A 288,358-nucleotide genomic window follows, 5' to 3' on the forward strand; every position below is an offset into this window, starting at 1 on the left:
AGTATTTACTGTCCAGCCTGCAAAGACGACCAAGAAATAAAAGTTTTCTGATGTCAATAAAACCTTCTATAGTGGTCCATCCAATTAGGGAAATGGCCATATCAGTTCTAGTTCTAATGTTTAACCCTTGAATGGATTTTACAATAAAATTTTGAGCGCGCTCTAATTTGATTAATTCGGTTCTCGATAATTGCCACAGTTCACACCCATACAGTGCAGACGGGAAAACTTTAGTCTTAATAATCTTTGAAACAGTTAAAGGATTAAGGGTCCTAGGGTGAGCACCAGATCGAACAAGAGCCATGGTTCCACTTTTCATTCTCTTACATGCAGACTCCGTTCTGTCTGCTGAACACAGTTTAAAATTCAAAACCACACCAACGTGCGTAATATTCTCAACAACTGGTAATGCTTTACCATATAAATACACATCTTTTACCAAAACTTGTTTTCTGCCTTTTGTAAAAACAACAATTTTACTTTTATCTACAGAGAATGAAAATTTCCATTTACAACTATAACTTTCACAAATTGTAACCATATCTTGTAAACCAACACTTGTGAAACTGATCAAACATATGTCATCCGCTTGTGTGGGGATATTAACCCTGGTATCAATAACAAAGGCTCCTTTTCCCGACAAATCGACATCAATTAACAGATCGTTGATAAAACACAGGTACATTTTAGCAGATAAGGACCCCCCTTGCAAGATCCCTCTCTCCATAAGAACAGGTGAAGATTGATAATCCTTAAAGGCAACGTGACTTACAAAACAAGTATACATATTTCTCAATATAGTCCAAATTTTGCCTTTAAATCCCATTTTGTACAGTTTGAGCAATAACCCTTCGTGCCAAACAGTATCGAAAGCTATTTTGCTATCTAAAAATGCTACGAAAGAATCAGAGTCATTTTCTAGATTATATCTCACACATTCCTGTAAGTTGAAGGAAGTGCATAGACTACATAAACTTTTCATAATTATAGAGATCACATTGTTTTACAAAGGTAAAATTATCATTGATAAAAATATTAAAAATCATTGGTCCGACAATAGAACCCTGGGAAACACCTTTCTTTATTTCGGTCCATTCGCTGGTCTCGGGTCCCAGTCTGATCCACTGCTGTCTGCCGCCTAGCTACGGCACAGGCGCCTGCATAGAAAATGTGATTTTCATTTTTTTTTATATATATGACAGTGGTATGTGTACTCTGTAAGTCACTTTTACACAGTACACATACCACCGATATATTTTTTTTTAAATTCTCATTTTCTATGCAAGCGCCTGTGAGTTACAGTAGCTTTAGATGCATATATAAGCTCGCAGCTTCCCAAGCAGCAGATCGTGTAGATTACAGTCGACAGGACAGGTCCATCAGGACATCGTGTAGATTACAGTCAACAGGACAGGTCCATCAGGACATCGTGTAGATTACAGTCGACAGGACAGGTCCATCAGGACATCGTGTAGATTACAGTCGACAGGACAGGTCCATCAGGACAGCTCCAACATGTATTGACGGTGATGATGTTTTATATGACAACTTTATAACTCGTGTCCGTGTTTTAACAAACAAATAATTATACAATTAGAGACAGATGGTGCCGGTGAAGGGTTTGTACAAAGTACAAAATTATATTGCCACCATATTGCCCTGTCTCGTCTTTATGACTTATTATGATTAACATGAAACGGTCCTTTAATGTGAAATAGAATTAAAAAAAAAAGATAAGGAATAAACAATACAACATCGGATGATGAAAGTATTTCGTAACCTCTCATGTGGACGGTGGAGTGTCCGGCGGCGATAATTACCGGGGTTAGAGGTACTGGCTTGGACAGGGATTAGTATAACTATACTGGGGAGGGGTGAACTGTACTTAGTCTACCTGAGGAGACAAATCAAGAGTTACCTCCTACAAACTTACCTGGGAACGAATTAAAATTTATTACATACCAGGACTTTATTTTAAACTTTTGAAACAAAATTAATTTGTAAATGTGTAGGATACTCTGAAAAAATGTTCAAATAAAATTGTCGATCATTAAACGTTTGCAGTGATATATAACATGTGTAGAAAAAATGTACACTTGGGAAAATCGATTTTCTTTGGTATAAAGTGGTAGGTTTTTGAAAGAAGAATTTGCGTTTTATTTTCAAACACAGGTGCGAATACGTACCGCCGTGTAATCAAAGGTCCACTAAGCCCCAATTGGCCTTCCTGTGTGATACAGTGCTAACTCTACATTTGTAAGTGACCATGAGCACTACTGCTGCAGTAATTGTATTCAAAACGGAGCTTCCTACTTGGATATATCTCTTCGTGGATACTTGTTGCTGATAGCAGTTTTGTTTTTATCAGAGTGACCTTGGAAGAGAGAGATGTCTTTGAGAATGCTTGGTTTGGAGACCTGGCATCATTCGGATCATCCTATTTTGAGTTCCGGATGGACATGGTAGTTAGTAAGTTCCATAAAATACATAAAGTTTCGACGAAAGTCATACAGGGGGCATAGGTATAATAACAAAATGAGTACTTTTGAAAATTAAACTTTAAACTTCTGTCTTTAAAAAGTTATGTGTCATTATATATAGCATAATAGCAACGTTCATCTTACGTTTCAAAGCAAACAAATTCTTTCAAATTCAAAATATAAATGGATTTCTGCATCTTACCAAATGTCAGATGTGAAAAACTTACATGTTACGATGTATGAAAGGGTGTTGTCGCCAGACTTATAACAGGTTTGTACATTGTAAATTAGGACTATATCAGCAATCTTTAACAGAAACTAGAAATAATTTAATTTTGTATGAAACACGCATTTTCATTGGCTGAAATAATTTTGTTATACCTCCATAACAAATTTTTTGACGTTGTGAAATGTAACGTCATTTTTGATTGGCTGATGACGTTGCGTAATAATTTATCACAGAAAAGAGTTCACCAAAGAAAGTGAAATATCTTGGTGTGTATAAGACGAAATTAAATTATAAGAATTAACATTAATTATTTTTTCTGTTATACAGTCATAACATAAAAAAACTGCAGTGTACTCTCTTCATAAACCGCGATGACTGTATAACAGAAAAAATAACTGATGTTAATCCTTAAATATCAGAAAACTCACTCTTTTTATAGCATTTAGTCGCGTAATTCACCAAACTATCTCGTGTCTCTCCTTCCCCCGAAAATGTCTAATCTGTCTGCTTATATTCACAGAAATAGAGATGAATATTAAATTCCTCATTATCGTCTTGGTCTAGGTCTTTGTATACTGAATACTTGTAATTCATGGAATAACATGTCACTGGAAAAAAGTAACACTTTAAAACAGTTTAAAAGGTCAATCAAACATTCTAAACTACCCTCATATGAAAAGGTTTTTAAAAAGTACGGTAAAAGGAGAGAGAACATTTTACACTGTCGTTACCGTAATAATGTTAGTAATCTTGATAATGATTCCGTGTCAACCTAGTGGTCAGTCCTGTCGATGTGGACATTGTGGACGGAAAACATTTTATTTAGCATTGCCCATTATATAATGTACAAAGAAATACAAGGCTTAGACATATATCGTGGTATAGAAATATTACATACGAAAGCCGTATGTATGGTGATAATTCCTTAGATAAAAAAATAAAACAATACTATTTGTAAAAAGAAATATTTATATACTTAGTTACGTGTTTGATATTCATAATGTCATCTGTCTGACGGTTATCTTTACAATGTGGGACAAGGGAAGTAACTGCAACAGCCCTATTCGGGAATCCTGACCACTTGAGATTTTTATGACGACATGTCGGGATAACTAATTCATACCTTAATGACTGGACCGGTGGTATCGATATAGCTCGATTTAAGACATTAATATGATTAACTGGACGGTGGTATAAATATAGCTCGATTTAAGTCATTAATACGGTTAACTGGACCGGTGGTATAAATATAGCTCGGTTTAAGTCATTAATACGGTTAACTGGACCGGTGGTATAAATATAGCTCGATTTAAGACATTGATATGATTAACTGGACCGGTGGTATAAATATAGCTCGATTTAAGACATTAATACGGTTAACTGGACCGGTGGTATAAATATAGCTCGGTTTAAGTCATTAATACGGTTAACTGGACCGGTGGTATAAACATAGCTCGATTTAAGACATTAATACGGTTAACTGGACCGGTGGTATAAATATAGCTCGATTTAAGTCATTAATACGGTTAACTGGACCGGTGGTATAAATATAGCTCGATTTAAGACATTAATACGGTTAACTGGACCGGTGGTATAAATATAGCTCGATTTAATACGGTTAACTGGACCGGTGGTATAAACATAGCTCGGTTTAAGTCATTAATACGGTTAACTGGACCGGTGGTATAAACATAGCTCGATTTAATACGGTTAACTGGACCGGTGGTATAAATATAGCTCGATTTAAGGCATTAATACGGTTAACTGGACCGGTGGTATCGATATAGCTCGGTTTAAGTCATTAATACGGTTAACTGGACCGGTGGTATAAACATAGCTCGATTTAAGACATTAATACGGTTAACTGGACCGGTGGTATAAATATAGCTCGATTTAAGACATTAATACGGTTAACTGGACCGGTGGTATAAATATAGCTCGATTTAAGCCATTAATACGGTTAACTGGACCGGTGGTATAAATATAGCTCGATTTAAGACATTAATACGATTAACTGGACCACATGTTCGGACACTACTCGCATGTACTTTTTATGTTAATATTTTACTGTAACCACAGGGGGTGGGGTATTAGAGTATTCGATATCATGAACATGGCATCACAGTGCTCACTGATTTTTTTTTTTCTGTTGCATTTTGGAATAATGCTGATCTCGAGTTAATTGTGGACAATAACGAGACATAATGAAATCAGAAGGCTGACAGACCGCTGTAACTATTACTGTAAGTTATTGTGAATTTTTCTGTTTATTGACAAGTTACTACGTATTTAACAGTGTATTATGGGTTCGGGTTGATGGGTTGGAGTTGGGGATATCTGGGATAACAATTCTCGTCTAAACTTACATGTTTTATGGTTAAACAATCTTTGTGGCCAGTATTTATCAAACGTTCGGTGTAAAAAGAAACATTTTAACATACTTTACCTGTACTACTACTGTACTGGTTTATTATTTCATTTGTTGAATTTTCTGTTTATTGACAGTAGTTACCGGTAACTACATCCTCGTTTGGTTTACAGACTTTCGGGCTCACTACGTTATAACTAGGTATGAGTTAGGGTTAACGGGTTGGAGCCGGTTTATCCATTTACTTGTTTCATGGTTATGTGACAGAAAGTGTCGATGTAAAAAAGAAACACTTAAAACTGTCGCAAAAAAAACTAGCTGTCATGTCTACCGTAAGGATGGACCAGCAGAAAATAAAACTGTACGTTTAAAACATTAGAAAGATTTCTAATTGTTACCTGTCCAAACAAACATTTTGGTATACATGACAATCTTTGAGCAAAAGTTGGAGTTTCAAAATGGCCTAAGAAGCCAACACGATAGTCTGTAGAATGGGTGTACCTAATTTCGCAAACTTTCGGTATGTATTTCAATACATTTCCATCAAATCTATTTCAAATCAAGAAAGAATACCTCACATCGTTAGATGTACAGATGCTTGGTAACATACAAGTGTGCAACCTGATATGCGCACACGTATCACTGCGCATGGGAGCTGTTGTTAACTTGTGTTTATTGCTGGGTTTGAAGACGATCGGGAACGTAATTTCGCACACCCATTTAACTTCTTTAATTGTGTTGGTAAAAATAGTTTTTAGCCATTTTGTAGACAAACAACATCCTAAACTAAGATTAAGCCCAATGCCATGATTAAAAAAATCTTTAAAAAACAAAATAATGTAAAATTGGAAAGTGTCAATTTACCGCCATTTTTGCTTTAAACAATGACCGCTCCCTACGGAGGTAATGTAAATAAGGCGGTGATAATGACGGGGTGTCTGCAGGTCAGCGCTGTTATTAGTTATACTTGGTGGATTTGTATTCAGTTTTGTATATAATCTGATCAAATGATATTTTCCCTAAATATTTGCAAATTCACATGTCAATCAACAACTGGGATTATTTTAAATAAAATATTTAATCATCCGGTATCAATTTTATCGGAAGAGAGTCGTATTAGTTAAAATTTGTTTCCAAAACGAACTTAATCTGAAAAGATGTACTTAAAATGGCAAATGTTCCACTAAAGGTTTGCATTAGTCAACATATCAACAAAAAACACAGTCCTCGACCACTTGAAGGAAAAACGCAAAAAATCGTCAGGTGTGCGAATTTACGTACTGTGCGAAATTACGTAAATGTACCCTTGTTCTATGTGTTATTGGTAGCCTCCGTAGTCCCACATTTATAAATAGGCTTTTAAGTCAAAATATGTACATAAGCATGAATATAGCGCCCTTTTTGTGCAAAAAATCAGGAAAATATATTTTTTTTTTTTTAGGAAAAATGCTACAATATAAAATCTCTATTTTTTTCCGAGAAAATTAAACATGGACATGATAGCATGCTGGATTTCCGAACGGGGCCGAAGTTCAATAATGTCGTGAAACATAACAAAAAGTTTCATAGCATAATTATGTTTTGTGCCTGAGTATTGAAATTGATAGTTTTGGAAGCTTCAAACTGATGTAAAAATGTACAAAGAAATATAAGTTCACGAATAATTGAAAAGCAATCGGTTGTTTCCGTAGGACCTACTTTTTTAGCTAACGAAATGGCAGGAATGTGTCGTTCTCCGTTCCAGCTTTGGAAGTTTAATGGCGGCCTTCCGTGATGCGCGTGCAATTTACCACGTCACTCGATGTGTAAACTAGTTATACTGTTTTCTCGTGTTAACTCAGGTGTTTGAAATAGAATGAACGCTTTAAACAGTATCTGCAATGCTGATAGACCAAATGGTTTAATACAATGCAGACCTAGTTGATCTTACACCGTTCGGTACATCTGAAATATAGGCGTTCTGCACAAACATGTTTTTGGACGTACTAAACAAACCGCAAACAAAATGGCGGACAACCAATTCCAAATCCAGTCTTGTTCGTGTACGTATATTTGATATTTGAGAGCTCACGCACTTTGAGGACGTGACATCTTATGACGACACATACAACGTTTACCTCTCGGTAACAAATACATATCGATGCTGAGTCATAGTAGTGTCCGCGGATACTGTTCCCCTGCTGGGATTTGAAAACAAGGTATAAATGTAACGAGACGAAATCAATAAAGGCTGTATTTGTGTAGTAGTCATTACGACCCCCTGGTATTGAATTACATTGTTTGCCCGGTCATGGAACCGGCGATGCTTGAATTAACCAGAAAAACTCGCTCAACTGTCGTGATGAGGCCATCTAATACCAGTTCATGCTCGTTGATGAGGCCATCTAATACCAGTTCATGCTCGTTGAAGTTGTAGATTATAATGTAAACATCAATAATCTGGTAGGAATAGAGGACCACTCAGACGGGACGATCGTGTTACAGATTATCGGACTTTGGGGTGACTTGTCCGTAGTTTAGGTCAACAGGTGACGTCCCGGGATAAAACGTGTTAATTTCATTAATTACAGTTAGGCATTACAAGCAAACACGCATACGCACTGCTAAAACGGCAGGGAGTATATGTTGCGTTGCATTACATCTCTGATGAGAATAAACTTGCAGATCGATATGGCCGACATTAATTATGACTAATACACAAATCGACATCGCCATTTGAGATATTGATGCGGGTCGAGGCTATTCATCTTTATGTATCCACATGAGAGATTGTCAGATATTTCCGTGTTACAGTCAGACGTGAAAATATGGCTGACAATGATGGCCGTCTGACACTGTCCAATCAAAATATGGCTGACAATGATGGCCGTCTGACACTGTCCAATCAAAATATGGCTGACAATGATGGCCGTCTGACACTGTCCACCAATGTATAAAGACCAGTACTACATAGCCTGACTTCTTTTCATTTAAGTTAGATTTGCTAAATGAACAATCTATTCATGAAAAAGTTCGAAAATATTCGATAAAATCTATGAAACTTTATATGGAACTACGAGCTTTGATCGATTTTTCAAAATGTCCGTCTAACTGAGTTTTATTTTTTAGGTTGCAGATTAAGAATCTTCAGCTAGCCACCAGCTGCATTTATATTTTGATGAATACAGATTGCCATTTTTCCCGTGGGGATCTTCATGACACATAAGGGGCGTGGTCGATATAGGTCATTTTGTATTTGCCACATTTGGAACTTGGTCGGATATTCAAGATGGCCACCATTTTATTCTTTTTCAAATTTAAAATTGGTTACTGCTATTCCTCAAGATTGTCATGATGTTCTGAAAGTGCTACATGCATGTCGCATCTTCAGTGTGATTGTCATTTTTTTTTTTTTTTGAAATATATAATTTCTCTATAGATGGATTAAAGAGTAAAGGGTCAATTTCAAAAACAGACCAGAAATAATTCTAGAGCATATTACCGAGAAACCATCTAACTAAAGTAAAACCAATAACGACCTCCTTCCTCACCCTCGTCATCTTGTTGTTGTTGTTGTTGTTGTTGTTGTTGTTCATTTAAAAATGATACGGAAAGAAGAAACTCACCAACAGGAAATGGTAAATTATATAACATTAGGTAGCACACTACAGTAGGACAGCCTGGCCATGGGCGATTTTTTTGTTAAGCAAATAACTGCTGTATTATGATATGTATAAAAAATGAAAAAAAAATATAAATGTACACTATAATTGGTAAATTCAGTATGAAGTAATACAACAGGCTTCACACTTGTTAAAACTAAAATAGATATAACGTCCAGGTAGAATGACGTCCAGGTAGGATAGCGTTATGAAATTCCGATATATTCAGAATACCAGGGAGACAGTATCCATTATAGACCTGCGGGGTCGACAATGTTAAATGTACTGTGATATATAACTTAAGAGACATTTTGTAGGGATGGGTCTAGGGCTGGTCTCAGATAACCATATCCTCCGTCGACTTGTTTGTATACTGTCAGATACTTATGGTTACCAATGGCATAAATAAAACTTATATTTACATATTTACATTCTGTATTGCATTTGCCTATAATACTATGTCGTTAGTAAACCAAATTGTATTCATGAGACTGTATACAAAATGTACTATAATTTACAGTGATTGGGTAAGTGTAGGAATACAGCTCCAGGTGTTGTAGGTCAAAACTATGGCCGCCAGTTAATTTAGGCCTAGAGAGCTTTCGAATGCTAGCATTTATAATCCACAACAAAAAAATAAAGCAACTTAGTAACAAACAAAAAATGAAGTCCTCACAAAATTATCATTTAAATGCTATTCTTGATATATAGGAAGGTATCATATTGTCGGTGTCGTCACACTCACAGGGGCTCGTTTCCGAATTATTAAAAGTCCAGCAAAATCAGCAGTATCGAAATGGTTTCTGGTTGTGTATGCATACTGAATTTTAGTTTTGTGGTTACTCCGAAATCGAGCCCCTGTGAAGTTGAAAATCGTCTGCTAAGTTAGCGACACTGATGTGACCGGTTAGACTGGAATCTGTTTCGAACGAAATATCCTTGGAATCGTGTTCACCTACTGACAAGACGACGTTCATTTAGAATTTAAGAGCTGATATTCTTCTGAAATTAACGTAAATCCAGTCGATAGAAACATAAGTGTTTCCGAGGAATCGATTCTGTTCTGTGCAATACCCGTTCAACGCCGCATCACTTCTAAATGTTAACCGTATATCATTGCGCAGAAAAACGGCTTGAATTTAGAATAATCAGAAATTATGCAGTTGTGGATAATTTAACGATATCTACAAATGCATCTGAAATATGAAATAAATGAACTGTTACTAAATGGTAGTATACAGTAATGGGCGACATAAAATATATTCATATCGACTGTATACTACCATTTGGTATCAGTTCAATGCTTAAATATATACAAATCCCTGGCGCGTGTAAAACATATACCAGACCTACACTTTAGTTGTTTGTATATATGTCAGGGCACGAACTCGGACAGCTGGACCGGGAACTGTTCAACACAGTACATATGGAAAAAAAAACGTCTAGGTCTCGATTGTTTTTATCCAGAATTCATTACACGAACCCTGTCGACAGTTCACATGGTTGTTATCATATCAAAAATAGCAACAAGATAACCTGTTATCAGTCAATCTTAGTCGAATCAACTACTACAAAGAGAGTAGTCAAATCGTCTACACAGAGTAGTCAAATCGTCTACACAGAATAGTCAAATGGTCTATACAGAGTAGTCAAATCGTCTACACAGAGTAGTCAAATGGTCTACACAGAGTAGTCAAATGGTCTACACAGAGTAGTCAAATCGTCTACACAGAGTAGTCAAATGGTCTACACAGAGTAGTCAAATCGTCTACACAGAGTAGTCAAATCGTCTACACAGAGTAGTCAAATGGTCTACACAGAGTAGTCAAATCGTCTATACAGAGTAGTCAAATCGTCTACACAGAGTAGTCAAATCGTCTACACAGAGTAGTCAAATCGTCTACACAGAGTAGTCAAATGGTCTACACAGAGTAGTCAAATCGTCTACACAGAGTAGTCAAATCGTCTACACAGAGTAGTCAAATCGTCTATACAGAGTAGTCAAATCGTCTACACAGAGTAGTCAAATCGTCTACACAGAGTAGTCAAATCGTCTACACAGAGTAGTCAAATCGTCTACACAGAGTAGTCAAATCGTCTACACAGAGTAGTCAAATGGTCTACACAGAGTAGTCAAATCGTCTATACAGAGTAGTCAAATCGTCTACACAGAGTAGTCAAATCGTCTACACAGAGTAGTCAAATCGTCTACACAGAGTAGTCAAATGGTCTACACAGAGTAGTCAAATCGTCTACACAGAGTAGTCAAATCGTCTACACAGAGTAGTCAAATCGTCTATACAGAGTAGTCAAATCGTCTACACAGAGTAGTCAAATCGTCTACACAGAGTAGTCAAATCGTCTACACAGAGTAGTCAAATGGTCTACACAGAGTAGTCAAATCGTCTACACAGAGTAGTCAAATGGTCTACACAGAGTAGTCAAATCGTCTACACAGAGTAGTCAAATCGTCTACACAGAGTAGTCAAATCGTCTACACAGAGTAGTCAAATCGTCTACACAGAGTAGTCAAATCGTCTACAGAGAGTAGTCAAATCGTCTATACAGAGTAGTCAAATGGTCTACACAGAGTAGTCAAATCGTCTACACAGAGTAGTCAAATGGTCTACACAGAGTAGTCAAATCGTCTATACAGAGTAGTCAAATCGTCTACACAGAGTAGTCAAATCGTCTACACAGAGTAGTCAAATCGTCTACACAGAGTAGTCAAATGGTCTACACAGAGTAGTCAAATCGTCTACACAGAGTAGTCAAATGGTCTACACAGAGTAGTCAAATCGTCTACACAGAGTAGTCAAATCGTCTACACAGAGTAGTCAAATCGTCTACACAGAGTAGTCAAATCGTCTACACAGAGTAGTCAAATCGTCTACAGAGAGTAGTCAAATCGTCTATACAGAGTAGTCAAATCGTCTACACAGAGTAGACAAATCGTCTACACAGAGTAGTCAAATCGTCTATACAGAGTAGTCAAATCGTCTACACAGAGTAGTCAAATCGTCTACACAGAGTAGTCAAATGGTCTACACAGAGTAGTCAAATGGTCTACACAGAGTAGTCAAATCGTCTACACAGAGTAGTCAAATGGTCTACACAGAGTAGTCAAATCGTCTACACAGAGTAGTCAAATCGTCTACACAGAGTAGTCAAATCGTCTACACAGAGTAGTCAAATGGTCTATACAGAGTAGTCAAATCGTCTATACAGAGTAGTCAAATCGTCTATACAGAGTAGTCAAATCGTCTACACAGAGTAGTCAAATGGTCTACACAGAGTAGTCAAATCGTCTACACAGAGTAGTCAAATCGTCTACACAGAGTAGTCAAATCGTCTACACAGAGTAGTCAAATGGTCTATACAGAGTAGTCAAATCGTCTACACAGAGTAGTCAAATCGTCTACACAGAGTAGTCAAATCGTCTACACAGAGTAGTCAAATCGTCTACACAGAGTAGACAAATCGTCTACACAGAGTAGTCAAATCGTCTACACAGAGTAGACAAATCGTCTACACAGAGTAGTCAAATCGTCTACACAGAGTAGTCAAATCGTCTACACAGAGTAGTCAAATCGTCTACACAGAGTAGTCAAATCGTCTACACAGAGTAGTCAAATCGTCTACACAGAATGGTCAAATCGTTTACACAGAGTAGTCAAATCGTCTACACAGAATGGTCAAATCGTTTACACAGAGTAGTCAAATCGTCTACACAGAGTAGTCAAATCGTCTACACAGAGTAGTCAAATCGTCTACACAGAATGGTCAAATCGTTTACACAGAGTGGTCGAATCGTCTTCACAGAGTAGTCAAATCGTCTACACAGAATGGTCAAATCGTTTACACAGAGAGTAGTCAAATAGTCTATACAGAGTAGTCAAATCGTCTATACAGAGTAGTCAAATCGTCTATACAGAGTAGTCAAATCGTCTATACAGAGTAGTCAAATCGTCTATACAGAGTAGTCAAATCGTCTATACAGAGTGGTCAAATCGTCTATACAGAAGTCAAATCGTCTACACAGAGTAGACAAATCGTCTACACAGAGTAGTCAAATCGTCTATACAGAGTAGTCAAATCGTCTATACAGAGTAGTCAAATCGTCTATACAGAGTAGTCAAATCGTCTATACAGAGTAGTCAAATCGTCTATACAGAGTAGTCAAATCGTCTTTACAGAATAGTCAAATCGTCTATACAGAGTAGTCAAATCGTCTATACAGAGTAGTCAAATCGTCTATACAGAGTAGTCAAATCGTCTATACAGAGTAGTCAAATCGTTTACACAGAGTAGTCAAATCGTCTACACAGAGTAGTCAAATCGTTTACACAGAGTAGTCAAATCGTCTACACAGAGTAGACAAATCGTCTACACAGAGTAGTCAAATCGTCTTTACAGAATAGTCAAATCGTCTATACAGAGTAGTCAAATCGTTTACACAGAGTAGTCAGATCGTCTATACAGAGTAGTCAAATCGTCTATACAGAGTAGTCAAATCGTCTACACAGAGTAGTCAAATCGTCTATACAGAGTAGTCAAATCGTCTATACAGAGTAGTCAAATCGTCTACAGAGAGTAGTCAAATCGTCTATACAGAGTAGTCAAATCGTCTACACAGAGTAGACAAATCGTCTACACAGAGTAGTCAAATCGTCTATACAGAGTAGTCAAATCGTCTATACAGAGTAGTCAAATCGTCTATACAGAGTAGTCAAATCGTCTATACAGAGTAGTCAAATCGTCTATACAGAGTAGTCAAATCGTTTACACAGAGTAGTCAAATCGTCTACACAGAGTAGACAAATCGTTTACACAGAGTAGTCAAATCGTCTACACAGAGTAGACAAATCGTCTACACAGAGTAGTCAAATCGTCTTTACAGAATAGTCAAATCGTCTATACAGAGTAGTCAAATCGTTTACACAGAGTAGTCAGATCGTCTATACAGAGTAGTCAAATCGTCTATACAGAGTAGTCAAATCGTCTACACAGAGTAGTCAAATCGTCTACACAGAATAGTCAAATCGTCTACACAGAGTAGTCAAATCGTCTACACAGAATAGTCAAATCGTCTACACAGAGTAGTCAAATCGTCTACAGAGAGTAGTCAAATCGTCTACACAGAGTAGTCAAATCGTCTACACAGAATAGTCAAATCGTCTACACAGAGTAGTCAAATCGTCTACACAGAGTAGTCAAATCGTCTACACAGAGTAGTCAAATCGTCTACAGAGAGTAGTCAAATCGTCTACACAGAGTAGTCAAATCGTCTACAGAGAGTAGTCAAATCGTCTATACAGAGTAGTCAAATCGTCTACACAGAGTAGTCAAATCGTCAACACAGAATAGTCAAATCGTCTATACAGAGTAGTCAAATCGTCTACACAGAGTAGTCAAATCGTCTACAGAGAGTAGTCAAATCGTCGATACAGAATAGTCAAATCGTCTACACAGAGTAGTCAAATCGTCAACACAGAATAGTCAAATCGTCTATACAGAGTAGTCAAATCGTCTACACAGAGTAGTCAAATCGTCTACACAGAGTAGTCAAATCGTCTATACAGAGTAGTCAAATCGTCTACACAGAGTAGACAAATCGTCTACACAGAGTAGGCAAATCGTCTACACAGAGTAGTCAAATCGTCTATACAGAGTAGTCAAATCGTCTATACAGAGTAGTCAAATCGTCTACACAGAGTAGACAAATCGTCTATACAGAGTAGTCAAATCGTCTACACAGAGTAGTCAAATCGTCTACACAGAGTAGACAAATCGTCTACACAGAGTAGACAAATCGTCTACACAGAGTAGACAAATCGTCTACACAGAGTAGTCAAATCGTCTATACAGAGTAGTCAAATCGTCTATACAGAGTAGTCAAATCGTCTATACAGAGTAGTCAAATCGTCTATACAGAAGTCAAATCGTCTATATAGAGTAGTCAAATCGTCTACAGAGAGTAGACAAATCGTCTACACAGAGTAGTCAAATCGTCGATACAGAGTAGTCAAATCGTCGATACAGAGTAGTCAAATCGTCGATACAGAGTAGTCAAATCGTCTATACAGAAAAGTCAAATCGTCTACACAGAGTAGTCAAATCGTCTATATAGAGTAGTCAAATCGTCTACAGAGTGTAGACAAATCGTCTACACAGAGTAGACAAATCGTCTACACAGAGTAGACAAATCGTCTATACAGAGTAGTCAAATCGTCTATACAGAGTAGTCAAATCGTCTACACAGAGTAGACAAATCGTCTATACAGAGTAGTTAAATCGTCTATACAGTGTAGTCAAATCGTCTATACAGAGTAGTTAAATCGTCTATACAGTGTAGTCAAATCGTCTACACAGAGTAGTCAAATCGTCTATACAGAGTAGTCAAATCGTCCACACAGAATAGTCAAATCGTCTACACAGAGTAGACAAATCGTCTATATAGAGTAGTCAAATCGTCTATACAGAGTAGACAAATCGTCTACACAGAGTAGTCAAATCGTTTACACAGAGTAGTCAAATCGTCTACACAGAGTAGACAAATCGTCTACACAGAGTAGTCAAATCGTCTACACAGAGTAGTCAAATCGTCTATACAGTAGTCAAATCGTCTATACAGAGTAGACAAATCGTCTACAGAGTAGTCAAATCGTCTATACAGAGTAGACAAATCGTCTACACAGAGTAGACAAATCGTCTACACAGAATAGTCAAATCGTCTACACAGAGTAGTCAAATCGTCTATACAGAGTAGACAAATCGTCTACACAGAGTAGTCAAATCGTCTACACAGAGTAGTCAAATCGTCTACACAGAGTAGACAAATCGTCTACACAGAGTAGTCAAATCGTCTATATAGAGTAGACAAATCGTTTACACAGAGTAGTCAAATCGTCTACACAGAATAGTCAAATCGTCTACACAGAGTAGTCAAATCGTCTACACAGAGTAGTCAAATCGTCTACACAGAGTAGACAAATCGTCTACACAGAGTAGTCAAATCGTCTATACAGAGTAGACAAATCGTCTACACAGAGTAGTCAAATCGTCTATACAGAGTAGTCAAATCGTCTATACAGAGTAGTCAAATCGTCTATACAGTTTAAACAAATCGTCTACACAGAGTAGTCAAATCGTCTATACAGAGTAGTCAAATCGTCTTCAAAGGATAGTCAAATCGTCTATACAGAGTAGTCAAATCGTCTATACAGAGTAGTCAAATCGTCTATACAGAGTAGTCAAATCGTCTATACAGAGTAGTCAAATCGTCTATATAGAGTAGTCAAATCGTCTATACAGAGTAGACAAATCGTCTATACAGAATAGTCAAATCGTCTACACAGAGTAGTCAAATCGTCTACACAGAGTAGACAAATCGTCTATACAGAGTAGTCAAATCGTCTACACAGAGTAGTCAAATCGTCTACACAGAGTAGACAAATCGTCTACACAGAGTAGACAAATCGTCTACACAGAGTAGACAAATCGTCTACACAGAGTAGTCAAATCGTCTATACAGAGTAGTCAAATCGTCTATACAGAGTAGTCAAATCGTCTATACAGAGTAGTCAAATCGTCTATACAGAAGTCAAATCGTCTATATAGAGTAGTCAAATCGTCTACAGAGAGTAGACAAATCGTCTACACAGAGTAGTCAAATCGTCGATACAGAGTAGTCAAATCGTCGATACAGAGTAGTCAAATCGTCGATACAGAGTAGTCAAATCGTCTATACAGAAAAGTCAAATCGTCTACACAGAGTAGTCAAATCGTCTATATAGAGTAGTCAAATCGTCTACAGAGTGTAGACAAATCGTCTACACAGAGTAGACAAATCGTCTACACAGAGTAGACAAATCGTCTATACAGAGTAGTCAAATCGTCTATACAGAGTAGTCAAATCGTCTACACAGAGTAGACAAATCGTCTATACAGAGTAGTTAAATCGTCTATACAGTGTAGTCAAATCGTCTATACAGAGTAGTTAAATCGTCTATACAGTGTAGTCAAATCGTCTACACAGAGTAGTCAAATCGTCTATACAGAGTAGTCAAATCGTCCACACAGAATAGTCAAATCGTCTACACAGAGTAGACAAATCGTCTATATAGAGTAGTCAAATCGTCTATACAGAGTAGACAAATCGTCTACACAGAGTAGTCAAATCGTTTACACAGAGTAGTCAAATCGTCTACACAGAGTAGACAAATCGTCTACACAGAGTAGTCAAATCGTCTACACAGAGTAGTCAAATCGTCTATACAGTAGTCAAATCGTCTATACAGAGTAGACAAATCGTCTACAGAGTAATCAAATCGTCTATACAGTTTAGACAAATCGTCTACACAGAGTAGTCAAATCGTCTACACAGAATAGTCAAATCGTCTACACAGTAGTCAAATCGTCTATACAGAGTAGACAAATCGTCTACAGAGTAGTCAAATCGTCTATACAGAGTAGTCAAATCGTCTACACAGAGTAGTCAAATCGTCTACACAGAGTAGACAAATCGTCTACACAGAGTAGACAAATCGTCTACACAGAATAGTCAAATCGTCTACACAGAGTAGTCAAATCGTCTATACAGAGTAGACAAATCGTCTACACAGAGTAGTCAAATCGTCTACACAGAGTAGTCAAATCGTCTACACAGAGTAGACAAATCGTCTACACAGAGTAGTCAAATCGTCTATATAGAGTAGACAAATCGTTTACACAGAGTAGTCAAATCGTCTACACAGAATAGTCAAATCGTCTACACAGAGTAGTCAAATCGTCTACACAGAGTAGTCAAATCGTCTACACAGAGTAGACAAATCGTCTACACAGAGTAGTCAAATCGTCTATACAGAGTAGACAAATCGTCTACACAGAGTAGTCAAATCGTCTATACAGAGTAGTCAAATCGTCTATACAGAGTAGTCAAATCGTCTATACAGTTTAAACAAATCGTCTACACAGAGTAGTCAAATCGTCTATACAGAGTAGTCAAATCGTCTTCAAAGGATAGTCAAATCGTCTATACAGAGTAGTCAAATCGTCTATACAGAGTAGTCAAATCGTCTATACAGAGTAGTCAAATCGTCTATACAGAGTAGTCAAATCGTCTATATAGAGTAGTCAAATCGTCTATACAGAGTAGACAAATCGTCTATACAGAATAGTCAAATCGTCTACACAGAGTAGTCAAATCGTCTACACAGAGTAGACAAATCGTCTACACAGAGTAGTCAAATCGTCTATATAGAGTAGACAAATCGTCTACACAGAGTAGACAAATCGTCTACACAGAATAGTCAAATCGTCTACACAGAGTAGTCAAATCGTCTACACAGAATAGTCAAATCGTCTACACAGAGTAGTCAAATCGTCTACAGAGAGTAGTCAAATCGTCTACACAGAGTAGTCAAATCGTCTACACAGAATAGTCAAATCGTCTACACAGAGTAGTCAAATCGTCTACACAGAGTAGTCAAATCGTCTACACAGAGTAGTCAAATCGTCTACAGAGAGTAGTCAAATCGTCTACACAGAGTAGTCAAATCGTCTACAGAGAGTAGTCAAATCGTCTATACAGAGTAGTCAAATCGTCTACACAGAGTAGTCAAATCGTCAACACAGAATAGTCAAATCGTCTATACAGAGTAGTCAAATCGTCTACACAGAGTAGTCAAATCGTCTACAGAGAGTAGTCAAATCGTCGATACAGAATAGTCAAATCGTCTACACAGAGTAGTCAAATCGTCAACACAGAATAGTCAAATCGTCTATACAGAGTAGTCAAATCGTCTACACAGAGTAGTCAAATCGTCTACACAGAGTAGTCAAATCGTCTATACAGAGTAGTCAAATCGTCTACACAGAGTAGACAAATCGTCTACACAGAGTAGGCAAATCGTCTACACAGAGTAGACAAATCGTCTATACAGAGTAGTCAAATCGTCTATACAGAGTAGTCAAATCGTCTACACAGAGTAGACAAATCGTCTATACAGAGTAGTCAAATCGTCTACACAGAGTAGTCAAATCGTCTACACAGAGTAGACAAATCGTCTACACAGAGTAGACAAATCGTCTACACAGAGTAGACAAATCGTCTACACAGAGTAGTCAAATCGTCTATACAGAGTAGTCAAATCGTCTATACAGAGTAGTCAAATCGTCTATACAGAAGTCAAATCGTCTATATAGAGTAGTCAAATCGTCTACAGAGAGTAGACAAATCGTCTACACAGAGTAGTCAAATCGTCGATACAGAGTAGTCAAATCGTCGATACAGAGTAGTCAAATCGTCGATACAGAGTAGTCAAATCGTCTATACAGAAAAGTCAAATCGTCTACACAGAGTAGTCAAATCGTCTATATAGAGTAGTCAAATCGTCTACAGAGTGTAGACAAATCGTCTACACAGAGTAGACAAATCGTCTACACAGAGTAGACAAATCGTCTATACAGAGTAGTCAAATCGTCTATACAGAGTAGTCAAATCGTCTACACAGAGTAGACAAATCGTCTATACAGAGTAGTTAAATCGTCTATACAGTGTAGTCAAATCGTCTATACAGAGTAGTTAAATCGTCTATACAGTGTAGTCAAATCGTCTACACAGAGTAGTCAAATCGTCTATACAGAGTAGTCAAATCGTCCACACAGAATAGTCAAATCGTCTACACAGAGTAGACAAATCGTCTATATAGAGTAGTCAAATCGTCTATACAGAGTAGACAAATCGTCTACACAGAGTAGTCAAATCGTTTACACAGAGTAGTCAAATCGTCTACACAGAGTAGACAAATCGTCTACACAGAGTAGTCAAATCGTCTACACAGAGTAGTCAAATCGTCTATACAGTAGTCAAATCGTCTATACAGAGTAGACAAATCGTCTACAGAGTAGTCAAATCGTCTATACAGTTTAGACAAATCGTCTACACAGAGTAGTCAAATCGTCTACACAGAATAGTCAAATCGTCTACACAGTAGTCAAATCGTCTATACAGAGTAGACAAATCGTCTACAGAGTAGTCAAATCGTCTATACAGAGTAGTCAAATCGTCTACACAGAGTAGTCAAATCGTCTACACAGAGTAGACAAATCGTCTACACAGAGTAGACAAATCGTCTACACAGAATAGTCAAATCGTCTACACAGAGTAGTCAAATCGTCTATACAGAGTAGACAAATCGTCTACACAGAGTAGTCAAATCGTCTACACAGAGTAGTCAAATCGTCTACACAGAGTAGACAAATCGTCTACACAGAGTAGTCAAATCGTCTATATAGAGTAGACAAATCGTCTACACAGAGTAGTCAAATCGTCTACACAGAATAGTCAAATCGTCTACACAGAGTAGTCAAATCGTCTACACAGAGTAGTCAAATCGTCTACACAGAGTAGACAAATCGTCTACACAGAGTAGTCAAATCGTCTATACAGAGTAGACAAATCGTCTACACAGAGTAGTCAAATCGTCTATACAGAGTAGTCAAATCGTCTATACAGAGTAGTCAAATCGTCTATACAGTTTAAACAAATCGTCTACACAGAGTAGTCAAATCGTCTATACAGAGTAGTCAAATCGTCTTCAAAGGATAGTCAAATCGTCTATACAGAGTAGTCAAATCGTCTATACAGAGTGGTCAAATCGTCTATACAGAGTAGTCAAATCGTCTATACAGAGTAGTCAAATCGTCTATATAGAGTAGTCAAATCGTCTATACAGAGTAGACAAATCATCTATACAGAATAGTCAAATCGTCTACACAGAGTAGTCAAATCGTCTACACAGAGTAGACAAATCGTCTACACAGAGTAGTCAAAATCGTCTACACAGAGTAGACAAATCGTCTATACAGAGTAGTCAAATCGTCTACACAGAATAGTCAAATCGTCTACACAGTTTAGACAAATCGTCTACACAGAGTAGTCAAATCGTCTATACAGAGTAGTCAAATCGTCTACACAGAGTAGTCAAATCGTCTATACAGAGTAGTCAAATCGTCTACACAGAGTAGACAAATCGTCTATACAGAGTAGTCAAATCGTCTACACAGAGTAGTCAAATCGTCTATACAGAGTAGTCAAATCGTCTATACAGAGTAGTCAAATCGTCAACACAGAATAGTCAAATCGTCTTCACAGGGTAGTCAAATCGTCTTCACAGAATTCTGGAATCAACTTCTATAACGAGTAATCGAATCAACTCCCACACAGAAAAGTCGAATCAACTTCTGCACAAACCGTATGTTGGTTCACGCCCTCCAAAACGTCCCGGAGAGGAAGTAATCCTCACTCAACCTCTCACTAGACATATTTATCTTACCCATTCACACCTTTTTAAAACGGGAAAACCCATCTGTACGCTATGCACGTGACTCCATATTCGCCATTGCACATTTTATGATCGGAAGCTCAAATTTATATTTTTTTCGTGATAAAATATTTTCATAGAACAGATATGAAAACTTTATTATCTTCTGCGGCATTGGATCGAATATTCGACTATTAGAAAGAGATTGATTTTTTTTATGAAAATACCACTCCATATTTTACATTATTTTTCACACACCATACTCATCGACAACATATCCAATCTACCATACTTTATTGATTTATGTTTTACATTTAATCTACATTATTCTAAACTCCCTTCTCAGAGTACTAGATGCCCCGCCCACATGTTTTAAACCATGAAGGTTTTGATTTTGCAGATACAGCAGCTGAATACAGTTTGTTTACAATGACCATAGCTGTCTACGGGCCTTTAAATAAAATCAATCATTCAATCATTATTCCTTCCCATCTGAGATGTCAACTCAATTCCCTGGAAATATTTCATAATAGAATCGTTACTCATGCGGCTCGAGCATTCTTTTTTGGTTTAATCAGGTTCGCCATTTTCTCTTTTGATACAGTAGATTTATGACTCCATTAACATCATTTGCCCTCGCGTGTTTGCGCGCCTTTGCTAACATTATTGGCCCAAACCGTTTGTCATTAAGAACAATTTTACCCTAAGATAAAATCGCAAAAGACATTTAGTTCGCGTGGTTTGTCGGAAAGGAACGAGGATGGGAGAAAGGAATGGTGATAAATCTTGCCTCATCATCTATTAGTACATTTGGCTCCGACAGTAGTATACACGGCGAGTTCACAGCCTCCGTCAGTAGTATACACGGCGAGTTCACAGCCTCCGTCAGTAGTATACATGGCGAGTTCACAGCCTCCGTCAGTAGTATACACGGCGAGTTCACAGCCTCCGTCAGTAGTATACACGGAGAGTTCACAGCCTCCGTTAGTACAAAGGCTTCGTCACTAGTACATTGTTTACACAGCGAGTATGCGCACTCGGAAGTCATTCTGATGGTGTTTCTTTAGCTTGTCTGGCAGACTACGCTGTTATGTTACGATAATTAAGGTTTGTTGTAAATGTGCGGAATGTCAAAAAAAGCTTATTATGATGCACTGACGTTCTCCTGTCGCACTCGGAAACCCTCTCTCTGCCAAACCACTAGATTCTTTTTTCGGACTTAAAGGTGACTTATAGGGAACTATTGATAGAGACTTCAAACTAAATGCTTTCCGAATGAAGAGGAATATGATGGAGAATGGCTTGTAAATGTGATCCGAACGGACAGACTGATGACTAGAAAAGCTCCGAATGGAAAAACTTTCCATATCTTGGTGATCGAAACTTAATATTTCGAGACAATTTTCATCAAATTTCGCATGAAATGAAAATAAATATAAACATATATCTTTCACATTTCTTCAAAAAACTAACATTTTGACAGTTTTTAAAGTCAAAGTGTTGAATGCAAAATCAGACAGAGACAGTCATTTTGTTGCGCCATTTTTCAATTCATGGCATAACGTCATTGTCAAAATTACTACGTCACAATCGATTTCTGACTTGTGCAGCCAATGGAAAGTGTTTCGTTGTGTATTACACTACATGTAGTTACATAACAAACAAAAAATACTTGACGAATCCTGGACCGGTGATATAAAACCTGACACGCTGCGACTTACATTGTATAACTCAAGTTACTGTCCGAACAGTTAATTTCAAATTCAAAATTACATTGTATAACTCTAGTTAGTGTCCGAACGGTAAATGTCAAATTCAAAATTACATTGTATAACTGTAGTTACTGTCCGAACGGTTAATATCAAATTCAAAATTAATGTCAAATTCAAAGTTAATGTCAAATTCAAAATTAATGTCAAATTCAAAGTTAATTTCAACTTCAAAGTTAATGTCAAATTCAAAATTACATTGTATACCTCTAGTTTCTACCGAACGGTTAATGTCAAATTCAAAATTACATTGTATAACTGTAAATTCAAAATTACATTGTATGTGTGGGACGAAAAAGATCTTCAAAAACCGTGTGTAATTTTGAAACATGACAGTAAGAATGTTTGATTTTATTCTCCCTATAATTTTTGCGCTGGTCATTGAGATAATTCAACACAATGTCTGCGCCCTAGTCTCTGGAACAGTTATATTCCAATACCTAAGGAATACCCTGTTTTAATATCCACTCACGAGCTATAGGCATCAATGGTCATACAGCAAACTATTGAAGCTTTAAAGAATAACATTTAATTTCCTGTGGGTTAATGGTGTATCAAACAGACGTGGAGTAACATCCCACACATACCTGTGAACGCGGGCTGCGCGTGCTATCTCAGCCAGTCACTCCTCATCACAGTATACCGTGAAGTTCCCGGATGATGGCGAGACGGCACTCTGTAAAACAGGAACTTGTCTTCGGACGCTGACGTAATGATAGGCACTGAACAACGAAACCCCTCTTAACTGACACTTCATCTTACCGACACATGAGCTTCATAAAATGTGGAATCTCGAGATGGATAATATTGCCTATTTTTTCACAAAATACTTTTAGGTATACTTACAATTGTATATATATATGTTTACTTAAATATGTATATGTTATCATTTCTCTTGATTTTTCGTTCTCACTAATTGGTAAGAACTGAGTCATATGGACATCTGTAAAAAGATATTGACTTGATAGAAGAACAAAAAAAAATGGGTAAAAATGTGTTTTGTCAATCCCCTTCGTATATCACTTTGAAACTTGAGTTGTGCATCAAAGTCCATCAGAGTCAAGCGTTCTCAAGACCTAGTTACGAAGCGACGCTCTTTTGGCAAAACGGACGAAGCAGAAGTCAACATCGAATACTACACATATTTGAGTAACACAGTTGTAATACTTCAGACATTTTAGTAACACAGTTGCAATACTGCATATATGTTCACATATTTAATTACATAATTCACCTATAAGTGTTGAGATGCTTAATTCACCATGTGTAAGAGACATCACGGTAAAAACATTATTTTCATTGAATGTACGTGTTTTGTTCCTTTCCAGTTATGTTACTGTGCTATCCCAATATTCACAGTCGATCCCTAAGTCCAGATTGACCACTCGATTTAGTTGGGAATCACCCTCAAAATTAAGCGCGGAAATAATCTTTAAACCATCACGTGACTGTTTGGAAATCGATATATTTTCATCCGTAAGCACAAACACGATAGCATACAAGTCGAAATATTCCATCTGGGTTAGTTGGATAACGATGCTATACATTTTTTTAAATGTTTTAACACGTTCTGCATATATTCCAGCGAAAATATTTGTGCACATAAGTGTTAACCCAGCGCATGTACTGGTACAAACTGTATACGACATTGTACCAACTGTGTTATTACGTATACGGCAAAGCACCAACATACGAGCTGCGTACGTATTCATTGTTGGCTTGTTTGAACTGTTCCCATCTACTGTACTGCTTCTTAATGTAATTCTGGGATTGTATTTGACCATTTGGTATTTCTTCTCTTTGTTGCTGAAGCTGTTAACGTTTTCAACCGCGTTCGACTCACGCGGGACGCCATTTTTGTTTTGAAATGTTAAAGTTTGTCGTGCGCATGCGTTATAACGTGTATGACATAAAATTTACATATCCAGACTGTTGATCAACGAATCGTGATTGCCTTTTTATATTTAATAATATATGTTTTTATGTACAGATTTCATTAAAATCAAATTATCATCATTCATAAGGTTATATTATTTTTTAAAATATATACGCAATTACATGAAAAAATTCAAAATAAAAATTGGTTTACTGTTACATTTTTTTTGTATATTCCTTTAATTTTGAGATAATACAACTTTCACTTTTGAGTTACGTAATTCACCATAAATATTTGAGATACGTAATTCATCATTGATTTTTCAGATACGTAATTCATCATTGATTTTTCAGATACGTAATTCATCATTGATATTTCAGATACGTAATTCATCATTGATTTTTTCAGATACGTTATTCACTATTGAATTTTGAGATAAATCACCATTAATTTTTGAGAAACGTAACACACCATTAATTTTTGTGAAATTATCTAAAATTAATTTTCGAGATACGTAATTCACTATTGATTTTGTGATACGTATTGTACTATTGATTTTGTGATACGTATTGTACTATTGATTTTGTGATACGTATTGTACTATTGATTTTGTGATACGTATTGTACTATTGATTTTGTGATACGTATTGTACTATTGATTTAGAGTTTTACTTCGCATATGGACACTTATAAATCTTGGCAAATTGAGCTTTACTTGTTACACAGAATGTTATCCGCGGCGTTAATATTAGACTGGTAACAAAAAAACAATAATCTACATATATTTTCAGATTCTTACTTCAGTCATAAGTTATGCAGCATAACTTGACATAATATGAATTTAAGCTTTCAGTCCCCAGTTCATTTAACGTTCCTAAACTTACCTTCAAATTACCCATAATGTATAACAGAATTTAGGAATTGTTTAACCAAGATTTTACTCTAGATTCTTTAAGGCTTTCTTATGGAAAATAGCAAGTTAATGTTTATATCTAACGCATTACCGAAGATTACCATTTTAATTGTAATTTTCTTGTGCTGGACCACCTTTTTAAAGAGTGTAATGATAATGTCCTGGGCAGAGATTCGGAACATTTACTGATGACTCGAATCATTAAGGATGTTTCATTATAAATTTCTAGATTCTTTTCAGATATGAAAATAGATTAAGTGCGATGAAGTTTATTTAATATAAAAGGAAGTAAAACTAATACCAGTAAAAACGCAAAATATTGTATGATAAATATTGTATGAATATTGTATGATAAATATTGTATATGATAAATATTGTATGAATATTGTATGATAAATGTTAATCATCGGTTATACTTTAGATATATGTTAATGGTAAATTAACAATGAAAACCTCAAAACAAACATACTCAGATTTGAACCCCGGTTTCATCACCGCTCCTAAACTTAAGGAAAGTCATTAACTTGAAATTTCCCATGAGAAAGTATTACAGAATCTACAAAATGTTGGTTAATCAATCACTAATTTCTGTGAGTAATTTGAAGTTAAGTTTCGGAACGTTCATAGAACTGAGCCCTGAAATGTCAGAATTACTTATGATCTATTTCTGTGATTTGGGATAGTACAAGTATCTCGGGCAGCATCCTCAGGGCGTGATTCGGACACTTTGTACTTGATAGTACTGACTGACATCTGTTTGTAATATCGCTGTTTCCTACCAATAACTGTTATCACGTGACAAGTGACGGGATGATGATGTAAGAGGTTTACTGATATTACATAACTCGAGCTGACACATGGCGGTGAGTCAGAACCACCGCCAAGCCTTCTTTCCCAGAACGCCACTGGCTGTACGTCTAATATATAAAGCGACTGATGCTGGGCCGGACCGCGGAGTACGGGTCATTGATAACTGTTGTGTTGTAGTGGAAACTGTGTGCGATAGACCAGGTTTTTAATAATAAGCAATGGCGGGCTTTATTGGAAAATGGGAAATTCAGAGTAGCGAAAATTTTAGCGAATACATGAGCGCAATAGGTATGTATAAACCTTTATATAGAATTGAAAAATAATGTTTGCATTGATGTATAAATATAACATATTGATTAGTTCTTATTCGAATTTAGCGATTTAAAATGACAAAATATCCATGTATAGATGTATATGATATCATGTGTGTATACATAAATATACACTCTATATGCTTGTGTGAGAGGTAACCAGATCATTAGTTGTTACTGAATGGTGAATCGTTAGATGTTTTGATTTTTGGTGAATTATGTACCTGTACTGTGCATGTATATGTAGATGTGTGTATGTTTGTCACCATAGAGATAATTATACTCCAGATCTTCAGCGAATGATAAACAATGTACACTTACCAAGGCTGTTAATTAATGTTTTGCGGCGATTTTTTTTTGTCGGGACAGTTGTCTAAAATAACGAGGTTTTGTCGGGACAGTGTCTATAATAACGAGGTTTTGTCGGGACAGTGTCTATAATAACGAGGTTTTGTCGGGACAGTGTCTATAATAACGAGGTTTTGTCGGGACATTGTCTATAATAACGAGGTTTTGTCGGGACAGTGTCTATAATAACGAGGTTTTTTCGGGACAGTGTCTACAATAACGAGGTTTTGTCGGGACAGTGTCTATAATAACGAGGTTTTGTCGGGACATTGTCTATCATAACGAGGTTTTGTCGGGACAGTGTCTATAATAACGAGGTTTTGTCGGGACAGTGTCTATAATAACGAGGTTTTGTCGGGACAGTGTCTACAATAACGAGGTTTTGTCGGGACAGTGTCTATAATAACGAGGTTTTGTCGGGACAGTGTCTATCATAACGAGTCGGGACAGTGTCTATAATAACGAGGTTTTGTCGGGACAGTGTCTATAATAACGAGGTTTTGTCGGGACAGTGTCTATAATAACGAGGTTTTGTCGGGACAGTGTCTATAATAACGAGGTTTTGTCGGGACAGTGTCTATCATAACGAGGTTTTGTCGGGACAGTGTCTATAATAACGAGGTTTTGTCGGGACAGTGTCTACAATAACGAGGTTTTGTCGGGACAGTGTCTATCATAACGAGGTTTTGTCGGGACAGTGTCTACAATAACGAGGTTTTGTCGGGACAGTGTCTATAATAACGAGGTTTTGTCGGGACAGTGTCTACAATAACGAGGTTTTGTCGGGACAGTGTCTATTATAACGAGGTTTTGTCGGGACAGTGTCTATAATAACGAGGTTTTGTCGGGACAGTGTCTATCATAACGAGGTTTTGTCGGGACAGTGTCTATAATAACGAGGTTTTGTCGGGACAGTGTCTATAATAACGAGGTTTTGTCGGGACAGTGTCTATAATAACGAGGTTTTGTCGGGACAGTGTCTATAATAACGAGGTTTTGTCGGGACAGTGTCTATAATAACGAGGTTTTGTCGGGACAGTGTCTACAATAACGAGGTTTTGTCGGGACAGTGTCTATAATAACGAGGTTTTGTCGGGACAGTGTCTATAATAACGAGGTTTTGTCGGGACAGTGTCTACAATAACGAGGTTTTGTCGGGACAGTGTCTATAATAACGAGGTTTTGTCGGGACAGTGTCTATAATAACGAGGTTTTGTCGGGACAGTGTCTATAATAACGAGGTTTTTTTCGGGACAGTGTCTACAATAACGAGGTTTTGTCGGGACAGTGTCTATAATAACGAGGTTTTGTCGGGACAGTGTCCACAATAACGAGGTTTTGTCGGGACAGTGTCTACAATAACGAGGTTTTGTCGGGACAGTATCTATAATAACGAGGTTTTGTCGGGACAGTGTCTACAATAACGAGGTTTTGTCGGGACAGTGTCTATAATAACGAGGTTTTGTCGGGACAGTGTCTATAATAACGAGGTTTTGTCGGGACAGTGTCTATAATAACGAGGTTTTTTTTCGGGACAGTGTCTACAATAACGAGGTTTTGTCGGGACAGTGTCTATAATAACGAGGTTTTGTCGGGACAGTGTCCACAATAACGAGGTTTTGTCGGGACAGTGTCTACAATAACGAGGTTTGGTCGGGACAGTGTCTATTATAACGAGGTTTTGTCGGGACAGTGTCTATAATAACGAGGTTTTGTCGGGACAGTGTCTATAATAACGAGGTTTTGTCGGGACAGTGTCTATAATAACGAGGTTTTGTCGGGACAGTGTCTATAATAACGAGGTTTTGTCGGGACAGTGTCTACAATAACGAGGTTTTGTCGGGACAGTGTCTATAATAACGAGGTTTTGTCGGGACAGTGTCTACAATAACGAGGTTTTGTCGGGACAGTGTCTATAATAACGAGGTTTTGTCGGGACAGTGTCTATTATAACGAGGTTTTGTCGGGACAGTGTCTATAATAGCGAGGTTTTGTCGGGACAGTGTCTATAATAACGAGGTTTTGTCGGGACAGTGTCTATAATAACGAGGTTTTCTATTCCGAATAACCATATGTTATAATCCTGAACTTTTCCCCGAATAGTTTTAATAATATTTTATTCAATATTCATTCATGTATACGTATATTTTCAATAATTTGGGATTGGAACACATGCTTTAGGCTTTTATCAGTTCCTTCCCCAATAATCACGAGCTTATGTTGCGATTGTTTTCCGTCAACAAGGAGAAATGTTTTGTTTACGAAAAGTGACAATTAAGGCAGCTACTGGAGTGTATATTACTCCTGCCACGTCCAGAGGGACTCTAAGCGAACAAGCCATGCATATTTCGAAAACTATTCTGGGCTAAGTAAACACAACTAATACATGTGTATTAGCTGTGGCCTATTACTATCGTAACCAGTCACATTATTTTGTTGTCGGAGAAAATATTATGGCTCCTAAAGCTGTTGGCATAATTGTCTGATCACTTACTGACCAATATATCTCTGACCGGTCGTTACTGGTTACGATTTAGCTGCCAAATCCTGGTCACCAACATCGACCAACGCGGACACGGAAGCCAGAATGGCGGATTCAAGAGATCAGATCACGGATTGCTGAACGTTGGGTAAATGAAAAGTTCGGACCGAAACGCTGGGATCGCCGATCACGAATCGAGCATCGTACTTTGGACAGGTTTCATTGTCCACTTAGATAAACATGTATATACGGTCTGCGGTCGGATTATGTGTTAGGATACCTATTTGCCATTCGAATGTACTCGAACAACCACTTCATGTCACGTGCAAGGTTTACATGGATAAGTAGTGTTTTTTGTGATGGTTTACACGTTTTCTCGGCACGTGACGTGGCGTCTTTAGATAAATCAATAAATCAATCAACTCCGGAATTTTTCCACCTTACGGACAGAACTAGGCGTACGTACAGACAGATCTTATGCGTACAAGATCTACGTATAAATATGTCCATAGATCCGTCCGTTCGCATAGATCCGTCCGTACAGACAAGATTGAATTATGGGGTGTAGTCTTTGTCTGTGAACTTGTGGGGTGCAACGCATAAGTTTAAATCAGATATGGACATCACATTTAATTTGCGTTCATTCCGTCGCTAAAAAAAAGCATATTCGCAGTGAGGTTTAATGATGAATTATGGGAAAACCCCAAAATTACATTTAATTTCATCTCCTATAGGCGACGAAGATATTTGCACGGAATGAATCGTTAATTCACCCCACAAGTATATCTATCTGAGTTAGTGCGAACAGATCTGTGCGTCCGTATACAAAATAAAATTAGGCGTTCGGACAGATGTTGGCGTACTTGTACAATTATAATTTGGACATGGAATTAAAGGAATGCCTGTCTTTGCAATTTTAAATACTTCTTATCTCGTGCCAGGAGGACCTTTCGACTGTTTATCACTGTAAAGTAAACATAAATTAAAACTGCAGATAAAGAAATGTATAGATCTGTTGAGTCTGCAGGAGCGATTGTACTGCATGTTTTGGCAAGATATCGAGCCGGAATACCATTCCTGTCTGTAGAATGTGAAGACGAATAATACATCCCAGTCCTGAATAAATTCTTCACGAGATATCAGATCTGGCAATTATCAGTCGCACTTGTGAATCTTACCAATGATATCGACTCCCACATATATAAACGATATAAAGAAGTAACAATAAATTATATGAAACAGAAACGTAATTTCAGAACCCAATAATGGAGATAAACAGAACGATTATCGGCAAAGATCACACGCTGTTTTATCGGCTGCTTTTTGTTTATCCCACATAGTTGGTACGTATATGATGAGGTTTACCCCCCCCCCCCCCCCCCCCCCCCCCCCCCCGGCCCGTCCCCTACGCCGTTGCCTTTGTTAGTGATAAACGCTTTCACAATGTGACCCTGTACAACGTTACAGACATACTACTTAGTATGTTACTACAGCGGCAGGGAGCAGATAGGATGCATTGTTAGAAGGTTAAACAGCTCATTACTTCAAAAAATATGCTCGCACGTGCACGCTCTCTTCCTAGGATCGTCAGAATATTTTCGCTGCATACCTTGCCACGTGACAACCTGATAATTGTTGGGTTTTTTTGTGTGTGACTCGATTGCACAGCTGATAAGATTGAATTATGACGTAATATCATTGCTTCTATTTATAGAACGTACAAGCTTGCATAACAATTCACAATACTCTACATACAAGCAAACCTTGATGCTAAAGCATCAAATCGGCCGGAAAGATTTAAGAAACCAACAACAATTCACACGGGAGTTTTTCCATTGAAAGCAAATGTGCAACTTGAATAGAAAAACGACAAGTCATTCATATAGACTAAGTCATGTATTAAGCTGGTAACAACATTTTAACTATAAATAATTACTGGTCATTAAAGTTTTGGCACATTATCATTTGTAGAGGTATACAATATCCTTGATATGATAAGTTGAAAAACCTTGAAATAGTAATTATGTTTTTACAAAAGAAAAGTTATTCTTCCTGAACGAAAATATTCATACCGTATAGTAGAATGGATGTTTGAATAACAAATACAATTCTGTGTTATCAAGAAAAGGGAATGGAGAATATATTGGAATCAATTAAAGACAAAGATTAAAAGTAATAAAAAAAAGATTCATTTTAAAACAAATACATGTATACCAATATTATGCAAGACAAGTATTGCATATGGAGATGTTGTAATCAGTAATATAATGGTAACCATGCGTGGCCATGATGTTACGGCTAAACAAGAAATAACTTTAAAAAAGATAAACGGCATAGTTTTAATGCTGGTGGTTATACTGTAAAACTGCTGGTGAAATAAATGAACGAACTAATGTGTTTCAGCACAAATAACAAAATTATATCTGTTTGAATCTTTTTTGGTGATAATAAGACTGCATTTGAATCAGGAATATAATTTTATTGATGTGTCATTTTAAAAGATACATCCACTTATTCAGCTTGCATTCAATCTTAACTTTGTTTCGTTTTTAACTGCATATCTGCATTTTGCATTTACCGCTACATTGACCAATCACATACTTCATCTTGACCAGTAACGCCACCTGTCGCGTCATATCCGGGCCAAAAGAATATTATACGGCTATGCCGAAAAATTACAAAATAGTATGCACCAAACAAATCGTACGCCGCATAGTCCACCTGATTAATGTAATAACTGGTGTCCTGTGGCGCTACATCTCTCTACAGCTGTGTGGTTTATAGTACTGACTTTTACTTGCACTCTGCGCTCCATTACAGAGGAAATGATTTAATTTCTTTTTCCAAGGAGTTTATTAATGCAAATAAATAGAGAAACATCCAAAGACAGGGGAGGGGGTAATTATTGAAATATGTGATCAAGGCGTCTGTATTAACATTAATCACGGTATGTCCGTAGATAATATGGTGAGAATTTTGATTTATTTAAGCCTCTGGACATTGTCCATGTTCAGGCTCGTATGACAAATAGCGGCTTCGAAGGTCAGATACAGGTACAGTCCAGCAACTCCAGGTGGCATGCTGTGATTTACGGACTTACCAACCATACATATGGTGTGGCGTTCTGTATCTATCTAGAGTGGATTGCTGTAAGTTACGGACTAACCGTAGAACTGGGATTTCACAACAAAAATGCGCAGATCACTGGGTACATCAAATGTTGGTATGGACTAAGCTTTCAAGCCGCCATATTGGATTGTCGCTTGGCTCTGAGGCGGGGGCTCGGGGTGCAACCCCCGACAAAAAGCCTTCGTTTATGTACAGCTGTAAATCGTCTAAGCTATATTGATGTCGAGCATGTCTAGGTGAGAGTATTGCTTGTTTAGTGGATTTACTTTTACTCCCATCTCAGTGACTGGCAGCTCTGTTTAATTAGACTGAGGAAAGTTGTTCATTTGTCTGAATCTAAAATAAGCTGTATCTTTCTAATGCAAAACTGTGCAAAATAGGAGTAACTGAATGAACGTTTCCAAATTATCACTCTGTTTAAGTAGATATCCTTCAAACAAATAAGATTCTAGGTAAATTTCAACTCGGTTGTGTTAACAAACAAAGGACCTCTTTCACGAAGAACAGGAGTTTGCCTACGAACCAATTTGACCAGAACGAGATGTTATTTGTAGCACCCTTAGAGTGAATACCTGAAATAGGTTTCAAAAATGTAAAAGGTCCCAGGGGCCTGTGCTATGGCCAAAATAAAGTTACCCACTAGAGGTGTACAGCAGGGGTAAGTTTTTCATCCAAAACTTTATCAAAAGATTATCTTATGTTGTCTTATGATTTTATTTTCTAAGGAGTATGCTTTACTGTAATTTATAAACCAAAATATGTAGAGAAAATGTACGCAATGAACATGTAACATGAATTTAAAGACAAAAATCGTCGAATTTTTAAGCCATATTTTTAGCCATGTCAGATTTCTACGGAAACGATATTCCCACTTCTGGTTCTTGTGCATCAAAAATATTGTGTGATTAGTTGGCTCATTATGTTAACTTACTATGGTAAAAATTTCGGAAAAATCTGGAACCGGTAAATTTGTTATTTAAAGGTTAAATTGGCAGATGGTCTATTTTTAGTAACATCAAATAACAATTTGATATCATTACTTTGAAGTCAAAAAAGGCATTTAATTTGGTCAAATGAACTTATTTTCTAAAGAGTATGACTTACTGCAAATATCCCAAATAATGAGATAAAAACTACGCAATAAATATGTAACACAAATTCAAAGACGAAAAATGTCGAAATTTGGAGTCATAATTTTAGCTGTTTCAGATTTCTAAGGAAGTGATAAACCCACTTCCAGTTCTTGTGAACCAAAATATTGTGTGACGTTTTGGCGCATTACGTTTGCTTAATGTATTGAAGATTTTCAGAAATTTAATGACCGGTAAATTTGTCATTTAAAACAAAATATGCAAGGAGTCAGTATCTCGAAATCGCCATTATCAAATACAATGCTATTGATATGGCTGTTTTTAGCCCACCATCATCAGATGGTGGGCTATTCAAATCGCCCTGCGTCCGTGGTCCGTCGTCCGTCCGTCCGTCCGTCCGTCCGTCCGTCCGTCCGTCCCTCCGTCCGTCCGTAAACAATTCTTGTTATCGCTAATCCTCAGAAAGTACTGAAGAGATCTTTCTCAAACTTCATATGTAGGTTCCCCTTGGTGCCTAGTTATGCATATTGCATTTTGGGACCGATCAGAAAACAAGATGGCCGACAGGCAGCCATCTTGGATTTTGACAATTGAAGTTTGTTATCGCTATTTCTGAAAAAGTACTGAAGGGATCTTCCTCAAATTTCATATGTAGGTTCCCCTTAGTGCCTAGTTATGCATATTGCATTTTGAGACCAATCAGAAAACAAGATGGCCGACAGGCAGCCATCTTTGATTTTGACCATTGAAGTTTGTTATCGCTATTTCTGAGAAAGTACTGAAGGGATCTTTCTCAAATTCCATATGTAGGTTCCCCTTGGTGCCTAATTATGCATATTGCATTTTGGGACCGATCGGAAAACAAGATGGCCGACAGGCAGCCATCTTGGATTTTGACCATTGAAGTTTGTTATCGCTATTTCTGAGAAAGTACAGAAGGGATCTTCCTCAAATTTCATATGTAGGTTCCCCTTAGTGCCTAGTTATGCATATTACATTTTGAGACCAATCAGAAAACAAGATGGCCGACAGGCAGCCATCTTTGATTTTGACAAATGAAGTTTGTTATCACTATTTCTGAGGAAGTACTGAAGGGATCATTCTCAAATTTCATATGTAGGTTCCCCTTGGTGCCTAGTTATGCATATTGCATTTTGAGACCAATCAGAAAACAAGATGGCCGACAGGCAGCCATCTTGGATTTTGACAATTGAAGTTTGTTATCGCTATTTCTCAGAAAGTACTGAAGGAATCTTTCTCAAATTCCATATATAGGTTCCCCTTGGTGCCTAAATCTTAGATTTCATATATAGGTTTCCCTTGTTTGAAAAGTACTAGAGGTTTCTTCTGAATTTACACAGACTAGTAAGACTTAGAAGAAGAGAAAAGTAGAGAAAAGATCAATCTGACATGGAACCTATGAAGAACATTCAATGGTGGGCGCCAAGATCCCTCTGGGATCTCTTGTTGTAATTTATCTTCAGTTTCTTGTTTTTCAAATGAAAGATATTTTGATGAAACTTTTAATACGAAAGTATCTATGAAACTATCTCTGAACACAAAGTAAGAGGCCCAGAGGGTCTGTATCAAGTCAGTAAAAGACTAAGGAAACACACAAGAAAACTATTTGCATTATTCTTATATCTTTCTGGACATCTCTTAGCTAAGCTTTGAAAAGGGACGATGTTCTGTTTACTGTTTAAAAGTATATGCGGGAACAAGTGAAGTTGAAATCTGAATGGCCAGGTTACAACACAGAATTGATGCATTCACGACTTGCTGACTGGAGCGTTTTGGGATTTGTCTGGTGCATATAATAACCCAGATACTGCAGCATCGATGCAACATGAGCACACATTCCTGATGTCCGTTTTCCTGCAGGACATCTTCCATTTTGTTCGTTTTCAAATTGGATCCAAACATGGTATTTTGATTGCGACTTGTGGCGTGAATGGATCTGACCTCGTATAATAGCATCAGCATGCTGATACACCGATATTTCATAAAGTCACCATCATTTGATCGGTGCTCAACAATGTAACCAGTGGACAGCTTTATCTGGTAAATGCCACATGCTAATGTCTCAAGTACTCAAGATTCAACCGGGGAAATGATATATTTGAAGCCTCAAATTTCTGCCATTCAGTTTTGGCTCTACGGTCAAGTTTAGATCATCTGCAACCTGTTTTAGGAGGGCATTGCCTCTTTACAAAAGAGACGTCATGCGAGACGCCATTTGAATGTCGCGCTGCTCACGCTGAGGGTCTGAAACATATATAGGCCTTCTGAAACCATTCAGACTTAATGTTACAATACAAACAAAATTCCCGATGATTGCCACCAAGGGATTTGAAGTCACTTATCTTTGAGTAGAACCCATTTCTTCAATCTCCCATGGTAAGACTCTACAACCAATTGGCTTTTCGGGAATCCAGTTGTGACTTACCAGCTGGCAGGAAGGGGACATTTTAGCATCCTAACCCAACTGGACAAGAGGATCAAGTACGTCCCTGAAACCACGGTCTACAATAATGTTGTCGTTTTCAAACAATCTTGATTTTAGAATATCGAAATTCTCCATGATCAATTTGGTGATAGATGCAACATTGATGCTGCCATAGTAGGGGCTAACTGTATCTAGTACGTAGCCATCTGGTAATACAATGTACATGAACTTAAGGTAATTGATTTTTTTCTCTCCCTCGTAGGATGCCCGTTAAAACACGTGATGACTGCTTTTGTGCTGATGAATGTATGTAACATCTAAGTTAAGGCTTACCTTGTCACCATAAAATGTCCTTGTAAAAACTATGTTGTGTAAAAGGGCTTCGTCACGTGTAAGATATTTTGGCACAATTGTTGTGTTCCAAACATATCTAGATAATGTTGATTTGGTCAATTTTGATAATGGTGTAAACTGCTTCCACGACAGGTTAGTTTTCAGTTTCACCAAGAAGTACAGCAGGATGTCCAATGAAGAGTTACACACACAAAATCTGAAAAAAACTTGTAACATGATATTATGTATGAAACCATATTTCAACACAAAGTAAGTGGCCTAAAAGGCCTGCACCAGCTATCTGAATACAGGACTTTAAACAAGCATGAAAAGTAAATGTATAGCCATTAATCTGGCGATTTATGAATGCCAGTTGAGTGATATCATAAAGTTTGTAGGAACCAAATTTCATTTAACATTATCTGGGACATGACATTATACAATTATTGCCCTTGTTCCGGGTTGACATGAATATTTGACCACCCGAGAGGTGTCATGTCACCCGAGGGCGTAGCCCGAGGGTGACATGACACCTCAAGGGTGGGCAAATATTCATGTCAACTCGGAACAAGGGCAGTAATTGTTTTATTATACCGAAAAAAACATAAGTGAATTAATTTTGGTATCAATAAGTTTATTTATTACTATCAACAGTTTTTAAGAAAAGTTTTTAAGAGGTACCCCATCGTCTTTCTGGACCCGGCATAAAATTCTCCCAGTTGAACTTTCAATGTATGGACGTCGAAGTTTTCACAATCCTTTGGTCTAGGCCTACCTGTTGCAGATAGGAAATGTCTAAAGGAATCCACGGCCACATTGATGACCCTTTTGGTGTTTTTAGAATCCTTTTCTTGCAATAATTTCGCCAATTCCTCCTCTGTTGGCAGACGATAGCGTCCGCCGGCAGCCATTGTTGTTGTCAAGCAGAATACTCGGAACTTCTCTGATTCGACTACTTTTGAAGACGTTACGGAAGAGAGTTCCGAGTTGGGGCTCACGAGAGGGTGACATAACGATTTTGGAGGGCTCACGAGAGGGTGACATAACGAATGTTTTTAATCACGTGACATGGTTTTCACTAATCAGAAGCTGTGATACAAGTCTGAGGTATAATAAAACATTTTGTCTCATGTTTAAGGAATGTTGATTCGATCAATGTTTTATTAAAAGAAATATAAGTCAGACACTTGTTATAGACGGCGCTAAAGTGAGGAAAACAATACTCTGTGGTCCATTGTCGTCAAATGATGTAATGAAATCAGAAAAAAACAGAGAACCATTTTCTGTTCTTTTATTTTAATTTCTCCCATAACAGGCCATCGTGTGTGACGCTATTTAGAGAGTGGTGGTCGTAAATGACAATTAGTGTACGTCTCTAGTGTTTCAAATGACGAAGCACGGGGACTTGGCACAAATTGCCAAACACCAATTACTAAAACACGTTGTGTACTTGTGGATGCCGAAATGGTGTGTACTTAAGGATTCCGATATGGTGTGTACTTGTGGATGTCGAAATGGTGTGTACTTATGGATGCCGAAATGGTGTGTACTTGTGGACGTCGAAATGACGGGTACTTGTCGACGCCGAAATGGTGTTACCAAAGTCATGTCTATTTTAGACACATTGAGCTTTGCGTGGCATTTCAGTGTGATAATACTATACAGATTTCGTCAATCGATCAGTCGAGGTCACCACCAACCAATCACCACCGTCAGTGGTCCAATCAGTCGGGGTCACCACCAACCAATCACCGCCATCAGTGGTCCAATTAGTCGAGGTCACCAACCACAATCTAAATGAGTTGAGATAACTCGGCCTCGGTGTTCATACTGAAATTATTAACAGCATCTACGGGACTTTTTCGATAAGTAGTTTGATGTTTTCTAGACTTCAATCAGAAACTTCAAAACGTGCAACTGCACTCGCCAGTGTCAAGCTTCATTAGCACAATAAAAGTCCTTGCCATAAGAGTAATGCTACCCGGTCACGATGTCTACCGGTATAATCGTATCGATCTGTCTCTTGATCTCCTGACAACTAGCCAGGATGTATGACATGTCTGACCGTCCTTACGACAGAATCATTTCCTGTTGCACTACTCCATGGTTTAGATGAATTAATTTTCATCGTCATGAGTCTGGTAACCGACACATAAATCAGGGCATATCCTTCTACATATGGCTTCCGTTCTGTGTCAGACACAGCTAACATATATATAACACAGCTTGATTTTGATACAGAGAGGTAACTATATATTTTTAAAGATAATCAAATATGCAGGTTTAGACTCTCAACTGAGAATTCATATTTGACGTTTCCATGTTTTGGTACATATCTGCTTTTGTTCACTCTGTTGTAAATGTAAACATAATTATAAAAGTATCAAAACAAACAAATTTATCATGAATGACTATTTTATTTATTATCAATATGCTAATATCACAGATCTTATCAAAATACAGTCTAACGAAATCTATATATTATATATATACATCGGGATAGGTCATAATACAGTCTTACGAAGTCTATATATTATATATATACATCGGTATAGGTCAAAATACAGTCTAACGAAATCTATATATTATATATATATACATCGGGATAGGTCAAAATACAGTCTAACGAAATCTATATATTATATATACATCGGGATAGGTCAAAATACAGTCTGTAACGAAATCTATATATTATATATATACATCGGGATAGGTCAAAATACAGTCTAACGAAATCTATATATTATATATACATCGGTATAGGTCAAAATACAGTCTAACGAAATCTATATATTATATATACATCGGTATAGGTCAAAATACAGTCTAACGAAATCTATATATTATATATATATACATCGGGATAGGTCAAAATACAGTCTAACGAAATCTATATATTATATATATACATCGGGATAGGTCATAATACAGTCTGTAACGAAATCTATATATTATATATACATCGGGATAGGTCATAATACAGTCTGTAACGAAATCTATATATTATATATATACATCGGGATAGGTCATAATACAGTCTAACGAAATCTATATATTATATATACATCGGGATAGGTCAAAATACAGTCTAACGAAATCTATATATTATATATATACATCGGGATAGGTCATAATACAGTCTAACGAAGTCTATATATTATATATATACATCGGGATAGGTCATAATACAATCTAACGAAATCTATATATTATATATATACATCGGTATAGGTCATAATACAGTCTAACGAAATCTATATATTATATATATATACATCGAGATAGGTCATAATACAGTCTAACGAAGTCTATATATTATATATATACATCGGGATAGGTCAAAATACAGTCTAACGAAATCTATATATTATATATATACATCGGGATAGGTCAAAAACAGTCTGTAACGAAATGCCGGGTCCCGTGTTGATGGTGAAGTGTCCGATACATTCGCCCTCCCAATAGAGCCTACACATGCCGGTCCAGGTTTCTGAGACAGATGTTCTAGGTAACAACTCCCCGAGTACATCAATCACTTGATATAATTTACAACACGTGGCAGGACCCGCCATTACACTGATAACTGACACACTGCGCGTGTAAAACACGAGTCTAGTTTATGACCTGATGAGGATGTTTTAGCCGCAGGTGAAGGTACGGAACCACGAACAAATTATTAGCGTCAACATGTCTGGGGTTAGTTATACACATATATTTAGTTAATGAACTAGAAATAGTTTGCTAAGATCAAATATTAACACACAACCCCCCCACCTCCTTTCAAAAGTGAATACAAGGTGAAGACAAGAAATATCTTTTAAAAAGATAAACGGCGTAGTTTTAATGCTGGTGGTTATAATCTAAAACTGCTGGTGAAATAAATTAACGAACTAATGCGATTTTAACATGGATAACAAAATTCATTTGAAAAGATACATCCACTTATTCAGCTTGCATTCAATCTCTTAACTTTGTTTCGTTTCTAACTGCATATATGCATTTTGCATTTACCGCTACATTGACCAATCACATACTTCATCTTGACCAGTAACGCCACCTGTCGCGTCATATCCTGGACAAAAAGAAAAGTATACGGCTATGCCGAAAAACAGGGAATCTGCATACCAGTATATGATGGAACAATTCTAAGTATATATTTTAGATCACGTGATCGAGTCTCGTGTTTGGACCATTAGAGACACACACATATACTGGTACTGACTCGATATACAGGAACACACAGTCGGAACACTCCGATTATTAAACGTAATGATAATAATAATTATGTTGTTTCCGTCATTTTTGTTTGATGTGAGATTCTGTGTTAATAGTTGCTGTCGATTAAATGACATTTTCGCATTGAGCCGAACAGTATTAAATAATGACGATATGACAAGTAATCGGCGATTTGTCTCTATCACATACACGTATCTATGGTCAACCGAGGTTCGGAATGTTTAGACCGCCCGAGTATGCCTCCATTACTACAATGCCCTAGTTTTGATAATTTTGATAATTACAAACCTCGTGTACAATCACCACGTGTCATTAAATTACTTTTATCGTTGAATATTACGAGCAAGATTCATACCGTCAATTTAAACAGCCGAGTATCCGAAATTCCACCAAACTGTACCATTAAAACACTAACCATAACATCAGTTATCAGCTTGAAGTTCTGGAAGTTTATAAGGTTTATGGCGGTATAATGGATACCATACAGGTTTTTATCTAGCGGAATTATTACATAACTATCTCACATTTAACACTTTAAAATAACACCAGGCAGGCTGGAATTTCGACGCCTACCAATTCTGACTACGTGCTGATTTAACATTTTTTTTTCTTCATAAAAAATACTGTACTGCATCCGCGACAGAGATATCGATCACGTCACGCGGGGTCACGTCACGTGGGGTCACGTCACGCCGGGTCACGTCACAAACCGACCAAATTCACACCAAGTCACGTCACAAATCTACCAAATTCACGCCAAGTCACTTCACAAATCTACCAAAGTCACGCCAAGTCACTTTACAAATCTACCAAATTCACGCCAAGTCACTTCTCAAACCGACCAATACTGCGAGTGTTAGATTTTTCCAGGACGAGTGGACGATGCCTGGTAACCTCAGCTGTTTTACCTGTCGTTTTCTCCTTTGATTGACAGGTGTAGCGGAGGAAAAGAAGGCGGAGGCACTCAAGTTTCTTGGTGACGGATCCAAGATGTCGTTCGAAATCTCTAACTGTGGTGACGAATGGGAGTTCCGGGTGGGTACACAGGCAGGAGAGAAAAACCATCAAGTTCTCACTAGGAAAGGAGTTCGATACCTTCACACTAGACGGACGACCAATTAAGGTAGGCACAGGGTACTGGGGGGAAAGAAAATCAAGTTATACAATGTAGTTATGTGGTACCAATTGCTAAGTATCATGCAGATCACAGGCGTCTGTTTCTGGTTAGCATTAATAGAAACAATATTAGCCTTTACTTTACTTCTTCATTGATATAGTAGTCGGGACTAATATGTTTCTCTATTAATACTAACCAGAAGCAGACGCCTTTGTAGAGATTAAGCTCGGGTTTAGAGGTACATGCATTGCGGGGCCCTTTCTGACGCACCAACGTTTCCGGTAAATCAGATATCCATGTTGGGAGAATTTGACCATGATAGACTATATGTTACGGGTGAATTGGATATCCATGTTGAGAGAATTTGACCATGATAGACTAAATGTTACGGGTGAAAATCGGATGTCCATGTAGGGAGAATTTGACCATGACCTTTGTTACGTGTATACAAGATATCCCAGTAAGTAGAATTTGTTCATGTTGTCTAGGTAACCGGTAAATGAAATCATGTTACATGTAGCTGCCTAGGTGACCAGTAGGGAGAATTTAATCATGCTAGCTGCCTAGGTTACCAGTAAATGAGATATCTCAGTTGGAATAATTTAATCATATTAGTTGCTTAGCTTACGGTAAATGAGATATCCCAGTTGGGAGAATTTGCTTGTATCGATCTATATTTAACGAGAAACGTTGAAACACCGATAAGTTCCGATCGATGTATCTGATATGTTAACCCTATCCGTAAACTAATGCATTATTCTCAAGTTAAATAATATTCTGCTTATTTCCAGACCACGTTCAGTCTTGATGGTGGAAATTTGAAAGAGTGCCAGAAGGGAGATGGCTTTGAGACCATTAACGTGCGGACGGTAGACGGAGACTGTATGACTATGGTATGTACATTCTGTGTATAGGTAAAATATATGGCTTTCCTCGCACCCATTTCCTTTTCCCATCGCGACCATCCCCTTTCCCCTCACGACCATCCCCTTTTCCCTCACGACCATCCCCTTTTTCCTCACGACCATCCCTTTTTACCTCGCGACCATTCCCTTTTTCCCTCGCAACAATTCTCTTTTTACCTCGCGACCATCCCCTTTTCCCTCACGACCATCCCCTTTCCCCTCACGACCATCCCCTTTTCCCTCACGACCATCCCCTTTTTCCTCACGACCATCCCTTTTTACCTCGCGACCATTCCCTTTTTCCCTCGCAACAATTCTCTTTTTACCTCGCGACCATCCCCTTTTTCCTCACGACCATCCCCTTTCCCCTCACGACCATCCCCTTTTCCCTCACGACCATCCCCTTTTTCCTCACGACCATCCCCTTTCCCCTCACGACCATCCCCTTTTCCCTCACGACCATCCCCTTTTTCCTCACGACCATCCCTTTTTACCTCGCGACCATTCCCTTTTTCCCTCGCAACAATTCTCTTTTTACCTCGCGACCATCCCCTTTTCCCTCACGACCATCCCCTTTCCCCTCACGACCATCCCCTTTTTCCTCACGACCATCCCCTTTCCCCTCACGACCATCCCCTTTTCCCTCACGACCATCCCCTTTTCCCTCACGACCATCCCCTTTTTCCTCACGACCATCCCCTTTTCCCTCACGACCATCCCCTTTTCCCTCACGACCATCCCCTTTTCCCTCACGACCATCCCCTTTTTCCTCACGACCATCCCCTTTTCCCTCACGACCATCCCCTTTCCCCTCACGACCATCCCCTTTTCCCTCACGACCATCCATTTTTCCCTCACGACCATCCCCTTTTCCCCCCGCGACCATCCCCTTTTTCCTCACGACCATCCCTTTTTCCTCACGACCATCCCCTTTCCCCTCACGACCATCCCCTTTTCCCTCACGACCATCCCTTTTCCCTCACGATAAATGATTGATGACGTCACTATAGTTTCAATACACAATTTTATAAGCGAGTTTTACTATAATTTTATGACATTCGTATAACATTGTACAATAGGCCAGTTATGTAAAAACAGTTTTTAATCATAGCAGTTCACTTAGACGTCACAATCTTAACAAGATATCATCTGATTTCAGACAATGACCGGAAATGGTGTGACGTGTACCAGGAAATACAAGAAGGTGTGATTGGACAAAAGCGTAGCCAATAGAAACAATTCTTCATCTTCATGTTGTCATGTGATCAATTTATCGTATCTTCCCTGGATATCTGAACGCGCGGAGTGCCGAATATAGCACTCCGTTCGAAACATTTCTTGACTTCCTGTTTCGGATGCGTGTATGTTAATTGGATCAGATTAGACATATTCTATTCAGCAGGACGATGTTTTCAAAATGAAGACGACAGTGCCCAAAACGAATATCTGTTTGCAAGAATGATAATTTCAATGTCAAAGGCAAAAGTTTTTCGAAGTTTGAATGATAAGTTTGAGAATTATGATATATTTCTGAACTATTTGTGTGAAAAGTCAGTTTAAAAATCATTCAGTGGAAAATAAAGTAGCGCCTTAAAGTAATATGGATTCACAATGTTACACATTATGTATTTACGAGGAAATTTAATACATTTTAACCATTGATTTTTTATGACGCGAACAATGGCGGACGTTACAAGAAATTCTTTCAACTTCTCGAGTATATGTAACAAATGGGAAATAAAGTACGTTTAGATGTAATCGTCATGACCGTCTGGATATTTTACTGTGTTTGATGCTGTGACATACAGTTTATTTATCTTAATTTCATTGTAAAACTGTAACTGACAAAGAAGATGATTCCATAACCTCCAGGTAAGATCATTCAGAAATCTCTAAGAGTATTCCGAAGCTTAAAGAGCCATGTGTTACGGCAGTGCGGGCGTCTTCCTCTTTATCAACGACAAATGCCATGTATCTCCTGCGACTTGACGAAACCTCATGTAGGGAAAGCAGACATGTAACTATCCAGAAATGGAAATTTCTTTATGAAACAATAGTATATCTGATAAGGTGCGATCTTGAGATAACAGACAAACAAGTACACTCGGTTATATCTACAGTATGTAAAATTTGATGTCCAGCTTTAAAATTAACTTTCTTCAAAATCATTTCACTGAACATGAAAAGGTGCTGTTGCAGAACCGCCCACAGCGATTTCTTGAAATCGACTATATTTTCCAGTAAAGCTATGAAAAATACATATGGAAGAAGATGTTATTTTCCACTTGACCCATAAGCGCGCCCATAGCGCCATCAACTTCACTTTTTCGTTTACAAGCATACCTGTGTTTTTCACAGACCCATAAGTGGTATTTCTGTTTGTCACTGAGAGGTTTTCTCACGACTAGGTATTGTACATACATTGTAGTTTAAAATGATAAACAGTTGACCATGAAAAAACAAACGAGTTTAGTACAAGATGACGTAGAAAACCAAAATTCGAAAATTTTCATCAAATTCACAATACCATTGTTAAAATCAAGCGACAAATTCGGCACGATAATATGCGAGTACTATCGATGTTAGTGTTTTAAAAACATATTTGACTATCCCTCTGTATACCAGCAAAAGAAAGTCGTGCCGAATCACTGGATAAGGGCAGTGATTCAATGTTGAAAAATGTATGTGGAAAAAATGCACGGGCGATACAAGTGGTCCTTGTCGTACACAATAATACAACGCATTGATTTATTATGAAAATGATTTGATACAATGTCCATGGCAATGTATTATGTTCTACTATGTTTAACATAATTATAGTAGTTCCGTATTACGTATGATTCATCATTTTTCTCACTTGACCATCTTCGTCTTCAGTACTTCTCCAAAGCTTCTCCTCCGTTGGGGTGTGCCTCACAAAAGTTCCCTTTGCCACTTGGTCTTTTGACTACTCACCGCGAATGGTGCTCGGCGTGTTGTTATAATTGCTGTTACGTTTTACAATTCTATTTAGTTCAGTTATTCTGTAGTAAAGTTGTCTTTGTCTCAAATAGGAAAATGGAGAATTCCTGCGTTGGGTTTGGATGTAAAGTTAAGTTCAAGTACAACCAGGTTGGCGATGGTAAAAATCCGCGAAAAATTCAGGACTGGATGAAAGATGTTCTCCTTTCTGAAGGTGCCATACTTTCTGAATCAACAGAAGCAAAGATGTGTCCAAAATGCTTTCTCGGATACCTCAAGAAACGTCCTGCATCCGAGAATGCCAATGAACCGGAACGGAAAAAAGCTTCCGTAGACAATGATGATTCTGTTGACGAATCTGACACTCTGGACGGGTATCTTTCTGTAGATGATTTATACTATGCCCGTTCTTCGAACAGAAAATGTAGCATTTGTCGAACTTACAACATGAAGAGTTCTAGCTGCATCAGTGAGAAAGCAAGGAACCAGCTGCTTATCAAACATAAACTGTACATGCCTGAGAATTCCAGGGTGTGTTCAAGTCATCTTCTTGGTAAGGATATCAGTCCTGACATTGAGCCGGTTTTGACAGGGAGGGATAAACTTGTTAATCACTTAGCCACCAAGTCACCAGCTGTTATCAACGATTTACTCAAAATCATACTGTATCAGAACATGTCTAATAACTTGTCACCGCTTGTATTAAACTTCGACAACGTGGATGATGAAGATTGCCAAGCTTGGACAGGCTGGGATTGTAATCAATTCAATCAAATACACGATGCATGTTCCGAACATATTACTGGTACAAAAGCATTGTCATCTAAGAATGCCCTTCTGCTGTTTTGGGTTAAACTCAAAACAGACATATCTTTCGCTCAGTTGGCTTCTCTTTTCCGCATTCACAAATCGAGCGTCAGCAGAATTTTCCAGATTGTTACAGATGCTCTAAATCAAGCCGTAGTTCCCACACATCTTGGTCCGGATCACGTGTCTAGGGCGCAAGCGTTGGATCACAATACAGTTTTCACAAAAACATTCTTCGGCAACAAAGTCACTGTAATATTGGATGGTACATATATATATATATCGGCAAAAGTGAAGAACATGAGTTTCAGCGGAAAAGTTACTGCGGTAAAAAAAAACCGCAACTACGTGAAGTTTATGAGTATTGTGTTCCCTAACGGTTACGTTCTAGACACTGTCGGCCCATTTCTTGGTAGTGATAATGACGCCAAAATCACTGACAAGATACTTACCTCATTACAAAGTCTGTCAGGTATCCTAGGGGAAGATGATCAGGTAATTGTAGACAGGGGTTTCCGAGACATTTTGAGCAAACTATCAGACGTGGGATACGAGACTCACATGCCGACATTTCTCAAACCTGGACAGAGTCAACATGATGGTATAGAGGCAAACACAGACAGGTGTATCACTAAAACAAAATGGGTGGTCGAAAGTTATCACTCTCGTTTCAAGCAATTCAGATTTTTTTTAAACTGAACTCACATCAAACTACTTCATCAAAAATCTCGAAAGTCTTCTGAAAAGTGTCACGGCATGTCTGAATTGGCTACGTGGACCCATATATCAGCCTTCATCAACAAAAGCAGCCGAAGATGAAAAAGTTGCTCTGGAGATGAAGTCACCTCTAAACAAGTCCAACATCCTAGCAGAGCGTGTTGAGAAAGAGCCAGACCTATCACGGAGAGCAAAGTCCCAATGGCAGAAGCTAGAGGCAGCCCAGCTCGAGTTCCCACGTCTTGACCAAGAATATCTAGAAACTCTGGCATGTGGGACGTACCAGGTGAAGTTGGCCCCCGGATATATATCGGAACATTTGACAGCAGATGGAGATTATGAAGTCATGGGCTGGCATACCAGCACTCTTCTGACCTGATTCGATGTCAAATCCGATCTCGTCATAAATCGCAAACGAAATACAACATATGGATCCAGTACTCAGTTACCGAACAACCACCAATACAGAATTACTACTGTACGTGTCCAACCGGTCAGAGGACTGTTGGTATGTGTGCTCATATCGCCAGTGTTCTCTTCTACCTTGGGTCTATGTCCATAGTCAGTCTCGAAAACCACTTCGACCAACCAAGTTTATGCCACTGATGAAGTAAATAGCCCGCTAATACATATAATCCAGAATGTAGGGAAGATACTACATTGAATGTTTCTGATATACACAACGTAGCGTCATTGTCACTCTTCAAAAATGATCGACAGTGTCTAGAATGTAACTGTGAAGGAATATAATACTCATATATATATGATATTAAGTTCTAAATACACAAATAATACATGATGAGCTGAATGAGCAAGAACAAAGCACATTAGTTGTACAACAAAGTCATGGAGATAGGAAAATTGGTAAAGGGACTAACATTATCCTGACAAAAATCTTGAAACAAATAGTTTCCTTGAAGGCGAATTCGTCCAATCGTGTTTCCTATGATATTTCAACGTATTTCTTGTCCGGACGAGATGTCTTCACTAGCATGCAGTGCTTTCAGCACTTTGATCTATATGAAGATTTATGGGGGGTTGACTAATAGAAGTTGCAAAAACGAGGCATATCCAGTAATTCTGCAGCGATTACACAAATGTAACCCTAGTAAATACTAGCCGCAATATACCGCTCGGCTAGAGAGATCTTCTTTTTAGCTCGATCGGTTGAGCGTAAGACTAGTAAGCCAGAGGTCCCGGGTTCGATTCCTAGCGAAGGCAGTGATTTAAATTTAATTAATCATGTGCTCTGTTACATTGGCGCCCACGTAGGGACTCGGGAATGATACTCATCGCTGCTTGCGAAAGCATCGCTGTTAACCCTGGAGACTCGAGGACGAGTTCTTTCCTGGAGGGGGAGTATGTTACCCTGGTAAATACTAGCCGCAATATACGGTTCGGCTAGAGAGATCTTCTCTTTAGCTCGATCGGTTGAGCGTAAGACTAGTAAGCCAGGGGTCCCGGGTTCGATCCCTAGCGGAGGCAGTGATTTAAATTTAATTAATCAATTAATTTGATAGTACTCGGGGTTTGAATTAGACAAAATGCCGTTTAAACGTGCATTCAACTTTATGAGAAATATCATTTTTGGCTCACTTCTTCATTGAAGTGGCCGCGTTTATGCAAACAATTTTAATTCAAAATTATCATTTCTGTTTGTTTTTCCTTTTGATGTATGATAAAATAATCTTTTTCTGACATGGAACAAAAGTAAATAGGCAAAGGTGAGCGGAATAAAGAATTATCCGCCAAAATGACAATAAAATGACACAAATATATATATATATAACATTCATGATGAAACATGTACAAAGAAACCCGTTACATAATAAACATATGATACTCTACATGAAGATAGGGAGGGATGGGAGGGTAAGCACAGAATGTCAAAATCAAAAGTAAAATAATTTGGGTGTCAAAACAAAGATGGCGATCGATGAAATTTTTTTCTTCTAGTGGCAGGATGCTTTGTGGTATCGACCAATGAGAGATGACCTTTAACTTATGACCCGGATGTTATGATACCATACATGTATATGGCATGTATAGGGGGCGCTGCTAAATTAGCCCGCTAAATTAGAGGAATTAAATCAAAGTGCCATGCAGTTTACAAAAATATGTTTGTTGTTACAAACTTTAATTTTTGTCTTCACCGCACAATTATAATAAAGAAAAGTTTTAAATATCATGTGCTGACCCTCTTACAATAACTTGAGAATTGAAACTCTGCTTGTATACATGTAATTCTCCATGCTGTGAAGCTCTGTTTGCATATTACTACCAGGATTGCTAGATACAATAAAATAACAAAGACAGTCAAATGAGTGGCGAAATTGGCTCACTTCTTCATTGAAGTGGCCGCGTTTATTCAAACAATTTTAATTCAAAATTATCATTTCTGTTTGTTTTTCCTTTTGATGTATGATAAAATAATCTTTTTCTGACATGGAACAAAAGTAAATAGGCAAAGGTGAGCGGAATAAAGAATTATCCGCCAAAATGACAATAAATTATGTTTGATGTCAAATTTCACAGAAACTAACGAAAAGATTCATACAATCGATATCCGATTACGTTGCCCGATATATAAATGTAATTTTAGCACTTGATAAAGTGTGCTTGTGAGTATTTACGACTTTGGTACAAAATGGCCTCGTTCTGGCATGTCCGGAACGGAACAAGGTTTTCATATGTACTATCAGATGCCCCATGGCTATGTCTATCCGGACATTAGGTAAAGGATCGATTTCCTTCGTGGGCGGTTTTAGAGCATTCCTGCAACAGCACCTTTGTTTCTACGAAAACAAATTAGAATAGAGCGAAATCACGTAAAACGTTGTTGGAAAATTTAAGTTCAGTCTGGAAAAAGGGGCCGCAGTGGTCGAGTGGTTAAGGTGTCCCGAAACCTACGTGGGGCAGTTGCCAGGTACTGACCGTAGGCCGGTGGTTTTTCTCCGGGTACTCCGGCTTTCCTCCACCTTCAAAACCTGACAGTCCTTAAATGACCATGGCTGTTAATAGGACGTTAAACAAAAACAAACCAAACAAACCAAACAGTCTGGAAAAGATTCAAGCCATAATATGTCCGTTCATCAAAATATGAAGGAGGATCTTACACGCTTTTCCAGTAAAGATCGGTGTAAGCGGCTGATGTTAAATTAAAGGGTCTGTAGTGTCATTGAATTCAAGTTCTACGGGACATGATCTATAAAGAGTTTTTTTTTATTTAAAGATAACACATCGCCAATATATCTGTGAAAGTCAAAGACTTCCAAAGGTCACAGTTGTCTGTTCAGATGCTCTTCAATACAATCAGCTCTATAAGATAGGTTTGTAAATAACCGTGAAAACATCAATTTGTCAGACTGATATTGAATCTAAAATGGCAAACGTTTACTCCATGTTTCTCAGGAGACGTTACAGTGCATATAACACTGTGACGTTTCGATATACGTTCATAACAGCATTTAGAATTAGACATTAATTGTGTCGTCAAAATGATAATAACGTCATAAGCGCAATATTAACTAGTTTTTTTTTCTAAATTTAAAAACACCAGGCCGATATCACAAAATATTAAGCTCCACGTGACAATGGCTTAGCCAATGAGATTGGAGGAAAATTGAACCATATATACCTGATACATGCATACAGTATCTATGAGAAAGGAGAGACAAATGACGAATTATAACCCAAGCTTTACTATACATAATGACATCGCATTGCGAAAATATATTTTCATCATGATTGATAGCGCGAAAATATCCACACCGCGAACAGTTTAGAGGCTGACTAAGCGATAATTTCAGCGTGCGAAAATACCACTTTTACAGTATGCATATGGCCTACACTGTGGTATATGGACAATAACGTTCTCTTTATTTTATGGACTTTTTAGGAGGTCGATTCTCAGCTCCTCTTGAGACTAAAGACAAATATTTCAAATGGAGCGTCATAACAACAAGACTGTTTTAATATTAAACAAAACTGCTGTTTCATCCAGTGTCGTTATTACTCGGGGGACTACTAATGGATGGTGGACGCTAATGGCCAAACCCTTGTGTGAAATGACATTTTTTGTTTACAAATGATACCGTTAATATCCGGGTCGCCATTAGAGTGTTGATAGAATGTGTAACCAACTATACTCAGAATAAATGTTCAGACAGCATCAAACCGACTTCTGAATGATGCAGATTTTGTGTGTTAATTATATTTGATATGGCGGAACTGGCGACTGGCAGGGACAAATCACACCGTTTATTATAACTATATATATATATAGCGCACTTTCCCCTAAGTTAACCTACTGCGATAAATATTACATTATGCGAGAGTAAAATTTAATACTTCCTGGTAGTACATGGTAAGTTAGGACATGGTAAGTTATTGAGGGATTACGACTTCCTGGTAGTACATGGTAAGTTATTGAGGGATTACGACTTCCTGGTAGTACATGGTAAGTTAGGACATGGTAAGTTATACAGAGATTTCGACTTCCTGGTAGTACATGGTAAGTTAGGACATGGTAAGTTATTGAGGGATTACGACTTCCTGGTAGTACATGGTAAGTTAGGACATGGTAAGTTATTGAGGGATTACGACTTACTGGTAGTACATGGTAAGTTAGGACATGGTAAGTTATTGAGGGATTACGACTTACTGGTAGTACATGGTAAGTTAGGACATGGTAAGTTATTGAGGGATTACGACTTCCTGGTAGTACATGGTAAGTTAGGACATGGTAAGTTATACAGAGATTACGACTTACTGGTAGTACATGGTAAGTTAGGACATGGTAAGTTATTGAGGGATTACGACTTACTGGTAGTACATGGTAAGTTAGGACATGGTAAGTTATTGAGGGATTACGACTTACTGGTAGTACATGGTAAGTTAGGACATGGTAAGTTATACAGAGATTTCGACTTCCTGGTAGTACATGGTAAGTTAGGACATGGTAAGTTATTGAGGGATTACGACTTACTGGTAGTACATGGTAAGTTAGGACATGGTAAGTTATTGAGGGATTTCGACTTTCTGATAATACATGGTAAGTTATTGAGGGATTTCGACTTCCTGGTAGCACATGGTAAGTTACTCAGGGATTTCGACTTCCTGGTAGTACATGGTAAGTTATTGAGGGATTTCGACTTCCTGGTAGTACATGGTAAGTTATTGAGGGATTTCGACTTCCTGGTAGTACATGGTAAGTTATTGAGGGATTTCGACTTCCTGGTAGTACATGGTAAGTTATTGAGGGATTTCGACTTTCTGGTAATACATGGTAAATTATACAGATATTTCGACTTCCTGGTAGTACATGGTAAGTTATTCAGGGATTTCGATTTCCTGGCAGTACATGGTACATGGTAAGTTATTGAGGGATTTCGACTTCCTGGTAGTACATGGTAAGTTATTGAGAGATTTCGACTTCCTGGTAGTACATGGTAAGCTATTCAGGGATTACGACTTCCTGGTAGTACATGGTAAGTTATTGAGGGATTACGTCTTCCTGGTAGTACATGGTAAGTTATTGAGGGATTACGACTTCCTGGCAGTACATGGTAAGTTATTGAGAGATTACGACTTCCTGGCAGTACATGGTAAATTATACAGATATTTCGACTTCCTGGTAGTACATGGTAAGTTATTCAGGGATTTCGATTTCCTGGCAGTACATGGTAAGTTATTGAGGGATTTCGACTTCCTGGTAGTACATGGTAAATTATACAGATGTTTCGACTTCCTTGTAGTACATGGTAAGTTATTGAGGGATTTCAACTTCCTGGTAGTACATGGTAAGTTATTGAGAGATTTCGACTTCCTGGTAGTACATGTACATGGTAAGTTATTGAGGGATTACGACTTTCTGGTAATACATGGTAAGTTATTGAGGGATTTCGCCTTCCTGGTAATACATGGTAAGTTTTTGAGAGATTTCGACTTCCTGGTAGTACATGGTAAGTTATTGAGTGATTACGACTTCCTGGTAGTACATGGTAAGTTATTGAGGGATTTCGCCTTCCTGGTAGTACATGGTAAGTTATTGAGTGATTACGACTTCCTGGTAGTACATGGTAAGTTATTGAGGGATTTCGCCTTCCTGGTAGTACATGGTAAGTTTTTGAGAGATTTCGACTTCCTGGTAGTACATGGTAAGTTATTGAGGGATTACGACTTTCTGGTAGTACATGGTAAGTTAGGACATGGTAAGTTATTGAGGGATTTCGACTTTCTGATAATACATGGTAAGTTATTGAGGGATTTCGACTTCCTGGTAGCACATGGTAAGTTACTCAGGGATTTCGACTTCCTGGTAGTACATGGTAAGTTATTCAGGGATTTCGACTTCCTGGCAGTACATGGTAAGTTATTGAGGGATTTCGACTTCCTGGTCGTACATGGTAAGTTATTCAGGGATTTCGATTTCCTGGCAGTACATGGTAAGTTATTGAGGGATTTCGATTGCCTGGCAGTACATGGTAAGTTACTCAGGGATTTCGACTTTCTGGTAGTATATGGTAAGTTATTGAGGGATTTCGCATTCCTGGTAGTACATGGTAAGTTATTGAGAGATTTCGACTTCCTGGTAGTACATGGTAAGTTATTGGGGGATTTCGACTTCCTGGTAGTACATGGTAAGTTACTCAGGGATTTCGACTTTCTGGTAGTACATGGTAAGTTATTCAGGGATTTCGACTTCCTGGTAGTACATGGTAAGTTATTCAGGGATTTCGACTTCCTGGTAGTACATGGTAAGTTATTGAGGGATTACGACTTTCTGGTAGTACATGGTAAGTTATTCAGGGATTTCGACTTCCTGGTAGTACATGGTAAGTTATTCAGGGATTTCGATTTCCTGGCAGTACATGGTAAGTTATTGAGGGATTTCGACTTCCTGGTAGTACATGGTAAGTTATTCAGGGATTTCGACTTCCTGGTAGTACATGGTAAGTTATTGAGGGATTTCGATTTCCTGGCAGTACATGGTAAGTTACTCAGGGATTCCGACTTCCTGGTAGTACATGGTAAGTTATACAGATATTTCGACTTCCTGGTAGTACATGGTAAGTTATTCAGGGATTTCGACTTCCTGGTAGTACATGGTAAGTTATTCAGGGATTTCGATTTCCTGGCAGTACATGGTAAGTTACTCAGGGATTACGACTTCCTGGTAGTACATGGTAAGTTTTTCAGGGATTTCGACTTCCTGCTGTTCATTGCTTTCCGCCAGGTTATCCAGCTCAGTCAAAGTAGTAAGGCCAGTTATATTATCCAGATTAGTCAGCTTAGCCAGGTTAGTCCGCCGGTCAGTAAGTCAGTTTGGTCAGATTATTCAGGTAAGTCAACTCAGTCAGCTTAACCAGGTAAGTAAGTCATCTTAGTCAGGTAAGTCAGCTAAGTCAGGTAAGTCAACTAAGTCAGGTAAGTCAACTTAGTCAGTTAAGTCATCTTAGTCAGGTAAGTCATCTAAGTCAGGTTATCATCTTAGTCAGGTAGGTCAACTAAGTCAGGTAAGCCATCTTAGTCAGGGAAGTCATCTTAGTCAGGTAAGTCAACTTAGTCAGGTAAGTCAACTTAGTCATGTAAGTCAACTAAGTCAGGTAAGTCATCTTAATCAGGTAGGTCAACTAAGTCAGGTAGGTCATCTTAGTCAGGTAAGTCAACTAAGTCAGGTAGGTCAACTTAGTCACATGACTTAGTTGACTAGTTAGGTCAACTAAGTCAGGTAAGTCAGGTAAGTCAACTTAGTCATCTTAGTCAGGTAAGTCATCTTAGTCAGGTAAGTCATCTAAGTCAGGTTATCATCTTAGTCAGGTAGGTCAACTAAGTCAGGTAAGCCATTTTAGTCAGGTAAGTCATCTTAGTCAGGTAAGTCATCTTAGTCAGGTAAGTCAACTTAGTCAGGTAAGTCATCTTAATCAGGTAAGTCAACTTAGTGAGGTAAGTCATCTTAGTGAGTTAAGTCATCTTAGTCAGGTAAGTCAACTTAGTGAGTTAAGTCAGCTTAGTCAGGTAAGTCAACTTAGTGAGTTAAGTCATCTTAGTCAGGTAAGTCAACTTAGTGAGTTAAGTCATCTTAGTCAGGTAAGTCAACTTAGTGAGGTAAGTCAACTTAGTCAGGTAAGTCATCTTAGTCAGGTAGGTCAACTTAGTCAGGTAAGTCATCTTAGACAGGTAAGTCAACTTAGTCAGGTAAGTCAACTTAGTGAGGTAAGTCATCTTAGTCAGGTAAGTCAACTTAGTCAGGTAAGTCAACTTAGTCAGGTAAGTCATCTTAGGTAAGTCATCTTAGTCAGGTAAGTCAACTGAGTCAGGTAAGTCATCTAAGTCAGGTAAGTCATCTTAGGTAAGTCATCTTAGGTAAGACATCTTAGTCAGGTAAGTCAACTAAGCCATCTAAGACAGGTAGGTCAACTTAGTCAGGTAAGTCATCTTTATCAGGTAAGTCAACTTAGTCAGGTAAGTCATCTAAGTCAGGTAAGTCAACTTAGTCAGGTAAGTCAACTTAGTCAACTTAGTCAGGTAAGTCATCTTAGACAGGTAAGTCAACTTAGTCAGGTAAGTCAACTTAGTCAGGTAAGTCATCTTAGTCAGGTAGGTCAACTTAGTCAGGTAAGTCAACTTAGTCATGCTTGCAACACAAATCCAGTACACATGTATCATTTGATGATAAACTTTATTTCTGAATGAAACATGATATCGACACTCAAGAGAAGTCGACAGGAGTCATCTGGTAGATAAAGTGATTATGTTCAGATCTCAGAAAAATATTCATTATCTTCATAATAAAATAATGTGCTGTACATCAATTAACATCAATCATAATATTTACCTAAAATAAATTAATTCTGTGCAGAATAAAATTGTTTGTGTATATTTAAGTAATTAACATATCAATCAACAAAAGTAAATGTTTGAAATATGAGTCTCCGATAATCAAAAACGAATTGTTCCAACAAACCAATTATACATTATACATACATGTATAGACTATATACCAAATTCTAACCAGAAAATGTCACAAAAACATTATATACATTATCAGTTTAGTTAATTGCTGGATCATCGCCTCCATGACTTCAATCCGCCTATAAGGTTTAAATATATCTTATATCAGCCGGCCTAACCTTAAATGTCACCTGATTCACTCACTTTTTTATGAAGGATGGACAGTTGGATTGATCGACCAGTCTAAAATTATTGATTTTCCGAAGTACTCCGAATGATGAGACCTAGATCAGCAGTCATGAAAATTATTTTATTCTTTTTTCGGCATATTTATATAATTTTCTTTTGGCCCCGGATATGACGCGAAAGGTGGCATTACTGGTCAAGAACGTATGATGGACAATTGCACGACAGCAGACAGGCAGGCGTTTAGAATAGCTAGGTCACTTGGGAATTTGTCCTATATTGAGAAACCTTAACTTGTATTTATAGAATTGATATTGTCAAAGCTAATTTATTAAAAGATTTTATCTTAAATCAGCTGAGATTGTCTTACACCGGCAGATACAGTCTTATATTTACAGAGGTTGTTATATTGGCACGGATTATCTTATATTGGTATATATGTTCTTTTATAACCATAGATAATTACACAATATGTAATATCTTATACTGAAAAAGACTATCTTATACTGATAGAGATTATCTGCTATTTGTATACGTTATCCTATATTACCAAAGACTATCTTATACTGATAGAGATTATCTGCTATTTGTATACGTTATCCTATATTACCAAAGACTATCTTATACTGATAGAGATTATCTGCTATTTGTATACGTTATCCTATATTACCAAAGATATTTATGACTGATAGAGTTATCTGCTATTGTCTATTATCTTATATTACCAAAGACTATCTTATACTGATAGAGATTATCTGCTATTTGTATACGTTATCCTATATTACCAAAGACTATCTTATACTGATAGAGATTATCTGCTATTTGTATACGTTATCTTATATTACCAAAGACTATCTTATACTGATAGAGATTATCTGCTATTTGTATACGTTATCCTATACTGATAGAGATTATCTGCTATTTGTATACGTTATCCTATACTGATAGAGATTATCTGCTATTTGTATACGTTATCCTATACTGATAGAGATTATCTGCTATTTGTATACGTTATCCTACCAAAGATTATCTTAGTTTAAACTGTATTTTATTATTGTAAATAGCCCAATACATTATACAAAACGTAAAAGGATTCAGAAATAAGTACTTAGTATTAAATTATCTTATACTTGCAGAACTTATCTTATATTGAGAGCTTATTTTATATCATCTTATAATGAGAGCTTATTTTATATCATCTTATATTGAGAGCTTATTTTATATCATCTTATATTGAGAGCTTATTTTATATCATTAAGTTAAGATAAATTATTACATGTATGTTGTTTCAAACAAAACACACATAATCTGATGTCACCTGTGTATTTGGAATGTTTATTTAAATACGGGAATGTGATTCACTTCCTACAGTACTCTGACTTTAAGTACTGTAGATATAAATATCAACAAAATAGATAACTGCTGTTAATTCCTGAATCTAAAAACATTCAAAAATCAATATCCAACGCTAAAATACTAAAAGCCTGTATATTTCATGAAAGTTATATATATATAAAAAAAAATGTTGGATCATCATTCTAACAAGTATATAATATTTGGATTATCACACTAACAAGTATATAATATTTGGATTATCACACTAACAAGTATATAATATTTGGATTATCACACTAACAAGTATATAATATTATATTGTCAAACACAATCTACAACACACTATGGTTTTGTGGAGAAATAAAGGTCAAATGACCTGACAAGACTAGCAAAATCATCAAACTAAAAATCTTGGAATGAGAACAACGATCATATACTATACTTAAAAGTTGTTAATTCCATGGGGTAACATTTCAATGTTGTCCCAATCAAAACTAGTTCACATATATTTAATATTGTCCAATGACCAATTTGTAATAATTCTGCAGTAAACTGTTCGATACATTATTGTTTACGTGTAGTTATTCCAAGGGTATTTATTTTCGCACTATGAATAATGAAGGTGAATATAGCAAAAATGAATCGCCCACAAATATTACCGACCATACAGTAATGTCAATATAGTGACAGATAAATGTAAACAGACTTATTGGACATTTCTATTAAAAAAAATGCTTCCTTTCTGTCGCCACACTTATAAGAAATAAATGCTATGATTTTATTGAAAAAAGTTTGTGTCCTATTAGATCACTATCCTAAATATACTGTAATGGTAGTGTTACTTCAGAACCAACCATGTCTACTCTGGTCAATAAACATATGACGGACACTCGGACACTTGGACACTCAGAGACTTGGACACTCGGACACTTGGACACTCAGAGACTTGGACACTCGGTCACTTGGTCACATGGACACTTGGACACTTTGACATTTGGACACTCGGTCACTTGGACACTCGGTCACTTGGACACTTGGACACTCAGATACTCGAGAGTAAGTGTTAATGCTGTATGTAACGAGGTATCCAGCCTAAGTTACAGATGATACAGACCCCTACATAGAAAAATGTCAACACATCGTCTTCTAAACATTGTGTAAACCGTCTCAATTCATGTTTCTGGTTAAAAGCAGATAAGTACTCTTTAATCCATACAGTTTACAAAAGTCTACCCTACAGTGTTAATAATGTACAGTTTTATTAGTCCCTCTGGTATGCGACGCTCAATTCACAGTGGAGCACTTTCTAATAGAATTTTCCAATTACAAGCATATTCGCGATAAATACTTTCGAGCCACGGATTTGGAAACTCTTTTCAATTCCGTGGATTCGAAAGTACTATTTAGCTATTTGAAAGAAATTGATCTATTCAATAGAACTTTGATGTCCTTTTTCCTTACTCTCTCTGACGTTTTACATACATCAGAAAGTTCACATAATCTATTTGTTATATATCCTTTATTATTTTAACCCACACTTTATCATAGTTATTTAAATATACAATGCAAATCTTTTTAGAAATGTCTCCTTTTACTATTTGTTTTTAAACTCAAATAAAATCAATTAATAGTGTTTTGTTTTGCCCTAAATGACCATGGCTTTCAATGGGCCATAAAACCTTAACAAACAAACAAACAAACAAACAAACAAGTTTGAAGAAAACCTTCCAATCCTGAGGTTAAAATGTACAGTGTAATGTATGGAGTAGTCAAAACAAAGTACAGATGTCCTATAATCTCTTGAGGCCCTCAAATCTGTTTAATTCACAAAGAAACAAGTGTCATTTCCAAACAATTAAGTGTTGTTTTACAATATCAGGTTGTGACGTTAACATAATGATGATTGGACAACATGGATGTTATTAGTTATTGAAATTTTACTGCTTAACTTTTTTAGAAGCAAATTGAATATTAATACATTAAATCATCGATGACCATCAAATAATGTCAATCTAGCACACACAACAAAATGTTTTTGTGCCCGATATCTCGGTTTACAATAATGTGTCGATTCTCATATTACAATATTGTGTCGATTCTACGTTTTTGTGCCCGATATCCTGGATTACAATATTGTGTTAATTTTTACGTTTTTGTGCCTGATACTTTGATTCTAAAATCAAATTGTGAGATAATTCTACAGAATATTTCTGATACCAATACCAGTCCAGCAGGAGTGATGAACAAATAATTAATTTTTCTTTGTTTTCATGGTAAATACTCAAATGTGATTGGTCGAAAAATTATTTTCATTCTTCTTTTATGAAAGAAATTCCGAGAATGGCGCGAAAAATGTGACGTCACAATATGACAATTGACGTTGCGTATTGATTTGAGAAAAAGAATCACATATAAAACTAGTAAACATTTTCAAAAATTAATTATAAGCGTTGATGTCAATTATTTTTTAGTTTCATCGGGGTATAAAACAAATTTTGTTTGCAAACTTCTGTAAGAATCCGGTACGCCGATTCATACAGTTTGCAAACAAAATTTGTTTCATATCCTGATGAAATTGAAAAAATGATATCAATGCTTAAGTGTTTTTGAATTCTAGGAAAAATGAAAAAAATCTGATGGACATTTACGACACGTGTCAGTATATATGTCTCATATTCATCATTAACACATTTACGACATACACGGAATACACATGGTTAGCCTCCTCCCTCACCATAATCATCCTTATTGAGGGCTGTGAACATAAGGATTAAGGATGGTTGCTATCAATCCCAACAAAAGTATTAATAGATATGTACAGTAACTGATTGGTCAATTTCAAAGGCTTCCGAATTCTTTTGGGTTAAAATAGTAACTAATGAAGAGTATAATGGCGGACATCCGCTATTATACAATGTATACAAACCTGACCTTGACCTTGACCTTTATGTCTTCGTTCTATTTCAGGAGTCTACATGCAGCTCTATATCTATATAATCAATCTTTAGTTTGATTTGTGGTTTTGGTATTGTATCAATATGTTTTATTTTGTTTGTTCTATGTGTTATAGTGTGGATAAGCCATTAAGATTATTTTTTATTGCAGCACTTGATAAAATAATGTTAACCCTGACAAACTCCAAGGAAACCATACTATAGTTTACCAGCTGTCATTAGTAACTATAGAAACCAGACTATAACTAAACTATTATATTAAAGGTCTATAGAAACCAGACTATAACTAAACTATTATATAGGTCTATAGAAACCAGACTATAACTAAACTATTGGTCTATAGAAACCAGACTATAACTAAACTATTATATAGGTCTGTAGAAACCAGACTATAACTAAACTATTATATAGGTCTATAGAAACCAGGCTATAACTAAACTATAGGTCTATAGAAACCAGACAATAACTAAACTATTGTATAGGTCTATAGAAACCAGACTATAACTAAACTATTATATAGGTCTATAGAAACCAGACTATAACTAAACTATTGGTCTATAGAAACCAGGCTATAACTAAATTATTGGTCTATAGAAACCAGACTAACTAAACTATTGGTCTATAGAAACCAGGCTATAACTAAACTATAGGTCTATAGAAACCAGACTATAACTAAACTATTGTATAGGTCTATAGAAACCAGGCTATAACTAAACTATAGGTCTATAGAAACCAGACTAACTAAACTATTGGTCTATAGAAACCAGGCTATAACTAAACTATAGGTCTATAGAAACCAGGCTATAACTAAACTATAGGTCTATAGAAACCAGACTAACTAAACTATTATATAGGTCTATAGAAACCAGACTATAACTAAACTATTATATAGGTCTATAGAAACCAGGCTATAACTAAACTATAGGTCTATAGAAACCAGACAATAACTAAACTATTGTATAGGTCTATAGAAACCAGACTATAACTAAACTATTATATAGGTCTATAGAAACCAGACTATAACTAAACTATTATATAGGTCTATAGAAACCAGACTAACTAAACTATTATATAGGTCTATAGAAACCAGGCTATAACTAAACTATTATATAGGTCTATAGAAACCAGACTATAACTAAACTATTATATAGGTCTATAGAAACCAGACTATAACTAAACTATTATATAGGTCTATAGAAACCAGACTATAACTAAACTATTATATAGGTCTATAGAAACCAGACTATAACTAAACTATTATATAGGTCTATAGAAACCAGACTAACTAAACTATTATATAGGTCTATAGAAACCAGACTAACTAAACTATTATATAGGTCTATAGAAACCAGACTAACTAAACTATTATATAGGTCTATAGAAACCAGACTAACTAAACTATTATATAGGTCTATAGAAACCAGACTATAACTAAACTATTATATAGGTCTATAGAAACCAGACTATAACTAAACTATTATATAGGTCTATAGAAACCAGACTATAACTAAACTATTATATAGGTCTATAGAAACCAGACTATAACTAAACTATTATATAGGTCTATAGAAACCAGACTATAACTAAACTATTATATAGGTCTATAGAAACCAGACTATAACTAAACTATTATATAGGTCTATAGAAACCAGACTATAACTAAACTATATATAGGTCTATAGAAACCAGACTATAACTAAACTATTATATAGGTCTATAGAAACCAGACTATAACTAAACTATTATATAGGTCTATAGAAACCAGACTATAACTAAACTATTATATAGGTCTATAGAAACCAGACTAACTAAACTATTATATAGGTCTATAGAAACCAGACTATAACTAAACTATTATATAGGTCTATAGAAACCAGACTATAACTAAACTATTATATAGGTCTATAGAAACCAGACTATAACTAAACTATTATATAGGTCTATAGAAACCAGACTATAACTAAACTATTATATAGGTCTATAGAAACCAGACTATAACTAAACTATTATATAGGTCTATAGAAACCAGACTATAACTAAACTATTATATAGGTCTATAGAAACCAGACTATAACTAAACTATTATATAGGTCTATAGAAACCAGACAATAACTAAACTATTGTATAGGTCTATAGAAACCAGACTATAACTAAACTATTATATAGGTCTATAGAAACCAGACTATAACTAAACTATTATATAGGTCTATAGAAACCAGACTATAACTAAACTATTATATAGGTCTATAGAAACCAGACTATAACTAAACTATTATATAGGTCTATAGAAACCAGACTAACTAAACTATTATATAGGTCTATAGAAACCAGACTATAACTAAACTATTATATAGGTCTATAGAAACCAGACTAACTAAACTATTATATAGGTCTATAGAAACCAGACTAACTAAACTATTATATAGGTCTATAGAAACCAGACTAACTAAACTATTATATAGGTCTATAGAAACCAGACTAACTAAACTATTATATAGGTCTATAGAAACCAGACTATAACTAAACTATATATAGGTCTATAGAAACCCAGACTATAACTAAACTATTATATAGGTTATAGAAACCAGACTAACTAAACTATTGTATAGGTCTATAGAAACCAGACTAACTAAACTATTGATATAGGTCTATAGAAACCAGACTTAACTAAACTATTATATAGGTCTATAGAAACCAGACTATAACTAAACTATTATATAGGTCTATAGAAACCAGACTAACTAAACTATTATATAGGTCTATAGAAACCAGACTATAACTAAACTATTATATAGGTCTATAGAAACAGGACTAATGTATAAGTTGCAATAAAAAAACATCATCGCTAGTTTATTTGTATTTAGTTTTGTTTTAATTTGTTGGTTGTCATAGAAACTGCACTATATCCTTGTATATTTGTTGCTATGGAGACCACATCAACAGAAACCACATCCTAGTATTTATCATATTCTGAGACTATTCCTGATAAGTGTACACAGTACAGCAAAACTGTTTAACTATTACTGTAATCCCTGACGAATTCCAGGGAATTCACTAGAAAGTTACCATAGAAACTTCAGTCTAATTTTTAAATTACCACAGAAACTTCAGTCTGGTTTGTGAATTACCATAGAATTTACAGTCTAGCTTGTAAATTACCATAGAAACTACAGTCTAGCTTGTAAGTTACCATAGAAACTACAGTCTAGTTTGTAAGTTACCATAGAAACTACAGTCTAGCTTGTAAGTTACCATAGAAACTACAGTCTGGTTTGTAAGTTACCATAGAAACTACAGTCTGGTTTGTAAGTTACCATAGAAACTACAGTCTAGCTTGTAAGTTACCATAGAAACTACAGTCTAGCTTGTAAGTTACCATAGAAACTAAAGTCTAGTTTGTAAGTTACCATAGAAACTACAGTCTAGTTTGTAAGTTACCATAGAAACTACAGTCTAGCTTGTAAGTTACCATAGAAACTTCAGTCTAGTTTGTAAGTTACCATAGAAACTTCAGTCTAGCTTGTAAGTTACCATAGAAACTTCAGTCTAGCTTGTAAGTTACCATAGAAACTTCAGTCTAGCTTGTAAGTTACCATAGAAACTTCAGTCTAGTTTGTAAGTTACCACAGAAACTAGTCTAGCTTGTAAGTTACCATAGAAACTACATTCTAGTTTGTAAGTTACCATAGAAACTACAGTCTAGCTTGTAAGTTACCACAGAAACTACAGTCTAGTTTGTAAGTTACCATAGAAACTTCAGTCTAGCTTGTAAGTTACCATAGAAACTTCAGTCTAGCTTGTAAGTTACCATAGAAACTTCAGTCTAGCTTTTAAGTTACCATAGAAACTTCAGTCTAGCTTGTAAGTTACCACAGAAACTACAGTCTGGTTTGTAAATTACCATAGAAACTACAGTCTAGCTTGTAAGTTACCACAGAAACTTCAGTCTAGTTTGTAAGTTACCATATGAATTAAAATCTAGTTTGTAAGTTACCAAAGAAACTTCAGTCTAGTTTATAAGTTACCATAGAAACTACAATCTAGTTTATAAGTTACCATAGAAACTACAATCTAGTTTATAAGTTACCATAGAAACTGCAACTCTGTTAATTAGTTATGAAACACTAGCTAGTCTTAAGTAAGAAACATTGATTTACACAAAAAACTTGTGCCTGCCTAGTTGTCTTCAACACAAAAATAGCTAAAAGCAGAGTCTAACTAATTAACCAATCGGAATGTGAACTACATTTACTTTGTATATAAATTTCAAGCACAAACTTCTTGATTTCAGTCCATAAAAAGGACGAATCTCTCAAAATCATGAAAACTAACATATTTTATAAAGAATATCAAAGGGGCATAACTCCTGAGAAGATAATCAGAACAGCAGCAAGTGGCGTTGATTTAAAAGCAACACAAAAATGATACCTTCTTGGTTTATGATATAGACTTATTATCTATACATGACAGAATGAAAGGACAAGACAGTTATCACACCAGTTGTCTCAGCGTTGTCTCAGACTCACTCATCATCAAAGCTTATAATTTAAAGAAACTGACTTATTAGGCAAGGACGACTTCAGCAATGTTAACATGAGATTCCTTAGTGGTGTAACACACAATCCTTAGTGGTGTAACACACAATCCTTAGTGGTGTAGCACACAATCCTTCCCTTTGTCTTAAAGCTGCATGGGAAGTGGTATTTGAGTCTTAGGATGTGTCTTTTGTGCTGAGCTGTTTCCTGGGGTGACGAAGTAGCATGTGTCTTCTGTGCTGAGCTGTTTCCTGGGGTGACGAAGTACATGTGTCTTTTGTGCTGAGCTGTTTCCTGGGGAGACGAAGTAACATGTGTCTTTTGTGCTGAGCTGTTTCCTGGGGAGACGAAGTAACATGTGTCTTTTGTGCTGAGCTGTTTCCTGGGGAGACGAAGTAACATGTGTCTTTTGTGCTGAGCTGTTTCCTGGGGTGACGAAGTAACATGTGTCTTGTGAGCTGTAGCTTTTCCTGGAGCTTTGGAGTTCCAACAGCAGTCAGTACTTGTTGATTGGTATATTGGCAGTGTGAGCAAATCTAGTATTCATCCGGCTGTAAAAAAATAATTACACTAATGACATGACAATCCTATTAATTACTGCATTTTATCTTAAATGCTCTCTCTCTCTATATATATATTATATATATCAAAAAATGTTGAAGGTGACAGAATGAAAGTAATTTATATAAAACAAGGGCCCGTTGGAGGGCCACAACATACGCCCGTCGCAATATTTGACACTTGGAAGGGGGTAGTTTCACAGGTTGTAATGCTTTAAAATGAAGTATCATTGTTGGAAAGTTGGAAGGAGATATTGATACACATAATGGTGTGTAGTCGAAACCGAAGGGCAACTTTAAATGATGAGATGTATATATGTTGGAAATATGGGAAACCTTGGTTTAGACACAACAACACAAAAACTAGTTCACATGTTTATATACAGAATATATACATTAAAAGAACCTCTTTGCAAAGAATCAGCCTCCTAATACCATTATTAAGTGAATGGTGAGCAATTACAAAATCATCAAAGGGGAATAACTCCACAAATACGGGGGTAAGGGGCATGATTTTGGTATGAGACACTCCGGCTCATCAAGATGTATATTTGTGTCCAGTATGGAGAGCCTGGGTCAAGTAGTATTGGAGTTATGGTCCGGACAAGTAAAATCATCAAAGGGGAATAACTCCACAAATACGGGGGTAAGGGCATGATTTTGGTATGCGACACTCCGGCTCATCAAGATGTATATTTGTGTCCAGTATGCAGAGCCTGGGTCAAGTAGTATTGGAGTTATGGTCCGCACAATTAAAATCATCAAAGGGGAATAACTCCACAAATACGGGGGTAAGGGCATGATTTTGGTATGCGACACTCCGGCTCATCAAGATGTATATTTGCGTCAAGTATGGAGAGCCTGGGTTGAGTAGTACTGGAGATATGGTCCGGACACCATATGTGCCCGAAGTAAAATCATCAAAGGGGAATAACTCCACAAATATGGGGGTAAGGGGCATGAATTTGGTATGCGACACTCCGGCTCATCAATGTGTATATTTGTGTCAAGTATGGAGAGCCTGGGTCGAGTAGTACTGGAGTTATGGTCCGGACAAGCAAAATCATCAAAGGGGAATAACTCCGCAAATACGGGGGTACAGGGCATGATTTTGGTATGCGACACTCCAGCTCATCAAGATGTATATTTGTGTCAAATATGGAGAGCCTGGGTCGAGTAGTACTGGAGTTAAGGTCCGGACAAGTAAAAACATCAAAGGGGAATAACTCCACAAATACGGGGGTAAGGGGCATGATTTTGGTATGCGACACTCCGGCTCATCAAGATGTATATTTGTGTCCAGCATGGAGAGCCTGGGTCGCGTAGTATTGGAGTTATGGTCCGGACACCATATGTGCCCACCCACCTGCCCACCCGCCCACCCCGTCTTTCGTCGGGCGTATAAAAATAGTAATTGACAATCCAAGGCGTTAAATTTCGCACAACCGGTTTCACTGTTTAGATTCTAAAGTGCATAGCAACAACAATTCATTGCATGACATCATATATTGTTCATCTATTGATGACATCATAATCTGTAAGAGGATAAATGTAATGTCTAAGAATGTCAATTACTATTTTTAATATACACTCTATTCTGAATCAGTTGAATGTAGACTTTCTATTCTGAACCAGTTGAATGTAAACACTCTATTCTGAACCAGTGGAAAGTAGACACTCTATTCTGAACCAGTGGAATGTAAACACTGTATTCTGAACCAGTGGAATGTAAACACTGTATTCTGAACCAGTGGAATGTAAACACTGTATTCTGAACCAGAGGAATCTAAACACTGTATTCTGAACCAGTTGAATGTAAACACTGTATTCTGAACCAGTTGAATGTAAACACTCTATTCTGAACCAGTGGAATGTAGACACTGTATTCTGAACCAGTGTAATGTAGACGCTCTATTCTGAACCAGTTGAATGTAGACACTCTATTCTGAACCAGTGGAATGTAAACACTCAATTCTGATCCAGTTGAATGTAGACACTGTATTCTGAACCAGTGGAATGTAGACACTGTATTCTGAACCAGTGTAATGTAAACACTGTATTCTGAACCAGTGTAATGTAAACACTCTATTCTGAACCAGTGGAATGTAGACTTTCTATTCTGAACCAGTGTTATGTAAACACTCTATTCTGAACCAGTGGAATGAAGACACTCTATTCTGAACCAGTGGAATGTAAACACTGTATTCTGAACCAGTTGAATGTAGACACTCTATTCTGAACCAGTTGAATGTAGACTTTCTATTCTGAACCAGTGAAATGTAGACACTGTATTCTGAACCAGTGGAATGTAGACACTGTATTCTGAACCAGTGGAATGTAGACACTCTATTCTGAACAAGTGGAATGTAAACACTATTCTGAACAGGTGAAATGTAGACACTCTATTCTGAACCAGTGGAATGTAGACACTCTATTCTGAACCAGTGGAATGTAAACACTGTATTCTGAACCAGTTGAATGTAGACACTGTATTCTGAACCAGTTGAATGTAGACTCTCTATTCTGAACCAGTTGAATGTAGACACTCTATTCTGAACCAGTGGAATGTAAACACTCTATTCTGAACCAGTTGAATGTAGACACTCTATTCTGAACCAGTTGAATGTAGACTCTCTATTCTGAACCAGTGGAATGTAAACACTCTATTCTGAACCAGTGGAATGTAAACACTGTATTCTGAACCAGTTGAATGTAGACTCTCTATTCTGAACAGGTGAAATGTAAACACTTTCCTCCCACAGTAAGACCCCTCGCATGCTTCTATCCAGGCCAACAAGTATGATTAATATAAGTTGATCTAACTTGCTTCACACTTGTTGTAAAAAAAATAAAGTTTCAAGAGTTTTAATATAGCCTCTATACCAAATCAATTACCTTAAAACAATTAAGAAGATGCCATACATTGTATAATGAGAAGACCGAAGTGGTTTTTTCATGATCTGATGTAGGAATCTAACTCTGGCCCCTTTGTTAAAGACCAGCGTGTCCAACCAGTGTGCTACCTGTAGCACCGTTACTGGATATAAAGGGAGATAACTCCGGGATGTCTAATCACCACGATATTGTCTAAAAAGGTTATGGTCCTGAACATTGACCTCTTTGGTACAGACAATACAGACACTGGAATGTGAAACATTAAATGTTATATGTGTTGAGGGAAACGACACAGGAGTAACTGGTTTACAATATTTGTTATAATTATCACCTAATGAACAAAACAAATCAGACAAGGGGGGACTAGGTTTATATATGAGGAGATACCATGCCTGGATACATGCAGACTAGCAAACTTAAATTTCCAATGATATTATATTTATACATATTACATAACTCAAATTGAAAATCATAAAACTCACAACAATAAAACATGCAGGATCACAAGAACGTTTGAGCATTAGGATGTTAATTGAACCTCGGGAATGAGTTCGGCTGACAACAGCTGCCACCGTTCAAATTTCTGGTCAGGATTCTTCAGGGTGTCGAACCAGTGTTTGAGTCTCTCTCCTTTTGAGTTGATACCTAGCTGGACTCCACCTGAATAAAGAAAATGTCCAAAACATTCAACTTAATGTACAGAAGCAATGCCAAAGATCAAAGAAATTTGTAACATAAAATCTCATTGGCTGGAGTAGCTTATAATTAATCACAGCTCAACCAATCAAATTCAAGTTACTTTATTTTTCCAATTTATAATTCAGGATTTCATGTTGTTGTTTTTTTTTGTTTTTCTTTTTTAAAATACTGCGAACTGGAAATGTTTGCAATAGATTAATACTATTTATTCCTGCGATGAATGCCTTGTGAAAAAAAATCTGTATATCTGAAGATCTAACACAAGTGTTGATGAGGAATTTCATATGAAATCAATATAAAAAATTAAAATATATTTACAAAGATCAATATATTCAATATTTTGTCAACAAAGAGATTCTATTAATTACAATTATGTTAGAAAATACCAACAGCAAGGATTGACAAAACACAATTATTTCAGTACAACTTCCAAAACTAGAGAGCTCATTTAAATGTTTATTGCAGGAATGACAAGTAAAATTGTTTTCATTGAACAGCGATAACTGTACGGTAAATCGTAAGCCTAATTTGGGGTGGCATCCGTAGTCTCTATCAACAGGTCCAGAAAGAAAGAATGGATGTACTTGGCTGAAGGGAACTTGATTTGTATAAATCTGAGGTTCTTGGCCCCTTCAGGGTAGAAGAACAGGGCACAATAAGGGCTTTGTATAAGATTATAGGACCTATTTTCTCCTCCCTTTAAAACAAGAGGCATAATGGGCCTTAATGGTCATCTGGCTCTAAAGGCCCTTATACTATTGTTGTATTCATATATAGTCACAGGTACAATCATACTGTTGGCAATGAGGCCATCTATGGAATTTGAGAAGATGTTTAAAAGAGGTACTGTTCAGGAAAACCATGCTTACGCAATCTTAAAATAATTACACCATGGCTGCCATGTCGAAGTTTTTACGAGGCCAAACAAAGACAAAAACTTTGTTGGTTCCAGTAGAACTGGATAAGAAGTTTAAGATGTGTTTTTTAAGATGGCTGCCATGGTGGCCATCTCGGATTCTGGAGCGACCCGAAAAATAATAACACTCATGATCGGTCAGGACAATCTGAGGTTCAAGTTAGAACTGGTCGAATCCCAATGGTGGAGCTTGAGAAGTTTGATATGTGAAAAGGCATGACGAAGGAAAAAGCACGATGGCTATTTCAATAAGTTTGATCTTCAATAGAAGAAGATTTGGTTTGGTTTGGTTTATTTTGTTTAACGTCCTATTAACAGCCAGGGTAATTTAAGGATGTGTCAGGTTTTGAAGGTGGAGGAAAGCCGGAGTACTGGGAGAAAAAACCACCGGCCTACGGTCAGTACCTGGCAACTGCCCAACGTAGGTTTTGAACTCCCAACCCAGAGGTGAAGGGCTAGTGATAAAGTGTCCGGACACCTTAACCACACAGCCACCACGGCCCCTGAGATGAAGATAACTTAGCTTATTTATATTTATAAATGGTGGGTCTGCCGCACTTGAGGGAAATAGGTTGGCTTGGACAAATAGGTGAAATTATAGAAATAATTATTCAAAATCCTTATTTTATTTGGATAAAAGGATTTGTCTAAGTCGGGCTGGACCATCACAGAGTGGAAGTATGTACATATTAAAGATGGCCTGGCTCCTCTCATTATCAAATGGGGGTAGATAGGAATTGTTGACTGGACAAGATGAGTATTTTCCAACTGAGTTTAGTCTGAACCATGAACTCCATGGAAGGGATTATGCATGATCAAATTTTCAAGTCAAGAAAAGTTCAACTAGCGATTTCAATCAGACATTAACTATTACCCTAAAACTACACATTTGAAGCTGCCCTCTCTTCTGGACTAATTGGTTTTTTTTTAAAGAGTGGATGTCAGCAAGCATCGAGCATTAGGTGGAAAGTGAAAAAAATAGATTTTAGAAAAAGTGACCTTAAATGTTAAATTATGTTATAATTGGTGGATATGAATAACAAAAATGGAATTTCAATCATGTCTGTGGCTCCGTATCCAAGCAATATGACTTCCTTAGTTACGGGCTCAAATAACACATCGCCTACATAAAATTTTTAGAATTTAGAGTATCTCTGAATCCTAAATAACAGTGAGATTAAAGTATTTACAGCCAAAATTTAATAATGGTGACCCCCCTTAATCATTTGATTAAAAAAATATAATTGTCAATATTTACAAACTGTTGCTATGGTAACCTGAATACAGCAAGGAATTCTAACTGAAAAAATATCAAAATATGACAAAGTTTGGTTGACCTTAGTTGGAATCTACAACCATATATGGAGTATTGCATATGGCTTTCTTTTCATTAGATGTCTACAGGGTAAGTTTAAAAAATAAAATTGGCTGGCAACTTAAAGGTGATTTTGGTATAATGATTCGAACTTTCCCATTTTTTTCATGATTTCTGACATTTTCAGCACATTTTTTCTCACAAAACAATGTATATATATATAAATTGAACTTTTTAACCACAATTTAATTCATCTCCTTAAAAAAGAAGTAATGAATGGACATTTTCAATGATACAATTATTATGAAATTAAAAAAAAAATGGTTTATTTGCATTTTGGTTGCCATGGCAACCACTTATTTAATTAGAAAAAAAGCACTTACAGTTCTTTTTTGTAATAATTTTGAATCAAAGAAATGAACTCTTCTTTCACTGATTCAATGTTGAACACTTCAACAATTTTTACTTTGACACATTTTGATATGGTCACCAAAAATATTGAAGTTGCAGATATTAACAAAAAATAGTAATACTTAGCATAGAAGAAAATGAAAGAACACAAAGCTGAAATCAAAAGTGTCATTATGAGAGTTGCTGTAGATTTTTGTTCCTAATGACTGTAACTTAACTAAATTGAGATGTAAGGCGGATTTCTTCTACAGACTTTATAATGTTGACAAATTAGGCCTACTGGGGTATTAAAGACACAGTCACCTTTGTGACAATTGTATAAGAGTTATCCCCCTTTTTGAACACCTTCTCAGTGGATTTCTGGGAATGCATACTCTGTTTCTCCACCCTTTTCCCAGAAACAGTATAAGCATTGACAAAGTATACCTATATAGTATGGCTTTCAACTTCAAAATATCTTGTCCTTGCCTTTATGAGGTAATGAGGTATACCACGCTTTATTTTTAGGTCACCTGACACAAAGTCTCTAGTGACCTTCATGTATTCTAATCGCCTTTTGCTACATTTTCCACTTCTCCAAAACTGCCATAGGCAGGAAGCTTTCATGATCAAAGGTCAACCAAAATTGTGAATTATATATGGTCACCCCCCCCCCCCCCCACCACCACCACCAGGGGCCTGAGAAACATAATTGAAAAGGGTCAAAACAACTAAAATTTCACAAAAAAAAATTCTCAAGACAGAAATAGGGTAGAATCAAAGACTCTTCATAGGTGAAAGTGTCTGAGGTACTTAACCAAAATTATGAATTTCATGAGGTAATATTTACTATAGTTTATATAGGAAAATCACATGTTTGACTATCATTTGTTTGAATTCTATTGAAATTCATTCTAACTTGGTAATGGTTAACATTATCAGCTTTGGATGACAGCTTGATGGTATGTACATGTTTAGCCTGACTGACCCCCTTGGCTGATGGGTGGAGTCAAAAAGGGTTGAATAAACTAAAATATTGCAAAACTCTGGTGACCATTAAGGACCTCGGACCTTGTATATGAAAAAAAGCAATGTGAATGGATTTCAGGCATGATAGTTTTTATTGTAATGGCTGCATCCATGGTTGTGAAGTATTGGTTTTTGTTTAGAGATAGAAAAGACATTAATTATCCTGTAATTAGAGTAAAACCCAATATTACATGAATCATAAAGTGATTTTATCTCAGATATACCTCAAATGTGTCAAAAACTAAAGTATTGTTTAGTAATCAGTGGTCACTGGACAGAAATTCACATTAATTTGGCATTTGACCTTAAAGTCAAGGTCAACATTATCATTCGGTGATAAAAGTACAAGTATATAGAAGCTTAAAAAAATATTAATCAGTGATTGTTAATTTGAATTGCTGTAGAAGTACTTTTGGTTGAATTTTGAACATTCCAAATTTATAAGTGTATATAGCAGTATAAAATAGAAAAGCGTTCCTGCTGAGTACCCAGAAATAATCCCAGACTCTACCTCGTAAGTCTATATTTATGTATGATAGTATCCATTTACAGGTGAAATACCTCTGTAAATTGTATGTCTATCATGCTACATGTACATCTCTGGGTGTAAATACATTGAAAAAATAAGCAATTAAAATATCTGTACACATCCCTTGCTCTGAGTGAATTTGGTTCCTGCAGTCTGTAGGTTTTACAGACAGCAGGAACCAACCTCTTGGTTGTGAAAATTAATAGTTTGGGTAAATATTTTATATTACTTTGCAGTCAAATTCAACCATATTCAATATTTGTTCCATGTACGTCTTCTTAGACACCAATGATTAGAAGATGTCAGCCATTTCTGGCACATTTTGTTTATAATAACTCTTCGATTGCAGATAATCCTACTATTCAAATGAACATACACTGTATGTCAAAACAATCTTAATTCTGTTACTGGGATGAATATGTTAGATTTTGAAATAGCTATCCGAAAAAATATGCGCAGGTTATTTTGGCCTTAATTTGTGATTTTCCTTTTTTTTTTTTTAGGTTTTTTTATTTGGTTACCATGGTTTTCACAGGTCTGAAAAACAGAGAAGAATAAGTTCACTAAATTTTAACAACTGTATTATAATTGAAAATATTGTACAGATTACAATTATGTATACTTTTGTATAGTTAATATTACAGGAATAACCGGTTGTTACATATATTTAAAAAACATGTGCCTAAATATTTTTTAGAATTAGGAACTTTTACTGATTACTGCTGAGTAGCAATTTCCTCACAATTTCACTGTACTTTTAGTATACCATCGAAGGGAAATTCTATACAAACATTATTTTAACCGATTCCCATGTCTAAAAAGAAGTTCATGCCTTTTCAATTACCATAACTGTCTAGAATGCTGTGAACTGTGGTATCCATCTTTCCATGTAAACAATGAACTTTTTGTACCTTTCACCAAAGAGTTCCAACAGGGGAGATAACTCGTCCCTCTCAATAGCTTAGATTTAATGGCAGTACATGTAATACTAAATCCTCTTTTTTTACAATCTACAACCTCGATGAAGCTAATGATTATACATTATATTTTCTGTACTTAATGTTGCATTATAATCAAAAGAAAAATTGGCTGGCAAATGACTAAGAAAAAAAATAGCAATACTTTTATCACCTGATATCCCTATTTAAATAGGTAGTATATGAGACAATTTATATTATACGGGCTAAAAGTCTTGATAGATGTTATACTTTTCAGTCTGAAATTATTATATGATATGCACTAAGTAACTATAAACTTAAAAAGTAAAAAAATGTAAAACCAGAAATTTATAATAAATTAATTTCTTTAAATATTGTAATATCCCACTGAGTCTGATTGGGTTTTTTAAAGACTTGTCGGTTTCCATGGCAACGGTGATAACTTTGATACTTGATACCTATTTTCTTGCATGATATTACATTTAGACCAACATATGTAAATTTGAAGCATTTTGGTAATTTTGACACTTTCCATATTTTGCCAAAATTGCTCGATGCTTGCTGACATCCACTCTTAAAACATTTGAAATGAAAAGTGAAAGAAGATTTACTGATAATACATCACCGAGTAAAGTATAAAATCTCTTATATAGGGAGGGCTGGCAAATATTGAGGGGAAATGTTATACAAGGCAAAAAGTGTTATCTCCGAAAGTAGTGGAGGTAGATTGTAAAATGTGGAAATGTTAAACAAAGGAAAAGTGTTATCCCCGAAAGTAGTGAGAAGCAGATCATAAAATGTGGAAATGTTAAACAAAGGAAAAGTGTTATCCCCGAAAGTAGTGAGAGGCAGATCATAAAATGTGGAAATGTTAAACAAAGGAAAAGTGTTATCCCCGAAAGTAGTGAGAGGCAGATCATAAAATGTGGAAATGTTAAACAAAGGAAAAGTGTAAATCCGAAAGTAGTGAGAGGCAGATCGTAAAATGTGGAAATGTTATTCAAGGCAAAAATTGTTATCTCCGAAAGTAGTGAGAAGCAGATCGTTAATTGTGGAAATGTTTAGACATGACTTATGACTTACCTATGAAGTCGTTAGCCTTGCCGATGTCCTTATCCCACACCGTGATCTCTAGAGTCTTCTTCGCGAGTTCTGGCAGTTTGATCTCGTACAGGAAATCCTGTAACATGATAATGTCAAAATAAAACAAGAGATCCCAGAGGGATCTTGGCGCCCACCATTGAATGATCTTCATAGGTTCCATGTCAGATTGATCTTTTCTCTACTTTTCCCTTCATTTTACTAATCTGTGCAAATTGAGACATCCCTCCAGTACTTTTCAAACAAGGGAATCCTAGCTATATAAGAAATTTGAGATTTAACGATAATGGCTGTTTGTTTGTCAGGTTGTTTTCAGGACAGACTGGTCCAAAAATGCAATACAAGGGACCAAGGGGAACCTACTTATGAAATTTGAGAAAGATCCATTCAGTACTTTGAGAAATAGCGATAACAAACTTCAATTGTCAAAATCCAAGATGGCTGCCTGTCGGCCATGTTATTTTTAGATCGGTCTCAAAATGCAATATGCATAACTAGGCACCAAGGGGAACCTTCATATGAAATTTGAGAAAGATCCATTCAGTACTTTCTCGGAAATAGCGATAACAAACTTCAATTGTCAAAATCCAAGATGGCTGCCTGTCGGCCATGTTGTTATCCGATTGGTCTCAAATCGCAATATGCATAACTAGGCACCAAGGGGAGCCTACATATAAAATTTGAGAAAGATCCCTTCAGCACTTTCTCAGAAATAGCGATAACAAACTTCAATTGTCAAAATCCAAGATGGCTGCCTGTCGGCCATGTTGTTATCCAATTGGTCTCAAAATGCAATATGCATAACAAGGCACCAAGGGGAACCTTCATATGAAATTTGAGAAAGATCCCTTCAGTACTTTATCAGAAATAGCGATAACAATCTTCAACTGTCAAAATCCAAGATGGCTGCCTGTCGGCCATGTTGTTTTCCGATTGGTCTCAAATCGCAATATGCATAACTAGGCACCAAGGGGAACCTACATATGAAATTTGAGAAAGATCCATTCAGTACTTTCTCGGAAATAGCGATAACAAACTTCAATTGTCAAAATCCAAGATGGCTGCCTGTCGGCCATGTTGTTATCCGATTGGTCTCAAATCGCAATATGCATAACTAGGCACCAAGGGGAGCCTACATATGAAATTTGAGAAAGATCCCTTCAGCATTTTCTCAGAAATAGCGATAACAAACTTCAATTGTCAAAATCCAAGATGGCTGCCTGTCGGCCATGTTGTTATCCAATTGGTCTCAAAATGCAATATGCATAACTAGGCACCAAGGGCAACTTTCATATGAAATTTGAGAAAGATCCCTTAAATACTTTCTCAGAAATAGTGATAACAAACTTCAATTGTCAAAATCCAAGATGGCTGCCTGTCGGCCATGTTGTTTTCAGATTGGTCTCAAAATGCAAAATGCATAACTAGGCACCAAGGGCAACTTTCATATGAAATTTGAGAAAGATCCCTTAAATACTTTCTCAGAAATAGTGATAACAAACTTCAATTGTCAAAATCCAAGATGGCTGCCTGTCGGCCATGTTGTTTTCAGATTGATCTCAAAATGCAATATGCATAACTAGGCACCAAGGGCAACCTTCATATGAAATTTGAGAAAGATCCCTTCAGTACTTTCTCAGAAATAGCGATAACAAGAATTGTTTACGGACGGAGGGACGGACGGAGGGACGGAGGGACGGACGGACGGAGGGACGGACGGACGGAGGGACGGACGGACGACGGACCACGGACGCAGGGCGATTTGAATAGCCCACCATCTGATGATGGTGGGCTAAAAAATGTACCAAATCTCTGTATTGTAGAGATGGGAAGAGTTTTACTAAATAACCTTACCTCATTATACTCTGGGTTGATGACTGACGGGTGGGAGGAGGTTTACTGATAACCCTACCTCATTATACTCTGGGTTGATGACAGACGGGTGGGAGGAGGTTTACTGATAACCCTACCTCATTGTACTCTGGGTTAATGACTGACGGGTGGGAGGAGGTTTACTGATAACCCTCTGGGTTAATGACTGACGGGTGGGAGGAGGTTTACTGATAACCTTACCTCATTATACTCTTGGTTAATGACTGACGGGTGGGAGGAGGTTTACTGATAACCCTACCTCATTGTACTCTGGGTTAATGACAGACGGGTGGGAGGAGGTTTACTGATAACCCTCTGGGTTAATGACTGACGGGTGGGAGGAGGTTTACTGATAACCCTCTGGGTTAATGACTGACAGGTGGGAGGAGGTTTACTGATAACCCTACCTCATTGTACTCTGGGTTAATGACAGACGGGTTGGAGGAGGTTTACTGATAACCCTCTGGGTTGATGACAGACGGGTGGGAGGAGGTTTACTGATAACCCTCTGGGTTAATGACTGACAGGTGGGAGGAGGTTTACTGATAACCCTACCTCATTATACTCTGGGTTAATGACTGACAGGTGGGAGGAGGTTTACTGATAACCCTACCTCATTATACTCTGGGTTAATGACAGACGGGTGGGAGGAGGTTTACTGATAACCCTACCTCATTATACTCTGGGTTAATGACAGACGGGTGGGAGGAGGTTTAGTGATAACCCTACCTCATTGTACTCTGGGTTAATTACAGACGGGTGGGAGGAGGTTTACTGATAACCCTACCTCATTGTACTCTGGGTTAATGACAGACGGGTGGGAGGAGGTTTACTGATAACCCTACCTCATTGTACTCTGGGTTAATGACAGACGGGTGGGAGGAGGTTTACTGATAACCCTCTGGGTTAATGACTGACGGGTGGGAGGAGGTTTACTGATAACCCTACCTCATTGTACTCTGGGTTAATGACAGACGGGTGGGAGGAGGTTTACTGATAACCCTACCTCATTATTCTCTGGGTTAATGACTGACGGGTGGGAGGAGGTTTACTGATAACCCTACCTCATTGTACTCTGGGTTAATGACAGACAGGTGGGAGGGGGTTTACTAATAACCCTACCTCATTGTACTCTGGGTTAAGTGTTCGCTTCTTCACAACTGTTTTGAACTTTGACTTCTTGTCTCGATCAGGTTTTAAGTATCTGAAACATCAAAATGTACAAAAGAGATATCTGGGTAACTCGTTATTATTGAAACTGTCGTAATAGTCAAGAACTATTTGTCATTGTGTTGTTTGATATGGTGACATAACTCTATGTAAGAGTTAAATTCTCTGTATACAGATGGAGATATGCTGTTAACCTGTAATTTTATCCTATTTTTATGATTTTTGACCAATTAGGACTCAGCTAATTACATTTTCTTTATTATATTATTTCTATTTCAAATAATGTAGGTGCACCAATCTGTCATGGATGCACTAATCTATTCAGATTTGTAAGTTGGAAAAATATGAACTTGTTTGTACTTAATATGTTTCCAGTAACATTCGACATAGTTCCTTAGAAAAACATGTACATATCGTAACGTATTTTGATATTAAAGAAATGATAATTTAGGAGCTAATTTTAATAAACAGAAACTCACAATTTGACGTAGGGGTCAGAGTAACCGTTACTGTCCATGGCTGCCAACTCTACACAGCGAACCACACCTACAGCAAGAGCCTGTTTGACCGAGATGTATTTTAGGGACAGCAAGATTTTCCCTCGGTCATTAGATAGTAGGTCATCGTCCTTCTCCAACTGTAACAACACCATCGGTCAAGATACAGGATACTTATATACTGTAGACCTGGGAGTTATCGCTATATATTGACAGTCATCGTATATAGTGTGAACCTAACTACCCAGTGATATATAATAAACACAAATGTATAGAGAAACGTTTAGCTGTATAATAATGTTTACTACGGTGTTCACACGGAGATGTTCTCCTACTGGGCGTTGTTAGATCTTGTATTTTAGTGTATCGTAGAAGAGTGGAAATTATTATTCTTGTTATTCCATGGATTAAATTTTCTGCGACAATGTCAATGACCCAAGAAATAGTGAAAATATCATCCCTGTCAAAATAACTGGCTATACAGTGATATTTTAATATCATTTCAATAGTTAATTGATCTCAAAGGTTCGAAGCACTGTGAGGTCCACTACCGAAGTATTACATGACATTCAGTGCTGGTTAAATGACCAATATAAACTGTGTTGATTGATAACTGACCGGTTAAATGACCAATATAAACTGTGTTGATAGATAACTGACCGGTTAAATGACCAATATAAACCGTGTTGATTGATAACTGCTGGTTAAATGACCAATATAAACTGTGTTGATTGATAACTGCTGGTTAAATGACCAATATAAACTGTGTTGATTGATAACTGCTGGTTAAATGACCAATATAAACTGTGTTGATTGATAACTGCTGGTTAAATGACCAATATAAACTGTGTTGATTGATAACTGACCGGTTAAATGACCAATATAAACTGTGTTGATTGATAACTGACTGGTTAAATGACCAATATAAACTGTGTTGATTGATAACTGCTGGTTAAATGACCAATATAAACTGTGTTGATTGATAACTGCTGGTTAAATGACCAATATAAACTGTGTTGATTGATAACTGACCGGTTAAATGACCAATATAAACTGTGTTGATTGATAACTGCTGGTTAAATGACCAATATAAACTGTGTTGATTGATAACTGCTGGTTAAATGACCAATATAAACTGTGTTGATTGATAACTGCTGGTTAAATGACCAATATAAACTGTGTTGATTGATAACTGACCGGTTAAATGACCAATATAAACTGTGTTGATTGATAACTGACCGGTAGCTGTTTCTCCAGGTACACATTAAAATGTTTGGTCTGTCCAGCACGAAGTCGCTTCAGTGGTACACGTGTCTCCCCGATAAAGTCGTAACCAAAGGCATCCTCGTCTAATACAGCCAGTCTGAAATACACAACGGAGATTTGTTTACAGTATATTTTTATGTTTATTTCTTCATATTTTTTAGATAGATTTTTCGATGAAAATTTCTTATCATTGTCATGAACAAGGGCCCAATGGGCCCAAATCGCTCACCTGCAATGCAGTGATCTTTTCATATATGGATCCTGCAGTTATTTGAAAGCATGCTACAGGACCAATATAATAATGTCTCTCTGCACTTTGGCTTTTCACTAAAAGTCATTCAAAGATTTAGGCATACTTGATCGACGTGACCTTGAATGCGAGTCAGGGTCATTCATTTGAACAAACTTGGTAGCCCTTTACCCCAGCATGCTACAGACCCAATATTAACTCCATGGGACTCTTGGTTATTGAGAAGGAGTCGTTTCAAGATTTTAGCCTTTTTGACTCCTGTGACCTTGAATGAAGGTCAAGGTCATTCATTTCAACAAACTTGGTAGCCCTTTACCCAAGCATGCTACAGACCTAATATCAACTCCCTGGGACTCTTGGTTATTGAGAAGAAGTCGTTTAAAGATTTTAGCATTTTTGACTCCTGTGACCTTGAATGAAGATCAAGGTCATTCATTTGAACAAACTTGCGAGCCCTTCACCCCAGCATGCTACAGGCCAAATATTAGGTCTCTGGGACTGTTGGTAATTGAGAAGAAGTTGTTAAAAATTTTAGCCTTTTTGACCGCTGTGACCTTGAATGAAGGTCAAGGTCATTCAATTGAACAAACTTGGTAACCCTTTACCGCAGCATGCTACAGACCCAATATAAACTCCCTGGGACTCTTGGTTATTGAGAAGAAGTCATTTTAAAATGTTAGCCTTTTTGACTCCAGTGACCTTGAATGAAGGTCAAGGTCATTCATTTGAACAAACTTGGTAGCCCTTTACCCCAGCATGCTACAGGCCAAATATTAGGTCTATGGGACTGTTGGTTATTGAGAAGAAGTTGTTTAAATATTTTAGCCTTTTTGACTCCTCTGACCTTGAATGAAGGTCAAGGTCATTCATTTGAACAAATTTGGTAGCCCTTTACCGCAGCATGCTACAAACCCAATATCAACTCCCTGGGACTCTTGGTTATTGAGAAGAAGTCGTTTAAAGATTTTAGCCTTTTTGACTCCTGTGACCTTGAATAAAGATCAAGGTCATTCATTTGAACAAACTTGGTAGCCCTTTACCCCAGCATGCTACAGACCCAATATCAACTCCCTGGGCCTCTTGGTTATTGAGAAGAAGTCGTTTAAAGATTTCAGCCTTTTTGACTCCTGTGACCTTGAATGAAGAGCAAGGTCATTCATTTGAACAAACTTGGTAGCCCTTTACCCCAGCATGCTACAGACCCAATATCAACTCCCTGGGCCTCTTGGTTATTGAGAAGAAGTCGTTTAAAGATTTCAGCCTTTTTGACTCCTGTGACCTTGAATGAAGAGCAAGGTCATTCATTTGAACAAACTTGGGAGCCCTTCACCCCAGCATGCTACAGGCCAAATATTAGGTCTCTGGGACTCTTGGTTATTGAGAAGAAGTTGTTTAAAGATTTTAGCCTTTTTGACTCCTGTGACCTTGAATGAAGGTCAAGGTCATTCATTTCAACAAACTTGGTAGCCCTTTACCCCAGCATGCTACAGACCCAATATCAACTCCCTGGGCCTCTTGGTTATTGAGAAGAAGTCATTTAAAGATTTTAGCCTTTTTGACTCCTGTGACCTTGAATGAAGGTCAAGGTCATTCATTTGAACAAACTTGGGAGCCCTTCACCCTAGCATGCTGCAGGCCAAATATTAGGTCTCTGGATCTGTTGGTTATTGAGAAGAAGTCGTTTAAACATTTTAGCCTTTTTGACTCCTGTGACCTTGAATGAAGGTCAAGGTCATTCATTTGAACAAACTTGGTAGCCCTTCAACCCAGCATGCTACAGGCCAAATATCAACTCCCTGGGCCTCTTGGTTATTGAGAAGAAGTCGTTCAAAGATTTTAGCCTTTTTGACTCCTGTGACCTTGAATGAAGGTCAACGTTATTCATTTGAACAAACTTGGTAGCCCTTCACCCCAGCATGCTACAGGCCCAATATTAGGTCTCTGGGCCTTTTGGTTATTGAGAAGAAGTTGCTTGAATGGAAAAGTTGACGCCGGACGGACGGCCGGACGGCCGGACGGACGGACGACGGACGGACGACGGACGCCGCGCCACGGCATAAGCTCACTTGCCCTTCGGGCAGGTGAGCTAAAAACTGTTATGAAAGCTTTTTCTCCTTATGATGTTTAATTTTTGTTGGATTTTTTCTCCCTTTGCCTGCCGTGATTTGTCAGTTTGTCTTGACTTTAACACGTTTGTGATATTGGTTTGTTTGGTTGGTAACTTATTCTATTGATTTAAATTTGGTTTGTTTGTTTTTGTGTAACGTCCTATTAACAGCCAGGTCATTTAAGGACGTGCCAGGTTTTGGAGGTGGAGGAAAGCCGGAGGACCCGGAGAAAAACCACCGGCCTGCGGTCAGTACCTGGCAACTGCCCCACATGGGTTTTGAACTCGCGACCCAGAGGTTGAGGGCTAGTGATAAAGTATCAGGACACCTTAACCACTGCGGCCCAGCTAGGTTATAACACATTTGTGATAATACATCTCTCTAGTGGGATAACTGATTAAAATCATGACATCAAATAATTCTCATGAAAATGACACATTCTATTGGCAATATTTACCATGATCATATCAAGAGGGTAATCCTAAGAGACATGTATAATCACAGCCATCAATCTCCAGGTACAATCATAATCATTTTAAAAGGTCAATTAATCAAATGAATCAAAATCCAAGCTTTTGACCAGGATTAGACAATATAATAATCACAACCTAAATTTTGTTTCTTTTTTAGAAGATAGTGGGTCGCCAAACAGTGAAAGGTTTTATAGCAACAAAAATAAATTAATGTCATGTGACATCAAAGTCTGAGCTAGTTTTGTATCACCAATAATTTCTCTTGGTATACCATTTCTGTTTTCTAAAAAGAAGAGTTCCATATAATAAAAATAAAACATCTTGATTAGTCAATAAGATATACATGTAATTCTTCATGTCAAAGTGAAGGTTTTTCCATCCGGTACCCACGCTTTTCAAACCAGTGAGACAAAGAGAAGATTCCGTGGGGGCCGACAATGAGTTTTTCTTACCTGAGTGTTTTCTTGAGCATGTCATCTTCGGTGATTCCGTAGTAGGTTAGGGTCTCGTTCCACTCGGGGTTCAGTGTCTTGTGGATGGTTTTAGTTCTTAGTTTGTTAGACTGAAATCAAATTTCAACAAAAGGCTCAATAGACCTGTACTGCCCATTTGTTATGAATATTGTCAAGTGAAGTATCTCTTTAACTTAAACACCAAATTATTACAATTCAATATCTCTTCAGAAACTGGTACACATTAAATATCACAATTTAAATATTCAGGACCAAATAATTTCAAACATTAACAAAGTTGACACATGTGACATTTAAAGTACATCAAGGTCATTTATTTGAAAACATGTGATAGGTCTTTATCTCGATCATCAATTTTGGGAAAAGATCATGATCAGGACATTTAATATGGATGTTGAAAAGAAGCAATCTAAAAAGTAAAGGATTTTAAATCATTTGAACCCTGTGACCTTGTAACTTAGTAAAGTAACTAATTTCAAAAATATTTGTGGTCAAGGTTTCCATTCTAGAATGCTACTGGCCCATAATATGGCAATGTGTGTACCTCTTGGTCAGTTATGAGAATATTCTACACATTTGATCCCTATGACTTTGAAAGTAGGTCATAGTCATATTTCATAGCATGCAGCTGTATGGCCCAGTATCACCTATATCAACCTTGGCCTCCTGGTTATTGAAAAGTTAAAAGGAAAATTGATGCCTGTAGAGTTACGGACAGACGGGCGGACATTATACAATGACTTCAGTCCTTTGATTACATAAAAGTGAAAGGATGACAGAGTTATCTCCCTTATCCCAGACATAGATGACAGGACAACAGAGCTAACCCCCTTATACCAGACATTGACGATAGGACAACAGAGTTGTCTACCTTATACCAGACATTGACGATAGGACAACAGAGTTGTCTACCTTATACCAGACATTGACGATAGGACAACAGAGTTATCTACCTTATACCAGACATTGAAGACAGGACAACAGAGTTGTCTACCTTATACCAGACATTGACGATAGGACAACAGAGTTATCTACCTTATACCAGACATTGACGATAGGACAACAGAGTTGTCTACCTTATACCAGACATTGACGATAGGACAACAGAGTTATCTACCTTATACCAGACATTGAAGACAGGACAACAGAGTTGTCTCCCTTAACCAGACATTGAAGACAGGACAACAGAGTTGTCTACCTTATACCAGACATTGAAGATAGGACAACAGAGCTAACCCCCTTATACCAGACATTGACGATAGGACAACAGAGTTATCTCCCTTATACCAGACATTGACGATAGGACAACAGAGTTATCTCCCTTATACCAGACATTGACGATAGGACAACAGAGTTGTCTCCCTTATACCAGACATTGACGATAGGACAACAGAGTTGTCTCCCTTATACCAGACATTGAAGATAGGACAACAGAGTTGTCTCCCTTATACCAGACATTGAAGACAGGACAACAGAGTTGTCTCCCTTATACCAGACATTGACGATAGGACAACAGAGTTGTCTCCCTTATACCAGACATTGACGATAGGACAACAGAGTTGTCTCCCTTATACCAAACATTGACGATAGGACAACAGAGTTGTCTACCTTATACCAGACATTGAAGATAGGACAACAGAGTTGTCTACCTTATACCAGACATTGACGATAGGACAACAGAGTTGTCTACCTTATACCAGACATTGACGATAGGACAACAGAGTTGTCTCCCTTATACCAGACATTGAAGACAGGACAACAGAGTTGTCTCCCTTATACCAGACATTGAAGACAGGACAACAGAGTTGTCTACCTTATACCAGACATTGAAGATAGGACAACAGAGTTGTCTCCCTTATACCAGACACTGAAGACAGGACAACAGAGTTGTCTCCCTTATACCAGACATTGACGATAGGACAACAGAGTTGTCTCCCTTATACCAGACATTGAAGACAGGACAACAGAGTTGTCTCCCTTATACCAGACATTGACGATAGGACAACAGAGTTGTCTACCTTATACCAGACATAGAAGATTAATCAACACCGCTGAACAATCTTCCTCCAAAATCTCTCACAAGCTTTATCCAGTATTGTCTAGATATGTGTAACAATCGATCCATTACATATTGATAGAAACCCTACCAAGACAGTAATGACCTTTGACCCCTACTTACCTTGCTTGCTCCAGGAAGTGTGTGGAGTTTAACATAAGGATCGGACAATCCATTGGAATCCATTGCTTTGAGCCCCTATACAAATCAAATCCATTAATTGTAAACATATTTGCAATTTGAAATTTTATATTTTGACATTACGCTAATATTTTGTTTCATTTTTGTTCTCTAAAAGTGTAAATTTAATTCATTTGTAATAATTTAACAGCACTTTTTTTTGACATAAAGGAAATTATAATTATGTCTATCACTTGTTTGGTTTGCTTTTTGTTTAACAATCTATTAACAGCCAGGGTTATTTAAGGACGTGCCTGGTTTTGGAGGTCGAGGAAAGCCGGAGTGCCCGGAGAAAAAACACCGACCTATGGCCAGTACCAAGCAACTGCCCCACATAGGTTTCGAACTCGCAACCCAGAGGTGGAGGGCTAGTGATACAGTGTTGAGACACCTTTACCACTCGGCCACCGTATCACTGCAGCATTTATCTTGCTCATGTGATCTCTGTATTATACCCGAGGTTTTTATAGGGACTCAGAGGTATCATTAATATAGATGTACTCAGACATGTTTCTGTATTTACCACCGAGAAGGTCTATCAAGGTCAGTAAAACTCTTGTATTTACCTCCGAGAAGGTCTATCAAGGTCAGTAAAACTCTTGTATTTACCTCTGAGAAGGTCTATCAAGGTCAGTAAAACTCTTGTATTTACCTCCGAGAAGATCTATCAAGGTCAGTTAAACTCTTGTATTTACCTCCGAGAAGGTCTATCAAGGTCGGTTAAACTCTTGTATTTACCTCTGAGAAGGTCTATCAAGGTCTATAAAACTCTTGTATTTACCTCCAAGAAGGTCTATCAAGGTCGATAAAACTCTTGTATTTACCTCTGAGAAGGTCTATTAAGGTCGATAAAACTCTTGTATATCTTTGTATGTATATGTCTCCCTACATTTGAATTTAAAATTTCAAAACTAAACTTATAGTGTTTTAGGAAATCACAAAAATTTGCACCATGCAATAAAACAAATGTAAGCATGATTTAATTTCAAAAATTAATTATAAGCGTTGATTTCATTTATTTTTCTAGTCGCAAATAAGCAATGAACAGTGGTTTTAATGTTGTTATAGTCGATATGGCAGCAAGATGTATGGTGGGCAAATGGCATGGGAACCTGTTAGGGTTTCCATGCTACATATACCCACCATACATCTTGCTGTAATATCGACTATAACAACATTGAAACCACTGTTCAATATTTATATTTACATTGTCTTACCATTTTTGTCAACTTTCAAAAAAACTTAACCAACACAAAAAAATCCCGCCTTTTTTAACGTCACATGACTCACTAGGTGTTATAGCCGGAGGCACTGGGTGTTATAGGCGTATGGTGGCAACTGCCTCTTAGCATTGTGTCAATGGGGAAATGCAGAGCAAATGTAAATATACGGGTATGAAACAAATTTTGTTTGCAAACTTTTGTAAGAATATACATGTAGTTTACAAACAAAATTTTGTATACCCCAATGAAACTAAAAAACTTAGACACTTAGATAATTAAGAAGAACCTTGACCTTGGAACACTGGAACACAACAGAACTATACTCATACCTATGTCTAAAGTTTGATGATCATCTACGAAAGAATGCTGTTACTAGCTGGTGTTAAAACAGTTAAAACATTTAAAACGGTCGATGATTTTCTATATTTAGCAACGTTGTATAAAGTTTGATGAAAATCTGTCAAAGAACGACGTTGGTAGTTGTTAACCTTTTAATCAGGATGGGACGGACATGGACAATGCTATAAACTTTATACAATGTACCTCCCCACCTAAAATTTCATGCTGGGGATAAAAAAAATAAAATTATTTCCACTGAAATCATGCTAAAATGTATGAGTTTCCTGGCCTCTACAAACTGGTATCAGTTAAGTTTTATGAATATCCTGTGCACTCCCCAGGAAGAAATGTGAAACTCTAGCCTGGTGGAGGTTGTTACACTTTTTGTAAAGAACATAAATAACCTTTCATCCTTCCGGTACGGATTTGCAGCATGCTGGCAGCATGAAAATGCAGCATGCTAGCAGCATCTGCAGCCCATGCTGGCCTTGTAAAAACTTTGACATGGCAGCCAAAAAATTAATAGTAAAGAAAAGTATTTGATTCTTAAACCATATATCTGGGTCTTGAGAATATTTTTGAAATTTCAGTCAATTTGACTTTTTTTGGCCCCACCCCTCTGAAGCCTCTGTGGTGTTAACCATATTTTAAGTCTACAATTTTGACCAAGATGGATTTCTGCAAAATTTCACTAAAAATTGATTCAGGGTTTTTTGAGAAATTGAAAATGTTAAAGTGTTGAGGATGACATGTGATGCATGACAATGGATAAAGACAGATAAAAACAAAATGTCTCTGAACTTTGCTCGGCTGACTTACCCACCAGTGTAACAGTAACTAAATATGTCATTTATAGTACAAGTTAATCATATCACAGTAAAATCTGACCAATAAAAATATACACAAAAATGTTGATGGTTGACCTACCCTAGCTCGTACAACGGTACAGTGAAGAGCGTTCGCTGCGGAATCGTACAGGAGAGAGAACTCCAATGCTCCCAAGGATACTGAAACGTAAGAATAGATCGATCATCATCATTTCATCAACTTATGTTGTATTTTTGTCCCTTCATCCATACATGCACTACAGGCCAGGATGGAAGCCCGACACCAAATATTTAAAAAAAATTTTTTTTTTTTAAATATTTAGAAATGGAATATGGAGAAAAGAAAGAAATTTAATGATATGTATAATGAATTCACATAATTGAGAATATCAACTATAGGTTAATGAATAAGTTTTTTTTTATTTAATTCAAACTGAATAATAGTAGACATCAAAAACTGCGTCTGAAATTGTTAAAAGATTTAATTCATCAATTTCAGTTTCAGAGAATAAACTTTCATACAAATTTTACTTTGACTTGAACAATTATGACATCAAATCTGCTATATCACAGTAAGAAGTATGAGATTCTGTTCCTCCTGTTCGTGTTGTTACCTCCATCACTATCGGGTGAGGAAGGTGATCCGTCGTCCTCCGGGTTGTGTGCGTACTTGGAGAAGGCGCTATCTATATTCTGGTCATCCTCCTGTCGCCGTGTCTGTATCACGGGAAGGTCATGTGACTGTGTCGATCCCTGTCGACTGAACTCTTGAAAAGATTGATGCGATTACTTTGTAGATTTTATATTGAATTCTCTATAATTATTGTTCTATATCAATTTTTTTTTTTATGTATCTATGGTGTCTGGATATTGAAAAGTAAAACCTCTACTAGTTTAATCTGCCCAAGGTTACGAAGGATTATAATGTTAAAATGTCTCTTTTTAATGATAACACAATTTTTAAAACAGCAGCCATTTGAACATGTTATGTAACCAACTTTAGGAAGGAATGCCTTTTAACTTAAAAAATACAAATAAAGACTTTAGTGAAAGAAGTGCTATCCAACAAGAATTTGTGAATTTCATGTTTAGACCCAATATAGACATTCCCTAGCTAATTAATGACTGTAGCTCTTCGTTATTATCATCAATTCTGTACCGATAATGGAATATATTTACAGATGACCTTGAGACAGCTGATGATTTGACCTACAGGACACATCTAGATTATTCTGATTTATACGGCAATGTTGTGTGTTATCTCGACAATGTCGTGTGTTCATCTCGACAATGTTGTATGATCGTCGATCTCGACAATGTTGTGTGTTATCTCGACGATGTTGTATGATCGTCGATCTCGACAATGTTGTGTGTTCATCTCGACAATGTCATGTGTTCATCTCGACAATGTCATGTGTTCATCTCGACGATGTCATGTGTTCATCTCGACAATGTCATGTGTTCATCTCGACAATGTCGTGTGTTCATCTCAACAATGTTGTGTGTTCATCTCGACAATGTTGTGTGTTCATCTCGACAATGTTGTGTGTTCATCTCGACAATGTCATGTGTTCATCTCGACAATGTCATGTGTTCATCTCAACAATGTTGTGTGTTCATCTCAACAATGTTGTGTGTTCATCTCGACAATGTTGTGTGTTCATCTCGACAATGTTGTGTGTTCATCTCGACAATGTTGTGTGTTCATCTCGACAATGTTGTGTGTTCATCTCGACAATGTTGTGTGTTCATCTCGACAATGCATGTGTTCATCTTGACAATGTCATGTGTTCATCTCGACAATGTCATGTGTTCATCTCGACAATGTTGTGTGTTCATCTTGTACTAATTATGGTCGTAAATTACTGAAACCCATGTTTCTTTAAATCTACTCACAGCTGCAGCATCTCCTACTTACCACTGTGATAGGTAAGGGTTTTAGATTACAATCTATCATATATGATTATGTTTCTGTATCACTTGAGCTACGCCTCCCCATATGATGCTGATTTGGGATGCAGCAGCTGAGAGAGGTTCGACTGAAATGTACTCAGTAATATAGTGTAAATGTTCAAAAGAAAAGACTTTTTCCTTCAAAACCTTCTAAAAGCTTGAGTAATCCCTAAGATTGTAAAACTCTATGCCATGATGACGAATGCTGTTAAATGATACAGCACAAAATGAACGTAAATTTTTTTCTTCCAGAAATCAATATCTTTCCTGTGACCTGGCGTTAATTACTTATATAACTCACGCAATGGCGTCTTAACTCCCAGATAATTTGATCATGTCTAAGGTCTCCTGGGAATATATAGGTACTGATGTAACTGCATGACAGCCATGTTGTTTGTTGTACATAAAAAGACGTCTCATATTCTACAACAGGAGGTTGGCGCCTACCGTTGGCGGTAACATCAATCACAGCAGAATAATTTGCTTTTGTTATCTAGAGAACTGTCTTTGTAATATACTTTAATATTGTAAATTTGGGCCTTTACCAAGGTAAAATGTAATTATAGACATTGACCATTACAATAGTACAAATAGACATTAATCTTTACCCTAGTACCAATAGGCATTGACCTTTACCCTAGTACCAATAGACATTGACCTTTACCCTAGTACCAATAGACATTGGCCTTTACCCTAGTACCAATAGACAATGATCTTTACACTAGTACTGGTAGACAATGATCTTTACCCTAGTACCAATAGACAATGACCTTTACCCTAGTACCAATAGACAATGATCTTTACCCTAGTACCAATAGACAATGATCTTTACACTAGTACTGATAGACAATGATCTTTACCCTAGTACCAATAGACAATGACCATTACCCTAGTACCAATAGACATTGACCTTCACCCTAGTACCAATGGACATTGACCTTTACCCTAGTACCAATGGACATTGACCTTTACCCTAGTACCAATAGACAATGACCTTTACACTAGTACTGATAGACAATGATCTTTACCCTAGTACCAACAGACATTGATCTTTACCCTATACCAACAGACATTGACCGTTACCATAGTACCAGTAGACATTGACCTTTACCCTAGTACCAACAGACATTGGCCTTTACCCTAGTACCAATAGACATGGACCTTTACCCTAGTACCAATAGAAATTGACCATTACCTTAGTACCAATAAACATTGACCATTACCCTAGTACAAATAGACATTGACCTTTACCCTAGTACCAATAGACATTGACCTTTACCCTAGTACCAATAGACATTGACCTTTACCTTAGTACTAATAGACATTGACCATTACCCTAATACCAATAGACATTGACCTTTACCTTAGTACCAATAAACATTGACCATTACCCTAGTACAAATAGACATTGACCTTTACCCTAGTACCAATAGACACTGACATTGACCCTAGTACCAATAGACATTGACCTTTACCCTAGTACCAATAGACATTGACCTTTACCTTAGTACTAATAGACATTGACCATTACCCTAATACCAAGAGACATTGACCTTTACCTTAGTACCAATAAACATTGACCATTACCCTAGTACAAATAGACATTGACCTTTACCCTAGTACCAATAGACACTGACATTGACCCTAGTACCAATAGACATTGACCTTTAACTTAGTACCAATAAACATTGACCATTACCCTAATACCAATAGACAATGACCTTTACCCTAGTACCAATGGACATTGACCTTTACCCAAGTACCAATAGACATTGACCTTCATCCTAGTACAAAAAGACATTGACCTTTACCCTAATGCCAATAGACATTTACCTTTACCCTAGTACCAATAGTCATTAACCTTTACCCTAATACCAATAGACATTGACCTTTACCCTGGTACCAATAGGCATTTACCTTTACCCTAGCACCAATAGACATTGGCCTTTACCCTATTACCAATAGACATTGACCTTTACCCTAGTACCAATAGACATTGACCTTTACCCTAATACCAATAGACATTGACCTTTACCCTAATACCAATAGACATTGACCATTACCCTAATACCAATAGACATTGACCTTTACCCTAGTACCAATAGACAATAACCTTTACCCTAGTACCAATGGACATTGACATTTACCCTAATACCAATAGACATTGACCTTTACCCTAGTACAAAGAGAATGTATTACTCTAACCTTTACCGACATTTTGTTTTGTTTTTTTGTTACCTCCGACCATTACACCTCATCTGGTGGTCGTCAGATTAAATCAAGTGTAGATGTCATGATGTCATCACATCTAATTAAGTGTAGATGTCATGATGTCATCACATCTAATTAAGTGTAGATGTCATGATGTCATCACATCTAATTAAGTGTAGATGTCATGATGTCATCACATCTAATTAAGTGTAGATGTTATGATGTCATCACATCTAATTAAGTGTAGATGTTATGATGTCATCACATCTAATTAAGTGTAGATGTTATGATGTCATCACATCTAATTAAGTGTAGATGTTATGATGTCATCACATCTAATTAAGTGTAGATGTTGTGATGTCATCACATCTAATTAAGTGTAGATGTTGTGATGTCATCACATCTAATTAAGTGTAGATGTTATGATGGTCATCACATCTAATTAAGTGTAGATGTTATGATGTCATCACATCTAATTAAGTGTAGATGTTATGATGTCATCACATCTAATTAAGTGTAGATATTATGATGGTCATCACATCTAATTAAGTGTAGATGTTATGATGTCATCACATCTAATTAAGTGTAGATGTCATGATGTCATCACATCTAATAAAGTGTAGATGTTATGATGTCATCACATCTAATTAAGTGTAGATGTTATGATGTCATCACATCTAATTAAGTGTAGATGTTATGATGGTCATCACATCTAATTAAGTGTAGATGTTATGATGTCATCAGATCTAATTAAGTGTAGATGTCATGATGTCATCACATCTAATTAAGTGTAGATGTCATGATGTCATCAGATCTAATTAAGAGTAGATGTCATGATGTCATCACATCTAATTAAGTGTAGATGTTATGTCATTAGATCTAATTAAGTGTAGATGTTATGATGTCATCACATCTAATTAAGTGTAGATGTTATGATGTCATCACATCTAATTAAGTGTAGATGTTCTGATGGTCATCACATCTAATTAAGTGTAGATGTTATGATGTCATCACATCTAATTAAGTGTAGATGTTATGATGTCATCACGTCTAATTAAGTGTAGATGTTATGATGTCATCACATCTAATTAAGCGTAGATGTTATGATGGTCATCACATCTAATTAAGTGTAGATGTTATGATGGTCATCACATCTAATTAAGAGTAGATGTTATGATGTCGTCAGATCTAATTAAGTGTAGATGTTATGATGTCATCAGATCTAATTAAGTGTAGATGTTATGATGTCATCACATCTAATTAAGTGTAGATGTCATGATGTCATCAGATCTAATTAAGAGTAGATGTCATGATGTCATCACATCTAATTAAGTGTAGATGTTATGTCATTAGATCTAATTAAGTGTAGATGTTATGATGTCATCACATCTAATTAAGTGTAGATGTTATGATGTCATCACATCTAATTAAGTGTAGATGTTCTGATGGTCATCACATCTAATTAAGTGTAGATGTTATGATGTCATCACATCTAATTAAGTGTAGATGTTATGATGGTCATCACATCTAATTAAGAGTAGATGTTATGATGTCATCACATCTAATTAAGAGTAGATGTTATGATGTCATCACATCTAATTAAGTGTAGATGTTATGATGGTCATCACATCTAATTAAGTGTAGATGTTATGATGTCATCACATCTAATTAACTGTAGATGTTATGATGTCATCACATCTAATTAAGTGTAGATGTTATGATGTCATCACATCTAATTAAGTGTAGATGTTATGATGTCATCACATCTAATTAAGTGTAGATGTTGTGATGTCATCACATCTAATTAAGTGTAGATGTCATGATGTCATCACATCTAATTAAGAGTAGATGCTATATTGTCATCACATCTAATTAAGTGTAGATGTTATGATGTCATCACATCTAATTAACTGTAGATGTTATGATGGTCATCACATCTAATTAAGTGTAGATGTTATGATGTCATCACATCTAATTAAGAGTAGATGTTATGATGGTCATCACATCTAATTAAGAGTAGATGTTATGATGTCATCACATCTAATTAAGAGTAGATGTTATGATGTCATCACATCTAATTAAGTGTAGATGTTATGATGGTCATCACATCTAATTAAGTGTAGATGTTATGATGTCATCACATCTAATTAAGTGTAGATGTCATGATGTCATCACATCTAATTAAGTGTAGATGTCATCACGTCTAATTAAGAGTAGATGTTATGATGGTCATCACATCTAATTAAGTGTAGATGTTATGATGTCATCACATCTAATTAAGAGTAGATGCTATATTGTCATCACATCTAATTAAGTGTAGATGTTATGATGCCATCACATCTAATTAAGTGTAGATGTTATGATGGTCATCACATCTAATTAAGTGTAGATGTTATGTCATTAGATCTAATTAAGTGTAGATGTTATGATGCCATCACATCTAATTAAGTGTAGATATTATGATGCCATCACATCTAATTAAGTGTAGATGTCATGATGTCATCACATCTAATTAAGTGTAGATGTTATGATGTCATCACATCTAATTAAGTGTAGATGTTATGATGTCATCACATCTAATTAAGTGTAGATGTCATCACGTCTAATTAAGAGTAGATGTTATGATGGTCATCACATCTAATTAAGTGTAGATGTTATGATGCCATCACATCTAATTAAGTGTAGATGTTATGATGTCATCACATCTAATTAAGTGTAGATGTCATCACATCTAATTAAGTGTAGATGTCATCACATCTAATTAAGTGTAGATGTTATGATGCCATCACATCTAATTAAGTGTAGATGTTATGATGCCATCACATCTAATTAAGTGTAGATGTTATGATGTCATCACATCTAATTAAGTGTAGATGTCATCACGTCTAATTAAGAGTAGATGTTATGATGGTCATCACATCTAATTAAGTGTAGATGTTATGATGTCATCACATCTAATTAAGAGTAGATGCTATATTGTCATCACATCTAATTAAGTGTAGATGTCATGATGTCATCACATCTAATTAAGTGTAGATGTTATGATGTCATCACATCTTATTAAGTGTAGATGTTATGATGTCATCACATCTAATTAAGTGTAGATGTCATGATGTCATCACATCTAATTAAGAGTAGATGTTATGATGTCATCACGTCTAATTAAGTGTAGATGTTATGATGGTCATCAGATCTAATTAAGTGTAGATGTTATGATGTCATCACTAATTAAGTGTAGATGTTATGATGGTCATCACATCTAATTAAGTGTAGATGTTATGATGTCATCACTAATTAAGTGTAGATGTTATGATGGTCATCACATCTAATTAAGTGTAGATGTTATGATGGTCATCAGATCTAATTAAGTGTAGATGTTATGATGTCATCACTAATTAAGTGTAGATGTTATGATGGTCATCACATCTAATTAAGTGTAGATGTTATGATGGTCATCACATCTAATTAAGTGTAGATGTTATGATGTCATCACATCTAATTAAGTGTAGATGCTTGATATCTTAACAATGTAATGTATAATGAGATATTTAGCCTGTTCCTTAGATTAACAAACTTTAATTTCAGAAGTGATGATTGTCCCCCTATGCTTCTTAAGTATTATTTACATGTACATGTATATCCTTATTTTCGTTCCTTTTTTAGTTTCAGAAAAAAGAAGACAAATATTTCCTCCAATAGTGACAGTCTGTTACCTCAGACAATGACACACTGAGGTACAACTCCGACATGACAAAACTATAACAGAAACAGGGTTTGCAGTAGTGTATTTTATTCAGCAAAAGACAAAGATTTAAATATTAACAAAATAAATAATGCTGGCCTGACAACACCTTCAAGGTCATTAACATTACATGTTCTGACTTACACAGAAAATGGTGAAAATCTCAAAAACATCGCATCATCTCAGAATCTCATCGTTAATAAAACATTCCTAAATACTTCAATACTTCAATGATCTTGGAAAAAATCAAACTCAGAATTTGAAGTATTGGCCCACACCTATAAACTGACAATGTAAATGTGAAAGATAAATTAACGTTTATATCCAACAGGAAATTGTTTATTTTCAAGAATGGGAGAAAATAATCAAACATGGGTCTTTTTCTGTGGACAGGGATATCTCAACCCTGGACCTGTAGGAGTTGGTCAGTACCTACAAGCTTGGTACGTTGACAAGCTAAACTCATGAACACTTGGGTTGAGATAACCTCAGCCTACAGATTGATAGTAAGATTCTATTATCCTAACATGTTAACAAGGCTGTGGTGCTGTCAGGCAAAACAAAAATAATAAAAAGAGTTTGATACACAGAGAGAAGCACAAGGAATTACCTTAATGGTGACAGTATACTTAGACTCTAAAATCATTTCTACTTTATCGGTCTAAAATAATCCAACCATTTTCTGTTTAAATATTACCACTGTAAACCAAACGCTAATGTTATATAATTGTATTCCCTGCATGAACATTAATGTAAGGAAATATTTCAAGGGCAATAACTCCAAGAGGAATCATAAAATTAAAATTTGATAATTTATAAGAACATGACTAGAGGTTCAGGTTCTGATCATGATCGAAATAAAGTTTCACAGGAATTGGTTACTTTGGTCAAACTTCCATTTACAATTGGATGTCAATTAACAGTCATCATAAGTCTCTGATTAAAACTCTTTATTTCAACTCGACTAGAGTTTATTTTAATAAGTCTAATTCATCAATATTTGAATGCATTTTTCGCATCTTTAATTCATTTTAATCCATCATGCTCCTCTTACTAGACTTCATACCAGCATTTATAATTTTTGAGAACAAAATCAAGAATTAACTGCTCTTTTTGAAATAATATTTACGTCATAAAGGAATCTTACTATAAAAACATGAATTAACGAAGTCTAACAAGATTTAAATTATCTCCCTTTATAGAGAATAACTAACACAGTCCAGCAATGACACATCTCTAGATCTGTATACCCATCATTATACATCTCTATATCTGTATACCACTGGTTACACTTCTCTAGATCTGTATACCACTCGTTACACATCTCTCTAGATCTGTATACCACTCGTTACACATCTCTAGATCTGTATACCCATCATTATACATCTCTATATCTGTATACCACTGGTTACACATCTCTCTAGATCTGTATACCACTCGTTACACATCTCTAGATCTGTATACCACTCGTTATACATCTCTAGATCTGTATACCACTCGTTACACATCTCTAGATCTGTATACCACTCGTTACACATCTCTAGATCTGTATACCACTCATTACACATCTCTATATCTGTATACCACTCATTACACATCTCTAGATCTGTATACCACTCATTACACATCTCTATATCTGTATACCACTGGTTACACTTCTCTAGATCTGTATACCACTCATTACACATCTCTAGATCTGTATACCACTCATTACACATCTCTATATCTGTATACCACTCATTACACATCTCTAGATCTGTATACCACTCATTACACATCTCTAGATCTGTATACCCATCATTATACATCTCTATATCTGTATACCACTGGTTACACTTCTCTAGATCTGTATACCACTCGTTACACATCTCTATAGATCTGTATACCACTCGTTACACATCTCTAGATCTGTATACCACTCGTTACACATCTCTAGATCTGTATACCACTCGTTACACATCTCTAGATCTGTATACCACTTGTTACACATCTCTATATCTGTATATCACTCGTTACACATCTCTATATCTGTATACTACTGGTTACACATCTCTCTATATCTGTATACCACTCGTTACACATCTCTAGATCTGTATACCACTCATTACACATCTCTAGATCTGTATACCACTGGTTACACTTCTATAGATCTGTATACCACTCGTTACACATCTCTCTATATCTGTATACCACTCGTTACACATCTCTCTAGATCTGTATACCACTCGTTACACATCTCTAGATCTGTATACCACTTGTTACACATCTAGATCTGTATACCACTCGTTACACATCTCTAGATCTGTATACCACTCGTTATACATCTCTATAGATCTGTATACCACTCGTTACACATCTCTCTAGATCTGTATACCACTCATTACACATCTCTCTAGATCTGTATACCACTTGTTACACATCTAGATCTGTATACCACTCGTTACACATCTCTCTAGATCTGTATACCACTCGTTACACATCTCTATATCTGTATACCACTCGTTACACATCTCTAGATCTGTATACCACTCGTTACACATCTCTAGATCTGTATACCACTCGTTACACATCTCTCTAGATCTGTATACCACTCGTTACACATCTCTATATCTGTATACCACTCGTTACACATCTCTAGATCTGTATACCACTCGTTACACATCTCTAGATCTGTATACCACTCATTACACATCTCTCTAGATCTGTATACCACTTGTTACACATCTAGATCTGTATACCACTCGTTACACATCTCTCTAGATCTGTATACCACTCGTTACACATCTCTAGATCTGTATACCACTCGTTACACATCTCTAGATCTGTATACCACTCGTTATACATCTCTATAGATCTGTATACCACTCGTTACACATCTCTCTAGATCTGTATACCACTCATTACACATCTCTCTAGATCTGTATACCACTTGTTACACATCTAGATCTGTATACCACTCGTTACACATCTCTCTAGATCTGTATATCACTCGTTACACATCTCTATATCTGTATACCACTCGTTACACATCTCTCTAGATCTGTATACCACTCGTTACACATCTCTAGATCTGTATACCACTTGTTACACATCTAGATCTGTATACCACTCGTTACACATCTCTCTAGATCTGTATACCACTCGTTACACATCTCTAGATCTGTATACCACTTGTTACACATCTCTATATCTGTATACCACTCGTTACATATCTCTAGATCTGTATACCACTCGTTACACATCTCTATAGATCTGTATACCACTCGTTACACATCTCTATAGATCTGTATACCACTCATTACACATCTCTAGATCTGTATACCACTCGTTATACATCTCTAGATCTGTATACCACTTGTTACACATCTAGATCTGTATACCACTCATTACACATCTCTATATCTGTATACCACTCGTTACACATCTCTATATCTGTATACTACTCGTTACACATCTCTAGATCTGTATACCACTCGTTACACATCTGTATACCACTCGTTACACATCTCTAGATCTGTATACCACTCGTTACATATCTCTAGATCTGTATACCACTTGTTACACATCTCTAGATCTGTATACCACTCGTAACACATCTCTAGATCTGTATACCACTCGTTATACATCTCTCTAGATCTGTATACCACTCGTTACACATCTCTCTAGATCTGTATACCACTCGTTACACATCTCTAGATCTGTATACCACTCGTTACACATCTCTAGATCTGTATACCACTCGTTACACATCTGTATACTACTCGTTACACATCTCTATATCTGTATACCACTCGTTACACATCTCTAGATCTGTATACAACTCGTTATACATCTCTAGATCTGTATACCACTCGTTACACATCTCTATATCTGTATATCACTCGTTACACATCTCTATATCTGTATACCACTCGTTACACATCTCTATATCTGTATATCACTCGTTACACATCTCTATATCTGTATATCACTCGTTACACATCTCTATATCTGTATACCACTCGTTACACATCTCTATAACTGTATACCACTCATTACACATCTCTAGATCTGTATACCACTCGTTACATCTCTATATCTGTATACCACTCGTTACACATCTCTCTAGATCTGTATACCACTCGTTACATATCTAGATCTGTATACCACTCGTTATACATCTCTAGATCTGTATACCACTCGTTACACATCACTATAGATCTGTATACCACTCGTTATACATCTCTAGATCTGTATACCACTGGTTACACATCTCTCTAGATCTGTATACCACTGGTTACACATCTCTAGATCTGTATACCACTCGTTACACATCTCTAGATCTGTATACCACTGGTTACACATCTCTCTAGATCTGTATACCACTGGTTACACATCTCTAGATCTGTATACCACTCGTTATACATCTCTATATCTGTATACCACTCGTTACACATCTCTAGATCTGTATACCACTCGTTACATATCTATAGATCTGTATACCACTCGTTACACATCTCTATATCTGTATACCACTCGTTACACATCTCTAGATCTGTATACTACTCGTTAAACTAATGTGCATAAAATTTTTGCAATTCTGAATCATCACCGATAGATTTTCAAAAATATTAGTTGTTTACACAGGAACAAAACATGTTGTACAGGACATGAAACTGACGCCACAGACTAGTATACACAAATGAGATCAGTATATATAAAACACAACAACAACAAAGTGTAAAAAACATCATGCCTATAGCATTAATATAATAATATCAACAAAATGCACCATTTTTTATCTACTACACCCTACTAATCTATATATAGAACTGAATTGCACGTTTCCTCCACATCCTTGTAACCCCTGTCATTGTATGATACATTTATAACCCAAGTTTGGTTGCCCTAGCTTATATAGTTTGTCAAAAACAGCCCAATATGCTAGAGCTAAAAGCAATTTAACCTTAACGTTGATTTTTTTCTAAAGTCCAGAAATATGAGATTTTTAACCCCACAAGAGGCCTATGGCCTGATCAGTCACCTGAGTTTTGAAATATTTCAGTTAATTTGACCCTTTTTAGCCCCACCCGTAAGCCCCTGGTGGTCAGTCAAAGCCAACATTTGCATACCATGAAGCTGACATCCCATGTTGATAATGTTAACCAAGTTAGAATGAATTCCAATATAAATCAAACAAATGACAGCCTAAAATGTGAATTCGTTATATAAACTATAGTAAAGTAAACCCCCTCCCCAGGGGCAAACGTGAGACCCCAGAATCATGAAATTCATAATTTTGGTAAAGTACCTTAAATCTTTTCTATCTATGAAGAGTATTTGATTCCACCCTATCTGGGAGTGGAAAAGAAGATTTTTGACCAATTTCACCATTTATGACCCAGCACCTCAGGCCCACGGTGTGGGGACCAAATTATTCACAATTTTGGTTGACCTTTGGACTTTTGAGCTTCCTGCAAAGTTTCATTGAAATACATTCAGCAGTTTTGGAGAAGAAGAAGTTGAAAATGTATGACGCCTGACAAAAGGCGATCACAATAGGTTAACTGGGACTTTGTCTCATGTGACCTTAAAATGCAGAAATCTATGAATTATTGTTAGTGTAGACAAAAAACCTTAACGCTGTTGACGCCGCGATCGCCACCAGCGTCGGAAAACCAACGCCTTTCCTACATCCTTCGTAAGTAACACAAAACCATTATATAATTTTTTTTCTTGTAATTGTTACATAACCTTGGAAAATTTGGAGATTTCAACACATCTGACCCCTATGACCTTAAATATATGTAAGCCAAGGTCACTTAATTATTTCAACAAACTTGATAGCCCTTCTTCTAAGCATGCTACAGTACTTACCCAATGATTTGTTACTCAAAGCCTTTCAGTCAATGAAATATTTTTTAAATATTAACACATTTAAATTTAATGCCATTGAAAGTAGGTCAAGGTTATTCATTTGAACAATCTCTTAAGTGACCTTCTTCCTAGTTGCATGCCTAAAATAAAGAAAAAAGTTGCATGCCTGGTCAAATAAGACCCCATGCAGGCCTCTCAGTTATTGAGAAGTTGTTTTAAGGGAAAAGATGATGCCAACAGGACAAATGAAAGACAGCATGCCACAGGACTCTGAGAATGCCACAGGACTCTCAGCGACTGCCACAGGACTCTCTGGGAATGCCACAGGACACTCTGGGAATGCCACAGGACACTCTGAGAGAATGCCACAGGACTCTGGGAATGCCACAGGACACTCTGGGAATGCCACAGGACACTCTGAGAATGCCACAGGACACTCTGAGAGAATGCCACAGGACTCTGGGAATGCCACAGAACTCTCTGAGAATGCCACAGGACACTCTGAGAATGCCACAGGACTCTCTGAGAATGCCACAGGACACTCTGAGAGAATGCCACAGGACTCTGGGAATGCCACAGAACTCTCTGAGAATGCCACAGGACACTCTGAGAATGCCACAGGACTCTCTGAGAATGCCACAGGACACTCTGAGAATGCCACAGGACTCTCTGAGAATGCCACATGACTCTCTGGGAATGCCACAGGACTCTCTGAGAATGCCACAGGACACTCTGGGAATGCCACAGGACTCTCTGAGAATGCCACAGGATTCTTAGGGAATGCCACAGGATTCTCAGGGAATGCCACAGGACTCTCTGAGAATGCCACAGGATTCTCAGGGACTGCCACAGGACTCTGAGAATGCCACAGGATTCTCAGCGACTGCCACAGGACTCTCAGCGACTGCCACAGGACTCTGAGAATGCCACAGGACACTCTGGGAATGCCACAGGACACTCTGAGAGAATGCCACAGGACTCTGGGAATGCCACAGGACACTCTGGGAATGCCACAGGACACTCTGAGAATGCCACAGGACACTCTGAGAGAATGCCACAGGACTCTGGGAATGCCACAGAACTCTCTGAGAATGCCACAGGACACTCTGAGAATGCCACAAGACACTCTGAGAATGCCACAGGACTCTCTGAGAATGCCACAGGACACTCTGAGAATGCCACAGGACTCTCTGGGAATGCCACAGGACTCTCTGAGAATGCCACAGGACACTCTGGGAATGCCACAGGACTCTCTGAGACTGCCACAGGATTCTCAGGGACTGCCACAGGATTCTCAGGGAATGCCACAGGACTCTCTGAGAATGCCACAGGATTCTCAGGGACTGCCACAGGACTCTCTGAGAATGCCACAGGATTCTCAGCGACTGCCACAGGACTCTCTGGGAATGCCACAGGATTCTCAGGGACTGCCACAGGACACTCTGAGAGAATGCCACAGGACTCTCTGAGAATGCCACAGGACTCTCTGGGAATGCCACAGGATTCTCAGGGACTGCCACAGGACTCTCTGAGAATGCCACAGGATTCTCAGCGACTGCCACAGGACTCTCTGGGAATGCCACAGGACACTGAGAGAATGCCACAGGACACTCTGAGAATGCCACATGACACTGAGAATGCCACAGAACTCTCTGAGAATGCCACAGGATTCTCTGAGAATGCTACAGGACTCTCTGAGAATGCTACAGGACTTTCTAAAAATACCACATGACTCGCTGAGAATCTCACTTAAATAAAGTTGAAATCTATTCTGGTTCTGGACATAATGAAAATAATTACCTAACAAAAGTAAGCACCACATGTATCACCTTTCTCTCTGGCACCCTCTGACAAAATCACAATCTCTCCTCCACAAAGGGGGCACCCTCCGACCAAATTATAATATCTCCTTCACAAAGGTGGCACCCTCCGACCAAATTATAATATCTCCTACACAAAGATGGCACCCTCGATCCGACCAAATTGTAATATCTCCTTCACAAAGATGGCACCCTCCGACCAAATTATAATATCTCCTTCACAAAGGGGCACCCTCCGACCAAATTATAATATCTCCTACACAAAAGTGGCACCCTCCAACCAAATTATAATATCTCCTTCACAAAGATGGCACCCTCCGACCAAATTATAATATCTCCTACACAAAGGGGGCACCCTCTGACAAAATCACAATCTCTCCTTCACAAAGGTGACACCCTCCGACCAAATTATAATATCTCCTTCACAAAGGTGACACCCTCCGACCAAGTTATAATATCTCCTTCACAAAGGGGGCACCCTCCGACCAAATTATAATATCTCCTTCACAAAGGTGACACCCTCCGACCAAGTTATAATATCTCCTTCACAAAGGGGGCACCCTCCGACCAAATTATAATATCTCCTTCACAAAGGTGACACCCTCCGACAAAATCATAATCTCTCCTACACAAAAGTGGCACCCTCCGACCAAATTATAATATCTCCTTCACAAAGGTGACACCCTCCGACCAAATCACAAACTCTACTTGAGAGTGCCACCTCAGACTTAATTGCAATCTACCCTTTCATGTGCCACTTAAGACAAAGTTTCAGCCAATTACGACTCTAATAAAATATTCTTCCTTTTTCTCTGGAATAAATACTTGGTACATATCTAATCTTCCTGCATAAGACAACCTAGATACCATTTACATATCAATAAAGAATCGGTTTGATAGGTCAATATAGGCTTGAGCATGTGATCACTGACGGGAAAGGTCAAACGTTTGACCTCTAAGGTTCTACCATACACTGTAGTAATGATATGATTAATGACAACCCTGGTATATAAATATATATTGATAAACAAATTATTCAAACACCAGCAGATGAACCTTATACAATACATTATCAATAAAAACATCCAAAACTGAAACTGCACCCGTTACTATATACACCTGATCAAATCATTTATCTCCGATCATATCTAACCAAGTTTCCATCTCTGAATTTCTGTTTCCCAAGTTTCCATCTCTGAATTTCTGTTTCCCAAGTTTCCATCTCTAAAATTCTGTTTCCCAAGTTTCCATATCTGAATTTCTGTTTCCCAAGTTTCCATCTCTGAATTTCTATTTCCCAAGTTTCCATCTCTGAATATCTGTTTATTTGAAACCTTTTAAAACACTTTTGACAGAATACTAGATTCCTGAATTGATAAGTTTTCATAAAACTATAAATAAAATAGAATAGAACTTTAATGTATGAATGTTCCCAAATTCTGCAAAATGTTTTGCCCCACTAAATGTTCCAACTGCAACTTTCAGAAGTTTCTATCATCTATGACAGGCTGTTTTTATAATTACAACATAAAACCTCTTTCTAGATTTTACTGGAATATTAGGTGATAGAATATGTCAATAAGATGTCACTGACATAAATAACAACACAAGTATCTATCTCTAACAATTACACAACTTTCACAACACCAATCCTCATCTGATCAAAACCAGTCAAGTCTGCATAATAAGATTCCAGCGGGGAAGCTATATATCCTTGCATATATATTGGATTGACAATCACACAACGTCCATACTTTCTCAATAACAATGTGAGCGACTTTGTGAGCGATTTTTTTCCAGTTTCAGCCATAATATTATATATAAGTACATATGACTTCTAAAATATCTTACAATGGATTTGACAATATTAATAATGGTATAACAGAAAACATTCTATCATGCTGTTTCTAAATCCTATCAAATTTGTCTGCAAAATTTAATTATATAATACCTCACTTAAGAGCACAATATTTTTTGTATAATCATAAAACCAATTCCACAAAATACAGAGCCTAAAAAAATCAAGATGTGAATTTTTGAATATTTCCAAATAGCAATGATTGGAATGGAAGGGGGAAAAGCAAAAGAAAAAGAAGAAAACAACTAAAAACTAAAATGTTTGTAAATATTAATAACATTTCAAATCATTTGTTTAAACATTAGATTGTTAGGAAACTGAATGGTCTATAAACATCAATATTTAATCTAGGGCGAAAATACAACTACCATGGGCCCAGTTTTAAAACCAGACCTAAATTAAACTACTACTGTATGTTAATTAAGATAGGGATATGTTAATGAGTTTTAGGACTAGATTACTCTGATTGGTCAGCAGGAATGTGGCAAGCTACGGTCAATGAGACAGATCTTTTTGGGAGGGTGAATTTTATGCTGAACACATTACAATACAACATTGCCTAAACTTAAACATTAGCATGATACTGAGTAACGGTCAATACCTGTCAACATTCGAGAATAGATAAACAAGTCTTTCAAAACTTTTCCCCATCCTTGTAATGACAAAAGTTGACTTCAATAACCTTGAATATGGGTTAATGTCATCATTTTGATAATGTTGTTTTTCTCCCAAACCATCACATGAATTACTTATTTCTTAGCATGCATAAAAAATCTGAGTTTTGTTTTAAAAGTATTGTTATAACTGATCATTTTTGCGCGGTGGTAATTGATCAACATTTTTCCAAGCTGGTAATTTATCACCTTTATTTTGCATACAAGAGCAAATACAATGCCAGCTTAGAAAGTATTTTTGATCAAAATATTTTTATCATTTTTCTGATTTGTGACTTGACACAGGACGTCATGCACAGATGGCATCTCATGTCATGTATACTCGGCTGTGATATCATTCTGCATGCAATTTCATTTACATGTACCAAAAAAAATGAAAATAACAAAATTTTTTAATTAAACAGCTTTGGAAGTGAACCACTGAAATTTGCGCCCACAAAAATGACCAGTAATACAGTAAGTAATGTTGACTGCAAGTACAGCAAACCACTAGTTATGTTTTGTTAGTATCAATAAACAGTAGCTTTACTGAATGTCTGGTTTGTGTTTATAGAGCTTAAGTAAATCACAACCAACACTGAGGCTGACTCCATCCTGAAATTTTCAACGGTTACCATGGCGACAATTTTCAACTCTAATAGCTATGGTAATAATATTTCATAATATTCCCAACATGTCAAGCGTCCAAGGTGGGTTAGGTTCTACACAGTTACAGTCGGAGAGTATAGCTGGGAGGGGATACACAAACACACACTACGTAGCCGCAGGCACTGGAGAGGTCATTAATGATATCGGTAGCGACTGTCACGGCTTGGCTGAATGGCTGACGAAGATGAATGGTGACGAGAAGCAGAAGCATGCCCACCTGAAGGAGAGGGTAAGAACATGAGGTCAACCAGCACCGTGATAGAAACAACATCTCTTGTGGAGCGCCCATCATCTCACACCAGCATCAAACCTATATCCTGTGATAAGCCCACTGGGCCCGTACATAAAAGTAGAGGGTGGGCTTATTACAGAGCAATGATTACCGTAAACATTCTAACGAACATGGATGGACTCATTACCCGGTATCACAAGGATTAATCACATAACCACTGGTTTTAGGGAGATTTTGTTTTTAATTCTTCTCTTTCACTTCTTTCTTCTTTTTATTATTTTTCTTCTTCATCGAGACAGCTATTTTTATATTTTCTTAAAAGAGTCATTGAACTAGCAAATTTGGCGTTTTCTTAAAAGAGTCGTTGAACTAGCAAATTTGGCATCTTCCAAAGTCATCCTAAAATTCAAATATTTTAGATATGTACCTAGTGTTACTTTGAAGATTACTAATATATTCTACAAGGATATTTTTTTTCTATAGTAATTTGTGATAATCAAATCAATTTATCAGTTTTAAAAGCTTTAAATATTGAAAAATTATTTCAAATTCATAAGACATTTGGTCTGAATAGAAAACTGCTAACTACAAAATAATATGAGAAAGTCAGTTTGTTATTGTGAAACTGAAAGTTACAAGGAAACTGACTAGAGATAAGAACTTTTAGCAATATATTTCAACTAAACATAATGAGACTTGATTGATTAGAATAAAGATTTCTAACTTCTTTATTTACCTTTTTTCACCAAAATACTACAAAATACCATTTATATCGTATTGATGTTTTGACTAGTGTTCAAAGAGAAACAGAATCTCAAAACACCAGTGATTATATAATTTCATGCTTTTTAAAAGCACAATTATAGTACAAATTACATGGACAGACCGATCTGGTTTGACTAACGAGTTGATGAAATGAGCGGGAACTCCACCAAGAGCTATAGTTCAATATGGCACTCAGCAGGAAAAATCAACATAGCTCTTCTCCAAACTACATTTTGACATTTAAACGTGTTCTGTTTTTTTCCAATTTTAGATTGACTTTCTTTTTTTACAAATGTAAAATTTTCATTTTTGAATCAATATGAGAAATTTCAATAATGCAATTTCTTTACTGCAAATGAAGTACCAGTTTCCATAATTTCTGGCTGATCAGATACGGATGCAGAATTTTTTCACATGAAACAAAATCTCTGCAACTTACTGTACATGTACAAATCAATAATCAAATTAATGTTTTGCAATAAATATTTTTAAAAAGATGCAAAATGGATTTAGGAAAGACTTATGTTTGATTTTTCTCTGTGAGGGAATCTGAGTTAGAGAAAGGCTGAATATTGTACACATCATTGTTACATGTGGACGGACAAAGGGAGATCACTCTAGCTATTTCATCGGTAAAGCAGGATAACAGCACAGTGTCACAGTTAGGAGACACCACAGGACAAACATAAACAATGGTTCTTAACACATTTTGTCACACACTTTTGTAAGATGTTGTTAGTTTTCAAAAAAAAGAAATATTGCACAAAAAAAAAAAAAACAACATTTTTCTATATACCAAACATTTTTCTTTAATTCATTTTTATACAAATATCAGGGCATTATGAGACACACTGAAATTATAGCAAATTGTATGAAGTTTGAATTAATTCCTTAAAATCAATTTAGTTGTTCTTGGTCCTTAAAAATATATTTCCTAATTCTCTGATCAATTAAAATCAGAATAACTATTCAGAATTTTTGAGATAATTTTACGCTGAAATGTATCAGTGTTTTGTCCAACGTATAACAACATTTGAATTGCAACAGCAACAATTTTCTTACAGAATATATTTGATTCCCCGGAAAACAAATTCAGAAGTTCTCAAAACTGTAAAATTTTAAATAAATGTTTTATCACAAATGATCCCGGCGATTAAACTGTTCGCACACAGGGTACATTAAATCTAACGCCTGTCACCAGGTGGCACCACTACATTCCGTAAAAATGAAATTTGTTAGTGTGAGTAACACATGTATATATATATAAGCAGAGAATCATGAAATCTACAGAAACCTCCACCAAGCATAGAAACTAAAAATATACATGAACATTGTGATCACACACAAGGTCACATGATTAAAAGCAGAGCAGATTTGGAGTAATACAATTTGACAGTCAGCTGTAACGGTCAGTCAGGACAGAAGTCCGGCGTGTGGTCAGTTATAGTCAGTATGTAGAGATCTTTGCTGACAGTTAAACTCCAGTACACATGATAATTAACATAACTCTAAAGGACACTCTAACTTCTATTTTGTATAAGACTCATGGTTTGTCGTGTTATTTTTGTGTCCTTTTCTGATTAAATGCGGTCCCTCTGTTGTAAATATTATGAAAATAGGTGGAGTTATTCTTATTTTTCTGCTTCAAAACGCTGCAGGATGGCTTCATCACTAGCTCTGACGGGAGATATAGACAATCGTTATCACTTACTCTGATAGGGGTTATAGACAATGGTCGGACAGCTTCATCACTTACTCTGATAGGGGTTATAGACAATGGTCGGACGGCATCATCACTAACTCTGATAGGAGTTATAGACAATGGTCGGACAGCTTCATCACTAAATCTGATAGGGGTTATAGACAATGGTCGGACAGCGTCATCACTAACTCTGATAGGGGTTATAGACAATGGTCGGACAGCGTCATCACTTACTCTGATAGGGGTTATAGACAATGGTCGGACGGCATCATCACTAACTCTGATAGGGGTTATAGACAATGGTCGGACGGCATCATCACTAACTCTGATAGGAGTTATAGACAATGGTCGGACAGCTACTCTAACTCTGATAGGAGTTATAAACAATGGTCGGACAGCTTCATCACTAACTCTGATAGGGGTTATAGACAATGGTCAGACAGCTTCATCACTAACTCTGACAGGAGTTATAGACAATGGTCGGACAGCTTCATCACTAACTCTGATAGGGGTTATAGACAATGGTCGGACAGCTTCATCACTAACTCTGATAGGGGTTATAGACCCTTATCATTTACAACAATAATCTGATGCTGAAGCCAAGATTGATGTCCTGTTTCTACTGGTATCTGGAGTGTACAGGGATCAGTTATGACAACTGACAGAAGTGTACAGGGATCAGTTATGACAACTGACAGGAGTGTACAGGGATCAGTTATGACAACTGACAGAAGTGTACAGGGATCAGTTATGACAACTGACAGGAGTGTACAGGGATTACTTTGGACAACTGACAGGAGTGTACAGGGATCAGTTATGACAACTGACAGGAGTGTACAGGGATCAGTTATGACAACTGACAGGAGTGTACAGGAATCAGTTATGACAACTGACAGGAGTGTACAGGGATCAGTTATGACTACTGACAGGAGTGTACAGGGATCAGTTATGACTACTGACAGGAGTGTACAGGGATCAGTAATGACAACTGACAGGAGTGTACAGGGATCAGTTTGGACAAGTGACAGGAGTATACAGGGATCAGTTATGACAACTGACAGGAGTGTACAGGGATCAGTTATGACAACTGACAGGAGTGTACAGGGATCAGTTATGACAACTGACAGGAGTGTACAGGGATCAGTTATGACAACTGACAGGAGTATACAGGGATCAGTTATCACAACTGACAGGAGTGTACAGGGATCAGTTATGACAACTGACAGGAGTATACAGGGATCAGTTATCACAACTGACAGGAGTGTACAGGGATCAGTTATGACAACTGACAGGAGTGTACAGGGATCAGTTATGACAACTGACAGGAGTGTACAGGGATCAGTAATGACAACTGACAGGAGTGTACAGGGATCAGTTTGGACAAGTGACTGGAGTGTACAGGGATCAGTTATGACAACCGACAGGAGTGTACAGGGATCAGTTTGGACAACTGACAGGAGTGTACAGGGATCAGTTATGACAACTGACAGGAGTGTACAGGGATCAGTTATGACAACTGACTGGAGTGTACAGGGATCAGTTATGACAACTGACAGGAGTGTACAGGGATCAGTTATGACAACTGACTGGAGTTTACAGGGATCAGTTATGACAACTGACTGGAGTGTACAGGGATCAGTTATGACAACTGACAGGAATGTACAGGGATCAGTTATGACAACTGACAGGAGTGTACAGGGATCAGTTATGACAACTGACAGGAGTGTACAGGGATCAGTATGACAACTGACAGGAGTGTACAGGGATCAGTTATGACAACTGACTGGAGTGTACAGGGATCAGTTATGACAACTGACAGGAGTGTACAGGGATCAGTTATGACAACTGACAGGAGTGTACAGGGATCAGTTATGACAACTGACAGGAGTGTACAGGGATCAGTTATGACAACTGACTGGAGTTTACAGGGATCAGTTATGACAACTGACAGGAGTGTACAGGGATCAGTTATGACAACTGACTGGAGTGTACAGGGATCGGTTATGACAACTGACAGGAGTGTACAGGGATCAGTTTGGACAAGTGACTGAAGTGTACAGGGATCAGTTATGACAACTGACAGGAGTGTACAGGGATCAGTTATGACAACTGACAGGAGTGTACAAGGATCAGTTATGACAACTGACAGGAGTGTACAGGGATCGGTTATGACAACTGACAGGAGTGTACAGGGATCAGTTATGACAACTGACAGAAGTGTACAGGGATCAGTTTGGACAACTGACAGGAGTGTACAGGGATCAGTTTGGACAACTGACAGGAGTGTACAGGGATCAGTTTGGACAACTAAGAATGTGTTTAAGGTACAATAAGAACCTTAAGTTAGTATTTAAGTCTCAAATTCAAAAATTTAGATGAAAATTCACAGCATTATTTAAAATGATGACACATCCACTTAAGTAATCAACAGCTGATGTCTCCATATGTTTCAAGGATTACACTTTCCTGTAAAACTTCAACTTCCTAATTAGTTTCAAAACTGAATTTTTCAGCTGGATGTTTGAAGAATACAGTCAAACCTGCTCTAATGACTGTCTGTCTATAACGACCGATTTTAAGATTCCCCGTGAGATTTTACTATATAACGACCCTCTGTATAGCGACTACCTGTCTAATGTGACTAACGACGGGGGATTTTGAAACGGCGGTCGCTTATTTGTTTTCTATATTGACCGTTTTTCTGTCTCCCCTTGGACGGTCTTTATAGACAGATTTGACTAACTGATTTGGGTTTTTATTTTTGATGATTTTCTTACACTGAGAGCATGATTTTTTTTATCGAGCGTACATGTTTACCCCCTTGCAGTATATTTTTTTATCGAGCGTACATGTCTACCCCCTTGTAGTATTATTTTTATCGAGCGTACATGTCTACCCCCTTGTAGTATTTTTTTTATCGAGCGTACATGTCTACCCCCTTGTAGTATTTTTTTTATCGAGCGTACATGTCTACCCCCTTGTAGTATTATTTTTATCGAGCGTACATGTCTACCCCCTTGTAGTATTATTTTTATCGAGCGTACATGTCTACCCCCTTGTAGTATTATTTTTATCGAGTGTACATGATTCCCCCCTTGTAGTATATTTTTTTATCGAGCGTACATGTCTACCCCCTTGTAGTATTATTTTTATCGAGCGTACATGTCTACCCCCTTGTAGTATTTTTTTTTTTCGAGCGTACATGTCTACCCCCTTGTAGTATTATTTTTATCGAGTGTACATGATTCCCCCCTTGTAGTATATTTTTTTATCGAGCGTACATGTATACCCCCTTGTAGTATTATTTTATCGAGCGTACATGTTTACCCCCTTGTAGTATTATTTTTAATGAGCGTACATGTCTACCCCCTTGTAGTATTATTTTTATCTAGCGTTCATGTCTACCCCCTTGTAGTATTATTTTTATCGAGCGTACATGTCTACCCCCTTGTAGTATTATTTTTATCGAGCGTACATGTTTACCCCCTTGTAGTATTATTTTTATCGAGCGTACATGTCTACCCCCTTGTAGTATATTTTTATCGAGCGTACATGTCTACCCCCTTGTAGTATATTTTTTATCGAGCGTACATGTTCCCCCCCCTTGTAGTATTATTTTTATCGAGCGTACATGTTTACCCCCTTGTAGTATTATTTTTATCGAGCGTACATGTCTACCCCCTTGTAGTATATTTCTATCGAGCGTACATGTCTACCCCCTTGTAGTAATTTTTTATCGAGCGTACATGTCTACCCCCTTGTAGTATTATTTTTATCGAGCATACATGTTTACCCCCTTGTAGTATTGTTTTTTATCGAGCGTACATGTTTACCCCCCTTGTAGTATTGTTTTTATCGAGCATACATGTTTACCCCCTTGTAGTATTGTTTTTTATCGAGCGTACATGTCTACCCCCTTGTAGTAGTATTTTTATCTAGCGTTCATGTTTACCCCCTTGTAGTAGTATTTTTATCGAGCGTCCATGTCTACCCCCTTGTAGTATTATTTTTATCGAGCGTACATGTTTACCCCCTTGTAGTAGTATTTTTATCGAGCGTCCATGTCTACCCCCTTGTAGTAGTATTTTTATCGAGCGTACATGTCTACCCCCTTGTAGTATTATATTTATCTAGCGTACATGTCTACCCCCTTGTAGTATATTTTTTATCGAGCGTACATGTTCCCCCCCCTTGTAGTATTATTTTTATCGAGCGTACATGTCTACCCCCTTGTAGTATTATTTTTATCGAGCGTACATGTCTACCCCCTTGTAGTATTATTTTTATCGAGCGTACATGTCTACCCCCTTGTAGTATTATTTTTTTATCGAGCGTACATGTCTACCCCCTTGCAGTATATTTTTTTATCGAGCGTACATGTCTACCCCCTTGTAGTATTATTTTTATCGAGTGTACATGTTCCCCCCCTTGTAGTATTATTTTTATTGAGCGTACATGTCTACCCCCTTGTAGTATTATTTTTATCGAGCGTACATGTCTACCCCCTTGTAGTAATTTTATAGTATAAAGTATTGTGACCTACCTCCAACACTCTCACTGTCGGTATCCTCATGTATGTCATCTCCGCGGCTACTCTCTGTAGCGCTGAGCTGACCCCCATGGTAGTTACTGCTGGTCACACTGCCACGCATCTCCTTAGGGTTGTGTCCACTATAGTACTGACCACTGGCCGAACTGGTCACGCTGATGTTGTCACTTTCTGTAATACAAAGTATCAGACAATATTTATTGATACATTCTGGTATTTCTAGTACATTGTAAAATATTCCTGTAACGAGTCCCAAAGATGGACGTTAATGGAGATTATATTACTCAGTAGTGTCCTCATATTTCACACAATCTATCAACAGAAAGGTTCCTGTGAAATTTCATTAAATCAGATTCAGGGATTTCATATTTACAGTTGCTCCACATTTCCCCATCGACACAATGCTAAGAGGCAGTTGCCATCATACACCTATAACACCCAGTGCCTCAGGCTATAACACCCAGTGGGTCATGTGACATTGAAAAAGGCGGGATTTTTTTGTGTTGGTTTAGTTTTTTTCAATGTTGACGAAAATGGTAAAACAATGTAATTATAAGTATTGAACAGTGGTTTTAATGTTGTTATAGTCGATATGGCAGCAAGATGTATGGTGGGCAAATGTAGCAACGGGTTCCCATGCCATTTGCCCACCATACATCTTGCTGCCATATCGACTATAACAACATTAAAACCACTGTTCATTGCTTAAATGACAAAACGTAAAAAAAATCATACGTGTAGAGTTAGAACAAGAGCTGCCAATGACTTGGTGACCGACATGGATCCATTTTTTCTGTACTCACCAGAGTCTCCCCTGTTTCGGCCAATCTTCCGTTTACCAATGCTAATCTCATCTTCTGAGCTGCTTTCTGTATCTTGTTCACTGCTTTCACCGTAGGCTAATAAAGAAACAAAATTCATCAGAACACATAATCAAAAAACAGTTTAACATTTAAGGTGTGATACAAATAAATATAATCTATAACTGTATTAGAGATTTTACTGGATGGAGTACCACTGTATTAGTGATGGAGTACCACTGTATTAGTGATGGAGTACCACTGTATTAGTGATGGAGTACCACTGTATTAGTGATGGAGTACCACTGTATTAGTGACGGAGTACCACTGTATTAGTGATGGAGTAACACTGTATTAGTGACGGAGTACCATTTGTATTAGTGACGGAGTACCACTGACTATTAGTGATGAAGTACCACTGTATTAGTGACGGAGTACCACTGTATTAGTGACGGAGTACCACTGTATTAGTGACGGAGTACCACTGTATTAGTGACGGAGTATCACTGTATCAGTGACGGAGTACCACTGTATTAGTGATGGAGTACCACTGTATTAGTGATGGAGTACCACTGTATTAGTGACAGAGTACCACTGTATTAGTGATGGAGTACCACTGTATTAGTGACGGAGTACCACTGTATTAGTGACGGAGTACCACTGTATTAGTGACAGAGTACCACTGTATTAGTGATGGAGTACCACTGTATTAGTGACGGAGTACCACTGTATTAGTGACGGAGTACCACTGTATTAGTGATGGAGTACCACTGTATTAGTGACGGAGTACCACTGTATTAGTGACGGAGTACCACTGTATTAGTGATGGAGTATCACTGTATCAGTGACGGAGTACCACTGTATTAGTGGGGGAGTACCACTGTATTAGTGATGGAGTACCACTGTATTAGTGACGGAGTACCACTGTATTAGTGACGGAGTACCACTGTATTAGTGACGGAGTACCACTGTATTAGTGACGGAGCATCACTGTATCAGTGACGGAGTACCACTGTATTAGTGATGGAGTACCACTGTATTAGTGATGGAGTACCACTGTATTAGTGACAGAGTACCACTGTATTAGTGATGGAGTACCAGTGTGTTAGTGATGGAGTACCACTGTATTAGTGACGGAGTACCACTGTATTAGTGACGGAGTACCACTGTATTAGTGACAGAGTACCACTGTGTTAGTGATGGAGTACCACTGTATTAGTGACGGAGTACCACTGTATTAGTGACGGAGTACCACTGCATTAGTGATGGAGTACCACTGTATTAGTGACGGAGTACCACTGTATTAGTGACGGAGTACCACTGTATTAGTGATGGAGTATCACTGTATCAGTGACGGAGTACCACTCTATTAGTGACGGAGTACCACTGTATAAGTGATGGAGTACCACTGTATTAGTGACAGAGTACCACTGTATTGGTGATGGAGTACCACTGTATTAGTGACGGAGTACCACTGTATTAGTGGGGGAGTACCACTGTATTAGTGATGGAGTACCACTGTATTAGTGATGGAGTACCACTGTATTAGTGATGGAGTACCACTGTTTTAGTGACGGAGTACCAGTGTGTTAGTGATGGAGTACCACTGTATTAGTGAAGGAGTACCACTGCATTAGTGACAGAGGACCACTGTATTAGTGATGGAGTACCACTGTATTAGTGATGGAGTACCACTGTATAAGTGACGGAGTACCACTCTATTAGTGACGGAGTACGACTGTATCAGTGACAGAGTACCACTGTATTAGTGACAGAGTACCACTGTATTAGTGACGGAGTACCACTGTATAAGTGATGGAGTACGACTGTATCAGTGACAGAGTACCACTGTATTAGTGACAGAGTACCACTGTATTAGTGATGGAGTACCACTGTATTAGTGATGGAGTACCACTGTATTAGTGACGGAGTACCACTGTATTAGTGACGGAGTACCACTGTATTAGTGATGGAGTACCACTGTATTAGTGACGGAGTACCAGTGTGTTAGTGATGGAGTACCACTGTATTAGTGACGGAGTACCACTGTATTAGTGATGGAGTACCACTGTATTAGTGACGGAGTACCACTGTATTAGTGACGGAGTACCACTGTATTAGTGATGGAGTACCACTGTATTAGTGACGGAGTACCACTGTATTAGTGATGGAGTACCACTGTATTAGTGACGGAGTACCACTGTATTAGTGACGGAGTACCACTGTATTAGTGATGGAGTACCACTGTATTAGTGACGGAGTACCAGTGTGTTAGTGATGGAGTACCACTGTATTAGTGACGGAGTACCACTGTATCAGTGATGGAGTACCACTGTATTAGTGACAGAGTACCACTGTATTAGTGACAGAGTACCACTGTATTAGTGACGGAGTACCACTGTATTAGTGACGGAGTACCACTGTATAAGTGATGGAGTACCACTGTATTAGTGATGGAGTACCACTGTATTAGTGACAGAGTACCACTGTATTAGTGATGGAGTACCACTGTATTAGTGACGGAGTACCACTGTATTAGTGACGGAGTACCACTGCATTAGTGATGGAGTACCACTGTATTAGTGACGGAGTACCACTGTATTAGTGACGGAGTACCACTGTATTAGTGATGGAGTATCACTGTATCAGTGACGGAGTACCACTCTATTAGTGACGGAGTACCACTGTATAAGTGATGGAGTACCACTGTATTAGTGACAGAGTACCACTGTATTGGTGATGGAGTACCACTGTATTAGTGACGGAGTACCACTGTATTAGTGGGGGAGTACCACTGTATTAGTGATGGAGTACCACTGTATTAGTGATGGAGTACCACTGTATTAGTGATGGAGTACCACTGTTTTAGTGACGGAGTACCAGTGTGTTAGTGATGGAGTACCACTGTATTAGTGAAGGAGTACCACTGCATTAGTGACAGAGGACCACTGTATTAGTGATGGAGTACCACTGTATTAGTGATGGAGTACCACTGTATAAGTGACGGAGTACCACTCTATTAGTGACGGAGTACGACTGTATCAGTGACAGAGTACCACTGTATTAGTGACAGAGTACCACTGTATTAGTGACGGAGTACCACTGTATAAGTGATGGAGTACGACTGTATCAGTGACAGAGTACCACTGTATTAGTGACAGAGTACCACTGTATTAGTGATGGAGTACCACTGTATTAGTGATGGAGTACCACTGTATTAGTGACGGAGTACCACTGTATTAGTGACGGAGTACCACTGTATTAGTGATGGAGTACCACTGTATTAGTGACGGAGTACCAGTGTGTTAGTGATGGAGTACCACTGTATTAGTGACGGAGTACCACTGTATTAGTGATGGAGTACCACTGTATTAGTGACGGAGTACCACTGTATTAGTGACGGAGTACCACTGTATTAGTGATGGAGTACCACTGTATTAGTGACGGAGTACCACTGTATTAGTGATGGAGTACCACCGTATTAGTGACGGAGTACCACTGTATTAGTGACGGAGTACCACTGTATTAGTGATGGAGTACCACTGTATTAGTGACGGAGTACCAGTGTGTTAGTGATGGAGTACCACTGTATTAGTGACGGAGTACCACTGTATCAGTGATGGAGTACCACTGTATTAGTGACAGAGTACCACTGTATTAGTAACGGAGTACCACTGTATTAGTGACGGAGTACCACTGTATTAGTGACGGAGTACCACTGTATAAGTGATGGAGTACCACTGTATTAGTGATGGAGTACCACCGTATTAGTGACGGAGTACCACTGTATTAGTGACAGAGTACCACTGTATTAGTGATGGAGTACCACTGTATTAGTGATGGAGTACCACTGTATAAGTGACGGAGTACCACTGTATTAGTGACGGAGTACCACTGTATCAGTGACAGAGTACCACTGTATTAGTGACGGAGTACCACTGTATAAGTGATGGAGTACCACTGTATTAGTGACGGAGTACCACTGTATAAGTGATGGAGTACGACTGTATCAGTGACAGAGTACCACTGTATTAGTGACAGAGTACACTGTATTAGTGACGGAGTACCACTGTATTAGTGACGGAGTACCACTGTATTAGTGACGGAGTACCACTGTATTAGTGATGGAGTACCACTGTATTAGTGACAGAGTACCACTGTATTAGTGACAGAGTACCACTGTATTAGTGATGGAGTACCACTGTATTAGTGACGGAGTACCAGTGTGTTAGTGATGGAGTACCACTGTATTAGTGACGGAGTACCACTGTATCAGTGATGGAGTACCACTGTATTAGTGACGGAATATCACTGTATAAGTGATGGAGTATCACTGTATTAGTGACGGAGTACCACTGTATTAGTGACGGAGTACCACTGTATAAGTGATGGAGTACCACTGTATAAGTGATGGAGTACCACTGTATAAGTGACGGAGTATCACTGTATTAGTGACGGAGTAGCACTGTATTAGTGACGGAGTACCACTGTATTAGTGACGGAGTATCACTGTATAAGTGACGGAGTACCACTGTATACATGACGGAGTACCACTGTATTAGTGACGGAGTACCACTGTATTAGTGATGGAGTACCACTGTATACATGACGGAGTATCACTGTATTAGTGACGGAGTACCACTGTATTAGTGATGGAGTACCACTGTATTAGTGATGGAGTACCACTGTATTAGTGATGGAGTACCACTGTATTAGTGACGGAGTACCACTGTATTAGTGACGGAGTACCACTGTATTAGTGACGGAGTACCACTGTATACATGACGGAGTATCACTGTATTAGTGACAGAGTACCACTGTATTAGTGATGGAGTATCACTGTATACATGACGGAGTATCACTGTATTAGTGACAGAGTACCACTGTATTAGTGACAGAGTACCACCGTATTAGTGACAGAGTACCACCATATTAGTGACAGAGTACCACCGTATTAGTGACGGAGTACCACTGTATTAGTGATGGAGTATCACTGTATACATGACGGAGTATCACTGTATTAGTGACAGAGTACCACTGTATTAGTGACAGAGTACCACCGTATTAGTGACAGAGTACCACCGTATTAGTGACGGAGTACCACTGTATTAGTGATGGAGTATCACTGTATACATGACGGAGTATCACTGTATTAGTGACAGAGTACCACTGTATTAGTGACAGAGTACCACTGTATTAGTGACAGAGTACCACCGTATTAGTGACGGAGTACCACTGTATTAGTGACGGAGTACCACTGTATTAGTGACGAGTATCACTGTATTAGTGACGGAGTACCAGTGTGTTAGTGATGGAGTACCACTGTATTAGTGATGGAGTACCACTGTATTAGTGACGGAGTATCACTGTATTAGTGACGGAGTACCACTGTCTTAGTGATGGAGTACCACTGTATTAGTGATGGAGTACCACTGTATTAGTGACGGAGTACCACTGTATCAGTGACGGAGTACCACTGTATTAGTGATGGAGTACCAGTGTGTTAGTGACGGAGTACCACTGTATCAGTGACGGAGTACCACTGTATTAGTGATGGAGTACCACTGTATTAGTGACGGAGTACCACTGTATTAGTGATGGAGTACCACTGTATTAGTGATGGAGTACCAGTGTGTTAGTGACGGAGTACCACTGTATTAGTAATTTGACTGGACGGAGTACCACTGTATTAGTGACGAAGTACCACTGTATTAGTGACGGAGTACCAGTGTATTAGTTATTGACTGGACGGAGTATCACTGTATTAGTGATTTGACTGGACGGAGTACCACTGTATTAGTGATGGAGTACCACTGTATTAGTGACGGAGTACCACTGTATTAGTGACGGAGTACTACTGTATTAGTGATGGAGTACTACTGTATTGGTGACGGAGTAACACTGTATTAGTGACGGAGTACCACTGTATTAGTGATGGAGTACCACTGTATTAGTGATGGAGTACCAGTGTGTTAGTGATGGAGTACCACTGTATGAGTGACGGGAGTACCACTGTATTAGTGATGGGAGTACCAGTGTGTTAGTGACGGAGTATCACTGTATTAGTGACGGAGTACCACTGTATTAGTGATGGAGTACCACTGTATTAGTGACGGAGTACCACTGTATTAGTGATGGAGTACCACTGTATTAGTGACAGAGTACCACTGTATTAGTGATGGAGTACCACTGTATTAGTGACGGAGTATCACTGTATCAGTGACGGAGTACCACTGTATTAGTGATGGAGTACCACTGTATTAGTGACGGAGTACCACTGTATTAGTGACAGAGTACCACTGTATTAGTGACGGAGTATCACTGTGTTAGTGACGGAGTACCACTGTGTTAGTGACGGAGTACCACTGTATTAGTGACGGAGTACCACTGTATTAGTGACGGAGTACCACTGTATCAGTGACGGAGTACCACTGTATTAGTGACGGAGTACCACTGTATTAGTGATGGAGTACCACTGTATCAGTGACGGAGTACCACTGTATTAGTGATGGAGTACCAGTGTGTTAGTGACGGAGTACCACTGTATTAGTAATTTGACTGGACGGAGTACCACTGTATTAGTGATGGAGTATCAGTGTATTAGTGATGGAGTACCACTGTATTAGTGATGGAGTACCACTGTATTAGTGATGAAGTAACAGTGTGTTAGTGATGGAGTACCACTGTATTAGTAATTTGACTGGACGGAGTACCACTGTATTAGTGACGGAGTACCACTGTATCAGTGACGGAGTACCACTGTATTAGTGATGGAGTACCAGTGTGTTAGTGATGGAGTACCACTGTATTAGTGATGGAGTACCACTGTATTAGTGATGGAGTACCAGTGTGTTAGTGATGGAGTACCAGTGTGTTAGTGACGGAGTACCAGTGTGTTAGTGACGGAGTACCACTGTATTAGTGATGGAGTACCAGTGTATTAGTGATGGAGTACCACTGTATTAGTGACGGAGTACCACTGTATTAGTGATGGAGTACCACTGTATTAGTGATGGAGTACCACTGTATTAGTGACGGAGTACCACTGTATTAGTGATGGAGTACCACTGTATTAGTGATGGAGTACCACTGTATTAGTGACGGAGTACCACTGTATTAGTGACGGAGTACCACTGTATTAGTGATGGAGTACCACTGTATTAGTGATGGAGTACCAGTGTGTTAGTGATTTGACTGGACGGACTTCCACTGTGACTGTATAATGTATTAGTATGAAGCAGTATGTAGACAGGAGATCACAGGAGACCACTAATTAGCACTGTCAGTTGATAAGTCCCAGTATAGATTTTATACAACACAGTGAGAAACTCCATCAATCATTCATGGCACTGTTAACACTTTACCACCAATTAGCGGTGTGGTATTATGGTGGATCAGCTCACTAATGCAATAAACGTAGAGTCCTGATCAAACAATCTTACTAAAGACATGTGACTGAAGCATGTTTTAGCATTTAAATACATGTAACTTTATAAATAAGAACATAATCACTGTACAAAATGTAAAACTACAACATAATCTATTGATGACCAAATAATCTGAATAAGTATGTCACAACAACTGCATTCTTCAACTCATGAACAGAATACTATTCATTGCCTTGTGATCCATGGTTACAACTGCATTCATCACCCAATGAGCAGTTCTTCTCCTGAGGTGTGAGGGCTAATTATAACATGAACACCACACTGCTCACTGCCTGACAGTGTATCAATCCACAGTTATTATCACATTGACATTTCACATCTATAATACAATTAACCTCATACTATTTTCTTTGGTCTCATTAAATTTGATATTCTTCAAAACAACAACAAAAAAAAAAAAACATAACTTAAACAATATCAAAATAATGTCTTGCACTAGAAGCAACTGCAGGGAAGGTATCAAATTGAAGATTCTGAAAACATAATATTTTGTCTAGTTAATACCAGTCGTTTATAAAGTGCAAACAATTATGTTCTCGGATCTGTTTACGGTCTGCTTACGGTGTGATTACGGTCTGTTTACGGTCTGATTACTGTCTGATTACGGTCTGTTTACAGTCTGATTACGGTCTGATTACTGTCTGTTTACGGTCTGTTTACGGTCTGATTACGGTCTAATTAGGGTGTGATTACAGTCTGTTTACGGTCTGTTTACTGTCTGATAACAGTCTGTTTACGGTCTGATTAGGGTCTCATAACAGTCTGATTACGGTCTGTTTACGGTCTGATTACAGTCTGTTTCTGTCCGATTACAGTCTGTTGTTTACAGTCTGATAACAGTCTGTTAACGGTCTGATTTAGGTCTGATTAGGGTCTGATTACTGTCTGATTAGGGTCTGATTACGGTCTGTTTACGGTCTGATAACGGTCTGTTGACGGTCTGATAACAGTCTGTTTACGGTCTGATTAGGGTCTGATTAGGGTCTGATTACTGTCTGATTAGGGTCTGATTACGGTCTGTTTACGGTCTGATAACGGTCTGTTGACGGTCTGATTAGGGTCTGATTACGGTCTGATTACGGTCTGATTATGGTCTGATTACGGTCTGTTTACGGTCTGTTTACTGTCTGTTTACTGTCTGATTAGGGTGTGATTACGGTCTGTTTACTGTCTGATTAGGGTGTGATTACGGTCTGATTATGGTCTCCTTACGGTCTGTTTACTGTCTGATTACGGTCTGTTTACTGTCTGATTACAGTCTGTTGTTTACAGTTTGATTACGGTCTGTTTACGGTCTGAATACGGTCTGTTTACGGTCTGTTTACTGTCTGATTACGGTCTGTTTATGGTCTGATTACGTTCTGATTACTGTCTGTTTACAGTCTGTTTACGGCCTGATTACTGTCTGATTACGGTCTGTTTACGGTCTGATTACGGTCTGATTAGGGTGTGATTACGGTCTGTTTACGGTCTGTTTACTGTCTGATTAGGGTCTCATAACAGTCTGATTACGGTCTGTTTACGGTCTGATTACGGTCTGTTGTTTACGGTCTGTTTACTGTCTGATTACAGTCTGTTGTTTACAGTCTGATAACAGTCTGTTTACGGTCTGATTAGGGTCTGATTAGGGTCTGATTACTGTCTGATTAGGGTCTGATTAGGGTCTGTTTACGGTCTGATAACGTTCTGTTTACAGTCTGATTACGGTCTGATTACGGTCTGATTAGGGTCTGATTACGGTCTGTTTACGGTCTGATTATGGTCTGTTTACAGTCTGATTAGGGTGTGATTACGGTCTGATTATGGTCTCCTTACGGTCTGTTTACTGTCTGATTAGGGTCTGTTTACTGTCTGATTGCAGTCTGTTGTTTACAGTCTGATTACGGTCTGTTTAAGGTCTGATAACGGTCTGTTTACGGTCTGATTACGGTCTGTTTAAGGTCTGATTACGGTCCCTTTATGGTCTGATTACGGTCTGTTTACGGTCCGATTACTGTCTGTTTACGGTCTGATTATTGTCTGATTACGGTTTGTTTACGGTTTGATTACTGTCTGATTACGGTCTGTTTACGGTCTGTTTACGGTCTGATTACGGTCTGATTAGGGTGTGATTACGGTCTGTTTACGGTCTGTTTACTGTCTGATTAGGGTCTCATAACAGTCTGATTACGGTCTGTTTACGGTCTGATTAGGGTCTGTTTACGGTCTGTTTACTGTCTGATTACAGTCTGTTGTTTACAGTCTGATAACAGTCTGTTTACGGTCTGATTAGGGTCTGATTACTGTCTGATTAGGGTCTGATTACGGTCTGTTTACGGTCTGATAACGGTCTGTTTACAGTCTGATTACGGTCTGTTTACGGTCTGATTAGGGTCTGATTACTGTCTGATTAGGGTCTGATTACGGTCTGATTACGGTCTGTTTACGGTCTATTTACTGTCTGATTAGGGTGTGATTACGGTCTGTTTACGGTCTGATTACGGTCTGTTTACGGACTGTTTACTGTCTGATTAGGGTGTGATTATGGTCTGATTATGGTCTCCTTACGGTCTGTTTACTGTCTGATTACGGTCTGTTTACTGTCTGATTACAGTCTGTTGTTTACAGTCTGATTACAGTCTGTTTAAGGTCTGATTACGGTCTGTTTACGGTCTGATTACGGTCTGTTTAAGGTCTGATTACGGTCCCTTTATGGTCTGATTACGGTCTGTTTAAGGTCCGATTAAGGGCCGTTTATGGTCTGATTACGGTCTGTTTAAAGTCTGTTTACAGTCTGTTTATGGTCTGTTTATGGTCCGATTACGGTCCGTTTACGGTCTGATTACGATCCGTTTACGGTCTGATTACGATCCGTTTACGGTCTGACTACGGTCCGTTTACGGTCTGATTACGGTCAGTTTACGGTCTGTTTACTGTCTGATTACAGTCTGTTGTTTACAGTCTGATAACAGTCTGTTTACGGTCTAATTAGGGTCTGATTAGGGTCTGATTACTGTCTGATTAGGGTCTGATTACGGTCTGTTTACGGTCTGATAACGGTCTATTTACAGTCTGATTACGGTCTGTTTACGGTCTGATTAGGGTCTGATTACTGTCTGATTAGGGTCTGATTACGGTCTGATTACGGTCTGTTTACGGTCTGTTTACTGTCTGATTAAGGTGTGATTACGGTCTGATTATGGTCTCCTTACGGTCTGTTTACTGTCTGATTACGGTCTGTTTACTGTCTGATTACAGTCTGTTGTTTACAGTCTGATTACAGTCTGTTTAAGGTCTGATTACGGTCTGTTTACGGTCTGATTACGGTCTGTTTAAGGTCTGATTACGGTCCCTTTATGGTCTGATTACGGTCTGTTTACGGTCCGATTACAGTCCGTTTATGGTCTGATTACGGTCTGTTTAAAGTCTGTTTATGGTCTGTTTATGGTCCGATTACGGTCCGTTTACGGTCTGATTACGGTCTGTTACGGTCCGTTTACGATCCGTTTACGGTCTGATTACGATCCGTTTACGGTCTGACTACGGTCTGATTACGGTCAGTTTACGGTCCGATTATGGTCCGATTACGGTCTGATTACGTACCATGGCTGCCTCTCCCTCTACTCCAGGTGTTATAATTACGTGTAGTCCCTGGCTGGCCCCGCTGAACACCGCGCGATTCTGAACGACCTTTATTAACTGTCACCTTGGCAGCCTCCATAGCTTTCTTCTCTGGTATTGTGTATTTAGGGAGGCCCTTGAAGAACCAGGCTCCAGATCGCTTCCACACCTGTCACATCAAACAATACATTACAGACGAAAGTATCGGTCGTCACATCAAACAATTCGTTACAGATAAAAGTATCAGTCGTCACATCAAACAATACATTACAGACGAAAGTATCGGTCGTCACATCAAACAAAACATTACAGACAAAAGTATCGGTCGTCACATCAAACAATACATTACAGACGAAAGTATCGGTCGTCACATCAAACAATTCGTTACAGACAAAAGTATCGGTCGTCACATCAAACAATTCGTTACAGACAAAAGTATCGGTCGTCACATCAAACAATACATTACAGACAAAAGTATCGGTCGTCACATCAAACAATACATTACAGACGAAAGTATCGGTCGTCACATCAAACAATACATTACAGACGAAAGTATCGGTCGTCACATCAAACAATATGTTACACACAAAAGTATCGGTCGTCACATCAAACAATATGTTACAGACAAATGTATTGGTCGTCACATTAAACAATTCGTTTCAGACAAAAGTATTGGTCGTCACATCAAACAATTCGTTACAGACAAAAGTATTGGTCGTCACATCAAACAATTCGTTACAGACAAAAGTATCGGTCGTCACATCAAACAATTTGTTATAGACAAAAGTATCGGTCGTCACATCTAACAATGCGTTACAGACAAATGTATTGGTCGTCACATCAAACAATACATTACAGACAAAAGTATCGGTCGTCACATCAAACATTTCGTTACAGACAAAAGAATCGGTCGTCACATCAAACAATTCGTTACAGACAAAAGTATTGGTTGTCACATCAAACAATTCGTTACAGACAAAAGTATCGGTCGTCACATCAAACAATATGTTACACACAAAAGTATCGGTCGTCACATCAAACAATATGTTACAGACAAAAGTATCAGTCGTCACATCAAACAATACATTACAGACGAAAGTATCGGTCGTCACATCAAACAATTCGTTACAGACAAAAGTATCAGTCGTCACATCAAACAATACATTACAGACAAAAGTATCGGTCGTCACATCAAACATTTCGTTACAGACAAAAGTATTGGTTGTCACATCAAACAATTCGTTACAGACAAAAGTATCGGTCGTCACATCAAACAATATGTTACACACAAAAGTATCGGTCGTCACATCAAACAATATGTTACAGACAAATGTATTGGTCGTCACATCAAACAATTCGTTACAGACAAAAGTATCGGTCGTCACATCAAACAATTCGCTACAGACAAATGTATTGGTCGTCACATCAAACAATTCGTTACAGACAAAAGTATCGGTCGTCACATCTAACAATGCGTTACAGACAAAAGTATCTGTCGTCACATCAAACAATTCGTTACAGACAAATGTATTGGTCGTCACATCAAACAATTCGTTACAGACAAAAGTATCGGTCGTCACATCAAACAATTCGTTACAGACAAATGTATTGGTCGTCACATCAAACAATTCGTTACAGACAAAAGTATCAGTCGTCACATCAAACAATACATTACAGACGAAAGTATCGGTGGTCACATCAAACAATTCGTTACAGACAAAAGTATCAGTCGTCACATCAAACAATACATTACAGACAAAAGTATCGGTCGTCACATCAAACATTTCGTTACAGACAAAAGTATCGGTCGTCACATCAAACAATTTGTTACAGACAAAAGTATTGGTCGTCACATCAAACAATTCGTTACAGACAAAAGTATTGGTCGTCACATCAAACAATTTGTTACAGACAAAAGTATCGGTCGTCACATCAAACAATTCGTTACAGACAAATGTATTGGTCGTCACATCAAACAATTCGTTACAGACAAATGTATCAGTCGTCACATCAAACAATTCGTTAACAGACAAAAGTATCAGTCGTCACATCAAACAATACATAACAGACAAAAGTATCGGTCGTCACATCAAACATTTCGTTACAGACAAAAGTATCGGTCGTCACATCAAACAATGCGTTACAGACAAAAGTATCGGTCGTCACATCAAACAATTTGTTACAGACAAAAGTATCGGTCGTCACATCAAACAATTTGTTACAGACAAAAGTATCGGTCGTCACGTCAAACAATTTGTTACAGACAAAAGTATCGGTCGTCACGTCAAACAATTCGTTACAGACAAATGTATTGGTCGTCACATCAAACAATTTGTTACAGACAAAAGTATCGGTCGTCACATCAAACAATTCGTTACAGACAAATGTATTGGTCGTCACATCAAACAATTCGTTACAGACAAAAGTATCGGTCGTCACATCAAACAATTCGTTACAGACAAATGTATTGGTCGTCACATCAAACAATTCGTTACAGACAAAAGTATCAGTCGTCACATCAAACAATACATTACAGACGAAAGTATCGGTGGTCACATCAAACAATTCGTTACAGACAAAAGTATCAGTCGTCACATCAAACAATTCGTTACAGACAAATGTATTGGTCGTCACATCAAACAATTCGTTACAGACAAAAGTATCAGTCGTCACATCAAACAATACATTACAGACGAAAGTATCGGTCGTCACATCAAACAATTCGTTAACAGACAAAAGTATCAGTCGTCACATCAAACAATACATAACAGACAAAAGTATCGGTCGTCACATCAAACATTTCGTTACAGACAAAAGTATCGGTCGTCACATCAAACAATTCGTTACAGACAAAAGTATTGGTCGTCACATCAAACAATTTGTTACAGACAAAAGTATCGGTCGTCACATCAAACAATTCGTTACAGACAAATGTATTGGTCGTCACATCAAACAATTCGTTACAGACAAATGTATCAGTCGTCACATCAAACAATTCGTTAACAGACAAAAGTATCGGTCGTCACATCAAACAATTTGTTACAGACAAAAGTATCGGTCGTCACATCAAACAATTTGTTACAGACAAAAGTATCGGTCGTCACATCAAACAATGCGTTACAGACAAAAGTATCGGTCGTCACATCAAACAATTCGTTACAGACAAAAGTATCGGTCGTCACATCAAACAATTCGTTACAGACAAATGTATCGGTCGTCACATCAAACAATTCGTTACAGACAAAAGTATCGGTCGTCACATCAAACAATTCGTTACAGACAAATGTATTGGTCGTCACATCAAACAATTCGTTACAGACAAATGTATCGGTCGTCACATCAAACAATTCGTTACAGACAAATGTATCGGTCGTCACATCTAACAATGCGTTACAGACAAAAGTATCGGTCGTCACATCTAACAATTCGTTACAGACAAAAGTATCGGTCGTCACATCAAAGAATTTGTTACAGACAAAAGTATTGGTCGTCACATCAAACAATTTGTTACAGACAAAAGTATCGGTCGTCACATCAAACAATGCGTTACAGACAAAAGTATCGGTCGTCACATCAAACAATTCGTTACAGACAAATGTATTGGTCGTCACATCAAACAATTCGTTACAGACAAATGTATCAGTCGTCACATCAAACAATTCGTTACAGACAAAAGTATCGGTTGACACATCAAACAATTCGTTACAGACAAAAGTATCAGTCGTCACATCAAACAATTTGTTACAGACAAAAGTATCGGTCGTCACATCAAACAATTCGTTACAGACAAATGTATTGGTCGTCACATCAAACAATTCGTTACAGACAAATGTATTGGTCGTCACATCAAACAATACATAACAGACAAAAGTATCGGTCGTCACATCAAACAATTCGTTACAGACAAAAGTATCGGTCGTCACATCAAACAATACATTACAGACAAAAGTATCGGTCGTCACATCAAACATTACATTACAGACGAAAGTATCGGTCGTCACATCAAACAATACATTACAGACGAAAGTATCGGTCGTCACATCAAACAATACATTACAGACGAAAGTATCGGTCGTCACATCAAACAATATGTTACACACAAAAGTATCGGTCGTCACATCAAACAATATGTTACAGACAAATGTATTGGTCGTCACATCAAACAATACATTACAGACAAAAGTATCGGTCGTCACATCAAACAATTCGTTACAGACAAAAGAATCGGTCGTCACATCAAACAATTCGTTACAGACAAATGTATCGGTCGTCACATCAAACAATTCGTTACAGACAAATGTATCAGTCGTCACATGAAACAATATGTTACAGACAAATGTATTGGTCGTCACATCAAACAATTCGTTACAGACAAATGTATCGGTCGTCACATCAAACAATTCGTTACAGACAAATGTATCAGTCGTCACATGAAACAATATGTTACAGACAAATGTATTGGTCGTCACATTAAACAATTCGTTACAGACAAATGTATCAGTCGTCACATCAAACAATTCGTTACAGACAAAAGTATCGGTCGTCACATCAAACAATTCGTTACAGACAAATGTATCAGTCGTCACATCAAACAATTCGTTACAGACAAAAGTATCGGTCGTCACATCAAACAATATGTTACACACAAAAGTATCGGTCGTCACATCAAACAATATGTTACAGACAAATGTATTGGTCGTCACATTAAACAATTCGTTTCAGACAAAAGTATTGGTCGTCACATCAAACAATATGTTACACACAAAAGTATCGGTCGTCACATCAAACAATATGTTACAGACAAATGTATTGGTCGTCACATTAAACAATTCGTTTCAGACAAAAGTATTGGTCGTCACATTAAACAATTCGTTACAGACAAAAGTATTGGTCGTCACATCAAACAATTCGTTACAGACAAAAGTATCGGTCGTCACATCAAACAATTTGTTATAGACAAAAGTATCGGTCGTCACATCTAACAATGCGTTACAGACAAATGTATTGGTCGTCACATCAAACAATACATTACAGACAAAAGTATCGGTCGTCACATCAAACAATATGTTACACACAAAAGTATCGGTCGTCACATCAAACAATATGTTACAGACAAATGTATCGGTTGTCACATCAAACAATTCGTTACAGACAAAAGTATCGGTCGTCACATCAAACAATATGTTACACACAAAAGTATCGGTCGTCACATCAAACAATTCGTTACAGACAAAAGTATCGGTTGTCACATCAAACAATTCGTTACAGACAAAAGTATCGGTCGTCACATCAAACAATATGTTACACACAAAAGTATCGGTCGTCACATCAAACAATATGTTACAGACAAAAGTATCAGTCGTCACATCAAACAATACATTACAGACGAAAGCATCGGTCGTCACATCAAACAATTCGTTACAGACAAAAGTATCAGTCGTCACATCAAACAATACATTACAGACAAAAGTATCGGTCGTCACATCAAACATTTCGTTAAAGACAAAAGTATCGGTCGTCACATCAAACAATTCGTTACAGACAAAAGTATTGGTCGTCACATCTAACAATGCGTTACAGACAAAAGTATTGGTTGTCACATCAAACAATTCGTTACAGACAAAAGTATCGGTCGTCACATCAAACAATATGTTACACACAAAAGTATCGGTCGTCACATCAAACAATTCGTTACAGACAAATGTATTGGTCGTCACATCAAACAATACATAACAGACAAAAGTATCGGTCGTCACATCAAACAATTCGTTACAGACAAATGTATCAGTCGTCACATCAAACAATTCGTTACAGACAAAAGTATCGGTCGTCACATCTAACAATGCGTTACAGACAAAAGTATCTGTCGTCACATCAAACAATTCGTTACAGACAAATGTATTGGTCGTCACATCAAACAATTCGTTACAGACAAAAGTATTGGTCGTCACATCAAACAATTTGTTACAGACAAAAGTATCGGTCGTCACGTCAAACAATATGTTACAGACAAATGTATTGGTCGTCACATCAAACAATTCGTTACAGACAAATGTATCAGTCGTCACATCAAACAATTCGTTAACAGACAAAAGTATCGGTCGTCACATCAAACAATTTGTTACAGACAAAAGTATTGGTCGTCACATCAAACAATTTGTTACAGACAAAAGTATCGGTCGTCACATCAAACAATGCGTTACAGACAAAAGTATCGGTCGTCACATCAAACAATTCGTTACAGACAAAAGTATCGGTCGTCACATCAAACAATTCGTTACAGACAAATGTATCGGTCGTCACATCAAACAATTCGTTACAGACAAAAGTATCGGTCGTCACATCAAACAATTCGTTACAGACAAATGTATTGGTCGTCACATCAAACAATTCGTTACAGACGAATGTATCAGTCGTCACATCAAACAATTCGTTACAGACAAAAGTATCGGTTGACACATCAAACAATTCGTTACAGACAAAAGTATCAGTCGTCACATCAAACAATTTGTTACAGACAAAAGTATCGGTCGTCACATCAAACAATTCGTTACAGACAAATGTATTGGTCGTCACATCAAACAATTCGTTACAGACAAATGTATTGGTCGTCACATCAAACAATACATAACAGACAAAAGTATCGGTCGTCACATCAAACAATTCGTTACAGACAAATGTATTGGTCGTCACGTCAAACAATATGTTACAGACAAATGTATTGGTCGTCACATCAAACAATTCGTTACAGACAAATGTATCAGTCGTCACATCAAACAATTCGTTAACAGACAAAAGTATCGGTCGTCACATCAAAGAATTTGTTACAGACAAAAGTATTGGTCGTCACATCAAACAATTTGTTACAGACAAAAGTATCGGTCGTCACATCAAACAATGCGTTACAGACAAAAGTATCGGTCGTCACATCAAACAATTCGTTACAGACAAAAGTATCGGTCGTCACATCAAACAATTCGTTACAGACAAATGTATCGGTCGTCACATCAAACAATTCGTTACAGACAAATGTATCGGTCGTCACATCAAACAATTCGTTACAGACAAATGTATCGGTCGTCACATCAAACAATTCGTTACAGACAAAAGTATCGGTCGTCACATCAAACAATTCGTTACAGACAAAAGTATCGGTCGTCACATCAAACAATTCGTTACAGACAAATGTATTGGTCGTCACATCAAACAATTCGTTACAGACAAATGTATCGGTCGTCACATCAAACAATTCGTTACAGACAAATGTATCGGTCGTCACATCTAACAATGCGTTACAGACAAAAGTATCGGTCGTCACATCTAACAATTCGTTACAGACAAAAGTATCGGTCGTCACATCAAACAATGCGTTACAGACAAAAGTATCGGTCGTCACATCAAACAATTCGTTACAGACAAATGTATTGGTCGTCACATCAAACAATTCGTTACAGACAAATGTATCAGTCGTCACATCAAACAATTCGTTACAGACAAAAGTATCGGTTGACACATCAAACAATTCGTTACAGACAAAAGTATCAGTCGTCACATCAAACAATTTGTTACAGACAAAAGTATCGGTCGTCACATCAAACAATTCGTTACAGACAAATGTATTGGTCGTCACATCAAACAATTCGTTACAGACAAATGTATTGGTCGTCACATCAAACAATTCGTTACAGACAAAAGTATCGGTCGTCACATCAAACAATTCGTTACAGAAAAAAGTATCGGTCGTCACATCAAACAATTCGTTACAGAAAAATGTATTGGTCGTCACATCAAACAATTCGTTACAGACAAATGTATCGGTGGTCACATCAAACAATGCGTTACAGACAAATGTATTGGTCGTCACATCAAACAATTCGTTACAGACAAAAGTATCGGTCGTCACATCAAACAATTCGTTACAGAAAAAAGTATCGGTCATCACATCAAACAATTCATTACAGACAAATGTATCAGTCGTCACATGAAACAATATGTTACAGACAAAAGTATCGGTCGTCTAATCAAACAATGCGTTACAGACAAAATCATTAATGTCTTAAAGGATTTACCTTATTTTCCCATACTGGGACCAACCCCTCTGGCCCACCCTTTCAGCCCCTGGGGATCGAGCCACAGCCTTCACTTATATAACATTGTAAAGAGTTGCTTTGTGCACCAAATTATGCTCCAGACCAAATTCATCAAAATCCATTCAGGCAAAAAGTGAGTCATCCCCTTTCCTAATTTGTGACAATTAACTTTCGCGAAATTGCTTTGCATATGAAATTTGCTAAAAACCAAATTATAGGGCCTGTATTGGGTACGATTAGTATGTGCAGAGTGGTAAATGTTACCATATGTTATACAAGAACAAGTATAGCCAGGACGGTGTATTTTATGAACAGATCGAGCCGTCCCCATCTCAATTTGCAGCAATTAACTTTCTGAACATTTACTAAATCTAACTAAACACGAAAGATAGTTGGGTAACAGTAATATCTCGAGGGAACCGCTGTAGTCTGGGTGATGACAGTAAAGATAGTTGGGTTACAGTAATATCTCGAGGGAACCGCTGTAGTCTGGGTGATGACAGTAAAGATAGTTGGGTTACAGTAATATCTCGAGGGAACCGCTGTAGTCTGGGTGATGACAGTAAAGATAGTTGGGTTACAGTAATATCTCGAGGGAACCGCTGTAGTCTGGGTGATGACAGTAAAGATAGTTGGGTTACAGTAATATCTCGAGGGAACCGCTGTAGTCTGGGTGATGACAGTAAAGATAGTTGGGTTACAGTAATATCTCGAGGGAACTACTGTAGTCTGGGTGATGACAGTAAAGATAGTTGGGTTACAGTAATATCTCGAGGGAACCGCTGTAGTCTGGGTGATGACAGTAAAGATAGTTGGGTTACAGTAATATCTCGAGGGAACTGCTGTAGTCTGGGTGATGACAGTAACAGTAAAGATAGTTGGGTTACAGTAATATCTCGAGGGAACCGCTGTAGTCTGGGTGATGACAGTAAAGATAGTTGGGTTACAGTAATATCTCGAGGGAACCGCTGTAGTCTGGGTGATGACAGTAAAGATAGTTGGGTTACAGTAATATCTCGAGGGAACCGCTGTAGTCTGGGTGATGACAGTAAAGATAGTTGGGTTACAGTAATATCTCGAGGGAACCGCTGTAGTCTGGGTGATGACAGTAAAGATAGTTGGGTTACAGTAATATGTCGAGGGAACCGCTGTAGTCTGGGTGATGACAGTAAAGATAGTTGGGTTACAGTAATATCTCGAGGGAACCGCTGTAGTCTGGGTGATGACAGTAAAGATAGTTGGGTTACAGTAATATCTCGAGGGAACCGCTGTAGTCTGGGTGATGACAGTAAAGATAGTTGGGTTACAGTAATATCTCGAGGGAACCGCTGTAGTCTGGGTGATGACAGTAAAGATAGTTGGGTTACAGTAATATCTCGAGGGAACCACTGTAGTCTGGGTGATGACAGTACAGAAGATAGTTGGGTTACAGTAATATCTCGAGGGAACCGCTGTAGTCTGGGTGATGACAGTAAAGATAGTTGGGTTACAGTGATATCTCGAGGGAACCGCTGTAGTCTGGGTGATGACAGTAAAGATAGTTGGGTTACAGTAATATCTCGAGGGAACCACTGTAGTCTGGGTGATGACAGTAAAGATAGTTGGGTTACAGTAATATCTCGAGGGAACCGCTGTAGTCTGGGTGATGACAGTAAAGATAGTTGGGTTACAGTGATATCTCGAGGGAACCTGAAACCGCTGTAGTCTGGGTGATGACAGTAAAGATAGTTGGGTTACAGTCATATCTCGAGGGAACCGCTGTAGTCTGGGTGATGACAGTAAAGATAGTTGGGTTACAGTAATATCTCGTGGGAACCGCTGTAGTCTGGGTGATGACAGTAAAGATAGTTGCGTTACAGTAATATCTCGAGGGAACCGCTGTAGTCTGGGTGATGACAGTAAAGATAGTTGGGTTACAGTAATATCTCGAGGGAACCGCTGTAGTCTGGGTGATGACAGTAAAGATAGTTGGGTTACAGTAATATCTCGAGGGAACCACTGTAGTCTGGGTGATGACAGTTACAGGAAAGATAGTTGGGTTACAGTAATATCTCGAGGGAACCGCTGTAGTCTGGGTGATGACAGTAAAGATAGTTGGGTTACAGTAATATCTCGAGGGAACCTGCTGTAGACTGGGTGATGACAGTAAAGATAGTTGGGTTACAGTAATATCTCGAGGGAACCACTGTAGTCTGGGTGATGACAGTAAAGATAGTTGGGTTACAGTAATATCTCGAGGGAACTGCTGTAGTCTGGGTGATGACAGTAAAGATAGTTGGGTTACAGTAATATCTCGAGGGAACCGCTGTAGTCTGGGTGATGACAGTAAAGATAGTTGGGTTACAGTAATATCTCGAGGGAACCGCTGTAGTCTGAGTGATGACAGTAAAGATAGTTGGGTTACAGTAATATATCGAGGGAACCGCTGTAATCTGGGTGATGACAGTAAAGATAGTTGGGTTACAGTAATATCTCGAGGGAACCACTGTAGTCTGGGTGATGACGGGTTACAGTAATATCTCGAGGGAACCACTGTAGTCTGGGTGATGATGGGTTACAGTAATATCTCGAGGGAACCGCTGTATATAGGTGATGACACTAACCTCCCTGTTCTCGCTGCAGATCTTACAAAGCCATAAGGGCTGTTTGTGACAGTTATACGTGTCGATTCCACACTTGGTACACACCGCCTGAAACACAACAAGTTTTACAACCTCAACTCTAATGGATTGTTTTAGATCTACACGTAGATGACAATTAGTTGTTATGTCATATAAAATTGATAATGTAATACTACTCTCCTTCAGGCTGGTGGCAGATCAAATTATGACAGTTTGTTAATGACATATAAAATGAATATAGAGCTACATGTGGGATATTCTGACTGTATATTTTTCTCTACACAAACAATCATAGAATGTCATACATACCTATCTGTAGTTATTGTTATGTCATAGATTATCTATGACTTATGTACTGGACTTTGTGTGAAATCATAGATTATCTATGACTTAATTATATACAATGTACTGGATTTGTGTAAAATCATAGATTATCTATTACTTATATACAATGTAACGGATTTGTGTGAAATCATAGATTATCTATGACTTATATACAATGTAAGTTGTTGTTAGCTTAGAGTCCAATTGCTATGATTTAAACCTGGGTATTCTTGCTTTCTCAACAAAATTGTCAAATGATATTTAAATCAATATTAACAAGAGGCCCATGGGGCCTGTATCGCTCACCTGGTTGGATTAGACCAAATGTCAAAATAATGATCATGTTCAATTTGTTTTATTTGTAAATCTCAAACAATGCTATATATGGTTATAGTGTGGGAATCTGAACTGCTTTAAAGATTAATGAAGTCCAGACTCTCTAGGGTCTGAAATACCTCAAGAATTGTTTTTAGAACAAGCATTCATCACTTTATAACTAGTAGCAATTTAAAGGAATTACCTCTATTTCCCCTATGGGGCCCCGCCCCTTTGGCCCCTCAGGGGTCAGAGTCAGCATTTATTCAAAATCTGTTCCCCTTCCCCCAAGGATGTTTCTGACCAAATTGGGTTCAAATCCATTCATAACTTCATGACTTGTAGCGATTAAAAGGAATTACCTCTATTTCCCCTATAATATATAGGCCCTGCCCCTTTGGCCCCTCAGGGGTCAGAGCCACCATTTATGCAAAATCTGTTCCCCTTCCCCCAAGGATGTTTCTGACCAAATTTGGTTCAAATCCATTCTTAACTTGATGACTAGTAGTGATTTAAAGGAATTACCTCTATTCCCCCTATTGGGCCCGCGCCCCTTTGGCCCCTTTGGGGTCCGAGCCACCGTTTATGCAAAATCTGTTCCCCTTCCCCCAAGGATGTTTCTGACCAGATTGGGTTCAAATCCATTCATAACTTTATGACTAGTAGCGATTTAAAGGAATTACCTCTATTTCCCCTATAATATATAGGCCCTGCCCCTTTGGCCCCTCAGGGGTCAGAGCCACCATTTATGCAAAATCTGTTCCCCTTCCCCCAAGGATGTTTCTGACCAGATAGGGTTCAAATCCATTAATAACTTTATGACTAGTAGCGATTTAAAGGAATTACCTCTATTTCCCCTATAATATATAGGCCCTGCCCCTTTTGCCCCTCAGGGGTCAGAGCCACCATTTATGCAAAATCTGTTTCCCTTCCCCCAAGGATGTTTCTGACCAGATTGGGTTCAAATCCATTCATAACTTTATGACTAGTAGTGATTTAAAGGAATTACCTCTATTTCCCATATATTGGGCCCTGACCCTTTGGCCCCTTTGGGGTCAGAGCCACTATTTATGTAAAATCTGTTCCCCTTCCCCCAAGAATGTTTCTGACCAAATTGGGTTCAAATCCATTCATAACTTTATGACTAGTAGCGATTTAAAGGAATTACCTCTATTTTCCATATTGGGCCCCGCCCCTTTGGCCCCTCAGGGGTCAGAGCCACCATTTATGCAAAATCTGTTCCCCTTCCCCCAAGGATGTTTCTGACCAAATTGGGTTCAAATCCATTCTTAACTTCATGACTAGTAGCGATTTAAAGGAATTACCTCTATTCCCCCTATTGGGCCCCGCCCCTTTGGCCCCTTTGGGGTCCGAGCCACCGTTTATGCAAAATCTGTTCCCCTTCCCCCAAGGATGTTTCTGACCAGATTGGGTTCAAATCCATTCATAACTTTATGACTAGTAGCGATTTAAAGGAATTACCTCTATTTCCCCTATAATATATAGGCCCTGCCCCTTTTGCCCCTCAGGGGTCAGAGCCACCATTTATGCAAAATCTGTTTCCCTTCTGCCAAGGATGTTTCTGACCAGATTGGGTTCAAATCCATTCATAACTTTATGACTAGTAGCGATTTAAAGGAATTAACTCTATTTTCCATATTGGGCCCCGCCCCTTTGGCCCCTCAGGGGTCAGAGCCACCATTTATGCAAAATCTGTTCCCCTTCCCCCAAGGATGTTTCTGACCAAATTGGGTTCAAATCCATTCTTAACTTCATGACTAGTAGCGATTTAAAGGAATTACCTCTATTCCCCCTATTGGGCCCCGCCCCTTTGGCCCCTTTGGGGTCCGAGCCACCGTTTATGCAAAATCTGTTCCCCTTCCCCCAAGGATGTTTCTGACCAGATTGGGTTCAAATCCATTCATAACTTTATGACTAGTAGCGATTTAAAGGAATTACCTCTATTTCCCCTATAATATATAGGCCCTGCCCCTTTTGCCCCTCAGGGGTCAGAGCCACCATTTATGCAAAATCTGTTTCCCTTCTGCCAAGGATGTTTCTGACCAGATTGGGTTCAAATCCATTCATAACTTTATGACTAGTAGTGATTTAAAGGAATTACCTCTATTTCCCATATATTGGGCCCTGACCCTTTGGCCCCTTTGGGGTCAGAGCCACTATTTATGTAAAATCTGTTCCCCTTCCCCCAAGAATGTTTCTGACCAAATTGGGTTCAAATCCATTCATAACTTTATGACTAGTAGCGATTTAAAGGAATTACCTCTATTTTCCATATTGGGCCCCGCCCCTTTGGCCCCTCAGGGGTCAGAGCCACCATTTATGCAAAATCTGTTCCCCTTCCCCCAAGGATGTTTCTGACCAAATTGGGTTCAAATCCATTCTTAACTTCATGACTAGTAGCGATTTAAAGGAATTACCTCTATTTCCCCTATTGGGCCCTGCCCCTTTGGCCCCTCCGGGGTTAGAGTCACCATTTATGCAAAATCTGTTTCCCTTCTGCCAAGGATGTTTCTGACCAAATTGGGTTCAAATCCATTCATAACTTTATGACTAGTAGCGATTTAAAGGAATTACCTCAATTTCCCCTATTGGGCCCCGCCCCTTTGGCCCCTCGGGGGTTAGATTCACCATTTATGCAAAATCTGTTCCCCTTCTGCCAAGGATGTTTCTGGCCAAATTTGGTCAAAATCCAATAAGAACTTTTATACGAGTAACGATTTGAAGCAAATGTTGACGGACGACGGACGCTGCGCCATGACATAAGCTCACCGGACCTTCGGTCCAGGTGAGCTAACAATGATACATTAAATTAACATCTACTATTATAACACATCTTACAGTACTGTCTTCTTCCAATTTGTTTACCTGGTGAGCAGCAGTTACAATCATAACAAAAGATTCCAGTTCTCAAATATTTATATATAACTAAACAATGAGATAGATAAATGATGTGTAAGACATTTTCAACTCGAGATAACTTACATTTTTACAGTCATCACAGAATGTGGGGGAGGCACCAAGAAGTCCAAACTCGTCCCCACACAGAATACACTGGGTAGTACCATTACCTATGGCATTCTTCTTCATGTTGTCCAGCTTCTCCACCAATCGCCTTGTAATATCAACAAAAACATCAAGGTCACACATGTAGGTCAAGGTCACATGAAATGGGTCAATGTCACATGATATAGGACAAGGTCACATGACATAGGACAAGGTCACATGATAAAGGACAAGGTCACATTATATAGGACTGATATAGGACAAGGTCACATGATATAGGACAATGTCACATGATATACAAGGTTACATGGTATGGGACAAGGTCGCATGAAAGGTAAAAAAACATAGGTCAAGGTCAAACAAGAAGACATCACCAACAGTACGTCACATAGCACAGCCTCTTCAACAGTCACACAGCACAGCCTCATCAACAGTCACACAGCACAGCCTCACCAACAGTCACACAGCACAGCCTCACCAACAGTCACACAGCACAGCCTCACCAACAGTCACACAACACATCCTCACCAACAGTCACACAACACATCCTCACCAACAGTCACACAGCACAGCCTCACCAACAGTCACACAGCACAGCCTCACCAACAGTCACACAACACAGCCTCACCAACTGTCACACAGCACAGCCTCAACAACAGTCACACAGCACAGCCTCACCAACAGTCACACAGCACAGCCTCACCAACAGTCACACAGCACAGCCTCACCAACAGTCACACAGCACAGCCTCAACAACAGTCACACAGCACAGCCTCACCAACAGTCACACAGCACAGCCTCACCAACAGTCACATAACACAGCCTCAACAAGTCACACAGCACAGCCTAACCAACAGTCACACAGCCTCACCAACAGTCACACAGCACAGCCTCACCAACAGTCACACAGCACAGCCTCACCAACAGTCACACACCACAGCCTCACCAACAGTCACACAGAATAGCCTCACCAACAGTCACATAGCCTAACCAACAGTCACACAGCCTCACCAACAGTCACACATCACAGCCTCACCAACAGTCACACAGCACTGTCTCACCAACAGTCACACAGCACAGCCTCACCAACAGTCACACAGCACATCCTCACCAACAGTCACACAACACATCCTCACCAACAGTCACACAGCACAGCCTCACCAACAGTCACACAGCCTCACCAACAGTCACACAGCACAGCCTCACCAACAGTCACACAGCACAGCCTCACCACAGAGCTCACCACACACAACACAGCCTCACAACAGCCACACACCAGCCTCACAACAGCACACGCCTCACCAACAGTCACACAACACAGCCTCACACAGCACACAGCCACTGCCTCACCAACATAAAGCACAGCTCACAACAGTACACAGCACAGCCTCACCAACAGTCACACAGCACAGCCTCACCAACAGTCACACAGCACAGCCTCACACGTCCACGCTCACAAGCACACAACAGTCACACAGCACGCCTCACCAACGTCACCACCAGCCCACCAACAGTCACACAGCACAGCCTCACCAACAGTCACACAGCACAGCCTCACCAACAGTCACACAACACAGCCTCACCAACAGTCACACAGCACAGCCTCACCAACAGTCACAAACTGCCTCACCAACAGTCACACAACCACAGCCTCACCAACAGTCACACAACACAGCCTCACCAACAGTCACACAGCACAGCCTCACCAACAGTCACACAACACAGCCTCACCAACAGTCACACAGCACAGCCTCACCAACAGTCACACAGCACAGCCTCACCAACAGTCACACAGCACAGCCTCACCAACAGTCACACAACACATCCTCACCAACAGTCACACAGCACTGTCTCACCAACAGTCACACAGCACAGCCTCACCAACAGTCACACAACACATCCTCACCAACAGTCACACAGCACAGCCTCACCAACAGTCACACAGCACAGCCTCACCAACAGTCACACAACACAGCCTCACCAACAGTCACACAGCACAGCCTCACCAACAGTCACACAGCACTGTCTCACCAACAGTCACACAGCACAGCCTCACCAACAGTCACACAGCACATCCTCACCAACAGTCACACAACACATCCTCACCAACAGTCACACAGCACAGCCTCACCAACAGTCACAGCACAGCCTCACCAACAGTCACACAGCACAGCCTCACCAACAGTCACACAGCACAGCCTCACCAACAGTCACACAGCACAGCCTCACCAACAGTCACACAGCACAGCCTCACCAACAGTCACACAGCACAGCCTCACCAACAGTCACATAACACAGCCTCAACAAGTCACACAGCACAGCCTCAACAAGTCACACAGCACAGCCTAACCAACAGTCACACAGCCTCACCAACAGTCACAAAGCACAGCCTCACCAACAGTCACACAGCACAGCCTCACCAACAGTCACACACCACAGCCTCACCAACAGTCACACAGAATAGCCTCACCAACAGTCACATAGCCTAACCAACAGTCACACAGCCTCACCAACAGTCACACATCACAGCCTCACCAACAGTCACACAGCACAGCCTCACCAACAGTCACACAACACAGCCTCACCAACAGTCACACAGCACAGCCTCAACAATTCACACAGCACAGCCTCACCAACAGTCACACAGCACAGCCTCACCAACAGTCACACAGCACAGCCTCACCAACAGTCACACAGCACAGCCTACCAACAGTCACACAGCCTCACCAACAGTCCACAAGCACAGCCTCACCAACAGTCACACAGCACAGTCCAACAGTCACACAGCACAGCTCACCAACCCAACGTCACACAGCACCTCACCAACAGTCACACAGCACAGCCTCAACAGTCACAGCCTCAACCAACAGTCACACAGACAGCTCACCAACAGTCAACACACAGCCTCACCAACAGTCACACAGCACAGCCTCACCAACAGTCACAGCCACCAACAGTCACAAGCACAGCCTCACCAACAGTCACACGCAACCACAACACAGCCTCACCAACAGTCACACAACACAGCCTCACCAACAGTCAAACTGCCTCACCAACAGTCACACAGCACAGCCTCACCAACAGTCACACAGCACAGCCTCACCAACAGTCACACAGCACAGCCTCACCAACAGTCACACAGCACAGCCTCACCAACAGTCACACAGCACAGCCTCACCAACAGTCACACAGCACAGCCTCACAGTCACACAGCCTAACCAACAGTCACACAGCACAGCCTCACCAACAGTCACACAGCACAGCCTCACCAACAGTCACACAGCACAGCCTCACCAACAGTCACACAACACAGCCTCACCAACAGTCTCACTGCCTCACCAACAGTCACACAACACAGCCTCACCAACAGTCACACAGCACAGCCTCACCAACAGTCACACAGAATAGCCTCACCAACAGTCACACAGCACAGCCTCACCAACAGTCACACAGCACAGCCTCACCAACAGTCACACAGCACAGCCTCACCAACAGTCACACAACACATCCTCACCAACAGTCACACAACACAGCCTCACCAACAGTCTCACTGCCTCACCAACAGTCACACAACACAGCCTCACCAACAGTCACACAGCACAGCCTCACCAACAGTCACACAGCACAGCCTCACCAACAGTCACACAACACAGCCTCACCAACAGTCACACAGCACAGCCTCACACACAGTCACACAGTCACACAGCCCACCAACAGTCACACAGCACAACGCTCACCAACAGTCTCACGCCACAACAGTCCACACAGCACAACACACAGCCTCACCAACAGTCACACAGCAACAGCCTCACCAACAGTCACACAGATAGCCTCACCAACATCAGCAACAGCAACAGCCTCACCAAGCAGTCACAAGCACAGCCTCAACAAAGTCACACAGCATCAGCCTCAGGAAGTCACAGAAATTTCAACGTCAACACAAGCTACCAACTGTCCACTGCCTCACCAACGTGCACAACAAAATATCACAAAGTATCCACAAGATCAGCTCACCACAGTGTATTCAATGACAGCCTAACCAAGGCATGTCAAATACACAAAGATAGCCTCAACACAGTCACACAGTAGATCCTCACCAACAGTCACACTAGAAGAACCTCACAAATCTACACAGACCATCACAACATATGTCACAGAACTATCCTCACATACACACATGTATCAATCAATCATCTCCTCCAGGACAAATCACAGAAAAATTAGTCATTACTGGTAAGAAAGAAATGCTTCCCTGTTCATTTTCTATTGAACAAGATATTAAATAGTATTGATCACAAGCTGCAGTGAGTGGTTTTCAATGGAGTTCGGTGTTAGTGATACACAGGGAGAGTTTCAGTGTTAAGACTACCGTCCCCCAGTAGCTAGAATACTGTGCCGCTGGAACGAGACTTAAAATTTAGACGTGGCCATTTATCAAAATATTTTTTTATCATTGAATGATGTGTAATACCCGTATATGATTCCTTGTTTAAAAACCTACATGATTGTATTGAATGAGAGCAATAATTAGACATAAAGGACATTGTTATGAATGTCACTTCACGTAATTTAATAGATATATCATCAATACATATCTATACTTACTATATATACCATCAATACATATATCTATACTTACTATGTATACCATCAATACATATCTATACTTACTATGTATACCATCAATACATATATATACTTACTATGTATACCATCAATACATCTATACTTACTATATATATCATCAATACATATCTATAATTACTATATATACCATCAATACATATCTATACTTACTATGTATATCATCAATACATATATCTATACTTACTATGTATACCATCAATACATATATCTACACTTACTATATATATCATCAATACATATCTATAATTACTATATATACCATCAATACATATCTATACTTACTATGTATATCATCAATACATATATCTATAATTACTATATATACCATCAATACATATCTATAATTACTATATATACCATCAATACATATCTATAATTACTATATATATCATCAATACATATCTATAATTACTATATATATCATCAATACATATCTATACTTACTATGTATATCATCAATACATATCTATACTTACTATGTATACCATCAATACATATCTATACTTACTATGTATACCATCAATACATATCTATACTTACTATGTATACCATCAATACATATCTATACTTACTATGTATACCATCAATACATATCTATATACTTACTATGTATACCATCAATACATATATATATACTTATTATGTATACCATCAATACATATCTATACTTACTATGTATACCATCAATACATATCTATACTTACTATGTATACCATCAATACATATATCTATATACTTACTATGTATACCATCAATACATATATCTATACTTACTATGTATACCATCAATACATATCTATATACTTACTATGTATACCATCAATACATATATATATACTTATTATGTATACCATCAATACATATCTATACTTACTATGTATACCATCAATACATATCTATATACTTACTATGTATACCATCAATACATATCTATACTTACTATGTATATATACCATCAATACATAGAGGATATCTAACAGTGTCTTCATGATCAGTTATTGACAATACCAAATATATTTCACGAGTGGGCTAATATTTTGATATTTTTCACGAGTGCGCAGCACGAGTGAAAAATATCAAAATATTAGCCACACGAGTGAAATATATTTGGTATTACTGAAGACACTGTTAGATATTCTGTTTATTACATTTCTTATCATGAAAAACCTACCCCTGTCCAGGTGCTGACATATATGTCGGGCTTTCTGATTGGTCAATTATTTTGGTATTTTCTAATCATTAATTTGATTGGTCAAATCAGCAAAAGTGATATTTTTCACTAGTGAAAAATCTCCCCCTCATCCAATACATCTATACTTACTATGTATACCATCAATACATATCTATATACTTACTATGTATACCATCAATACATATCTATACTTACTATATATACCATCAATACATATCTATATTTACTATATATACCATCAATACATATCTATATTTAATAAATTTACCAATCAATACATATCCAGTGTATGAAAGTAAATGTGAAAATTCCTTAGACAATTTGTCTTCAGAAAATTGAAATCCCATAGCCCAAGTCATTTTCCCATAGACCCATATTGTTGAAAGTAGCATAACTGCATCACACAAACACTTGCATCATCCAGCTCATACTCACTCAAATGTTGAAACAAATAACATGCTGTTTTTGGTAAAATCACCTCGATTGTTAGGTCTGATTTCATATGATCATTTGTCAGAAAATATAGGAATGCTGTTTACATGAATTGTAATGTATGTCAGGGCTCAAACTTTTCTTAGCCAATGGGGCCAACACTTAGAAATTTTACATAGACCTACATGTACCACGTTATCTATAGCCTCGGACTATCGGACCACCTTTACTTTCGAACACTGCATATCTATTCTCAATAGATTTTTTCAGCAGGAGTATCTATATTGAATTTTTATCTTCTTTAAAATGAATCTCATTTTACAATTTTAATGACTTAATAACAATGAACAAAGGATATATTGCTTTTTGTAAAATATTTTACAATTTCAGAATTTTTAATGTTTAATGAAATCTTGCAGAAACTAATTAAGATAATCATGGGATATATCATGCCCAATTATTTCACATCAATTTTATAAATACGTCTTATAATTATTGTTGAAATTTTCAACCAACCTTCCCCTGATAAAAATATGTCAATGACAAAATGTGCCAAAATAAATGGCAGTTGAATGAAAAATTAACTCTTATTATGATTCACGGTTAGACAGGTCCATCAAAGTATATTTATTATGATTCACGGTTAGACAGGTCCATCAAAGTATAATTATTATGATTCACGGTTAGACAGGTCCATCAAAGTATAATTATTATGATTCACGGTTAGACAGGTCCATCAAAGTATAATTATTATGATTCACGGTTAGACAGGTCCATCAAAGTATAATTATTATGATTCACGGTTAGACAGGTCCATCAAAGTATATTTATTATGATTCACGGTTAGACAAGTCCATCAAAGTATATTTATTATGATTCACGGTTAGACAGGTCCATCAAAGTATATTTATTATGATTCACGGTTAGACAGGTCCATCAAAGTACTGTTATTATGATTCACGGTTTGACAGGTCCATCAAAGTATAATTATTATGATTCACGGTTTGACAGGTCCATCAAAGTATATTTATTATGATTCACGGTTTGACAGGTCCATCAAAGTATATTTATTATGATTCACGGTTAGACAGGTCCATCAAAGTATATTTATTATGATTCACGGTTAGACAGGTCCATCAAAGTACTGTTATTATGATTCACGGTTTGACAGGTCCATCAAAGTATATTTATTATGATTCACGGTTTGACAGGTCCATCAAAGTATATTTATTATGATTCACGGTTTGACAGGTCCATCAAAGTATATTTATTATGATTCACGGTTAGACAGGTCCATCAAAGTATATTTATTATGATTCACGGTTAGACAGGTCCATCAAAGTATATTTATTATGATTCACGGTTAGACAGGTCCATCAAAGTATATTTATTATGATTCACGGTTAGACAGGTCCATCAAAGTATATTTATTATGATTCACGGTTTGACAGGTCCATCAAAGTATAATTATTATGATTCACGGTTTGACAGGTCCATCAAAGTACTGTTATTATGATTCACGGTTAGACAGGTCCATCAAAGTATATCTATTATGATTCACGGTTTGACAGGTCCATCAAAGTATAATTATTATGATGCACGGTTTGACAGGTCCATCAAAGTACTGTTATTATGATTCACGGTTAGACAGGTCCATCAAAGTATATTTATTATGATTCACGGTTAGACAGGTCCATCAAAGTATATTTATTATGATTCACGGTTAGACAGGTCCATCAAAGTATATTTATTATGATTCACGGTTTGACAGGTCCATCAAAGTACTGTTATTATGATTCACGGTTAGACAGGTCCATCAAAGTATAATTATTATGATTCACGGTTAGACAGGTCCATCAAAGTATATTTATTATGATTCACGGTTAGACAGGTCCATCAAAGTATATTTATTATGATTCACGGTTTGACAGGTCCATCAAAGTACTGTTATTATGATTCACGGTTAGACAGGTCCATCAAAGTATATTTATTATGATTCACGGTTTGACAGGTCCATCAAAGTATAATTATTATGATTCACGGTTAGACAGGTCCATCAAAGTATATTTATTATGATTCACGGTTTGACAGGTCCATCAAAGTACTGTTATTATGATTCACGGTTAGACAGGTCCATCAAAGTATATTTATTATGATTCACGGTTTGACAGGTCCATTAAAGTATATTTATTATGATTCACGGTTTGACAGGTCCATCAAAGTACTGTTATTATGATTCACGGTTAGACAGGTCCATCAAAGTATATTTATTATGATTCACGGTTTGACAGGTCCATCAAAGTATATTTATTATGATTCACGGTTAGATAGGTCCATCAAAGTATATTTATTATGATTCACGGTTTGACAGGTCCATCAAAGTACTGTTATTATGATTCACGGTTAGACAGGTCCATCAAAGTATATTTATTATGATTCACGGTTTGACAGGTCCATCAAAGTATAATTATTATGATTCACGGTTAGACAGGTCCATCAAAGTACTGTTATTCTAAGTATCTTTTCCCAAACCTCAGAAGAAAATAGAAAACTAACTATTAATCTTTAACTACAATCTAATATTTAATGATATTATTTGGAATTTTCTAATTCACTAGCATCTACTGTAATGTCAGAGGGTGTTACAATAATGTAATTGATGACAATAAATTATCTATTGTTATACTAGAGTCAGGGGGTGTTAATTGATGACAATAAATTATCTATTGTAATACTAGAGTCATCGGGTGTTAATTGATGACAATAAATTATCTATTGTAATACTAGAGTCATGGGGTGTTAGTTGATGACAATAAATTATCTATTGTTATACTAGAGTCAGGGGGGTTAATTGATGACAATAAATTATCTATTGTAATACTAGAGTCATGGGGTGTTAATTGATGACAATAAATTATCTATTGTTATACTAGAGTCATGGGGTGTTAATTGATGACAATAAATTATCTATTGTTATACTAGAGTCATCGGGTGTTAATTGATGACAATAAATTATCTATTGTAATACTAGAGTCATGGGGTGTTAGTTGATGACAATAAATTATCTATTGTTATACTAGAGTCAGGGAGGTTAATTGATGACAATAAATTATCTATTGTAATACTAGAGTCAGGGGGGTTAATTGATGACAATAAATTATCTATTGTTATACTAGAGTCATGGGAGGTTAATTGATGACAATAAATTATCTATTGTTATACTAGAGTCAGGGGGGTTAATTGATGACAATAAATTATCTATTGTAATACTAGAGTCATGGGGTGTTAGTTGATGACAATAAATTATCTATTGTTATACTAGAGTCAGGGGGGTTAATTGATGACAATAAATTATCTATTGTAATACTAGAGTCAGGGGGGTTAATTGATGACAATAAATTATCTATTGTTATACTAGAGTCATGGGAGGTTAATTGATGACAATAAATTATCTATTGTTATACTAGAGTCAGGGAGGTTAATTGATGACAATAAATTATCTATTGTAATACTAGAGTCAGGGGGGTTAATTGATGACAATAAATTATCTATTGTTATACTAGAGTCATGGGAGGTTAATTGATGACAATAAATTATCTATTGTTATACTAGAGTCAGGGGGGTTAATTGATGACAATAAATTATCTATTGTAATACTAGAGTCATGGGGTGTTAGTTGATGACAATAAATTATCTATTGTTATACTAGAGTCAGGGGTAGTTAATTGATGACAATAAATTATCTATTGTAATACTAGAGTCAGGGGGGTTAATTGATGACAATAAATTATCTATTGTTATACTAGAGTCATGGGAGGTTAATTGATGACAATAAATTATCTATTGTTATACTAGAGTCATGGGGTGTTAATTGATGACAATAAATTATCTATTGTTATACTAGAGTCAGGGGGGTTAATTGATGACAATAAATTATCTATTGTTATACTAGAGTCAGGGGGTTAATTGATGACAATAAATTATCTATTGTAATACTAGAGTCATGGGGTGTTAATTGATGACAATAAATTATCTATTGTTATACTAGAGTCAGGGGTGTTAATTGATGACAATAAATTATCTATTGTAATACTATATATATATAGCTAGAGTCAGGGGATGTTAATTGATGAAAATAACTGGACCAATAGTCATTGTACGTTACTATAAATAGATCACCATCTATACAAAGTCAAACACAAATCAAAATAAAAGATGTTTTTGATTTCTTATCAATTCTGTAATCAGAGTTTCTCAGAGCATGCTAAAGACCCAATATCAACTCCCTGGGACTCTAGGTTATTGAGAAGAAGTCGTTTAAAGATTTTAGCCTTTTTGACCCCTGTGACCTTGAATGAAGGTCAAGGTAAAAATCAACGATCAAACATTGAAATTCAATTAATATCCCAGGACTTTTGTTCCAGGTCTATTTAAGCATTGATTGCTCTGAAATTAAAGCACTGTGCAGACATGTCAGTTAAAACCATGGTACACATCTATGTATTTTCTAAGTAAACAAAAATGGTACCTACCCAATACGCTCTTGTTCATTTCGCTCGAGAAAGTCTGCCTTACAGATGACATTCATAATGTGTTCTTGTTCGTCGATACTAAGATTATTTCCCTTGTGAAACATTCCCAATCGATTGGTGTGAACCGACCAACCAGTGCCAAGCCTGAAAAATAATCAGTTTTACAGGAAATCAAATAACATCAACTCAAAAAACAGACACAAACCAAAGTGTCCAGACTAACAAGGTTCTACTGTACACAAACCAGAGTGTCCAGACTAACAAGGTTCTACTGTACACACAAACCAAATGTCCAGACTAACAAGGTTCTACTGTACACACAAACCAAAATGTCCAGACTAACAAGGTTCTAGTGTACACACAAACCAAAGTGTCCAGACTAACAAGGTTCTACTGTACACACAAACCAAAATGTCCAGATTAACAAGGGTCTACTGTACACACAAACCAAAGTGTCCAGACTAACAAGGTTCTACTGTACACACAAACCAAAGTGTCCAGACTAACCAGGTTCTACTGTACACACAAACCAGAGTGTCCAGACTAACAAGGTTCTACTGTACACACAAACCAAAGTATCCAGACTAACAAGGTTCTACTGTACATACAAACCAAAGTGTCCAGACTAACAAGGTTCTACTGTACACACAAACCAAAGTGTCCAGACTAACAAGGTTCTACTGTACATATATACAAACCAAAGTGTCCAGACTAACAAGGTTCTATTGTACACACAAACCAAAGTGTCCAGACTAACAAGGTTTTACTGTACACACACAAACTAAAGTGTCCAGACTAACAAGGTTCTACTGTACACACAAACCAAAGTGTCCAGACTAACCAGGTTCTACTGTACACACAAACCAAAGTGTCCAGACTAACCAGGTTCTACTGTACACGAAAACCATAGTGTCCAGACTAACAAGGTTTTACTGTACACAAACCAAAGGGTCCAGACTAACAAGGTTTTACTGTACACAAACCAAAGGGTCCAGACTAACCAGGTTCTACTGTACACACAAACAAAAGGGTCCAGACTAACCAGGTTCTACTGTACACACAAACAAAAGGGTCCAGACTAACCAGGTTCTACTGTACATACAAACCAAAGTGTCCAGACTAACAAGGTTCTACTGTACATACAAACCAAAGTGTCCAGACTAACCAGGTTCTACTGTACACAAACCAAAGGGTCCAGACTAACAAGGTTTTACTGTACACAAACCAAAGGGTCCAGACTAACCAGGTTCTACTGTACACACAAACAAAAGGGTCCAGACTAACCAGGTTCTACTGTACACACAAACAAAAGGGTCCAGACTAACCAGGTTCTACTGTACATACAAACCAAAGTGTCCAGACTAACAAGGTTCTACTGTACATACAAACCAAAGTGTCCAGACTAACCAGGTTCTACTGGTAAATACAGTGATGGGTGTTAGGACTGGTAAATACAGTGATGGGTGTTAGGACTGGTAAATACAGTGACGGGTGTTAGGACTGGTAAATACAGTGACGGGTGTTAGGACTGGTAAATACAGTGACGGGTGTTAGGACTGGTAAATACAGTGATGGGTGTTAGGACAGTGACGGGTGTTAGGACTGGTAAATACAGTGATGGGTGTTAGGACAGTGACGGGTGTTAGGACTGGTAAATACAGTGATGGGTGTTAGGACTGGTAAATACAGTGACGGGTGTTAGGACTGGTAAATACAGTGATGGGTGTTAGGACAGTGACGGGTGTTAGGACTGGTAAATACAGTGACGGGTGTTAGGACTGGTAAATACAGTGATGGGTGTTAGGACTGGTAAATACAGTGATGGGTGTTAGGACTGGTAAATACAGTGATGGGTGTTAGGACTGGTAAATACAGTGATGGGTGTTAGGACAGTGACGGGTGTTGAGGATTGGTAAATACAGTGACGGGTGTTAGGACTGGTAAATACAGTGATGGGTGTTAGGACTGGTAAATACAGTGATGGGTGTTAGGACTTGTAAATACAGTGATGGGTGTTAGGACTGGTAAATACAGTGACGGGTGTTAGGACTGGTAAATACAGTGACGGGTGTTAGGACTGGTAAATACAGTGACGGGTGTTAGGACAGTGATGGGTGTTAGGACTGGTAAAAACAGTGATGGGTGTTTAAGACTGGTAAAATACAGGTGACGGGGTGTTAGGACTGGTAAATACAGTGACGGGTTGTTAGGACGGGTAAATACAGTGACGGGTGTTAGGAGTCTGGTAAATACAGTGATGGGTGTTAGGACTGGTAAATACAGTGATGGGTGTTAGGACTGGGTAAATACAGTGAAGGGGTTAGGACTGGTAAATACAGTGATGGGTGTTAGGACTCGGGAAATACAGTGATGGGTGTTAGGACTGGTAAATAACAGTGGATGGGTGTTAGGGACTGGTAAATACAGTGACGGGTGTTAGGACTGGTAAATACAGTGATGGGTGTGGGCGTGATGGGTGTTAGGACTGGTAAATACAGTGACTGGGTTTGACTGGTACAACAGTGATGGGTGTTAGGACTGGTAATACAGTGATGGGTGTTGAGGACTGGTAAATACAGTGATGGGTGTTAGGACTGGTAAATACAGTGATGGGTGTTAGGACTGGTAAATACAGTGATGGGTGTTGAGGACTCGTAAATACAGTGATGGGTGTTAGGACTGGTAAATACAGTGATGGGTGTTAGGACTGGTAAATACAGTGATGGGTGTTAGGACTGGTAAATACAGTGACGGGTGTTAGGACTGGTAAATACAGTGATGGGTGTTAGGACTGGTAAATACAGTGACGGGTGTTAGGACTGGTAAATACAGTGATGGGTGTTGAGGACTCGTAAATACAGTGATGGGTGTTAGGACTGGTAAATACAGTGACGGGTGTTAGGACTGGTAAATACAGTGATGGGTGTTAGGACTGGTAAATACAGTGACGGGTGTTAGGACTGGTAAATACAGTGATGGGTGTTAGGACTGGTAAATACAGTGACGGGTGTTAGGACTGGTAAATACAGTGACGGGTGTTAGGACTGGTAAATACAGTGATGGGTGTTAGGACTGGTAAATACAGTGATGGGTGTTAGGACTGGTAAATACAGTGATGGGTGTTAGGACAGTGATGGGTGTTAGGACTGGTAAATACAGTGACGGGTGTTAGGACTGGTAAATACAGTGATGGGTGTTGAGGACTGGTAAATACAGTGACGGGTGTTAGGACTTGTAAATACAGTGATGTGTGTTAGGACTGGTAAATACAGTGATGGGTGTTAGGACAGTGATGGGTGTTGAGGACTGGTAAATACAGTGACGGGTGTTGAGGACTGGTAGTGTTAAGTTCAAAATCTTTAATGTCTGCAACATTATGCCTTAAGGTACAATGTCTACAAAATGAGTTTGGGTATAATCTCTAAATCAATCAATAATGCCCAATTAAATTTGTAAAAAGTGTTTATTTTAAGACATCAAAACTCAAAAATAGCCTACTTGAAATGTAAGTGTATTTTTAACTGAGCCTAACTGATTCTGTGGTGACAATATTCACGGAGAAGCTGTGTATATATCTTAAGATCACTCTGTTCCTGTCACAGTCCGCTGTGTAAATCCACACCCCAGGACATGACCTTTACTGTACGTTCTATCAGCTGTATCGATCGATCGATGGAAAAAACAGGGGCAGAATAATTCACTTTTAAACTTGTAAACTGAATTTGGATGGAGAGTGGATTTCTTTGCTCAGGAGTACATCAAACCTGTAGCCTGGTGTCTACAACATAACTCTATTGAATCATACATCAATGTAACAAAGCCAGAATGTTGATGAAATTGATTTTATATATACTAGTAGATAGGGTCTAGTAAGTAATAACGACAGTATAATCCAATATAGGTACTATATATACATACTAGTAGATATGAATGTTGACTACTGATATATATATATAGTTACCAACACTCAATCTGACCAAACAAGTCTATATTATAATGGGGCTCACAGGCATCACAACACTGCGAGAGACACAGGGTGACTAAGTAACAAATATCACAACATAATTTTAGGGTTAACTAGTGTGAATATTGGCCTATCCTTGTAACAGTAATTTGATAATCTAATAAAGTCTTCATTTTCAATTCATACATTTCTTTCTCCTGTTTTAACCTCAAACTTTAAAATTTATCAGTTTGTCAAACTTGTTATTGAGTTTGTCAAACAGTTAATTTTTTAATTTGCTCTAAATTATGGAATTTCCTCTTTTAGCAGAACTATAACTTTACAAAGACCTGTGAACAACAAGGCTGATCTAGGCAATATGATAAGGAATAAGTAAACGTTAAACGTACAGCGTCAGACTCAATTGATTTTAGGTCCCAGCGGATCAGGGCTTGGTTTGCTCTTTCTATTTCAACGAATAATGATGTATTTGTGGTAGTGTGTGCAGTATGAATTATAGTCGACATGCATATCATGACAGCTACTAGAGCTAGCAACCAGGGGCCGCGGTGGCCGAGTGGTTAAGGGGGCCGCGCGCGGTGGCCGAGTGGTTAAGGTGTCCTGACACTTCAACACTAGCCCTCCACCTCTGGGTTGCGAGTTCGAAACCTACGTGGGGCAGTTGCCAGGTACTGACCGTAGGCCGGTGGTTTTTCTCCGGGTACTCCAGCTTTCCTCCACCGCCAAAACCTGGCACGTCCTTAAATTACCCTGGCTGTTAATAGGGACGTTAAACAAAAACAAACCAAACAGCTAGCAACCACCAAATCATATTCAACTGGTATTTTAAAGATTATCTAGAGTTCAAATCTGTATGTAATACATCTACAGCTGTAAAGACTATATAATGGTACAGTGCCTGTGTTAAAAAATATAACTCGCTGTTGTCGATTCTATTTTGTTTTTCATCACATATAAAACAAGAGAATCATTCCAGGAAAGTTAGAGCAGAATATGCTTGTGAAAACTTGAGAGGAAGTTTAAAATTGGTGTTGTTCAGGAAAACCATGATTGTGCATTTTGTTACAAAATGGTCACTGTGGCTGGCGTGTGGAAGTTTTTACGAGGCCGAAAAAAAAATATCAACACTGACTGTTGGTCCCCCTTCCTTAACATTCCTACCAATTTCCAGCTCAATAATCCGGCACTAGCTATATATTGGAACTGGAGAAAAAGTATGAATTTCAAGATGGAGGCCATGGTGGCCATTGTAGATTTTGGACCAACCAGAAAAAGAACAACACTTTGGTAAGGACAGCCTCAGTATCATTTTGGGCAAGTTTGAGTTAAATCCCACCGGTGGAATTGGAGAAGAGGTCTGCATGTGAAAAGTAAATTTATGTACTGTGGACGGCGGTTTGTTTGTTTTTTGTTTATAACATCCTATTAACAGCCAGGGTCATTTAACCCTTTCACCCCTACTGACCATATTGGACTTCAAATGATGAATGAATGGCAGAGTCCACTAATGTTTCTTATTGTTGAAAGGGTTAAGGACGTGCCAGGTTTTGGAGGTGGAGGAAAGCCGGAGTACCCGGAGAAAAACCACTGGCATACAGTCAGTACCTGGCAACTGCCCCACGTAGGTTTCGGACTCACAACCCAGAGGTGGAGGGGGCTAGTGATCATGATTAAGTGTCTTTTCTCTATTTATCACATCTTTTCCCATTTTCTTCCTAAAATCATTTACCGGTGCAAATTCACATGGGGAAACTACATGACTGTAAATGCTATGATTAAAGAAATTAATTCTAGAAATAGTGATACAAATTTCAAGTGTTAAAATCCAAAATGGCTGAATTTTGTTTTCTAAAATCAGACTAATAAAAAAATATTGAATGGGCACAACTAGTGACTATAGGAACCAACGTGTGAAATATGACAAACACCCTTCAAATCCTTGTCAAGAAATAGTGATAACAAACTTAAACTGTCCAAGATGGATCAAATTTTGTTCCTCCGATCAGACTCAACAAGGAATGCGCTCAACCAGCTTCCAAGAAGGACATGAAAATATATAGTTTGAGAAATAACCACCCAGGACTTCTGTAGAAGTAGTACTAGTTATATTACAATGATTGTTTATGGACAGGCCATAGACAATTATAAATGGTGATTTAGATAGCCGATCGTGAGTCCACCTGATGATGTTGGACTTTAAAAATTCATTAAAATCATTTGTGAAAATAGGGGTTAGAATTATATATTTATAATGTTAAACGTAGTAAACAAGACACTCCACATCTGGTCTGGCGCTTTAGTTTTGGGTAAAACATTACTGCTTGAATATAATCCTGCTTGGTTGCTAGGGTCATATAGTGTTGTAATAGCTATTATTACCAGGTGTTATACTAATGAGATTTTATCAATGGGAATTTTAAGTTAATACGACACTGGTTTGTAGTAATCAGACGATAAATACATTCAGTACAATGTACTTACTTGGCTCGTAAGGCCAGCTGGCGGTCATTTGGACAGGTCCAGCGATCCATTCCGCTACCTGTCCCTATCTCAGGTTAAAGCTTCACTACCGCTTCCTAAATCCTCATGGGGGCAGATATGTAAAGCACAGCCCCAGCGCTCAGCACGCCCTGACTGAACGTGCTCAAACACAGCCTCTAGTTAGTGTCTGTCTGCAAGGCTCTTTATAAACCAGTGCTTCATTGCATTTCCTGTGAATGAGAAAGAGAAGAAATTTAATCAATACCAGCAGTGTTATATGGCCGGAGCACTAAACGATGGCCGCCGATTACCTAACAACACGTGTACCATCCCAAGATATTCGACAATGATTACGTTACCGTGTTTGTTTATCCATACCTGTTATCCCAAGGTAGATTCAGCAATAAGTACCGACCACAAAACTGAACGAATGGAATAGTGGGGACTGGAGTGTACACAGGACTGGATCAGTGGGGACTGGATTGTACACAGGACGACTGGATCAGTGGGGACTGGATTGTACACAGGACTGGATCAGTGGGGACTGGATTGTACACAGGATGACTGGACCAGTGGGGACTGGATTGTACACAGGATGACTGGACCAGTGGGGACTGGATTGTACACAGGATGACTGGACCAGTGGGGACTGGATTGTACACAGGATGACTGGATCAGTGGGGACTGGATTGTACACAGGACTGGATCAGTGGGGACTGGATTGTACACAGGACTGGATCAATAGGGACTGGATTGTACACAGGATGACTGGATCAGTGGGGACTGGATTGTACACAGGATGACTGGATCAGTGGGGACTGGATTGTACACAGGATGACTGGATCAGTGGGGACTGGATTGTACACAGGACTGGATCAGTGGGGACTGGATTGTACACAGGACTGGATCAATGGGGACTGGATTGTACACAGGATGACTGGATCAGTGGGGACTGGATTGTACACAGGATGACTGGATCAGTGGGGACTGGATTGTACACAGGACTGGACCAGTGGGGAATGGATTGTATACAGGACTGGATCAGTGGGGACTGGATTGTACACAGGACTGGACCAGTGGGGACTGGATTGTACACAGGACTGGATCAGTGGGGACTGGATTGTACACAGGATGACTGGATCAGTGGGGACTGGATTGTACACAGGATGACTGGATCAGTGGGGACTGGATTGTACACAGGATGACTGGATCAGTGGGGACTGGATTGTACACAGGATGACTGGATCAGTGGGGACTGGATTGTACACAGGATGACTGGATCAGTGGGGACTGGATTGTACACAGGACTGGACCAGTGGGGACTGGATTGTACACAGGACGACTGGACCAGTGGGGACTGGATTGTACACAGGATGACTGGATCAGTGGGGACTGGATTGTACACAGGATGACTGGATCAGTGGGGACTGGATTGTACACAGGATGACTGGATCAGTGGGGACTGGATTGTACACAGGACAACTGGATCAGTGGGGACTGGATTGTACACAGGACTGGATCAGTGGGGACTGGATTGTACACAGGACTGGACCAGTGGGGACTGGATTGTACACAGGACTGGATCAGCGGGGACTGGATTGTACACAGGACTGGATCAGTGGGGACTGGATTGTACACAGGATAACTGGATCAGTGGGGACTGGATTGTACACAGGATGACTGGATCAGTGGGGACTGGATTGTACACAGGATGACTGGACCAGTGGGGACTGGATTGTACACAGGACTGGATCAGTGGGGACTAGATTGTACACAGGACTGGAGCAGTGGGGACTGGATTGTACACAGGACTGGATCAGTGGGGACTGGATTGTACACAGGACGACTGGATCAGTGTGGACTGGAGTGTACACAGGATGACTGGATCAGTGGGGACTGGATTGTACACAGGATGACTGGATCAGTGGGGACTGGATTGTACACAGGATGACTGGACCAGTGGGGACTGGATTGTACACAGGATGACTGGATCAGTGGGGACTGGATTGTACACAGGACTGGACCAGTGGGGACTGGATTGTACACAGGACTGGATCAATGGAGACTGGATTGTACACAGGACTGGATCAGTGGGGACTGGATTGTATACAGGATGACTGGATCAGTGGGGACTGGATTGTACACAGGATGACTGGATCAGTGGGGACTGGATTGTACACAGGACTGGATCAGTGGGGACTGGATTGTACACAGGATGACTGGATCAGTGGGGACTGGATTGTACACAGGATAACTGGATCAGTGGGGATGGATTGTACACAGGACTGGATCAGTGGGGACTGGATTGTACACAGGATGACTGGATCAGTGGGGACTGGATTGTACACAGGACTGGATCAGTGGGGACTGGATTGTACACAGGATGACTGGACCAGTGGGGACTGGATTGTACACAGGATGAATGGACCTCCAATATTCCTCCTACACACATTGAGAGGGGTCACTATAGATTAAATATTTCTCCTACATGTAGGTTGAGAGAGGTAACTATAGATTAAATGTTCCTCCTACACACATTGAGAGAGGTCACTATAGATTAAATATTTCTCCTACATGTAGGTTGCAAGAGGTCACTATAGATTAAATATCCCTCCTACACAGATTGAGAGAGGTCACTATAGATTAAATATTTCTCCTTCATGTAGGTTGCAAGAGGTCACTATATATATAGATTATCAAATGTTCCTAGATGTAGGTTGAGAGAGGTCACTATATATATAGATTATCAAATGTTCCTAGATGTAGGTTGAGAGAGGTCACTAGATAGATTAAAATTTAATGTTCTTCCTTCACAGACTGAATACCTGTGTTGACTTGCCCTAGCTGCACCAAACCTATTTCAAATATTCTAATTAGTTAGAAATCTCTTTTTAAAAGTGTTCCATCCATCAGGAAGGTGTTGTGAGGTGGGTTTTTTTGAGAAGTGACTGATGCGACTATCGAACCAAAGCTGTAAATGTTTTTGTCCGGGTGTCTACAGCTCGATAAAGAAGTTAGCATGACAACGAGCCATTGTTCCAAAGAACCTGTTACAACATGAAAACTAAAACTGCTAATGATGGCCACGGATAAAGACATGTGCATCAGGCATTTAAAGGCAAATGCCAGAACAACATTTAGGCATGATTATCGTACAGTGTGATTTTTTTTTTTACAACAAGAGGCCGATGAACATTAACGGTCACCTGAGTTTTGATATCTTTTAGCCTATTTGACCCCTGTTACCTTGAATGTAGGTCAAGGTTATAAATTAAACAAACTTGGTAGCCCTTCATCCCAGCATGCTACAGACAAAATATCAAGTTATTGGGACTCTTGGTTATTGAGAAGAAGTTGTTTAAACATTTCAGCATATTTGACCCCTGTGACCTTGAATGTAGGTCAAAGTCATTCATTTAAACAAACTTGGTCATCCCATCATGCTACAGGCCCAATATTAGGTCCCTGGGCCTCTTGGTTAATGAGAAGAAGTCATTAAAAGATTTAAGTTTATTTGACCTCTGTGATCTTGAATGTAGGGCAAGGTCATTCATTTGAACAAACTTGGTAGCCCTTCATCTCAGCATGCTGCAGACCCAATATCTGGTCTTTTGGCCTGTTGGTTTTTGAGAAGAATTGAAAATGTATTATACCCATTATACTTAACAGTAATACTTAACAGGAACATTGATACAAATTTAGAGGATCTTTGTTTATTTTTTCCCTGTAATGTCATTTACTTCGGGGACTACATGCATGTACCTACGAAAATATTGAAAATATATTATTTAACTGCTAATGGAATGCCTTACGCATTTATTTCTTTTAATTACGTAGTACACTATTCAAGTCATGTAATGAAATAATTATATCACACGCCAGTCTTCAACATCTCTAACACTTTGATTTCAGCTGATATTCCCCCAGTAATCTCCATTTGACATGTGTTGATTTATTGAGATCTTTCCTCAGAATCATGAAACATTGCAATGAAAAGCAGGAAGCAAACCTTCTGAATCCTAAATCAGCTCTGTGAAATATCTAACTCCTCCACATTTAAGTTCCAATCTGTAGAATTCCAAAAGCAAATTATCTCTTAAAAGAATTTTTTCTCCATTTTATCTCAAGACATTAATTTCCCACGGCATCATTCAATTAAAGTCCTATTAATGCCGAGTATTTTACCAGGGCAAGTTCGAGGAAATGCAACCCAAATTTCATTGAGGAAGATTAATTAATCAAGTTAGCGTCAAGAGACTATTATAAAACTGATTAATAAATTAACATAACATTGAATTTGGAATAGAACACTGTTCTGGACACCAGTACCGTCAGGGCATCCAGTAGACCCTTGAGAGTATGTTTTTGACTCCTGAAAATGAGATCTGACTCTTGGGTTTGAAGGGACATGTCTATTTGTCATATGTTTTGACCCTTCAGATTTCTCAGAAATAGTGATTTGACTTCTGAAATTGCTAAAAGTCAAGAGTCAACTGGATGCCCTGACCAATTTGTAACCGTTATAGAAGTGTGAGGAGTGTGCTATGACTGGATGGGTTAATATTTCAACCCCTTGGGAATGTTGATATTTTTCTCTCATCATGTATGTATCTAATATTGATGTTGCTTCATGATGTACAAATATGTGACATGGTTGAATTTTTCATGCGATGTCAATTTATTGTTCAGTTGACATGACATGTCGTACTATGGGTGAGAAGATTCAAAGAATTTATATGTGTAGCTTGTCTCAATCTTAGGGTGAGATAAGAAATTCTCATACACTACAAACAACTGAGGATATCCCTGTTCAGGGCAAGAGTGTCCTGGGCAAGGGTGTCCGGGGCAAGAATGTCCAGGGCAAGAATATCCAGGTCAAGAGTGTCCAGGTCAAGAATGTCCAGGTCAAGAATGTCCAGGGTAAGAGTGTCAGTGCAAGAGTATCCAAGGTAAGAATGTCCATGGCCAAGAGTGTCTAGGGCAACAGTGTCTAGGGCAAGTGTCAGTGCAAGAGTATCCAAGGTAAGAATGTCCATGGCCAAGAGTGTCCACGAGAAGAGTATCCAGGGTAAGAATGGCCACGGTAAAAGTGTCCACGATAAGAGTATTCAGGGTAAGAATGTCCACGGTAAAAGTGTCCACAGTAAAAGTGTCCACGATTAGAGTGTCCAGGGTAAGAATGTCCAGGGTAAGAGTATCCAGGGTAAGAATGGCCACGGTAAAAGTGTCCACGGTAAAAGTGTCCACGATTAGAGTGTCCAGGGTAAGAGTGTCCACGATTAGAATGTCCAGGGTAAGAGTGTCCACGATTAGAATGTCCAGGGTAAAAGTGTCCACGGTAAAAATGTCCAGGGTGAAAGTGTCCACGATTAGAGTGTCCACGATTAGAGTGTCCAGGGTAAGAGTATCCAGGGTAAGAGTCATAAATATCCATGTTATTTGTAACCTGATCAATAGTAATCAATACATTTCATTGTCTCAAGTCAATAATGTGACCTCCAATTGACTAGTACATTATACAAACGGTAAAGAGCTATGTATGGATTTGCTGTAAGACAGGCTTGGTGTTTGGGAGGATAGATGCTGAGGCTCCAATATTATCTAACGCTTCTATTGATCCAGTAAACTCACACACCACTCACAGCACAATGGAGGCTAATAACAGGCAACCGAAACTTGGAAACAAAATCTATAGTGTCTCGCTGTGATTGATGGGCCAGACACTGTGTGTGTGTGTTAGAGTTCAGGTGGACTCAAAGGTCAGGGAGATTCAGGTAGTCAACAGAACAGGGAGTGTCTGTCAGGTAATCACAGATCAGGGAGTGTCTGTCAGGTAATCACAGATCAGGGAGTGTCTGTCAGGTAATCACAGATCAGGGAGTGTCTGTCAGGTAATCACAGATCAGGGACTGTCTGTCAGGTAATCACAGATCAGGGAGAGTCTGTCAGGTAATCACAGATCAGGGAGTGTCTGTCAGGTAATCACAGATCAGGGAGTGTCTGTCAGGTAATCACAGATCAGGGAGTGTCTGTCGGGTAATCACAGATCAGGGAGTGTCTGTCGGGTAATCACAGAACAGGGAGTGTCTGTCAGGTAATCACAGATCAGGGAGTGTCTGTCAGGTAATCACAGATCAGAGATAGTCTGTCAGGTAATCACAGAACAGGGAGTGTCTGTCAGGTAATCACAGATCAGGGAGTGTCTGTCGGGTAATCACAGAACAGGGAGTGTCTGTCGGGTAATCACAGATCAGGGAGTGTCTGTCCGGTAATCACAGATCAGGGAGTGTCTGTCGGGTTATCACAGATCAGGGAGTGTCTGTCGGGTTATCACAGATCAGGGAGTGTCTGTCGGGTATCACAGATCAGGGAGTGTCTGTCGGGTAATCACATATCAGGGAGTGTCCTGTCGGGTAATCACAGATCAGGGAGTGTCTGTCAGGTAATCACAGATCAGGGAGTGGTCTGTCAGGTAATCACAGATCAGGGAGTGTCTGTCAGGGTAATCACAGATCAGGGAGTGTCTGTCGGTAATCACAGATCAGGGAGTGTCCTGTCGGGTATCACAGATCAGGGAGTGTCTGTCAGGTAATCACAGATCAGGGAGTGTCCTGTCGGTAATCACAGATCAGGGAGTGTCTGTCAGGTAATCACAGATCAGGAGATGTCTGTCAGGTAATCACAGATCAGGGAGTGTCTGTCAGGTAATCACAGATCAGGGAGTGTCTGTCAGGTAGTCAACAGATCAGGGAGTGTCTGTCAGGTAATCACAGATCAGGGAGTGTCTGTCAGGTAATCACAGATCAGGGAGTGTCTGTCAGGTAATCACAGATCAGGGAGTGTCTGTCAGGTCAATCACAGATCAGGGAGTGACTGTCAGGTAGTCAACAGAACAGGGATTGACTGTCGGGTAATCACAGATCAGGGAGTGTCTGTCAGGTAATCACAGATCAGGGAGTGTCTGTCAGGTCAATCACAGATCAGGGAGTGTCTGTCGGGTAATTACAGATCAGGGAGTGTCTGTCGGGTAATCACAGATCAGGGAGTGTCTGTCAGGTAATCACAGATCAGGGAGTGTCTGTCAGGTAATCACAGATCAGGGAGTGTCTGTCAGGTCAATCACAGATCAGGGAGTGTCTGTCAGGTAATTACAGATCAGGGAGTGTCTGTCGGGTAATCACAGATCAGGGAGTGTCTGTCGGGTAATCACAGATCAGGGAGTGTCAGTCAGGTAATTACAGATCAGGGAGTGTCTGTCGGGTAATCACAGATCAGGGAGTGTCTGTCGGGTTATCACAGATCAGGGAGTGTCTGTCGGGTAATCACAGATCAGGGAGTGTCTGTCGGGTAATCACAGATCAGGGAGTGTCTGTCAGGTAATCACAGATCAGGGAGTGTCTGTCAGGTAATCACAGATCAGGTACAGTGGTGTCTCTCAGGTATCCGCCATTTCCTGGCAAGATATTATACATTGCATGATCAAGCAACAATTGAAATTTAAAATGGTTATTTATATATTGACACTTTAGCTGTCACATTGCCAATGTAAAATTGTTCAGATGAAGGTTGGCCTAGCTGACCAATTCAATATCTAACATGTTAACTCAATAAAACCTACCTATATATATATATCTTCCCAGATTCTCCGGTACCGATATGCTCCATCACTTTATATTCATTACCTGTTTCTTATATATCACAATACAGGTATTATATATTTATAAGTAAAAATAATAAAGGCTTTTACAAAAAAAAAAGAAAACAGAATTTACAAGACTACAACTTTGGATTGAAATTACATATATATATGGAATAGTTTTGAATCGGTTAGAAATAAATCATACCGGGTAATTGTTAGCTAGATTTTATCAACATCGATTTTGTTATCTGTGATTTTGCCCCCCATGCATCTTTAAATTATTCTCACTTTATTAGGTTGTTGTATGGTTTTTATTTGTTGTTCCTCTTCTGGTTTCATCATCATGCTTGTGAAAGAACAGGAAAAAAACACATTCCTGCCGAATGCCAACAGGAATCAAACCCTGGGTCTCTAGCGAGATAAGTCATGGCTCTTACCACCTGAGCCAGAGAAGCATCCTTCACTAGTTGAGTGACACTGACAGAGCCTGTCAGAGGCTGTATTTAAAACTATGTACATTGCAAGCCACAATGAACCTGTCTTTTACATACTTTTGTAAGAGGAAAGCAAGGAGTCTGTCTCCACCAGGAATTGAACCCATGACCATCAGCTAACTGGTCCACTGCTCGACAGACTGAACTATAATACGGGTCATTTATGCTGACATCACATTGATCAGAACTATAGATTATGCCACGCCCATTAGTGGTCTTAACTGGCTTGGGTTAAGTATAGGGTTATAAAGTGAAAAAAATGCAGGTGAGCTGATAACTATTGATATAACCTGTAGTCAGGGCAGTGAAAAATGAAAGGCACCAATAATTCAATCTTCATTTTGGTAGTCATGACATTTAAAATTAGGTCAAAAATGAGGAAGAAAATGACTGTTAAAGCTACCTATTATTGTACATACACAGACAAACCACCAAAGTCAGACCACCAGTGGGAGGGGCTAAACTGGACATAGTGACATCACTCATCACTGTACGTATGAACAAGCTTATTTGGAAAATACCCAAATATGTAGCTAGAAGACAACCATATATCGATATCTCTATAGATACACTAGATATATTACAATTAAAACGTTCAACACTACTTCCCTCTTTAAAATGTGTTTTGGGTTAATGTTCGCAGTAGCCCAATACACATCAAACCAGGTTCTATCTCTTACAAAGCCTCTCATTCTGAAGATTGCAGTTGAATTTGAAATGGTAACAAATGTAACAGGAGAGGGAATAGTGTATACCTCCATAGGGGGTCAGACTAGTGACCCTCTGCCTAGCTGGTTCACCTTGCAGGTCTTGTCATTTCAACAAAACACAGTTCTACAGACGTTGTCATTTCAACAAAACACAGTTCTATAATACAGACCTCGTCATTTCAACAAAACACAGTTCTACAATACAGACCTTGTCATTTCAACAAAACACAGTTCTACAGACGTTGTCATTTCAACAAAACACAGTTCTATAATACAGACCTCGTCATTTCAACAAAACACAGTTCTATAATACAGACCTCGTCATTTCAACAAAACACAGTTCTACAGACGTTGTCATTTCAACAAAACACAGTTCTATAATACAGACCTCGTCATTTCAACAAAACACAGTTCTACAATACAGACCTCGTCATTTCAACAAAACACAGTTCTATAATACAGACCTTGTCATTTCAACAAAACACAGTTCTACAATACAGACCTCGTCATTTCAACAAAACACAGTTCTATAATACAGACCTCGTCATTTCAACAAAACACAGTTCTACAATACAGACCTCGTCATTTCAACAAAACACAGTTCTATAATACAGACCTCGTCATTTCAACAAAACACAGTTCTACAATACAGACCTTGTCATTTCAACAAAACAGTTCTATAATACAGACCTTGTCATTTCAACAAAACACAGTTCTACAATACAGACCTTGTCATTTCAACAAATGACAGTTCTATGTTACAGACCTCGTCATTTCAACAAATCACATTCTATAATACAGTCCTCGTCATTTCAACAAACAACAGTTCTATAATACAGACCTCGTCATTTCAACAAAACAGTTCTATAATACAGACCTTGTCATTTCAACAAAACACAGTTCTACAATACAGACCTTGTCATTTCAACAAAACAGTTCTATAATACAGACCTTGTCATTTCAACAAAACACAGTTCTACAATATAGACCTTGTCATTTCAACAAATGACAGTTCTATGTTACAGACCTCGTCATTTCAACAAATCACATTCTATAATACAGTCCTCGTCATTTCAACAAACAACAGTTCTATAATACAGACCTCGTCATTTCAACAAAACAGTTCTATAATACAGACCTTGTCATTTCAACAAAACACAATTATATAATAGAGACCTCGTCATTTCAACAAAACACAGTTCTATAATACAGACCTCGTCATTTCAACAAATCTCATTCTATAATACAGACCTCGTCATTTCAACAAACAACAGTTCTATAATACAGACCTCGTCATTTCAACAAAACAGTTCTATAATACAGACCTTGTCATTTCAACAAAACACAGTTCTACAATACAGACCTTGTCATTTCAACAAAACACAATTATATAATAGAGACCTCGTCATTTCAACAAAACACAGTTCTACTGCAGGCCTCTTCATTTCAACAAATCAGTTTTTTTCCGGCTTTCAATTGTAACCGCAAATTGGACAGTGAACACTATGACCAAACAAACCAGTCTATCATACAGTACATGTTATAAATGTGTTACTGTGTGTTCATACAAATCAATTATTCTGTGTATAAATATCGATATTGTAACCCTGTCTCCCCGATCTGATAATAACTAGTAATATCCAACTAACATGCAAACATTTGTGTCGAACCGTTAATATTTACAAACTATAATGCATATAAATGCTATCAAACAACTACATTAAGTTAAATGATAAGTGCATACCAAAAATAGCTTAGAAAGTGTGACATGTTAGTCCATATTTTAACTCAATATCATAACCGGCTGATGACGATCGGCAGAAGCCAGCCGATCGATAATCCAGTCATGTTCCCAGATGGCTGTTGTGTTGCTGATGGCGTCATAACTTTCAGACTAAAACGTTAGCAAAATGGAGATATTCTTACAGAAAGCACGAGGTCTGTGAGAAGTGGCCAATGTTTATATAAAATACCTACCCCTATGTAGAAACACATCGGCTGCTCCCTCAATCGTCTGTCTCTTCTCTTCCGGAAACTGAACTGATTATCAACAAAGTCTGTGAGCATGCGCAGTGTAATTGACAGTAGCCACAGGGGCTTGCCACCAGGACGCAGTTTTCGTAATATTTTATTTCGAGCACCATTGCTGAAACAGTATAACCTCAGTTAGCTCTCAGTATTCAATTTGTATCACTAGAGTTCTGTCAGACAGACGTGAAAAATATAAATCGAAGCATCGTACTACGGAGAATGAAAAATGAGAGAATGTATGCGAAATCATGATATGTTATTATATACCGACTAAATTGCTGTATGAGTTTGGAGTTGGTGTTTCTGAAGTTATTGGCCATTCGAACACTGCCAAAGCGTAACGACATGATATGTTGATAAACGATTTTTTTTTTTTATCAAAGGTAAAGAAATATTCAATTGGTCAATTTGGTCAATTTACTCCGACGGAGATCGGCATATCATACCGACTCCGATATTTGGTCACCCTTATAGAATAGGGTTACAGGATAATTTTCTTATTTCGACATACTGTTCGATTTAAAGGGGGAACTATTTGCGTGGGCTAAAGGCTAAGCGATATAAAGACCAAGCTAGCCAGGCATTTTAAAACAATTGATTGCAAAACAAGATATTTATCCAGCAAATATTCATACATATATGGAGTTTTAAAAATGTATTGGAATTGACAATTTTGATAAATTCTTCTTATTTTTGGAATTTAAAGATACCGTAATCGTATGATAGAGAGAGTGCATCCGGAAAACTACATCGTCATGCATGACTTATGATGAACTTGAATGGTCACCTTGATGTATTTATATATAGAATTGAGTTTATTAATTAATCTATTTATCTATTTACGGTCTGTCCAGACACTTTATCACTAGCCCTCCACTTCTGGGTTGCGAGTTCGAAACCTACGCGGGACAGTGCCAGGTACTGACGGAAAACTACATCGTCATGCATGACTTATGATGAACTTGAATGGTCACCTTGATGTATTTATATATAGAATTGAGTTTATTAATTAATCTATTTATCTATTTACGGTCTGTCCAGACACTTTATCACTAGCCCTCCACTTCTGGGTTGCGAGTTCGAAACCTACGCGGGACAGTGCCAGGTACTGACTGTAGGCCGGGAGTTTTTCTCCGGGTACTCCGGCTTTCCTCCACCTCCAAACCAAATATCTATTTACGAATTGCTTACATATAATGATTATTTATCTAATATTTTATACAAACTAACGTTTATGGAAACGGAGTGATTGGTTTTAATCAATATATTGACTTATGTAACATTGTGTGTTTCCTGATCTTATATCATTAAAAACTTAACTAAAAGAAAAAACTGAAAACTTTCAAATTTCATATTTATATAATACATAATATTGTAGTCGCCATCTTTCTCTGACTTTAGGGTCGTGTAGTGTCAATCACGGCCAGGGAAAATACCAAACTAGTCTGGTTTAAACGCTTAGATTTGTGAAGAGTAGCCTAGCTTAATGGCTGTGTGATTAAAAAAATAAGAACCCAGCGTAACTTGGAAATGAGTTACAGATATGGACAATCTTACGTATAAAAAACTTTCCCCTGTATACATTTTACAATCACGACAATACTGTACATGTATTGAGTTTCTATTGCGTGTCGTTCTCATTGACTACACATCTTATCACGCAGACAAACACGTGGTATATATTCAGTTTCTTTAAAAGTGACAGAGTATACATGTGTATGAATTACATGATTTAACATTTGATCATCGTGAGAAACCCCCTCCTCCCTGAGAAGTTGAGCCCTGGCGGAAGTAGTATTGTCGACATCATATAAAGAGGGAATTGGTGTCCACCATTGAATGATCTTGATCAGTTCTATATATAACACTGATAGCAGGGGAAACATCCGTATGGAGTCTAAGAAAAGATCAAAGAAGAACTTTCTGAGATATTTAGTTGCAGACGCCTGTGCATTAGGTAGCAGGTAGTAAAGCAGGTTGACAGAATCATTCAGACTTTGTTCTGGCATGAAATTAAATATAGGCATTTATTTTTACAATGTTCAAAACTCCTATCACGAAAACTGAAGTCACGCGAGATGTTGGTGACACCGCTTCAAATTACGTATGGCGCCCTCTAGCTCATCTTCGCTAGCCAAGGCTTCTGTTTACGTTACACTCCACGAACCGCTACACATGTCACAGCGAACCGTTGCTATCCGACCATGCCTCTTCGTGTAATGCTTGATGTTCGGATTTTCATGCGAGGTAGTGTAATGTATAAAGGGAGGGATATTCATACATTTTCTGTTGATCAATGTCCAAAATGACAAGGTTGCATTCATCGATGTCGCCGCCCTACTATTACTTTGGAACCAAGGTACCGTTCATCAATGACTCTGCCCTATACAAATACTTTGGAACCAATGGTCCGTTCATAAATGTCTCCGCCCTGAAATTACTTTGGCACCAAGGTTTCGTTCCTCAATGTCCCTGCCCGACACCAAGCCTCCATTTTCCAATGTCCTCGCCCTATAACTAGAACTATTTATATATTATAGTCCACCTACCATATCGGCCTTCTGCAGATCCTGAATGATCTAGTGTTTTTCACTATTATCATCCAGTCATTAGCATTTAAAAAATATTATTTACATACTGGGTCACAGACTGGCATTAACATCTACACCGGTGACCTCCGCGTGGCTCCATCTTCTTCAGATCACTGTACCTGTTCACCTAGGTAAGTCTGGATTGGAAATCCCCGTACAATGGAATGTTCCATTCTTTATTTCCGTGGAGCATGTCGGTTTTAATAAAAGTGTTGACAGTTGATATATTCCGCATTAATGACGACATTGACGACAAAATATGCATCTATGTTGATGTGTAGAGGGGGGGAAAACTATACACAAGAATTATCACTGACATGGCCACACAAACAGCTACATATTGTAACATGCTAAATATTCAAGGATATTTCTCATAAATATTAAATATTTAATCGCCGATAGAAATTTAATTCCGTCATGTGTCATATAGAGTATGTTAAGTAATTCCGGGATAAACCCCCGAGACGATCGGTTATTTCCGTGATTCGGACAGTGATTTGGAATGTACGGACCGACCCGATGTGCTTCCGTGACGGCACTGTGTACATCAAGGAATGATAAACAAAATGTTATTTATATATACACGATGATTTATTTCTATCTATCTATCCTGTCAGTCTCGTGCGAGCGCATCGCCACCATGTCTTCAAGTCCCTTACTAGAATATTTTTGGCTAATTTACATACGTGGTAGGGTCGCCGGCCAAGGTATATCTAAAAAAAGGTTTTATAGTCTATAGATTGCATGCATATCCATCCTCAATGCAGGTATCTTGTACAGGCAGAACACATCTTCAATAAAGCCATTCTTGATGATCTTAGAACTCCGTCGTACTAAAGACCAATGGAGATCCAAATAAATGACATCAATAACCGGTTACACCGAGAAAAACTGTCTTCACTTTCGGTAAGTACCAACTTCGTAATTTACAAAATTGGTTTATTATGAAATTATCTTTCAGCTCCTGATTGGCTGAAAAGTGCCACGTGATATCATCCTAAGACAAAGTTGGTAAAAAAGCCGGTTAAGGGATTTTTTAGAACCTTTCATTAAAAGTGTATACAAACAATCTAATGACTGAAACGTTGAACGTGACAATATTATTTATATGCTAATGCGTTTAAAAGTATTTTGTTTATAAGTTATTGTTGTGACATTGTGTTGGTTAAAGATGTTCTGAAATACAAATATTCCATATTGCGGTCTATTTCAGAAAACGTCACGTGCATTCATAATTATTTTCTTTTAATTGGTATTGGCCTTTTTATTTCGATCGATACAAAAATAACAAACTCAGACTTCGTTCTCGGTTAACATTTTTTCTCGTGTTAATAAAACCATTAATCAACCTGATCAGAAGTCTATGTGTGTCTATGTGTTTTATTTGCGTCCGATATAATCGATCTGTTTTACATTATGTGTGTCTGATATTATCGATCTATTTAATTTGATGTGTGTCTGATATTATCGATCTGTTTAATTTGATGTGTGTCTGATATTATCGATCTGTTTAATTTGATGTGTGTCTGATATTATCGATCTGTTTAATTTGATGTGTGTCTGATATTATCGATCTATTTGATTTGATGTGTTTCTGATAATATCGATCTGTTTGATTCGATGTGTTCTGATAATATCGATCTGTTTAATTCAATGTGTGTCCAATATTATCGATCTGTTTAATTCAATACGTGTCCAATATTATCGATCTGTTTGATTCAATGTGTGTCCAATATTATCGATCTGATTAATTTTATGTATTTCTGATATTATCGATTTTACTAATTTTTCTTATGTCCAATATTATCGATCTGTTTAATTTGGTGTGTGTCTGATATTATCGATCTGTTTAATTTGATGTGTGTCTGATATTATCGATCTGTTTAATTTGATGTGTGTCTGATATTATCGATCTGTTTAATTTGGTGTGTGTCTGATAATATCGATCTATTTTATTTATGTAAGTCTGACATTATCGATTTATTTGATTTGATGTGTTTCCGATAATATTGATCTGTTTAATTTGATGTGTTTCTGATATTATCGATCTGTTTAATTTGATGTGTTTCTGATAATATCGATCTGTTTAATTTGATGTGTTTCTGATAATATCGATCTGTTTAATTTAATGCGTGTATGATATTATCGATTTATTTGATTTGATGTGTTTCTGATAATATCGATCTGTTTAATTTAATGCGTTTATGATATTATCGATCTCTTTAATTTGGTGTGTGTCTAATATTATCGATCAGTTTGATTGTCGAGTGGGGTATTCAGGTGAACATTTAAGCTTTGACGTTCTCTAAACTTTTAACTTACCTCATAAACAGTTTTCGCATTGGACACCACTTTATTGTCAATTGAAGTTTTTTGTTCTTTATTGGTGCTTTCTTGTTAATTGGTATTTAATTGTTAATTTGTGCTCTATTATTAAATGGTATTAAAATGTTGATTGGTGTTTAATTGCTAACTGGTGTGCAATTGTTATTTGGTGTTTAAGTGTTTAATTGTTTATGAGTGTTTTATTGTTAATTGGTGTTTAAATTTTATTGGTTTTCAATTTTTAATGGGTGTTTTCGATATATATTAGTTTATTAAATAGGCAAGGATGCAGTGGTTATAAAGGAGTGTAATAGAGTGGATTGGACGAGGGAGAACGGTTTATAGGCGGGAACATTGCAGTGTACATAGTATCGGGCAAGGATTGGGGGAAGGGAGGTAACTCGAGTAAATGGTTATGAAATGGGAGAAAAGATGGAGCATAATCAAAGAGAATCCATCGTAAGGTTGGGCGAACATCGAGGCGTGATTCGTCGTGAGATTTTGTTTACGTTACGGGTTTGTCTGTCATTTATAGCAAGCTGAAAATTCCTTCATTTAATATGAACAAAAGCGAACCACGCCTCGATGCCGGGTTGTTTATGATTTTTTTTTTATTTGCCTTGTATAATAAGCAACCATACCTAAGTCCGACTGCAAACCATTCACGATTCAACGAGTCAAGAAGACTAACTTGTGTGGGATAAGGATGTCCCCATTGCTCTGACTATTCTATTGGCGTAGAATCCATACACAGAAGAATTGTCATATTTAGACTGATATAAGATACAAGAATTTGTTTTTTGTGTCGTGTGTTTTAAAGGAACATTCCCTCGTTGAGACATCAGAAACATGCACAATTTCTGTTGACGAAATCTATGTCCGAACGATGATTATATGAGTGTTTTTGCCTACACGTAATGAAATAAACACCGAAATGTACAGGAAAATCGTACACAAATACCGTATGTCTTTGCGATAATTAGTGATACTTCGGGTCGAATTAAAAAAAATCCAGACGTAATGCTCAAAGAACTTTGGTTTATCTTGAGAGTAAATTTGCCGTATTAATGTAAAGATTATGACTTTGACTACTTGGTTTTCCAATAAGTTTAATTTTGACAACCCAAACTTTATTCAAACTAAGGAAAGCCCCTTTAACAACAAGGGGCCGCGGTGGCCGAGTGGTTAAGGTGTCCCGACACTTTAACACTAGCCCTCCACCACTGGGTTGCGAATTCGAAACCTACGTGGGGCAGTTGCCAGGTACTGACCGTAGGCCGGTGGTTTTTCTCCGGGTACTCCGGCTTTCCTCCACCTCCAAAACCTGGCACGTCCTTAAATGACCCTGGCTGTTAATAGGACGTTAAACAAAAACAAACAAACAAACAAACCCTTTAACAACAAAATTAAGCCCATTAGCTATTTCTACGACGGACAAAACTAAAATTAATACAAGATAATTTGCATAGAAAAACTGTAATAGGCATGCAAATATTCATGACAGTTGGAACAAATAAATTAAATGTTCTTTTCAAAGAAAAGAATAGGTTAACATATGTACAATGTAATATAGATGTACATTGTACCAATGGCAACGTTTCCCTGCCGAGAGGAGTAATTAGTAATAGATACATAATGGGTACGAGTGATGTATCGGATATATCACACGAGTGCGTAGCACGAGTGTGATATATGCGATACGTCACGAGTACCCATTTTGTATCTGTTTTATCCAATGACAGTCGAGGTTTTGTCACCCACGTGCCTAGGGGTGGAGCTATAAAATTGATCAGAACCTGTCACTGTGATATGTTTCCCGCCAATTTCTGACACGTTTTGTTTTCTGTCACAGTAGCCCATTCATTTCTAGTGAGACTGTCAACCATGACGGATCAGGTACTGATCACTGATGTCGATGTGTTCACTGACCTCGACGATATAACATTATCACAGGCCGTAGATAAGTATGAGTATGAACTTGAAGATAGTGACACGGTAGCTACTGACATTGGAATAGTTGATACCAAGGAATTAACTCAGCCAATTGTTGTAAATGAACTGAATGGTAATGTGAAAAACATGTGAAAGGCTGTAGGATTCGAGGGAAATTACATCAACCATTCCGGAAAGAGGACCTGCGCTACTTCCCTTTACCAAGCAGGTAAGTGTAAAATCATATCGTTTGAACAAATTGTGAAATGAAATATTTTTCGTAAATTTCGACGTTCACAATGTCACAAAATCCTTTCAAAATCCGTGAAATTGTTCATAAAGAAATCAATGAATCGGTTAATCGGTATTTTTATCCACTCGTCTTGTTATCATTTTCATCACTATTTTGTTTATGATAGGATTTTTGTGCAACGAAAGTATATTGTTACATTTAGCGTAATCTGTATAACCATTTTTTTAAATGACTGAAATTTTATATGTAATCATGTAATGTATGCTTTTTTTACTGACCTGTTAAAATGGATTTTACTTAATAAAATATTAACAGGGTTTTATATTCTGTTTGGTCAGGTTTTGATGAACAACTCATTATGGACAGAACGGTACATCGCAGCAGGGCTGTACGTGCATACAAGGTGAAGAAAGAAGACGGAAAATTTCTAAACGGCACTCGTATTTCATTAAATTTTGTTTGAAATGCATTTCCTGTCTTTGTTCATTTGTCACGCCTACATTTGAAATTGGCCCCGCCTCAAGACTGAGGCATGGACCAATCAGAAATGCCATGTGATATTTCAGATATCACATATGTGATATTTGAAATATCACATAGTATGCAATATATCGCCAACAAAAGATCAAAGAAAAACCGAGGCGTCATTGGATAAAGACTGATACTGTTACATTGTATTATCAGTTAAAGATTTAAATATTTAGAAATTATAATCTATTTAGTAATAGATAAGAGAAAAATATGTTGGAACCAGAGAAACCACCTAATTGGGCATCCCCTGCCTAGAAGGGTTCTGGTTTCCAAGCACAATCACAGTTCACAGGTACTTGGGGTCATGAACTAAAGTTATAATGGAATTGTCTAATTTTAATTTGTAACATCATTTCTTGTCTATTTATGCACCGATACAACATTGGAATCGATTATAAAGCGCTTTTAAAAACCCACCCGTTTCTGATTGTTATGATATAACCAGAAACGGGTTTTTTTTAAAGCGCTTTATAATCGATTCCAATCTTGTATCGGCGCATAAATAGACAAGAAATGATGTTACAAATTAAAATTAGACAATTCCATTATAACTTTAGTTCATGACCCCAAGTACCTGTGTCACAGTTTACAAAATAGTAAAATATGATAATTAATATTATTATAAAGCGCGAGAGTTATTATGTGTGTGTACATGAGAATGTCTGTGGGTAAGTGTGTAAGTAAGTGTGTGGGTATGTGTGTGGGATTGTGTGTGGGAATGTGTGTGGGTATGTGTGTGGGAATGTCTGTGGGTAAGTGTAAGTAAGTGTGTGGGTATGTGTGTGGATACGTGTGTGGGATTGTGTGTGGGAATGTGTGTGATACGTGTGTGGGAATGTGTGTGGGTACGTGTGTGGGAATGTGTGTGGGTATGTGTGTGGATACGTGTGTGGGATTGTGTGTGGGAATGTGTGTGGGTATGTGTGTGGGTAAGTGTGTGGGTATGTGTGTGGGATTGTGTGTGGGTACGTGTGTGGGTATGTGTGTGGGATTGTGTGTGGATACGTGTGCGGGTATGTTTGTGGGTAAGTGTGTGGGTACGTGTGTGGGAAAGTGTGTGGGTATGTGTGTGGATACGTGTGTGGGAATGTGTGTGGGTATGTGTGTGAGAATGTGTGTGGAATGTGTGTGGGTACGTATGTGGGTATGTGTGTGAGATTGTGTGTGGGAATGTGTGTGGGTATGTGTGTGGGTATGTGTGTGGGTTGTGTGTGGGAATGTGTGTGGGTATGTGTGTGGGAATGTGTGTGGGTATGTGTGTGGGATTGTGTGTGGGAATGTGTGTGGGAATGTGTGTTGGTATGTGTGTGGGTATGTGTGTGGGAATGTGTGTGGGTATGTGTGTGGGAATGTGTGGGTGTGTGTGGGAATGTGTGTGTGTGTGTGTGGGTATGTTTTGTGGGATGTTGGTGTGTGTACGTGTGTGGGTACGTGTGTGGGTATGGTGTGGTGGTTGTTTGTGTGTGGTTGTTGTGGGACTGTGTTGGGAATGTTGTGTGGTGTTGTGTGTGGGTATGTGTCTGGGAATGTGTGTGGGTAAGTGTGTGGGTATGTGTTTGTACGTGTGTGGGTATGTTTGTGGGTACGTGTGTGGGAATGTGTGTGGGTAAGTGTGTGGGTATGTCTGTGGGAATGTATGTGGGTACGTGTGTGGGTATTGTGTGGGTATGTGTGTGGGTATTGTGTGGGTATGTGTGTGGGTATGTGTGTGGGTATGTGTCTTGGAATGTGTGTGGGTAAGTGTGTGGGTATGTGTGTGGGAATATGTGTTTGTACGTGTGTGGGTATGTTTGTGGGTACGTGTGTGGGTATGTGTGTGGGATTGTGTGTGGGGAATGTGTGTGGGTACGTGTGTGGGTATGTTTGTGGGTACGTGTGTGGGTATGTGTGTGGGATTGTGTGTGGGAATGTGTGTGGGTAAGTGTGTGGGTATGTGTCTGGGTATGTGTGTGGGAATGTGTGTGGGTATGTTTGTGGGTACGTGTGTGGGTATGTGTGTGGGAATGTGTATGGGTAAGTGTGTGGGTACGTGTGTGGGAATGTGTGTGGGTACGTGTGTGGGTATTTGTGTGGGTAAGTGTGTGGGTATGTGTGTGGGTACGTGTGTGGGAATGTGTGTGGGAATGTGTGTGGGTACGTGTGTGTGTATTTGTGTGGGTAAGTGTGTGGGTATGTGTGTGGGTACGTGTGTGGGAATGTGTGTGGGAATGTGTGTGGGAATGTGTGTGGGAATGTGTGTGGGAATGTGTGTGGGTACGTGTGTGGGTATTGTGTGGGAATGTGTGTGGGTATGTGTGTGGGAATGTGTGTGGGTACGTGTGTGGGAATGTGTGTGGGAATGTGTGGGTATGTGTGTGGGTATGTGTGTGGGTAAGTGTGTATGTTCCTCTATGTTCTCGTCTTATTGTATCTGTATTAAAAGCTTTGAAAAATAAAACAATTATAGTAATTAAAATTTCTAGATCCACGGTTTGTAGTACATCAAAGTGAAAGGATATAAGTATAAATAGGGATTAAATGTAGTGCTTGGGCGTCCGCTACATACAAGGATTCTGACCCTTTAATAAAGAGTACGATAAAAAGACAAAAGAGACATTCATGTACATGGACATGAACCTACTATAGTTGTTACATAAGGTGCATTTACACACAGGACCGTCCCAGGCGTGCGACGTTCTGCGAAAGGTATGGGAGCTTTTTATCGGCCTGAATTAATTTGGCAGACTGTTCCACACCTGGGCCGCCTGGTACCGGAAAGACCTTAATTTGTCCAAACTTTGTAGAGTTAACCCTAGGTTGTACCACAGAGTTAGCTCCCCTAGGACGGTATTGGGCTGTGTATAATAAGGTCATGCAGGCATTCGGGAGATATTTTATAAATTATTTTAAAACCCCCGAGTGCCGTATCTTTAATTCTTCTGACATGAAGGTAGAAGGTAGGTTAATCTATAATAAGCTAAATGTTGCTGGCAAAATAGTTTTCAATAAGACGCCAAGCACGTTCCTCTAAAAGATTTGAAAATGGACCCCCATCTTTGTCAGATTTTTACCAATCTGCTTCAGAACGCACAGTTGCTTAGAAACTTTTCGTCATATATTTGAAAGGTTTTAGTTTAAACATATTTTATTGACATAAACTGACAATGGGATTAGTCGGTAAGATTTACCAACTTATTTGAAATGTGTACATCGAAGTTTACATTTGAGTCGATCATCTCTTGAAAGTATGGAATAGTGTAATGTCAACAAATGTCAGCTGAGTCGAGAAAGATCACTCACTCTGTCTAAAAATAATATTTTAAAACTTTCTTGTTAAATATGTTCCAATTATTCTTCAAAAATTGTAAATTAAATTGTAAATGAAGGAGACTTCTAAATTATCTGCCTTCGAAAAAACAATGTCACCTTGTGTAAATACTGTATTTGTGTTGTACACTGTTTTTGGGAAAGGGTTTTGTATAAGTGGGAAAACTTGTGCCCGACCCCTTTGTATAAACTAAACACTCTTGATGTACAACTGTATAATAGAATTCATTTAAATACTTGATGATCGAGTTTTGTGATGTATTTATTTTATGTCAGGGACGTATGTCGATGTATGTCCGCGTTTATGTCAATAGCGGGCCTCACTATGCTATGTGTCATATGAACATTCCTGTTCTTATAATGTATATGTAATTAATCTCTGTTGTCTTACCAAGTTTGGAATATGCATAACGGCCGCCCGTGGCTTCATACTAAACCTATCACAATTCGATGATCCATATTTAGTTGTCTCTCAAGAATTCTCACGCCCTTCCTTCGCGACAGTAAACCGCGAAGTTTTTAACGCCATTACGTAACTGGTATAAAACTGGCGTATTCTTAATAAAAAACTGAATATTCTTCATGGGCGGTCAAACAAACTCAGTGGCGAGGACAGTAAACATGGACATCATCTTGTCGACAGATTGACAACGACAAACAGTTTTTTATTTACACGTTTAAGATTTTAGTTGTTGATTTCGTTACATAATCAAAGGCAAGAAAAACATAAATTCATTATATATCCGCCATGAACGGACCCTAACACGCCTCTTGATCTGATCAGGTATACATTATATCGGTACTAATTAACGTTCGTGAACAATAAACTTAAAATCGTGTCGCATTAATCAAACAACATTTCAATTAGTTTTTTTTTAATTCAAATCACGATAAAATTAGAATAATTGTTTAATTTATAACTTAACTTTTTATATAATGTTGCAAATGATTCAATAATATTTTTAAACAAAAATTCAATGAGATTAGTCGGATGTTTGATTCAGGTAACGTGAGTATTGTTTTAAACAGATACACAGTGTTGTATCTGACGGCACTCATTCTGCGAAGACGGCCGAACTCTGTAATAGGGTTACGTCCCTTCCGTTGAAACTCTTTAAGTCGGAAGGTAAAATTTACGATCGATTGACAGCGAAGTTGCGGAAATTGTGGAAGTTATTGGGTGCACGGATAACCGTGTGGGTTCACTCTCCTCGCGAACAGAGAGGAGAAAATAGGAATCGGGTAAGTCCGAGTTAAAAAGACTACGGCCCAAATATGGTCATGCGACAATAACACGAGACACCACGGTGATAGGGGATATGTTACATTTGTCTGTCCGTTCTCGTGATGCCATGGTTCGATTTACTCGTGATCACAGGTACTTGTGGACATGATTATGATGTTTTTAATAAGAATATTACATTATAGACTGTATTACAATCGTATGCTTAATTTGTAAAAAAAATACCGTATTTATAAGGCCAAGGAACGGTATTTTTTTTACAAATTAAGCATACGATTGTAATACAGTAATTTACTTGTCTATAATGTAATATTTTTATTAAAAACATAATAATCATGTCCACAAGTACCTGTGCTCGTGATCAACAATTTGCACGCAAGAAACTTTTTATATCGTCGAATATTTAGAATAAGAACATTAGCTTCAAGAGCTTGTATTTCGAGAAATAGTGGAGTAAAACGATACAATCAAACAGCATATTGCTAAAGACAGGCGAGCATGCCTGAAACAAAATCATCACAGTCAGCCTACTCAGCCATCAAATTTAACTAAAATTTACACAAAGTGAGCAATTTATAAACAAGACTAAGACATTTATGAAATAAATTTTACATTACACGATTAAATAGTTAGTATAGAATTGTATGGTACATGTAAGAATTTATAGACTAGTAAGTTTAGAAGTAAGATGATTACAGAAACTTTTAAAGTTTCGAGTAACACATTATGATGAAAGTCTAGCACAAGTTTTCTCTGGCCCTGGCACCATGGCGTAGGGCTACTCCTATATGTGCGACCTCATATCCCATCAGGGTGTTTTTCTTGTAGCTGCCAGCGCCCTGATTCTGGGGCGCGACAAAAAAGTGTTATAAAGCCATATAAAATGATAATTCATGTTAACAAATATGTGTACGCTTACTTGTTGATGAAGTACTATCAATCCATTTATGCACAAACTGTTGATGGACACCTCTTAAATATGAACTATATCCACAATAATTCACTTGCAACCTACTGTGTTCAAATATTGGGTCACTAAAACAACTTTGCTGTTCCGGATATTATAAAATACGGAATAGAAATAAAACGGAGAGCATAACGCAATATTTTCACAGCGTTTCGTTTGTTTCGTCTATTTCAACTCCAAATTTGGATAAACCGGAAATAACCTCGAGAGCTCACAATCAAAACAAGTATGGCGGTATATATACAAATGCGACCTATGCTTAAACGACAAAAGAGGCTAATAATCACTGATCTTTGATATAGATATAGACACAATATTGTAACTGTGTTTATTTATCATAGCTTCATAGTATGTAAGTAACATCGTATAAAATATTAGTTATTATTTATAACTTTTAAGAGATTTCAATAAGAGGTGTCACAGCAACAGGTTCTACCTGCGATGGTGATTAGAGGTCACATGACAGCCTGTCAAAAGTTTCCTGTCGTGTAAACCTCTAATATTATTGGAGTAGGTGTAATGCCAGAACGCACTACTATATGAAAACATGGAATTATCCGACAACGTTTGGTGTCTCTAAGACTTTGGTGCAAGCTCAATAAAATCAAGAGTGACATAACATCTGCCTTACATATATATGGATAGATGAGCTATTAATTTACCCCAAAACACCTATTAAGTCCTATATTAGTGTTCTATTCCATCCGTATAGACCTCCGCTTTATGCTGGTCAAAATTTCTTGCTGACTGTATTGCCATGTTGTGGTGTGCACATTCAAAGTTTTAAAAAATGGTGCTCTGTACAGTGTAGTGATTAAAAACACCCTGAGATTTTGTTGTCAAGGCTCTCAGCGACAGCAGTGTGGGCAAGGTCTCTGATCGTTCCTGGATGACTCTCTTGTTGTTCACGTGGATGGTATCAGAAATGATCTTTCATGCATGTAATCCTATCTGTTGGTATCAAGTTGGGAGGATCAATGTATACAAGTTTGTTGGTAATCTTGTCTCGCGCTGTGAGTCGTGATATTCTTTCTTCAAGTGATGTCCACTTCAGTTGTTTAAGTACATGTAACTGATGACTTTTCTTGTCATTCTACGTTGTACCATTTACCGTTTGTTGATGTGGGTCCCATGATGTAATTGGTAAACCTAGACTTACAGAGCTCAATTTTATAGTGTAGTGAAAATCGGGGGAGTTATCTCCCTTGGTTGGAACTCGTTCCGCACATGAGCTAATGTTTAATCCCGCGGGATGTCAGAGAGCAGTCTCTTTGTCTCAATAGTAATAATAAGATATTTGAACATTAAAATAATATCAATACATCTGTAATTACTGAATAAAACTTAAAAACACACAACATGCATACGTTTATTCAGACAAATCATTTATCAAATAATTACTCGCTTCAAGATGAAGGTGAAGGCCGCGTCACAGTCGCAATTGCGTTAGGAAGTGTGCTCTGCAGTCGGAGATGTAATCAATAAAAAGACCACTGAAAATACCTTTTGTGGGTTTTCACCCGCAAACACACTGCCTTGGGACAATATATACAGACTTATATGCCACAATCACGGTTAGTACATGTATTTATATGTACCTATTCAACAAACATACAGACACGCTCGATTGACTTCCAGAGCTTACCTGTGTCTCGGTGAATGGCGATGTTTTTACAGTACCATTGATCAAGATATTATGGTCTACTGATTTTCCAAGTTGAAATTAGCCTCGACTTTTGTGCCCGTTATAAACAAGTTTGTTTATATTTTTGCTGAGAATAAGGTGCCCGCTGCCCGCGTTGAGCAGGTCCCGCTATATAGAGGTTCAATAAAGAGTAAAACTTGACGGGGGGAATTGAAAGTGCCCGTTATAGACAGGTGCCCGCTATATAGAGGTGCCCGTTAACACAGGTTTGACTGTATTTGCTATATTGAGATAATTCAGATATTCAAATATTTTAATGATATATGATTTTATTCAAAGATAAATCCTCTACACACTCAGTACATGATAAGTTGTAATGAGAGCTTTTGAATGTAACGACACCACAGTTCTTAAACCTTCAAAGTTGTAAGATAAATCAATTGTTTTTCCAGTTCATTTTTGAAACAATTTAAATTATTAGCACACACTACTTTTTGTGGTAAGTTATAATTCTACACACTTACAGTACGTAGTAAAAAACTATTTTTCCTCTTCGTAAGTGAACACTATTGAGAGTATATTTTCAGAGAATTTCCTCTTTTCCAGACCGCTCGGAAACATCTTTCCATATAACTTCAAAAAGCTGGTTTCATCGCAACAGTATTTTCCATGGACTTTATATCTAGTTCAATCATATCATAATGTTAATGTGCATCACTTATTACACATCTTAGTTATAGATGTTTTTAATAATGAACACAAACAAAACATTTAACGGTTGTTAATATATATAGAGGATATGTAACAGTGTCTTCAGTAATACCAAATATATTTCACGAGTGTGGCTAATATTTTGATATTTTTCACGATTGAAATATATTTGGTATATCTGAATTGTTAGATCTTCTGTTTGTTACCAACACAGTCCAATCTCTCTAACCAACACAGTCCAATCTCTCTAACCAACCCAGTCCAATCTCTCTAACCAACACAGTCCAATCTCTCTGTCCCCTGTCAACGGCTCACAAATGTACGCCAAATCGTGACGTTATGTATTCTATCTTGCATTGTACATGTGACATCATATAACATGACGAAGAGCCATATGCAAATCTTAATTTTCTCCATTGTCGTTTGTAAGCAGTGTTCTGATTGGTCAAATCAGAAAAAGTGATATTTTTCACTAGTGAAAAATGTTTTTGTAGAATAAATGTTTTGTGATATTTCACTGGTAAAAATGTAATACAATAGCCTACCTGTTATACTGGTATAGAAGTAAATACATTTACATGTATACAAATAAGGCAGGGCATCCAGTAGACCCTGGAGAGTATGTTTTTGACTCCAGAAAATGAGATCTGACTCTTGGGTTTGAAGGGACATGTCTATTTGACATATGTTTTGACTCTTCAGATTTCTCAAAAATAGTGATTTGACTTCTGAAATTGCTAAAAGTCAAGGGTCAACTAGATGCCCTGTAAGGTACTTATGATTGTTTTGTGATTTCAAATGTTAATAGTGTAAGTACTAAGTAGCGAACAGTATATATTGCACGAAGCTAGACGTTTAGGGGAACAAGTAAAGATACTAATACATATTATTTATTAAAAGATAAAAAAAAAATAGTTTAAAAAAAAAAATAGTTTAATAGTTTGTTCTCGGTGGAATTATGTTTTCAGTCTTCCACACTTTGATCAAATCATTTCCCCTCAAAGTTTCCTTCAAGTTAATGTTGTCAGATGAATTTGTAGGTATGATTCTAGTCAGCGCGTTGTCTATGGCAACATGTTATTTGGTAAGTGCCGAGCACATGTCCAGTAGTAGACAGCTCTGTTGTTCTGATTAGGCCAAATAAAATTGTAGTTGTGTTTCCCCTTTCCCGACCTAGCCTAGTTTTTGAAATGGAAAACACAACTATAATTTTATTTGGCCTTACCTCCTTCACTAATTATAATCTCCGTTGACAGTTTTTCTGTTTACCTGTGTTTTTGATATTCGTATTTGAAGAAGAGTGAGTATACACGGTGTATAGCAATCTGGCGAAACCTCTTCCCCTTATCGATTGCAAGCAAAATATCTGACCTTTGAGGTCATGCAGATGGTAACGAATCTGCATAACTCCGCCCACTGTCCTCTTTTCCGCTCAAAGTAATTTCAGGGTTGTTTGCCATTTGTGTTGCTGTAGGTAAATTGAATAACAAAGATGGGTGCAGTTGAAGGCCCATGCTGTGTGTATGTGTGGAAATGACATCATGCAGTAGGTGTGTGAGGGTCTATATTGCTAGGTTTCGTTTTGGACAGAAGTTTAATTTTCACTTCTTGGTTACAACACCACAAGGCATGTTTATTGATGTTATAGTTTTTTGCATGAAAACAGCATTTTCCTGTGGCCTGAATCTGATGATATGCTAAAATCAAAAATTTTGATATTTCATTATAATACACACTGAATAAAAAAAAAAAAAAGTTGTATCTCAAAACCAGCTCTGTCTAGACTTTCCAAGGGAGTTCCCAATCTGTTGGTCGGGAAAACCCTGGAGAATGTCATGATCGAGGCAGTCTCAACTGAAGTGCTGTAATTTGAAAATTGGGCCATGATCATGAGTGGACATTATATTGAAATATATTTGAATGATGTTTGCTCCTTGTTTAGGTTTTAGAATAGTCTGCACAATTGCTTTTGAGCAGTTTCCTTTTTTGGACAATTAACTGATTCTATAGCTTCTAAAATCTATTGACCAGGTACATACAATGTATATGTAGGACTGCAGGTGTATGCAGTTTTAAACAAGATTAAATATTCATAAAGTCATACGTACAAAATTTGTTTTTGCAGCCATGTGAAACAAAGAAGAATCCAGATTTATCAGAGGAGCATTTGAACAACATGTCTTCTACCTCTTCCTTGCCTGACCTTGACCTTGAAGAAAGGTCAAGGGCAGAGTCACCATCTGATACATGTGCCGAGGACATGCGGCATGAGAAATTTGACCCCTGTCAGTTACTGGAGAGGTCGCAGTCAGATGCATCACTGACCAAGACTAAATCGCAAACATCAAAACGCATGATGTCCTACACAAAGACTCAGAAAACGTCTAATTCAGCTGAACAGCTAGAAAAATTAGAAACGACAAATAAAGTTTCAGAAAGTTCAAGGGTATATTTTGATCTGTCACAAATAGACACAATGATTGAAAATGAAACTAGTTCTTCTTCATCCTTCACACATACAGATTCCAGGTCCAAGTTAATCTTGGGTCAGTCACTGGAAACGATTCCACAGGGAGAGGAGCTATCACTCAGTCACTCTACCTCTCATTGTTTGTACTCTGCCTCTAATGAAACTGAATCTGAAGCCAGTGAACTGGACAGCGAGGACTATGAGGACTTGTCCAGCTTTTACAGGAAGTATCCAATAGTTATCCCATCAGTTCTCTCCTCTGATTCCCACCTCTCCTACCACTACAAGAACAACCTCAAGTTGACCTACCAACAGTTCGGCCAACGTCTAGAAACTCATATCACCCCTCTCAAGAGTGCCAGTGCGGCTGAGGAGATTTCACATCTTGGGAAGATTTTGGGAATACTAAAGGAAGCTTGGAGCGTGGCGGTGTATGGCCGCGACCTGGCGTACGGCCTGTGTGATGTTTTACGCCTGGAAGGTGTCCTAGATCTGATCATAAAGAATTGTGGGTCGTCAAACCAAGACCTTATGATGGCTTCGGCAGCATTGCTAGAACAATCTTTATCAACAAAGAACAGAGAGCGTGTGGTGAAAACTGGACTGGAAACTGTGATCGGTATGACATATAGGGAAATTGGTAATACAGACATGGCCTTTATCAATACGGGCATTTTGGAAGGACTTTTTAAAGTGTCCGAAGAAGCTTCAACAAAAATTGTGAGTCTCGGTGGATTAGACGTGATTCTTCATTGGTGTCGAAGCTGCACCATCGATATTCTCCGTCACTGTGCCAAAGCCATCTCTAACCTCTCCTTGTTCGGAGGTATGGAAAACCAAGAGGAGATGGCGCGACGCAATGTACCCGAGTGGTTATTTCCCCTTGCCTTTAATGAAGACAATAATGTGCGGTACTACGCATGTCTGGCCATTGTGGTGCTTGTCGCTAACAAGGAACTCGAAGCAGCTGTCATCAAATCTGGCACACTGGAGTTGGTTATGCCCTTTATAAGTAGTAACAAGCCAGCTGATTTTGCTAAGAGTGATTTTTCACATCAGCAAGGCCGCGACAACATGTGGCTTGAGCGACTCGTTCCCATTCTGTCTAGTCATCGCGAGGAACCCCAAGCCTTAGCAGCCTTTCATTTCGCTATGGAGGCCGGCATCAAGGCAGAGCAAGGCCGACTTGGGGTAAGTATAGGCAGAAGGTTTGTTATTCCAAGATTTGAAAACACTCCGTATCTTTTGACATCGTTGAAACTCCGTAGTGCTGTATGACTGATGTTAAATTTTGCTTGCTTTGCAGAATCTGTAATTATAAGTTGACATAAAATTTATTACAATATTTTGTTTGAATATCAAATAATGATTAGTATTAAAAAGTATGTTAATTATAATAAATCTATGCTAAATGTTCATGAAATTTCTTTGTTTGCACATATCAAAGGAAAACTGTACTAATACATGCATTTAAGTTTATTTGGTCACTTATTTTGCTGTTGGCTGCAGGTGTTCTACGATATTGATGCAATAGAACCTCTGAAGAAAGTGGCCAGCAGTCCGAATGCCAAGGCCTCACGACTAGCTGCTCAGGCGCTCAAAATTATCGGTGAAGTAGTACCACACAAGCTCACACAGCAGGTGCCGATCTGGTCGCCCTCGGACGTGTCTCACTGGGTCACACAGGTCAGTGTTATGTTCTCACTAAGTTATCAGACAGGTGTCGATCTGGTCTCCCTCGAAAGTGTCTCACAGGGTCACACAGGTCAGTGTTAACACTAAGTTATCAGACAGGTGGCGATCTGGTCGCCCTCGGACGTGTCTCACTGGGTCACACAGGTCAGTGTTAACACTAAGTTATCAGACAGGTGGCGATCTGGTCACCCTCGGACGTGTCTCACTGGGTCACACAGGTCAGTGTTCTCACTAAGTTATATATAATTAGCAGACAGGTGTCGATCTGGTGCCCTCGGACATGTCTCACTGGGTCACACAGGTCGGTGTTATGTTCTAAGTTGTCGGACATATTCTGATCTGGTCGCCCTCGGACATGTCTCACTGGGTCACACAGGTCAGTGTTAAGTTCTAAGTTGTCGGACATATTCTGATCTGGTAGAAGTCAGATTTGTCGAGGTCACAAACATCATGATCAGTGGTCTCTAAATTCCTTTTACCTCTATAGCTTATTATATGGATGAGAAATGAGTTGTCCCCAACTCTAGGCCTTCTGTTGTTAGAGTAACTATATATCGGTAGTGAGGGCATATCCCAGTCCAGGGTAAGAAAAAATTCTTTTCTTTTCTGAAATTACGGATATTGATTGACAATCTTTTGCTGTCAACATCTTGAAAACAATCCTGTGATTAGGATTAATGTAGCCCAAGAAGGGAAATGTTTAAATAAGATACAGCTAACATTGAGATTCTGATCCACAGATTGGATTCAAGGCGTACGCCAGCAAGTTCCAGAGTTGTCAGGTGGATGGAGACCTGTTGTTATTGTTGACGGAACAAGAATTGGACGAGAGCATCGGCATCAAGTGTCGCCTGGCCCGCAAACGGTATTGTATATAATAAGAAATCAATATAAACGATATCCTATATAATTCGAAATCTATAAAAACAGTATCATATATAATTAAAAATCTATAAAGAGGGTATTGTATATAATTATAAATCTATAAAAACGGTATCCTATATAATTAAAAATCTATAAAAACGGTATCATATATAATTAAAAATCTATAAAGAGGGTATTGTATATAATTATAAATCTATAAAAACGGTATCCTATATAATTAAAAATCTATAAACTAGGTATAAAAGATATTTCTCAGTGTCACAAGAGATAAAAACTGTTAGGATTCTACACAATGATTTAAACACAACAGCTAAAAGTGAAACCTGTTTACTGAACTGATATCTGATGACCATCAACAGGATACAACCGTTTGTCCTGTTGGCGATCGTGTCTCATTTGATACAGGATAAGACCGTTTTACGTCCTCTTGACGATCATGTCTCATTTGATACAGGATAAGACCGTTTTACGTCCTGTTGGCGATTATGTCTCATTTGATACAGGATAAGACCGTTTGATATCATGTTGATGATCGTGTCTCATTTGATACAGGATAAGACCGTTTTACGTCCTGTTGACGATCGTGTCTCATTTGATACAGGATACGACCGTTTTACGTCCTGTTGACGATCGTGTCTCATTTGATACAGGATAAGACCGTTTCATGTCCTGTTGACGATCGTGTCTCATCTAATACAGGATAAGACCGTTTTACGTCCTGTTTGACGATCGTGTCTCATTTGATACAGGATACGACCGTTTTACGTCCTGTTTGCGATCGTGTCTCATTTGATACAGGATACGACCGTTTTACGTCCTGTTTGCGATCGTGTCTCATTTGATACAGGATACGACCGTTTTACGTCCTGTTTGCGATCGTGTCTCATTTGATTGAGGATTATGATCAAGCATACTCATTGTTTTCCCCCTTAAATGCTTAAATCCTTAGGGGCCTCAGTGGTCCAGTGGTTAGGTGTCCCGACACTTTAACACTAGCCCTCCACCTCTGGGTTGTGAGTAGGAAACCTTCGTGGGGCAGTTGCCAGGTGCTGACCATAGGCTGGTGTTTTTTCTCCGGTTACTCCGGCTTTCCTACACCTCCAAAACCTGGCACGCCCTTAAATGACCCTGGCTGTTAATAGGACGTTAAACAAAATAAACCTAACTTAACCTAACCTCTTAAATGCAGAGTGTTTGACTTATAGGGACAGTTATGCTAACCCTGTTGATATTTATTACACTGTTAATTCAGTGGTTAGGGCAGTTTTTACTAACATCCACATAAATCAACAGCATTTTATTTACTCTGTGTTTCCCTTGACAACAGATTCCTGCGTGAGTTACTGAACCTGAAGATAACAGCAGATTATTCGTCACTAGACCGTACCCAGATGGACTCGTGGCTGACTCGACTTCAGCCCGAACTTTCTCAGTATACGTATTACATGTTAAAACAGGGTATGACTCGTGACCTCCTCGGACTCACTACAGATCAGGAGCTTCTCAACGTTTGTCACGTCACAAATGGTATCCACAGGCGTCTAATTCTGGAACATGCTGAAGGTAAGTGAGAGTTGATTGATGAAAAGAGAATTTTAACCTAGACGACTTAATCTATGACATAAATCATGACCTACTTAATCTGAAACATGACCTATTTAATCTGAAACATGACCTACTTAATCTGAAAAAAAGACATAAATTGTGACGTACTTACATGTATCAGTCTAAAACAAATAAATAAATTATGATGTGCTTATTCTGAAATAAAGATATCAATCATGACGTACAAAGTAAATCGGAACAAATGAAACATATTCCATGTGACCTGTTGGGCAGGACCAACTTAACTGTTTGATTTAACGAACAGAATTTATTTCAATAATGTGGGTTTGAGTAGGTGGAATTTGTCTGTTTGTGTTTGAGTTGGTAGAATTTGACTGTGTTTGGGTTTGAGTAGGTGGAATTTGACTGTTTGGGTTTCAGTTGGTAGAATTTGACTGTGTTTGTGTTTGAGTTGGTGGAATTTGACTGTTTGTGTTTGAGTAGGTGGAATTTGACTGTTTGTGTTTGAGTAGGTGGAATTTGACTGTGTTTGGGTTTAAGTAGGTGGAATTTGACTGTGTTTGGGTTTGAGTAGGTGGAATTTGACTGTTTGGGTTTGAGTAGGTGGAATTTGACTGTGTTTCGGTTTGAGTAGGTGGAATTTGACTGTGTTTGAGTAGGTGGAATTTGACTGTTTGGGTTTGAGTAGGGAGAATTTGACTGTTTGAGTTTGAGTAGGTGGAATTTGACTGTTTGTGTTTGAGTAGGTGGAATTTGACTGTTTGTGTTTGAGTAGGTGGAATTTGACTGTTTGTGTTTGAGTAGGTAGAATTTGACTGTGTTTGGGTTTAACCTGTTGATGATTGGTTCCTTCTTCAGATCTTTACAACTGTCAGATCCAACTGCCAAAGTATGGTAGTATTGGAAGTCTCAACCGCCAGAAAAGTGTGGATGTTACAAGTCTCATGGCATACCCTAAGGCAGTCGATGTCTTCATCAGCTACAGACGCTCAAATGGATCACAACTGGCCAGGTAGTAACTGCTCAGCTGATACGCGAGAAATAGAATCTCTAATCTCTGTAAACTCACAACAAATTTTTATTTAGTTAGTGTAACCTTCACCTGATAGACGAGAAATAGAATCTTATTTCCACTGATTTACAACCACTTTATAGTTAGTATAACACTCATCTTATAGGAGAGAAATAGAATCTTTAATTTCCATTGATTTATCACTCTATAGTTAGTGTAATCTTGACCTGATAGACGAGAAATAGAATCCCTAGTTTCCATTGATTTACAACTCCATTATAGTTAGTGTAACCTTCACTTCATAGACGAGAAATAGAATCTCTAATTTCTATTGACTTACAACCACTTTATAGTTAGTGTAACCTTCACCTGATAGATGAGAAATAGAATCTCTAATTTCTATTGACTTACAACCACTCCATAGTTAGTGTAATCTTGACCTGATAAGCGAGACATATAATCTTTAGTTTCCATTGATTTACAACTCTATTATTAGTTCCATTGACTTACAAATCACTTTATGGTTTGTGTAACCTTCTCCCCATAGACGAGAAATAGAATCTCTAATTTCCATTGACTTACCACTTGATAGTTAATGTAATCTTGACCTGATAAACGAGAAATAGAATCTTTAAATATCCTTTGATACACAACTTTCTAATCATGTTATCAATGTAACCATTTCCTGGTAATGGGCAATAGATTTTCCCAGGATATGACCAGTTTCTCAAAGTCGAGGAAAGCCCCATTTCATTACTTGACATAATATCAGCTTAATAATCTCTAATCTAAAGGATGATTTCTGTCTCGCACCACCGTGACCTATTGTAAAAATATACACTTTACACAGGAGTTGTATGCTGTGTTTCACATAGTTGATGAAGATTTTGTTTACTCTAGTTTGCTCAAGGTACATCTACAGTTGCGAGGATTCACAGTGTTCATCGACATAGAACGACTTCGTGCGGGAAAATTTGATGAGAACTTGTTGATGAATATCAAACTGGCTCGTCACTTTCTGTTGGTCTTGACTCCGGACGCGCTGGACCGCTGTAAAGGAGACGATGAACAACAAGACTGGATACATAAGGTCAGAAATCTTCCGTTAGGGATGTCAGTTTCTATTTACACCTGGCCGTTTCAGGTCCTGGTGGCGATTATGTATGCTTTAATGTCAAGTTACCTTTATGTTAAGTTACCTCTCATTATAGGGACGACTTAACATTTATGAGCATGAAATGACAGTTTGATTGTATACACATGTTAGCCCTAACTGATCCCAAGGGGCTGATAGGTGGGGATCAAAAGGGTCAAATTGACAAATTTCAAAAATCTTCTTCTCAAATATGCTTCATAGATGGAAGGGTCTTCAGGTGCTTTACTAAAATTGTGAATTTCATGACCCTGGGGTCTTCAGGTTTGCCTTGGGGAGGGGGTAAAGTTTACTATAGTTTATATAGGGAAATAACATTTTTGACTATCATTTGTTTGATTTCTATTTGAATTCATTCTAACTTTATTCACATTATCTGCTTGGGATGACAGATTAATGGTATGCATATGTTGACCCTGACTGACCCCTTGGACTGATGGATGGGGCCAAAATAGGTCAATTAAATTAACCGAAATATTTTGAAACTCAGGTGTCTGCTCATGGATGTCTTGTCATCACTATTTATTAAGAAGTACTGGGAGAATTTTTAGCTCTTCTGTCCGAAGGGCAAGTGAGTTTATGCCGTGGCGCGGCATCCGTCGTCCGTCCGTCGTCCGTCCGTCGTCCATTCAAGGTCACATTGTTAAAAAAATGCTAAAATCTTTAAACAACTTTTTCTCAATAACCAAGAGTCCCAGGGGGTTGATATTGAGTTGGTAGCTTGCTGGGGTGAAGGGCTACCAAGTTTGTTCAAATGAATGACCTTGACCTTCATTCAAGTTCACAGGGGACAAAAAGGCTAAACCCTTTAAATTACTTCTTCTCAATAACCAAGAGTCCCAGAGACCTAATATTTGGCCTGTGGCATGCTGGGGTGAATGGCTACCAAGTTTGTTCAAATGAATGACTTGAAGAGCTACCAAGTTTGTTCAAATGAATGACCCTGACTCACATTCAAGGTCACGTCGGTGCTTAAATCTTTAAATGACTTCTGAATAGCCAAAGTGCCGAGAGACATTATATTGGCCCTGTAGCATACTTTCAAATAACTGCAGGATCCATATATGAAAAGATCACTGCATTGCAGGTGAGCGATTCGGGCCATTGGGCCCTTATTCTCAAACCTCACAAGTAGGTTCCCCTTGATGGCTATAGTTGTGTCAATTTAATTTTGAGCCTGATAATGAAAACAAAGTTTTGCATCTAATTTGCATGAAGCCCTGAACAGGTTATTTTTCAGCGGACAAATTCTTATACGATTAGGAAACTAATATGTAGACCAGGCTTCATTGTTTAATGCACTAATGATGTCCGAAATATGGTCAGTAGGAATAGGCTAATGTTGGAAATTAAGTTTTTATTTTCATTTGTTTAACTATTCTAGTTTGAAATTAAAGAAAATAAATTATTTTAAATACCCTTTAACATGCCCCATAACCATTAAGGTGTAGTGATTGGCCGATTGCAGGCCAGTGCTGATGACATCATAGTGAAATGATATGGTTATGGCATACACATTTGTAATCAACGATATAACTTATTTGATTAGTTTTATATTATTTGTAACTATGCATTATATATATTCATTAACTTCCATATCATTAACACTGCTTCAGAAATACAAAATGTCATCTGATCAATATTGTCCCCTGATCCTGACTGGTGAAAACGGATCACTTCTCCACATCGATCCCTCTTTAAACCGAACCCTCTCTAAACTGGCCAAATATTCATGTACTGTACATGATTGGTTTATGGAAGTTGCACTGTTTATTAAACTAGAACTGGTGCGATTACACTGTCTTTGACTTTTATTCCAGGAGAATGTGACGGCCGTTGAGAGTGATTGTATATAAAACTAGAACTGGTGCGATTACACTGTCTTTGACTTTTATTCTAGGAGATAGTGACGGCTCTTGAGAGTGATTGTAATATCATACCTGTGCTCGACAACTTTGAGTGGCCCGTCCCTGAGGAGCTGCCCACGGACATGCAGCAGGTCGTTTATTTCAATGGAGTTCGGTAAGTATACACATGCAACTGCTTTTTTTCTTTAGCTATCCAAGGCTCCTTCTTACTGTATTTATCCACAGATAAGCCTCCTTTCTTCATTTGTACAGCCGTCAATTTACCAAGATCCCTCTGGGGTCTCTTGTTACACTAGGAGAGGGGGCTGATAGTTTGAGGATGGTACTGGTAACCTTGTGTCTTCTTTACTACTACAGACACCCATGATATATTTGTATGATATATACTACACAATATATATAGATCTTAATATACACATTGATATGTAGAGATATACCACAATATATATAGATCTTAATATACACATTGATATATAGAGATATACCACAATATATATAGATCTTAATATACACATTGATATATAGAGATATACCACAATATATATAGATCTTAATATACACATTGATATATAGAGATATACCACAATATATAAAGATCTTAATATACACATTGATATGTAGAGATATACCACAATACATATAGATCTTAATATACACATTGATATATAGAGATATACCACAATATATAGAATATACTGGTGTCTTTGTGTAGATTAACTTGCACGATATTATCTTAGCACCACAGCTTCCGTAGTTACGACATTGCTACACATCCACTTTTTAGGTCATCTGAGACAAGGTGACCCTGACCTGTCCGGCGTTGTTCATCGTCCATTTTGCTTCTTGCATCGTCCGTCGTAAACAATTCACATTTTCAACTTCTTCTCAATTACTTATATGCCCAGAGACCTGATATTGGGTCTGTAGCATGCTGGCATGAAGAGCTACCAAGTTTGATCAAATGGATGAACTTGACCTTCATTCAAGGTCACAGGGTTCAAATATGCTACAATTTTTAAACAACTTCGTTTGTTCAAATGGATGACCTTGACTTTCATTCAAGGGGTCAAATATGCTAAAATCTTCTAAACAACTTCTTTTTGATAACCAAAAGCCCCAGGATCCAATCTTAGGTCTGTAGCATGCTGGGATGAAGGGCTACCAAGTTTGTTCAAATGGATGACCTTGACCTTCATTCAAGGTCATAGGGGTCAAATATGCTACAATCTTAATATTACTTCTTGATAACCAAAATGCCCAGAGACCCAATATTAGGTCTGTAGCATGCTGGGTTGAAGGCCTACCAATGGATGACCTTGATCTTCATTCAAGGTCACCGGGGCCAAATATGGGCGTCATTTATTTTCCTCGTATGGTATTTCAACGATTTGTTTGATGTAAATATAAGGATTGTACCTCACTTTGACTGCATATACGGTTAGTATGCCTGAAGTTGGCAAAGAACATTTTATGGAGCGCTGTCTTAGCCAAATGCAGGCATATTAACGTACACGCATTCAAAATGAGGTACAATCCTTTAATACCACAACATCTTGGTGATATTGTGATGTGGGGTGACATCTCAGTACAGGTATATTCTTGGGATTTTGTGTATGACATTGACAGATGACATCATTTCTCTTCAGACTGTCTTTGCATACCATAACTTTTTTTAAATATTGCAAATCTCTCAAAATGTCAAACCAATTTAACCAACATGAAAACATTTTCATATTCATAGTTATAATGTAGCATCATATATATATATATATATAGGGCCTAGTAAGTAATAACAATGATATGGTCCAATATATATAGGTACTGGATCCTAACAAAGTGATGTTTCTTGGATGTGTATTACTGGAAATAGATAATTGTCAAGTAGTAATAATGACAGTACAGACAAGTAAATTGTCGAATTTTCGAGGTAATCTGCCCCTTTATCAAGACACAGGTAAATTACAAACAATCTCATGTAGACATAGAACATGGAACAGTTACATAGATTGTGTAGGTAAACAACTAAAAATATTGTTATGTTTGTTTAAACGATCCCTTCAGTTGATATATATATATCATATAATTAATTTTCTGGTCAAATTCACTGGACTATATAATGTGTGCAGCTGAAAATGAACTTGTCAAGCCGAACACAAAGAAACACAAATTCAAATGGCCATTTTACACTATCTTACAATGGTCAGTGGACATTTATTTCTGGATAAATGTTATTATTGATTTGACGAATGTCAAAGAAGAGCCATGACACAGGACTAGACAGATGTGTACGTTGTCTGTAATGTATTGACTGATTTAGTTCCTTCACACAGACAGATTTGTATGTTGTCTGTAATGGACTATATCTGATTTAGTTCCTTCACACAGACAGATTTGTACGTTGTCTGTAATGGACTATATCTGATTTAGTTCCTTCACACAGACAGATTTGTGTGTTGTCTGTAATGGACTATATCTTATTTAGTTCCTTCACACAGACAGATTTGTATGTTGTCTGTAATGGACTATCTGATTTAGTTCCTTCACACAGACAGATTTGTGTGTTGTCTGTAATGTATAAATATCTGATTTAGTTCCTTCACACAGAAAGATTTGTATGTTGTCTGTATTGGACTATATCTGATTTAGTTCCTTCACACAGACAGATTTGTATGTTGTCTGTAATGGACTATATCTGATTTAGTTCCTTCACACAGACAGATGTGTACGTTGTCTGTAATGGACTATCTGATTTAGTTCCTTCACACAGACAGATTTGTATGTTGTCTGTAATGGACTATATCTGATTTAGTTCCTTCACACAGACAGATTTGTACGTTGTCTGTAATGGACTATATCTGATTTAGTTCCTTCACACAGACAGATGTGTACGTTGTCTGTAATGGACTATCTGATTTAGTTCCTTCACACAGACAGATTTGTATGTTGTCTGTAATGGACTATATCTGATTTAGTTCCTTCACACAGACAGATTTGTATGTTGTCTGTAATGGACTATATCTGATTTAGTTCCTTCACACAGACAGATTTGTATGTTATCTGTAATGGACTATCTGATTTAGTTCCTTCACACAGACAGATTTGTATGTTATCTGTAATGGACTATCTGATTTAGTTCCTTCACACAGACAGATTTGTATGTTATCTGTAATGGACTATCTGATTTAGTTCCTTCACACAGACAGATTTGTATGTTATCTGTAATGGACTATCTGATTTAGTTCCTTCACACAGACAGATTTGTACGTTGTCTGTAATGTATAAATATCTGATTTAGTTCCTTCACACAGACAGATTTGTACGTTGTCTGTAATGGACTATCTGATTTAGTTCCTTCACACAGACAGATTTGTACGTTGTCTGTAATGGACTATCTGATTTAGTTCCTTCACACAGACAGATTTGTATGTTGTCTGTAATGGACTATCTGATTTAGTTCCTTCACACAGACAGATTTGTGTGTTGTCTGTAATGTATTAATGACTGATTTAGTTCCTTCACACAGACAAATTTGTACGTTGTCTATAATGGACTATATCTGATTTAGTTCCTTCACACAAACAAATTTGTACGTTGTCTGTAATGAACTGATAAACATATCAAATATATAAATGTCTACAGATTTTCTGTACATACGAATATACAATGAATTTATGTATACCAGTCTTAACTGGATTCCTTTTTTTAATCAAAAAATTTTGTTTGTTGTGTTTTCATTATACTTCATTCATTCATACTAATCGTCCTGCATGATGAACCAGTGTTTGACCTCCTTCCTTCTTTAAAGTGGAAAAAGAATGAACAAAAGTCTGGTACACTACACACTGATTCTCAGCTTGGTCTGGTACACTACACACTGATTCCCAGTCTGGTCTGGTACACTACACACTGATTCCCAGCCTGGTCTGGTACACTACACACTGATTCCCTGTCTGGTCTGGTACACTACACACTGATTCCCTGTCTGGTCTGGTACATTACACACTGATTCCCTGTCTGGTCTGGTACACTACACACTGATTCCCTGTCTGGTCTGGTACACTACACACTGATTCCCTGTCTGGTCTGGTAAACTACACACTGATTCCCAGTCTGGTCTGGTACACTACATACTGATTCCCTGTCTGGTCTGGTACACTACACACTGATTCCCAGCCTGGTCTGGTACACTACACACTGATTCCCTGTGTGGTCTGGTACACTACATACTGATTCCCTGTCTGGTCTGGTACACTACACACTGATTCCCAGCCTGGTCTGGTACACTACACACTGATTCCCTGTCTGGTCTGGTACACTACACACTGATTCCCTGTCTGGTCTGGTACACTACACACTGATTCCCAGCCTGGTCTGGTACACTACACACTGATTCCCTGTCTGGTCTGGTACACTACACACTGATTCCCTGTCTGGTCTGGTACACTACACACTGATTCCCAGTCTGGTCTGGTACACTACATACTGATTCCCTGTCTGGTCTGGTACACTACACACTGATTCCCAGCCTGGTCTGGTACACTACACACTGATTCCCTGTCTGGTCTGGTACACTACATACTGATTCCCTGTCTGGTCTGGTACACTACACACTGATTCCCTGTCTGGTCTGGTAAACTACACACTGATTCCCTGTCTGGTCTGGTACACTACACACTGATTCCCTGTCTGGTCTGGTACACTACACACTGATTCCCAGCCTGGTCTGGTACACTACACACTGATTCCCAGTCTGGTCTGGTACACTACACACTGATTCCCAGCCTGGTCTGGTACACTACACACTGATTCCCAGTCTGGTCTGGTACACTACACACTGATTCCCAGCCTGGTCTGGTACACTACACACTGATTCCCAGTCTGGTCTGGTACACTACACACTGATTCCCAGTCTGGTCTGGTACACTACACACTGATTCCCAGTCTGGTCTGGTACACTACACACTGATTCCCAGTCTGGTCTGGTACACTACACACTGATTCCCAGCCTGGTCTGGTACACTACACACTGATTCCCAGCCTGGTCTGGTACACTACACACTGATTCCCTGTCTGGTCTGGTACACTACACACTGATTCCCTGTCTGGTACACTACACACTGATTCCCTGTCTGGTCTGGTACACTACACACTGATTCCCTGTCTGGTCTGGTACACTACACACTGATTCCCTGTCTGGTCTGGTACACTACACACTGATTCCCTGTCTGGTCTGGTACACTACACACTGATTCCCTGTCTGGTCTGGTACACTACACACTGATTCCCTGTCTGGTCTGGTACACTACACACTGATTCCCAGCCTGGTCTGGTACACTACACACTGATTCCCTGTCTGGTCTGGTACACTACACACTGATTCCCTGTCTGGTCTGGTACACTACACACTGATTCCCTGTCTGGTCTGGTACACTACACACTGATTCCCTGTCTGGTCTGGTACACTACACACTGATTCCCTGTCTGGTCTGGTACACTTACACACTGATTCCCTGTCTGGTCTGGTACACTACACACTGATTCCCTGTCTGGTCTGGTACACTACACACTGATTCCCTGTCTGGTCTGGTACACTACACACTGATTCCCTGTCTGGTCTGGTACACTACACACTGATTCCCTGTCTGGTCTGGTACACTACACACTGATTCCCTGTCTGGTCTGGTACACTACACACTGATTCCCTGTCTGGTCTGGTACACTACACACTGATTCCCTGTCTGGTCTGGTACACTACACACTGATTCCCTGCCTAGTCTGGTACACTACACACTGATTCCCTGCCTTGAATATGTAGTAAAAAATCTTCTTTGGAATTTGATAAACAATCCCATCCTTTTTTGTTTATCACCTGGTGATGTCACTAGGGCATGCAGGGTTGATTCCTGTTCTGTTTTTTATTTTTATTGATATCTATACTTACTTTTGAACAGTTTAACTAACTGAGTCGATTTGACAGAAATTGAATGAAATAATTCCATAAGGGATTATGAATTTAAATTTGATAAAGTTATATATTTATAAATAAAACAAAGAGAGGCTTTAAGCATGGATTATAAGGACAGTGTGATTATAACAAACCATCTAAGTGTTTCTAAACTTTCTTTGGTTTAAACAAATTAAGGGTCCCAATAACTGAATATCTGTTAGTTCTTGTGGTTTACCGATGACTCTGATCTCTTTTGGCTAGCAATAGGTGTTTCAATTCATTTTTTCCACCTGATGGGTTGCTGTTTAAAGTCCAGACCTAAAAGACTTCTTTTATGGAAAATTAATTTAGAAAAATAAAACCAGCTGATTAGGAGAATCAGTGTCATGATTGGGGAGGAACTTACTATATAGCATGACTTGTTGTTTGAGTTTTAAATCTGTGTTGTTTGAGTTTTAAATCTGTGTTGTTTGCGTGCTTAAATCTGTGTGGTTTGAGTGCTTAGATATATGTTGTTTTGGCACTTTGATATGTGTGGTTTGAATGTGCTGTTTGGGTGGTTAAATCTGTGTAGTTTTGGTGCTTGGATCTGTGTGGTTACAGTGCTAGGATCTGTGTTGTTTCGGTGCTTTGATTTGTGTGGTTTGGGTGCTTGCATGTAGACTAATGCTGTACCCGTTTCCTCTGTAGGTGGGTTCATGACTACCAGGAGGCCTGCATGTCTAAACTAGAGTCGTTCTTGAAAGGCCACAGAATCCCGCCCTCCCCTAGTCAGAGTCACCCCAAGCTTGGGACAAGGAGGGGGGCGAGTGAAGAGGGCCGCGGTAGGGGCATGAACATGGAGGGCTTCGGGAGGGGCATGGATGACGAGGGCAGTGGGCGGGGCATGGACTGTGACAGCAACCCGTCCATCAGCGAAAATGGTAGTGGTGGTGGTGGTGGTAGACTCCGAAAGGCTTCAACCATGTTTAATGCTCTGCTGGACTACGTCGAAATTTACTGAGGATTTTTAGCTTCTTAACTTTCATATGAAAATCACTTTTTAATCAGGATTCTTAAATTTATATTTTTGCAAATTCTTTTGAAAAAACTGCAGACATTTAGTATGTGGTAATAGTGGGAATTGTGCAAAAGTTTTTAAAGAATTTTCTGGGAAGAAGTGTCTTGTGGATGCTGTACTTAACAAAAATACAGATCAGTATTCTAAGGACATGCCATAGATGAACATGTAGGACAGACTTGTATGCGTTGACAGCAGGACAGAGATTTGTTGAGGACGACAAGGAGAGACACTAGTTAGGACAGAGATTTGTTGAGGACGACAAGGAGATACACTAGTTAGGACAGAGATTTGTTGAGGACGACAAGGATATACACTAGATGTAGGACAGAGATTTGTTGAGGACGACAAGGAGATACACTAGATGTAGGACAAGGAGATACATTAGATGTAGGACAAGGAGATACATTAGATGTAGGACAAGGAGATACACTAGATGTAGGACAGAGATTTGTTGAGGACAACAAGGACATACACTAGATGTAGGACAGAGATTTGTTGAGGACGACAAGGAGATACACTAGATGTAGGACAAGGAGATACATTAGTTGTAGGACAAGGAGATACATTAGATGTAGGACAAGGAGATACACTAGATGTAGGACAGAGATTTGTTGAGGACGACAAGGAGATACACTAGATGTAGGACAGAAATTTGTTGAGGACGACAAGGAGATACACTAGATGTAGGACAGAGATTTGTTGAGGACGACAAGGAGATACACTAGATGTAGGACAGAGATTTGTTGAGGATGACAAGGAGATACATTAGATGTAGGACAGAGATTTGTTGAGGACGACAAGGAGATACACTAGATGTAGGACAAGGAGATACATTAGATGTAGGACAAGGAGATACATTAGATGTAGGACAAGGAGATACACTAGATGTAGGACAGAGATTTGTTGAGGACGACAAGGAGATACACTAGATGTAGGACAAGGAGATACATTAGATGTAGGACAAGGAGATACATTAGATGTAGGACAAGGAGATACACTAGATGTAGGACAGAGATTTGTTGAGGACGACAAGGAGATACATTAAATGTAGGACAAGGAGATACACTAGATGTAGGACAGAGATTTGTTGAGGACGACAAGAAGATACACTAGATGTAGGACAGAGATTTGTTGAGAACGACAAGGATATACATTAGATGTAGGACAGAAAATATCAGTTGCCTGTTTTTCGGGTTTATTTAATGAACAATATACAGAGAATGCATGTGGCATATTTTGCATATACATGTATTTATTCAGTATGCAAGGAATGGCTGTGGATTTTTTAATTTAATGTATAATTAATTGCATGTAAAATTGATTCGTATGTAGACCTTGTAGCTACATGTAACATTTTAAAATTGTATGTAAACAGAAAAATGCTTATTTTCATCCATTGTTACAAAATACATATTAAGTTATTATTAATCAAGCTTTTAGAACTGTTGGTGCTTATCTTAGTGAGGCTTTAACTGTTGACCAAAGTTCTGTATAATATACATTCCGTGTGATATCCGAGTGTTGACATTGACATTAGAGTGTCTACAAAATGCTAAGAAATTAGGTTTATCTTAGTTGGGTGTATAGTATAAAGTACCATTATTAGCTCACCGGTTACGAGTAACCGAGAGCTAATGCTGTCACGTCGGCTTCCACCCCAAAACTTTAAAGTTTTTGGAGTAAGTTTGTGGAAAGCTTGTCCAAAAGTATACACCTCATACCCTTCTAATTTGGTTTATACATTCATTAGAGGTCTAGGAGTGATGTTATGGCAAAATAATGCAGAAAAAAATTGTGATTTTTTTCGCATTTTACCATTTTGTGGACTTAGCTTTTTTGGCCCCAAAACTCACTTTAAAGTAGAGTCCAAAAGTATACACCTATCACCCTTCTAATTTGGTTTTTGGAAAAAAAATTGGCATTTGGCATTTTACCATTTTGTGGACTTTGACACAAAAACTCACTTTAAAGATTTTGGGGGTTAGTTTTGAAAAGCTTGTAAGTCCACACCCTTCTTATTTGGTTTATACATCCATTAGAGGTCTAGGAGCAATATTATGTGACATACAATTTCAGGATGACATGCTTATACATACATAAAAAATGAATGCATAGTGTGATTGCTGCCGCCGGTGAGCTTTCGCAATCATTGATTGCACTTGTAAATATCAGTGGTTGGTAAATTTGGTAGGTAGGCATATAAATATATAATGTTTATCATAATTTGTACCTAAGTTAGGACAAGAACATTAGAGGCTATGCATATATATATGATAGTTGTCTAATATTTGGGTGGAAAAATAAAGTTTTGGTGAATTTTGAGAATTGATGAGAAAAAAAACCAATTGTAGACAAGTTCTCTATAAAGGCCATACTACGATACCTTATTCAGGTTTTTGTATCATTCACTATCATTTTCCGATCTGTTTTAAGTGTTCATACAAATCATCAACACTCTCCAGTTAATCAGTAACATTAAGAAAATAAAGATAAGAAGGTGTAGTGTCTTTGTTTTTAAAGAAATGAACAATTTATGTTTGTTTCACTAAATTTCTTATATAATTTGACCACTTTATAGTGACCATTACTTGCTTGATATAATTGTCAACGTAAAAATAGCATTATAGATTCCAAGGTCTGTGATTGAGCTTATCAAACTATATATAGAGGTGATGAAATTGTTTAATGTACATAACTTATTTAATTGTTGTATTGATATTTCTAATCAAATTTTATTGTTAATCAAACTGTCGTTATAATGAAGTCAAATTTGTTGTTACATAATTTTTTACATAGCATGTAATTAATCTATATTATGTCAGCATTGTGGGTGTGGGGACTCTGGGGACGTCATTTGAGTGACATTGTGGGTGTGGGACTCTGGGGACGTCATTTGAGTGGGGTTGTGGGTGTGGGACTCTGGGGATGTCATTTGAGTGACATTATGGGTACTCTATAGAAACGTCATTTGAGTGACATTGTGGGTGTGGGACTCTGGGGACGTCATTTGAGTGACATTATGGGTACTCTATAGAAACGTCATTTGAGTGACATTGTGGGTGTGGGACTCTGGGGACGTCATTTGAGTGACATTATGGGTACTCTATAGAAACGTCATTTGAGTGACATTGTGGGTGTGGGACTCTGGGGACGTCATTTGAGTGACATTATGGGTACTCTATAGAAACGTCATTTGAGTGACATTGTGGGTGTGGGACTCTGGGGACGTCATTTAAGTGAAATTTTGGGTTTGGGACTCTGGGGGACGTCATTTGAGTGACATTATGGTTGAGGGGACTCTGGGGGACATTATTTGAATGACATTGAGGGTGTGGGACTCTGGGGGGACGTCATTTGAGTGACATTGTGGGTACTCTACAGGGACGTCATTTAAGTGACATTGTGGGTGTGGGACTCTGGGGGACATCATTGGAGTGACATTATGGTTGAGGGGACTCTGGGGGACATTATTTGAATGACATTGAGGGTGTGGGACTCTGGGGGGACGTCATTTGAGTGACATTGTGGGTGTGGGACTCTGGGAGACGTCATTTAAGTGACATTGTGGGTATGGGACTCTGGGGGACGTCATTGGAGTGACATTATGGTTGAGGGGACTCTGGGGGACATTATTTGAGTAACATTTTAAATGTTGGGACTCTGGGGGACAATATTTGAGTAACATTTTAAATGTTCAGACTCTTGGGGACAATATTTGAGTGACATTTTAAATGTTGGCACTCTGGGGGACATTATTAAGTGACATTGTAGCGGTGGGGACTTTTTTGTATTAATATACACTGTATATCTCAAAAACTAGTCGCTTGTCAGAATATTGAAAGAATGTAAATCAAATGCATAATAATTTCAAATGTCTGAAAGTGTGTAAACCAGTCGTAAAAAATGTAAACTGTACTTATTTTACAACATCCTGCTTTGGGAGGAAAACAGCGAACGTAGGGGAGGCCCACGGGATCGGCCGTGCCGACTGAATGATTCGTGTATTATGAAATGAAAGTGTGTGATGCGGCTGTGCCGACTGCATGACTGTTGTGTATAAAGTGTGTGATGCGGCTGTGCCGACTGCATGACTGTTGTGTATAAAGTGTGTGATGCGGCCGTGCCGACTGAATGACAGTTGTGTATAAAGTGTGTGATGCGGCCGTGCTGACTTAATGACTGTTGTGTATAAAGTGTGTGATGCGGCCGTGCCGACTGAATGACAGTTGTGTATAAAGTGTGTGATGCGGCCGTGCCGACTGAATGACTGTTGTGTATAAAGTGTGTGTTGTCGGCCGTGCAGACTGAATGACTGTTGTGTATAAAGTGTGTGTTGTCGGCCGTGCCGACTGAATGACTGGGTTGTGCATTACGGACTGAAAGTGTGTGATACATGCATAAAGAACAAATATTTTCTCAATCATAAATGAATTCTGATATCTTGTTTTCAGAAATAAATTTCAATTAACCTAAAAATATAGTTATTTTGTGTGTATAGTCACAAGCCTGTTTGAGTTACCTCCCTTGTGTACATATTCCTGTTATACCTACATGTTTATATATGGATGATCTTGATTCTATTCCAAATCAGATTGATGGCCGAGGCAACTTTCAAAAGGAAATACAAATGTATTAAAAATATAGGATGATGTTGATCACAAAAGCAGATGATGGGTATCAGTTACTACAGAGTAGTAGACACCTCCTCTGAAGCTCAATATTGTAGGGTTTATTCTGTTACTGTCACCGCATTGTCAGAATACACCCACCATATATATTTTTGCTATATACGGCAGTGACGGGAAACAGCTGTATTTTGAAATCTTAGCATGTGCGTCAATTTGACTTACCTACTTCAAAGTGAAACAATGTTTAAAAGGCGACCATATTTGGATCATTGTTGATACCGTTTCACTTCAAAATGACTATTTTTGATAGACTAACTGTTGCAGGATAAATAGAATACATGGTCAAAGTCTTAAAATATAAGCTGTATTTTTAGCTCGGGACAGAAAAACAAAGGTGTCTTTCGATTCTTTACCCTCTTTATTTATATGATGCTCAATATCGTAGGTTTTATATGATGCTCAATATCGTAGTGTTTATATGATGCTCAATATCGTAGTGTTTATATGAAATTCAATATTGTAGGGTTTATATGAAGCTCAATATCGTAGGGTTTATATGAAGCTCAATATCGTAGGGTTTATATGATGCTCAATATCGTAGTGTTTATATGATGCTCAATATCGTAGTGTTTATATGATGCTCAATATCGTAGGGTTTATATGAAGCTCAATATCGTAGGGTTTATATGACACTCAATATTGTAGGGTTTATATGATACTCAATATTGTAGGGTTTATATGATGCTCAATATTGTAGGGTTTATATGATACTCAATATTGTAGGGTTTATATGAAGCTCAATATTGTAGGGTTGATATGAAGCTCAATATCGTAGGGTTTATATGAAGCTCAATATCGTAGGGTTTATATGATGCTCAATATCGTAGGGTTTATATGATGCTCAATATCGTAGGGTTGATATGAAGCTCAATATCGTAGGGTTTATATGATACTCAATATCGTAGGGTTTATATGATGCTCAATATCGTAGGGTTTATATGATGCTCAATATTGTAGGGTTTATATGATACTCAATATTGTAGGGTTTATATGATGCTCAATATTGTAGGGTTTATATGATGCTCAATATTGTAGGGTTTATATGATACTCAATATTGTAGGGTTTATATGATGCTCAATATCGTAGGGTTTATATGATGCTCAATATCGTAGGGTTTATATAATGCTCAATATTGTAGGGTTTATATGATGCTCAATATTGTAGGGTTTATATGATACTCAATATCGTATGGTTTATATGATGCTCAATATTGTAGGGTTTATATGATGCTCAATATCGTAGGGTTTATATGAAGCTCAATATCGTAGGGTTTATATGATACTCAATATCATAGGGTTTATATGATACTCAATATCGTAGGGTTTATATGATACTCAATATCGTAGGGTTTATATGATGCTCAATATCGTAGGGTTTATATGATACTCAATATTGTAGGGTTTATATGATACTCAATATCGTAGGGTTTATATGAAGCTCAATATCGTAGGGTTTATATGATGCTCAATATAATTTCAGTAACATTGAAATTGACCAGATCCTAACTTGATAGTTGCTCGGCGAGGATCCTCTGTAAATCTAAACAAAATGTATCGAGTCTGTAGATAGCTACTGGTTAAAGCTTTCATGAAGCAGTACGTGTTGTGTCAATACTAATGAGGATACAACTTAAGTTTTTCACATGCTTGTTCCTGTACTGTTTATATTGGCAGTGACCTATTTTTCACATGCATGTTCCTATGCTGTTTACATTGGCCATGACCTTTGACCCAAAGCTTTTAACCTTGGCCACAGTGAGTATATATAATACCTGTACCATACAAGGTTTGTATGTTTGAACTGTGTTCCTTGCATCTTTCTTCTGGTATTACATTAGAAAACCTGCAGTCCTTGACTGTGACCTTTGACCTACATTTATAAAACTGATTTGAATTTCAACCCACGTGATGAGCTATGTTGTCTTATCAGCTGACAATGGAAAGAAGGCTAAATAATATATCAGTGAGGACTCGATCGAGTAATTTTACCGTCACTATATAATCTGTCGGTGATGACTCGATTGAGTAATTTTACAGTCACTAAATAATCTGTCGGTGATGACTCGATTGAGTAATTTTACCGTCACTAAATAATCTGTTGGTGATGACTCGATTGAGTAATTTTACAGTCACTAAATAATCTGTCGGTGATGACTCGATTGAGTAATTTTACAGTCACTAAATAATCTGTCGGTGATGACTCGATCGAGTAATTTTACCGTCACTAAATAATCTGTCGGTGATGACTCGATCGAGTAATTTTACCGTCACTATATAATCTGTCGGTGATGACTCGATCGAGTAATTTTACCGTCACTATATAATCTGTCGGTGATGACTCGATTGAGTAATTTTACCGTCACTATATAATCTGTCGGTGATGACTCGATTGAGCTGATAATATTCATTGTAGCTACTTTTGTAAATGTAGAAAAAAAATCAGGAAGCATTGACCGTCGACTGCTGATATCAATTAAGCGCAGCCACCCAAAGAGCAAGGGGGCCTATGTGGTGGTATGGCACCCGTTGCCTGTCTGGCTTCAGCACTTATATTTGAATGATTCTTTCTCAATATTCCAGTGGCCCTGGGTCAAGATGTTTGGTCACCTTTATGGTTAAGAATACACACATGTTGTTTTGATTTCAAATATTGAAGATTATCTAACTCTACTGTATCTAACTCTCTACTGTATCTAACTCTACTGTATCTAACTCTATTGTATCTAACTCTCTACTGTATCTAACTCTACTGTATCTAACTCTCTATTGTATCTAGTTCTCTACTGTATCTACCTCTCTACTGTATCTAACTCTCTACTGTATCTACCTCTCTACTGTATCTAACTCTACTGTATCTAACTCTACTGTATCTAACTCTACTGTATCTAACTCTCTACTGTATCTAACTCTCTACTGTATCTAACTCTCTACTGTATCTAACTCTCTCTACTGTATCTAACTCTCTACTGTATCTAACTCTCTACTGTATCTAACTCTCTCTACTGTATCTAACTCTCTATTGTATCTAATTCTCTACTGTATCTACCTCTCTACTGTATCTAACTCTACTGTATCTAACTCTACTGTATCTAACTCTCTACTGTATCTAACTCTCTACTGTATCTAACTATCTACTGTAACTAACTCTCTATTGTATCTAATTCTCTATTGTATCTACCTCTCTACTGTATCTACCTCTCTACTGTATCTAACTCTACTGTATCTAACTCTCTACTGTATCTAACTCTACTGTATCTAACTCTCTACTGTATCTAACTCTCTACTGTATCTACCTCTCTACTGTATCTACCTCTCTGCTGTATCTAACTCTACTGTATCTAACTCTACTGTATCTAACTCTCTACTGTATCTAACTCTCTACTGTATCTAATTCTCTACTGTATCTACCTCTCTACTGTATCTACCTCTCTACTGTATCTAACTCTACTGTATCTAACTCTACTGTATCTAACTATCTAATGTATCTAACTCTACTGTATCTAACTCTACTGTATCTAATTCTCTATTGTATCTACCTCTCTACTGTATCTACCTCTCTACTGTATCTAACTCTCTACTGTATCTAACTCTACTGTATCTAACTCTCTACTGTATCTAACTCTCTACTGTATCTAACTCTACTGTATCTAACTCTCTACTGTATCTAACTCTCTATTGTATCTAATTCTCTACTGTATCTACCTCTCTACTGTATCTACCTCTCTACTGTATCTAACTCTACTGTATCTAACTCTACTGTATCTAACTATCTAATGTATCTAACTCTACTGTATCTAACTCTACTGTATCTAACTCTACTGTATCTAACTCTACTGTATCTAATTCTACTGTATCTAACTATCTACTGTATCTAACTCTCTACTGTATCTAACTCTACTGTATCTAACTCTCTACTGTATCTAACTCTCTACTGTATCTAACTCTCTACTGTATCTAACTCTACTGTATCTAACTCTCTACTGTATCTAACTCTACTGTATCTAACTCTACTGTATCTAAATCTCTATTGTATCTAACTCTCTATTGTATCTAGTTCTCTACTGTATCTACCTCTCTACTGTATCTAACTCTACTGTATCTAACTCTCTACTGTATCTAACTCTACTGTATCTAACTTATTACTGTATCTAACCCACTGTATCTACCTCTCTACTGTATCTAACTCTCTACTGTATCTAACTCTCTACTGTATCTACCTCTCTACTGTATCTAACTCTCTACTGTATCTAACTCTCTATTGTATCTAACTCTCTACTTTATCTAACTCTCTACTGTATTAACTCTACTGTATCTAACTCTCTACTGTAATAACCTCTACTGAATCTAACTCTCTACTGTATCTAACTCTCTACTGTATCTAACTCTCTACTGTATCTAACTATCTACTGTATCTAACTATCTACTGTATCTAACTCTACTGTATCTAACTATCTACTGTATCTAACTCTCTACTGTATCTAACTATCTACTGTATCTAACTCTACTGTATCTAACTCTACTGTATCTAACTCTACTGTATCTAACTCTACTGTATCTAACTCTCTACTGTATCTAACTCTCTACTGTATCTAACTCTCTATTGTATCTAACTCTCTACTGTATCTAACTCTCTATTGTATCTAACTCTCTACTTTATCTAAGTCTCTACTGTATCTAACTCTACTGTATCTAACTCTACTGTATCTAACTCTACTGTATCTAACTCTCTACTGTATCTAACTCTACTGTATCTAACTCTCTACTGTATCTAACTCTCTACTGTATCTAACTCTCTACTGTATCTAACTCTATTGTATCTAACTCTCTGCTGTATCTAACTTACTACTGTATCTAACTCTACTGTATCTAACTCTCTACTGTATCTAACTATCTACTGTATCTAACTCTACTGTATCTAACTATCTACTGTATCTAACTCTACTGTATCTAACTTACTACTGTATCTAACTTACTACTGTATCTAACTCTCTACTGTATCTAACTCTACTGTATCTAACTCTACTGTTTGAAATTTGAGTGTAAGTATTATTTGATTGAGCTATACCAAGTTTGGTCAATTTGATAATGTGGTTTAAATGCACTGAAATCTTTAAACAGCTTCTATCAATAATCAAGAGGCTCTGTCTCAAGCTATTTGGCCAGGCCAGTAGCATGTTGGGATGAAGTTTTGACTGACATAAATTTGTTTAAATGATAATTTTAGTCTACATGACAGATTGTACACAGAATTGCTGGCAATTATTATTCATATATAATTTAATGTAATTTTTTAATGAACCAAAATTCTCTGAATAATTTAACATAAAGACAAATGATTTAATTTGTTTAAGGTGGGTCCATGACTACCAGGATGCCTGCGTGGACAAGGTTGAAAAGTTCCTTTCAGGGGAGATCACTCCTCTTCAGAAGTTTCCCGTTCCAGTCTCTCAGGGGAGTCTAAAGGCAACATCACCAGATAAACCATTTCGCAGTTCTGGGGAGAAATCATTTCACAGTCCTGGGGAGAAATCATTTCACAGTCCAGGGGAGAAATCATTTCACAGTCCTGGGGAGAAATCATTTCACAGTCCTGGAGAGAAATTATTTCACACTCCAGGGGAGAAATCATTTCACAGTCCTGGGGAGAAGTCATTTCATAGCCCTGCTGAAAAATCTTTCCATAGTCCTGGAGAGAAGTCATTGCCAGTTCTTAGAGAAGAAAATCTGAATCCTGATGAAGCAGAAAAGTTATTGAAAATTACAAACAATAACAACACTAGTGACAGCATTCCATCTCTACCCTGAACAGTCAAATTTACAGCTAATCACGTAAGATTGAGGTCCAGTGATGTCTCTACCCTGAACAGTCAAATTTACAGTTAATCTCGTAAGATTGAGGTCCAGTGATGTCTCTACCCTGAACAGTCAAATTTACAGTTAATCTCGTAAGATTGAGGTCCAGTGATGTCTCTACCATGAACAGTCAAATTTACAGTTAATCACATAAGATTGAGGTCCAGTTATGTCTCTACCATGAACAGTCAAATTTACAGTTAATCACGTAATATTGAGGTCCAGTGATGTCTCTACCCTGAACAGTCAAATTTACAGTTAATCACGTAAGATTGAGGTCCAGTGATGTCTCTACCCTGAACAGTCAAATTTACAGTTAATTACGTAAGATTGAGGTCCAGTGATCTCTCGATGTTTAATATTTTGTTTTATAAGATATATAAAATTTAAACCTGAATAAAAATATATTAAAAAGGCATTCCTTCTTTTGAATAAAGTTTAGGTTATCAAAATTAAACTTACTGGAAAATATGTATTTTTCCAAGTAGTAAAAATTATGATGTTTACATTCAATAACTAAAGGTACTTTTATTCTCAAGATAAACCAAAGTTCTTTGAGTATCAAATCCTGTAGATGCCTAATTTGACCTGAAGTATCACTAATTACCGCACAGACATACAGTATTTATATACGATACTCCCTTTTCTTGTACATTACGGCGTTAATTTCATTACATGTAGGCACAGACACTCATATAATCATCATTCGGATAAAGATTTCATCAATAGAAATTGTGCATGTTTCTGATGTCCAAACGAAGGAATGCCCCATTAATAATTTAATATAATCATAATATATACATACAAAGAAAAAGTAATGATGTTTTATGACAGCATAATATTTACTGATGCGTGACAATAATGAACATGACATTATGTGGAGACTGCTGTAGTACAGCTGTAAACAATCATTGAATATAAAGATGATTTTGTATTAAAGACTTTTATTAGCTATATCTCTACAACTTATATAAAGCAGCAAATTTAATTGACATGGGATTATAATTATGTTGATAAAGAATATTGCAAGATTGTTTTAAAACAAATGATATGCAGATTTCTTTTTACATCGGAAACTATAAATTACTGTAATTAGTGATGATATTGTATGGATTCTGGTATCACTTGCCCCTGTCTGTTTCCATAGAAACCACATGTGTATTTGCTCCTACCAACTGTGTAACTCCAATATCTTTATGTGTTCTTAGAAACTGTATTCCTTAGTTTTTATATATGTATCCCTAGAAAATGCATTATTCCTTGGAAAACCCATGTTTCCCAAGAAACTGTATGTTTCCCTAGAAACGCTATGTTTCCCTAGAGACTGTATGATTCCCTAGAAACCCTATGTTTCCCTGGAAACCCTATGATTCCCTAGAAACCCTATGTTTCCCTGGAAACCCTATGATTCCCTAGAAACCCTATGTTTCCCTAGAGAATGTATAACTCCCTAGAAACCCTATGTTTCCCTAGAAACCCTATGATTCCCTAGAAACCCTATGTTTCCCTAGAAACCCTATGTTTCCCTAGAAACCCTATGATTCCCTAGAAACCCTATGTTTCCCTAGAAACCCTATGTTTCCCTGGAAACCCTATGTTTCCCTAGAAACCCTATGTTTCCCTAGAAACCCTATGATTCCCTAGAAACCCTATGTTTCCCTAGAGAATGTATAATTCCCTCTTTGTATTCCTGTCACAGATGTATGGCCTAGCACGATCGGTCTACCTGTAGATTTATATAATAATTAGTTTTATCTATATCTGCACTGTAAATAGTTGAACACAAAAGTTGAACTGTATATCATAATTGTATAGTTGAGCTCTTGCTATAATACTGACCCAAACCTTACCTGTATGGACTAATATTACCATACTGACCCAAACCTTACCTGTATGGACTAATATTACAATACTGACCCAAACCTTACCTGTATGTCTAATATGTATACTGACCCAAACCTTACCTGTATGGACTAACACTGGCCCAAACCTTACCTGTATGGACTAATATTACAATTCTGACCCAAACCTTACCTGTATGGACTAATATTACCATACTGACCCAAACCTTACCTGTATGGACTAATATTACCATACTGACCCAAACCTTACCTGTATGGACTAACACTGGCCCAAACCTTACCTGTATGGACTAATACTGACCCAAACCTTACCTGTATGGACTAACACTGGCCAAAACCTTACCTGTATGGACTAATATTACAAAACTGACCCAAACCTTACCTGCATGGACTAATATTACAATTCTGACCCAAACCTTACCTGTATGGACTATCATTATATGATTGGTACTATATATGTAATACTATCACTTATTTGTCAAATTGAGATCACATGATATAAATTATTTCCTTGGAAATACCTCCTGACATCACCGAGGAGTCAATATAATGTTTTGTCAGGTCCATGGAATCTTGTATCGACTCCTGCTAAAAATAGAATTATGTTATCTGTGCTGAGATGTATTTTTAGCAGAGGTCAATATAACATTCCATGAACCTGGGCGAAACGTTATATTGACCTCCCGGTGATGTGATGTGGTAATTTAAAGGAACTTTCTTATGTATTTTTGTTTTAAATCAATATACATCATATAATAAAGTAAATGCAGACTTTAGTTTCGGTCAATCCATCGTTTAACCGACATGCCCTGAACTATATCCCCTCAGCTTCGGCCTCGGGGAATATTGTCCAGGTCAGGTCCATAAAACCATGGATTGCCCTCAAACAAAGTCTGTATTTGTGTAATGTTGAATGATCCAGTACACTTCCTAATTTTCAAAATCTGATATTGCCTTTTGTTTGACATAAGTATCAGGTAGTAGTATATTAACCACATTAATTGCGACAGTAGACATTTAGTTAATATAAACTCCAGTATTTGTAGATTGGAGGTTAAGTTGGGTTGCAGAAAAATCAGAGTGAAAAAATATCAGATATTGTCACTCTGTTGGAGAATATTTTCTACAAAAAAATCTGTTATTCAAGTAAATATTAATAAGTAGTGTTAATTACTTCAGTATAAAGTAGGGAGGTAGTAAACTGGCATTGGAATACATGTATTTTCTGTACTAGTCGAGTGAAATGAATTATTTGTTTGTGGTTGAGTCCTTCTTGCCAAAATTCTTAAAGTGTAATATATGTGGAAATAGACTGTTTAGTGCCATTAATTTATTTCTACCGTTTGATTTCTATAGTTACTGGTTGGTCTTAAGATACCGAATGGTTGTACATGTAGTTGTTGTTACAGTAGTATTTCCCTAGTTCTTGTGGGGTTTCCATAGTTACTGGATGGTTTCTATTGTTATTGGATGGTTTCTATGGTTACTGGATGGTTTCTATTGTTACTGGATGGTTTCTATGATTACTGGATGGTTTCTATGGTTACTGGATGGTTTCCATTGTTACTGGATGGTTTCTATGGTTACTGGATGGTTTCTATGGTTACTGGATGGTTTCTATAGTTACTGGATAGTTTCCATAGTTACTGGATGGTTTCTATTGTTACTGGATGGTTTCTATGGTTACTGGATGGTTTCTATAGTTACTGGATGGTTTCTATGGTTACTGGATAGTTTCTATGGTTACTGGATGGTTTCTATGATTACTGGATGGTTTCTAAGGTTACTGGACGGTTTCTATGGTTCAATAATGATAAATGTGTGATTTTATGGTACTGTTGGTAAGGTTTCTATAGTTACTGGATGGTTTCTATGGTTACTGGATAGTTTCTATGGTTACTGGATGGTTTCTATGGTTACAGGATGGTTTATATAGTGACTGGATGGTTTCCATGGTTACTGGATGGTTTCTATGGTTACTGGACGGTTTCTATGGTTCAATAATGATAAATGTGTGATTTTATGGTACTGGATGGTTTAAGAGATTGTTCCCATCAGTTATATTTTTGGGAAGTGCCTTTTATGATAAGCCTTCTAGCATTAATATAAGGTTTGTTCTTAATGATTGGTTGTCTTTTTAAATTTGTAAAAAATGTCTTAAATGAACAAAATTTATCTGTAGTATATATAGCATTTATGTAGGGTTAGGGTTAGATATGCAATTTAAACAATTTTATGTTCCAGACCATATTGATGTCAAGTTTTAACATGTGTAGCAGGTTGTTTGAAATAACACCTGATAATATATGTAACAGTGTTCAGGTGTGTGTTTTCAGTCCTGATAATGTCATGGTGTTGAGGTGAGTTTTCAGTCCTGATAATGTCACAGTGTTCAGGTGTGTGTTTTCAGTCCTGACAATGTCACAGTGTTAAGGTGTGTGTTTTCAGTCCTGATAATGTCATGGTGTTCAGGTGAGTTTTCAGTACTGATAATGTCACAGTGTTCAGGTGTGTGTTTTCAGTCCTGACAATGTCACAGTGTTCAGGTGTGTGTTTTCAGTCCTGATAATGTCATGGTGTTGGGGTGAGTTTTCAGTACTGATAATGTCACAGTGTTGAGGTGAGTTTTCAGTACTGATAATGTCACAGTGTTCAGGTGTGAGTGTTCAGTCCTGATAATGTCACAGTGTTCAGTTGTAAGTTTTCAGTCCTGATAATGTCACAGTGTTGAGGTGTGAGTTTTCAGTCCTGATAATGTCACAGTGTTGAGGTGAGTTTTCAGTCCTGATAATGTCATGGTGTTGAGGTGAGTTTTCAGTCCTGATAATGTCACAGTGTTCAGGTGTGTGTTTTCAGTCCTGACAATGTCACAGTGTTAAGGTGTGTGTTTTCAGTCCTGATAATGTCATGGTGTTCAGGTGAGTTTTCAGTACTGATAATGTTAAAGTGTTCAGGTGTGTGTTTTCAGTCCTGACAATGTCACAGTGTTCAGGTGTGTGTTTTCAGTCCTGATAATGTCATGGTGTTGGGGTGAGTTTTCAGTACTGATAATGTCACAGTGTTGAGGTGAGTTTTCAGTACTGATAATGTCACAGTGTTCAGGTGTGAGTGTTCAGTCCTGATAATGTCACAGTGTTCAGTTGTAAGTTTTCAGTCCTGATAATGTCACAGTGTTGAGGTGTGAGTTTTCAGTCCTGATAATGTCACAGTGTTGAGGTGAGTTTTCAGTCCTGATACTGTCATGGTGTTGAGGTGAGTTTTCAGTACTGATAATGTCACAGTGTTGAGGTGTGAGTTTTCAGTCCTGATAATGTCACAGTGTTGAGGTGAGTTTTCAGTCCTGATAATGTCATGGTGTTGAGGTGAGTTTTCAGTACTGATAATGTCACAGTGTTGAGGTGTGAGTTTTCAGTCCTGATAATGTCACAGTGTTGAGGTGAGATTTCAGTCCTGATAATGTAACAGATGTTTCCAGTCTAAATTTCCTGGAATAACTAATGACAAATACTTTATATCTGTCCTGGCTTGTTATTGAACTTCACCAGGAAATCCTGGAGTCTGTGTGAAAGCTGACTAGGGTTGCTGGCGTTGGGACACATAGTTAGAGTGTTTTGCTATTTTTTTGTAAGAACAGCACATCAGGGATAAATCACTTTAAAATTACACAATATGGTGCTAGACTTGTCCCTGGTATTACTACCTTCATTGTTGTTCATTGGTATATTATACACTATATAGAATTATCTTTAGATGTTTGTATTATACAACTTATTTACAAATTCCCAGTTTATACATGTAAATCCATACAACATACATAAGGAATCAAAAATACAATACACTGAAATCGAAGTTTCTGTATTTTACAATTTGTAGATCACAAGACTTATTCGAACAAAAAATCAACAGGATGAAAAAACAAATTAACACACCATCAACACAACATCAACATATCAACATCAACAACACAACACAACACATCAAAAATTCAAACAACACAACACATCAACGACACATAAACAACATATCATCAATACATATACAACAGAAACAACACAACACATCAACTAAACGTTTACAACATAAACAATACATATACAACACAAACCATACGTATACAACATATCATCTATACATATACAACACAAACCATACGTATACAACACATAAACAACACAACACATCATCTATACATATACAACACAAACCATACGTATACAACACATAATTAATACAACACATCATCTATACATATACAACACAAACCATACGTATACAACACATACTTAACACAACATATCATCTATACATATACAACACAAACCATACGTATACAACACATAAACAACACAACACATCATCTATACATATACAACACAAACTATACGTATACAACACATAAACAACACAACACATCATCTATACATATACAACACAAACTATACGTATACAACACATGAACAACACAACACATCATCTATACATATACAACACAAACCATACGTATACAACACATGAACAACACAACACATCATCTATACATATACAACACAAACTATACGTATACAATACATGAACAACACAACAACAACACAACAACAATACATCATCAAATTATCAATAATACACCAATAAATCAAAACCTAACAATACAGTATAAACCACCAAAATTAAAGGCCAGTAATCCCACCTGATAGAAATGGGTTTGTAAAACTTCCTGTGGTCAAGTATTGTTGCATGATTTTACCAGATATATTTACCGATTATGACATTCAATTTAAATGCATTTTCAATTTCATTTTATTAATAGATGATTAGTTTCATGTTATTGTATAAGGAGTGTAGACCTAATTTAGCGTATATGTTACAGTTTTATGTTAACAATTAAAAAGTTCTAGATATATCAGTCAATTAGCTTCACACATAGTAAACCATATATAAAACCCTGGTTGTATGTGAACATGTTGATATTTGAATGATTGAGTCATGATTTGTAGTAATTTGTATACTAGAGGAATTAAAACATGTTTAGTGTCATGATCTGTGTCAGTCTTGTAGATATCCTATCAATCGTTCACCAAAGTCGAGTTACCGGTAAGTTTTAAATTTGTTTGAAATTGTTTAACATCTTTATCAACAGCTATAAGGACGGATTCTCCGGTGAGATGTATTTTGGGGGAGCTGTGATATATTTGTGTTTTCTCCTTGTGATAGCGCGGAACTGATGCCAATTTTATAGTGCTACCTCACTGAAGCATACTGCTGAAAACATTCATCAGGACACCCCATCCGGTCAAATTATACCAACAACAGGCGACCCAGTCGTCAGACTCCTAAAATTCTCAAGTGCTAAGCAGAAGCAGCGCCTTCAATTTTAAGAACCTGGAATGTCTTGGCCAGAGGTCAGGACCCAATGCCTTACTTCAGATTTCAGATTTTATTTACACTCAGACACATGACAATGTGTTACACGAGGTACATTTATAACGAAATTCTTTGACATGACAGGATGGACAGATATAATATATAAATTTATAGTTACAAATAGCAGTGAAATGCTGCAGAAACTTATATTGCAATACACATGATGTATATGTTTCCTTAATTACCAGTAACAACTTATTAATATGATAGAGAGGAAACATATAATATACATGTTGTATAAATCTTTCATAGTCCAAGTCAACACTTTATGATAGATACATATATTACAGCAAAATAATACAATCATTTATACACATACGGTTTGTTAAAGCTTCATAATAAAAGAGATAATTTTTTAAGAAAAATGGACAATCCGTTTAGAACTTGTTTGTTACATACTGACAACAGGCCTTTCATTTTCATCTCATTTGGATTTGTACGAAAATAATTTGAAATATATTTATTTTGCAAATTTTTAACTAGCTCATTTTTACAAGAAAACAGATAGTGATATTCATCTCCAATACTTTCTAAACATAGGTTACATATTCTTTCTTCGTAACCTTTCTTCTTTCGGGATTCTTTGCCATCTACCCGTTTCAATAGGGAATTTAAAATTGCATGTACGTATTTTAGTTATACGGTATATAGTCTATTATTTTCTGACAATGCTGTCAAATATTTTTCAAGACCAAATTGAGATTTACATATTGAGTAAAAATCGCCTCTTGAAGAGTTATCTATTTCTGAGAACCACTTTTGGATAAATTAATCTTGGAGTCTCTGTTTCAGTTGATTTTTAAAGAACAATTTATTCATACTAAATCTATTTTCAAAAATAAATGAAAAGCCAGATTCATCATATATGTTTTTAACTTTGTTGATCCATTTAAAAGAAAGAGTTCCGGCGTCATGCAGTTTAATTGCTAATTTTAGTAGAATACTACTAAGTTTATTTTCATTACAAAGAAGACTGTTCCAAAAACGAGCCATTCTAAGTTTAATATTCAGTTCTAGTGGGAAACGACCCAGTTCACCATATACCATAAATGATGGAGTACTTGATCTCACTTTTAGCACTCTTTTGCAAAATTTGAGATGGATTTGTTCCAATGCACGCAAGTTTTCAAATCCCCATACTTCGGATCCGTATAACAAGATTGGTTCAATTACAGTGTCAAAAATATGAAGTTGTATATCAATAGGAATAGCATGATTACGATTTTTTTTATACAATGTATACAATGGCTTTTGTGCTTGTTCAATTAATTTATCCCTTGCTTTTGCAAAATTTCCATTATAATTAACTACTACACCAAGATATGAAAAACTATCTACAATTTCAAGTGTTGCATCCTTCAGACGAAATTCAAGGTTTTGGTTACATTTGCGTTTACTGAAAATCATGACTTTTGTTTTGTCAACATTTACTTTCAGTTTCCAAATTTCACAATATCTGGAAAATATCCAGTGCTTTTTGTAGCCCTTCTGGTGTTTCTGCAAAGATAATGGTATCATCAGCGTATAGGAGTACAGAAACTTCAACAAAAAGATGCAATTCATTTGAAATTTCATCTGCGATTTTGTGTAACGGATCACTTTTCATAGATTTAAAAAACATTTCTAAATCATTTATAAACATAGAAAATAATATGGGGGAAAGATTTTCCCCTTGTCGTACCCCAATTAAACAAGGGAAATATTCTGATATTTTTCCATTGTATTTAACACAAGACTTGATATTTTGATACATATTTTTTATAACTTTAAAGCATTTGCCTTTAATATGACATTTTTGCAATTTCGTCCATAGCCCAGCTCTCCAAATTGTGTCAAACGCTTTTCTGAGATCAATAAAAGCACAGTAGAGTTTCTTACCACTATTCAGGTATAATGTAATCAGAGACCTATAGACCTATATACTAGGGATTCGCAACAAGCTCTTTGGCTTACCAAACGTCACCGCCCAGCGGAAGTTCGGGTAATTTATCCCATAGTGCATTGCTGCTCCTACTGTTTAGACGCCATATTGAAGGTACGCCTGAAACACAGTCAGCTTTATGACAGCTCATAGAAGACTATTGTCCGATAACAAATCACCCGAATCAAACGTAAGTGCAATTATTTTTATGTAAACTGGTGTTTCAAACGTATTCCGTCGTACTTTATGTTCGGAAGACTGCACATGTGACGGTTCTTTTCACGCTGGTTAGCTTATGTCTGGTGTTAAAGACGATGCTACATGGTTTTAGTTTACTCAGAGACCTATATACTAGGGATTCGCAACAAGCTCTTTGGCTTACCAAACGTCACCGCCGAGCGGAAGTTCGGGTAATTTATCCCATAGTGCATTGCTGCTCCTACTGTTTAGACGCCATATTGAAGGTACGCCTGAAACACGGTCAGCTTTATGACAGCTCATAGAAGACTATTGTCCGATAACAAATCACGGGAATCAAACGTAAGTGCAATTATTTTTATGTAAACTGGTGTTTCAAACGTATTCCGTCGTACTTTATGTTCGGAAGACTGCACATGTGACCGTTCTTTTCACGGCGATTACCACGCTGGTTAGCTTATGTCTGGTGTTAAGGACAGTGCTACATGGTTTCAGTTTATATTATTAACTCCTTTTTTATTTATTGACCAATTTCAAAATGGTTTTCAAATAATTGTTGCTCGGTAGTTACTCTATCGCGTTTAGTCAAATTTGTTGTGTAATTCATTGTGAATATTTAGTTATTGCCAAGTGAAAATAAGTAAACAAAACAAATTATGGTTATACTGAGAATGGCTGGTGTTAAGGACAGTGCTACATGGTTTCAGTTTATATAATTAACTCCTTTTTTATTTATTGACCAATTTCAAAATGGTTTTCAAATAATTCTTGCTCGATAGTTACTCTATCGCGTTTAGTCAAATTTGTTGTGTAATTCATTGTGAATATTTAGTTATTGCCCAGTGAAAATAAGTAAACAAAACAAATTATGGTTATACTGTGAATGGCTGGTGTTAAGGACAGTGCTACATGGTTTCAGTTTATATAATTAACTCCTTTTTTATTTATTGACCAATTTCAAAATGGTTTTCAAATAATTATTGCTCGGTAGTTACTCTATCGCGTTTAGTCAAATTTGTTGTGTAATTCATTGTGAATATTTAGTTATTGCCCAGTGAAAATAAGTAAACAAAACAAATTATGGTTATACTGTGAATGGCTGGTGTTAAGGACAGTGCTACATGGTTTCAGTTTATATTATTAACTCCTTTTTTATTTTTTGACCAATTTCAAAATGGTTTTCAAATAATTCTTGCTCGATAGTTACTGTATCGCGTTTAGTCAAATTTGTTGTGTAATTCATTGTGAAAATTTAGTTATTGCCAAGTGAAAATAAGTAAACAAAACAAATTATGGTTATACTGTGAATGGCTGGTGTTAGGGACAGTGCTACATGGTTTCAGTTTAACTCCTTTTTTTATTTATTGACCAATTTCAAAATGGTTTTCAAATAATTGTTGCTCGATAGTTACCGTATTGCGTTTAGTCAAATTTGTTGTGTAATTCATTGTCTTTAATATCATATTTATAATTAGATTAGTGATTTGATAGCTATAATCTGTAGAATTTTATATAGTATAAGCATGACTTCTGTTAACATTGATCTCATGAATAATAAAGCCATTATTGAAAGAAATGCATTAATTGAAACCAATTGAAAAAAGCATTAATCAGTCTACTGTAAATTAAATTAAATATTATACTTTTTGTAAATTATTTAGTATTTTAAAACAGATATTTGATACAGAATTGCAGGGATTGATCGAGGAATGAGTGTGTTGGAATATAATAGCTATGATATCTTTTGCACATAGCAAAACATTAAATACTGCGGTATATATTTTATTGTATTGTGTGGGAAATTAATAAAATCAAAAGGTTATATATATTTTTTTTCCCCATTATGACCGATATATATACACACCCCTCCCCCCGCCCCCCCTCCCCAGTCCCCGCCCACCCTTTGGGGCATTGATCACACCTCACCTTTGATAAAAACATTAACACCTGGTCATGGGGCATCTCCTAATAAACTCAAAGGGGGGTCCATTCAGAATATATGTAGAGTATATACCTGTATGTACCTGTACTTCTGGGTCTACAGAAAAAAATATATTGTCATGGTGATCACCTGGGCTCCCCCACTCCATCCAAACCATAGGGACATTGACCACACCTTTATTACCTTTGAGATATACATGAATCAACAGGTGTGTCTCATTGTCAACACCTGTCCTGAGGCTGGCCATGTCCATCTCCCCAAAATACTAGAGTTCACTAAAGGCATGCTGTGCAGTATACAATCTAAATATTTACCTGTACTCTGGAAGACAAAAATCCCTCAGGTGTGTCCTCATTCCCTAATTAAACTTAAATGGATCCATTCATATTTAGATATATATGTTTTTAGGTTAATTTTGAATTTACGAATCTGTTTAATCAACATTTGGGGTATATGAATTTACTGCAGGGTATTTGAAATTTGAATGTTTCAAATTTAAATCTTATAGAAGCTTCTCTGCCTATTCTATACCATTATGTATCAATACTTATTAAACTTGATTTTTTTTTCAGAAAGCCAAAGAAGAAAAGATCTACCATTGGTACATGACCTAAGCACTATCAAAGTTTTCAATACTAAATAATAAATATTATCAATCATCAAACATGACAGTGTTTTTTTTTTTTTTTTTTTTCATTTTACTTAAGACTTTTGCTATAGCATTTGTCTAATAAACAAGAAATATCTCCAAAAAAACATAAAGGCATAGTTTTAATGCTGGTTTTTATACTGTAAAACTGCTGGTGAAATAAATCAACGAATCACTGGTCTAGTGGTGGGTGCAGATGAGCTCTAAGGCCTATAGGTATATAAGATATATAAGATATATAACATTAAACAACTACAGATGTGTACAGGAGAGTGTTACATACATGTACATGAAAACTGTTCAATATAAAATTATCTACACTAATAAATTTTGTCTTTTGCAAGCCAAGTATAGATATTAACCTAAATTTGACAACTCTCTAACATTATTAACAGATAATATTTGGATTAATTTAAAAACAGAATGCCTTTTGTAGTAATATTGTTTTATACATTTTACCCTCAGACCTGTATATAATGGACATATCAAAATAAAATGAATCTCATCCTCGATGTCACACAAATCACAATTGTTACAGGTTCTATTTCTTTGGGTAATATTATTATGTCTACCTATTTCTATATTTAATTTGTGTGAGGATGCTCCACATACATTTATATTTAGTTTCTATAGGTTTAAAACTGTACACAGTGGCTATCTATCAGATATCGATATATAATCTACCTTTCGACGAACTAGATATCTGTTAACATGTTTTGTTTTGTAACATCAGTCAATCTCTGCTCAATGCTTTTAAAAGCATAGTCTACTGGTGAATTAGAATAAAACATGTACTCAATACCTAAAGTGGCTAATTCATTCTTAATGTCACATATCCACACGTCATTCTCATTTACCATTTCATCAAGACATGTTTTCAATACCAGATTATCCGACTGTTTCACCAATATTTGAACACTCTTAATTTTCTCATAATAGTTAATGGTTATCTACCCAATTCACAGTAAACGAAGTCATTGCAAGTTGATTTAGGCACCTTATTAAGTTAAGTACTTTTTTTTTACAGAATTTCTAATGTACGCTTTCGACATCCGGTGCTTTATGAAATCCCCATATTTCCGATGCATAACGTAAAATACTATTTACATACGAATCAAAAATAGAACAATAAGTTTCTACATTCAAGCAATGATTTCTAAGAGAGTTTTTGTGTTTTGTAAAACTTCCCATTGTAGTTGAACAGCATAACCAAGTATTTAAAACTGTCAACAATTTCTATATTGTCATTATTATTCTTTATTATATTTCCATGGCTCATTATTTCTTATTTGTCCACAATTTCTAAACACCATGATTTTAGTTATATCAACATTGACCTCCAGATTCCATTTTATGGTATATGCATATAAAGAATCCAACATAATTTGTAAATCTTCTGGGCAGTTAACAAATAAAGCCATGTCGTCGGTATACATTAGCAAGAAAAGATCAAGCATCTGTAATTCAATACTTGGACAGTTGTCATTAATAAAGTGTATTTAGATACAAAGAAAATAACACAGGTGATTATATTTCCCCTTGTAAGAGTCCGGTATAATTAGGGAAGCACTGACTGAAGTCAGTATCACTATCGAAAATATAAGAATCGTCGTGAGTAAATTTCTCTATACATCTAAATTTAGATCATCGTCTAATGGCAGAAAATCGGACGACATTTTCCATATGTTTCTATATGAATCTTTAACGGAAAAATGGTGCTTTTTTCGGTTAGACACTACTTAAATATCGTTGTTCACATCTGCCGATATACATTACAGTGCATAGGTATAACTATCGCCAGTGTGAAGTTATCTCGGCCAAACGCGGTGACACATGTGCACAGACAGTCGTCGCCATCTCTTGGCACGGCACATGTCACTAATATAAACAACTCCGATATCCACTTATTGCGCAGCCGCAGCGCTTGGTCTCGCTAGATCTCGTGCTAAATATACCTCCGGTTATGAGAACAATAGGTGAGGTCGTGACTCTGCGAGAAAAGCGGTTGCTGCGAATCCCTAGTATATAGGTCTCTGGTTTACTTGTTAAACTCCTTTTTTATTTATTGACCAATTTCAAAATGGTTTTCAAATAATTCTTGCTCGATAGTTACTGTATCGCGTTTAGTCAAATTTGTTGTGTAATTCATTGTAAATATTTAGTTATTGCCCAGTGAAAATAAGTAAACAAAACAAATTATGGTTATACTATGAATGGCTGGTGTTAGTTTATAATTAACTCCTTTTTTATTTAATTTATTGACCAATTTCAAAATGGTTTTCAAATAATTGTTGCTCGATAGTTACTGTATCGCGTTTAGTCAAATTTGTTGTGTAATTCATTGTGAATATTTAGTTATTGCCCAGTGAAAATAAGTAAACAAAACAAATTATGGTTATACTATGAATGGCTGGTGTTAAGGACAGTGCTACATGGTTTCAGTTTATGATTAACTCCTTTTTTATTTATTGACCAATTTCAAAATGGTTTTCAAATAATTGTTGCTCGATAGTTACTCTATCGCGTTTAGTCAAATTTGTTGTGTAATTCATTGTGAATAGTTAGTTATTGCCCGGTGAAAATTAGTAAACAAAACAAGAGAAAAAGATGGCTGGTATACTATCGTCTATTTTGTTTTTAACTGGAAGGTGTTTATAATTTAAACTATCCATTTATTATATTCAATTCAACTTTAATATCATATTTATAATTAGGTTAGTGATTTGATAGCTATAATCTGTAGAATTTTATATAGTATAATCATGACTTCTGTTAACATTGATCTCATGAATAATAAAGCCATGATTGAAATAAATGCATTAATTGAAACAAATTGAAAAAAGCATAAATCAGTCTAATGTAAATTAAATTAAATATGATACTTTTTGTAAATTATTTAGTGTTTCAAAACAGATATTTGATACAGAATTGCAGGGATTGATCGAGGAATGAGTGTGTTTGGAATATAATAGCTATGATATCTTTTGCACATAGCAAAACATTAAATACCGCGGTATATATTTTATTGTATTGTGTGGGAAATTAATAAAATCAAAAGGTTATATATTTTTTTCCCATTATGACCGATATATATACCCCCCCCCCCCCCCCCCCCCCCCCCCCCCCCAAACCTTTGGGGCATTGATCACACGTGCACCTCACCTTTGATTAAAAACATTAACACCTTATCATGGGGCATCTCCTAATAAACTCAAAGGGGGGTCCATTCTGTACTTCTGGGTCTACAGAAAAAAATATTGTCATGGTGATCACCTAGGCTCCCCCATTCCATCCAAACCATAGGGACATTGACCACACCTTTATTACCTTTGAGATATACATGAATCAACAGGTGTGTCTCATTGTCAACACCTGTCCTGAGGCTGGCCATGTCCATCTCCCCAAAATACTAGAGTTCACTAAAGGCATGCTGTGCAGTATACAATCTAAATATTTACCTGTACTCTGGAAGACAAAAATCCCTCAGGTGTGTCCCCATTCCCTAATTAAACTTAAATGGGTCCATTCATATTTAGATATATATGTTTTTAGGTTAATTTTGAATTTACGAATCTGTTTAATCAACATTTGGGGTATATGAATTTACTGCAGGGTATTCGAAAGTTGAATGTTTCAAATTTAAATCTTATAGAAGCTTCTCTGCCTATTCTATACCATAATGTATCAATACTTATTAAACTTGATTTTTTTTTTCTCAGAAAGCCAAAGAAGAAAAGATCTACCATTGGTACATGACCTAAGGCCTAAGCACTATCAAAGTTTTCAATACTAAATAATAAAATATTATCAATCATCAAACATGACAGTGGTTTTTTTTTTTCATTTTACTTAAGACTTTTGCTATAGCATTTGTCTAATAAACAAGAAATATCTCTAAAAAAAAGATAAAAGGCATAGTTTTAATGCTGATTTTTATACTGTAAAACTGCTGGTGAAATAAATCAACGAATCACTGGTCTAGTGGTGGGTGCAGATGAGCTCTAAGGCCTATAAGATATATAACATTAAACAACTACAGATGTGTACAGGAGAGTGTTACATACATGTACATGAAAACTGTCCAATATAAAATTATCTACACTTTTGCAAGCCAAGTATAGATATTAACCTAAATTTGACAACTCTCTAACATTATTAACAGATAATAGTTGGATTAATTTAAAAACAGAATGTCTTTTGTAGTAATATTGTTTGATACATTTTACCCTCAGACCTGTATATAATGGACATATCAAAATAAAATGAAACTCATCCCCGATGTCACCCAAATCACAATTGTTACAGGTTCTATTTCTTTGGGTAATATTATTATGTCTACCTATTTCTATATTTAATTTGTGTGAGGATGCTCCACATACATTTATATTTAGTTTCTATAGGTTTAAAACTGTACACAGTGGCTATCTATCAGATATCGATATATAATCTACCTTTCGACCAGATATCTGTTAACATGTTTTGTTTTGTAACATCGGTCAATCTCTGCTCAATGCTTTTAAAATCATAGTCTACTGGTGAATTAGAATAAAACATGTACTCAATACCTAGGTATTAAATATCGTTGCTCACATCTGCCGATATACATTACAGTGCATAGGTATAACTATCGCCAGTGTGAAGTTATCTCGGCCAAACGCGGTGACACATGTGCACAGACAGTCGTCGCCATCTCTTGGCACGGCACATGTCACTAATATAAACAACTCCGATATCCACCTATTGCGCAGCCGCAGCGCTTGGTCTCGCTAGATCTCGTGCTAAATATACCTCCGGTTATGAGAACAATAGGTGAGGTCGTGACTCTGCGAGAAAAGCGGTTGTTGCGAATCCCTAGTATATAGTATATAGGTCTCTGATGTAATTAATATATTTAAAATAAAAATATTGTCAATTGTTGAATGATTTTTCCGGAATCCAGCTTGGCTAATTGAGAGTACATGATTATGCTTAACAAAATTATTTAACCGATTATTTATAATAGATGCAAATAATTTCCCTAAAAAACTTATAAGGGTAATTGCTCTATAGTTATCGGGATCTTTTGGATTCCCCTTTTTTTTGTAAATTGGTTTGATCCAGTTTTCTGGGATATTTCCCGTATCCATGACAATATTAAAAAGTTTACAATATATAGAAATCAACTCTGGGGATGAGTGTTTCAAGTACTCATTTTAAAAATATTATCTATTCCTGGCGCTTTACCATTTTTCAGTTGTTTAATTGTTTTTCTAACTTCATCTTCTGTAATTTCGCTATTTAATAAATCATCGTCATCATCATCATCATATATATATATGTATATATTTGAGACGTCTGGTGGTAGCCTATTATCAAAAATTCATCGCAGAGTTCCAAGTGCGAGAAGGGTTGGCAACCGGTATACTCGGTACAAGAACCGTACCGACATTCGTTTCACAAAATACCGGTATTTGCAAGAATAAAAACATTAAAATATGACGTAAAAAACTCGACAAAACAGTTATTTTGTTCAGTTGTTTCAATCACTTACTAAAATGATGTCGCAACTTTACCGCTATTTTCTATGTAAACATCCTAGCTTTACTATTCTAGTTTCGTATCCATTTCTCATTTTTGTTGTGTGTGTTGAAAAGTCGAAATCAGAAATCAATAACTTACAAAAGATTTAATTGTCTCTTTAGATGTCATATTTCATATTTTTGTATCAAAATATGTAATTAAATCAACGATCACGTGATCCGTCTGTTCACGTCTGATCACGTGATCAATCGGTCAAAATGGGAGCGCCTTTTGGATACGGGCTTCATCCGAAACTCTGTAGTGTGATGTTTGTCACTAGAGTATATATCAACACGAATTAAAGGCAAGTTGCTTAAAAGTTGTTAATCTGTTTGTTCACATGTTTACCTTGTTGTTTCTTTAATTACTTAGGACTAAACTTTGTTTACGATTAACGTTAGTGATTCAGAGCCTGATCAGACTGCATCATTAGAACGAAGTCATACCCTTCCTACACTGCTCTGAGACAGACCTATTGTCGTCCAGATCTACGTTATCGCAGCTAGTATTTCATAAAAAAAACATGTATCATGGGTCAGTGATAGTATGCTGAAATCCGATCGTTTATCTTATAAAGCTAACAAAACTATCGTATCTGTTAGTCGTAGTGGTCATTCCGACATTCGTGATGTTTACTGCACTCTTCCCTCACAAAGAATATACAGAATTTGGAATTTTTGGAATAATATTAACTGCAATTGGTTATAGTATTAATAATAAAGACTCATACCATAGACATCTACATTCAGTTCTCATAACTAATTACAATTGGAATATTTTCAGATCTAAATGGTCCATCATTAGGGAGTACCCCAATGCAACTGGAAAGGCATTTCATGACAATTTTTGCAACTGATGATTTAACCAGCTTGTCTTAATCTTCAGCTATAAATGTAACCTTTTTCAAATTATTTTATGTAATGTACACAAAGCTGTGGAACTTTTGTGTTAAATTGCAGTTTTCTACAATAAAATCAGATGTGACATAACACCTACCTTACATATATGGATAAATCATATATTTATTTACCCAAGAACACCCATTTAGTCTAAACTAGGTGTTTTATTTCGTCCGTATAAATTTATAATTAATGAATTGTGGAATTTAATATAATTCACACAGTTTGTTTTGGAAATGATAAGCTTAGTTTTCTTAATTTAAACAATGCAAGAAGAAAAACACAATAAAGCATATGTGGTCTTTTCGGTCCATTGCGTTCCGATTCCGGTGGTGACAGGGCCAGAGTAAAATTGGGCTAATTAATAAAATGAAAAATAATTTTAGTTAATCAAAATGTTTACCAATTGCATACCTTATACTACTTTTTGAAGTATATATATATATATCATTAATATCTTCAATAAATATTAATATTGCTGTGAAATTGTTTATATCGTCACCCTGGTATTAATACTAGCCGCAATATACCGCTCAGCTAGCTTATATAGAGAGATCTTCTCTTTAGTTAAATTGGTTGAGTGTAAGACTAGTAGGCTAGAGGCCCCGGCTGCGATCCCTAGCGGAGGCAGTGATTTAAATAACGTCACAAAAAATGATTGTTATATAAATAATCTGATGATGGTGGGCTAATAAATGGACAAAAATGTTTTAGCCAACTCTCGAAAACGTTTTAGAACATTTGAATTTATGTCGGAAGCTAACTCCTGTAACGTATGCAGACATTCAGCGCACAATGTGTCTGTCAAAGGTATTGTTCAAAATTGTAAAACTTCTTACATTGTAGAGATGAAACAATATATATATATATATACACACACACATTTATGCTGACAATGTTATTATAATACAGTATGTACAGGATTAAAAAATATGATCCATTGACAGGCGGCTCATAATACAAAAAAAAACACAATATAAATCATCATAATTATAATTGTATAGCTCTATTTTTTCGTTGAAAGAACATTGTGTTTGGTCTTTCCATTTTTCATTTAATTCATACTCAAAAGTTGTAACTATGACTAGGTGCTGTCATGTATTCAACATTGAACATATCAACAATTATGTGTTCTTGTTATTTCTGTTTCAAATTGAATTACATGTATACTTAAGTGCACAGATTAATTCTTAAATGTAAAAATACATTGTAAATGTTTAATAAAAATTTAACCTGTCATGTTAAACAATATCAATAGAACCATGTGAATAACAATATTATTCTAATACACAACAGTATAATTGACTGTTGTTTGTAGATCAGTATAATAATTAGTCTTTGATAATGCAATTCAATAGTACTCGTCTCTGTGAACTGGACAAGTGGAAGTTTGAAACTTAATTGGACAGTTAAGACCGTCATCAGGATGGTTAAAAACACTTAAGTATGAATGTTAACTACTAAAACAGAAATTTGTTTGAAACACTTAAGTAGAAATATTTAACTATTTAAGTGGAAGCTTGTTTAAACAATAAGTAGAAATGTTAAACAACCTAACTAAAAGTGTTGACTTTAAACACTTAAGTGGATATGTTTAAATACTATAGTAGAAGTTTGTTTGAAACTTCAATATGGTTAAAACCATTGTGTACATCAAGACAGTTAAACCATTACACTGTGTGTCCAACAGGATTGAAAACCATTTCATCTAATTGGCTTTAAACTCTTGAGAAGAAACGTTTAAGTACTTAAAACCTCACTCTTGAATGTATCTATCAACAACCATGTTGATATCAGTTTAATCATTCTTCTTGCTTTATTTCAAATATCACCTTTTCATCTGATTAACGCCTCCCTCAGTACTTTCAGTACTTTGATTTTGAAAAAGAACGAAGTTTCTTACAACACTTTTCTTGGAATTTCCTATAGCTTATTCGAAGCTGTTTTCTGTACTCGCTACCTTTTTTATTCATATCAGTTTTATTAATGACTGACTTGTTAATCTTATATTTATTCCTACTTTTGTTAAAAGCAGTTCGTGTCAATCCACATTCTTTATCAAACCAGGGTTTACTCCTGTTTGTTTTTTGTTTATGTCTTATCGTCTGAGACAGAAATACTTTGTTGTCAGAACTTGACAAATACCGGTGACCACATCATTGATTTGTTCAATATCAACCTCATCATTTTCAACCAAAAGGTCTATAGAATTTTGAACTGCACGCAAATTTACATTTTCATTCAAATGTAAGGCTTCTACAAATTCATCTTTTTTTAGATACAGTTGTATATCAAATTTAACATTTTTAACTGTGTAATACATATCAGTATCATTTACTATCGCATTGGCTAAGCACGACATATTCAGAATACAATGGATTTGGTTATGTACATCTGAAAATAAAGGATTAAAGTCACATATTTCAAATTTAGAGACTAGCCTGAAGGCCTGACTACTTAATAGGAGATAATCAACTACACTTATGTCCTTACATGTCACTCGGCCTACGTGTTTATCTTTACCTATTCGACCATTGGCAATATAAAGAGACGATCTTTTACAGAGTTCAATTAAGAGATTACCATATCTATTTAGTCTGGCCTTGTCTTCACTATATCTTTGTAAGGAAATATTTTGCTCAATCAATTCGTGTGCAGAGTACAAATTATCTACATCATCGTTTCTCTCCATTACATTTGAAATATCAAATAATCCTTCATCAGGTAATATATAATCAGGTATTGTAGAAGTTCTACCATTAAAATCTCCTATCAACATCACATTTTTTTTTCCATTCCCATGATTAAGAAGCTCTTCTTCTATTTCTGTAAGGCAGTTTCTGATGAATAAACAGTATTTTCCGGTGGAATATACGTACAACCGATTAAAATGTTTGAGCTAGCATTTGCTATCTGTTGAGATATTTCACACCATTGAACAAATTCAGAATCAGATTGATAAAATTGTAAAATATTTGAAAAGCTGGATTTATATATTATAACAATACCACCGGACTTTTTCTTACATTTCTGTCTGTGTTTAGCATGGAACATATAACCAGAGACATACAGAATATATATGTCTCTGATATAACCATCTGGTAAGTTAATATCATCAAATACATCCGTTTTAGATTCAACACATAATATTAAATCATATTCAGAAATTAAGTTGTGAAAATCTGGATTAAGTAATTTAGATTTTAAACCATACACATTTAAGAAGCATAAACTTAATTGTTTATCATTAATTGTGTCCGAGTGATTGTCCTATTCACGATTTACTGGCGGTCTAGGGTCGTGGTATGGTCGAGGCGCGTAGTGGGGGGGGGGGGGGGGGGGGGGGGGGGGCATTGTTTATACATTGTATATAGCGTATCGTAGATCAGTTTTGCTTTTTCATCCCTACGTTTAGCTTCCCTTAGCTGTGGAGTCAACGCAGATCTTCTCTCGACGATCTCAGGAGGGAATTGTTGAAACACCGTGAAATGTCGTTTATCGCGGAGTTTCTCGGGTACGGCCCTCAGCACGCGCTCGCGATCTGAGACTCACAGGGATGAACACTCATCTAAGAGTGTGGCAGAATTGAAGGAAACATTCAGAAGGAAAGATCACCTCTTACGATCCTGTAATTGGGTCAGAGGTTTCAGTGATTACAGAAATCTAATACTGATACATAGACATTGAGAGCTAGAGATATGTAGCAATAGCCTAATGTTTGATTTGAAAGAATTCTTAACATATGGCGTCCGTGACACAGATATCTAGCTCCCAACACATGGTCTCACTGACACAGATCTCCAACTCCCAACACATGGTCTCACTGACACAGATCTCCAACTCCCAAATCATTGGCTCCCCGGCACAGATATATAACTCCCAATGTCAATAATTTGATAAACAAACTTCTATTATGATGACGTTTTTGAGGAAAATAAAAAAAAAACTTGTTCAATTTACTTTAAAACTCTTCATTGAAATTAGTTTCTCTTGTACAAATAAACGTACTTTGCGAAATAAATACTTGATTAAGAAACCTGATGTAATAACGAGATCAAATTACTGTGAGGTCAAAGGAGTCAATTAAGGATTGAATAATAATAAATTTGTCTCAAGACCTATTGAGGTTTATACCCCCATACACCTCAACATAACTTTATTCAATCCTTATATTTAAATTTTTTGATAGTTTGTACAATATTTTGTCTTTGACAAATAGGGACTTGTGCAAGTCTACCACAGAACTTGCCGAAATGTACGTCATCACTCTTCGTCTACATATGGTTAATACTTTTAGGATTTCTTTCGTAAACAAACTTAATAGCGAACTAAACAAATATTAGTTTTAAAGGAATTTATTTCATATAAATATGATCACTTTTGAAAAGGAATTAAACAAGAGGCCCATGGGCCTTAACGGTCACCTGAGATTTGAAATATTTCAGTTAATTTAATTGACCCTTTTTGAACCCACCCAGCAGCCCCTAGGGGTCAGTCAGGACCAACAGGTGTATACCATTAAGCTGTCATCCAATGCTGATAATGTTAACAAAGTTGGAATGAATTCCGATAGAAACCAAACAAATAATAGTCAAAAATGGGATCTCCCAATATAAACTATAGTAAAATCTACACCCTCCCCAGGGGCAAACTTGTGACTCCTGGGTCATGAAGTTCATTACACTAGTAAATCACTATAAGACCCTTCCACCTATGAAGAGTATTTGATTCTGTCTTAATTAGGTCTTGAGAAGAATATCTTTGAAATCTCAGTCTATTTGACCTTTTTTTGCCCCGCCCATCAGCCCCTGGGGGTCAGTCAGGGCCAACATGTGCATACCATCAAACTGCCATCCAAAGCTGATAATGTTAACCAAATAAGAATGAATTCCAATAGAAATCCAACAAATAATAGTCAAAAATATGATTTCCCTATATAAACTATATTAAAGTTTACCCCCTCCCAAGGGGCAAATGTGAGACCCCAGGGTCAGGAAATTCACAATTTTGGTAAAGTACCTTAAGACCCTTTCATCTATGAAAAGTATTTGATTCCATCATATCTGAGATTAGAGAAGAAGATCTTTGAAATCAGTCAATTTGACCCTTTTTAGCCCCACCCATCTGCCCCTTGGGGTCAGTCAGTGCCAACATGTGTATACCATCAATCTGTTATCCCATACTGACACTGTCAACCAAGTTAGAATGAGTTCCAATAGAAATCCAACAAATTATAGTCAAAAATGTGATTTCCCTATATAAACTATAGTAAAGTTTACCCCCTCCCAAGGGGCAAACCCGAGACCCCAGGGTCAGGAAATTCACAATTTTGGTAAAGCACATTAAGACCCTTCTATCTATGAAGAGTGTTTGATTCCACTATGTCTGAGAGTAGAGAAGTAGATTTTTGAAGTTTTTTTCAATTTGACCCTTTTTAGCTCCGCCCATCAGCCCCTGGGGTCAGTCAGCGCCAACATGTGTATACCATCAAACTGCCATCACAAGCTGATAATGTTAACCAAAATAGAATGAAATCCAATAGAAATCCAACAAATAATAGTAAAAAATATGATTTCCCTATATAAACTATAGTAAAGTTTACCCCCTCCCCAGGGGCAAACCTGAGACCCCTGGGTCAAGAAATTCACAATTTTGGATAGCACCTTAAGACCTTTCCATCTATGAAGAGTGTTTGATTCCATCATATCTGAGAGTAGAGAAGAAGATTTTTGAAGTTTTTGTTAATTTTACCCTTTTTAGCCCCGCACATTAGCCCCTGGGGGTCAGTCAAGGCCAAAATGTGCATACCATCAATCTGTTATCCCATACTGATAATGTCAACCAAGTTAGAATGAATTCCAATAGAACTCCAACAAATTATGGTCAAAAATATGATTTCCCTATATAAACTATAGTAAAGTTTACCCCCTCCCCAGGGGAAAACCTGAGACCCCTGGGTCAAGAAATTCACAATTTTGGTAAAGCACCTTAAGACCTTTCCATCTATGAAGAGTGTTTGATTCCACTATATCTGAGAGTAGAGAAGAAGATTTTTGAAGTTTTAGTCAATTTGAACCTTTTTAGCCCCGCTCCTCAGGCCCCTTGGGGGTGGGGACCATATAATTCACAATTTTGGTTGGCATTTAGCCATAGAAGCTTCCTGCTAAATTTCATTGAATTTGGTTTAGGGGTTTTGGAGAAGAAGTCGAAAATGTAAATTGTTTACGGACGCACGACGCACGACGACGGACAAAAGGGGATTAGAATAGGTCACTTGAGACTTTGTCTCAGGTGACCTAAACAAATTAGTCCAAGCTCGACAAATGTATTCCTACGCCGGACTTGATATAGTTCATTGAAAAAATGACTCGAGTTAACTGTGGTAGGTTCATTGAGTCATAATTGAGTGGAAATATAAATATATGTGTATAAGTTCTTTAAAAGACGTATTTTCAATAACTAACAACCTTCGTATTATTTGACGAGACAGTTGCTGGTCTGAAATGCTATCAAGTCTATTAATTAAAATGACATTCGCTTCCGTTACATGGTTAAAACACTCATTGAAATTATTTCTTCTCATTAACAAAGATACCCATGGCTATGATAAATAGATTTAGTGGCATGCTTGGATGAAAGGCTACCATGGTCATTCAATATACAAGTCATGATGAATTATTCGGTCAAAAGGATCGATTTTCTGAAAATGTATTACTAATCGATAACCAAGGGACCAGGGTCTTGATATTAGGTCAGTATTATGGTGGAATGAAGGGCCAGGGTCTTGATATTAGGTAAGTATTATGCTGGGATGAAGGGCCAGGGTCTTGATATTAGGACAGTATTATGCTGGGATGAAGGGTCAGAGTCTTGATATTAGGTCAGTATTATGTTGGGATGAAGGGTCAGGGTCTTGATATTAGGTCAGTATTATGCTGGGATGAAGGGCCATGGTCTTGATATTAGGTCAGTATTATGGTGGGATGAAGGGTCAGGGTCTTGATATTAGGTCAGTATTATGCTGGGATGAAGGGCCTTGGTCTTGATATTAGGTCAGTATTATGGTGGGATGAAGGGTCAAGGTCTTGATATTAGGTCAGTATTATGCTGGGGTGAAGGGTCAGGGTCTAGATATTAGGTCAGTATTATGGTGGGATGAAGGGTCAGGGTCTTGATATTAGGTCAGTATTATGGTGGGATGAAGGGTCAGGGTCTTGATATTAGGTCAGTATTATGGTGGGATGAAGGGTCAGGGTCTTGATATTAGGTCAGTATTATGGTGGGATGAAGGGCCATGGTCTTGATATTAGGTCAGTATTATGCTGGGATGAAGGGCCAGGGTCTTGATATTAGGTCAGTATTATGCTGGGATGAAGGGCAAGGGTCTTGATATTAGGTCAGTATTATGCTGGGATGAAGGGCCAGGGTCTTGATATTAGGTCAGTATTATGCTGGGATGAAGGGCAAGGGTCTTGATAATAGGTCAGTATTATGCTGGGATGAAGGGCCTTGGTCTTGATATTAGGTCAGTATTATGCTGGGGTGAAGGGCAAGGGTCTTGATATTAGGTCAGTATTATGCTGGGATGAAGGGCAAGGGTCTTGATATTAGGTCAGTATTATGGTGGGATGAAGGGCCTTGGTCTTGATATTAGGTCAGTATTATGCTGGGGTGAAGGGCAAGGGTCTTGATATTAGGTCAGTATTATGGTGGGATGAAGGGCCTTGGTCTTGATATTAGGTCAGTATTATACTGGGGTGAAGGGCAAGGGTCTTGATATTAGGTCAGTATTATGGTGGGATGAAGGGCCAGGGTTTTGATATTAGGTCAGTATTATACTGGGGTGAAGGGCAAGGGTCTTGATATTAGGTCAGTATTATGGTGGGATGAAGGGTCAGGGTCTTGATATTAGGTCAGTATTATGGTGGGATGAAGGGCCATGGTCTTGATATTAGGTCAGTATTATGGTGGGATGAAGGGCCAGGGTCTTGATATTAGGTCAGTATTATGGTGGGATGAAGGGCCATGGTCTTGATATTAGGTCAGTATTATGGTGGGATGAAGGGCCAGGGTCTTGATATTAGGTCAGTATTATGCTGGGATGAAGTGGCAGGGTCTTGATATTAGGCCAGTATAATGCTGGGATGAAGGGTCAGGGTCTTGATATTAGGCCAGTATTATGGTGGGATGAAGGGTCAGGGTCTTGATATTAGGTCAGTATTATGCTGGGATGAAGGGCCATGGTTTTGATATTAGGTCAGTATTATGCTGGGGTGAAGGGCAAGAGTCTTGATATTAGGTCAGTATTATGGTGGGATGAAGGGTCAGGGTCTTGATATTAGGTCAGTATTATGGTCGGATGAAGGGCCATGGTCTTGATATTAGGTCAGTATAATGCTGGGATGAAGGGCCATGGTCTTGATATTAGGTCAGTATTATGCTGGGATGAAGGGTCAGGGTCTTGATATTAGGTCAGTATAATGCTGGGATGAAGGGTCAGGGTCTTGATATTAGGTCAGTATTATGCTGGGATGAAGGGTCAGGGTCTTGATATTAGGTCAGTATTATGGTGGGATGAATGGCCATGGTCTTGATATTAGGTCAGTATTATGGTGGGATGAAGGGCCATGGTCTTGATATTAGGTCAGTATTATGCTGGGATGAAGGGTCAGGGTCTTGATATTAGGTCAGTATAATGCTGGGATGAAGGGCCTTGGTCTTGATATTAGGTCAGTATTATGGTGGGATGAAGGGTCAGGGTCTTGATATTAGGTCAGTATTATGGTGGGACGAAGGGTCAGGGTCTTGATATTAGGTCAGTATTATGCTGGGATGAAGGGACAGAGTCTTGATATTAGGTCAGTATTATGCTGGGATGAAGGGCAAGAGTCTTGATATTAGGTCAGTATTATGCTGGGATGAAGGGTCAGGGTCTTGATATTAGGTCAGTATTATGCCGGGATGAAGGGCCATGGTCTTGATATTAGGTCAGTATTATGGTGGGATGAAGGGTCAGGGTCTTGATATTAGGTCAGTATTATGCCGGGATGAAGGGCCAGAAAAAATGTTAAACGATTTCAACCTACTACCAGGTGTTAAACCCTGTTGAACTTTCAACTAAACAAGATATCATTGGTCATGCTATTGAGCCGGTAACATCATTGGGCTACCATAATTATTCTAATGGACAATTCGATCATTCTTTCGAGATACTGGTGGTCAACCGTGTAAAATATCCTGAAAACAATTTCTGCCCAATAACCAAGAAAAAATCCTTTACTCATATTGAAATATTCTATCACCATGTATAATATCAAGTCAGATGTGGTCGATGTAATAAGTTGTCACCACCATAATCGTCACTTTGTAACTAAACCCGGATTTTACCTCAGTTTATTTTATTTTTCTCCTCGTACTCAATGCAAATTAACATTTGTGTTTATATTTTCCACTATTCACGGTGGATAACCTGAGGTGGGTAACTGTAGTAACTCAAATCCAATATGGCGAAGGGCGGAACGGTGAGTATATATAAAACTATCAGCTTTTTACACCAAATACCGCTAACTCATCGCTTCAGATTACATTTATATTGAACCAACTATCGATACGCTTACTCAGAATGCCATATAAAGTTGTAGAACATTGATAATTCTCATCAGTTAATACTCGCCGTTTTACGCAATCTTCGTGTACTATCAAGGTCACAGCCTAAACGATATTTATAGATGTCAATCTCTTTTTTTCGTTACCTCCTTGGGTACACGGTCCTATATAGTCGGAGATTAGTAGAACTTAAAAAAATAACATCCCTGAGTACCTCCTTCAATTCGAGGCTCACAACATATCAATCAGCCCTCGTACCATGGAGTGTTACTTACACGAAATCAGATTTTTCTTGGAAACATTGGAATCATGAATATTAATTACCCACATTTGATTGGTATGCTGTTTTTGTTTTATTACGGGCCGGGATATGCATGGGTGTTTTGACCACAAAACTTACGATGTTGATTTCATACAAAATATATTTCCGATTAGCTTGTCAAAAGGAACACCAAACACTCAGTTAACTCTGATGATTAATACTTATTTTAATTGTTTTTGTGAATAATATTGATATTTAGCATTCAAACGTTCCGGGTCAATTCATAGTGACGTCACCCTATCGAGAACAAGAGCACGTTCAAAGAGCACGTGTAGCTTGTCTTTTCCCTGGGGTGAGAATCTCACCCCGGTAAAATTGCGGGTATCCCTGTCACCCTGAGAAAAAGTGGTCCCATTGTTCTCCTGTGTCAGTGTTCGTATAGTACCAAAGTATTGCCAAAGTTTTTACGAGCCCAATATAAATCGGATACAATATCCAATCAGTTACACCTCTCTTCTACAACACAAAAATAAAGAAGATAAAATTATTCACTTTTCCTGTTCAATAATCTTCACATGTGTACACAATTACATGTAATATGTTAGTTTTACAACATATATCAATTTAGTTTTATTTTGTTTAAAGTCCTATTAACAGCCAGGGTCATTTAAGGACGTGCCAGGTTTTGGAGGTGGAGGAAAGCCGGAATACCCGGGGAAAAACTACTGGCCTTTACGGTCAGTACCAGGCAATTATCATCAAATTAATCAAATTTCGATTTTCCAAACTAAAGAAGTACCTTGTTGGTTTTTCTCCTTTTTCCTGCCACTTAACTCTTGATCTAGTAATACTTCCTTCAATCTTTCTCAGTCGAATATTTTCTAAATCCTCCACACTTACCTGTTCTTGCTCTTCCATAACTTTTATTTCTTGCATAAGATTTTCCTCAATAGCAGTTTGTTGGCACCCGCTCTTTAAATTTCAGTGTTTTTCAGTACAGAATAAATCATATTCTAACAACAAATTCTTACTTTTAAACCTTGAATAGTTATATCTCCCTAGTGTAATTTTTCTCTCTCTCTCTCTCTCTCATTCATCATATCTGACTGAACTGATAATAATTACGTTTGTAATACATTATTATGGCTGATGTGACTGATCAATTGATTGGATGACGATGATGATGATGATGATGATGATGATGATTGTAGAGCAGTAAAATTAAGTGAAATTAGATAGATAGTCGGATGATGTATGTAATTGTTTGAATGTGTATGTTTTATTGTTTATATGTTAGATGTATGTGATCGTTTGATCAGTTTGGAGCGTGGTCAATCGGGTCAATGACTCAGTTGACGTGGCAAGAGCTGATATGACCAAGGCCCTTTTGGCCAGATGACCTAAAATATAAGTCTCAGTCATTCCAATTGTACTTTCATAAAAAAATATCAAGAAAGTGATAATACAACACTGATTTTTTTTTTTGTGAATACATCAGATATCTTCAAATGTGCTGTTTTATAAACAGAAACAACCAATAACACTCATGACGTTGTCTTATGTTTTTAATAGGTTTTCATTCTTTAATTTAGGTATTTGAATATATTTCATATGTACCAGACATTCTTACATTTGAATTGAAATTCAATTAAAGATTTGCAGTCTAATTATTGTGAGATTATCAAGGTAGTCACATCAACTTGTTTCTATAAGAAGAAAAACAATATCACGTTACATAAAAGTTCTATCATTAAAAACAATGTAATTTTTTTTCAAGTATCTTTGCAAACAACAATTTGGTGGTATATATGGTATTTATTGAAATCATTGTGTTTACAGACGTATACCTACTACTGTTATGTTCATGGCCATGGGTCTCGAGATAACAAATTGTCTGGATGATTTCCATAGCAGATTTGTTTGTTAAAATCACACTATTAGATTATCACAAAGGATACAATCTTTGGCCATTGCAGCCACCCTTTTTTATCTGGATTTTTTCAAATTTCTCATAGGATTATGAAATCAAAAATTAAATACTGTTATCATGGTATGCAGCATATTCACTTTCATTTTAAATGCAACATAATAAGTTTGGTCAAAATGAGAGCTACTGATTCATAGCATCACCATCAATTCAGCTTCAGATACATCTAAATCTGGAAAATATCACAAAAAACCCCAACAAATTAACCAAACTGTTACTTAAGTGCTATCAGCTTTAAACAAAAACACTTTTTATAATGAATTGCTTTGAGGTTATAGATATGTTGATAAAAAAACCGAGTCAGTAACATGTACGGTATACACCCCTCTAACCGAGTCAGTAACATGTACAGTATACACCCCTCTAACCGAGTCAGTAACATGTACGGTATACATCCCTCTAACCGAGTCAGTAACATGTACGGTATACACCCCTCTAACCGAGTCAGTAACATGTACGGTATACACCCCTCTACCGAGTCAGTAACATGTACGGTATACATCCCTCTAACCGAGTCAGTAAGATGTACGGTATACACCCCCCTAGTCGAGTCAGTAACATGTACGGTATACATCCCTCTAACCGAGTCAGTAACATGTACGGTATACACCCCTCTAACCGAGTCAGTAACATGTACGGTATACACCCCTCTAACCGAGTCAGTAAGATGTACGGTATACACCCCTCTAACCGAGTCAGTAACATGTACGGTATACACCCCTCTAACCGAGTCAGTAACATGTACGGTATACACCCCTCTGGTCGAGTCAGTAACATGTACGGTATACATCCCTCTAACCGAGTCAGTAACATGTACGGTATACACCCCTCTAGTCGAGTCAGTAACATGTACGGTATACACCCCTCTAACCGAGTCAGTAACATGTACGATATACATCCCTCTTACCGAGTCAGTAACATGTACGGTATACACCCCTCTAACCGAGTCAGTAACATGTACGGTATACACCCCTCTAACCGAGTCAGTAACATGTACAGTATACACCCCTCTAGTCGAGTCAATAACATGTACGGTATACACCCCTCTAACCGAGTCAGTAACATGTACGGTATACACCCCTCTAACCGAGTCAGTAAGATGTACGGTATACACCCCTCTAACCGAGTCAGTAACATGTACGGTATACACCCCTCTAACCGAGTCAGTAACATGTACGGTATACACCCCTCTAACCGAGTCAGTAACATGTACAGTATACACCCCTCTAGTCGAGTCAATAACATGTACGGTATACACCCCTCTAACCGAGTCAGTAACATGTACGGTATACACCCCTCTAACCGAGTCAGTAAGATGTACGGTATACATCCCTCTAACCGAGTCAATAACATGTACGGTATACACCCCTCTAACCGAGTCAGTAAGATGTACGGTATACATCCCTCTAACCGAGTCAATAACATGTACGGTATACATCCCTCTAACCGAGTCAGTAACATGTACGGTATACATCCCTCTAACCGAGTCAGTAACATGTACGGTATACATCCCTCTAACCGAGTCAATAACATGTACGGTATACATCCCTCTAACCGAGTCAGTAACATGTACGGTATACACCCCTCTAACCGAGTCAATAACATGTACGGTATACACCCCTCTAACCGAGTCAGTAACATGTACGGTATACACCCCTCTAACCGAGTCAGTAACATGTACGGTATACACCCCTCTAACCGAGTCAGTAACATGTACGGTATACACCCCTCTAACCGAGTCAGTAACATGTACGATATACATCCCTCTTACCGAGTCAGTAACATGTACGGTATACACCCCTCTAACCGAGTCAGTAACATGTACGGTATACACCCCTCTAACCGAGTCAGTAACATGTACAGTATACACCCCTCTAGTCGAGTCAATAACATGTACGGTATACACCCCTCTAACCGAGTCAGTAACATGTACGGTATACACCCCTCTAACCGAGTCAGTAACATGTACGGTATACACCCCTCTAACCGAGTCAGTAACATGTACGGTATACACCCCTCTAACCGAGTCAGTAACATGTACGGTATACACCCCTCTAACCGAGTCAGTAACATGTACAGTATACACCCCTCTAGTCGAGTCAATAACATGTACGGTATACACCCCTCTAACCGAGTCAGTAACATGTACGGTATACACCCCTCTAACCGAGTCAGTAAGATGTACGGTATACATCCCTCTAACCGAGTCAATAACATGTACGGTATACACCCCTCTAACCGAGTCAGTAAGATGTACGGTATACATCCCTCTAACCGAGTCAATAACATGTACGGTATACATCCCTCTAACCGAGTCAGTAACATGTACGGTATACATCCCTCTAACCGAGTCAGTAACATGTACGGTATACATCCCTCTAACCGAGTCAATAACATGTACGGTATACATCCCTCTAACCGAGTCAGTAACATGTACGGTATACACCCCTCTAACCGAGTCAATAACATGTACGGTATACACCCCTCTAACCGAGTCAGTAACATGTACGGTATACACCCCTCTAACCGAGTCAGTAAGATGTACGGTATACACCCCTCTAACCGAGTCAGTAACATGTACGGTATACATCCCTCTAACCGAGTCAGTAACATGTACGGTATACATCCCTCTAACCGAGTCAATAACATGTACGGTATACATCCCTCTAACCGAGTCAGTAACATGTACGGTATACACCCCTCTAACCGAGTCAATAACATGTACGGTATACACCCCTCTAACCGAGTCAGTAACATGTACGGTATACATCCCTCTAACCGAGTCAGTAAGATGTACGGTATACACCCCTCTAACCGAGTCAGTAACATGTACGGTATACATCCCTCTAACCGAGTCAATAACATGAACGATATACATCCCTCTAGTCGAGTCAGTAACATGTACGGTATACACCCCTCTAACCGAGTCAGTAACATGTACGGTATACACCCCTCTAACCGAGTCAATAACATGTACGGTATACATCCCTCTAACCGAGTCAGTAACATGTACGGTATACACCCCTCTAACCGAGTCAGTAAGATGTACGGTATACACCCCTCTAACCGAGTCAGTAACATGTACGGTATACATCCCTCTAACCGAGTCAGTAACATGTACGGTATACACCCCTCTAGTCGAGTCAATAACATGTACGGTATACATCCCTCTAACCGAGTCAGTAACATGTACGGTATACACCCCTCTAACCGAGTCAGTAACATATACGGTATACACCCCTCTAACCGAGTCAGTAACATGTACGGTATACACCCCTCTAACCGAGTCAGTAACATATACGGTATACACCCCTCTAACCGAGTCAGTAACATGTACGGTATACACCCCTCTAGTCGAGTCAGTAACATGTACGGTATACCCCCCTCTAACCGAGTCAGTAACATGTACGGTATACACCCCTCTAACCGAGTCAGTAACATGTACGGTATACACCCCTCTAACCGAGTCAGTAACATGTACGGTATACACCCCTCTAACCGAGTCAGTAACATGTACGGTATACACCCCTCTAACCGAGTCAGTAACATGTACGGTATACACCCCTCTAACCGAGTCAGTAACATGTACGGTATACACCCCTCTAACCGAGTCAGTAACATGTACAGTATACACCCCTCTAGTCGAGTCAATAACATGTACGGTATACACCCCTCTAACCGAGTCAGTAACATGTACGGTATACACCCCTCTAACCGAGTCAGTAAGATGTACGGTATACATCCCTCTAACCGAGTCAATAACATGTACGGTATACACCCCTCTAACCGAGTCAGTAAGATGTACGGTATACATCCCTCTAACCGAGTCAATAACATGTACGGTATACATCCCTCTAACCGAGTCAGTAACATGTACGGTATACATCCCTCTAACCGAGTCAGTAACATGTACGGTATACATCCCTCTAACCGAGTCAATAACATGTACGGTATACATCCCTCTAACCGAGTCAGTAACATGTACGGTATACACCCCTCTAACCGAGTCAATAACATGTACGGTATACACCCCTCTAACCGAGTCAGTAACATGTACGGTATACACCCCTCTAACCGAGTCAGTAAGATGTACGGTATACACCCTCTAACCGAGTCAGTAACATGTACGGTATACACCCCTCTAACCGAGTCAGTAACATGTACGGTATACACCCCTCTAACCGAGTCAGTAACATGTACAGTATACACCCCTCTAGTCGAGTCAATAACATGTACGGTATACACCCCTCTAACCGAGTCAGTAACATGTACGGTATACACCCCTCTAACCGAGTCAGTAAGATGTACGGTATACATCCCTCTAACCGAGTCAATAACATGTACGGTATACACCCCTCTAACCGAGTCAGTAAGATGTACGGTATACATCCCTCTAACCGAGTCAATAACATGTACGGTATACATCCCTCTAACCGAGTCAGTAACATGTACGGTATACATCCCTCTAACCGAGTCAGTAACATGTACGGTATACATCCCTCTAACCGAGTCAGTAACATGTACGGTATACATCCCTCTAACCGAGTCAGTAACATGTACGATATACACCCCTCTAACCGAGTCAATAACATGTACGGTATACACCCCTCTAACCGAGTCAGTAACATGTACGGTATACACCCCTCTAACCGAGTCAATAACATGTACGGTATACATCCCTCTAACCGAGTCAGTAACATGTACGGTATACACCCCTCTAACCGAGTCAATAACATGTACGGTATACACCCCTCTAACCGAGTCAGTAAGATGTACGGTATACACCCCTCTAACCGAGTCAGTAACATGTACGGTATACATCCCTCTAACCGAGTCAATAACATGTACGATATACATCCCTCTAGTCGAGTCAGTAACATGTACGGTATACACCCCTCTAACCGAGTCAGTAACATGTACGGTATACACCCCTCTAACCGAGTCAATAACATGTACGGTATACATCCCTCTAACCGAGTCAGTAACATGTACGGTATACACCCCTCTAACCGAGTCAGTAAGATGTACGGTATACACCCCTCTAACCGAGTCAGTAACATGTACGGTATACATCCCTCTAACCGAGTCAGTAACATGTACGGTATACACCCCTCTAGTCGAGTCAATAACATATACGGTATACATCCCTCTAACCGAGTCAGTAACATGTACGGTATACACCCCTCTAACCAAGTCAGTAACATGTACGGTATACACCCCTCTAACCGAGTCAGTAAGATGTACGGTATACACCCCTCTAACCGAGTCAGTAATATGTACGGTATACATCCCTCTAACCGAGTCAGTAACATGTACGGTATACATCCCTCTAACCGAGTCAGTAACATGTACGGTATACACCCCTCTAACCGAGTCAGTAATATGTACGGTATACATCCCTCTAACCGAGTCAGTAACATGTACGGTATACACCCCTCTAACCGAGTCAGTAACATATACGGTATACACCCCTCTAACCGAGTCAGTAACATGTACGGTATACACCCCTCTAGTCGAGTCAATAACATGTACGGTATACACCCCTCTAACCGAGTCAGTAACATATACGGTATACACCCCTCTAACCGAGTCAGTAACATGTACGGTATACACCCCTCTAGTCGAGTCAATAACATGTACGGTATACACCCCTCTAACCGAGTCAGTAACATGTACAGTATACACCCCTCTAACCGAGTCAGTAACATGTACGGTATACACCCCTCTAACCGAGTCAGTAACATGTACGGTATACACCCCTCTAACCGAGTCAGTAACATGTACGGTATACACCCCTCTAACCGAGTCAGTAAGATGTACGGTATACACCCCTCTAACCGAGTCAGTAACATGTACGGTATACACCCCTCTAACCGAGTCAGTAAGATGTACGGTATACACCCCTCTAACCGAGTCAGTAAGATGTACGGTATACACCCCCCTAGTCGAGTCAGTAACATGTACGGTATACACCCCTCTAACCGAGTCAGTAACATGTACAGTATACACCCCTCTAGTCGAGTCAATAACATGTACGGTATACACCCCTCTAACCGAGTCAGTAACATGTACGGTATACACCCCTCTAACCGAGTCAGTAAGATGTACGGTATACATCCCTCTAACCGAGTCAATAACATGTACGGTATACACCCCTCTAACCGAGTCAGTAAGATGTACGGTATACATCCCTCTAACCGAGTCAATAACATGTACGGTATACATCCCTCTAACCGAGTCAGTAACATGTACGGTATACATCCCTCTAACCGAGTCAGTAACATGTACGGTATACATCCCTCTAACCGAGTCAATAACATGTACGGTATACATCCCTCTAACCGAGTCAGTAACATGTACGGTATACACCCCTCTAACCGAGTCAATAACATGTACGGTATACACCCCTCTAACCGAGTCAGTAACATGTACGGTATACACCCCTCTAACCGAGTCAGTAAGATGTACGGTATACACCCCTCTAACCGAGTCAGTAACATGTACGGTATACATCCCTCTAACCGAGTCAGTAACATGTACGGTATACACCCCTCTAACCGAGTCAGTAACATGTACGGTATACACCCCTCTAACCGAGTCAGTAACATGTACGGTATACATCCCTCTAGTCGAGTCAGTAACATGTACGGTATACACCCCTCTAACCGAGTCAGTAACATGTACGGTATACATCCCTCTAACCGAGTCAATTACATGTACGGTATACATCCCTCTAACCGAGTCAGTAACATGTACGGTATACACCCCTCTAACCGAGTCAATAACATGTACGGTATACACCCCTCTAACCGAGTCAGTAACATGTACGGTATACATCCCTCTAACCGAGTCAGTAAGATGTACGGTATACACCCCTCTAACCGAGTCAGTAACATGTACGGTATACATCCCTCTAACCGAGTCAATAACATGTACGGTATACACCCCCCTAGTCGAGTCAGTAACATGTACGGTATACACCCCTCTAACCGAGTCAGTAACATGTACGGTATACACCCCTCTAACCGAGTCAGTAAGATGTACGGTATACACCCCTCTAACCGAGTCAGTAAGATGTACGGTATACACCCCTCTAACCGAGTCAGTAAGATGTACGGTATACATCCCTCTAACCGAGTCAGTAACATGTACGGTATACACCCCTCTAACCGAGTCAGTAAGATGTACGGTATACACCCCTCTAACCGAGTCAGTAACATGTACGGTATACACCCCTCTAACCGAGTCAGTAACATGTACGGTATACACCCCTCTAACCGAGTCAGTAACATGTACGGTATACATCCCTCTAACCGAGTCATTAAGATGTACGATATACATCCCTCTTACCGAGTCAGTAACATGTACGGTATACACCCCTCTAACCGAGTCAGTAACATGTACGATATACATCCCTCTAGTCGAGTCAGTAACATGTACGGTATACATCCCTCTAACCGAGTCAGTAACATGTACGGTATACACCCCTCTAACCGAGTCAGTATTATGTACGATATACATCCCTCTTACCGAGTCAATAACATGTACGATATACATCCCTCTAGTCGAGTCAGTAACATGTACGGTATACACCCCTCTAACCGAGTCAGTAACATGTACGGTATACACCCCTCTAACCGAGTCAATAACATGTACGGTATACATCCCTCTAACCGAGTCAGTAACATGTACGGTATACACCCCTCTAACCGAGTCAGTAAGATGTACGGTATACACCCCTCTAACCGAGTCAGTAACATGTACGGTATACATCCCTCTAACCGAGTCAGTAACATGTACGGTATACACCCCTCTAGTCGAGTCAATAACATGTACGGTATACATCCCTCTAACCGAGTCAGTAACATGTACGGTATACACCCCTCTAACCGAGTCAGTAACATATACGGTATACACCCCTCTAACCGAGTCAGTAACATGTACGGTATACACCCCTCTAACCGAGTCAGTAACATATACGGTATACACCCCTCTAACCGAGTCAGTAACATGTACGGTATACACCCCTCTAGTCGAGTCAGTAACATGTACGGTATACCCCCCTCTAACCGAGTCAGTAACATGTACGGTATACACCCCTCTAACCGAGTCAGTAACATGTACGGTATACACCCCTCTAACCGAGTCAGTAACATGTACGGTATACACCCCTCTAACCGAGTCAGTAACATGTACGGTATACACCCCTCTAACCGAGTCAGTAACATGTACGGTATACACCCCTCTAACCGAGTCAGTAACATGTACGGTATACACCCCTCTAACCGAGTCAGTAACATGTACAGTATACACCCCTCTAGTCGAGTCAATAACATGTACGGTATACACCCCTCTAACCGAGTCAGTAACATGTACGGTATACACCCCTCTAACCGAGTCAGTAAGATGTACGGTATACATCCCTCTAACCGAGTCAATAACATGTACGGTATACACCCCTCTAACCGAGTCAGTAAGATGTACGGTATACATCCCTCTAACCGAGTCAATAACATGTACGGTATACACCCCTCTAACCGAGTCAGTAACATGTACGGTATACATCCCTCTAACCGAGTCAGTAACATGTACGGTATACATCCCTCTAACCGAGTCAATAACATGTACGGTATACATCCCTCTAACCGAGTCAGTAACATGTACGGTATACACCCCTCTAACCGAGTCAATAACATGTACGGTATACACCCCTCTAACCGAGTCAGTAACATGTACGGTATACACCCCTCTAACCGAGTCAGTAAGATGTACGGTATACACCCTCTAACCGAGTCAGTAACATGTACGGTATACACCCCTCTAACCGAGTCAGTAACATGTACGGTATACACCCCTCTAACCGAGTCAGTAACATGTACAGTATACACCCCTCTAGTCGAGTCAATAACATGTACGGTATACACCCCTCTAACCGAGTCAGTAACATGTACGGTATACACCCCTCTAACCGAGTCAGTAAGATGTACGGTATACATCCCTCTAACCGAGTCAATAACATGTACGGTATACACCCCTCTAACCGAGTCAGTAAGATGTACGGTATACATCCCTCTAACCGAGTCAATAACATGTACGGTATACATCCCTCTAACCGAGTCAGTAACATGTACGGTATACATCCCTCTAACCGAGTCAGTAACATGTACGGTATACATCCCTCTAACCGAGTCAGTAACATGTACGGTATACATCCCTCTAACCGAGTCAGTAACATGTACGATATACACCCCTCTAACCGAGTCAATAACATGTACGGTATACACCCCTCTAACCGAGTCAGTAACATGTACGGTATACACCCCTCTAACCGAGTCAATAACATGTACGGTATACATCCCTCTAACCGAGTCAGTAACATGTACGGTATACACCCCTCTAACCGAGTCAATAACATGTACGGTATACACCCCTCTAACCGAGTCAGTAAGATGTACGGTATACACCCCTCTAACCGAGTCAGTAACATGTACGGTATACATCCCTCTAACCGAGTCAATAACATGTACGATATACATCCCTCTAGTCGAGTCAGTAACATGTACGGTATACACCCCTCTAACCGAGTCAGTAACATGTACGGTATACACCCCTCTAACCGAGTCAATAACATGTACGGTATACATCCCTCTAACCGAGTCAGTAACATGTACGGTATACACCCCTCTAACCGAGTCAGTAACATGTACGGTATACACCCCTCTAACCGAGTCAGTAACATGTACGGTATACATCCCTCTAACCGAGTCAGTAACATGTACGGTATACACCCCTCTAGTCGAGTCAATAACATGTACGGTATACATCCCTCTAACCGAGTCAGTAACATGTACGGTATACACCCCTCTAACCAAGTCAGTAACATATACGGTATACACCCCTCTAACCGAGTCAGTAACATGTACGGTATACACCCCTCTAACCGAGTCAGTAACATATACGGTATACACCCCTCTAACCGAGTCAGTAACATGTACGGTATACACCCCTCTAGTCGAGTCAGTAACATGTACGGTATACCCCCCTCTAACCGAGTCAGTAACATGTACGGTATACACCCCTCTAACCGAGTCAGTAACATGTACGGTATACACCCCTCTAACCGAGTCAGTAACATGTACGGTATACACCCCTCTAACCGAGTCAGTAACATGTACGGTATACACCCCTCTAACCGAGTCAGTAACATGTACGGTATACACCCCTCTAACCGAGTCAGTAACATGTACGGTATACACCCCTCTAACCGAGTCAGTAACATGTACAGTATACACCCCTCTAGTCGAGTCAATAACATGTACGGTATACACCCCTCTAACCGAGTCAGTAACATGTACGGTATACACCCCTCTAACCGAGTCAATAACATGTACGGTATACACCCCTCTAACCGAGTCAGTAACATGTACGGTATACACCCCTCTAACCGAGTCAGTAAGATGTACGGTATACACCCTCTAACCGAGTCAGTAACATGTACGGTATACACCCCTCTAACCGAGTCAGTAACATGTACGGTATACACCCCTCTAACCGAGTCAGTAACATGTACAGTATACACCCCTCTAGTCGAGTCAATAACATGTACGGTATACACCCCTCTAACCGAGTCAGTAACATGTACGGTATACACCCCTCTAACCGAGTCAGTAAGATGTACGGTATACATCCCTCTAACCGAGTCAGTAACATGTACGGTATACATCCCTCTAACCGAGTCAGTAACATGTACGGTATACATCCCTCTAACCGAGTCAGTAACATGTACGGTATACATCCCTCTAACCGAGTCAGTAACATGTACGATATACACCCCTCTAACCGAGTCAATAACATGTACGGTATACACCCCTCTAACCGAGTCAGTAACATGTACGGTATACACCCCTCTAACCGAGTCAATAACATGTACGGTATACATCCCTCTAACCGAGTCAGTAACATGTACGGTATACACCCCTCTAACCGAGTCAATAACATGTACGGTATACACCCCTCTAACCGAGTCAGTAAGATGTACGGTATACACCCCTCTAACCGAGTCAGTAACATGTACGGTATACATCCCTCTAACCGAGTCAATAACATGTACGATATACATCCCTCTAGTCGAGTCAGTAACATGTACGGTATACACCCCTCTAACCGAGTCAGTAACATGTACGGTATACACCCCTCTAACCGAGTCAATAACATGTACGGTATACATCCCTCTAACCGAGTCAGTAACATGTACGGTATACACCCCTCTAACCGAGTCAGTAAGATGTACGGTATACACCCCTCTAACCGAGTCAGTAACATGTACGGTATACATCCCTCTAACCGAGTCAGTAACATGTACGGTATACACCACTCTAGTCGAGTCAATAACATATACGGTATACATCCCTCTAACCGAGTCAGTAACATGTACGGTATACACCCCTCTAACCAAGTCAGTAACATGTACGGTATACACCCCTCTAACCGAGTCAGTAAGATGTACGGTATACACCCCTCTAACCGAGTCAGTAATATGTACGGTATACATCCCTCTAACCGAGTCAGTAACATGTACGGTATACATCCCTCTAACCGAGTCAGTAAGATGTACGGTATACACCCCTCTAACCGAGTCAGTAATATGTACGGTATACATCCCTCTAACCGAGTCAGTAACATGTACGGTATACACCCCTCTAACCGAGTCAGTAACATGTACGGTATACACCCCTCTAACCGAGTCAGTAACATGTACGGTATACACCCCTCTAGTCGAGTCAATAACATGTACGGTATACACCCCTCTAACCGAGTCAGTAACATATACGGTATACACCCCTCTAACCGAGTCAGTAACATGTACGGTATACACCCCTCTAGTCGAGTCAATAACATGTACGGTATACACCCCTCTAACCGAGTCAGTAACATGTACAGTATACACCCCTCTAACCGAGTCAGTAACATGTACGGTATACACCCCTCTAACCGAGTCAGTAACATGTACGGTATACACCCCTCTAACCGAGTCAGTAACATGTACGGTATACACCCCTCTAACCGAGTCAGTAAGATGTACGGTATACACCCCTCTAACCGAGTCAGTAACATGTACGGTATACACCCCTCTAACCGAGTCAGTAAGATGTACGGTATACACCCCTCTAACCGAGTCAGTAAGATGTACGGTATACACCCCCCTAGTCGAGTCAGTAACATGTACGGTATACACCCCTCTAACCGAGTCAGTAACATGTACAGTATACACCCCTCTAGTCGAGTCAATAACATGTACGGTATACACCCCTCTAACCGAGTCAGTAACATGTACGGTATACACCCCTCTAACCGAGTCAGTAACATGTACGGTATACATCCCTCTAACCGAGTCAATAACATGTACGGTATACACCCCTCTAACCGAGTCAGTAAGATGTACGGTATACATCCCTCTAACCGAGTCAATAACATGTACGGTATACATCCCTCTACCGAGTCAGTAACATGTACGGTATACATCCCTCTAACCGAGTCAGTAACATGTACGGTATACATCCCTCTAACCGAGTCAATAACATGTACGGTATACATCCCTCTAACCGAGTCAGTAACATGTACGGTATACACCCCCTCTAACCGAGTCAGTAACATGTACCGTATACACCCCTCTAACCGAGTCAGTAACATGTACGGTATACACCCCTCTAACCGAGTCAGTAAGATGTACGGTATACACCCCTCTAACCGAGTCAGTAACATGTACGGTATACATCCCTCTAACCGAGTCAGTAACATGTACGGTATACACCCCTCTAACCGAGTCAGTAACATGTACGGTATACACCCCTCTAACCGAGTCAGTAACATGTACGGTATACATCCCTCTAGTCGAGTCAGTAACATGTACGGTATACACCCCTCTAACCGAGTCAGTAACATGTACGGTATACATCCCTCTAACCGAGTCAATAACATGTACGGTATACATCCCTCTAACCGAGTCAGTAACATGTACGGTATACACCCCTCTAACCGAGTCAATAACATGTACGGTATACACCCCTCTAACCGAGTCAGTAACATGTACGGTATACATCCCTCTAACCGAGTCAGTAAGATGTACGGTATACACCCCTCTAACCGAGTCAGTAACATGTACGGTATACATCCCTCTAACCGAGTCAATAACATGTACGGTATACACCCCCCTAGTCGAGTCAGTAACATGTACGGTATACACCCCTCTAACCGAGTCAGTAACATGTACGGTATACACCCCTCTAACCGAGTCAGTAAGATGTACGGTATACACCCCTCTAACCGAGTCAGTAAGATGTACGGTATACACCCCTCTAACCGAGTCAGTAAGATGTACGGTATACATCCCTCTAACCGAGTCAGTAACATGTACGGTATACACCCCTCTAACCGAATCAGTAAGATGTACGGTATACACCCCTCTAACCGAGTCAGTAATATGTACGGTATACATCCCTCTAACCGAGTCAGTAACATGTACGGTATACACCCCTCTAACCGAGTCAGTAACATATACGGTATACACCCCTCTAACCGAGTCAGTAACATGTACGGTATACACCCCTCTAGTCGAGTCAATAACATGTACGGTATACACCCCTCTAACCGAGTCAGTAACATATACGGTATACACCCCTCTAACCGAGTCAGTAACATGTACGGTATACACCCCTCTAGTCGAGTCAATAACATGTACGGTATACACCCCTCTAACCGAGTCAGTAACATGTACAGTATACACCCCTCTAACCGAGTCAGTAACATGTACGGTATACACCCCTCTAACCGAGTCAGTAACATGTACGGTATACACCCCTCTAACCGAGTCAGTAACATGTACGGTATACACCCCTCTAACCGAGTCAGTAAGATGTACGGTATACACCCCTCTAACCGAGTCAGTAACATGTACGGTATACACCCCTCTAACCGAGTCAGTAAGATGTACGGTATACACCCCTCTAACCGAGTCAGTAAGATGTACGGTATACACCCCCCTATTCGAGTCAGTAACATGTACGGTATACACCCCTCTAACCGAGTCAGTAACATGTACAGTATACACCCCTCTAGTCGAGTCAATAACATGTACGGTATACACCCCTCTAACCGAGTCAGTAACATGTACGGTATACACCCCTCTAACCGAGTCAGTAAGATGTACGGTATACATCCCTCTAACCGAGTCAATAACATGTACGGTATACACCCCTCTAACCGAGTCAGTAAGATGTACGGTATACATCCCTCTAACCGAGTCAATAACATGTACGGTATACATCCCTCTAACCGAGTCAGTAACATGTACGGTATACATCCCTCTAACCGAGTCAGTAACATGTACGGTATACATCCCTCTAACCGAGTCAATAACATGTACGGTATACATCCCTCTAACCGAGTCAGTAACATGTACGGTATACACCCCTCTAACCGAGTCAATAACATGTACGGTATACACCCCTCTAACCGAGTCAGTAACATGTACGGTATACACCCCTCTAACCGAGTCAGTAAGATGTACGGTATACACCCCTCTAACCGAGTCAGTAACATGTACGGTATACATCCCTCTAACCGAGTTCAGTAACATGTACGGTATACACCCCTCTAACCGAGTCAGTAACATGTACGGTATACACCCCTCTAACCGAGTCAGTAACATGTACGGTATACATCCCTCTAGTCGAGTCAGTAACATGTACGGTATACACCCCTCTAACCGAGTCAGTAACATGTACGGTATACATCCCTCTAACCGAGTCAATAACATGTACGGTATACATCCCTCTAACCGAGTCAGTAACATGTACGGTATACACCCCTCTAACCGAGTCAATAACATGTACGGTATACACCCCTCTAACCGAGTCAGTAACATGTACGGTATACATCCCTCTAACCGAGTCAGTAAGATGTACGGTATACACCCCTCTAACCGAGTCAGTAACATGTACGGTATACATCCCTCTAACCGAGTCAATAACATGTACGGTATACACCCCCCTAGTCGAGTCAGTAACATGTACGGTATACACCCCTCTAACCGAGTCAGTAAGATGTACGGTATACACCCCTCTAACCGAGTCAGTAAGATGTACGGTATACACCCCTCTAACCGAGTCAGTAAGATGTACGGTATACACCCCTCTAACCGAGTCAGTAAGATGTACGGTATACATCCCTCTAACCGAGTCAGTAACATGTACGGTATACACCCCTCTAACCGAATCAGTAAGATGTACGGTATACACCCCTCTAACCGAGTCAGTAACATGTACGGTATACACCCCTCTAACCGAGTCAGTAACATGTACGGTATACACCCCTCTAACCGAGTCAGTAACATGTACGGTATACATCCCTCTAACCGAGTCATTAAGATGTACGATATACATCCCTCTTACCGAGTCAGTAACATGTACGGTATACACCCCTCTAACCGAGTCAGTAACATGTACGATATACATCCCTCTAGTCGAGTCAGTAACATGTACGGTATACATCCCTCTAACCGAGTCAGTAACATGTACGGTATACACCCCTCTAACCGAGTCAGTATTATGTACGATATACATCCCTCTTACCGAGTCAGTAACATGTACGGTATACACCCCTCTAACCGAGTCAGTAACATGTACGATATAGATCCCTCTAGTCGAGTCAGTAACATGTACAGTATACACCCCTCTAACCGAGTCAGTAACATGTACGGTATACATCCCTCTAACCGAGTCAGTAACATGTACGGTATACACCCCTCTAACCGAGTCAGTATTATGTATGGTGTACACCCCTCTAACTGAGTCAGTAACATGTACAGTATACACCCCTCTAACTGAGTCAGTAACATGTACGGTATACCCCCCTCTAACCGAGTCAGTAACATGTACGGTATACACCCCTCTAACCGAGTCAGTAACATATACGGTATACATCCCTCTAACCGAATCAGTAACATGTACGATATACATCCCTCTAACCGAGTCAGTAACATGTACAGTATACATCCCTCTAGTCGAGTCAGTAACATGTACGGTATACACCCCTCTAACCGAGTCAGTAACATGTACGGTATACATCCCTCTAACCGAGTCAGTAACATGTACGGTATACATCCCTCTAACCGAGTCAGTAACATGTACAGTATACACCCCTCTAACCGAGTCAGTAACATGTACGGTATACACCCCTCTAACCGAGTCAGTAACATGTACGGTATACACCCCTCTAACCGAGTCAGTAACATATACGGTATACACCCCTCTAACCGAGTCAGTATTATGTATGGTGTACACCCCTCTGAGTCAGTAACATGTACAGTATACACCCCTCTGAGTCAGTAACATGTACGGTATACCCCCCTCTAACCGAGTCAGTAACATATACGGTATACACCCCTCTAACCGAGTCAGTAACATGTACGGTATACATCCCTCTAACCGAGTCATTAAGATGTACGGTATACACCCCCTTACCGAGTCAGTAACATGTACGGTATACACCCCTCTAACCGAGTCAGTAACATGTACGGTATACACCCCTCTGGTCGAGTCAGTAACATGTACGGTATACACCCCCCTAGTCGAGTCAGTAACATGTACGGTATACACCCCTCTAACCGAGTCAGTAACATGTACGGTATACATCCCTCTAACCGAGTCAGTAACATGTACGGTATACATCCCTCTAACCGAGTCAATAACATGTACGGTATACATCCCTCTAACCGAGTCAGTAACATGTACGGTATACACCCCTCTAACCGAGTCAATAACATGTACGGTATACACCCCTCTAACCGAGTCAGTAACATGTACGGTATACACCCCTCTAACCGAGTCAGTAAGATGTACGGTATACACCCCTCTAACCGAGTCAGTAACATGTACGGTATACATCCCTCTAACCGAGTCAGTAACATGTACGGTATACACCCCTCTAACCGAGTCAGTAACATGTACGGTATACACCCCTCTAACCGAGTCAGTAACATGTACGGTATACATCCCTCTAGTCGAGTCAGTAACATGTACGGTATACACCCCTCTAACCGAGTCAGTAACATGTACGGTATACATCCCTCTAACCGAGTCAATAACATGTACGGTATACATCCCTCTAACCGAGTCAGTAACATGTACGGTATACACCCCTCTAACCGAGTCAATAACATGTACGGTATACACCCCTCTAACCGAGTCAGTAACATGTACGGTATACATCCCTCTAACCGAGTCAGTAAGATGTACGGTATACACCCCTCTAACCGAGTCAGTAACATGTACGGTATACATCCCTCTAACCGAGTCAATAACATGTACGGTATACACCCCCCTAGTCGAGTCAGTAACATGTACGGTATACACCCCTCTAACCGAGTCAGTAACATGTACGGTATACACCCCTCTAACCGAGTCAGTAAGATGTACGGTATACACCCCTCTAACCGAGTCAGTAAGATGTACGGTATACACCCCTCTAACCGAGTCAGTAAGATGTACGGTAAACATCCCTCTAACCGAGTCAGTAACATGTACGGTATACACCCCTCTAACCGAATCAGTAAGATGTACGGTATACACCCCTCTAACCGAGTCAGTAACATGTACGGTATACACCCCTCTAACCGAGTCAGTAACATGTACGGTATACACCCCTCTAACCGAGTCAGTAACATGTACGGTATACATCCCTCTAACCGAGTCATTAAGATGTACGATATACATCCCTCTTACCGAGTCAGTAACATGTACGGTATACACCCCTCTAACCGAGTCAGTAACATGTACGATATACATCCCTCTAGTCGAGTCAGTAACATGTACGGTATACATCCCTCTAACCGAGTCAGTAACATGTACGGTATACACCCCTCTAACCGAGTCAGTATTATGTACGATATACATCCCTCTTACCGAGTCAGTAACATGTACGGTATACACCCCTCTAACCGAGTCAGTAACATGTACGATATACATCCCTCTAGTCGAGTCAGTAACATGTACAGTATACACCCCTCTAACCGAGTCAGTAACATGTACGGTATACATCCCTCTAACCGAGTCAGTAACATGTACGGTATACACCCCTCTAACCGAGTCAGTATTATGTATGGTGTACACCCCTCTAACTGAGTCAGTAACATGTACAGTATACACCCCTCTAACTGAGTCAGTAACATGTACGGTATACCCCCCTCTAACCGAGTCAGTAACATGTACGGTATACACCCCTCTAACCGAGTCAGTAACATATACGGTATACATCCCTCTAACCGAATCAGTAACATGTACGATATACATCCCTCTAACCGAGTCAGTAACATGTACAGTATACATCCCTCTAGTCGAGTCAGTAACATGTACGGTATACACCCCTCTAACCGAGTCAGTAACATGTACGGTATACATCCCTCTAACCGAGTCAGTAACATGTACGGTATACATCCCTCTAACCGAGTCAGTAACATGTACAGTATACACCCCTCTGAGTCAGTAACATGTACGGTATACCCCCCTCTAACCGAGTCAGTAACATATACGGTATACACCCCTCTAACCGAGTCAGTAACATGTACGGTATACATCCCTCTAACCGAGTCATTAAGATGTACGGTATACACCCCCTAACCGAGTCAGTAACATGTACGGTATACACCCCTCTAACCGAGTCAGTAACATGTACGGTATACACCCCTCTGGTCGAGTCAGTAACATGTACGGTATACACCCCCCTAGTCGAGTCAGTAACATGTACGGTATACACCCCTCTAACCGAGTCAGTAACATGTACGGTATACATCCCTCTAACCGAGTCAGTAACATGTACGGTATACACCCCTCTAACCGAGTCAGTATTATGTATGGTGTACACCCCTCTAACTGAGTCAGTAACATGTACAGTATACACCCCTCTAACTGAGTCAGTAACATGTACGGTATACACCCCTCTAACCGAGTCAGTAACATGTACGGTATACATCCCTCTAACCGAGTCAGTAACATGTACGGTATACACCCCTCTAACCGAGTCAGTATTATGTATGGTGTACACCCCTCTAACTGAGTCAGTAACATGTACAGTATACACCCCTCTAACTGAGTCAGTAACATGTACGGTATACCCCCCTCTAACCGAGTCAGTAACATGTACGGTATACATCCCTCTAACCGAGTCATTAAGATGTACGGTATACACCCCTCTAACCGAGTCAGTAACATGTACGGTATACACCCCTCTAACCGAGTCAGTAACATGTACGGTATACACCCCTCTGGTCGAGTCAGTAACATGTACGGTATACACCCCTCTAACCGAGTCAGTAACATATACGGTATACACCCCTCTAACCGAGTCAGTAACATGTACGGTATACACCCCTCTAACCGAGTCAGTAAGATGTACGGTAAACACCCCCCTAGTCGAGTCAGTAACATGTACGGTATACATCCCTCTAGTAGAGTCAGTAACATGTACGGTATACACCCCTCTAACCGAGTCAGTAACATGTACGGTATACACCCCTCTAACCGAGTCAGTAACATGTACGGTATACACCCCTCTAACTGAGTCAGTAACATGTACGGTATATGTGGATCCCTAGAACTTTACTTCACCCTCCAGTCTGTGATGTGTGGTTCCTTAGAAGTCTTTGTTCTGCTCTACCAAACTTTCAGCATCTTCCTTCATTCGAGCTATTCTATATATTAAAATATGCCACTTAGTGTACTAAAGCAATTGTGGTTTTTATGATACATGTACTTTTATTTAGCAAATATTCTGACAAGGTGATCATGCAAAGGGTTGTCTTTCTTCCCCTGTGTACTCAGAATCACTGTTTGTATGTCTGTTGTGTGTAAAACAGATTCCCCGTCATTAGTAAGTATGGTCGTGATGTCATACTTACCTACTGTTTTCTCTGCGTAATGTTTTAGGTGACGTTCACACTTAGTGAACATGTCTACATCTGATGTCCACTTGGCTATGCAATGTAGCATATTACAGCCGTAGTTATCTACAGCTGTGGTTAGTGCTGGATACAATGTACACAGCTCTAAACTAAGTGCCTTGTGTCCCCATATACAACTTTGATGCAATATTGTCAACCCGTCGTTATCTACAGCTGTGATTAGTTCTGGGTATTTTTTACACAGCACTAAGCTAAGCTCCCGGTGTCCATTCCTACAACTCGTATGCAATACTGTGTTCCCAAACATGTTCACTAACTGTGACACTTTATGTACCGAGCTCTCTACTCTTTGAAATATGCCACAGTTTCCTGTCATTGCGACAAGATGAAGTGTGCTGTGTCCATAGTAATCAGTCTCATTTACCAAGTCTGGGTAAGTGTCACACAGCATTGTCACCATCTCTTCTCTCTCAAACAAACACGCCTCGTGTAGGACATTGATATCCTTAGTATAATGTGACGATCGTGACTTGTCTGCCCTCGCTTTAGGAATGGCGCCATACGTTAATAGTTTTTCCAGTAGTTGTACACTTCCACCCTCCACTACACAATATGGTGTGACATGGTCAGGTGTAACACCCTGTGACAGAAGATAAAAAGCACATTCTTCTGTAGCAGCAGAGCACGCTCCATTCAACAAAGCATTGTTTATCTTGTGATTTTCAACATTTTGATCTCTCAACCATTCTTTGAATCCCTGTAGAAACTTAAGATCTGTCCAAACATCTAATGAAACTATATAATCAGAAATACTACTGTCTGAGGAACTTTCAAACTCTCTGACCAGACGCTCATACATGCGTTCATTATTAGCTGATATAACTATTCTGTTTGGAGTAGATTTTGATGTAGAGATCAAATGGAGGAACTTTCGTGGACAATTCCCAATAAACCCATTTTCTGTTTCCTTGCCATACAAAATGGCAACTGTCTCCTGGACAGAATAATGACAAAATTCATAAAACGAATCATCGTTGTCAGCAGTTATTGCAACTAGAGAGCCTAACAGTTCATCAAAGCTTCTACGCAGAGACCTGATTTTGTCTTTATGATGAAGTTGACTTTCATAGAAAGCTATATCTAGCTTTTCCTTGTCCAAATGTTCACTGCTTGGATCCAAATTCCTTATCTTGAACCTCCCTTCATTGAGGAAGAGAAACAGAAGAGCATAAAAGTACTCCTTTGGTAATTTTTCAATGACATTTTCAATGAACAAAACCGGATGTTTGAAGAAATTAACGCCCTCCTCTTGCAAGCTCTGTTTATCTCTAAAAAGTCGACAACACAATGGAAATCCTATATTTGGGGCATGCGTAACGATTTCAGCCTTCTTCTCACCTGATAAGGTATTGATTTTAGGGACATACAATTTTAGAATACGCTGTTTTTCTGTGGTATTCAAGCAGTGTTGACCTCTCAAATCAATGGTATTTTCTTCATTGAATAATTCACACGAAGATAATTGTGTTCTTTTGAATACATCATGGCGAACGTTTAAAATCAAACAATTTGATTCATTATCGAGTTTCCCACGACACCCCGACTGTATGGACCGTTTCCTCTTTTTCAGTTCTTCAACAATTTCTCCCTTAACATCATCAATAAACAAAGCTAATTGTAATTTTGGTTTAACAATCTTGTCCCATTTGGTCATGCTATATAGCTGCAAAGGAACTTTTGACAGTCTAGAATCCTTATCTTCACCATCCATAAGCCACTTCAGCAGCTGATAACACATCACAGTTTTTCCGTCCCCTGAGGCACCCTTGATTAGGACAATGCCATTCTTTTTAACCATTTTTTTGGCATTTTCTAAGGCGTGTGTAGAGATCACCTCCTGTCTTGACATTTGATCAATGACTGTCACTTTCGTTGTTTCTGTAATAACAAAGATGAACATTTTTGTTATTTCTGATGACGTAATCAAATTATGTTACAGCCAATTATTGCTGTGTTATATAACAAGATAGCACACTAATTTGACATTTTACATGCTGTATTAACATTTCATTTATCATTGTTGAAATAACACTCTATTTTTAATACATATATAGTGATTTGCAATATACTGTGTAAATTGAATGATCACTTCTATTTATAACTTCCATGGTCTATTGATTCTTAGTTACCATACGTGTAATACTATTACCTGATGCAACACATATCTGACCTTACATGGCAACCAAAGGAAGATAATACTTTATTTTGTCATATGCGATCATTAATCTTTTTATCACTTATCATTTTGCAACATCAAAGATGCATGAGGTTCTTTTACAGTGCATGGAGTTCTTTACAGTGCATGAGGTTCTTTCCAGTTCATGGAGTTTCTTTACAGTGGATGGAATTTCTTTACAGTGCATGGAGTTTCTTTACAGTGCATGGAATTTCTTTACAGTGCATGAGGTTCTTTACAGTGCATGAGGTTCTTTACAGTGCATGGAGTTTCTTTACAGTGCATGAGGTTCTTTACAGTGCATGGAGTTGTTTTACAGTGCATGGAGTTTCTTTACCGTGCATGGAGTTTCTTTACAGTGCATGAGGTTCTTTACCGTGCATGGAGTTTCTTTACAGTGCATGAGGTTCTTTACAGTGCATGGAGTTTCTTTACCGTGCATGGAGTTTCTTTACAGTGCATGGAGTTTTGTTACAGTGCATGGAGTTTCTTTACAGTGCATGGAGTTTCTTTACAGTGCATGAGGTTCTTTACCGTGCATGGAGTTTCTTTACAGTGCATGGAGTTTCTTTACCGTGCATGGAGTTTCTTTACAGTGCATGAGGTTCTTTACCGTGCATGGAGTTTCTTTACAGTGCATGAGGTTCTTTACAGTGCATGGAGTTCTTTACAGTGCATGGAGTTTTGTTACAGTGCATGGAGTTTCTTTACAGTGCATGGAGTTTTGTTACAGTGCATGGAGTTCTTTACAGTGCATGGAGTTTTGTTACAGTGCATGGAGTTGTTTTACAGTGCATGGAGTTTCTTTACAGTTTCAATGGCCTTGTTCCGTGGGGTGCTTACCAGTTGGGGCAAATTATGGAAGAATAACTGTGTTTTCACTCAATACTTTTAGCAATAAGTAAATGTTTATATGATGGAAGTCTTTCAGGATAGACCCTCCTCGTACAAACTCCTCATTCTCACCTCCTTTTTGCCCCACAATTCGGTGTAGCATTCCCTAATTATATACAACAGGACATGCTTAACATATTCCTGTTATATTGTTGGTTGTGTTTTTAGCTGACTCACCTATCATAGCATCCACGTTTGGACCCCTTTCTGTAAAATACAAGGAACCAGGTGTTATTAGGAAGTTAAGTCCTATTTAGTTCCATGTTAGATTGTAGATATTTCTGTAACGGAGGAGAATAAATTTCTTTCGAATTGAATGTCAAATACTTTCAAGAGGCAAATGACATAAACAGTCACCTGACTTCTAAAAAATACACACTAAAATACAGTTGATGTTTTTTTTGTTTTTTTGTTTTTAATTTAACACGTTTGACCATTGTGAACTTGAAGCTAGGTCAAGGCCATTCAATTAAATACCTTTGGTAGCCATTTATCCAAACATGCTGCTGGCCCAATATCATCATTCTGGGCCTCTTGGTTAATGAAAATATATCATTTGAATACTTTTAACATATTTGACCTCTGAAACCTTGAAAGGAGTGAACATCATTCAGATAAAAAACTTCGTAAAAATCGTCAAAGTATGCTACTGGCTCAATACCATGATCCTGGGTCTCTTCGCTATTGAAAAGAAGTCATTTAATTTTTTTTTACACATTTGATCCCTTTGACCTTGAAAACAGGTCAAGGTAAATTCATTTGAACAAAACTTTGAACACTTCATCCCAGCATGCTACTGGCTCAATATCATGACCCTGGGGCTCTTGGTAAGTGAGAAGTTGCTTAAGGATTTTTACATATTTGACCCCTGTGACCTTGAAAGTAGGTCAATGCCATTCATCTGATCAAACTTTGTAGCCCTTTTTCCCCGTAGTCTACTGACGCGATATCATGCCCCTGGGCTGAAAATGCAAATCGTTTACGATGCATGACTATGCCTTCGTTGAAGGTCAGCAAAGGTACTGTGCACGAAATTATCATCAAGGAGAAAATCAAGTAGTATATATCAATATTAAATACAAGATGCCAAAAAGCAACTAATATTTGTTATGATAATATAATATAATAATAATGATAATAATAAACATTATTTACTGAGGATAAAAGCCTGTTTAGCAAAGGTAATCTTCCACAGGGTCCTCTGTTAGTTAAAACAATGATGTATCACAGTCAATAAATGTTAAGTAAGATAAGATATTAACACAGGACGGATTAAAATTGATATGATTAGCTAAAAAATCACCAATACACTATTAGTACAACTAAAGGGACATCACGGTAAAACATTGTTATTGTCATTGAATGTACGTGTTTTGTACCTTTCCAGATATGTTTCTGTGCTATCCCAATATTCACAGTCGATTCCTATGTCCAGATTGACCACTCGATTAAGTTAAGAATCCCCTTCTAAATTTAGCGCGGGAATTATTTTTAAATCATCATGTGACTGTTTTGTAATCAAGGCATTTTCATTTGTAAACACAAACACACGATAGCATACAAGTTGAAATATTCCATCTGGGTTAGATGATAACGATATGATATATTGGTTTAAACTTTTTGGTGCAAATATTTATGTGTATATAAGTGTAAACACAGTGCATATACACACTTTAGTAGTGAGAGACAGTAGCGAAGTACTGGTACAGACTGTATTAATATTACCGAGTTTGTGTAAATATTACAGAGTTTGTATGAATATTACCGAGTTTGTTATGGCCTACTGTCCAGCAATCAAGCCGAATACAAGCAACGTCCGTATTACTGCAGTCATTGCTTTCATGTTTGAACTGTTCCAATCAATTGTACTGCTTCCCCAGTGTAATTCTAGGAATGTCTTTGACCCATTTAGAAGCTGTAACCGTTTTCAACCGCAGTCGATTCACTTGGGAAGCCAATTTTGTTTTCAGGTGTTGTAGTTTGTTGTGCATTATATCTTGTATGCCACAATTTTACATATCCAGACTATTGATCAATGAATTGTGATAACCTTTTTATAATTAATAATTTGCAGGTTGTATGTACGTTATTGTTCATAAGGTTATATTTTATAATATATACATGTATATACCCAATTATATGAAAAAATACAAAATAAAAATTGGTTTACCGTGATATCCCTTTAAAGAAACATTTCACAATTACAGAAGATTTTCACAGAAGCAAAGACACACATTTCTTCCATGCTAAACCATTAAGTATTCAGTTAGAGACGGAATGTCCAATATACATATATGCTAATGTAGCGAAGTGTAAGAATTGACAGAATACACGCTAATATAGCGAAAATAAAAGCGTTAATTCTAGATCTGTAGCTAAAAAATTCAAGCTGTTCTTAACTTGCTTCCCATCAGGTTTTGTTTAAAAATAGGGAGGGATCTTGCAGGTCTTGTATCAACAGGTAAGTTATTCCAGATTGCAGGGTACGTCTATCATTCGAAAATGATTGACGTAACTAATATTTGTGCATATAATGAAAAGATTCAAAATTAAACTATTTCACCCTTAACAATAAACAAGAGTACACACATGTAGGAAAATAAAGTTTAGTATTTAGACTTGTTGCAAAAGCCCTATATCAGGTCTGTGGGCTTAAAAGATTTAAGTATTTTGACCCCATGTGACCTTGAATGAAGGTCAAGGTCATTCATTTGAATTATCTTGATAGCCCTTCCACTCATCATGTTATTGACCTAATATCAGATATCTGAACCTTTTGCTTAAGGAGGAGAAGTCATTTAAAGACTTTAGCATATTTGACTCCTGTGACCGTGAATAAAGGTCAAGGTCATTCATTTGAACAATTTTGATAGCCCTTTTCCCAAACATGCTGTAGGCTTTATATATCAAGACTCTAAGCCTCATGATTATCAAGGAGAAGTTACTTAAAGAATTTACCATATTTGAACCACGTGACCTTAAATGAATGTCAAGGTCATGCATAGAAACAAAATTAGTAGCCCTTCATCCCAACATGCTTCAGACCCAATATTAGGTCCCTGGGCCTGTTGGCTTTTGAAAAGAAGTTGAAAATGCAAATTGTTTACGACGGACGACGGACAAAGCAGGACAAAAATCGATCGCAATAAATCAACTTCGTCTCAGATGACAATAAAATGTCAGGAAAAAGAAAGTAGTTTTTATGGGCTGTTAGTGTTTATGTACATTCCTGGATGTTTTACTGACGATCATCATGTCATCTTCAAGAATTTGATATTGTCTTTGAAAACACCGTTGTTGCATTAATTCCCCCAGAATTAATGCAGAATTATTTCTAAAGCTCACTTAATTGGCATACTTTGTTAAACTAAATTATTTGGTTGATCTTGGGGTTTTAAATGTCCATCACATTTCCTGATAAACAACATCGTGATTTTCTGAAGGATTTTCTTAAATTATTTTCCAACATATTTTGACCTACATTTTCATGATTGTTCATTCAATTCACTGCATTTTTTCTCCATATATTATTTCATCTCGATCATGATTAGACTTTTGATCATTGATAACTTTAGGTAGAAGAAACTTGCTTTTTGATCGTTACCGACGAATGGGCCCATCTTATTCGTTTTGGTGCATTGTTGAACCGATCAATCATGTTGCATATACAAGCATTTTAGCATCCACAGTTTTAAACAAAGCAACCTATTTATTGCTATCGGAATCTTCGTTGTGGAAACAAGCTAGGCTTTACCTCATAATCACTTCATCCATGTCTACCAGCATGGCCATTTTTGTATAAATTCTTGGAAAATGACGCCTGATAATATGATGTCATCACATCAAATTAAGCGTAGATGTTATGATGGTCATCACATCTAATTAAGAGTAAATGTTATGATGTCATCACATCTAATTAAGAGTAGATGTTATGATGTCATCACATCTAATTAAGTGTAGATGTTATGATGTCATCACATCTAATTAAGTGTAGATGTTATGATGTCATCACATCTAATTAAGAGTAGATGTTATGATGTCATCACATCTAATTAAGTGTAGATGTTATGATGTCATCACATCAAATTAAGCGTAGATGTTATGATGGTCATCACATCTAATTAAGAGTAGATGTTATGATGTCATCACATCTAATTAAGTGTAGATGTTATGATGTCATCACATCTAATTAAGAGTAGATGTTATGATGTCATCACATCTAATTAAGTGTAGATGTTATGATGTCATCACATCTAATTAAGTGTAGATGTTATGATGGTCATCACATCTAATTAAGTGTAGATGTTATGATGTCATCACATCTAATTAAGTGTAGATGTCATGTCATCACATCTAATTAAGTGTAGATGTTATGATGTCATCACATCTAATTAAGTGTAGATGTCATGATGTCATCACATCTAATTAAGTGTAGATGTTATGATGGTCATCACATCTAATTAAGTGTAGATGTTGTGATGTCATCACATCTAATTAAGTGTAGATGTTATGATGTCATCATATCTAATTAAGTGTAGATGTCATGATGTCATCACATCTAATTAAGTGTAGATGTTATGATGTCATCACATCTAATTAAGTGTAGATGTTATGATGTCATCACATCTAATTAAGAGTAGATGTTATGATGTCATCACATCTAATTAAGTGTAGATGTTATGATGTCATCACATCTAATTAAGTGTAGATGTTATGATGGTCATCACATCTAATTAAGTGTAGATGTTATGATGTCATCACATCTAATTAAGTGTAGATGTTATGATGTCATCACATCTAATTAAGTGTAGATGTCATCACATCTAATTAAGAGTAGATGTTATGATGTCATCACATCTAATTAAGTGTAGATGTTATGATGTCATCACATCTAATTAAGTGTAGATGTCATGATGTCATCACATCTAATTAAGTGTAGATGTTATGATGTCATCACATCTAATTAAGAGTAGATGTTATGATGTCATCACATCTAATTAAGTGTAGATGTTATGATGTCATCACATCTAATTAAGTGTAGATGTTATGATGAGTACCAAACATATGTACTTTCATTTTGAGCATCAAACGGAGAAACATCTTGAGATTACACTTATGCTTGCCAATTGAAAAACAATGCGAATCTAAAACCAGTATTCTATGGTTGAGTGTCATTTTTATTAACCCTTGAGATGACTTTATAATGTCTCAATAATAATCATAACAAGGAGCCGCAAAGCTTGGCTTTATCCCCCACGCCCCGCAGTTGGTATGAAAACCCAAATACATGTATATATCAAGTTCAAAGTAAGAGTTATTAAGGGAAAAGTAATTTTGTATTTTTGATTAAGTTTCCATGGTGACAGAAAAAAATACCGACAATGGAAGGTCTGTAATAGCAAAAGCACAACTAGGGCATTAGCCTGATATATACAGAAAGTTTCAAGGAGCTGCGTTGAACGGTTATGGAGTTATAGCCCGGAAACAAAAGGAAACAGTAATTTGGTATTTTTGACTAAGTTTCCATGGTGACAGAAAAAATACCGAAAATGGAAGGTCCGCAATAGCAAAAGGCACAACTAGGGCACTAGTCGGATATATACAAAAAGTTTAAAGGAGCTGCGTTGAACGGTTATGGAGTTATAGCCCGGAAAAGAATCTCGGACGGACACACGGACGGACGGAGCCCAATTTAATATCAATATTCAACGAGAATATAAAAAGCTACCTCCCCCTCACACAAACCAGACAGAAAGAGTATAATGATTTGAGCCGAAAATAGTTCTGAATACTCAGTGATATACCATTGTGTATGACTTTAACGTTTTTATAATCTATTTACCCCAAATATGCGTTTTCTACCATATAAAAGCATCAATCAAAATTACAAAATAACAAATACTTCGTTTTTTGTTTTTTTGTTTTGTATAAATTCTGAACTCCTTGGGATTTATGGTAGAAATAAGCAATAGTTGATTCCCCTAGAAGTTAAGAATTATTTGGTCCTCGCCTAGTTCGGATATGACTAGTAGAGGTGGCTGTGCAAGGCACGGCGCTTGAAAACAACAACAACTCAACTTTGTTATTAATCTGAGGCTATAAACATACAACTTGTGTGTCAAAGCTGTATGATCTTTGACCTTTAAAATAGACCAATGACCACCAATATCAGGTGAAAATATTGATGCTTTGTGATGTAAAAATAAATTAAATCAGTTACATGTAAGTAAGCTAGTACTTTATATACACCATGCTGTTTTATTTCAAAACTGATCAAGTTTTTTCTATTCAAGCATCCAATTTTGATCGGTGACCAACAAAATCTAATCGGGTGTAACAAAATACTTTGATGAATTTTGTGCAAGGTGCAAAACATCACACATAGACAGATAGACTGGAGGAGAGATGGGCAAGCAGCAAGGCATAAAGTCTACCTGCTTTCTTAGGTAATTTTTCATCTCAATGTACGGCCATGCTACGATGTACGGCCATGCTAAGCAAAAAGCTTTTCAAAGTGATAATTTAGGACCAATACAAAAATGTGTGTAATTTTACCATATACAACTTCAAAAGAGTTTTGTTTATCTACACAAATCATTTACAAACAACTCAACGTAGATGTTAACCCTACCTTTCGATCGAAATAGCTTGGTGGTATCAGTATCATCATTCACCACATCATCGCCTTTACTAACAGCACCGGCATCACCACTGACATTATCATCGCCTTTACTAACAGCACAGGCATCACCACTGACATTATCATCGTCTTTTCCAACAGCATCGGCATCGTATCTGACAGTACCGACGTCTTCCATAACATCACTGGTGTCATTACTGAGAGAAGCAGCATTACCTGACAAAATATTACCCGGTATTCCAGCACTTAAATTTGACAAGAGGCCCAATGGACCTGTATCGCACATCTTGTTCTACAGCAACTTTGAAAATGATCTAGGTAATTTATGCAGATATTAACTAGAGCTGATAACACCTTATTAAATTATCAGAGTAGGCTAAGTTTATTTATGTAAATAAATGTTCTTCATTCCAGCATACTATTGCCCAAATATTAGGTCTCGGAGTCTCCTGGCTAAGAAGAAAGCAGTGTTTAAAGATTTCAACACATTTGACCCCTGTGACCTTATTAAAATTTTTTGGGGTAAATATATACCCCATCCTTCACGACAGAGAATGATTAAAACGAATGACCTTTATTTCCTCCATTGGGCCTATCTACCTGCCCCCAGGGCCCAAAGTTATCATTTATCAAAATTTGATCCCCTTTCCCAAAACATGCTTTTGTTTGAATTTGGTCACACTCAATTCATTCCTTTATGACTAGTAGCGAGTTAATGAAAAGGTTGATGGATGACGGACTCCACGCTATGGTATAGCCGGTTCCTCGGATCACATGAGAAACAAGAGGCACAGAGGGCCTGTATCATTCACCTGGTTGATTGAGCAAACAACAAAAACTTATTCATATTCAATCCGTTAATAACTGTATTTGTTAATGTCTAAAATGCTATTAATGATTACGAAGATAGGATTTCAATTGCTCCAAAGATATAACCCAGAAACAAAGTCCAGACTCAACATGATTTAGGTAGGGGATATACCCTTTGGCCTATGTTAACATCAGGATTTTGTTCATCTCTCGATGCCCAACAATGGCATATGTGGTTATGGGAAGATGATCTGAACAGTTTCAAAGATATAACAAAGGAACTAAGACTTTAAGGGTGGGGAGAGACCCCAAGGGACTATTCTTATGACAGAGTATTGTTTATCTCTTGATGTCCAATATTTGAAATAATTCTATTTTCATGATAATATGACAGATAGAAATAGTCTTAATTATGTTATGTAAACAAATATAATATATACACACTGTATATAGATAACAGCATAAGTCTGTCCACTGTATAGGTAAAGGTGCCATGCTGGGCCCATAACCCCTGACTGAAGGGAAGAGTCTGTCCCCCATGGTGACCATATGGTACAGGAGACATCCTAAGCTAAAGATAGTTTAAGAGGTTGTGTTTGTTTTATATTTAAAACAATAAATAACTTAATAACTATTTTAATGTGGACTATAATATCCATACCATTAGATGCAGTAAGTGGTCTAGAATTTATACATTGTTTTATAATTCAATAGACAACATAGTTTAGAAGCTGGGTAGCTTTTACTGTAATGAACAGTAAATAGAAGTCTGTATTTCTAAGGTAATATTTATACTTGATAATGGTTTTATGTAATTTCTATATCAGTAGAAAATAGAAGAAGTCCTCTTTTAGATATAACTTTTATATTGATTGTAAATAGTGAAGTTTGTTTGCTATGACAAAGGAAACTTAAGTGTAACAAATACAAACTAGTCCTGTCAAGCAATATCCAGAGATCCCTAGGGAGTCTATACTGGGTGTCCTCCGCGAGGGACGAGCTGAAACTATAAAGTAAGGGCTAAGAGCCCAAAATAGGGGATTACAGAATCAGGGGAATCAAAATAGGAAGAATCTAGGATTCCAGAATCAGGAGAATGAATAAGAAAGGAAGATTCCATTAGAAGGACGATATCAATTAGAAGGAGGTTTTCTTGGATACTAAAATATTATATTCAGACTCTGGTTTAGAGTCGACAGTGAACAGTTAAGTTCCAAGTATGGATGATATATATGGGTGTGACTGAGAGGTGTTGGACAACTATATGTACATCAATATATGTATTCATGTTTATAGTTAAAATAAAACATGAGGAATGGCAACCAATGGACTGGTGTGATATTTTGTGACATGATCATGGAGAACAATTATTACATAAGGATTATGGCCGAAAACGACACTCGGTCATAATAATATCAAAATGATTGCATTCCTAGTAAGAGTTACTTCATCAAAGGATAATGACCAAGTCTTTTTACATGCAAAGAGTTACTTCCCTTATCTCAAAGCACTCTAATTTAGATCAAAATAAAGGATAAGGAAAGCACTGTCTCTGCACAAGTTATGACGTAGGTATTGTTGAACGTTAATGTATGTTATACCGATGATTGATAAGTCACTAGGAATCTTCTTTTGCGTAAGTAAAAACACTTGTATTCTTGCATTCGAACAGGTTAGGCCAACAATACAAATACCTAATTCAATCATCGTTATGATTTTAGTGATAGATGATGTTGTCTCTTTTACATTAATAGAAAATATAATCGTATTTACCAGATTGTATGGACAGAACCGATACGTCGCTCCAACCTGTTCCTTTACAGTTGGTAGCTGTACACATGTACTGTCCCTGATCGTCGTTGTTTGTCTTGCGGATAATTAAAGTGGGAGAAGTATTGCAGCTTCCGAAATATCTTTTGTTATCTATTTCTATTGGAATGTCTTCATCACCTTCTATTTTAAACCACTGAATTGATGTAACCTTCAGTGATGCAATGACGTATGATTGGATGATGGCCGTTTTCCCGACGGGAACAATGAACTCGCCATGGCTGATGTTTACATACGGAAGATCTATTCAACAAAAGGAATATAAAGTAAACATCAAACACATGTTGCTTCATAATCTGTATCATTACACTTTTGTTAAGATATAATTGTTTATTTGTTATCTCTGAGGTCGCATAAGACCGTACTCGTTGACAAATGGATGTCACCAAGGCAAGGTGTTGAGTGCCGATTATCGAGAGTTCGCATACCTGAACGGAAACCAAATTAGGCATTCGATAATATGTTGTTCTCGTCCGCGAATTTACTCAGCCTCATAATAAGGATACTAGTAAATAGTTTTAGCATGTGACGTAAAAGATTTTCTTAGTTTCGAAACTGTCGTTTCAATTTTTGGAAATTTGATATTCTTATTCATTAAATAATTAATTAAATCAACATCATCATGAACCAAAATCATTGTCAGAATGATCTCGTTCACCGGACAATGTCTCGAAATAAGAATAGAAGTCATCAAAACTTGCGTTCGGTTTCATTTGCTGTAGCTTGTTGTACCTAAAAAATACTTGTTTATGGGGTTGCATTGTTTATATGAATGAAAAGGTAGCATATTGGTTTTAATAGTATCTACCAAGGAGGTTAATAAACCTGTAAAGCATGCTACAGACCCAATATCAAATCCTATGGCCTCTTTGCTATAAATAAGAAGTCATTAACATTTTTAAGACTATTTGACCATTGTAACCTTGAATGTAGGTCAATGTCATTTATTTGAACAAACTTGATAGCCCTTCATTTGCGAGGGGCAGGGCAGGTGACCCTTTTGCTGAGGTACCAGTGCCTCTATAAAAATGTACCATCTTGATATCACACATGAATTAATCAGGAGTACGACATCGCTGAATTGGTCATCTCACTTTTAAATAGTAGTTTAAAACCAGCTATGAATGTGGACTTGCCCTCTTAATGAGCCTCGTGTTATATTTTTGGGCATAGAAGATAACTTGAGGGGTGGACGAAGAACGGACAAGAATTCCACGAAAATGGATGTGTCGCCTGCACAGCAATCAAAATGATCTGCTCTGCAAATCAAAACAAGTTTCATGCAAAATTTAAGTGGTTTTCATACAGAAACCAGTAAGTACTATATGAAGATTTGGGTTGATTGACCCAAAGAGACAGACTTTCTATTTATTTACAGTGACCTTGACCTTCGAACCTTAAAAGCAATCCCACTTTTAATAAGGAAGGACTATACAAAGTTTGAGTTTGATTCGCCAAAGGGAACTCGAATTATTGCATGGAAACCAATTTTTAATTAACAGTTACAGTGACCCTGACCTTTGAACATCGAACCTGATAGTAATCCCAATCAAGCACTTTCTGTAAGAAAGCAATGCATCAAGTTTGCGTTTGATTGGCCCAAGGTATCTCAAGTTATCGCAAGCAAAACTTTTTCTGTTACTATTCTAATCTAAGCAAGCACTTTTGGTAAGGAAGCACTGTATGACGTTTGAGTCTGATTGGCAGGGACAACTCGAGTTATCACATGGAAATATATTTCTATTTATAGTAACAGCGACCTTGACCTCTGACGTTCAAACCTGAAAAACAATCCAAAGCAACGCAACCAGTTGCGATAAGAAAGCACTCTACAACGTTTGAGCTTGATTGGCCCAAGTGAATTCGAATTATTTGCATAGAAACTAATTTTCTATTAATAGCAACAGGGACTTTGACCTTTGACCTTCAAACCTGAAAAGCAATCCCAAGCAAGCACTGTATGAAGTTTGAGTTTGATTGGCTCAATGGAACTCAAGTTATCGCATTGAAACCGTTTGTGCGGATGCAGCCGCCGCCGCCGCCGACACCACGAACGCTAACATAGTGATACCTTTTTCAGGCGATATAAAAACTATCTGTCTGTTGATTGCAACAATTCTATCAATTTATGAAGGTTTGTCGACAATCACAATTTTCTCCAAATTGGGTCGTTTCACTAGGTCGATGGAGTTCTTTATCTTGATTGTGTATTTGGTGTATTGAGACGAGGCAGATGTACTGTGGTATATATATATGCTGATTTTACAGCATACAAAATGTACTTATTACCGTTGTTTATCGATTCAATGATGCATTGGTGAATATCATAAATATACGTCATTACACTGATGCTTTTTCAGTTTGTAAGCTGATATCAATTGTTCAATAAAAGAATAACTTACCATCCTCTCTTGCCTTATGTGGTGTTATCTGGAAACTGTCGTTGTCTATATCTAACACTGTCTGTGATTCGTCAGTTAGTTGTATAGTTCCACCATCCAGCAGATAATGTTTAAACTCTTCAGCGAGATGTACAGAAGACGGTTCTAAAGGACTTCTAGCAGCAGTGATATCTATACATACTTGTACAGAACCTGTATAGTAAAATTACAAAGAAAAAAAAATCTGTAAAAGTAATTTCAATATGTTTAGCAAATAGTATAATTGTTTGAGAAAGTGCAAATCTTCCACTTTTTAAGATCAATTTAATAAACGTTATGATCTTGATATCGAATCTTCATTTTAGTGACATAAGCAGTTCATAATTACAGTATCAATAAATATTACACTTACATTCACGAGTCACCAACTAATTATATGCAGGAATGTAAACTCTCCAAGATAGCTAAAATATAGCCATGCGTAAAACTTCAGTGAATTTTTAGTTATCCTTGTACTGCTTCAAGGGTCTCCACGATTATTTATATTTTTATTCGTATTTGCTTTCTGTTTGAATTACATGGTGATTGTTTTAGAGAATATGCCTCATAAAATGTAGAAACTGTACGGTTAAGCTGGCTTCATGAGGGAAATTGTGCATGTGTCAACTTAACTAAACGTATATAAATGTTTAATTTGATGAAGTGAATTCAGAAACTCTAGATGTTTCTTAACTCTTGTGATATTTTAAGGTATTTCTAGTGGAACAGTGGTAACGCATTTGCCTTTCACCTAGGCGACCGAGGTTCGATTCCCCGATCGGGCGTGAGAAGGAATTGGTCACTTGTCCGATTAATATAAGTTGATATAACCTGTTTCGCAATTTTTGTTAACTAAATAAAGTTTACAAAGTCAGAAAGTTATTTTCAATTAAATTTCAAAGTAAAACCTGCTATTACTTCTTCATGCCAACGTAACAAAACCACGACAAGACTTTGTTAGTATTCCGAGGAAACAGTTGGTGTCTGTTAATAGTGAAAAAATGACCTGAAAGTAATTCACAGCAGCAGTCATTTCGACGCTTACAGCTTACATACAGCATTTCTTGTAATGCCCTACCAGGTACTCAATTACAGCTGAGTCGCCTAAATACAATTGAGTAAAGTATCTTGTTCAAGGATACAGCGCCCGTGCCTGGACTCGAACCAGCGACATTTCTGTTAACGTAGCCCTGCGTTCTACCATTTGACCACCATGCCTAAAAAAATACCCATACACCTGGGCCGAACTACAGGTATATATCACAGGTAACTGGAACTTTACTTTGTGAAGACCTATCGGCACACAGCATTGAGACTACTTGTCTACTACTTTGACTACTTGACTACTTTAACACTTGTTGGAGAAATTAAATATTTCTCTTTGCGTTGATATATAATTAAGTGGGATTATCGACTGGTAACATAATAAAAATCTTAAAAATCTTAAAAGCGTTTGTTCGGCTTTCTCTTCTTGTAAGAGAAAACGTGTTCTACCTTTAAAATATATATACGCGTATTGGGTTGGGAATTCGTGTCCAGTCCATATGGTTTGATACGACAATTTGATATTTTCAAAATGTACAACACACTTACCATTTTTCAGCTCGACATTCTTCACTCGTCCATCCTGATGAGTTCCTTTTGCAAATGTGCTTTCAATGTCTTGTTTCGACTCTTGTCTTTCCATGTCAATGTTAGCATTTTTAGCTTTAAGCAACATCAAGCAACCTTGGTTATGACTACAGAGGTCTACAAAAAAACAACAACAATAAACCAATGTATATGCTGACTGTTTGACGGTACACTGCACAATACTTGTTGGTAAAGCATGCATTTTTAAAATTTCATAAAGATACCATTGACCATTGAGAAATCATTGTTTAGAGATTTAAAACTATTGGATTCTGTGACCTTGAATGTAAATTCTTTTGAACAAACTTGGCTGTCAAGCTCAGCATGCTGCAGGGAAATATCAGATGCAATGGCCTTTTTGATTGTTGAGAAGACGTTTAAAGATTTTAGCCATTTCAACGCTGCGCCCTTGAATGTAATTTATTTTAACAAACTTGGCAACCCTTTACCCAAGCATGTTACAGGCTGATATCTGATCTCATGTGTAATATGATGAACATTCGAAAAGACTCTTATCAAGTTTTCTTTTTGTGAAGGGTGTAAGCTGAGATATCAGTTTGGATTCAATGTTTTTGTTTGTTTCTTATAAAATCTATTACGATAAAAAAAACATGCTGCCATCAAGTGATCATGAAATACCGGTAGATACCTGTGACACGACACCAGAGCCATTGAAATAATAGAACTGACACCGTACAAACAACCAAAGCCCATCCATTGCTTGTTAGATCTGACAACGAGGATCCATAATCATAGTCAGACAGCACCATTTGAATTCCAAAAATGACTGACACCAAGGCTACAGTGTAAACTCTCTTCATTGTGACTCCTGTAATGATTATCAAGTTATTCACATTAAGGGTCATTTATATAGCAGAATAATGTTGCATTTCAAGCAAGAATCAATTTCCCCCAAAAAATGCATAAAACTTGTCATGTAACATACCAAAAAGTTTCTCTGAATATGTAGTTTGTTATTTGTAAATAAGGCATAAAGGTATACCCACCTCGTTCACCGCTCTGTTGTGAATGACGTTCTGTTGTACTGAAAAAAGTACACAACATTAGTCCAGTCTTAAATTTCTAAATTTTTAACGTTGTGAACAGCTGTGTGTCTGAGAATATTCTACTGAATAGTTTCTTTGAAATAAAATCTGAATTTCTGAAAAATTAATTACATGTAACGTCTAAAGAAGGTTTTACTTAAATTGAAAAAAAATCAATAGGTTTGAAAGTACTGATGGTAAACCAAAGTAAGCATTCCCTCCTCCTAACACAGAAGGTGTCAGTTGGCTTATGTAACCTCAGATGAATGTCCGGGATGCGTAGCTTTACGTTCCTCGCAAATGTCGGTTTGTGTTTCTCGGGAAGCTGAGGAATGCAGCGGTTTGTGGTGACGTGGATGTGTCATTGGACAAGACACATTAACCTAATTACTCTAAATGCAACGTAAGTCGCGTATGTGGTCTAATAAGGTATCCACCAGCTACTACAAAGAGACTCCGCATCAAAATGTCTCTTGCTATTCAAGAGGTGATAAAGCCGACCAACCAACAAACAACAAACCTAATGCAGAGTGTTCCTAGTGGCACTTATGTGTGTAACACACATTTTCGTTTACACATGAATCAGGAACGTGGATGCCTTCTATCAAAAGATAATTAGGGTTGCTGTAAGTGAAGATTATTTCCAAGACCCAGATATGACATTCTAGTGACCAGATAAAGTGTGAACGGACAAAAGAACAGATAGATACAACAGAGAAATAGTCCCCCACCCGTGGAACTAGTAAGGGAGTAACAACGACTTTAATCTCGGACTTTTTGACTAAAAAAGTTATTTAAAGCAAGCACTACCAAAAAGAGAGCAATGGTTATGGTTTATGGTTTATGAGTAATTGTACGTTAAAGCGAATTTACAATATCCCTTCCTATTTTCGACTGGGGATAACTAGCATATTGGGGGTATCTTTTAATCAATTACATGTCCTCTTACTGCCTCCCCCAACATCTTCATACAATGATAAAAAAAAAATGGAAAATAAATTTCGGAACATGCCAAATTCAGCAAAAAACAGCAATGTTTTTCCTGTTTCGCAATCTACAACAATAATATTTGGCTCCAAAAGTGTCAGCATCATATCTAAATAATTGATAAATAAATGGTAATCCATCAATGTAAATAAACTTTAAATAATAAAACCTTAATTTGACAATGTTGACAACTAAAATTTAAGCCCCGATCATGCTCAGTTAGGAAACAGGGGGCCCAGAGGACCTTCATCGCTCACCAGGATATTTCAGTAATTATGGGAACATATAATTCTAACTTAAGTTATATTTCAAATATTTCCTTCTTTTGAACTGCCTCTCCAAATAATGGTTCAAACCACAAGTGCACCAATAACTGTCATTCCTAAATATTTCCCATATTGGGTCAATTTCCCCCTGCCCCATGAGTGCCACATCCTTCGTTTATATAGAATTATACCAAATTTCATTAAAATCATTACCTCTATTTCCCCCATTTGGCCCAGTCCCTCCTGCTCCAGGAGAACAACATCCTCCAACTTTACAACATTAAATCTTCCCAATAATGCTCAAGACCAAATTTCATCAAATTCCATTCAGACGTTCAGGATTAGTAAGGGTTTAAAGTATTTATCTACATTTCCCGATTGGGCCCCGCCCCTCCGGCCCCAAGGGAGTCACACCCTCCGTTTATACCATATTATATCTCCTTTTCAAAATAATGCTCCAGATCACATTTCATCAAAACCCATTCAATCGTTCAGGGGCAAGTAGGGATTTAAAGGCTTTACCTCCATATCCCTATGATAATATGATTGCAGGTACAACAAAAACCGAGAATTTCTAAAATATAAAGTTGTCAATACTAATATTACCGGAGCAGTGATCAATTTCTGTTTCCCTTACCTATATTCTTTGTTGTTTATATTAATTGATATCATTAAATTGTTAATAGTCCAGAGAGTTCTGAAAGCCTTCTTGAATATATAACTTCACCTGTATGTAGGATGATCGATTGTCGTGATTACATACCTACTCTCCCTTGGTTCATCATCAGCTGCAGGAAAGAAATAAGAATTAAAATGCAGGTTTAAATGTAGGTCTTATTTTATCTATCTGATTTTAACTGTGGTTTTCTCACAAAAACTTCATTCTCATTCTGTTTACCATTCAGTGACATTCACTTTAATAGCTATTCACTTCCGACCTTTTATTATCTATTTGTACTTTCGTGATATATAAGTGGAAATAAGTACAAGAAGTAGAGCAGTGACGCGCAGAGAAGTGTAGAAGGGTTCAAAGACTGGAAACATGACTGTTATGCTGATTTGGCTGGGAGTGGGGGAGGTGAGGTCAATCGGCTAATTTTATACACAATTCTGGCTGTAAACCAGTCAAAATATCTGTGGACGAAGATATCTAATTGTTTCTTCTGATTCTAGATAGATCTTTATCAATTCTAGGTTTGAATATTCGACTGACCCTTCTCCTTACGTCACACAAATTTCGGGGATCAATTCAACTCGATTCCCCAACTGTGGACAGGACACAAGATGTTTTGACACCACCTTAAGACAGGACACAAGATTGTTGGATAGTTGTCACCAGAAATAGTCATAAATATATCTGGTTACTTCATCTGTTTAGAATGTTTTTATCACATAACTTGCCTGTTTTACCATGTCATATTACCATGTCATGTAATTGTAAATGTGCCTACAAGTTCTATTTCTATTTATCATCTAATATTTCAGTGCTTATTGCTTTTTGTTTAAATATTAAAAGGTGGTGTAGTGTTAGAGGAAATTCCATCAAGATTTATACGATTGATATATTATATTCTACCACAATCGGTGGGTGTTATTGAACTCCCAAGGCATTAAATATTCAATGCAACTGTTTGATAACAAACAGTTTATACCACGCGTGAAATTTAATTTGGTGGTAAAATAGATATTTATATAAATGGTATTTCAATATCATTTACAAGTTTGTGAGATAATTCGCAAGTAAACTGTTGAGATTGTTTTTGATTGCTCCTAATATAATTCTCAGTGTTTAGATTTGGATCCATTTTATAGTATATAGAGCATTGCTTTGAGCAAAATGATATATTTGAAAACTGTAATAAGTTTGTGATATTCAAGTACTTTATATATCTCTTTAGGAGTAAAGTTTTATCTGAGTCTACTTGTTTTGTACCTATATTTTATTGATTTCATTTTAGGAATCCGAGGGAGTTTTTTAATCTGATATCGGGTTGTTTTTTTAAATACTTTATTTTACATATAAACGTGAACCAAGGCTCTTGATTTTCGTTTTATGTTAGGAAAGAAAATATCAATGTACCACCAATCTATCTTGAAACCATGAAAGAAATTATCTGCAAGCATGTAATAGTCTATACTTACACACTTGTAGTTGTACGATATCGCCACTTGCAACTTTTCCATTGGCTTCTGCCGTACATTGGTAGTGAGCTTCATCATATGTTTTGTTCGGGTTTTTTATCACAAGTGTAGGCGATGTTGTCCCATAATAGTATTTATGATTGTCATCAAAAAGTTTTGCCGTTGGTGGTGGACTTTTGTTTCGTTTCCATAAAATTCTTTCTGGTACAGGAATCACTGAACAATCCAAGAATACCGTGGATCCTACTCTGGTGTGATATTTTGGCTCGTGCATCATAATAACTGGATCTTCTGCTGTAAAGAACCATGTGAAATAATTTATATGATGGTATCATCAACCCAGTCAAACACAGTATTGCGTATGTTTTAATTTTGACTAAAGCAAAAGCTTAACACAAACTTCATCCTAGCATGCTACTGGCATATGATATGATTGATATGATAGTATCATTATCCCAGTCAAACAAAGTATTAGGTTCGTTTGAATTTTGACTAAAGCCAAAGCTTGGCACTAATGTATACAAACTTCATCCTAGCATGCTACTGGCATGGTCCAGGGCGTCTTTGTTAATGAGAACAATTTGTTCGATTATTGTCACACATTTGAATCCTGTGACGATGAAAATGGTCAAGGTCATATACTTAAACAAACTTTGTACTCCGTCATATTTGCAAGTTATGCTGGAATATAGCCCTTCATCAAAGCATTTTACTGCCTCAATATCATAACACTGGATATCTTGGTCATTGAGAAGATATGATTTTTAAGATTTGAACACATTTGACCCCAGTGACAAAGTCATTCATTGAAACTAAATATATATATATATGTCAAGTAGTAATAAAATGTAAATATTTAATCATAACAGGCCCTCTGCGAATTAAGTATCGGCCGAGGGGGATCGTTTTTACAACATTACGATATTTTTTGTTGTTTATACCTACTATATTTGTGTAGCTGTTCCATGTTCTATGTCTATATGTGATCGTATGTAATTTACCTGTGTCTTGATAAAGGGGCAGATTGCCTCGAAAATTCGACAATTTACTTGTCTGTACTGTCGTTATTACTACTTGACATATATATATTATTTTAAGATATAAGTTCGTTTTCTGAAATAATTAAACATCAACAGGGACTATTACCAATACTGTCAATTTTACTTTATTTATTAATACATTTCATATACTGGATTAAGATGGGTTTACATTTATTGCAAACATTTTACAGTTGTTTCATGCCTCACCAGTATACAGTCACAACTTTTACCACTGTTGACTGATGAGGCATGAAACAACTGTTTTGTTATCTGAGCATTGAGGTGCATCCCCCCCCCCCCCCCCCCCCCCCAAAAAAAAACAAAGTCTGAAATTCAAAATTTTATAACCCACAGAACCCTTGATGTTATTCCTGGTATTAGCCGTGTCTCTGTTCTCTAAGATATTTAAAAGCTCGTCATCGTTTATGTTTTCAAACCTAGAAGTCATGTTTACAATCGACCGATGTTTACAAACCTGTCGACGACAAGTAGTATAGTCACTGTCATCTGTACGCTTGTAATTATGCGCGTTCGATTGGGCAGCGCCTGATCGGGCAACAGTTCATGTGTATCATTCACGGTAAATCATGTGACCGGGCAACAGTTTATGTTTTTTTAGGAAAACAGTCAAAGGATCAAGTCCGTTTGGGGGTGAATTCAATTAAATCAAAGATGGGGCCAAAAATGACCCTAAATGCACCTACTCCTTTGGTTAATATCCATTTATATAGTGAGTCAGATAACAATATTACGTACTTACACAATATGTGATTAACTTCAGACTGTATATGAAGTAAAATTTTAGCTGTATATTTCATATGATTTAATTTTAAAAAATGTACCACACAGCGGAACAATCTACGCATGTATTGATATACCGATATTTGCATATGTGTATAATGATATGTGTGTATGTTTATAATGATATACTGGTAGATAAGTGTTGTTTGTGGTAGTATTTCCTGTACTGTTTGATAATGTTAGTATAATGTACGTACCTTACTGGTAGGTAAGTGTTGTTTGTGGTAGTATTTCCTGTACTGTTTATAATGTTAGTATAATGTACCTTACTGGTAGATAAGTGTTGTTTGTGGTAGTATTTCCTGTACTGTTTTATAATGTTAGTAAAATGTACCTTACCGTTAGGTAAGTGTTGTTTGTGGTAGTATTTCCTGTACTGTTTTATAATGTTAGTAAAATGTACCTGACCGTTAGGTAAGTGTTGTTTGTGGGAGTATTTCCTGTACTGTTTTATAATGTTAGTATAATGTACCTGACTGGTAGGTAAGTGTTGTTTGTGGGAGTATTTCCTGTACTGTTTTATAATGTTAGTAAAATGTACCTTACTGGTAGGTAAGTGTTGTTTGTGTTAGTATTTCCTATACTATTTTATAATGTTAGTATAATGTACCTTACTGGTAGGTAAGTGTTGTTTGTGGGAGTATTTCCTGTACTGTTTTATAATGTTAGTAAAATGTACCTTACCGTTAGGTAAGTGTTGTTTGTGGTAGTTTTTCCTGTACTGTTTTATAATGTTAGTATAATGTACCTTACTGGTAGGTAAGTGTTGTTTGTGGTAGTATTTCCTGTACTGTTTTATAATGTTAGTATAATGTACCTGACTGGTAGGTAAGTGTTGTTTGTGGTAGTATTTCCTGTACTGTTTTATAATGTAAGTATAATGTACCTTACTGGTAGGTAAGTGTTGTTTGTGGTAGTATTTCCTGTACTGTTTTATAATGTAAGTATAATGTACCTTACTGGTAGGTAAGTGTTGTTTGTGGTAGTATTTCCTGTACTGTTTTATAATGTTAGTATAATGTACCTTACTGGTAGGTAAATGTTGTTTGTGGTAGTATTTCCTGTACTGTTTTATAATGTTAGTATAATGTACCTTACTGGTAGGTAAGTGTTGTTTGTGGTAGTATTTCCTGTACTGTTTTATAATGTAAGTATAATGTACCTTACTGGTAGGTAAGTGTTGTTTGAGGTAGTATTTCCTGTACTGTTTTATAATGTTAGTATAATGTACCTTACTGGTAGGTAAGTGTTGTTTGTGGTAGTATTTCCTGTACTGTTTTATTATGTTAGTATAATGTACCTGACTGGTAGGTAAGTGTTGTTTGTGGTAGTATTTCCTGTACTGTTTTATAATGTTAGTATAATGTACCTTACTGGTGTAGCGGGACTAGACTGGGTCGATCATCGGTGACCAGGTAGCTCAATTGGTAGAGCATCCGGCTAGTGTTCGGAGGTCCCTGGTTCGAACCCCGGTCTGGCCGCTACATTTTCTCCTCTCCTGTTACAAAATTGGCGTCCAACTAAAATACCCACGGTGGTGGTATAAGGGTCGCGTGTGTCTTCGAGGACGAAGACTTGGAAAAAAGGAGGGAGGTGTGTAGCGGGACTGGACTGGGTCGATCATCGGTGACCAGGTAGCTCAATTGGTAGAGCATCCGGCTAGTGTTCGGAGGTCCCGGGTTCGAACTCCGGTCTGGCCGCTACGTTTTCTCCTCTCCTGTTACACTGGTAGGTAAGTGTTGTTTGTGGGAGTATTTCCTGTACGGTTTTATAATGTTAGTATAATGTACCTTACTGGTAGGTAAGTGTTGTTTGTGGGAGTATTTCCTGTACTGTTTTATAATGTTAGTATAATGTACCTTACTGGTAGGTAAGTCGTGTTTGTGGGAGTATTTCCTGTACTGTTTTATAATGTTAGTATAATGTACGTTACTGGTAGGTAAGTGTTGTTTGTGATAGTATTTCCTGTACTGTTTTATAATGTTAGTATAATATACGTTACTGGTAGGTAAGTGTTGTTTGTGGTAGTATTTCCTGTACTGTTTTATAATGTTAGTATAATGTACCTTACTGGTAGGTAAGTGTTGTTTGTGGTAGTATTTCCTGTATCTCCAGTTACGTTACGTTACGTTATTCTTATTGTATTTTATTGTATTTACTTCTGATATATATTAAGTGATTGTAATGTATTTTTTGTGTTTTGATAAAGGGGCGGATTGCCTCGAAAATGTAACAAGCCTCATTGTCCACACGGTTTGAATTACTTCTTTGCCCCATATAATCATTACAAGTAATTCGTATCCTCCATACATTTATGTGAGGATCCAGTGTTATCTGGATTATACTGTTCATATTACTTCTTTGACCCACATACATATATATCAGTATACCCATAAACCATATCAGTTTACCCATACACACATATCAGTATACCAATACACACATTTCAGCATACCAATACACAAATATCATTAGACCCATAAACTATATCAGTATATGTAACCTGGACGAGCACGACTAGCAGCGCTGATGTAATGAATGGAACAAATACCCCATATACACTATATACATGAGTTTATTACAATAATGTACATATTTAACAGTCACATATGCAATAATAGCAATATATACAACTTTCTCACAACTAACATACACATACATACACTCTGAATTCCCACTCAGCCAACATGTTGTTTTTGTTATATAAACATTACCTGCGTTTACCTGTGGAAAATGTAGGTATAGTCTGTTTCAGTATACGTATACATGGGACTCAAAGGTGATTAACAATAAAATTGAAATATACATTCATATGTACGTATTAATAACAAAATACATACAGTGATAATTTATTACATATATCAATAATGATATTACACAACACTTTAAAAATGAAATAATGGAAAATCTTTCATAATCAAAAATACATC

The 288,358-nt window shown here is 37.9% G+C and overlaps 6 protein-coding genes and 3 long non-coding RNA genes across 15 annotated transcripts; 4 read left to right on the forward strand and 5 right to left on the reverse strand.

Annotated features, from left to right (window-relative positions):
• The first annotated feature begins 26,509 nt into the window (after positions 1–26,509).
• LOC117332680 (sodium/calcium exchanger regulatory protein 1-like) lies at positions 26,510–44,574 on the forward strand. Its single transcript, XM_033891679.1, is given in 5 exon segments — positions 26,510–26,700; positions 41,723–41,850; positions 41,852–41,911; positions 42,697–42,798; positions 43,970–44,574. Coding segments are annotated over 5 exon segments (411 nt in total). The 5' UTR covers positions 26,510–26,630; the 3' UTR covers positions 44,021–44,574.
• LOC117332679 (filensin-like) lies at positions 43,171–43,934 on the reverse strand. The gene has a single exon (XM_033891678.1). The coding sequence runs from the start codon at positions 43,715–43,717 to the stop codon at positions 43,301–43,303; it is 417 nt and encodes a 138-aa protein (XP_033747569.1). The 5' UTR covers positions 43,718–43,934; the 3' UTR covers positions 43,171–43,300.
• A 16,426-nt stretch (positions 44,575–61,000) lies between the features above and the next one.
• On the forward strand, positions 61,001–61,748 carry LOC117332681. Of its 2 annotated transcripts, none has more exons than XR_004533773.1 (2): positions 61,001–61,027; positions 61,544–61,748. It is a non-coding gene; the product is annotated as an uncharacterized LOC117332681 (long non-coding RNA). The 2 variants fall into 2 exon arrangements; XR_004533772.1 differs by lacking the exon at positions 61,001–61,027 and adding an exon at positions 61,056–61,245.
• Positions 61,749–63,330: 1,582 nt separating this feature from the next.
• Positions 63,331–168,739, reverse strand: LOC117332682 (rabphilin-3A-like). 2 transcript variants are annotated; one of them, XM_033891680.1, is made up of 18 exons: positions 168,667–168,739; positions 157,847–158,076; positions 151,402–151,545; positions 140,578–140,707; positions 136,918–137,004; positions 126,207–126,393; positions 115,180–115,275; positions 114,371–114,547; positions 88,981–89,133; positions 88,467–88,546; positions 85,921–85,995; positions 83,721–83,830; positions 80,411–80,534; positions 79,154–79,311; positions 78,627–78,708; positions 75,615–75,711; positions 69,198–69,375; positions 63,331–65,811 (listed from the first exon to the last, which is right to left on the reverse strand). In XM_033891680.1, the coding sequence occupies exons 2-17, from the start codon at positions 157,894–157,896 to the stop codon at positions 69,236–69,238; spliced, it is 1,890 nt and encodes a 629-aa protein (XP_033747571.1). In that variant the 5' UTR covers positions 157,897–158,076; positions 168,667–168,739; the 3' UTR covers positions 63,331–65,811; positions 69,198–69,235. The 2 variants fall into 2 exon arrangements, with proteins under 2 accessions (XP_033747571.1, XP_033747572.1); XM_033891681.1 differs by having other exon boundaries at positions 65,731–65,811; positions 69,254–69,375.
• Positions 96,301–102,326, reverse strand: LOC117332683. Its single transcript, XR_004533774.1, has 3 exons — positions 100,555–102,326; positions 99,753–99,992; positions 96,301–99,396 (listed from the first exon to the last, which is right to left on the reverse strand). It is a non-coding gene; the product is annotated as an uncharacterized LOC117332683 (long non-coding RNA).
• Positions 168,740–175,485: 6,746 nt separating the features above from the next.
• On the forward strand, positions 175,486–176,290 carry LOC117333758. Its single transcript, XR_004533999.1, has 2 exons — positions 175,486–175,797; positions 176,160–176,290. It is a non-coding gene; the product is annotated as an uncharacterized LOC117333758 (long non-coding RNA).
• A 348-nt stretch (positions 176,291–176,638) lies between these two features.
• Positions 176,639–177,623, reverse strand: LOC117332828 (putative uncharacterized protein FLJ46204; the record flags this gene model as incomplete). Its single annotated transcript, XM_033891875.1, has 3 exons — positions 176,639–176,661; positions 177,238–177,322; positions 177,489–177,623. Coding segments are annotated over 3 exons (243 nt in total), but the record flags the coding sequence as incomplete, so codon positions are not given.
• Positions 177,624–180,792: 3,169 nt separating this feature from the next.
• Positions 180,793–218,207, forward strand: LOC117332419 (sterile alpha and TIR motif-containing protein 1-like). 5 transcript variants are annotated; one of them, XM_033891311.1, is made up of 11 exons: positions 180,793–180,900; positions 186,350–187,885; positions 188,204–188,380; positions 189,130–189,254; positions 190,602–190,837; positions 191,699–191,852; positions 192,753–192,942; positions 194,906–195,027; positions 211,923–215,899; positions 216,133–217,612; positions 217,723–218,207. In XM_033891311.1, the coding sequence occupies exons 2-9, from the start codon at positions 186,401–186,403 to the stop codon at positions 212,374–212,376; spliced, it is 2,943 nt and encodes a 980-aa protein (XP_033747202.1). In that variant the 5' UTR covers positions 180,793–180,900; positions 186,350–186,400; the 3' UTR covers positions 212,377–215,899; positions 216,133–217,612; positions 217,723–218,207. The 5 variants fall into 5 exon arrangements, with proteins under 5 accessions (XP_033747202.1, XP_033747201.1, XP_033747198.1 ...); XM_033891310.1 differs by having other exon boundaries at positions 211,923–212,701; positions 212,760–215,899; positions 216,133–218,207; XM_033891307.1 differs by having other exon boundaries at positions 216,133–218,207.
• A 23,039-nt stretch (positions 218,208–241,246) lies between these two features.
• On the reverse strand, positions 241,247–283,874 carry LOC117332830. The gene is made up of 12 exons (XM_033891880.1): positions 283,588–283,874; positions 282,209–282,233; positions 280,154–280,191; positions 279,796–279,975; positions 279,108–279,263; positions 277,497–277,688; positions 275,038–275,337; positions 272,446–272,670; positions 265,992–266,021; positions 263,019–264,622; positions 241,543–241,715; positions 241,247–241,259 (listed from the first exon to the last, which is right to left on the reverse strand). The coding sequence occupies exons 1-12, from the start codon at positions 283,862–283,864 to the stop codon at positions 241,247–241,249; spliced, it is 3,213 nt and encodes a 1,070-aa protein (XP_033747771.1). The 5' UTR covers positions 283,865–283,874.
• Between the last annotated feature and the right edge of the window lie 4,484 nt (positions 283,875–288,358).

The sequence above is a fragment of the Pecten maximus genome, chromosome 8, assembly GCF_902652985.1.
Source record: "Pecten maximus chromosome 8, xPecMax1.1, whole genome shotgun sequence".
Lineage (NCBI taxonomy): Eukaryota > Metazoa > Mollusca > Bivalvia > Pectinida > Pectinidae > Pecten > Pecten maximus.

Coding starts and splice junctions, on each gene's coding strand:
- LOC117332679 (XM_033891678.1), bottom strand. CDS start 43,717: ATGGTCGTGAGGAAAAAGGGGATGGTCGCGGGGGGAAAAGGGGATGGT.
- LOC117332682 (XM_033891680.1), bottom strand. CDS start 157,896: ATGGATCGCTGGACCTGTCCAAATGACCGCCAGCTGGCCTTACGAGCC. Junction 89,134..114,370: donor CGACAGTGAGAGTGTTGGAG/GTAGGTCACAAT, acceptor AATCTTTTCAAG/AGTTCAGTCGACAGGGATCG. Junction 79,312..80,410: donor ACCTGGAGAAACAGCTACCG/GTCAGTTATCAA, acceptor GTGTTGTTACAG/TTGGAGAAGGACGATGACCT.
- LOC117332419 (XM_033891307.1), top strand. CDS start 186,401: ATGTCTTCTACCTCTTCCTTGCCTGACCTTGACCTTGAAGAAAGGTCA. Junction 188,381..189,129: donor TGTCTCACTGGGTCACACAG/GTCAGTGTTATG, acceptor TCTGATCCACAG/ATTGGATTCAAGGCGTACGC. Junction 189,255..190,601: donor TGTCGCCTGGCCCGCAAACG/GTATTGTATATA, acceptor CCTTGACAACAG/ATTCCTGCGTGAGTTACTGA.
- LOC117332830 (XM_033891880.1), bottom strand. CDS start 283,864: ATGATGCACGAGCCAAAATATCACACCAGAGTAGGATCCACGGTATTC. Junction 279,264..279,795: donor GCTCTGGTGTCGTGTCACAG/GTATCTACCGGT, acceptor GTTTTTTTGTAG/ACCTCTGTAGTCATAACCAA. Junction 275,338..277,496: donor ACATAAGGCAAGAGAGGATG/GTAAGTTATTCT, acceptor TTTGTTGAATAG/ATCTTCCGTATGTAAACATC.